This window comes from Argopecten irradians, chromosome 6 (assembly GCF_041381155.1).
Source record: "Argopecten irradians isolate NY chromosome 6, Ai_NY, whole genome shotgun sequence".
Lineage (NCBI taxonomy): Eukaryota > Metazoa > Mollusca > Bivalvia > Pectinida > Pectinidae > Argopecten > Argopecten irradians.
In genome coordinates, this window is record NC_091139.1 from 19,847,300 (window position 1) to 20,057,192 (window position 209,893).

The 209,893-nt window shown below is 35.1% G+C and overlaps 6 protein-coding genes across 16 annotated transcripts; 3 read left to right on the top strand and 3 right to left on the bottom strand.

The window, feature by feature from the left end:
• Positions 1-2,432: 2,432 nt before the first annotated feature.
• Positions 2,433-51,517, bottom strand: LOC138325262 (uncharacterized). Of its 3 annotated transcripts, XM_069270792.1 has the most exons (37): positions 51,233-51,515; positions 37,888-38,151; positions 37,319-37,525; positions 36,155-36,289; positions 35,711-35,848; positions 35,081-35,293; positions 34,382-34,627; positions 33,773-33,907; positions 32,938-33,069; positions 31,953-32,093; positions 30,514-30,651; positions 30,041-30,181; positions 29,103-29,243; positions 28,369-28,506; positions 26,638-26,778; positions 26,075-26,212; positions 25,424-25,561; positions 24,092-24,232; positions 23,453-23,593; positions 22,672-22,809; positions 21,819-21,924; positions 21,405-21,540; positions 21,020-21,107; positions 19,471-19,535; positions 19,176-19,212; positions 18,588-18,685; positions 18,217-18,345; positions 17,214-17,359; positions 16,647-16,782; positions 16,261-16,383; positions 15,900-15,999; positions 11,589-11,662; positions 11,117-11,242; positions 9,021-9,146; positions 7,592-7,746; positions 7,287-7,422; positions 2,433-6,757 (listed from the first exon to the last, which is right to left on the bottom strand). In XM_069270792.1, the coding sequence occupies exons 1-37, from the start codon at positions 51,414-51,416 to the stop codon at positions 6,686-6,688; spliced, it is 5,043 nt and encodes a 1,680-aa protein (XP_069126893.1). In that variant the 5' UTR covers positions 51,417-51,515; the 3' UTR covers positions 2,433-6,685. The 3 variants fall into 3 exon arrangements, 2 of the variants coding, with proteins under 2 accessions (XP_069126893.1, XP_069126894.1); XM_069270793.1 differs by lacking the exon at positions 22,672-22,809 and having other exon boundaries at positions 51,233-51,514; XR_011208754.1 differs by lacking the exons at positions 2,433-6,757; positions 7,287-7,422; positions 7,592-7,746; positions 15,900-15,999 and having other exon boundaries at positions 51,233-51,517.
• An 8,390-nt stretch (positions 51,518-59,907) lies between these two features.
• LOC138326389 (claspin-like) lies at positions 59,908-100,828 on the bottom strand. Its single transcript, XM_069272499.1, has 32 exons — positions 100,639-100,828; positions 100,127-100,225; positions 99,405-99,683; positions 99,009-99,119; positions 98,533-98,727; positions 97,165-97,383; positions 96,730-96,878; positions 96,364-96,418; positions 95,891-96,008; positions 95,582-95,666; positions 94,945-95,132; positions 85,842-85,918; positions 84,711-84,741; positions 84,238-84,304; positions 81,901-81,928; positions 81,389-81,487; positions 79,719-79,997; positions 79,325-79,435; positions 78,849-79,043; positions 77,482-77,700; positions 77,047-77,195; positions 76,682-76,736; positions 76,209-76,326; positions 75,901-75,985; positions 75,264-75,451; positions 66,100-66,176; positions 64,988-65,018; positions 64,538-64,583; positions 63,653-63,697; positions 62,142-62,219; positions 60,983-61,120; positions 59,908-60,747 (listed from the first exon to the last, which is right to left on the bottom strand). Exons 1-32 carry the CDS (start codon positions 100,664-100,666, stop codon positions 60,628-60,630), a joined length of 3,762 nt encoding a protein of 1,253 aa, XP_069128600.1. The 5' UTR covers positions 100,667-100,828; the 3' UTR covers positions 59,908-60,627.
• A 42-nt stretch (positions 100,829-100,870) lies between these two features.
• Positions 100,871-107,480, top strand: LOC138325264 (RWD domain-containing protein 3-like). Of its 2 annotated transcripts, none has more exons than XM_069270803.1 (5): positions 100,871-100,983; positions 102,926-103,036; positions 103,716-104,209; positions 106,714-106,829; positions 107,015-107,480. In XM_069270803.1, the coding sequence occupies exons 2-5, from the start codon at positions 102,946-102,948 to the stop codon at positions 107,136-107,138; spliced, it is 825 nt and encodes a 274-aa protein (XP_069126904.1). In that variant the 5' UTR covers positions 100,871-100,983; positions 102,926-102,945; the 3' UTR covers positions 107,139-107,480. The 2 variants fall into 2 exon arrangements, with proteins under 2 accessions (XP_069126904.1, XP_069126905.1); XM_069270804.1 differs by lacking the exon at positions 100,871-100,983 and adding an exon at positions 101,013-101,135.
• A 3,149-nt stretch (positions 107,481-110,629) lies between these two features.
• Positions 110,630-133,618, bottom strand: LOC138325263 (oxysterol-binding protein-related protein 9-like). 8 transcript variants are annotated; one of them, XM_069270797.1, is made up of 21 exons: positions 133,480-133,618; positions 132,332-132,382; positions 131,655-131,733; positions 131,057-131,133; positions 130,444-130,539; positions 129,882-129,959; positions 129,549-129,599; positions 127,473-127,530; positions 124,624-124,743; positions 122,535-122,643; positions 121,957-122,060; positions 121,382-121,411; positions 118,576-118,738; positions 117,976-118,144; positions 117,100-117,184; positions 116,201-116,375; positions 115,172-115,268; positions 114,383-114,508; positions 113,657-113,748; positions 112,903-113,038; positions 110,630-112,455 (listed from the first exon to the last, which is right to left on the bottom strand). In XM_069270797.1, the coding sequence occupies exons 1-21, from the start codon at positions 133,585-133,587 to the stop codon at positions 112,357-112,359; spliced, it is 2,103 nt and encodes a 700-aa protein (XP_069126898.1). In that variant the 5' UTR covers positions 133,588-133,618; the 3' UTR covers positions 110,630-112,356. The 8 variants fall into 8 exon arrangements, with proteins under 8 accessions (XP_069126898.1, XP_069126896.1, XP_069126897.1 ...); XM_069270795.1 differs by having other exon boundaries at positions 127,443-127,530; XM_069270796.1 differs by having other exon boundaries at positions 129,522-129,599.
• A 103-nt stretch (positions 133,619-133,721) lies between these two features.
• Positions 133,722-207,772, top strand: LOC138326390 (uncharacterized). Its single transcript, XM_069272500.1, has 38 exons — positions 133,722-133,861; positions 134,943-135,100; positions 145,827-145,937; positions 146,167-146,484; positions 149,316-149,446; positions 150,351-150,398; positions 150,811-150,951; positions 151,178-152,215; positions 152,641-152,810; positions 153,177-153,359; positions 158,356-158,529; positions 158,781-158,918; positions 160,647-160,664; positions 165,462-165,753; positions 166,079-166,264; positions 166,833-166,916; positions 170,141-170,262; positions 173,504-173,545; positions 174,678-174,722; positions 175,917-176,006; positions 178,041-178,184; positions 178,658-178,723; positions 179,147-179,230; positions 187,767-187,868; positions 188,207-188,422; positions 189,446-189,603; positions 189,817-189,994; positions 190,319-190,413; positions 190,579-190,750; positions 191,168-191,230; positions 191,610-191,657; positions 191,969-192,118; positions 193,242-193,385; positions 194,778-194,937; positions 195,279-195,382; positions 197,907-198,047; positions 201,103-201,387; positions 204,785-207,772. Exons 1-38 carry the CDS (start codon positions 133,799-133,801, stop codon positions 205,100-205,102), a joined length of 6,180 nt encoding a protein of 2,059 aa, XP_069128601.1. The 5' UTR covers positions 133,722-133,798; the 3' UTR covers positions 205,103-207,772.
• On the top strand, positions 168,370-169,942 carry LOC138326302 (uncharacterized). The gene is made up of 4 exons (XM_069272420.1): positions 168,370-168,633; positions 168,758-168,854; positions 169,109-169,232; positions 169,370-169,942. The coding sequence occupies exons 1-4, from the start codon at positions 168,551-168,553 to the stop codon at positions 169,660-169,662; spliced, it is 597 nt and encodes a 198-aa protein (XP_069128521.1). The 5' UTR covers positions 168,370-168,550; the 3' UTR covers positions 169,663-169,942.
• Positions 207,773-209,893: the final 2,121 nt, after the last annotated feature.

The window sequence follows — 209,893 nt, forward strand, 5'->3', positions numbered from 1 at the left end:
CCTGATATAGACAACAGTAAAATAGGGTAATTTGACTCCGAGCTGGACATTTCTTGACCACATTCTATAATATCACTAATGATTGTATACACGTTATGGGGTCCCATTTCATTGCCATGGGAATATTCTCCTTTGTTCAGTTTGTTCAGCCACACAGATAAATTAAACATGTTTTATAAATTAATGAATATGTAATTAAAATAAAAAGAAAAATTATATAGAGAATTGTGTTAACACAATGGGAGTGCTAAGCAAACAGTTCTAGTATTTTTTGGATCACACGAAATGTTTCTAGGATTTTGTTTCTTTCAAAAAACGTTACATTTCGTATCTTTTATTGGAAACTCCTTACTTTAGCGGACCTAACAGTTTTTTGTACATGTCTGTTATTAGAGACATAAAGTTATTTGTATATCTAAATGTCACATTTGTCCTATAAAATCAGTTAATTACATTTCCTTAAATGGATTGGTTTGGTTTTGTTAATTACATTTATGTCCTATTAATAGCCAGGGTCATGTTAGGACGACCTCCCATGTATGCGGTGTGTTGCATGTTTGAATTACCTGGTTTGTGTTTTTGGAGACTGCGGCTGAAGGTAAAATATTACCTCTATGTTAATCCATTGCTAATGTAAATGTCCCTATTGTTTATTGTTTATCTTTATCCATATTTGACTAAGACTTGTATGTCAGATGTCACCGATGAAGCGGCAGACGCTTTCACTTCCGCATCACCTGGTAAATTTCTTCTTATTTTAAATATACCTTGCCATCTTTTAATCAACTAATTGTTTTTTATTTGCGTATTTTTGTTATCATTTTGGTATTTGGCAGGAAGTGAAGCTTCGAAAACACTAAAGGTCCGATTATGTATCATCTGTAAATTATGGTGTCTCTACGGATGTTATATTTTTATCCAGATATTTTCCCCTATTGTATTTTTAATACTGTGCACAAATGATGATGACAATACGCATATGGCTGATCAATGATACGCCGTGCAAAACATATCACGATTGTTTTCAGATCCAGGAATTTTTTGTACTCCTTAACCACACGAATGTTATGTAAATATACCGATATTCCCTACAGAAATGCATGGGAATACATGTTAAGTCTGTCGTTAAATAAAATTTTAGGATTTCGTGCATCCTCAGTGAAATTATCAATCAAATATTTCACGTGTTGTTTTCCTTTATTTACTTCTTTTCATTTTATTGCTTTGCATGTAAACAGCAATACGTGACTTGTAAATTACTGAAGGTATTGTCGGTAATTCAAGTGGCATTGGCAATGAGTCACATTGCAGTATTGCTTTAAGGAAAAAACCCCAGATGAATGTTTCGAGATTTCGAAAATGTCATTCATATCACCTCTATGTCAAAGCTGGTGTACAAATATGAATTTAGAAATCTTATCATTAGAATTGATGGGCGACTCCACAATCTCATTTAATTTCCTTCAGGTAGTCGAGTTTAGATATCCCAGAGTTCATTGTAGACACCCTGATGAAAGTAAAAATAAGGAATGATAACTCTGGTGAAGATTGTAGCAGATGGGACAAAATTTTGTTAGTTTACACTTTTACACTTTAGTTTTTAAACTATCTATACAGAGATGTAAAGAAAAGAGTTGAAAGTCGACAAAATTTGAAATGCTTTTTGCCCATTACTCCCAACAGTCACCTAGATATTTTCTACTTCTCGCCCATGTCCCTAAAGTCGATATAATTATTAACAATATCAAATTGTCATCATATATTAGTCGTTCTAATCGGGTTTATATTTTCTTAAAATGTGGTTAATATAAATTTCCAAATCATATTTTTTTCTTTTTTGATATTGACACTACTTTTGTAATTAATTGTATTTACATGTAAAAAGAGACGAATAAAATAAAGTATTTATCAAACATGTGAAAAAGTTTGGACATTCAAGGATGGTAAAGGAAGCATTTTCAGACTAAAACTCTAGGTTTGAAATGTATCAATGGATTAAGCAAAAAGAAGTTAAAGATCTCCGTCTCGCTCTAGCACAATCGCGTTATTCTGATTGGTAAATTGTAGGTATGTGATTATTTACTATAACATGCGTGGAAAAATCCCGCGTCTGAATAGATATTGCGTAAATATCTCTCCTGACCCTCCCCCGATCCCCACCTCTCACTCAAATATCCCACTGCTTCATTGGCATTACATCTAACGTTCTCAAATTCCTGTATTTTAATAAGTTTTAAATCCAAATTTGTCTAATGCGTCCACTTTAGTCACACTACGCTTCATTGAAGCGAATTTATTTCTGGTAAATCCACGTTGTACAAATATACCGAGATGATTTTTAATGATGTACATTTAACGTAGTGTATGGAATACAGATCTGATTTACCATAATGTATACACACATGACGTAAAAAACAATTGTCGAATAACAATAATGTGTAAAGGTTTATTTTATAAACGCATTATTACAATGAATTTTCTTCGCGTGCACACATATGTAAATAACAATTAAATTATAATACAATGAGAATGATATCGATGCTTAATCAACAAATACAAGGACATTACAAAATATGTTATAATGATTACATTCAGGGACAACAAGGGAATTGGATCATGCATTAATGATAACTTACCAAAAAGACTTGAATTTTACAACTGTACTGTTTTAGACAAACGACTGTTTCATGAACGTGAGGTGAGGATCTGAGTACCTAGGGAATGTCATAGAGACAGTGACACGTTGATCATTTCTTTTTTGGCGTTTCTAGGTTGGAGTATCAGTTCATATTGCACATATGTGTGCTTTATTAACTTGACTTATGACATTTTATATGTTCCTTATGAAATATGACAAGATATTAGACGAAGTTAAGACGTAAATATGCAATTGTTTGGAATTTCCAATTCCTCAACGATACAACAGTGAAATTGACTCGGTACTGAAATTGAATGAGGTTTAAGGTAAAGATAGAAAATACATTAGAGCAAACAATGTCAAGCAAAAGTGACGGGTACTTCCTGTCGGCTAGACTAATGATCTTAACCAAAATTTCCAATTCCTCAGCGATACAACAATGAAATTTTCTCGGTACTAAAATGGAATAAAATTCACGGTCAAAATAGAAAATACATTAGAGCAAACAATGGCAAGCAAAAACGACAGGTACTTCATGTTGGTCAGACTAATGATCTTATCTAAAATATTGACATTTTGTATTCTAAGTACTCTGTAGATTTATCTTTTGAGTAAAATACATTACAATAACTTAAGATGTATTTACCAGTAACAGGAACTTCCTTGGACGACTAAATATTTATCTCTTGGAAATTTTTTACACCTAATTACCCATAACGTCGGTATGCGAGTATTTTAAGTAGTATTTTTATAGACTTACACGTACTGACCAATGGGAACCTATCAGAGCACGTAACCATGAAGTAAACCCAGGAAACGGATACTTGATTATAATGATAGAACCAATCTGCCTGTAAGGCCAAGTCACTCATTACATTAAGTAACAGGGGACCTTTTCCGGACAGAAGTAGCAGGTCCCCAAGATTAAGTAGGCCGTCACTGGTTTGCGTGAATTATACATTAGTTCATTTTAGATAAGGTCAATTAGTCATGCACCAGGCAGATTGGAAACACTGGTATATCGAACTGCAATTTAACGTTATATTTCCATAAAGAGTAAGTGGTAACAATATCAGATATAATACACGTGTAATATAAATATAATACTAGTATTACCTCATAACATTTGTTTTGATAAAATACTCTAATAAGATCTTTGCCTCCAAATGTCTGATATTTAAAGCAAGAAGTGATATCTCGAATTTAATACATTAATCAATTATGATTTTTTTCTCCCTTCCAAAAATTATGTCTACTTTATCTGACTTGGTTAACATTTGTCATATGCTAAGGACTAGAGAAACATTTTCCCTTCTTATCGACATGAGAAATAAAAAACAGAATAGCGCCAACGATGTTCATAATACTTCAAAAGCTGCAATATAGTCTTAACCATTGTAGTTTTTGATGGTATGCCGCTTTCCTTGATGTTTTAGAGATGATAATTAATTACATGACTGTCGGTGAAATGCTTACTTCACATTACACATATGGATTTGAATTAAAAAAAAGACCATCGATCATCATACTTTTCTAAAACATTCTGATGACTAAACCAAAACAAACATAAAAAACAGTATTATAAATAATTATTAAATATATCTATACATTCAAAATAAGGAATTACAAAGATATTAACGAATATAATCCATAACGAAAGCGGATACCAATCTCAATTTTATGCTACCAACAAAACACATTTGCGTATCGACTAGATATTTTCAAATAGGAAACATTTAAAAAAAGACATTTTGGATTGATGTAACAAAAGAAAAAATTCACTTATTGACAATGTGTAATATATCATTGTGTAACAAATACTTTCATTGAATTAATAATACATACATAACATTGTTCATCGACTAGACATAAGCTGAATGATTAATGAGGATTTCTGTTGGTATCAATAACATACAAATACAGAAAATTTTGTTTATTGACAATGTCATCTGTATTACTAGTACATATCTCGGAATGTAGAAATTCGAACATACGACTACTTATAAAGATGGCTTTTATCTTAGATGTCAGAAGGAACACTGTAATATATTCAACATGAAATAATAAACAAAATTTTGTTTTGAAAGATTGTAGTGACTAAAAACATAATCATATATTGACTAATTCTTAAATTACAAAACACAGGAACCAAACGATTTATCGACTAGATTTTAAGTGATTGAAACAGAACATAGGAACCAAACAATTTATCAGCTATTTTAACTGATTGATACAAAACACAGGAACCAAACCATTTATCGACTAGATTTTAAGTGGTGGATACAGAACACAGGAATCAAACGATCTATCGACTAGATTTTAAGTGATTGATACAGAACACATGAACCAAACCATTTATCGGCTAGGTTTTAAGTGATTGATACAGAACACATGAACCAAACCATTTATCGACTAGATTTTGAGTAATTGATACAGAGCAGAGGAACCAAACCATTTATCGACTAAATTTTAAGTGATTGATACAGAACACAGGAACCAAACCATTTATCGACTAGATTTTAAGTGATTTATACAGAACACATGAACCAAACCATTTATATACTGAACTTCAAGCAATTGATACAGATCACAAAAACCAAATTACTTATCGACTAGATTTTAAATGATTGATAACAGAATATAGAAACCTAATCATTTATCGACTTGAGGCATATTTTAAGTAATTAATACAGTACACAGAAACCAAACAATCTATCGACTATGTTTTAAGTGATTAATATTTAAACCAAACTATTTATCGACCAGAAATCAAGTGATTGATACAAAACATAAAAATCAAGCATAACTAGGTGTATAACATTACAATATTGCAACATAACAATTCAATACATGTATGAATTTTGTTGTTTTAGTAACATGTCATATATCAAATATATCGCATATCCCTTCTGTGTTCAATATGAATGAAAAGATCATGAAAAATGAAAAGAAAATATCAATACAAGTATAAAAATAAATCATTTCAATGTTAATTAACAATATTTAATTCACACATGGCAACTTAATGTACAAAAACAAAAACATAAACATGTAAGTAGCCAACACACAAGATGGCACGATGCTGCTATTTCTTCCTTCCTTCTAACAATAACGTTATTGACCAAACAAAGTGACCAAAAACTTGACCTGGAAAATTAGACTAGTCAAATAGGCTTAACAAAAACCTAATGATAAAAAGAACGTGTCAATAGTGTACATTTAATTTATATTTTACGATTGCTTCATACTTTTCTAATCTTAAATAAACAACACAACATTATTTTATATCTTTCACTAATATTAAGCAAAAACATTAAGCGTTCCTTTGTTAAGCATGAAACAGTCTTCTTAGAACCCGAATTTAGCCTCAATTAAGTTTATTGAACTAAAATTATTATGGATATAATACAGTTCTCTATTTATCATTTATGTGAAATAGCTGTATGCTTATTGTTTTGGATTTGGACATGTATCAATATATCACATGTTGTAATATTACATATGATTGAATAAAAATATGTATAAGAGACAAAATGTTTTATTGAACTAAATACTGTAAACTTATTAAATATAGCGTTTTTCGCGCTATCTTGAAAACGCTTATTCATGTACAACGCTAAATTTTGTAAAAGAGTCTATCCAGTTTTGAACTACCGTATTGCGCAAATTTATATCCGCGCAAATAAATCATAATTTACAGTTTTCGCATTTGCGCTAAAATGTGATCGCGATAAAATACGTACGTTTACAATTTCATACTATGTGACAGCGTCTGTGGTACGCGTTCCTTGATAAATGGACACCACACTGTTTTAGATATACTTTAATACCATACGAAGCAATAAATAAGCACCGAAGTAGATAATAGACAAATTATAGGAAACAATATCCATGTCGATTTCTCATCAGTCACAGGCATTCTTGTAATTGTCTTCATACCTTATGGTCCGATATTGAAATATCAACAACATTGTTTTGTATCAAAACATCTAAATTCACACATCATGATGGTATTTTGTAACGAGGATTCTAAATAAAGAGTATCTATCAAACGTTTCCGTAATCACAGAGAGTTTCACAATGCGCTGCGACAGCCCGGTAACATGTCTGGTATTCATGCTGAAACGTAAGACGTGAAAAATAAAACTCAGGTTAAATATTGACTGGTACCATGTTAGCTCATAAATTTCATTGGAAATATATTTGTTAGTACATTTTGTCTGAAAGTATATTAGTTATTGAATTATATACAATTGTATTCACAAAATTGCAAATATTTGTAAGGATATGAAGGATTATTGGCTAATATATGGTCACGTAAAGGTCTATATTTAGTACAAAGACTCGATGTTAAGTGTTTAGAAACGCGGAGTCCACATTGCTGTTGTGACATTACATTGTCTGATCATTGAGTTCCACAAGGTGATGTCCTAAGACCTTACCTTTTAGTAAACATGTATATCAAATAGTTATTTTGATATTTATAAATAAATTCCATATCTAATATAAAACTGAAGGGCCTTTCATTCGGTCAGTATGGTGTTATATGACCCTGGTAGAATCTAAAATATTTAATTCTACAAAGGCGGTATACCAACATATTACCTCAAAAAAGGTCCATAATTGATAAATATGGTAAAATGCATACCATAAAACGAATGAACGATGGCCTTCTGTATTGCAGTTGGCGAATTGTCAGGAAGATATTTGCCGAACGATTCATGTTTAATGTCTCTGCTGCATTCAAAACAGCACAAAACACACCGCATTTGTCGGATCCATTTCTGAATAAAAAAAGACAATTAAAAACTAAACAAAAGATGTTAATAATAATGCTGATGTGAAAGAATAGAAAGAATTAATGTAGCATTTTCCACCAGACATATATCTATCAATCTTTTGACAAATGTAGCAGTTACAAATTTAAAGTAGCATTCCATCAAAGTCACTTACCCACACACAACAGTAACTGGTCCCGGTGACTTGAGACTGTACTGAGACGACTGGACGGCGTAATTGGCTTTGACTATTGACGAGACAGACTGGTTGTCATCACTTGGCCAATTCGTTATCTCGAATGAATTCGTGATAAAGCTGTCAGGAAGACCCTAAATATAGAATTCAACAACAAATTAGTGAATAACCGTATCCAATCACTAAAGGAACAAAATATTATGACCGTTTTAAAATTAAAAAAAAACCACACAACTAAAGTGTGATGAAACGCGTGCGGTAAATGTGTGTGGACTCACACACCGGCTTTGTTATCGGAAACTGGCGGTTCGAATGAAAATCCACTCCTTTGCCGTTATTCACATCACTAAACTCCACTAAATAATTCGTTGCTAACTTCAGTATCCTTTGAATGTGAGTGTGGTGAGTAGTTAATATTTACATTTCCGTTTTTCTTTACTATATAACCTTACCAACTGCGAAATCGTTTACACTTGCTTAAACGCAGTGGTTGCTGCGCTAGAATACACACACCGAAACACTGACTTCCGCAAGTAGATTGAAAGTGTATGAAAAAATCATCAATATATTGTATGTATGAATGTAATGTAAATCTTAGATTATATAACAGCAAATATAAATTTTAACAGCTATTGTGTAAATGGGATCAAAAATGATAAAGTTAATATGGAACTATATTATGTATACTCTCTGAATTTGACAATATTTCCCGCCAAATTGAAGCCAGCTGTTCCGGGATTCTATCAATTGACCGGCTATTCCAACAATCGTATAACATTGGAAAAAAAACCAACAGAATTTTATTTTATTTGAACACTTAATTTAAATTGAATGGTAGGTCGAAATGTAAATATAAGGAATGATTTCTATTGTTTGTGTTTTGTACAGACATTTCAACATGATGGGCTAACGCGCGTCATATAAAATATCTGTAAAAAAATGCAGTTTACACACCAGTAAACAACAAATAATAAAATCATTCCTTAAATACACGTGGCTAGTGAGTGTGGTGCACGAGTGTGGTGAATATATGTGGTGGTAAAGTGTGGTGGGTGAGTGTGGATTGAGTGTGGGGTGTAGGCGTTATGTGTGAGTGTGTGTGTGTATGTATATGTTTGGCGAGTTGGTGGGTGGACGTGGTGGATGTATGATATGGGCGAGTTGGTGGGTGGACGTGGTGGATGTATGAGATGGGCGAGTGGTTGGGTGGACGTGGTGGATGTATGATATGGGCGAGTGGGTGGGTGGACGTGGTGAATGCATGAGATGGGTGAGTGGGTGGGTGAACGTGGTGGATGGATGATATGGGCGAGTGGGTGGGTGGACGTGGTGAATGCATGAGATGGGCGAATGGGTGGGTGAACGTGGTGGATACATGAGATAGGTCAGTAATGACAATATGGCCTACCTTCCTGTTCACAGATATACGTTGTATATTAACGTTTTCGTAACTGTCAGAGTCTTGATTATCCGGTGTATATTCAACAGAAAAACACGTTGTCGTCACTTTCGGACAAGACGGAGTTGGAATGACCTGAAGCAAAATACATAATCATCCTTGAATATATAATTCCATTTTTTTGCTTTTAAAAGAAACCATGGATAATTATACAAGTACGTTTTGTGACGGGATTATGTATTGTAACCAGCACAGGTACCAGGAATTTGATACCTTGAAAGCTATATTATTTGATTCAGAAATTTGATAGAAATCAAACTATGAATGTCGGAATATTCTAGAACCTGATGATGACCGAACGACAGAGTAATCATTATGTGATTACCGTCAGAATAAAGTAACAATGTAACACTGGTAAATCTGCATGCATTTCCATCAATAAATTCTCACGGGGAATGACTTTTCATGCTTCCTTTGTTTTATTGGTTTTCGTTTTATAGAGGAATTTTGTCAAGATTTATAGAAAGTTAAATTAATTATAATGTGTACTTAACTCTGTGAACTTTATGAACCATTTCACGATTTTTTTCTTTCATTTCGTTTGAGTTTTGGGGGAAACAACTTAAAAGTAAAAGTTTTCTTTGTCAAGCCCATAACTCACAAATTAAATAAATTCTCCCAAATCTCGCAAGTCTATATCCTACCTTTTCGTTGTTTATTTAATATTCTATATCCTATCTTCTCGTTGTTTATTTATAGTCTGTATCCTACCTTCTCGTTGTTTATTTAATAGTCTATATCCTACCTTTTCGTTGTTTATTTAATAGTCTATATCCTATCTTCTCGTTGTTTATTTATAGTCTACATCCTACTTTCTCGTTGTTTATCAAAAGGCGATATCCTACCATCTCGTTGTTTATTTAATAGTCTATATCCTACCTTCTCGTCGTTTATTAAATAGTCTATATCCTACCATCTCGTTGTTTATTTAATAGTCTGTCTCCTATCTTCTCGTTGTGTTTTTATAGTCTATATCCTACTTTCTCGTTGTTTATTAAAAGGCGATATCCTGCCATCCCTTTGTTTATCTAATAGTCTATATCCTACCTTCTCCTTGTTTATTTAATAGTCTATATCTTACCTTCTAGTTGTTTATTTAATAGTCTATATCCTACCTTCTCGTTGTTTATTTAATAGTCTATATCCTACATTCTTGTTGTTTATTTATAGTCTATATCCTACCTTCTCATTGTTTATTGAAAGGCGATATCCTACCTTCTCGTTGTCTATTTAATAGTCTATATCCTACACCTCGTTGTTTATTTATAGTAGATATTCTACCTTCTCGTTGTTTATCAAAAGGCGATATCCTACCATCTTGTTTTTTATTTAATTGTCTATATCCTACCTTCTCGTCGTTTATCTAAATGTCTATATCCTACCTTCTCGTTGTTCATTTAATAGTCTTTATCCTATCTGCTCTTTGTTTATTTAATAGTCTTCGTCCTATCTACTCCTTGTCTATTTAATAGTCTATATCCTACCTTCTCGTTGTTTATTAATAGTCTATAGTTTACCTTCTAGTTGTTTATTTAAAGATGCTCCACCGCCGACAGACCATAAATGATATTCATCATTTAAACAATAATTGATGTTTAATCGTGTATATATATGTCTAATTAACACAAAAAATTACGTAGAATAATTTATTTTGGCTTTGGTGCATGCGCATTAGTACTTCATTTATGTAGGATATAGTGCCACAGAAATTTTTTTGGGATGCAAGTAATTATTTTTTATATTCTAAACCTGAAGTAAAATAAGAAGCTCAAACTCTTCAATGGTGATAATGGTATGAAGTAAGTAACTTTTGTAACCGAAGAAAAATAATAAATCGTCTGCTCCTGTTTTCGATAGTGAAAAAATACCATTTGGCAGCGGTAGAGCATCTTTAATATTCTATATCCTACCATCTCGTTGTTTATTTAATTGTCTATATCCTACCTTCTCCTTGTTTATTTAATATTCTATATCCTACCATCTCGTTGTTTATTTAATAGTCTATACCTACCTTTTCCTTGTTTATTTAATAATCTATACCCTACCTTCTCGTTGCGATCCAGCAGTACGATGGCTGTTGATTGGTAGTCTAGAACCATTGCCCAAAACTCATCTAGCGTGTCAGCAGTGGGCATTTGTGTCACTAAGAACGCTGTGTCTGTCTTACAGGACTTAAATAGAATCATACATATACATGTATTCATTAATTGATTCTTTCAATACGAAATGACAAATAAACCAGTGATTGGCTAAAATTTAGGCCCCGATGTTCTGAAATAGAAACGTTGATTCACTTGACCAATTAAGTCACTCATTTCATTCTATAACTTTAAAGCAAGTTTTTATTTTTGACTTATGTTTGCTTCATGACATCTTGCCCAAGCTAGTGTCTTTTCCTTAGCGGTTTAAAATTCAATGATAATGAATGGTGGGGTACTGGGGTTCACTCTTGAATGATTGAAAAATTATAAAGTATTTCAAGATTTATTGAATGTAAATTGTAAACCATGTACGTACCGGTAATATGACAGCGTTGATGTAGTTTGTTCTGTCTGGAGACTGGGACATGAGGAGAGGTCTGTACCTGTTGGCTGAATATAAATAAACTATCGTAAGATACCGGTCATTAGTATTCACAATTTTCATCGTGATAACAACAAACTGTCGTTACATACTGGTCATCAGAATTTACAAATTACATCTTGATATCAAGAACCTTTGTTACATACTAGTATTCACAATTACATCTTGATATCAAGAACCTTTGTTACATACTAGTATTCACAATTACATCTTGATATCAAGAAACTTTCGTTACATACTAGTATTCACAATTACATCTTGATATCAAGAAACTTTCGTTACATACTAGTATTCATAGTTACATCTTGATATCAAGAAACTTTGTTACATACTAGTATTCATAGTTACATCTTGATATCAAGAACCTTTGTTACATACTAGTATTCACAATTTCATCTTGATATCAAGAACCTTTGTTACATACTAGTATTCATAGTTACATCTTGATATCAAGAACCTTTGTTACATACTAGTATTCATAGTTACATCTTGATATCAAGAATCTTTGTTACATACCAGTATTCACAATTACATCTTGATATCAAGAACCTTTGTTACATACTAGTATTCACAATTACATCTTGATATCAAGAATCTTTGTTACATACTAGTATTCATAGTTACATCTTGATATCAAGAACCTTTGTTACATACTAGTATTCACAATTTCATCTTGATATCAAGAACCTTTGTTACATACTAGTATTCATAGTTACATCTTGATATCAAGAACCTTTGTTACATACTAGTATTCATAGTTACATCTTGATATCAAGAACCTTTGTTACATACTAGTATTCACAATTACATCTTGATATCAAGAACCTTTGTTACATACTAGTATTCATAGTTACATCTTGATATCAAGAACCTTTGTTACATACTAGTATTCATAGTTACATCTTGATATCAAGAACCTTTGTTACATACTAGTATTCATAGTTACATCTTGATATCAAGAATCTTTGTTACATGTTACATACTAGTATTCACAATTTCATCTTAATATTAAGAAACTTTCGTTACATACTCGTCGTCAGTATTCACAAATTTCATCTTAATATTAAGAAACTTTCGTTACATACTCTTCGTCAGTATTCACAAATTTCATCTTAATATTAAGAAACTTTCGTTACATACTCGTCGTCAGTATTCACAATTTCATCTTGATATTAAGAAACTTTCGTTACATACTAGTATTCAAAATTTCATCTTGATATTAAGAAACTTTCGTTACATACTCGTCGTCAGTATTCACAAATTTCATCTTAATATTAAGAAACTTTCGTTACATACTCGTCGTCAGTATTCACAATTTCATCTTGATATTAAGAAACTTTCGTTACATACTCGTCAGTATTCACAATTTCATCTTGATATTAAGAAACTTTCGTTACATACTCGTCGTCAGTATTCACAAATTTCATCTTAATATTAAGAAACTTTCGTTACATACTCGTCGTCAGTATTCACAAATTTCATCTTGATATTAAGAAACTTTCGTTACATACTAGTATTCACAATTTCATCTTAATATTAAGAAACTTTCGATACATACTCGTCGTCAGTATTCAGAAATTTCATCTTAATATTAAGAAACTTTCGTTACATACTCGTCGTCAGCATTCACAATTTCATCTTGATATCAAGAACCTTTGTTACATACTAGTATTCACAATTTCATCTTGATATCAAGAACCTTTGTTACATACTAGTATTCACAATTTCATCTTGATATTAAGAAACTTTCGTTACATACTCGTCGTCAGTATTCACAAATTTCATCTTAATATTAAGAAACTTTCGTTACATACTAGTATTCACAATTTCATCTTAATATTAAGAAACTTTCGATACATACTCGTCGTCAGTATTCACAATTTCATCTTGATATTAAGAAACTTTCGTTACATACTAGTATTCACAATTTCATCTTAATATTAAGAAACTTTCGTTACATACTCGTCGTCAGTATTCACAATTTCATCTTGATATTAAGAAACTTTCGTTACATACTAGTATTCACAATTTCATCTTAATATTAAGAAACTTTCGATACATACTCGTCGTCAGTATTCAGAAATTTCATCTTAATATTAAGAAACTTTCGTTACATACTCGTCGTCAGTATTCACAATTTCATCTTAATATTAAGAAACTTTCGATACATACTCGTCGTCAGCATTCACAATTTCATCTTGATATCAAGAACCTTTGTTACATACTAGTATTCACAATTTCATCTTGATATCAAGAACCTTTGTTACATACTAGTATTCACAATTTCATCTTGATATCAAGAACCTTTGTTACATGTTACATACTAGTATTCACAATTACATCTTGATATCAAGAACCTTTGTTACATACTAGTATTCATAGTTACATCTTGATATCAAGAACCTTTGTTACATACTAGTATTCACGATTACATCTTGATATCAAGAACCTTTGTTACATACTAGTATTCACAATTTCATCTTGATATCAAGAACCTTTGTTACATACTAGTATTCACAATTTCATCTTAATATTAAGAAACTTTCGATACATACTCGTCGTCAGTATTCAGAAATTTCATCTTAATATTAAGAAACTTTCGTTACATACTCGTCGTCAGCATTCACAATTTCATCTTGATATCAAGAACCTTTGTTACATACTAGTATTCACAGTTACATCTTGATATCAAGAACCTTTGTTACATACTAGTATTCATAGTTACATCTTGATATTAAGAAACTTTCGTTACATACTAGTATTCACAATTTCATCTTAATATTAAGAAATTTTCGTTACATACTCGTCGTCAGTATTCACAAATTTCATCTTGATATTGAGAAATTTTCGTTACATACTGATCATCAGTATTCACAAATTTCATCTTGATATTAAGATTTATGAGGATATTTTCGCAATTTCGTCACGAAAATTTGGTCCAAGTAATGATTGAGACATGGCTAAATCATATTTACCCACAAAACCAGATAGCAGCAATTTAACATCGCTAAAATTTAATTTTCTCGTTTTAACTTTACGTTGGACGCGCGTAAATATCCGGCTAATCAGTATTTCATCTTGACATAAAACACTTTTGTTACAAACTGATCATCAGTAATCACAAATCATATAACATTTCATCTTCATATCAACAAAATTTTGTTACAAACTGATCATCAGCATTCATAACACACACACCTGCAGGAGGAGCAAATCACAGAAGGCGAACTCCACTGTATGAATACCGGACGTTGCGACCGCCGAAGCGAGAGATTAAAAAACATATTAGCGGATACTGATATTCAATGCGTGTTTTAATAATTCTAGGGACTTTATATATCGTTTTATATATCAAAATAGATTCAGTGATTATTTATTTAACTTTTGCAATCGGTATAATTATATATAAATTGATAACCACTTCATAATCGTTCATAATCGACCATTAAGTGCTTTGAATTCAAGCATAATTAAATGGAGTAAACTGGCACTGATTCGATCTATTTTCAGGTCATTATAGGTGTCATTTTCGAAGAAATACAAATTAGTATCAAAGGATAATGTATATATATATTTTTCGACAACCTTCTAAATCGTGCGAAAGTATCGAAATCTTTATCATATGCATACGGTGTTTTCAAAACAATCTCTCGCTTCGGCGGTCGCGACATCCGGTATTTATACAATAGAGTTCGCCTACTGTGGAAATGTTTATAGCTTATACAATGATACAGACTTTTTTACAAACATAAACAATAATCAGATGAAAGGGAGAAAATATTAAATAGGAAGAGATTGCATTAAAGGCACAAAAAAAATCAATAATCTAGCTTTAATAACACATGGATTTTAATCTTCAGGATAATTTAATTCTTAAGACTGATTTCTTGATTTTAATTACATTCATTTCACATTGATTTGTGCTGTTTTATGCACAATACATGTACATTGTCATTTAGGTTAATAAATTGATTTTATCATATTCAAATAAAGCTTGATTGCAACTTTCATGTATAAAATAGTTGAGATAACAATTAGTATCCATTTTTTTTTAATTTTTTTTTTTTTTTTTTTTTGCAAAATTTTGTCTTATATAGAATATGCCTTTAACTTATTGGTTATTTTTTTCATTTTGCAATGCGCAGAGAGAGAGAGAGAGGGGGGGGGGGGTAGGAGAATAAAAGGTAATATCCGGAGGAAATGCGGTAATATTAATTGCGCTTTCGAGAATAATTACGGAATTACCTGGAAGAATTTCGAGGTGTTTGTTTTTCGATATATTTTCTTCGGACATGGCATCTGAGCTTTCAATCATAGTAATAGTCGGTCGGTTCTGAGATAATGTCTTAAAAAAATCAAAACACTTGGTTTACACAATATATAGAAAATCATAAAATATTACCAACACTAAAATAATGGTAAAATGATAAAATATTTGTCTATTATATGTATCCGAATTGATGTAAAAACGAAAGTATAAACACTGTAACAACATAAGTAAAATGGCTTAAATATATTCGTATATTATTTAATGTTTAAAATATATCTAAAACGAACGTAAGAACCGATACCGTAATATGTACAAAAAGGAGGAAATGTGTATTACCGTAAATTCATCCTTTAGTTGTGCGAAGTTCTCTGAGCTGTCTTGAAATTCCTCTATAGTCAACGTACTATCGACGCAAAGAAAGTATTCCAGCAAAACCTGGTGTACAGCTATATACTGGTCCTATAGTGATAAAACATTTAGACTTACACAAACCGAATCAAGAGGGATGTACAACTACAATATATAAAATCTACATAAGAACAAAACAGTAAAACAAATAAAAGTACACCAGAAATAAGCAAACATAGACAATTTTACTGTGACGTCTAAAGAAACACAGCAACAGAACCATGTATTCCGGAGGATTTAGCGTTCTGTTCTCTATTATCTAACATATAAGAAAATACTAGAGGAATATTGGCGCTTAATAAAAATTTTCTCACCTTTGTTTGAATCATATTCATCCGGTTTTCCCTCATCGTTTTGGCGTACTCGAAAGGCGCGACCTTGCCCTTCAATGTTCCATATTGCACCAAGGCATCTATGGCTATAAACGTGCCTGTACGTCCTATTCCAGCACTACAAATCAATCATTATGTTACTTTGGACAGACAGTAAGATATCTGAATTAAATCAAAAGTGGTTTGTCTTGCTGAACAGTTAAAACTACATAAACGTTTCCGATATTAAGACTCTCTTTTGTATATGACAATTATAATTGTGGTACACAGGAAAAAGTGATTATCAAGCTCCAATGAAAATAATTTACGTTGCACTATTTTGTATTATTAGAATACTGCGTGAGAATAGCAAAAGACAAGATTTGTCGTGAGTATTAATTGAAAAAGATCTGCATAGTTCGCGTTTATTTCAAATGTCAACACCCTACTCAACCGTATCCTTCGACAAAACCACCTAAAGGACACATTTATTGAAATCGTTAGAATCATCGAGATGTTATTTTCGTCGTGTCATAACTTCAACAATTAAAAAGAATACAGATGTCATACCTGCAATGCACAACCATTGGACCTTTAAGTTTGGTTTCCACAGATTGTACATATTTGTAAAAATTCAGCAGATGAATTATATCTGGTGTACCGTGGTCCGGCCATTTCGTAAAGTGAAACTGTTTGATCTCCTTTGGGGTCTCGCACTGCAAATAATATATGTATATTTAAAGAGAGAGATATTAAGAGATCATGCATAAAAGTGTTTTATTTTAGGAAACATAAATAAATAAATTACATAAAAAAACATTTTGATTCGGCTAATGAGACGAATAGGGGGATTCAAGTCCCGTAACTCTTGCAAATATTGACGGATTTTGACAATTATCAAACTCATCCGAGATCTCATTGATATAAAACAATATGTAAAATTTGGTTGAAACCGAACAAAAAATATTTAAGTTATCGAGCGGAAACCATAGATTTATCTGTTTTGACGATTTTAAAGTCCCGTAACTCTTGCAAATATTGACGGATTTTGACCATTATCAAATTCATGTGATATCACATTTGTATAAATCAATTTACCAAATTTGCTTGAAATCGGACAATAAATACTAAAGTTATCGCACGGAAACCATTCCTGGACGCCAACGCCGACATATTGATACATAAGTACTGTATCGCCCTTGGGTTGCAGGCGACAAAAAAACGTTCTTCATATACGCGTTTTGTCTATGACAACATAAACCCAAAAGATATTGAGAATAATGCTCACAATTTACTTTGAATACATCAATGCGGTAGTAATAATAAGGCATTAATATTCCTGCTTTTATTTACTTTTACAATAAAACAAATTGAATGGTGGCGCATCGATATCTTAGCTAATAGTTTAGTTTGACCAATGATTGTACCGCTTTTAAAATTCCCCGCGAAAACACGCAGTATATATGACGTCATAATACTCGACGCACTGTATAAATCTCAGATACAAAACACTTTTAGTTCTTTTTCAGAAGCATAGTTCTGATAGAAAAACAGACAAACAAAACATTCTTACCGAACTCTCGCACAGGGACAGAGTTCTCACAGTAAAAACAGCGAAAGTTTGGATATGCGTAGTGACCACGCTGTATTCTCCAAAATCACGTGATTGTCCCTTTTCTGGCCAATACTGCTCAACTTTGTTCTGGAAGGAAATGTTATATTTGCATATTGTGAGAAAATGTACTTAAAAAGATCTAATGAAATAAGCACATGTAATACATTGAACCAATATTTAGGTTATGTTATAATCAGAATTTTGATTTCTGTAGCAACAACGTACATAGTAAATTTAAGAAAAATATCATACCAACTTACGTTTTGTATCAGAATAACTTAAATTAGTTTGAACTCCAATATATATAGTGGAAAAGATATGCCTCATACCTTCCCCATCTCAACACAGTTGGCCAGCATGACGATTCGATCAGAGTTAATCTGCCATATCATCCTCCAGAAGTCCCCCAGAGTGTTCTTTTTAGGACCTGTTGGTTGGTTAACCACATTTATATAATGTGAAATAAGCACTTTTAGGAATTAGTTGGTTGGCAACTGATTTTCCAGGATTATAGCAATGCTGTTTTTATGCTACGATCTTAAAAGAAAGATCAAACTGCAGTGTATATTACATTTATCTCCCGATTTGTTTTTGATCAATATTGTGGTTCCAACAGATAAAAGGAATGTTTAAAAATGAAAAATAATGCGTTGTTTGAGATAAAAAAAAATAGATCCATAATGCGCTGTTTGAATGAATATTTTATGTCAACGGTCATTAATCATTTTTTCCGCGGCAAACATATTTGTCATTGAAATATGAAAACGAAAACTCATTGAGAATAACTTAATTCTGGTGCTTAAATATTTGGATTTGGTAGGTATAGGTTTAGGTGTAGCCTAAAACTAACCAAATATAAACGTTGTAGACTCATAGAACATTTTAAAAGTGAAAGCGTATACGTAAACTCTCGTTACCTTGTGTAGCTACATAGACATCTTTTTTCACACAATTCTGTAACATAAAAGATATTACATTATATTATTAGGTGACAATAATAATAAATGATATAAAAAAATTCTAAGAGTACATTGATTGTAATGCCTTGACGAATAATTGAAGGACAACACATCGATATCAAACGAAATTTTCTTGATTTTCTTTGAAAAAAGTAAAATTTGATTTTCTTTGAAAAAAGTAAAATCCGAAATATTTCCAATTCATGGAATTTAAACTGTAGTAACATTCTCAGAAATAAGCATCGTTACTTACGGCTATGTAGCAAGCGTTGACATAGTCGCTCCCACCACCAGTCAAAACCACTCTCGAATGGTCATCTGTGAACGAAATATTTTCTTTTTTATTCTTCTCATCTATTTTTTTATATAACTGATTATTTAAATATACAGTAATCCAATTATGCAAGTTAATGTCTGATAAGTGATCACCAGAGTTATTTTGCCTAGTAGATTTAATGTTGACAAAGGTAGAGTTGTGTGCGGTAATTCTGCGTGTCAGGTAAGTCTGCGCATGGAACGTGCTGTCAAGAAAATAGCAGACGTTCTGTAAGTTTCCTATTACGGCAAAACATTGTGAAAAATTCGCCAAAGTTTGTTTGAGATGCTTTATTAGATCAAACTATGAAATGTGTTGTTACACTACAGATACTTGATTTCCATCCCTAGTTATCAGTTATTATATTTATATTCAAAACAGAATACTTTGGAATCTGCACAAGATATCGATAAGCCAATCTATATCATATATGAGCCTTTATACCAAGTAAATTATCTCCGGAAACGATTATAATCAGGCTAACCAGACATATTAACATTTGGGGTAGGCTCATTTTACGCCTTGTAACTCCAGTTTTTTACTGAATGTTTCATTTCTTTTCTGTTCTTTCAAAAGATAAAAGTTCAGCCTTTCTATTAATATGCACTTTATTATATTGGCGCAAAAGTTATAGGTGCGCAGACTTACCGGCCTGCACTGCACGCTAGAGTTATCTCGCTCATATAGGATTATTTCCCAGCATGCCAGGTTAACTATCGGTCATTAACATGTTTGAGAGACAGTCTAATATAATTTGAAATTTAAACAATGTGTGGGTATTCATATGCATGCAAACTTTTAACTTCTGAACATTATGAACTGAATATGTGTTTGAGGATTTGAAAACTTTAATGATTAGATTACTGTAAACGTGGGTTATATTCAGTGTTCATGCTCCACCGCCGACAAATAGTATTTTTTTCTCTATCAAAAACAGGAGCAGACGATTTAGTATTTTTCTTCAGTTACAAAAATTACTTACTTTACAACATTACCACCATTGAAAAGTTTGAGCTTCTAATTCTACGTCAAGTTAAAAATATGAAAAATAATTAATTGCATCCCGAAAAACTTCCGACGCACTATATCCTATATGGAATGATGTACTAATTGCACATACACCAAAGGCAAAATGAAAATATATATATTATTTTTGTGTTATTTAGACATACATACATCCGATTGAACACCAATTATTGTTCAAATAATGAATATCATTTATGCTCTGTCGGCGGTGGAGCATCTTTAAACATTTTGCTATGTTATTAATTTTCACGGTAAATACTCCTGTTAACATTTTGCAACATAGTTTCATATACAAGTATGCACCAAATATTACGCACGCGGAAAGCTTTATCGCAAATACATTGGGTAGCGTAAATTTCCCCTTGCATAAATATCCACGTTTACAGAAACTACTTATCTGCATAATTTAAATACAAGTATGTATACATGTATTATTTGTAAACTACATCAATTTACATACAAGGAAATGTAGTAAGGAATCGGTTTCGTGATTTGTTTTCCGGCTTTTTCCCAACATCACAAGCATTGGTTTCACCAGCAGGAAGACGCTGTCAAGACATTAAGATATTCAAAAACATATTAAATGACTCAAATCAATACTAATTCATAACAGTTTCAAAGTATAAATAATTAGAATAGTGTCAATCAACTATCTTTTGCGTGCGACGATTTATCTCTGTGTGAAATTAAAAAAAAACTGACATCAAATTCGAAACTTACAAAATTTCTTTTAACTAACTTGTATTATTTACGTTATTTCATTACCATTTTACTGATCATTGAACTAAGGATGTCTCCTCTTTATACATCTATTACAATTAATTTGATAAGAGTTTGGTTGTTACTTTGAATTCGTCTTCTAGTTCATTTGACTGAAGTCTTCTAGACAAAAAGGTCGGCAGGTCAATCGACTGCATCTCCACAACTTCGCTAGCCTCTTTATGCTCATTTTGCTTGTTCTTTTTCAGTTCGAGCACCTTCCTGAAATTACATGTGTTGAACAATCACATTGTTTGCAATAATAACATGTTGGTTATTCCGTTATATGTAATTTTGGTTATTATTAAATTATGATTGGTATTTTGTCAAAGATATATTTCCGCATCGAGTTTGACGAATGAAGTCTTGTTATTATCTGAAACTGAGGAAAACCTAGTTTCAATCAAACTAAATGCAATGATTTGGGAATTTCCAACGGCCATATCAAATCCGAGAGGTTTTTTTTGGACATTTTCTACAAAGGCAATTTCAGTACCTACCTTTTCCTCATTACATAGAAAATCACAATTCCAATAATCACGAACACGATGATGAAACCTCCGATGCCTGCGCCAATAGCAGCAACAGCACTGCTTGGTTTGGATTCTAAATCACAGGAAAAAAACCACCCGAAATTAACAGGTACTTCTAAGTTAATCTGAGCTAATCCAAATTTAAAACTTAAAGATGCTCCATCGCTGACGAATGGTATTATTTCTCTATCAAAATCTAGAGCCGCGAATTAGTGTTTTTCTTCACTTAAACAATGTACTTACTTTACACTATTACCACCATTGAGAAGTTTGAGCTTCTTCTTTTAATTTATGAAAATATAAAAAATAACTATTTGCGTCCAGGAAAAATTCCATTACACTATACCATATATGGGATTAAGTACTGATTGTACATGCACCAAAAGCAAAACAAATTCTTTCATTTGAATTTTGTGCTAGTTAGGCACATAACATCACGATGATGGGTATCGTTTATGGTCTGTCGGCGCTGGGGCATCTTTAAAGATATAATTTTATATAAGGTTTTGCCATACAGTAATTCACATTTCACTTTAACAAGTTAAGTTGGAAGAGCAGTATATGAAGTGGATAAGAAAGCAATAGATCTAAAATAAGTAAGAATTTTAGAAAAAAAAAATCAAGCAATGTCATTAATGTTTCATGCATGACATCACTTCTTACTGCGTTTTACGCATTTCTGACATGACGTCACAATCCAATCGATAACTGTATGGAACTGACAGTGGAACACGGTCTAAGATGGATAAGTGGTAAATTATAACAAAACCATAATAATCGCATTGTCGCATTAGCTTGATGATATCATTAATAACTTTACTTTTATCACATTTTGTCGACTCCCATCCTTCGGTACAGCCATTTTCACAACTTCCAGTAATATGGTGACAAGGTTGCCCATTAAGGCATTCCCCACACTGACTTGAACAGGAAGCGCCATAGAAGAATTTTTTGCATGCTAGACAAGTGTAAGATAGAATATTATGTTGGTATTATTTAAAAATAAGAAGTTAGTACAGAATGACGGGAAGACGGTTTAGATAAACGATAGACGGAATAGCTAGATTCAATCATAGTTGAAATTAGGAGATCTCATTATTGTTTATGACCTAAGCACCTATTGCATACGAAAACTCATATATATCAATGTAAATACATGCACCATCTGCTAGAGAGAAAATCGGGAGATAGGTTTAGATAATCTGTGCACTTAATTAACTTAAACGTAAATAATGAAGGATATTAAAAGTGAAAATAGAAAAGAGCAGCGGATTTTTATGACAATGCTTATTTCTATGAATGGAATCGCTTTCATATTATTTTAATACCTTTTTCGTCATTTCCATTTCTAATTGTATTTGACTTAAAATATAATTATGACTTAACTGTAACTAAAGTTAGTTGTTTTGATCTTAAACACAGCAATGACAAATAATTATGATAATTATAGCAAAGATCTTTTTCCCTGTGTCGCAATTTCTGGAAGTTCACAATATCTACGTTTGGTAAAGAATTACAAGTATATGTTATTGATACAAACTTGTCTTAATAGCTTATTATCATTTTAATAATTACAGCAACATTCAGCAAACATTTGTTACCTTCGTCACAACGTGGACCTGCCCAGCCGTCATCACAGCCCATAATTAGGCAGGTTCCATCAGTGCGGTTACAAGTAGATCCTGGCTTACAATTACCGCACTCTTTCTCACAATTCTCACCATAATAACCAGCATCACATTCTGTATGTAGACAATTATTTTGTTGTAATCAAAAAATCTTTTTGTATTTTTATATTTGTATTCATTTCTACTATTCTATAATAAATGAAAAGGCAATGAGAGCAAGTCTGCAACAGAAAAATGCAACATTAAAATGAAAGAAAAATAATAAAAACGATAATTATCGCAATGGAGAAACATACAAATTAAATGATTTTTTGTAGGTTAAAAAAATACAATTATATAATTGCTAATTAACATCTACGCCAATACATATATTTAAAAGTTATGATTTGGTAGGCCTACAAACTATCACACAACATTTTTCTGTCTAATGAGAATATGTTCATAACATTTCTGCAGTGTCTCATGCATTTGGGACACGTTGCATGGCAACGAAATTTTTCTACATGAAAAACGCGTGGAAAGATTGTTTGTATGGCAATCGGGAATATTTTTAAACTGCCAATATCTGCTATTGTATATTAACTGCGTCATAACTAAATGTTCCTTACGTACCTTCCATACATTTCGGGGGTCGTTGCCATCCAGGAGCGCAGCCGTTTGTACAAGAACCGTTCGCTTTGGTACAAATGTCGTTGTTTTTGCAGTGACCACATTGATGGACACAATTTTTACCATAATAATAGTCGGGACATACTAAGAAAACAAAATAAAGATATTGAAAATGTGAACATTGTATCAAGTAACAAGAGGCCCATTGGGCCTGTATCTCTCACCTGTTCCAGGCCTAGAGTACAGGCTATCAACTTGAAGGCTTTGAAGTTAATCTATTTATTCCTACAGAAGAATTTTAAATAATTTGCTACATTTCCTATATTTGGCCCCACCCTTCACGCCCTTTGGGGACCAGACCCATCGTTTATACAAAATTGGTTCCCTTTCAACAAAGGAAGCTTCTGACCAAATGAAAACAAAATTCCTACAGAAGGAATTTAAAGAATTTTCTATATTCCCCCTACTGGTTCCATCCCTCAGACCCCTGGAGGCCCCTCAGGCCCCTGGCGGCCAGGCCCACCATTTATACAAAATGTATTCCCCTTCACGCAAAGAAGGTATAGACCAAATGTGGTCAAAGTCAATTCAGCCGTTCATAACTAGAATTAAGTTTTGTGTAAAGTTGACAGACACCTTACCTTTCGAATGAAATTTAAGTGATTACCTTTCAAATAAAATTAAAGTGAGTACCTTTCGAAAAGAATCAAAGTAGCATCGAAAAGACTAATTACTACCAGACAGTAAGAGTTATATTCCTTAAGTTAGGGCAAAGCGCATGCAAAAAAATAATTGATAAGCGGTCGATGAATAATCGATTATATAAACTGAATAGAGCCAACATTTTAAAGTCAAAACCTACAAGGTGGTATTTATTAAGTATCGAAGAAGCACATCCCCCTAAACTGGTACCGGTTATCTGACCACAACCGTATCACTTAAGCCATGTCCTCATTTCTTTGTATAGTTAAGTACGGTACATTCTTCACATTCTAGAAGCTGTCAAGTCATTGATCAGGTCGCAATCAATGGCTTTAAGTTTCATATCTACAGTAAAACATGCCTTAGCGACCACTTTTGTATAAAGGTAACTTGTTTCTTAAGATCACTTCCTTAAGAACCGAAATCTCCAATTATAACACAATTTGACACTCTCTGGTCCCTTTGGTGGTCTTAATAGACAGATTGAGTGTATTATATCAGTGACTTTCAATTTCTGTCATTCGACACGAACAATCATAGATACTGGTTATTGTTTAATAGAATTAAGATAAAGACAAAGAAAACGAAGATGTTTTAATCTATTGATTGTAAATATATGCAAGATTATCTCACCTGTCTGACAGTCCGGAGACTGCCATCCTGGCTCACACCCAGAAGAACAGTTACCGTCAATAGGATGACAGGGGTGCCCATGTAGACACTGACCACAAACGCTTGAGCAGTCAGGGCCATATGTGAAGTTCGTACATTCTGTGAAATGTAAAGAATGTCAACAGGATAAGGAGGGGGAAAGGAGAAGAGTCAACATAATAATGGTATGCTGTTTCATTTGAGCGAGGAACATTAACAAAATACAAAAAAATGTAAGAAAAAAAAGTAATAATAATGTTAGACGGCCAAAAGAACCAGTCGTAATGGAAGGATTTGCAGTTGTTTGGGTTTTTTTTTGTTTTTTTTTTCCTTTTTTGGTGGGTTGGGGAGTTGGGAGTATTGTTTTTTGGCACTTGGCATTGAAGACTTGGGAAAATTAGGAAATGTATCCAAACTTATTCAAATCAGATCAATTGTTAACATGATGACGGGATATCATTTTTAACAGTTCTGCGTTCGATATGTTCGGAGAATTAGATCATTTATACCATAATATTATACTTCCCTAACCGCCCCACAGGGATGACACGCACGTCAGCTACACGATATGGTATTAGTCTTTATTAAATCTTTATCTTTTTCGTAAACGTTTCTCAGCCTAAATATTACTACCATTTAGACAGTACGGTTCCTGCCAGCCTGGTTCACATCTATACAAACATTCCCCGGTCGATTTCTCGCAGATTTCCCAATTCCAACACTTTCCACACGTCTGTGAACAGTTCATCCCATATGTGAAATTTTCACATTCTGAAATGAAAAACTGAATAAAAATATGTCCAATATTGGGTTGGCGTTAAGTGTGTGACAAGTTTTGTGAAATTATATAAGATAAACATATAGTCACTAGTACTATTATGTAGTTGTAACAAAATAACAAACGATTTGAAGGAAGTGAGAAACATTAACACACCACTTCTTAATTGCACAGAGGTACATTCGTCATTTATATTTGAACCCCAAATAGGTAATATATATAAAAAATGAGCGTTCTTCACGGCGCCCAGAGGTACAGCATTGATTCGAATAGTAAGGACGAATATGAATGATTAGACAAAACACCACAATAGAATCTGACAATGATACAATGGAAGCAGCTGGTTCATCATTAAATTATGTTGTTCTAGTTTCACACTGGTTTGCCACCTTAACAAAGACGAGAATATTACTTTTACCTTCCTTGCAAGTGGCTGTCGCTTTAAAACCGGAAGTACAACCATCATGGCAGACACCATTAGTGTGGTTACAGATTGTGTCATTAATACAGTCACCACACACCTCAGTACAGTTGTCGCCGTAATACCCAGGTGTACACGCTGATAATCAAAATACATGATTTAGATGCAAACACATTTGTTTTCCTGCACACGTATATCGTTTATCAAAATGTATTTATTTTTCTTTTTTGGTTTTTTAACGTCTGTTAAGGATGTACACATCTGGGAAGTCAAAATTTTATTGTATTAAACTTTTTTTTCTCATGTAGATTTTTGGAAATAGGAGTTCATATCATAGAAGAAAAAAGAAGAAAAAACATATGTCCGTATGCTTGTTTTTGAGCTATTGCCAGTCAAAGATACCTTATTGACAAAATATTGGATTTTATGGGAATTATGTCGTTTTGACTATATACACGAGAGATTAAAGCCATAATTTCCCAATGAGGTGTTTGATATGTATGAATGTTTGTAGAATTTGTGTTCTAGTTGTCTTCTTTAAAAATATATCAGTTATGATTGATAAGACTCCTATTTTTTCTCAGAATAACGAGATATGCTATCCCTATCCAGTAATTTTGAGCTACAAAATGCATCATTTTCAGCCATTTTTGCCATATTTAACCCTTTGTAGAAAAAGTTTTGGTATTTAACTTTTGGAAATATTTCTATTTTTGTCAAAAATTCTCAACGACCATCGGTTAGTACCTGGCAAGTATTTAACTTTTGGAAATATTTCTCATATCAATAGGGAACAGGTTGCTCTTTCTAAATCAGGCATAAAAATAAGGGGGTCCGTGTGCTTACTTTTTTGCCCCATTTAAATGTTTGTTATTTTTCAATATGTTAGAGTAAAAGTGCTCAAATTGGCATTAAATATAAAAATAAAGCGATAACATTGTATCATTTCCCACATTGTAGCTTAATATCTTAATTACCACGAACCTAGTAATGATTCAAAGCAAAATTAGCTCGGTAGAGCTAAAAATGCTGGTGAAGTGATCATTTCAGTAAAAACAATCTAAGCAGAAAAAGGTAAAACTTTGACTCTATGCAAAGCGGAAAAGGGGCACCTTTTCAAAATGGCCGCCAATCGTATCATTTCTTAAAATCCCCGTATAAAAAATCTACTAAGAATAGAAATGTAATTTTTGACAAAATTTGCACCTAGCAACTTGCTACAGACATGGATAGATTTTATTTGAAAATCCCATAACTTCTTTGATCTATGTCAAAACGATACTTCAACTAGACTGAAACCTCAGAAGAATGAATCCTTAACAACCAGAGCCATTTAAGGGTCACATAAGTGGAGAAAACTGGCGTATCCGGAGCAGCAAAATCATCGACCATCGGTTAGTACCTGGCAACTGCTGCATACGAGATTCAAACTTGCGAGCTCTCAGTGGAGGGTTTCTGGTAATATGTCGGGACATTTTAACCACTCGACCATCGCGGCTACTCAATTTTTTGTAACATTCCATATTTATATATACATTATCAAATACATAAATTTTAGAGGACAAAATGTGACGGTCAGATGGAAGTGAGATATAGAACTCGCCAAATCATAATCCGAGACTGCCTCATCCACGGTCATAGACATACATACCGTATTTATATAATTGTATTATACATGGTAGGTCTTTTAGTATAATGGCTTTTTATGGTCCGTTAAAACAGTATTACCATTTAGACAGTAAGGTTCTTGCCAGCCTGGTTCACATCCATAGAAACAGTCCCCGGTCGATTTCTCGCACTTTGTTCCATTCCAACATTTTCCACACGTCCTTGAACAGTTCATTCCAAATGTGAAGTCTGGACATTCTTAAAATACAATTCAAATGCGATAAAAAGCTTGATGTCAAATATTCATTTAATAATTATTGCACGTATAGGCAAAGCATGTGGAAAAATTCAAACGTGAAACCCAATTAGCCATTAAATGACGTGTCTTTGTAAAAGAAATGGAGTAATGGTCATTTGAGAAAGATTTTAATGAATGAAACATGTCGAGAATGGCTGAAGTCACTTGGATGATGCGGACATGATTTCTTTTTATAACTATAATGAACTTGGCATTGTCCTGAAAAGCCCGAATCTCATTAGTGTTAAAAATATTTTGATTTTTATATTACATAAAATGCTGGTTATAATTTTCTGAAGAAAACAAAAGACTAAACAACAACAGAGGTCTCCACCACCTAGTCTCGGCAATCCTGAAAAGGGAACTTGTCAAAGACATTTTAATTCTTACTATCATGGTAGTTTCTCAAATTATCATCTGGCATTAACCTCCGGACCGAGAGACGGACGGATGGAAATATCTTTTACTTAAGTCCTCTCTGGTCATACGTAGAGAAAACTAACGTATAAAGGAAAGGCACTATAATTACTTATATAAATGGACATAATGATCTTACCTTCCTTGCAAGTGGGCGTCGCTTTAAAACCGGAAGTACAACCATCATGACAGACACCATTAGTGTGGTTACAGATTGTGCCATTAATACAGCCACCACACACCTCAGTACAGTTGTCACCGTAATACCCAGGTCTACAGGCTGATAAGTACGTAACATATATATGCTTTACATATCTGTACATCCGTTCATGATTATACAATGCATGTATATTTTCATCATCCTCGATTTTCTATGTTTACTATCACTGTCGTAATATCCACTCTGGTTGTGTCATAGCAAAACTGAAGGCTCAGTGTGCGACAATAAATGGGACTCGTAGTTTGGTCCTTTGATGTACATCAAAAGAATCGAATGACGGTGCATAATGTATGTATTTGAAATTGGATGCCGCTCTCTGTAATCGTCAAAGGAGATTTCTGTAGGCCTGTGATTGGTCAGTGTTTGTTTCTCCTTAATGCCTTCAGTTTTATTATGACATAATCCATGGATGGAGTATCGAGGATGATTTTTCATAAACACGTTTCTTTTGTTTACATTTAAATTATAAATTATATACAATTTATATCTTTATATATTAAAGTATTCATTATGTACACTTGCATTTTATTTATCTATCACATACATTTAAAAACCGTTGAATTACGCTCATTTTGTAACACACATGACGAAATCTATAATATCATGATTGACTAAAAATTTAACATTGACAAAAACAATAAGTGCTTATTTGATTAAATTTTAAAATTTTTGCCCGACAATATACAGACTGATTCACTCTCCTACGAACACCCTGACAACAGTCATATCCTTGCGAACTTACTGAAACACAAAATGAAACAGGACAAATATGATTGTACCTTAAAATAATGTTTCTGAAATTGCTCTAATTCTTCTCTGGTCTCTCAACTTAACAAAGACAAGTATATTCTCTTTACCTTCCTTGCAAGTGGGCGTCGCTTTAAAACCGGAGTTACAGCCATCATGACAGACGCCATTAGTGTGGTTACAGATTGTGCCATTAATACAGCCACCACACGCCTCAGTACAGTTGTCACCGTAATACCCAGGGGTACACGCTGGTAATTAATAATCAAAATAAATTATTTACATACGTTATAATTATATATGATTTTCCTACACGTATATATTGTTTATCAAAATGCTTTTATAGTATTTTCATTATTTGCAACATTTCTTATTTTTACATGAATTTACATATAAATAAAAATTATAGTACCAAATATGACGAATGGGTGTGAGTGTGAAAACAGAACTCGACTAATTCTATAGACATACATGATGTATTTGAATTAAAGTCCATTGTTTAAATACAAACTGAAGTTATTTGTTTGTATCAAGTGTATAATTCTGTATAAAATGTTTTTGCAGGCTACAAAAACGTTATTACCAACTACACAGTAAGGTTTCAGCCAGCCTGGTTCACATCCATTCAAACATTCTCCTGTCGATTTATTGCACTTTGTTCCATTCCAACACTTTCCACACGTCCATGAACAGTTCATTCCAAATGTGAAGTCTGGACATTCTTAAAATACAATTTAAATGCGACTAAAAACTAGGAGTTCATTTTTACCCTATGATTTATTGTACGGATATACAAAGCATTTCAAATATTGTAATATCTTTAGCCATTAAATGACATGGATTTATGGACAAAATGGAGTAATGTTCATTTGAGATAGATTGTATTGACAGAAAAATGTCAAATAATTTCTATTCAAAACAAACACTTGGCGTTTTGTGCAAATCTGAGGTGGACTGAAGCCGTTAGACTTTTGACAATCTTTTTATTAAAATACCATCATTAAACTTCGAATGGTCCTGAAAAGCCTGACATGTGTAAAAGATATTTTAATTTTACATGAAGTTTTTAGCATGTGCAGTTTAATTCATTATGCCCCTAGAATGATTTTTTAAAGATTTTAATTACAGCAGTGATCTTGACGTTGTCTGTGAAATTCTAACTATTCGAATCCAATTTTGATTCATAACAGTTATTATTAGACGTTTATTGGATACAAAGAAGCTCCCAGAATGCTGGCTATGATTTTCCGAAGAAAACAACAGACTTAACAGTAAAAGTGGTCTTAACCTTTGACGGCAATCCTGAAACCGGAACTTCTCAAATGCACTTTAACTATTACTATATATGGAAGAACCTCCGGACAAAAAGACGGACAGGTGGAAATATACAACTTAGTCCTCTCTGGTCACACGGACAGAAAACTGACGTATAAAGGAAAGGCACTATAATTACTTATAGGTATGGAATGTATTTTTTTGTTAACGCTCCTCGGAAGATATGTTGATAGCTTCTGCTATTCATAGCCGCTATGAAAATTAGAAAAATACATTCAGTCCCATATCTTTACATTAGAACAATTTATGAAAATAAAAAAAAAATAATGAAAGGTTATTATAATTAAAATTATGACACCCATATACGACGAGAAACGAGATTAATGGAACAGCTGAATGACAAAGTCGTTCCACTACGGTCGACCTTTTTTTATTTTTTTGCAAATGACAAACGATAAACAAGAAATATTGATAAAATATTATTTGATTGGCTTATTAAAGTAAACATTTGTTGATTCTATATGAAAAAACAACACATAAAGATTTTACATTATAGATATTATGGGGGACTATTTTGTTATTGATATGAAACTGGCGTGATGTTTGAAATCAGCGGATCGATGCACGAGAATTGTTGTATTTATAGTGTTTTCATAGGCAAATATTTGTTTTCGTCAGTTGGTTGATTCATATGAGTGACGAAACACTCAGAATGTAAATATATATAAATGGACATAATAATCTTACCTTCCTTGCAAGTGGCTGTCGCTTTAAAACCGGAAGTACAGCCATCATGACAGACACCATTAGTGTGGTTACAGATTGTTCCATTAATACAGCCACCACACACCTCAGTACAGTTGTCGCCGTAATACCCAGGTGTACAGGCTGATAAGTACGTAACATACAAATGCTTTACATATCTGTACATCCCTTCACAATTATTTGCATGCTTTTATTAATTCTACATAATCCATCCCTGGATTATGTCATACAACCGAAGGCTATGTGTGCGACACAGATAACAAAAAATTAGGATATATGATATAAATATGAAAAAAAATGTGCACTCTATGGCTTTGGAGAAGGGCGTCGCTCCCTGTAACCGCCAAAGGAAGCTCTGTAGGCCTGTGATGGATCAATTTTTGTCTGTCCTGTAGTGCCTTCATTTTTATGACATAATTCAGGGTTGATACAACGAGTAATCTCTGGTGTATTGGGGATGATTTTTTTATAAATTTATTAACGTGTTGATTATGTAAATATGCATTTTATTTATCTATCACATATACTGAGAATAACGCTCATTTTATAACACATATAGCAAAATCAGTTACATCTTGATTGGCTCAAAGGTGACATTTGACAAGAACGAATAGTATATACGTAACTGCTTTAATACTAACTTCTTCATTTTCCTACTTATGCAAGACATCATACCCTTACAAACAAAAAATCAAAACAAGACAAATACAGATACCTCAGAATTTTTGTAGTAAAGCATTACAGACAAACTAATGTCTGTTGTACGAACTTTTACCAAACCCTTGATGTAGATACTTATTTTCTTCATCAATAATAATTTTTGTCTACTTATGATCAGTAGTTGTTTGGCGTTATGCATTTTTTCATTCTTAGTATGACATTATTTCCCGCTCAAAGTCAATAGTTCAATCATTACATGCTCACAGGGGCAGATTTCTTTTTAAAACAAATTATGAAATATACATACGTGTTTTACATAGTGCGCCCTTCCATCCTGGTTGGCAACTGGACGGGCACGTTCCATTTACATGGTTGCAGTATTCTAAACAGTGTCCACACGGTCGTCCACATCCTTCCCCAAAGTAGCCATCCTCGCATTCTAAATCGTAACAGGAACATGAATCATCAACAAATCACTGTTTAAACTTCTTAAAAGTCGTATTTCCTTTTTTGTAATTTCATTTCATTATCCGTATATTTTCAATCAATAGATGCTTTCTCCGAGACATCTTTTACTCGTGTATTTGAGAGAGGGTCGAACGGTGAAATTGCAATGGCACAAAACTCCAAGACCTGCGCATCTAGGTAATGAGTTTGAGTAATTCTTGGGTTTTATGTCAGGTGCTCACGAAGAGTAAGCATTCACACAAAACATGACTTGTTTGTCCTTAAATTACGAGATACAAAACCCAGTTTCAAGAACATTCCTTAAGGATTCCCTTAGCTTAAAATTCTCCATAGGAACGCATAACAGATTTCAAGGAAGTTTTTTTTCTGTTTACTCGTCTAATGATTTGCTATGGAGAAATTTAAGTTAAGGAATTCCTTTAAGTTAAGGAATGTTCGTTAGACTGGACCCTGGTACATCAATATTGTAATTATTTGAATATTTGAGTCAGGTTTTGAATGAATACAGGGCCCGGCACCATAAAACACAGATTTTATGTTTAAGTATATGATTTTACATAGACTTATCTGTCTGAGAAAGTTTTATGGTGACGGGCCCGGAATCATGTATGTCGAATCATGAACCAACTCTTAAAAGAGCCTTGACATATCAGACTATAATAATTTATACCTACTTTCATCACACTGCATTCCCTGGTAACCGGCCTCACAGCCAATAGCACAAGTAGCGTTGGAGAAACACGAACCATAGGCACAATGGTTTGGACAAGATAACTCACAGTTCTGACCAAATGTTCCGAATGAACATCCTGTAATAGTTGTATAATTATAGTGCATCCGAATATTATTTAAGCAGGATATTGAATATTTTCGCTTTATTTATGTGTATTTATTTAATTATTTATTTATTTTAGTTTTTTTATCTTAATATTTTTGCTTGTTTCCGTGTACGTTAACAATAATTTTCACAAGTGTCCTGTCGTCAAATTTGTATTTCTGATTATATCAATGTATTCACGCCATAACTAAGAGAATCAGTTAATGACATTTTATGTGATTTATGGTTCATACAAAGAGTACAAAAGTGTCCAAATGTAACCAAACGTGACCTTTCATGGGAAATTCATCATGAAAACTCATCTTGAAGGACAGTTTCTTTTCTGAAATCTTTTCCTAACAATAGATCGCATGAATAACTTAAGTGCATGAATCCAATCTTGTTTTTTTCTCAGTCCCACCAGATAACCAAGTGAGTTTGTACCTGTTTAATAATGTCTACTAACCTATTGCTTTTACTTCACAGAACTCTAAAACAGCGCTTTTACTATATTTCTTTGAATCTGTATCATTTTGACTAAGATTCCTCCTGTCAGTTTCAAATACCACATATCTGCCGACCGATTCACATGTCCAGTTCAGATGATTAAGGTCTGGAGATTCAATGTCTAGATCATCGTAGCATACTTCTCCAATATTACTCTCCTCGTCTCTTAAAACAGTGACCTTTAACCCGTTAAGTCGTTTTCTCACTGCAAAAAAACACCCGTTTAGTTTAAGTTATATAATCATTTAATTGTGATTTTAAGATTTTCTACTATCCATCATATAATTTCCGTTGGGCGGGATCCACCAAAGCACAAAGTGACGCTTTTTCTTCCAGAGCCTCCGGTTTAATATGTCGTGAATATATCTAGATTCGCAATCACAGTAAACCAACGTAATTTTACGCCTAATTTCATGCCTAACGATTCCACAATCGGTTTTTTTAATATCAATAAAGTTTATAATACCCCGTATCTAATTTTAGTATTAATGGACAATCCGGAATTTATGTTTTTTGTTTGTTAGAAAAAAAACTGTGAATAAATTGTTGAAGAAGAAAAATAGAGTTACAGTAAGAGGCAAAAAGGATTTTTTGTCAATTCAGTCTTTGGAAAGACATAAAAACACACTGATACACACTACCTTCTGCGAATACCTACACACTGACTTGCTGGTGGAGCTATTCGTGATATCAATGGCGATATGGTTTATGACGGCGGGCTGCCCAAGATCAACACTCAATCGAACGTAGCTGGCTCCGCGTTTCGAAGTATAACACGTATCCACTGTCTTGTTCATATAAGCTGTTCCATTGAATGTGGTGTTGTCAACGATTCCACTCACAAAGTTCGGTTTTCCAAATGCAAAATTCGCTGTAAAATTGTGTTTATTTTAGAAGTACTAAAACCGTAACGCTGTATTTTTCATGGCACAAATGATGATATTTTGGCTTTCAAGTTAAAAACCGCAATAAGATATTAGCGTGATATATAAATTTTCACTGCTTTTCGATAAACTATATTTATATTTTCAGCATTTTCTGTCATGACTATGTACATATTGTTTGTATTAGATGCAAATTCCACAGAGTAATATGTATTTCTCTAATGTAAATAAACAGTTTAAGAAAATCCTTAACAAGGCTTGCTACTGGAAACTGTTTTTTAATAAAAAAAAATCGTCAATAATCAGTTAAATGTAAAAACCGTTAACGTATACAAAAATACACAGAATGTATGACTAAAATGATAAAAATCATGTTAACCACGAAGTTTAACCTTCATTCTTACCATAAGTGCACTTTGACCCACTATATCCATCAGCGCAACCATTATGGCAACCACCTGTCACGTGATCGCATGACTGATTCTGCGCACAATTTCCACAGGTTTTGGCACAGTTGAGTCCATAGTGTCCTCCGTCACATTCTGTAATATAAACATTGGTAAATTGTTTTGTTTTTAATGTATTATTCTGTTATCAGGATTCTGGTTACAAAAAATTATCGTCTTCCACATTGACAGCCAATACTCAATATTGATAAAGACTGTTTCTATTTTAAAATTGCAACATGCAGTCTTTCCATGGTGTATACGGTACCGGAAGTGACGTTTTAAGGCCGCGTAACAAGTGTGTAACTACATTACCTTCTACGTGATAGTAAAAGTGTCCAGTTAACAAAAACAGTTTATGATATTTTTCAAATGAAATGCAAAAATGAAAAATTTGTTAACCTTTTGTACACATGTCCCCCAGAAATCCTGGGCGGCAACCAAACATGCAACTGCCATTCCCTGGAAAGCACTGGCCAACGACACAGCTACTACACTCCATTGAACAGTTATGTCCATAGTATCCAACCGGACACCCTTCAGTTAACAGAGAGCAAAACAGATATTAGGACTCATGTTTATAGGATCTCACTTCTATCAAAAATAACTGTAGCAAGCCAACATGACATTAATTCAAGGAGTATTGTCGATCCTTAAACTCAATATACAATTATGTATATGGTATTATAAGACTCTTTTATAATCTTTTTAATCCAATGTTTGCAAAAAAAATGAAAATGCATACAGATGGACTTTATTCAAGCAAATCAGAAATTACTTGCCAAAATACCATTTCTCGGAAGCATTTAATCAAAAAGATTGATATTATACTTTGCAAAATCTGTCAATGTTGGTGTTCTATCCATTTCGCGGTACAAATAGTTTATTCCTCAAGCTAGAATGATTATTTATATATATAAATATATATATATATATATATTATTTTTTTGCAAAACCACAAGTACATATATCACCTAAGTAATCAATTACTAATTACATTTGTAATTGCATTTGAAGTATAATTGTACCAATGCCTGTTTGCCACTTTGCTCAAATAGGAGGCTTATGTACATGTTATTACTTTCTGACCTATTATTACGGCTGATGTATTTTATGACTTTCTGACCAATCACTTAAGCTGACAGATGTTTCTTTACTTTCTTACCAATCTTTCTGACCAATCACTAAAGCTGACAGATGTTTTATTGCTTTCTGGCCAATCTTTCTGACCAATCACTAAAGCTGACAGATGTTTTATTACTTTCTTGTCAAACTTTCTGACCAATCACTAAAGCTGACAGACATTTTATGATTTTCTGACAGATTACTAAGGTTGGTAGATGTATTTTATAACTACGATCCCTATAGCTGGAAATACCACTAAGGCTTTTTATATGCCACGTTAAGCTTTTTTAACCTTGATGAATACATATTCTAGAACTTATCCCAGCAATCATTGACACTGACAAGGACTTTTAATTGGTCGTGAAAGTGTAACTAGTAGCTGAAAATTTTAGCTCTACGTACTGCAACTAAATGTACATTACGAGAAGTGCTCAGACTTGCCTATCACTTCAACTTCACATATTTCAAGCTCTTTCGATTTGTTATTCTGCAACAACACATATCTTCCTATTTGATTGCATGTCCTGTTCTGAAACACGTCCGGTGGAAATACTCCGTCGTCTTGGTAACAGACATCCGCTGGTCTGGGTGGAATTGTTGAAGTTAAATTGCTGACAGCCATAACAAAACCTCTGAGCTTTTCCTGGTCTGAACAGAGAATATATGTCTTGATAAAACTTTATTAGATTAGAAGACCCCTACATATACTGTATAGTTATTATTTTTTGCGGATGACAAATTTTGCGATTGACTGCTTTGAAATTAATCGCGGGGGTTTATGTTTATGTAGCCTTTGAAAGTGTCATTTATATGCTATGTAATTTGGTAGAATCCATAAATTTAACGAAATTAAAAAACCCGGGAAGCAATTATACAGTACATCTTTTTTTACATTTCGACAAGTTCCTAAGAATACTTTGTGCAAACTTAAGTAACCATTTTAATGCTACTTTTTTTGGACTTTCCTATGTTAATACGGTTAAATGTTTTCAACGTATTGTAATACTTACGAGGTCTATCTTTAGCAGCACTTGATGTAGTTTCATCTCCGCCTTTTCTATTGGTCATCTCAATACGCTGGACCACAGACACAGTCCCCAGGTCTATGTACAGCCAGGCTACCGAGGTTGCCCCTTGTTTCGTAAGAAGGCAGCTGTCGCCATTCAGAAATGAGTTCTTGTTACCATCCACAACCTTAGACGCAGGTCCATACGTTTTAGTGGAATCGACATGAACGCTGCTGGAGTTTACTAGTTGGTTCAGAGCCAGATTGACTGGAAGTGACAAATCATACTGTTAGATTGTTGTTGATACGGGAAAAAAACAAAATTTACTTTTGTTTACAATTAAAATGGTTATGTTTGATGGAAGTTAAAAGTTATCATGATCATGATAGATAAAAAAAATCTTTGTGTTTTTTTCAATTTCAACAATAAGCCCAATTAGGCTTTCCACACTTGGTGTTTTCGAGTTGAGCTTTATTGATATTATGTACAAATCAACAGGATCGGACATCAGGCTACGCCTATTTAAGTCCTAGCAACCCCAAAAAGGGAGACTGAGAAATCAGATCATATTTTAAAGTAGTATACAAACATAAAATTCGTTCGTTCTGCAATTCATTAATACACATATCTATATAAACAAATAAACTGAATTAGATTCCATATTTTTTTACAGTATAGTGATAACAATATTAAATAATTAGTTAACAAGTTCAAAGAGGGGGAATTACCTTTCTGGGCGTTTTTAATTTAAAAAAACTCCAATTTTATTTAACTTTTTAATTTTGTCAGTTTTTGTCATATTCTTACTGATTGTAGTTTTTGGAATATGAAAAAATTGGTAGGAGATTGAATGACAACAAATAAGCAATTTTTTGGTATACAATTTTTTTATACAATTGGAGTGTTAACCAACATTTATGGTTCTAATATGTACATGGTTTGATTATTCAATTAGATAAATATTATTGTATAAAAGATTCTCAATAATCAGTATTCAGTATCCATCCAGCCAGGATAGTTTAGAGTAAATTAGAAATGGATATTAACATATACAATAGTTTAATTGTTTAATTGCACTGCTAGATAGTATTTTGACTATCAAGTAATTAGATATGGGTACTTGTTACTTGTTATTTGCTTATATATGCAGAGGGCTATGATACATGTATATAAAATACATGTTTATCAGAAATCAAATCTTTTAGTATGGCGGATATATTCAATCACGCATTGTAAAATATCTTTGTTAATATCATTATTGCAAAATTTACATCCATATAATAGTGTTTCAATGTTTAAATGATTATGATTATCTGGTAAACCTAAGTTCTGTATTCCCTGTATAAGAACTGCTCTCTGTTCATAGAAGTGCCTACAGCCAAGAAAAAGTGATATGAATTTTCATTGGTATAATAACAGGAACAGGCTGGAGATTCTCTTAGGCCATGGGCTAGGAGGTTCCCACATGCCCCCCCCCCCCCCCCCCCCACTTCTGAACCAATATTTTTCTGAACCCTTATGACCAACTGATCACAAATCAAAATGTTAACATTGCGTAAGTTGGGACGAACTTCCGGTTATGCCTCAAAATATCCAATATATGCAGTGATTTTTACGCAGAAAATGAAAAAAATCGTTTTTTAGACTCAAAAATGGTGATTTTTCAGCAAATTTTTCATATTTGGCTTGACGCTGCATAAATGTTTTCCAACAGCAAAATGTTATTTCTAATCAGTTTTTTGACCACTTATCAATCAGTTTAAAAACAACAACAACAACAAGAAAAACCAATGTTAACATTGTATAAGTTCCGGTTATGACGTCATCAAGATGGCCGCCATCTCGAAATTCACTAAAAAATGAAAAATAGTCATAACATCGACATTCTTCAACTGAAGTAGACAAATGAGGTATCAAAATGACCACAATAGAACACCAAATACATATCAGGACCAAATAATCCAATATATGTAGTAATTTGTACGCAGAAATGAAAAAAAACGGATTTTAACCTCAAAAATGGTAAATTTTCAGCATTTTTTTTTCATATTTGGCTTGACGCAGCAAAAATGTTTCCCAACAACAAATTATTATTCATAATCAGTTGCTTGATCTCTTGTCAATCAGTTTATACAACAACAAAAAGAAAAGAGAATTATTTTTATACCATCATTTGGTTTACAAAATATCATCGGATTCGTATACAGGACATATGATTGGGTTTTTCCCAAACCACCGACACTACAGTTTCCTGGTGTCTTAGAATTTCCTGAATATAATATTGGCTATTGACGATTTAGATCTTAACAAAATTGAATTTAAAGTTGGCTGAATATCTAAGTGGTACTTCAAAATAATCCATTTTCATGTTCGAAATTTTGTGGACTAGTAGCGTCTTACACTTATTACAGCAAAACGCCAACTAATAGCTATACGGTAGCAAATCAAAACTGGGGTAAGTCTGTTATTCCGTGAATACCATGACACTCTCCGAAACGTTTTGCGTCTTTCAGAATGAGCACATCCATTGCTATTTCCTGTGTATAACGTAAGGAAATGTCAGATGGTTACTACAGTGTCACATATTTCTTTCACTAGTTCTTTGTCTTCGATGGCGAAGAGCTGATGTGACATTACATTACCGAGTTACCGTCGTGGTTCTAACTTGTCAACCGTCCATGGCCAGAGTTACTATAAGAAACATCGGCTTCTGGGATGTGGGAGCTCTTCCTGTTTCCAACCTAGTGTTGCAGATATCGTATATGATGTTCCAGACTTCACCGACATGATGGAAAAAACACCAGATCCGCATTCTGCGAAGGGTTGAGTTGGTTCTCCTTAATTCGTATGAAGCACAATTCCTCATTCGTGTGAACCCTCAGTGACCACAGATGGCACAGGTGGATTTTTTGTGGTCATAAATGAGGTCTGCAGTGAAGTTCCTATATTTGTTAAGTCTGGAAAGCATTGTAGAAGACTTTTTTTTCTGTAGAGTCTTCAATGGCCTCTTTATGCATACACCAGATGTGACACAACCAGCACATTCAAGGGAGTGGGAAAAGCAAGACCAATGATTTTTTTAACATTTATGGCCTCATTAATGACCTCGTTAATATTACCTGTGCCATTTATGGTCGAACGAGGGTCCACGGGATTGATGAATGGTACTTCATACGAATTATGAAGCTATGTATTAAGGAGAACCAATTCCATCATTCGAAGAATGCGGATTTGGTGTAATTTCCATTATGCCGGATAAATCTGAAACAGCATACACATATATGTTAGAATCTGTTGGAGATCCCGAATTTGATACTGATATCTCGATTACTTTTATTTGGACTGTAAGCTACAATACATGCCGAGTCTCTTCAGTGGATAGAGCAGTGAGGCGAGAAAGCACACACAATGATAATGGTTATCATTAAGAACCAGTGAAAAAAATATGTGACACTGTAGTAACCATCTGACATTTTGCTTATGCTATGCATAGGAAATAAACAATGAATGCGCTCATTTTCAAAGACACAAACGTTCTGGAAACTGTTAATGGTATTAACGGAAACACAGGCTTAGCTATGTTACATTGTTAAGCTATCAGTAGGTGTTTGCTGTAATCATTATTTTTGAGACACTGCTACTCTCCTACTTACGGTCGCCATGATATTAAAAAGATATTAGAAATTTCTGTAGTAGGAATATCATTATCTATTTTGATACTTTTTTTAAAAAATTGTTCTTATGAATTATTAAATATGAGTTCTATATCTGTTTGATTAAATTCTCTTAGCATTGAGGGGATAAAGCTGTTGGAGTATAATTCAGTTCTAGTAACCCCTGGATATCGGGAATGTGGATATTTCGACAGTGGTAGTAACCTCTGGATATCGGGGATATGGATATTTCGACAGTGGTAGTAACCCCTGGATATCGGGGATGTGGATATTCCGAAAGTGATAGTAACCTCTGGATATCGGGGATGTGGATATTTCGACAGTGGTAGTAACCCCTGGATATCGGGGATGTGGATATTCCGACAGTGATAGTAACCTCTGGATATCGGGGATGTGGATATTTCGACAGTGGTAGTAACCTCTGGATATCGGGGATGTGGATATTTCGACAGTGGTAGTAACCTCTGGATATCGGGGATGTGGATATTCCGACAGTGGAAGTAACCTCTGGATATCGGGGATGTGGATATTCCGACAGTGATAGTAACCCTTGGATATCGGGGATGTGGATATTTCGACAGTGGCAGTAACCCCTGGATATCGGGGATGTGGATATTTCGACAGTGGTAGTAACCTCTTGATATCGGGGATGTGGATATTTCGACAGTGTTAGTAACCCCTGAATATCGGGGATGTGGATATTCCGACAGTGATAGTAACCTCTGGATATCGGGGATGTCGATATTTCGACAGTGGTAGTAACTCCTGGATATCGGGGATGTGATTATTTCGACAGTGGTAGTAACCTCTGGATATCGGGGATGTGATTATTTCGACAGTGGTAGTAACCTCTGGATATCGGGGATGTGATTATTTCGACAGTGGTAGTAACCTCTGGATATCGGGGATGTGGATATTCCGACAGTGGTAGTAACCCTTGGATATCGGGGATGTGGATATTCCGACAGTGGTAGTAACCTCTGGATATCGGGGATGTGGATATTCCGACAGTAAAAGTAACCTCTGGATATCGGGAATGTGGATATTCCGACAGTGGTAGTAACCTCTGGATATCGGGGATGTGGATATTTCGACAATGGTAGTGACCTCTGAATATCGGGGATGTGGATATTCCGACAGTAAAAGTAACCTCTGGATATCGGGAATGTGGATATCCCGACAGTGGTAGTAACCTCTGGATATCGGGGATCTGGATATTTCGACAAGGGTAGTGACCTCTGGATATCGGGGATGTGGATATTTCGACAATGGTAGTGACCTCTGGATATCAGGGATGTGGATATTTCGACAGTGGTAGTAACCACTGGATATCATGGATGTAGATATTTCGACAGTGGTAGTAACCCCTGGATATCGGGTATGTGGATATTTCGACAGTGGTAGTAACCCCTGGATATCGGGGATGTGGATATTTCGACAGTGGTAGTAACCTCTTGATATCGGGGATGTGGATATTTCGACAGTGGTAGAAACCCCTGGATATCAGGGATGTGGATATTTCGACAGTGGTAGTAACCTCTGGATATCGGGGATGTGGATATTTCGACAGTGGTAGTAACCCATGGATATCGGGGATGTGGATATTTCGACAGTGGTAGTAACCTCTTGATATCGGGGATGTGGATATTTCGACAGTGGTAGTAACCTCTGGATATCGAGGATGTGGATATTCCGACAGTGATAGTAACCTCTTGATATCGAGGATGTGGATATTTCGACAGTGGTAGTAACCTCTGGATATCGGGGACGTGGATATTTCGATAATGGTAGTGACCCCTGGATATCGGGGATGTGGATATTTCGACAGTGGTAGTAATCTCTGGATATCGGGGATGTGGATATTTCGATAGTGATAGTAACTCCTGGATATCGGGGATGTGGATATTTCGACAGTGGTAGTAACCCCTGGATATATGGGATGTGGATATTTCGACAGTGGTAGTAAGCTCTGGATATCGGGGATGTGGATATTTCGACAATGGTAGTAACCCCTGGATATCGGGGATGTGGATATTCCGACAGTGATAGTAACCTCTGGATATCGGGGATGTGGATATTTCGACAGTGGTAGTAACCTCTTGAGATCGGGGATGTGGATATTCCGACAGTGGTTGTGACCTCGGGATATCGGGGATGTGGATATTTCGACAATGGTAGTAACCCCTGGATATCGGGGATGTGGATATTCCGACAGTGATAGTAACCTCTGGATATCGGGGATGTGGATATTTCGACAGTGGTAGTAACCTCTTGAGATCGGGGATGTGGATATTCCGACAGTGGTAGTGACCTCGGGATATCGGGGTTTACTGCAATGCTTCTTCATAATAGACTATTTAACAGAGATTAATCCATTTGATGACTAATCACGAAGTGTTTATTATTTTCTAAATTTAGTTTCTAACTTTCTAGTATAAATTTCTAGTGTGCTTTATTGTATCGTAATTTCCGTACATTAATAAATAGCAAGTATATATGTGAGAGTGTATACATATATACTGTTTTAATTGAACCTTATAAACGATCATTATACCATACTTCAATAGGATTTCTAAAACAAGAAACGATATACCTTAAAAATAACACTATTTATCTTCAACTCTTCTTTGGATATGTCTGTATCCAATTGCGTTCATACACCTTTAATGCAATAAAAAGCACTGTTCAATCTCTATGTAATTATATACATTGAACAGTGTTTCGATTGCGTTAAAGGTGGTAATAACGCAATTGGATAAAGACATGTTCAATGTAGCGCGTTATGTTCAATCTCTAAATGGACCCACCAGAGTGTTCATAGACCATTTTAGACGTTTTAGGGGTCTAGATCAAAAATCGGTTTTCTACTTGTACACGTACTAAAATGGTCTATGGACACTCGATCTGGTGGGTCCATATATTGATATAAACTGTAACTAATTCTCGGATCATTGTGATCTATAATAATATTTCGCCATGATAATAAACTTTTATCAACCAGATATACTGAGATACCCATACACTTCCTTCCCCGTTACTAGATAGAACTTAGTTCAGCCCACGTAACTGAGAAATATTTCAAGTACATGTATATTCTCCTCACTTCATCCATAATCCGGATGTTGACAAGAGCACGGTGGTAAATCAACACATGTCGGAAGTTTAAATACACTGACGTACATAACTAAAGTTCATTCAATTGGTCTTAGAGTATACGGCAACACTTAGCTGAAATGTTGTATAACTTAAAAGACTTTTAGACAGATAATGGTGTCGTCTTCAGATGTACACTTAGTGTCGCTATTAATGCTTGTAGAGTAATGTGAAAAAAATGTTTTATATCATATTTAAGTTACAGTCATATAAAATTTGATTTACATAAACTATGGTGGCCTTTTCATTACTATACAGATTGCTGTAAGATAATATTATTGATGATTGGTAAGTTAGTTTTACGCCAGAGGTTACTATCACTGCCGTTATATCCATCCCTAGAATATATCATAGTAAAACTGGAGACAGTTCGGGAGAAACTGACCAATCAGAAATTGAAGATTACAGAGAGAATGACGCCCAATGTCAAAGCAACACATTCACCACAATGTATAAAATTCCTTTGATGTACATCAAAGTATCACAATTTTACTATGAGATAGTCCAGGGCTGGATTTTACGTCAGTGATAGTAACTCCTGGAGTATCGAGGATGGGCTTATGCAAACGTAATGTGTACATGCATCTATGAACATGAAATAATTAGAAACCTGTAAAAAGTATAGAAAAGATTGTTCCACTAGCAAGTACCTGGAAAGTATAGTAGGCCGGGTACAAAGTACAGTAGGCCGGGTACGTAATATTCAATCAATGGAATATGAAAGCACGTGTATATTTTACAGGGAGCTGTATCTTATCGAGTGAAGACTTCCCAATCGGCGTAAAATTTTAAATCTTTTTCTCAACTCACAAATGTGATGGAATCGAATACACTTCTTAGATAATTTCATGGCTCTGAGATTTTGCCCTATGGAGGGGTCAAATTTACTATTTAGGAAAAACACATTTTTGAGCATAATTTGTTCAATTTTCAGATTGGTTTTGGCAAACCCAAAGCATCAAAATGGATAAAATTCAAAAGCTTCTCAACTCACAGAAGTAGTGGAATCAAATACAATTACTCTTCATAGAGAATCGATGAAAAAGTTTTTATGCTAATTTTTGTTCAATATCATTTGACTTAAATTTCGGATCTTGTGTCTTATGCTCAAAAGCAATAACACGTTTTGTGTCATTCTGTATAAGAACTCAAGTGATCGTTAAGGCCCAGTGGGTCCCTTATCAATATGTTGGTGAAGAGCCGGAGTACCCGGAGAAAAACCAGCGATCAGTACCTGGCAACTGCCCCACCTGAGATTCGAACTCGCGGAGGGCTTGTGGTAATATGTCAAGACATCTTAACCACTCGGCCACTGGGGCCCCTATTTTATACTCTTTGCGTTGATATGTTTATTTGTATAAAATGTAACGTGCCAAGGCCAGGCCCGAACCAAAGGAATGTCACCTATACAGGAATCGTCGCATAACAAAGCGCAATTTTAAAAATATAATCGAGGGTTTCACAAAATTAGATTATTAGTACGGCGATATTTGAAAAACTTGGATGGAGCATGAACCAAATGTTTCAAAAGAGTGAGTTTCCCTGCCAATAACTAATATGCAAATCTAATTAAATTTGGACTAATTCCCAATCTCAACTTAGGAACTAGTGATGATAATGGAACCAAAAAGTACGCAAAGAAAAGGAACCAAATTAGGTCGAGCATACAACAATCTAATTAAAACATTTAATTTATTAAATTGGGTGACATTTAATTGCAGATTTCTGGTACAGGATAATATATTTTCTACACCAGATTCAATATTTGTACATACATGTACTTTTTGATAATATTTATTGATTGTAATATCACCTCAGGTTGTCAATTAGCCTTGAAATCATAAAATAGATCGATATTTTTCGAATATCTATCCAGTTCATTTTTAAAACAATTTAAGTTAGCACAAACAACACTCTCTGGTAAGTTGTTCCACGCCGCTGCAGTACGTAGTGAAAAACTGCTGTTTCTCTTTGCAGTGTTGCATTGTTGAGGGTTTACTTTTAAAGAATTTCTTCTATTTCCAGACCGGTCTTTTTGTCTTTTGTGTGGTACGGTATCAAAAGCCTTCTGAAAATCGGTATAGATACAGTCAATAGGAATTCCATTATCTAGTGCTCTGGTCTATCAGTCAAGAACTGTAAGGAGTTGAAGAGTTGTTGATCTTCCCGATACAAATCAATATTGCTTGTTATTGAACAGAGAGTTGACTTTCATATGATTTACCAAGTGTTGCCGAACAAGCGTTTCCATTATTTTGCACACAATTGACGTAAGACTGACGGAGTTTACGGAGTAGATAATGAACATCGAATTTTAATTAGATTGAACATATTACTTCCCCAAAGGCCCTGCAGGTCTCGAACTCCCGTACTGTTATATTTTATGTAATTCCTCTGTAGACAAATACGTCATTGAATATTGGGGTCTATTTGTACGAAAACATCTTAGAGATGAGAAATACCCTTATGGGATAGATTGTCAGCCGGGAACATAAGAGTTGATTTACAATGTAAGAGATATCGGTTATCAGGTAGATTCGGAATGCAGATGTTAGGCTTGGGATGTGGATATTTTAATTAATGGTAAATAAATTAATGGTAAATAAAAACGAGCAGCTGGAGAATGTTTTTCCTGAATGGCTTTTATCTTATCATTGGCTAACACGTAAAAAAGGGGAAATGGTTATATTTGTTGATTTATTTGTATCGTAGATATCACATGCCATTGTTCTCATGCATGGGAGGGAAGGAAATGGAGAAAAAAATAGTGGCATTATGTGTTGATCTTATCAGGGAAGTTTTTGTTAATATTTTGAACAAAGCTATACCATGTACAGTTTAGCATATCACAACATCATCGATACACCAGGGGTTACTATCACTGACGTCATATCCATACCTGGACTCTCTCATAGTAAAACTGGAGGCAGCTCAGGAGAGGAAAAAACCGACCAACCACAGACCTGCAGAGACTAGTAGTGACCAGGATTACACATTGCAAAACACCCGTGAAGACTAGCGAAAACGGACACAAAATGGAGTCCTCAGGTATCGTTTCATATGACCCCTCTCGAAGACACATGCTTTGACTAAAGGTCTCCGTCTTCCAAACAAAACAAACACTCAAGTAGTAGACGTAATATGAGTTACCATAATTCGGGATAGAATTTGGGGTCCAAAGGTCAATTAACAAAGACACTGTCGATAATTGTTTGGTTACCAGACGGCAACCTACTTCCCTCCCACTAAAAAAAACACACATTTATTTCAAATAACAGTTCTCAAACTATGCATTATCGTATTTTGGAAATTTCCAAATGATTACAGATGTATAGCACCTTGATTCCAAAACCATTAGCAGAGTCTGTCAGCCTCGTCATCACCCTGCTTGTACGCATTCTTGTAGCGTTATACAATCCCACTGATATACATCAAATGACCACATGTTTAGAATTTACTATGGGATAGTCCAGGGATATCGTCAGTGATAGTAACCCCTGGAGTATCGAGGATGGTCACATGGTTACATGTATAATGCGCAGGGTCATGTCGACAGACTTTCTCGAAGATAAATCGGCGTGCGGTTCAAGTTTGTGGGAAAATTTACATGGATTACACCAGTTGGATATATGGGTAAAAATTTACGGAATACGTTTAGTCTCTTAAAATCAAGCGGATGGCGTCGATCACGTGACCCAGTGGCCAACCCTAGTCACTTATAAATAAGTACCAGGACAGCTGTTATTATAGGTTATCTTTTTCTAATGCATCCGCCTGTATGAGGTAGCACAGAGTGGAATTAAAGTTGGGGTTAAAAGGTCAAGTCACCGGGTCTCATGTTAAATTATTTTGATAAAGAGACCTGAATCCTGTAGAAGTTATAGATCATGAGAAGACAAGAGTTGCATAAATATGATAAGTGGGATTCATCCTCAAAGTCGTTAAAAGTCGTCTGCATCACCACAATGGACAGAAATCTGTTTACCCTACCCGCCTCAATTTTTAAACTGTGGTTGCTAATTAGCAGTTTTGCGAGCAATTTTATTAATTCAAAATCCTTTATAGAAAGATCGTTTCTTCTTTATAATTTTGTTTTAAGTTTACTACAAAGAAAAAAATACTATTGTTATTTGACTGATTTATCTTGGTTGTAAAAATGGTTTTGAACGTACATTGTATTGATTCCTTGAATAATCATTTCAGCCTACATTTTAACGTCCTACTTGAATTGTCATTTACAGAGTTGTAAGAAATCTTATCTTCCTGTATAATATTCGAAATAAAGGAAAACCACGAATACGTTCCACTTTCATGTATATTTCACTGACAGTCAATACTTCTTTCACCAGGACATTGCTGTCTTTTTGTGAAATCCTTCTTTATACGATTTGATATTTAAAGACTAGTACATTTTTCACTTTAGTTAAATCAAAACTACCTATGGTCATTTCTCACTCGTGTATAGTGTATATTACTTCCTTCCAGAAGATATATACTGGCACTTCCTTCATCTGTGCTCTCGTCGCCCAAGATGACACACGTACTTACTCATAGACGTTGCAAACATAACCACACGTACATAAACACGTACTTACCCACATCTAATCACACATACGTTAACTCTCCGACTCAAGTAAAGAACTGCACACATGACAAACGTCAGAAAGACACAGTCACGCGCAAAAAAAGGAGCCGCAAAGCGCGGCTTTATCCCCCGTGCCCCGCAGTTGGAATAAAAACCAAATACATCAAGGTCAAAGTAAACATTATTCAGCATAACTTAAAATGTATGTGAGTATAGTAAAACTATTGTAAAACTAACACAATCAGCAGGTAACAAAAAGAAACTGTAATTTGGTATTTTTAACTGAGTTACCATGGTAACGAAAAATTCCAAGGCCCACAACAGCAAAAGCCACAACAAGGGCACTTGTCTGATATATACCTGTACCTGTACAGAAAGTTTCATGCAGATGCGTTAAACGGTTTTTAAGTTTATAGTCCGGAAACTAAAGGAAAACGTAATTTGGTACTTTTGACTAAGTTTCCATGGTAACGGGAAAAAAAATCCAAAATAGAAGGTCCGAAATAGCAAAACGCACAACTAGGGCACTTGTATGGTGTATATAGAAAGTTTCAAGGAGCTGCATTGAACGGTTTTTGAATAATAGCCTGGAAAATGATCTCGAACGGACGGACAGACGGACAGAGCCCAAAACAATATCCCCCGCAAACGCGTTTCGCGGGGTATAAAAAAGAACAACCAGAGGATGCGTCGCGGTCATGGATACCAAGAAATGACCATGTCAGTTTGTGTTGGAAAGTTTAAGATCGTTTACCAAGAATAATATTTTATGATCTTTTAATTACTCTTTATTTATCAATTTATGTACCATAGCAGACCGCGGTGGCCGAGTGGTTAAGATGTCCCGACATATTACCACAAGCCCTTCACCTCTGGGATGCGGGTTCGAATCCCATGTGGGGCAGTTGCCAGGTACTGACCGCTGTTCGGTGGTTTTTCTCCGGGTACTCCGGCTTTCCTCCACCAACAAACCTGGCACGTCCTTACATGACCCTGGCTGTTAATAGGACGTAAAAATAAACAAACCAAACCAAACCATAGCAGACAATGGCTTATACTTGTTTTCACTAAAATAACTGTAAAAGTCTTAAGGAAAGCACGAACTATCAGTCTTTTGACCTTTGACCATAAGTAACCAGATATACTGTATACCTTTAGAAAGGAGATAGAAAGGAGGGGATGTCAATATCACATTTTTTTCCAATATTGAAAACAGATAACGTAATTTCAAAGCTAAAAGCGAGATGGTAGCAAAATGGTGACTTGAAAAGTAAACCGCAGAGTGTTTCCTTGACGAAGGCTAGACTATTTAGCCGAAAAACTTTGATCAGAGACGGTTTATATTATATAAATGGTAAATTATGTTTCCTTTAGAATACTTATGCCAAGTTATTATAATTATGTTGATTTTTTGTTTCTACTTTTTGACGTTTGACTATGAAATAAAATCTCAAACCCAGAACATACTCTCAATGTAAGTGACTATAACTGGATCTCATCCTGTGTTGTGGGCAATTGACACAAATCACTAAAAGATGGGTATATTTCAAACAATGCTGTCTGTATGGAAAAGACAAGGGTTGAGTTAACTCTAGTTGTAAGGTTACTACACAGTGAAGAAAAAATTCATACAATAACGTACGATAATACAGGTAACAAGCCGAATTATCACACCATGTGAAGATTGATTTGATGGTTATTTTACGTCCTCGTATTGTAATGGACAGCATCACTTTTAACGGTGGATTCAAGTGGATTGTGGTGGACTACAATGGCTCGTCCATACACATTATATAAATACACAAAGCCTGGTCATGGCTGAGTATAGAACAACTTCAGCCACTACCATTTTGTCTATATAAATAGGATCACCAGTCTATAAAAGTATGTTTCATTCATTAAATCACCAAATTTAAAATTATCGTATTGACCTTACCTTGTCCATGAACACGTCCATTGGTCAGTATTATAACTAGTAATCCAAGCACAATGTGAAAACTCTTACTGGCTCTGGAAACACTGTTCAATTTTAGCGTTTGTGTTGTCCGTAACATTTCCATTTTGTCTCTGACATCATTCAGTACCAGAATCAGAAATCCTGGCACCAAATGCCGACACATGCTGTCCTGCCAATTCTGGACAAGGAAGTAAATTTAAAATGTTGGATACGAGGAAGAGTCACGGGAGTGGTATACAACACGATCGCCGGAAACCGTATCATCCGCACATTCTAATGTAAGTACTTGTATTGTGACAGGTCAAAGGTCATCTCTACAGCTTCAGCATGCCGACATGTGGGGCAGTGGGACATCTAGAAGTATGTATAGAGTGATGTATCAGTTCAGGATAAAAAAACAACTAAAGATCTCCTTAAGATCAAGATACATGCGACAGAATCTCGAACGACGCCTAGCCAAAGCTTGTCGCCAATTTACTCTGACCCGACAGCGAGTTTCATTCTGCATTTGTTTGAATGTGTGTCTATTGCATATTAAAAAAAAAAACCACTTAAATCATGTAGCCTATTAAAAACATAAAATTCATACCTCATGTAAATACACACATGTACATATGTAGATATGTTTATGTAACAATATTTGGAGAAATGAACGGATAGCCTTTTAGAATCACATTAAGCTAGATCTCGAGCTAACTGACCAGGCTTCATTTTCATGATGGATTCTTTTATTGAAAAGACAAAAAGTTCTGCACTATAACTCAAGATGAAATAAATTGTAAAACAAACAAACGAGAACAACGTTGAAGTAGGGAGGAACATTACACGATAGTGTGTTTCGACCCCTAACATTAGCTCGGTTTACTCTCGGGATAAAGAGAGGAAGCGTTGTTGGTTGGTTGTGTGGTTTACGGATTTCATAGCCCAAATCTGATTTCACAGATGTGACCTTTGACCCCTGGCCCCAACGCATGGTAAAAAATGACACCAGGATTATTTTTTTTTCGAAAGCAGATGATTGATTGAACATTTAAAGTTTCTTCAAGAAAAGTACACGGAACCCCAAAATTCCTAAGCCATCAGACAATATACTGGTGCTTAGCTTTCTTTCTGTTTCCTGAACAACCCTCTGTGCCGCTGTCCATCTTTAACCGGGATTGTTAAAATATCACCCCGCGGGAAAGCTTCCGAATCCAACTTGGTATGTATGTATCTCCATGTATGTAACCCTTCTTGGAACTCAATCAGCAATGCTTTATACTTTGCTCTCTTCCTTTGGTGGAATCTGCGGCACATTTCTTCTCGCGGATTCTTAATTGTGTAACTCATATTAGTCCACCTAACAAGAGGCAGGTACGTTTGGTAGGGTATCTCTCTCTCCATAAAGGTGTCTCTACAAAGGACCCTATTGCAGAGATTTGTTTGTGTAGGTAGTACTAGGAACAGTCTGGTGTTACTACAAAGGACCCTATTGCAGAGATTTGTTGGTGTAGGTAGTACTAGGAACAGTCTGGTGTTACTACAAAGGACCCTATTGCAGAGATTTGTTGGTGTAGGTAGTACTAGGAACAGTCTGGTGTTACTACAAAGGACCCTATTGCAGAGATTTGTTGGTGTAGGTAGTACTAGGAACAGTCTGGTGTCTCTACAAAGGACCCTATTGCAGAGATTTGTTTGTGTAGGTAGTACTAGGAACAGTCTGGTGTTACTACAAAGGACCCTATTGCAGAGATTTGTTGGTGTAGGTAGTACTAGGAACAGTCTGGTGTTACTACAAAGGACCCTATTGCAGAGATTTGTTGGTGTAGGTAGTACTAGGAACAGTCTGGTGTTACTACAAAGGACCCTATTGCAGAGATTTGTTGGTGTAGGTAGGACTTCATGTACAGACTGGAGGAGGAACTGCAAATGGTCAAGGAGCTTTACAATGTGGTGGTATTATCCACCGCGCCTCGCTGTTGGTATGAACGCCACAATATGATATATATTTTATCATACTCAAAGAAAGAGCTAAATCGCATTGTTGATCCATGTATGTTAACTATTAATAGAATATTTCAATAGGGTTTGAAAATTTGAAAAATGAAATAGCATTTTACGTTTACATGATTACAGGGGAAAAAACATCAAAATTTAAATGTCGACGATAGCAAACGGCACAACTAGGGAACTAACCATGCTTAAATATCTGCATATTCGTGTTATGTATTTCGAGTGTTGGATGCCACAGATAACACCAAAATTCCTGTGTAATGTATAGTTGTTTAATTTCGTGATTTCTCTATGAAACCTTAATATTAATCATTCATACAAGTTTATTCGCAGGTTTTGATGTTCGTAGAAATGAAGTTGATCGAGAATATAGCGAAATCACTGCGAATAAGAACTATACAGTAGGTTTTTACAATCCCTGGCAACTAAAATCAAACCAACTAGTTCTAAGATGATAATGTTAATACCTGTTGAGATGCAACAGTTATTGGCTTTATACCCTCAGGTATAATCGAAGTGTGTTTCGATATAAAAAGAATACCAGTCTCCTGTCTAGATCAACCCTCATCTCCCAGTTCTGCGCGCCGCCAAGGATTCCCCCCTAGTGAATAATTGTAGATGTGTGCCCTCCCTCCCCGCCTCGTACAAAGTTGATGAATGTACAACACTTCGCAGGCTTACGCTTCTTAGTCCTCTCATTCTCCAGGATGTCAGCCAATTCTCTTAGCACCTTGCCATTGCGTCCTGGCGTAAGAGCGACAATGCATCCTGATAGTACATGCGCAAGGTTCCCTGGTCGGTTGCACAAAGGAAGTCTGGAGTCTCAGTCAAGCCACGTCTATGGAGTTAAACTAGTAGGCGAGGGAAGCAGGTCGTAAACTAACCTCAGCAGGAACTGGATTAGGCAAGGTACGCCAGATGTCCGACCAAGACATTCTCCTGTCTGTAGTTCCCCACCTTGTCCATGCTCCTTGGGCTCCCATCTCCACCACTTTGGCCTTCCTGATTTCCTCTTCCATTTTCCTGGTGTTGCCCTGTACTATCTTCCTCTTATCGGCTTTATCTGAGGTCCTACGCACGTTGTACCAACGATGTCTTGATGTCTGGTGCGGCTATCAGCTGCTTCTACTGCGCTCCTTGCAGGCCATTTCCCCCCGTTCTCGTCTTTATGCCCGCGAGTCTGATATTGTCATCTTTTGAGTCCCTCACAGTAATCACTTGTCTTGCCTTGCTGATGGTTCTTTTCAGCGCCTCTACTGTCATTGTGCTTACCTCATACAATGTGAGCGGCCACGTCAGACGACGTAGAAGTCCGTACTTGTAGGGCCACGCCTTGAATTTCCCTGGAAGTCCTGTCTAGTCGATTGCTCGGAGACCTTCCTGTACCTGTCCATGCAGGCTCGTGAATTTGTTAGAGTCATTTAGGCTAGCATCAAACCACTTTCCCACAAACTTGATCGGATTGTTGACGATTGAGAAAATCTCTTCGTTCTGGATAATACGGTGGCTGATTTGTGCAATTTCGTCTTTTCGCCACGAAAAAGACGAGAATTAAGAAACCTTAAATTTCGTCTTTTCGTCTTTTCGCCCCGAAAAGACGAAATTTGACGAAAAGTCAAACACGAAAAGACGAAAGTGATACACGCTGATTAGCGACTTTGATTCTCGTCTTTTCGCCTTCAAAAATCTCGTTTTTTCGTCTTTTCGCCCCGAAAAGACGAAAATTAGCAAACCTTAATTTTCGTCTTTTCGTCTTCGGGTTCGGTGTGGAAGTCATTTTGAAATCTTTTTATCTTAATATTGACTTAATTGTTCAATAGGGAAGCATCAAAGTAGGTTATGATAACAATCGATTTATTAAATTGATAGTATTACAAGGTTCTTCATTAATAACTAAGATTAGAAGTCAACATCTATGTTTACAGCAGTTACGTAGATTTCTCACACGTGGCATGTGCCACGTGCCACTAACAGATTCATCATTCCGCAAATCTTTTAGCTTGATCGATACATTTTTTTGAATTCATTAATATCTTATTTTTTGTGTTCTAATCGCCCTATTTAGCAATTACGCTTATCAAAACATTGTCGTGTATATGTAAGGCACATAATGAACTTAAGATGCTAAACATAGCACTTACAGGAGTTGCCCTACACAACTTGAAAAAAAGGTTGTCGGCGGGTAATATTTGAAAGCGTTTGAACCACGGATCAACTTTTTAACAAAATAATGTATGAAAGACAACTCGTGAAGACTTTGAGTTTAAAGGAAGGACTTGTACCAAGAAATTGCTCAACTACAGTAAATTATAACAGTCAATCAGTAGGTAAAATGTAAAGAAATTTTGACTACATACATGACTGGTCTAAATCATAATTGTACATAAGAAATTATATTATAATCCCCGTCGTATAAGAAAGATTACGTTTTTTCGTGTTTGACTTTTCGTCTTTTCGTCTTTTTGCCGCAAAAAGACGAAATTTAAATTTGTTAATTTTCGTCTTTTCGGGGCGAAAAGACGAAGAGGAAATGGAATAACTCATTTTCGTCTTTTCGGGGCGAAAAGACGAAGAGGAAATGGCATAACTCAGCCACCGTAGGATAAGCTTCGAGAACTTCTCCATGAACCTGTCTCTCTTGCTGATCATGCTCCGTGACTCCCTGGGTTTGATTTTCATGCTTGCCCATTCCACAGTCTCCTCAAGTGCAGTTAGTATCCACTAGGCCTTGACATATATTGTTGTAGTCACTGTCAGATCGTCCATGAAGCCTCTGTTGGGTGGTAGTCAACTCCCCGATGACGTGTTCGGGCCTCTTCTTTCTCTATCTGCTGCCTTGATAATCAGGTTCGTCTCTATCACGAACAGGATCACCGAAATGGTGCAGGTAGTATGTCCCACTGTGAATCGAAGCCTTATGTTGCTGAAATAGTTCATGATAATGCCCTTGACGTAGTCCGGGATGTGGTAGTGCTGTAGTGCATCATGGATCAATTGGTGTGGTATTGATCCATAGGCATTGGCGAGGTCCAGTCAGATGACAGTGAGGTCTCCGTGCTTGATCTTAGCTTCCCTGATGAGCTGGGTGATGGCACTCATGTGTTAAACACACCCCGAGAATCCTGGGATCCCTCCTTTCTGCACAGAAGAATCAATGTATTCATTTGCAGTCATGTACGTTGCCATCCGTCTGGCGAGTAAGGCAAAGAAGATATTCCCCTCCACATTGAGTAAAGAAATCGTCCTGAATTGCGTAATGATCTTTTACTCCTTCTCTATCGGAAAAAAATATTCCCTCGACTTTTTGTCAACTATCCGGAATCTTGCCTTTCCTCCATATGACCTTTAAAAGCCTCCAAGCGTTTCAGGAATTTCGGACACATCTTGTAGACCTTGTATGGTATGCTGATAGGTCCTGGTGCTGATGCCGTCCGTGCCTTCCAGACAACTTCTATGATCTCCTTCCAAGTTGGCTCCTCCTTATCGAGTGGAATTGATGGTTCTTCAGAAAAAGTAATTTTGAAAGCGAGCAGGGACTTCCTGTCTGCATCAGAGTGGAGTCTCCTGGAGTGTTCTTCAATCTCTTCTCTAGTTGTCTTTAGCTTTCCCCGATCTCTCTCCCCCTAGAGTTGACGACGAGAATTTGTAGTGGTTTCCTACAAATGCAGCCCTCTTCTTTGCTGCTTCTCGCCTCTTTTTCCTGGTGTTCTCAGCGTTGCGAAGGGATTTCAATTGTTTTCTGAGATCGTCTCGCAGCTGTTGCAACCCGATCCTCTCCTTGTTGTTCGACCTTCTGAACCGATTCCTTAAACATCTCAGCTCTGGTCTGTTTGCTGATGTGGTTTTCCCTTTTGTTCAGTTGGTGAGTGTTATCTTTCCTTTTTCTGCTCCTCTGTGCCAATTGTTGTCAAGGACTTTAACTTTCTCTCAACTCCACCTTGCAGTGTTGTCTCCAGCATCGTATCAAAGTCCTCGTCTAGTTGTTTACATGTGTCCTCGTTGTTTATGCGAGGCCACTTCACCGTTCTCCTCCTTTTGACTGTAGGTTTATCTGCTCTGGTCCCTTGGTCCTCTCGCTGTAAAGACACAGCAGCTCCGAGGTCCTCAGTCTACATACCTCCCTTCACCAGAATTCCAACAGACTTAAATGTTTCTTTGACATACAATTACAAAGGGCAATAATTTTGTAAAATTAATTTATCCTTATTTGTGTGCTTCTGCAATATTCTACTGATATTAATAAAATAAAGTTCAATCCAAATCCATTCATATTTGCGTCTGTTACAGTAAAAACAGTTATAACAAACCTATGGGGACCAAAAAAAACCCCCACTTGTTATAAGCAAAGTTTGTTATACAGATAATGCAGACATCTTATTGGAACGTTGTCGGGGAATGAAAATTACTAGTTATAACCCTGAATCAGTAGTAAGCGTGTTCATTATAAACATGATTTAATGTTCACTATTCAATAGTTCTAATAACCTCAAAACAAGAGATCCCAGAGGGATCTTGGCGCCCACCAAAGAATGATCTATGTCTGACAATGGAAAGATGGATCTTTTCTCTACTTTTTAAACTTTTTTTAAACATATACTACTCATAAAATTTGAGACAGATCGCTTCAGTACTTTATGAGAAATAGCAGTAACAAACTTCAAACTATCAAAATCCAAGATGGTTCCTTGGCAGTCATCTTATTGATGATCGGTCCCGCAATATGCACATCTAGGGCCCTAGGGGAACCTAAATGTGAAATTTGAGAATGATCCATTCAATACTTTCTGAGAAATAGCGATAACAAACTTTAAATATAAAAATCCAAGATGGCTGCCTGGCGGCCATCTTGTTGACTGATCGGTCCCAAAACGCAATATGCACAACCAGGTTCCTAGGGGAACCTACATATGACATTTGAGACAGATCCCTTCAGTACTTTCTGAGAAATAGCAATAACAAACTTTAGATATCAAAATCCAAGATGGCTGCCTGGTGGCCATCTTTTTCTCCGATCAGTCCGAAAATGCAATATGCACAACAAGGGCCCTAGGGGAACATACATATGAAATTTGAGAAAGATCCCTTCAGCATTTTCTGAGAAATAGCGATAACAAACTTTAACTATCAAAATCCAAGATGGCTGCCTGGCGGCCATCTTGTTCTCCGATCGGTCCGAAAATGCAATATGCAAAACAAGGGCCCTAGGGGAACATACATATGAAATTTGAGAAAGATCCCTTCAGCATTTTCTGAGAAATAGCGATAACAAACTTTAACTATCAAAATCCAAGATGGCTGCCTGGCGGCCATCTTGTTCTCCGATCGGTCCGAAAATGCAATATGCAAAACAAGGGCCCTAGGGGAACATACACATGAAATTTGAGAAAGATCCCTTCAGCATTTTCTGAGAAATAGCGATAACAAACTTTAACTATCAAAATCCAAGATGGCTGCCTGGCAGCCATCTTGTTGACTTATCCGTCCCAAAATGCAATATGCACAACTAGGGCCCCAGGGGAACCTTCATATGAATTTTGAGACAGATCCCTTCAGTTCTTTCTGAGAAATAGCGATAACAAGAATTGTTAACGGACAGACGGAAAGACGGACCACGGACCAGGGACAAAAAGCGATTTGAATAGCCCTACATCTGATGATGGTGGACTAAAAACATCAAAATTATTTTAGAACTCATCAAAGAGCTCATTCATATCAAAACATTCATGCCGAGTTTCATCAAAATCCACACAGTCCACTTAAGTTACAAGATCTAATGAAACCAATGGAGTCAACCCAACTTTAAGATGTATCAAGATCATTTCATTTTGTAGTATCAGTGATTGAAATATGTCACATGAAGCTTTAGGCTCTGTTGCTCAATTACCAGTATACATGTGTTGTTAAAGATGCTCCACCACCAACAGATCATTTAAACAATAATTCATGTTTAATCATATATATCTCTAATTAACACAAAAAATAATATAAAATAATTTCTTTTGCCGGATGCACAATCAGTAGTTCACTCCATAAAGGACATAGTTTTTTGGGATGCAATTTGTTATTTTTAATATTTTTGTCTTGAAGTAAAATTAGAAGTTCAAACGTTTCTATGGTGGTAATGGTGTACAGCAAGTAACTTTTGTAACTGAGGAAAAATTGATAGAGAATAAGAGATTCATCGATCTATGTCTGACAATTGACAGATCGATCTTTTCTCCTCTTTTTGAACTTCAACTATCAAAATCCAAGATGGTGGCCTGGCGGCCATCTTGTTGACAGATTGGTCCCAAAATGCAATATTTACAACTAGCTAGGGCCCTAGGGGAAATTTCAGAATGATTCCTACGGTATTTTCTGTGAAATAGCAATAACAAACTTTAACTATCAAAATCCAAGATGGCTGCTGGTGACCATCTTAATGACCAATCAGCATCAAAACGCAGTATGCATAAAAAAGGCCCTAGAGAAATCTACGTATGAAATTTGAGAATGATCCCTTCCATACTTTCTGAGAAATAGCAATAACAAGAATTGTTAACGGACAAACACAGACCATGGAAGAAAAGCAATTTGAGTAGCCCAGCATCTTATGATGCTGGGCTAAAATAAAATACCATTTGTCTCTTTAATAATCTACACAAACAAAACAACTCCAAATGTATTTTCAAAAGAGTTTATCAAACCATTTCTCTTGCTATACATTCTCTGGACATGCAAGTTACAATAATCACTGGTAGTCAATTGTACAATACTTTTTCAATGAAATAACATTTAATAAAAGTGGTATTCTGAAATGTGAAAACGAAAATATTAAATGCATTGCTTTTATGTCATGTGACCACTTAGCATCTGACAAAACACTACTAAAAAACTTAAGTCAAATTGATTCATACAAAATCTATTACATATGTGTAATAATTATGCTATCGACAGTCATGTACATCACAGAAATACAACTGACTCGACTGGAGCTTACAAACAAATAATCATTTAAAACCACTGATGAAATAATGAGTTAGTTAAATGCGAAACAAAAGAAAGAGAAATATGAATGTGAAATAAGATGATTACAAAAGGATATTGATAATATACATGGTGTTATATATACACAGTGATTAACTCTAAGGGCGTGCCTGTAATCTGTCACAGACTTATCACAGATATCTGAGAACACCCCATTCACACCTCTGTTTTACAGAGCCCTGTATATATATGGCCCAGGAGACAGGGCCCCTAGTAAAGGCCCTTTTCACACTAGTTAGAGCCCAATGTCAAGTGTTTTTTGTCCCAGTCACACCTCTGTCTCACAGAGCTTCTGGCCTGCAGTGTTTACACCGTGTATTTAGACAACAGATCCTTGAACAACACACAACTTGTCATCATCGTCGGTCACGGTGGCGGTGACGATCGCGGTCACGGTCACGGTCTCTGCTTCGGTCACGGCTGCTACGACTAGGATGTGATGTTCGTCGCAAAAAGTCATCAACATCCCTCTCGTACTGCAAGAGGAAAATATGTCTTCGTGAGTGAATTAATAAATTTCCAATCTGTTTAAATGCTAACTAATTCCGAATGAAATCATTTTTTAAATTGGAATATCTGTTTTATAACATAATACTTAAATAGAGGAAATTTCTTTGCTAAGAATAACTTTGAAGAAAGTATTTGAATAAAGAATTTAATTTTATGCAATAAGGCCTTAGCCCAGCCTCTCTTGAGATGCTGATGACTTACCGATCGTTTGTCCGTGGCACGGGAGCGTGAAGCAGCATCCTGACTACTGTAGTCAGGTCCTGTAGGCATAAATTCTCGTGGTCTCTCATAATGTCCTGGATATGGGGGCATCGGTTCCATGTGTCCAAATCCTGGTGGCTAAACAACAGGCAAATTTCAATATTAACAAATTTTATTTCAAACATAATTTGAAAAGGAATTGAACAACAGGCATAGCCTATATAAGTTCTCTCCCTAAAGAACAGGCAAAAATTGATATTATGAAAGTAACTACAGCTAAATGGAAATAAAATGGAAATAAAAGGGAAAAGCTGGTTGAACCCGTAATCTGGAACCTGGTATTGGTGTAGTTATCAGATTCATTTATATATATGATTAATGTTGAATCCAAGAATAATTCTGTTTAAATTTTGATCAAAATAAAAATAACAACATATGGTCAAGAAGGAAACTCCTAACTCCCAAGTTTGAGCTTAATAGATGGAACCTGAAGAGCCTGTTCCAGGAATCATAAATGTACCATTAATGTAACACAATGGCTGTCCTGTATTACATAGGGCTGGATCAATATATAGATATACCAATATGTATCAGTTTTCAGCAGTGTATCGAATATCGATACGCAAACTTTATGTATATCGCTGTATCCTTTTAACAACTCACCCTACTGTTTTCGTTATAGAAATAGGGAAATAGAAATTCCAAACAAAATTTATTCTAAAACATCATTCAAGTAAGAGCATTTAAATCAATAGGAAGTGTTTAAGACATCTGTGTCACCTAAATGGATTAGAAATGCCTTTTTATAACTAAGAATACGAATTGACAGAAATTAATTAACACGGATGATAAACCGAATCAAATGTTTGGTAGATTTTTTTTCTGGTTATAAGATGTTATATCAAAATTGTCTTTTATTGTCACAGTTTTCAAAATACAATGGTCAACTGAATTTGAAAAAGAGGTCCACTGTTTCGTCAATATGTATCATGTATTGTTTCAGTGTATTGTCAATACGTATCGTATCGTTTTAGACCTTCCAATACCCAGCCCTAGTATTACATATGAAGTTAAAATAAATATGAAAGAGGAATTAATTAGATGTCCGGCACAATTTGTGTTGTTAAAGTGTAAAGTTGATTAATTCTAAGCAACTTACTGGTGGTCCGTATGGGTGATGCATTGGTGGCGGTGGTGCTCTAGCATGGGCAAACTCTCTTATATAGTCATTGTATGACTGTAACACAGAAACAAAGTCAATAATTATTACATACACTTACCTGGTATATGAAAAGTTCAATGCATTAGGGCCAGAATGACAAGGGGTTAATGGGCCTGTATTTGCATAATTTGTCTGCTGCTACATGGCCAACATAAGGACTTTGGAATCTGTTGGTTAACTCAAAAGATATAATTCAAGGAAGACCAAGGTCATTCCTTTAAACAAACATGCAAGTCCAAAGATTTCCATTTGTGACCCATTACCAGTCTTTTTGCCTCTTATAACATGTAACAGCTCTTTTTGCCTATAAGTCTATGTAAATTGTTGTTCAAATATTTTAGCTAATATAATACATAAAACAAGGTTGACTGGAAAACATTTACTAAAGCATGCTACAGACTCAAATAAGATATTTGAGCCTTTTGGTTATTACAGAAAAGAACTTGTTCGAGATTTTAGCATTTTACACCAATACCCTTAAATTACCAGTCTTTTTGCCTCTTATAACATGTAACAGCTCTTTTTGCCTATAAGTCTATGTAAATTGTTGTTCAAATATTTTAGCTAATATAATACATAAAACAAGGTTGACTGGAAAACATTTACTAAAGCATGCTACAGACTCAAATAAGATATTTGAGCCTTTTGGTTATTACAGAAAAGAACTTGTTCGAGATTTTAGCATTTTACACCAATACCCTTAAATTCATTTAAACTAAGGTGGAAATCCTTCACCCTGACATGCTACAGTCCCAAATTCAGGTTTTTAGGATTTTGAGGGGAAAATTGAAGCAAAATGAAACAATGGAAAGACAGATGGAGGCTGCACCATGGCACAAGCTCACTAATCTTTTAGACATGCAAGATCGAATTGCTGATACTTTCATCATAAAAACATTGATACAATTTTTTCTCTCAAATCTGTTTTCAGAACCAACCTTCAAATAGTCAGGTGATCCAAAGACAAATATCTGCATTTAAAGTAATAAAATTTGTAACACTCGCCTAAAGTAAATAAAGAACTGTGCATGTGTTTCATCATAAGTACATAGCCAACACCAAAACCAAATCCCACGGCCCTTAACCAAATACTAATCTATCAAGGTCACCTTGGCCTAAATGACTGATAAATTGTAAGTGTCTTCATTTGTAATAAGGGTACCCAGAAGAAAATTTTATGAAGTTATACAAGTTCTGAAATTTCCCAACTGCTAGTTTTGAAGAAATTTCATAAACTATTGTTTTCCACCTTGAAATCCTTGAAAGGTTGATGAGTGATTTGTAGGATCATACTGTGGTCAAAGGCATTTTTTTGTGAGACACCTCAAAATGTTTAAAACAATAACTTGCTTATTCCTATCACCAGGCGTAACCGCCTCCACTGGAGGGTAGGAAGCATGCGTATAAGCGTGACCAGTTAGCGAACCAGTCACCTGACTTTACTTTACCTGTGTTGAGTAATGACCAGGTGAAGCAGCATGTCTAGATTTTGACTGCAAAACAAAATACCTTAAATACGTGGATCCAACGTGGGAAGGTTTCACCATGCAGCCATTTGACAGAAATGAATGCTAACTATTTTTATAAACAAGCTATAATGCACCTTCTCTGTACAAAGCCCTTGCTTGTCCATTCAAGAGAACATATAATCAGTTACACACAATAACCAATATTGATTCAACTTGAAACCTCGCAGGTCAAGGCCAAAAATGATATTTCTTGAATACAGCTTACCTTCTTCAACATTCCAGGGTTTACTAACACTTTCATCATATCCACCTTTGAATAATATGTCATAGCAAAGTCAAAGGTTCAGTGTTCAGCAACAGATGAGAAGCTGCAGTACTTTGGTCAAATCAACTGAATTAAAGAACACTGTAATTGACAGTGTGACTTTAAAATTAGGCTTCATTGTTTCAGTAATCTTCAAAGAAAGTCTCTGCAAGTCTGTGATTGGGCAATTTTTTCTTCACATGAGCAGCATTCAGTTTTGCTATGGCATATTCAAGAGTTGGATATAATGAGTGATAGTAGCCCCTGGATTATCAAGGATGAGTTTGCCTGATGTAATTCTTGTTTTATAGCTGCTATTTTGGGAATACAACTTGCTTGATGTAATTGTTATTTTAGAAGTTGTTTGATAAACAGTACTGGTGACAACTGAAAACGAAGACCAACAGACGGATGGACATTATAACACCTCATGTCTAAACTCATTTCTTGTCCTTGAGAAAAGCCTGTTCTAAAGATGATGCTTTTAGTGATACAGGAATCCGCAACCAATCCAAATAAATTTAGTGAAACATCAGTGTGAAGAAGATACCAATACATACCCCATTAATAAATGTGTCCCGCCGTACACCTGCATAGCGTGGGCTTCTGTAAAATCAAAACAGATATTTATATGTAAGTATTGGATTTGTAGCACAAGGGCAAAGAGAAATCAGGTAAATTATGCTAATGTCCATGAGCAATATATACAGTGTAATTATTGAATATAAACAATGCAGCACTCATCATATTTTTACAAAATTACTTACTTTAAATAGTTTTACAATTTTGATTTTCTAATAGAAACTTAATAGACATTTCAGACAAAAAGACTAGTGCCCTGTGAGGACCATTTACATTATTGTACATGTAACAAGAAATTAATCACAGAAATACATTTCTTTCACATATATAATATTTCAAAGTGATTTGTCTAGGATTTTTGTATGTCTAATAAATAATACTGAAGAGAGAAGAATCTATGGGATTTAAATCATTAACATTTTACTGACCTGCTCTCCATCCGTCGGTCTTTGTACATCCCTGTAACATAACACAATACCATACTTTGTTGATAAAACTTTTTTTTTAGTTCAGTTTTCCCGATGAAATTTAATAATAGAATCTCACATGGGTCTGTGAAGTGGACAGGAATATCTCAACCAAAGTGAAAGATTTTTGCCGGTCAACCACGACTTGCCAGCCAAAATCTTTCACTAGGGTTGAGATAGCCCTTTCCACTTCACAGACCCATGTAAGATTCTTTTTCTCCCATACTCAGTAGAAAAAATGATTAAATTCCACTTGGTTTCCAGCTTTTTGATCACATCATTATCACAGGAACGTTGTTATGCGTCAAAATTGATGACGTTATCTACGATAGGCGCCACAGTTATGCCGCAGTTACGCTGCATGAATTGATGACGTCGCGTTATTGTCTAGCGCGTGTGAGATGTCTGCCACCCTCCTGTGTAAGATAGAGATATCTTTTCCCTAGCAACCACAGGATATCCCATTTAACCATGTTACCAAGTTTCAAGAAAATCTGGCAACATTTGCTAGTTATTAAACGGAAACAGACGAAAATGACGTTTTTCATTAATAATATGGGCATAACTCAGCCAAATAGGGTATAATCAAATCCTGATCAAAGTTGGCCAAGGCCCTGAGATATTTAACCATGTTACCAAGTTTCGACAAAATCCTGTAATCTTTGCAAGAGTTATTAACTAAAACAGACGAACATAGCATTCAAAGGGCCATAACTCAGCCAAATTAAAGTCAAATCAAAGTGGGATGATCGAACTTGGCCAAGGCCCTAAGACATTAAACATGTTACCAAGTTTTGAGAAAATCTGGTAATATATGCGAGAGTTATTTAACGTAAACAGCCAAAAATACTGTTTTTCCATAATCAAAGGGCCATAACTCCGCTAAATAGGGTCTGATGAAAGTGCTGAGCGAACTCTTCCTAGCCCTTGGCTCACCGAACCATGTGACCAAGTAATAAAAAAATTGCTTAAGATTTGTGGCAGTTATTGCATGGAAACCAAGCTTTACAGATAGACAGACAATTAATAACCCCCAGTTTCAGTGAAAGCGGGGGATAATAAGGGAAACTTACCATTGTCTCGGTCCATATCACTTCTAAAGCGTTTCCTTCTTGGGCTATCAAACATCTCATCACGATAACGCCGTCTCCTGAAATTTTTGGGTGTTTCAATTTAAGATTAGTGATCGTAGAATCACAAAATCATAAACATCAAAAAAGAAAACACACACACACATATCTATATATATTTATGAAAATATCTTTCCCTTTCAATTGAATATACATCATACAAAATATCTATATGATTTTCTTTAAAAATTGAATCAATTTGTTTCAAAAAGACTTATCTGGAAAGAAAACACTAATTTACTGTTCACTTTGTTAGGTTTAGGTTCTGAATTTTATAAAGCTAAAATTGTATTATTCAGTCGTTTTAATATCCTTTCATCTAAACTCCTATATCAAGTTTTAATTAAGGATAAGAACTGTGATTCCATTTTCTAAATCAGTCTACGCACAGTCTACCTGGTACACCATCCTTGATACTCCAGGAGTTACTATCACTGACATTATATCAACCCATGGACTTATGTCATAGTACAACTGTAGGCAACATAATGCACTGGTAATTTCAGCTAAATTTGTTCCTTTGAATTACTTCCAAACAAACCAAATAACGGTACACTCAGGTTGACTGTGTGGCTTTTAAGTCTGACGTCGCTCTCTCCATAATCTTTGAAGGAAGTCTCTGCAGGCCTGTAATCGGTCAGTTTTTCCTCTCCTAATCTACTTCCAATATCACTAGGAGATAGTCCAGGGGTGGATATAACCTCGAGATAATAACCCCTGTAGTATTGAGGATGACTCTACCCATACCTTTGATAACTCTTGAATTAGTGTATATAAATACAGTCTACACATAACTAATGATAATAATTGAATACAGTCTATACATATAAACCTAATGATTATACTTGGATACAGTCTATACATACCTAATGATAACCCTTGAATACAGTCTATACATACCTAATGATAACCCTTGAATACAGTCTATACATACCTAATCATAACCCTTGAATACAGTCTATACATACCTAATCATAACCCTTGAATACAGTCCTATACATACCTAATCATAACCCTTGAATACAATCTATACATACCTAATGATAACCCTTGAATACAGTCTATACATACGTACCTAATGATAACCCTTGAATACGGTCTACAAATACCAAATAATAACTCTTGAATACAGTCTACACATACCTAATCATAACCCTTGAATACAGTCTATACATACCTAATGATAACCCTTGAATACAGTCTACACATACCTAATGATAACCCTTGAATACAGTCTATACATACCTAATGATAACCCTTGAATACAGTCTACACATACCTAATGATAACCCTTGAATACAGTCTACACATACCTAATCATAACCCTTGAATACAGTCTACACATACCTAATGATAACCCTTGAATACAGTCTATACATACCTAATGATAACTCTTGAATACAGTCTACACATACCTAATCATAACTCTTGAATACAGTCTACACATACCTAATCATAACCCTTGAATACAGTCTACACATACCTAATGATAACCCTTGAATACAGTCTACACATACCTAATGATAACCCTTGAATACAGTCTATACATACCTAATGATAACCCTTGAATACAGTCTATACATACCTAATCATAACTCTTGAATACAGTCTACACATACCTAATCATAACTCTTGAATACAGTCTACATATACCTAATCATTACCCTTGAATACAGTTTACACATACCTAATCATAACTCTTGAATACAGTCTACACATACCTAATGATAACCCTTAAATACAGTCTATACATACCTAATGATAACCCTTGAATACAGTCTATACATACCTAATGATAACTCTTGAATACAGTCTACACATACCTAATCATAACCCTTGAATACAGTCTACACATACCTCATGATAACACTTGAAAAGTCTATACATTGTGTACATACCTAATCATAACCCTTGAATACAGTCTACACATACCTAATCATAACCCTTGAATACAGTCTACACATACCTAATGATAACCCTTGAATACAGTCTACACATACCTAATGATAACCCTTGAATACAGTCTACACATACCTAATGATAACCCTTGAATACAGTCTACACATACCTAATCATAACCCTTGAATACAGTCTACACATACCTAATCATAACCCTTGAATATACAGTCTACACATACCTAATCATAACCCTTGAATACAGTCTACACATACCTAATGATAACTCTTGAATACAGTCTACACATTCCTAATGATAACTCTTGAATACAGTCTACACATACCTAATCATAACCCTTGAATATGGTCTACACATACCTAATCATAACCCTTGAATATACAGTCTACACATACCTCATGATAACACTTAAATAGTCTATACATTGTGTACATACCTAATGATAACCCTTGAATACAGTCTACACATACCTAATCATAACCCTTGAATACAGTCTACACATACCTAATCATAACCCTTGAATACAGTCTACACATACCTCATGATAACACTTAAATAGTCTATACATTGTGTACATACCTAATGATAACCCTTGAATACAGTCTACATATACCTAATGATAACCCTTGAATACAGTCTACACATACCTAATGATAACCCTTAAAAGTCTTACATTGTGTACATACCTAATGATAACCCTTGAATACAGTCTATACATACCTAATGATAACCCTCGAATACAGTCTATACATACGTACCTAATGATAACCCTTGAATACAGTCTATACATACGTACCTAATGATAACCCTTGAATACAGTCTATATATACGTACCTAATGATAACCCTTGATTACAATCTGCACACAGTCAATATTTTCCCCAATGATAACCCTAGTATACTTTACATCTTATTAACCATTAAGCAGTGTATATATTTCCATTAATAATCATGTGTTACTGTTTATGCTTGCATTCTTGTAAAAAATGTTTTGGTACAATTTATACCTTCCTGTATATAACCCTGTATAATCATTTACACCTTCCTGTACATAACCGGTACCCTGTATCATCATTTGCACCATCCTGTATATAACCCTGTATCACTATTTACACCCTCCTGTATATAACCCTGTATCATCATTTGCACCATCCTATATATAACCCTGTATCACTATTAACACCTTCCGGTATATAACCCTGTATCATCATTTGCACCATCCTATATATAACCCTGTATCACTATTTACACCCTCCTGTATATAACCCTGTATCACCATTTACACCCTCCTGTATATAACCCTGTATCATCATTTGCACCATCCTATACATAACCCTGTATCACTGTTTATACCCTCCTGTATATAACCCTGTATCACCATTTACATCCTCCTGTATATAACCCTGTATCATCATTTGCACCATCCTATATATAACCCTGTATCACCATTTACACCCTCCTGTATATAACCCTGTATCACCATTTACATCCTCCTGTATATAACCCTGTATCATCATTTGCACCATCCTATACATAACCCTGTATCACTGTTTATACCCTCCTGTATATAACCCTGTATCACCATTTACATCTTCCTGTATATAACCCTGTATCACCATTTACACCTTCCTGTATATAACCCTGTATCACCATTTACACCTTCCTGTATATAACCCTGTATCACCATTTACATCTTCCTGTATATAACCCTGTATCACCATTTATATCCTCCTGTATATAACCCTGTATCACCATTTACATCCTCCTGAATATAACCCTGTATAACCATTTACACCCTCCTGTATATAACCCTGTATCACTATTTACATCTTCCTGTATATAACCCTGTATCACCATTTACATCTTCCTGAATATAACCCTGTATTACCATTTACACCTTCCTGTATATAACCCTGTATCACCATCTACATCCTCCTGTATATAACCCTATGAAACCATCTACATCCTCCTGTATATAACCCTGTATCACCATTTACACCTTCCTGTATATAACAATGTATCACCATTTACACCTTCCTGTATATAACCCTGTATCACCATTTACATCTTCCTGTGTATAACCCTGTATCATCATTTATACCTTTCTGTATATAACCCTGTATCACCATTTACATCTTCCTGTATATAACCCTGTATCATCATTTACATCTTCCTGTATATAACCCTGTATCACCATTTACATCCTCCTGTATATAACCCTGTATCACCATTTACATCTTCCTGTATATAACCCTGTATCACCATTTACATCTTCCTGTATATAACCCTGTATCACCATTTACACCTTCCTGTATATAACCCTGTATCACCATTTACATCCTCCTGTATATAACCCTGTTTCACCATTTACACCTTCCGGTATATAACCCTGTATCACCATTTACACCTTCCTGTATATATCCCTGTATCATCATTTACACCTTCCTGTATATAACCCTGCATCACTATTTACACCTTCCTGTATATAACCCTGTTTCACCATTTACACCTTCCGGTATATAACCCTGTATCACCATTTACACCTTCCTGTATATAACCCTGTATCATCATTTACACCTTCCTGTATATAACCCTGTATCACCATTTACATCTTCCTGTATATAACCCTGTATCATCATTTACACCTTCCTGTATATAACCCTGTATCACCATTTACATCTTCCTGTATATAACCCTGTATCATCATTTACACCTTCCTGTATATAACCCTGTATCACCATTTACATCTTCCTGTATATAACCCTGTATCACTATTTACATCTTCCTGTATATAACCCTGTATCACTATTTACACCTTCCTGTATATTTAAGGATTAACTTGAATAGATTTTTTATGTTATGGAGATATAACACAAAAATCTGAGTGTACTCTAAATAAACCGCGAAGCGGTTTATGATGAGAGTACACTCAGATTTTTGTGTTATATCTCCATAACATAAAAAACCTATTCAAATTAATCCTTATAATTCAATTTACTAAAGATAATCTCTTCAACATTTAAAATTCATTTTGGGACTCTTTTGTCTATGAAATTATTACGCCGTCATCTCAGCCAATCAGAAACGACGTTACAAACGGCGACGCCATTTTTTCCTTTATGGGCTGATAAAGTAAATTTTTAAGCCAATGGAAATGCTCGTAACAAGCAACATTGAATTATAACCCTGTATCATCATTAATAACCCTGTATCACTATTTACACATTTCCATAAATACATAATGTGTCACTAGTACTGTTTACACATTCCCATAATAAACCCTGTATCACCATTTACATATTCCTACAAATAACCTTTTTTCATTATTTACACATTCCCATAAATAACCCTGTGTCACCATTTACACATTCCCATAAATAGCCATGTATTACCATTTATATACATTCCCATAAATAACCCTGTATCACCATTAGTACATTCCCATAAATAACCCTGTGTTATTGTTTACACATTCCCATAAATAACCCTGTGTTATTGTTTACACATTCCCATAAATAACCCTGTGTTATTGTTTACACATTCCCATAAATAACCCTGTGTTATTGTTTACACATTCCCATAAATAACCCTGTGTTATTGTTTACACATTCCCATAAATAAATCTTTGTCACTATTTACACATTTCCATAAATAACCCTGTATCACCATTTACACATTTCCAAATATAACTCTGTATCATTATTTTCAAATTTCCATAAATAACCCTGTGTCAATATACTGTTTACACATCCCCATAAATAACCTTGTGTCACCATTTACACATTTCCATAAATAACCCTATGTAACCATTCACACATTCCCATACATAACTCTGTGTCACTGTTTACACATTCCCAAAATTAAACCCTTGTCACCATTTACACATTCCCATAAATAACCGTGTTACTGTTTACGTATTTCCATAAATAACCCTATGTCATTATATACCCTTACCATAAATTACCCTGTAACTGTTTACAAATTCCCATAAATAACCCTGTATCACCATTTTCACAATCCCATAAATAACCCTGTATTACCATTTACACATTCTCATAACTAACCTGTGTCACCATTTACACATTCCCATAAATAACCCTGTATTACCATTTACACAATCCCATAAATAACCCTGTATTACCATTTACACATTCTCATAACTAACCTGTGTCACCATTTACACATTCCCATAAATAACCCTGTGCCACTGTTTACATATTCCCATAAATAACCCTGTGTCATTATATACCCTTACCATAAATTACCTTTTAACTGTTTACAAATTCCCATAAATAACCCTGTATCACCATTTACACATTCCCATAAATAACCCAATTTCACCATTAACACATTCCCATAAATTACTTAACCCTGTGTCTCTATTTACACATTCCCATAAATTACTTAACCCTGTGTCTCTATTTACACATTCCCATAAATAACCCTGTGTCACCATTTCCATATTCTCATAAATAACCCTTTGCCACTGTTTCCATATTCCCATAAATAACACTGTGTCATTATATACACATTTCCATAAATAACCCGGTGTCTCTGTTAATCCATTCCCATAAATAACCCTGTTACTGTTTACAAATTTCCATAAACAATCCTGTGATTCTGTTTACACATTCCCATAAATAACCCTGTTTTATTATATACACATTCCCATAAATAACCCTTTGTTATTATATACACATTCCCATAAATAACCCTGTGTCACCATTTACACATTCCCATAAATAACCCTGTGTTATTATTTATACATTCCCATAAATAACCCTGTGTTTGATGTCTTTTAAACAGCATGTTTGAGATTGGAAATCTTGAAGAAGTTGCCATGAAAAAACATTTGAATCTCGCTTTGATAAGCATTGGGGGCAGCCCGAATGCTACTGTAATAATCATAAGATAGATAATACTGAACTTATTAATAGTCGGGATGTATAGGCATTATGCCTGCGTCCAGTATTATCATTATAATTATTATAATTGTTATTATGAATTAAAATGACCACTGATGATGAGGTTCTCTTTATACTGACTTTAAAAACAGGCACATCCATTATGACATCCTTTTAGACTGTCACTGTAAAAAAAGTCATTAAAACACAAACCACACTATCGATTGATCATTATTTTTTCTTCATGTAAACCAGAATATGGAGATATAGGTATGTGCACTGTTACTGTGAATTATATCAATAAGTTATGGATGTTACTTACCATTGTAAATGCCATATACACCAGTTTTTCATTTTGTTTGTAATTATATAAACACTAAATATAATATAAATTCTAATGCATAACAATTTTATATAAAAACACTTGTTTAATATATTATTATACCTTGTTAAATAAATAGCATTTCACTTTTATCTATTTTATCTATGTATACCCTTTAGTGTATGTAAAGAAATTGCTTACTTTAAATTAGAATGTACTACTTTGCTATTGTGTATGATAAAATAATATACATGTGCTGTATTCATATGTAAATGACACTTTCATCATGAATAGATTCCAATCTGATATCATGTAACTTAATGTATCTGGTAAGCCAAGTTTTTCTGTGTAAAAACAAAAGGATATCACATGGCATGTCAAAGAGAACATGTCAAAATAATGTTGATCTAATTAATGAACCTTAACATTGCAACACAATATGTAAAACTCCTTCAACAGAACACCACTTATCATTAAACTCTTTAACTGATTTCAAAACATGGAATCACAGAACTACCTTCTTAACAAAAAGATTAAGCTGCACAAGATAAAATGTTAATATTTGATAACACAAAAAGAATTTGCATTATTATTCCTTATAAATTATTATTTGTTGGTATCTAATTAATCATTAATTTGTGTTGATATTCTACAAAAATTATATGTAGTTGATGTAATCTATCATGAATTTTAGTTGTTATTTTTTATAATATAACAGTATACATTTTCGTGAATCATTTGAACTTGTAATTGTATTACAAAAATGTTTTAGAAACTCTTGTTTCTGTTATTTTCACTCAAATTATTTTAGTATTTATGTTTACATAAGTGACAACCAAATATTGTCACAATTTCTGTTGAAATGATGCATGACATACCGTCAATTGTTGGTCTACGCCGGTTACAATCCGCAACGTCTAAGTCACACAAATATTGTTCGTTTTAACATAGGCTTATGAAAGTTGGCCACGGGGGGTGTATTAAGTCCCAATAAACAGGGTTCCACACATACAAACATCAATATAACTATAGGTCTCTGACAGGAGAGAATGAAAGTCCCACTATAGTACAGTAGGTGTGGAAAAGTTCATTCACTCGGACACTGTTGGATGTTAGTATCCTCCCCACCATTAGTCACAAAACAGTTCACATTGAACACTAAACTCTGACCAATGGTATATGTGGTGAGGGGATACCTAACATGTTAGATATTTCATGGATGCAGAAGCAGGATCCTTCGTTTTTATAAAAATTTTGACTAAAAACAGACCAGCATGCTTTTACGGCATCAAGTCGAATGCAAGAATCAAGATTTCAAGATAGTCCTTGGAAGGTGATCAAATTAGTCCATTTTAACACAAAGATTCCATTGCTTTCACAAAGACAACAATAATGAAGGTGTTGATATAAGGTTGACCTGCTACATCAGTCCACTTCTTACTTGTTGGTACTGACCAGAACAGAAAATTCTGCTCCACTTAACTTAATTTTAAGTCCATTTGATAATCTGGTCTGGTTTAAGCTTAATATTAGTCCAATTTTACTTAAGAATTCCATTCCCATTTTTTTGTAGAGAAAATGAAAATGAAAAAAGTCCTTTGAATCAGCATTAATGGAATCTTCACAGTAGAAGGGTAATGTCCAGGTTTGGCAATTCCCATAAAATTTAGATACTTTTACCTGAAATAATCTTCAAAAATGGTGAGTAAATATATCCCGTCAATGATACGTATCACCATATACTTACCATCACATACTACACCTACCATAAAACTGGTATCACACCTGAGGGTGTTTATATTTTCTAATGTATCATCGATTTTGAAACCGTTTGACTAGCAGGAGTCGCCTTTTCATATTAAGTAGCCATGAGTGACTACTGCTTCAATACCCAGATCCCCACAGAGTTTTATGTCACACCTCTGTAGTCATGAGAAAACAAGTGTCCAAACCGGAAGAAACTTAACCTATTAAAGTCCCCTCTCCTTCCGCCAGATGATCCTCCTCGGAAAGGTTCCCTCCGGCGATGATCAATCACACGCGAACGAGATCCATGTCGCGATTTCTTAGCTTTGCGAACTATTGCACTCAGATCCACATTATTGTCGGATGGAAACATCTTACACACAGTTTCTCCACAGCGAGCTTCAATCTCCTGCAAGAAATTAATATTCAATGTGTTCAATATATGTTCTTCTGCTACTGAATAATACTCATTGACTGTAAAACTTTGTGTCAATATCACATACCAAGTTTTTCTTGTAAAGCATGACTTCTAGTGTAAAGATATACATACCTTGAAATAATGTGGAGCATAAAGTTTTAATAGGGTATGTAGGACTCAGAAGTATCTCTAATTTGATCACATATTGATTGTTACTCTCTTCAATTTATGAACTTTCCCTTTTAATCTAAACCAGAACAAATCATAACTGTTCAGACGATTTCATATAATTGAATTGTCATATGGATATATTTGAGACACAATATAGTATCTTTCACAGTTAAAGGGGTAAAGACATATGAACAACAGATGACTTTTGGTAAAAGAAATACTGTTAAATGAGGTTTTGTAAAGAATAGGCAAACAAAAATCTACAATACCTGTCCATCACGACCAATTTTGACGGGTTTGTTGTCGTTCCATGAATTATGAAGATGACTGGTTTTGGTGAAGGATAACTCTCGTCTATGGGACATGAAAAAACATACTTATTACCTAAACCAATTCATACAAAACTAATAACCATGCACTAACATCAAATCAAAAAGTCCTTAAAATTAAAAATATTTAACTAGCAGTTCAGTTTTAGATTTGATTACCATCTAAATGTATAATAAATATTTTAAAGACATCTCATATTTTCATAATTATTCATCTAATCAGTAATAAAATTTAAAAAGAACTTTACCTGTTGATCCAGTCCAGCTTGAAGACTCCACTCAAAGCTCTTGCACTCAGCCCAGGAGGCAAAACCCAACGAATAGGTGGGTGGTCTTTTGTGGATTCCTCCACAATGCGAGCAAATCCTATACAACAAATTCAATATATAAAATCTTACAATCTTATCTGTCAGAATTCATTTCAGTACAAATGTTGAAAAACACCCAGTTCACTTATCTTATATACAGATTTGAACTATTCAAAATAAAGATGTGCAATGGTAGATGTCTGCTATTTTTGAAATGTTCTAGGTTCTTCAGTATTGTCTATAATAAGCCACTGCTAAGTTGACTATATGCACAAACATAACATGACCACATGACTTACTTCATATTTTATTAAAGATAACGTTTCTAGAACTTTCTTCATGGTTAGAGATCAGTCCATTTTGTCACTTTAATATATTCAAAATGAATTTGAATTGCAGATTGCATGTATTACCTTGAAATTTTCCACTTTCTTTGACGGAAAAGATCAGGATTACATTATCACAGCTCTGAAATTAGGTAAAAAATAATGTTACATGTTGATAGTTTCTTCTTATTGAATTAAAAACAAAAAATCTCAATTTTCTTCAATATGTTCAAGTTCAACTTCTAGGTACAGTTAAGGTTTAAAACATAATAATTAAAATTAGATTCTAAAATAATGGCCGGAACCGGAGTCTGAGATCAGAATCCAGACTTTAATTTTTATTTTCTTTGGCCTTATTTTGTTTGCCTATGATCTACAAATGTATTTAACAACATTTCAATATTATCTATTTCAAATCACTCATTCCTATACACAGGTGTATGTTATGTTACCCTGAAGGCTTGGTTTAGCTTTGACTCATTCTGTGGGGGCGTTGACCAAACTCCTTTCGCTTTGGCTAAAGCAACATTCTCATGGTTGTTACTTTTAATTAGGAAGTAGCGAGCTCCTCGGAACAGATATTTCAACTTTGAGTACATACCTGCAGAAATATATAAGAAACAACATGACATTGGAAAAAGACTATTTTTTGTTTAGTTAATTGCTATATAAATCCTGGATCATTCAGACAGAGTATCCTGTCAGTTATGTTAACAGCAAGGACAAATCTTAGGATAGCTCAATAATATTTCATACACCTCAAACTATTGAAATTGTCCTTTGTAGCACTTCAGCAGTGGTTTTATTTTTAACATTTTAAAGTTATATCTGCTTAAAATAACATCATTTCCATCAAACATTATATATATGCGTATTGAAGATCTTACGTCTCTGTGATGAGTCATCAGATTTGTCACTCTTGTTATCATTTTCATCCCCACTCTTGTTTTCCTCCTCTTCTTCCTCAGAATCTTTTTCCTCTTCCCCTTGCTCTGTTCCCTCACCCTTGTAGCCACTTTTCCGATCCCACTCAATGGGTGAAATTCCTCTCTTCTTTTTCTTCCTTGTGCTCGGTCCTTCTTCATCATCACTCCTCATCTCTGCATCTGATAGTAGGACAACTCAAGCAGTTAGCACAATGTAACACATAACTTATCAACAATACCAGTCATAACATTACACTTGTTTAACAGTAATGACTCCAATAACAAGAGATCCAAGAGGGATCTTGGCACCAAGAATGATCTATGCCTGACAATGGAGGGAGGAATTTGTTCTCTGCTTTTTAAACTTCAACTATCAAAATCCAAGATGGCTACCTGTGTGCCCATTGACTGATAGGTCCCAAAATGCAATAAGTACAACTAGGGCTGTAGGGGAATGTACATATGAAATTTCAGAGAGATCCCTTCAGTACTGTATGAGGAATAGAGCTAACAAGAATTGTTAACAGACGGACGGGCCATCGACGAAAGGTTATTTGAAATCTGATGATAGTGTGCTAAAAAGAGAAATAAAACTAACTTCTAGGTTTTAAATTTTCATTTGAATACAAACCTGGCCATTATTAAAGTATTCTATAAACATTAAGGCCAAAAAAAATTAATTCTTAGTTTCTCAGGCCCCGCTGAATCGACATTTACCCACCGCAACAACATTTTTTATGCGCCATAACTTAAAAATTAAAATCGAGACCGCCGCATCGAACGCACCCCAAATTTTCATTTGAACTCGTCCGAAATTTCCATTCGAAAACGCACCCGGAAATTGGCTCCAATTTTAGTATGCACCTTTCATTTCCGGTAAAAAATGGCTGCCAATGTCAGCATTTGCTCAAAACGGAATGTTTCCTCCCAGGATTATGTGTTTTCAACTGGTTTTCTTTGGATATAGTGACGATTGAGATATTTAAAAGCTGTTCTTAAAGACTAAGTAAGAATTTATATTTTCCACACGTGTTTTCATTGATTTTCATGTCCTTCAAGTGAGAAAAAAATAAAATGTTATCTGCTGCATTTGTTTTCAGAAAAATAAAAAATAAAAAAATATTCTTGCCGCCCGCACTGACTTTTTAAAAAAGTGGCCTGAGAAACTAACAATTAATTTTTTTTGGTCTAAACAAAACAAAGACTTAAAATAAACACACCAGGAAAGCTAATAATGTAGATAGAGTAACTGTAAGACATAAGAATATCATCAAAAGAATAGCCTTGCATTTCAAAATTAATTTCACCATTAGTAATGTCAGCAATACCTGAGCCAGAATCGGAGAATGAAGTAACATCGCCAGCGCTACTTCCTGCCTCACTTCTCGTGTCATAGTCTTGGGTATCTACGTGCTCCACCTGCTGTTCCACTGGTCTTGTCTCACTCTCCTCCATCAACAAGTCCAGTTTGTCATCAGACTCATCAGCCAGATTCTCCATGCTTTCTTCCATAGGTACAGGGTCTGACAGATAAATATCAACAATGAAGAACCTCAAAAGAGCTACAAGGTATTGATGGGAATCGGATGGAATTTGATCAATCATAATCAAGCAGCATCAACCAACTGATTTTCATTTAAAATCGGATGAGGATATAGAATGTATAATAATAACTCTTTTTTGCGTTTTTGCAGACTTTTCCAAATAACAATGGTATATTGGGAAGGGAATTGCCAGGAGTACATTGGTGGTGACGGGAGAAGTAAGGGGTTAACTTTTATATTTCATAAGCTATGCGTTATACCTGGCATAGGTTCCTCGGGAATCTTGACTTTTTCTACTTTGACTACGGTTTTAGTCTTTGCTGGTCGTTTGACAGCTTTCTTCACCACTTTCACAGGTTTTTCTTTTGATTCTGTATGAAAGGAATGTGAAGTGTCAAACCACACATGGATATAAATTTATAGTGTGTTTTATTATGATTCATACTTCTATAAATCACTCTTAAGCATAATTCAAGTCACTTGCCTCCAGCTGTATTTAACATTTAATCACTGTGATTTTATCAATAATGCAAATTATTGATAAATGTAATTGAAATTCTACAGTAAACCAAGCACTGGCTAACAAGTAATTCTTAAGAAAGACTGACATTGTTATCCACACAAACCTTCCAGAAATGTGTTTAAAACTACTACCTTTATTGCTCTCAGCACCACCTTCTTTGCTCTTTGTCGAAACTGTTTTCTGTGAAGATGCTTTTCCTGCTGGCTTTGGTTCCTTGCTTTCACTGACAACCACAGAGTTGTCTGTGTTTTGTTGTTCAGAGGTCGTTGCAGCATTGTGGTCTTCCTTTTTGACATTAGAAACTTTTTGTGCAGTTTCTTTTTTTACAGGACGAGCCACTTTTGCTTTTGGCTTCACCGCTTTCCCTTTTGCTGATGCTGGCTTGGGCTTAGTTTTCACAGGTTTCTTTGCTGCAATACGAAGAAAAACAATTAGAAAATAATTCTAGAATGAAAGGTAGCTACTGTTGTAGCGGAAAAGATATCATCTTCTGAATAGGGCTGCCGCGATACGGCAGAAGCGTACCACGATATATTGCGATACACAACAACTGTATTGTGATATGTATTGCAATATTTTGACCTTAACATATGTGTTGTCTATTTTGTATATATTCCATAATAAAAACACCCATTACATTATACAAACATACAGTGCTATGTTATGTAGTTTTATATCGATTTGAACCATGTTGTTGAGTAACAAAAATGTTCAAATGTGTTCTTGTTTTAAAAAAATATGAGTCTGTTTGTGAAAACGCTAGGCTAACTGTTACAGACGATCGTAACCTATAATGCAATAACTAAACATGATAGTGTCTGCAAATATTTACACTTTTGAACCTAAATGATTAACAAATTTTCGTACAATTGTCCTGGCAAAATAAGCTTACGATCGTAATTAAACTTCAAAGGGCTGACCGGCTTGCAGTGTTGTTTTGACACGTGTAGGAAATCGAAAATGGCGGCAGACGATGAAGCCTGAAAAAGCTGGCAAAATCCCTGCAGCCATGTATTCACCGGGCCTTAAATGTGTTTAGAGAATTAGATATTCCGGTATTGTTGATTGATGGAGCGAATCAGCTTGATAATATTTCAGAAACTAGCCTAATGTCATATTGTTTATATTCAACGTCATGCAAATGTTTGAATCATTTGAACATTATACACGTTAGTTACAAACATTTGACCGACATCTGAATCGAATGAAAACGAAAGGGATACCCACATGGCTTCATATTATCGGAAAGGAAAACAAATACAACTTGCTGGTTTTGTTTTAATGACAGGACGTTTTAATTATATCAAATTAATGAAATTATGATACTAAGAAAATATATCGTAAAAAACCGGTACAGGTAAACTGTATCGCGGTACAATATTTTTTGGTGGTGTATTGCAATACCCCAATATACCGGTGAACCGCGGCAGCCCTACTTCTGAATGACTTTTAGGTGATATCTTTTCTGTACAAAAGTAAACAATATATGGGAAATACAGAGAAAGAGCTAGCTTTCAAGACATTATTGGTTTTTAATAAACATAAGAAAATTACAAAATTATTGTTACTGGTATGTCAAAAATTTGGAGGGGGAGCTCGAGGATGGCATTCAAAATTATGCCTGATCTCAACTCGATTTTCCCTCTTCTAAGAAGAGAAGTCCTCTCTGAAGACCTTCCAGCCTATAGATGAAAGAGCTTCCAGAAGCAGGAGAGCTACAATCGAGTGAACGGAAGTTATATTCTGAAAGTAGAAGAGTAAATTGAGTAAGGCTCTGGGGTCCATATTACTTTGAAATTACCAGGAGTTTTGTCTTGTTCTCCTATTTCGGCAGTGAGTTCATCATCAACATGGCCATCAAGGATGTCATCTAAAACGTTGACTTCTACAGCCTCGCCACCTGGAAATAAATAATTTTTTTATACAATCAAAATGTTTCAGAACATAAAACATTGTTTAATGTTTATTGGTGTAAGTGTTAGTACATGTTGATATAGCTATGATATGTTTGCACTTTTTTCTGTGCCAAATGTCTTGAGAAATTGAATTTTTTACACTCGTGATCAAATAGGCCCCGCAATTAAAATTTAATTTAATCTAATTTCTTACGATCTCGGGCCAATACTTGAATTTATAACCAGCTGAACATGAACATTTTACAACGTTATGCAAAAGAAACGATATCATGAAAATAATGCTACCAGGATATAACGGGCATTTCCATCAAAACGAGAATGCATAATCACCCGGATTTCCTCACTGATCCTATATTTTGAAACACGCGGATCATGCAACGTAAAATAAGTGGTTTACCTTTGGTATCTGCCATGTCGACCTCCATTGTTTGCAAAATTTAAAATACAAGATTCCGTTCCCCTTCTCCAAAAGATGTTTGTGGTCAAATTTGGTTACTTCCCTTGGCCTAAAAGGTAAACAATGCAACCGACGGCAACATGCACGCCAAATTTGGTTACCAACAATCCATGCAGAACTCTATGACTAGTAGCGATTTATAGGATTTACCTTTATTTCCCCTATTTGGGCCCCGCCCCTCCTGCCCCCGGGGGGTCAGAGCCAAATTTTAATACAAGTTCTGTTCCCCTTCCCCAAAGAATGTTTGTGGCCAAATTTGGTTACAATCCATGAAGAACTCTATGACTAGTAAACGATTTATAGGATTTACCTTTATTTCCTGTATTGGGCCCCGCCCCTCCTGCCCCCAGGGGGTCAGAGCCAAAATTTATACAAGTTCTGTTCCCCTTCTCCTAAGGATGTTTGTGGCCAAATTTGGTCACAATCCATGCAGAACTCTAGGACAAGTAGCGATTTATAGGATTAACCTTTATTTCCCCTATTTGGGCCCCGCCCCTCCTGCCCCCCGGGGGCTCAGAGCCAAAATTTATACAAGTTCTGTTCCCCTTCCCACCAAGGATGCTTGTGGCCAAATTTGGTTACAATCCATGCAGAACTCTATGACTAGTAGCAATTTATAGGATTTACCTTTATTTCCCCTATTGGGCCCCGCCCCTCCTGCCCCCAGGGGCTCAGAGCCAAAATTTATACAAGTTCTGTTCCCCTTCCCCCAAGGATGTTTGTGGCCAAATTTTGGTCACAATCCATGCAGAGAACTCTATGACTAGTAGCGATTTAAAGGAAATGTTGACGGACAGACAGACGGACGGACGGACGGACGGACGACGGACGGCACGGACGACGGACGACGGACGCCGCGCCATGGCATAAGCTCACCGGCCCTTCGGGCCAGGTGAGCTAAAAACTGTGCATGTTTTCATCATAAGTACATAGCCAACACCAAAACCAAATCCCCACGACCCTTAACCAAATACTAATCTATCAAGGTCACCTTGGCCTAAATGACTGATAAATTGTAAGTGTCTTCATTTGTAATAAGGGTACCCAGAAGAAAATTTTATGAAGTTATATAAAATTTCTGAAATTTCCCAACTGCTAGTTTTGAGAGAAATTTCATAAACTATTGTTTTCCACCTTGAAATCTTTGAAAGGTTGATGAGTGATTTGTAGGATCATACTGTGGTCAAAGGCATTTTTTGTGAGACACCTCAAAATGTTTAAAACAATAACTTGCTTATTCCTATCACCAGGCGTAAAACCGCCCCTCCACTGGAGGGTAGGAAGCATGCGTATAAAGCCGTGAACCACGTTAGCGAATACCAGTCACCTGAACTTTACTGTTACCTGTGTTGAGTGAATGACTCATTAACGTGACCAGCAAGCATGTCTACGATTTTTGAACTGGCAAAACAAAATACCTTATAAATACGTGGATCTCAACGTGGGAAAGTTCCACACCAAGCAGGACCATTTTGGAGCAGAAATAAATTTGCCCCAACTACTTTTATAAACACAAGCTATTACATGCACCTTCTCTGTACAGAAGCCCTTTGCCTTGTCCATTCAAGAGATACATATAAATCAGTGTACACACAATAACCAATATTGATTTCAACTTGCAAACCTCCGCCAGGTCAAGACCAAAAATGATGTTTCTTGAAAATACAGCTTTACCTTCCGCAACATTCCAGGATTTTACTAACACTTATAATCATATTCACGCCCTTGAATAATGAAGGGTGACATAGGGGCAAAGTTCAAGAGGTTCAGTGTTCAGCTGCAGATGAAGAAGCTGCAGTACTTGGTCCTTTGGTCAAATCAGCTGAATAACAGAACACTGTAATTGACAGTGTGGCTTTAAAGTTAGGCTTCATTGTCTCAGTAATCTTCAAAGAAAGTCTCTGCAAGTCTGTGATTGGGCAATTTTTTCTTCACATGAGCAGCCTTCAGTTTTGCTATGGCATATTCAAGAGTTGGTTATAATGAGTGATAGTAGCCCCCTGGATTATCAAGGAGGGGTTTGCCTGATGTAATTCTTGTTTTATAGCTGCTATTTTGGGAATACAACTTGCTTGATGTAATTGTTATTTTAGAAGTTGTTTGATAAACAGTACTGGTGACAACTGAAAACGAAGACCGACAGACGGATGGACATTATAACACCTCATGTCTAAACTCATTTCTTGTCCTTGAGAAAAGCCTGTTCTAATGATGATGCTTTTAGTGATACAGGAATCCGCAACCAATCCAAATAAATTTAGTGAAACATCAGTGTGAAGAAGATACCAATACATACCCCATTAATAAATGTGTCCCCGCCGTAACACCTGCATAGCGTGGGCTTCTGTAAAATCAAAACAGATATTTATATGTAAGTATTGGATTTGTAGCACAAGGGCAAAGAGAAATCAGGTAAATTATGCTAATGTCCATGAGCAATATATACAGTGTAATTATTGAATATAAAACAATGCAGCACTCATCATATTTTTACAAAATTATTTACTTTAAATAGTTTTTACAATTTTGATTTTCTAATAGAAACTTAACAGACATTTCAGACAAAAAGACTAGTGCCCTGTGAGGACCATTTACATTATTGTACATGTAACAAGAAATTAATCACAGAAATACATTTCTTTCACATGTATAATATTTCAAAGTGATTTGTCTAGGATTTTTGTATGTCTAATAAATAATACTGAAGAGAGAAGAATCTATGGATTTAAATCATTAACATTTTAACTGACCTGCTCTCCATCCGTCGGTCTTTGTACATCCCTGTAACATAAACACAATACCATACTAAGTGGATAAAACTTTTTTTTTAGTTCAGTTTCCACGAAGATGAAATTTAATAATAGAATCTCACATGGGTCTGTGAAGTGGACAAGGATATCTCAACCCAACTGAAAGATTTTTGCCGGTCAACCCGAGACTTGCCAGCCAAAATCTTTCACTAGGGTTGAGATATCCCTTTCTATTTCACAGACCCATGTAAGATTCTTTTTCTCCCATACTCAAGTAGAAAAAATGATGAAATTCCACTTGATTTCCAGCTTTTTGATCACATCATTATCACAGGAACGTCGTTATGCGTCAAAATTGATGACGTCATCTACGATATGCGCCACAGTTATGCCTCAGTTACGCTGCATGTATTGATGACGTCACGTTATTGTCTAGCGTGTGTGAGATGTCTTACACCCTCCTGTGTAAGATAGAGATATCTTTTCCTAGCAACCACAGGATATCCCATTTAACCATGTTACCAAGTTTCAAGAAAATCTGGTAACATTTGCTAGTTATTGAACGGAAACAGACGAAAATGACGTTTTTCGTTAATAAAAGGGGCATAACTCAGCCAAATAGGGTATAATCAAATCCTGATCGAAGTTGGCCAAGGCCCTGAGATATTTAACCATGTTACCAAGTTTCGACAAAATCCTGTAACCTTTGCAAGAGTTATTAACTAAAACAGACGAACATAGCATTTTTTCGTTAATCAAAGGGCCATAACTCAGCCAAATTAAAGTCAAATCAAAGTGGGATGATCGAACTTGGCCAAGGCCCTAAGACATTAAACATGTTACCAAGTTTTGAGAAAATCTGGTAATATATGCGAGAGTTATTTAACGTAAACAGCCAAAAATACTGTTTTTCTCCCATAATCAAAGGGCCATAACGCCGCTAAATAGGGTCTGATGAAAGTGCTGAGCGAACAATTCCTAGCCCTTGACTCACTGAACCATGTGACCAAGTAATAAAAAAATCGCTCAAGATTTGTGGCAGTTTATTGCATGGAAACCAAGCGTTACAGATAGACAGACAATTAATAACCCCCCGTTTCAGTGAAAGCGGGGATAATAAGGGAAACTTACCATTGTCTCGGTCCATATCACTTCTAAAGCGTTTCCTTCTTGGGCTATCAAACATCTCATCACGATAACGCCGTCTCCTGAAATTTTTGGGTGTTTCAATGCGAGATTAGTGATCATGGAATCACAAAATCATAAACATCAAAAAAGAAAACACACACACACACATATCTATATATATTTATAAAAAATATCTTTTCCCTTGTAATTGAATATACATCATACAAAATATCTATATGATTTTTTAAAAATAGGATCAATTTGTTTTAAAAAAGACTTATCTGGAAAGAAAACACTAATTTACTGTTCATTTTGTTAGGTTTAGGTTCTGAATTTTATAAAGCTAAAATTGTATTATTCAGTCGTTTTAATATCCTTTCATCTAAACTCCTATATTAAGTTTTAATTAAGGATAAGAACTGTGATTCCATTTTCTAAATCAGACAATGCACAGTCTACCTGGTACACCATCCTTGATACTCCAGGAGTTACTATCACTGACATTATATCAACCCATGGACTTATGTCATAGTACAACTGTAGGCAACATAATGCACTGGTAATTTCAGCTAAATTTTGTTCCTTTGAATTACTTTCCAAACAAACCAAATAACGGTACACTCAGGTTGACTGTGTGGCTTTGAAGTCTGACGTCGCTCACTCTCCATAATCTTTGAAGAAGTCTCTGCAGGCCTGTGACAGTTTTTTCCTCTCCTAATCTACCTCCATCACTAGGAGATAGTCCAGGGGTGGATATAACCTCAGAGATAAAAACCCCTGTAGTATTGAGGATGACACCTACCTAACCTTTGATAACCCTTGAGTAAGTGTATATAATACAGTCTACACATAACTAATGATAATAATTGAATACAGTCTATACACAGTCCTAAAATAGTCTTACATTGTGTACACATACCTAATGATAACCCTTGAATACAGTCTACATATACCTAATCATAACCCTTGACTACAGTCTATACATACCTAATGATAACCCTTGAATACAGTCTACACATACCTAATCATAACTCTTGAATACAGTCTAAACATACCTAATCATAACCCTTGAATACAGTCTACACATACCTCATGATAACCCTTGAATTCAGTCTACACATACCTCATGATAACCCTTGAATACAGTCTACACACATACCTAATGATAACCCTTGAATATGGTCTACACATACCCTAATCATAACTCTTGAATACAGTCTACACATACCTAATCATAACCCTTGAATATGGTCTACACATACCTAATCATAACCCTTGAATGCAGTTTACACATACCTCATGATAACACTTAAAAGTCTATTCATTGTGTACATACCTAATGATAACCCTTGAATACAGTCATACAAACCTACCTATGATAACCCTTGAATACAGTCTAATACATACCTAATGATAACCCTTGAATACAGTCTACACATACCTAATGATAACCCTTGAATACAGTCTATACATACCTAATGATAACCCTTGAATACAGTCTATACATACCTAATGATAACCCTTGAATACACTATACATACCTAATGATAACCCTTGAATACAGTCTACACATACCTAATGATAACTCTTGAATACAGTCATATACATCCTAATGATAACCCTTGAATACAGTCTAACATACCCTAAATTCATAACCCATTGAATATGGTCTACACATACCTAGTCATAACCCTTGAAACACAGTCTATACATACCTAATGAATAACCCTTGAATACAGTCTACATATACCTAGTACCCTTGAATAAAGTCTATACCTACCTAATGATAACCCTTGAATACAGTCTACATATACCTAATGATAACCCTTGAATACAGTCTATTACATACCTAATGATAACCCTTGAATACAGTTCTACATATACCTAGTATACCATTGAATAACGTCCTATCACGATTCCTAATGATAACCCTTGAATACAGTATACATATACCAGTCTTGGATTAGTCTATATACCTAATGTTACCCTTGATAACTCTTGAATACAGTCTATACAGTCTTACCTAATGAGAACCCTTGAATACAGTCTACACATACCTAATGATAACCCTTGATTACAGTCTATACATACCTAAATGATAACTCTTGAACACAGTTTATACCTATCCAATTTGATAAACCTTGAATAGAGTCTAGGCATCATTTACCGTAAATTGCGATATTCGAATATGGTCATATTTGGATTTATTTGGCACTTGGGTACAAAATTTTAAACACATCTAAAAAATTTGACTACACATTAATTTTGTGATATAACCCTGTATATACATCCCTGTAATATCATCATTTTACATTTTTGTAACCCTGTATATTCTGACAGATATAATAATCAATTATTATTAAACATGTATCACTATTTCCTGATGCAAAATATCCCTGTATCTAATTTACACAATACCCTGTATATACAATGCACATCAGTCTATTTGTATACTTTACACCTTATTATCACTGTTAATACCCCTGTATATAACCCTGTATCACCATTTACATCCTCCTGTATAAACCCTGTATCACCATTTGCACCATCCTATATATAACCCTGTATCACAATTTACACCCTCTTGTATATAACCCTGTATCACCATTTGTATATATATCATTTACACACCATGTATCATCATTTACACCTTCCTGTATATAACCATGTATCATCATTTACACCTTCCTGTATATAACCCTGTATCATCATTTATACCTTTCTGTATATAACCCTGTATCACCATTTACACCTTCCTGTATATAACCCTGTATCATCATTTATACCTTCCTGTATATAACCCTGTATCATCATTTATACCTTCCTGTATATAATCCTGTTTCACCATTAACATCCTCCTGTATATAACCCTGTATCACTGTTTATACCCTCCTGTATATAACCCTGTATCACCATTTACATCTTCCTGTATATAACCCTGTATCACCATTTACATCTACCTGTATATATCCCTGTATCACCATTTATACCTTCCTGTATATAACCCTGTATCATCATTTATACCTTCCTGTATATATAACCCTGTATCACCATTAACATCCTCCTGTATATAACCCTGTATCATCATTTATACCTTCCTGTATATAACCCTGTATCACCATTTACATCCTCCTGTATATAACCCTGTATCATCATTTATACCTTCCTGTATATATCCCTGTATCACCATTTACATCCTCCTGTATATAACCCTGTATCACTATTTACATCTTCCTGTATATAACCCTGTATCACCATTTACACCTTCCGGTATATAACCCTGTATCACCATTTACACCTTCCTGTATATATCCCTGTATCATCATTTACACCTTCCTGTATATAACCCTGTATCACCATTTACACCCTCCTGTATATATCCCTGTATCATCATTTATACCATCCTATATATAACCCTGTATCACTATTTACACCCTCCTGTATATATCCCTGTATCATCATTTATACCTTCCTGTATATAACCCTGTATCACCATTTACACCCTCCTGTATATAACCCTGTATCACCATCTACATCCTCCTGTATATAACCCTATGAAACCATCTACATCCTCCTGTATATAACCCTGTATCACTATTTACATCTTCCTGTATATAACCCTGTATCACCATTTACATCCTCCTGTATATAACCCTGTATCACCATTTACACCCTCCTGTATATATCCCTGTATCATCATTTATACCATCCTATATATAACCCTGTATCACTATTTACACCCTCCTGTATATATCCCTGTATCATCATTTTATACCTTCCTGTATATAACCCTGTATCACCATTTACACCCTCCTGTATATAACCCTGTATCATCATTTACACCCTCCTGTATATAACCCTGTATCACTATTTACACCCTCCTGTATATAACCCTGTATCATCATTTATACCTTCCTGTATATAACCCTGTATCACCATTTACACCCTCCTGTATATAACCCTGTATCACTATTTACATCTTCCTGTATATAACCCTGTATCACCATTTACATCCTCCTGTATATAACCCTGTATCACCATTTACATCTACCTGTATATAACCCTGTATCATCATTTATACCTTCCTGTATATAACCCTGTATCACCATTTACATCTTCCTGTATATAACCCTGTATCATCATTTATACCTTCCTGTATATAACCCTGTATCACCATTTACATCCTCCTGTATATAACCCTGTATCACCATTTACATCTTCCTGTATATATCCCTGTATCACCATTTACACCTTCCTGTATATAACCCTGTATCACCATTTACACCTTCCTGTATATAACCCTGTATCACCATTTACATCTTCCTGTATATAACCCTGTATCACCATTTATATCCTCCTGTATATAACCCTGTATCACCATTTACATCCTCCTGAATATAACCCTGTATAACCATTTACACCCTCCTGTATATAACCCTGTATCACTATTTACATCTTCCTGTATATAACCCTGTATCACCATTTACATCTTCCTGAATATAACCCTGTATTACCATTTACATCCTCCTGTATATAACCCTGTATCACCATTTACATCCTCCTGTATATAACCCTGTATCACTATTTACATCTTCCTGTATATAACCCTGTATCACCATTTACATCTTCCTGTGTATAACCCTGTATCATCATTTATACCTTTCTGTATATAACCCTGTATCACCATTTACATCTTCCTGTATATAACCCTGTATCATCATTTAAATCTTCCTGAATATAACCCTGTATCACCATTTACATCCTCCTGTATATAACCCTGTATCATCATTTACATCTTCCTGTATATAACCCTGTATAATCATTTATACCTTCCTGTATATAATCCTGTTCCACCATTTACACCTTCCGGTATATAACCCTGTATCACCATTTACATCCTCCTGTATATAACCCTGTTTCACCATTTACACCTTCCGGTATATAACCCTGTATCACCATTTACACCTTCCTGTATATATCCCTGTATCATCATTTACACCTTCCTGTATATAACCCTGTATCACTATTTACATCTTCCTGTATATAACCCTGTATCACCATTTACACATTCCCATTAATAACCCTGTATCACTATTTACACATTTCCATAAATACATAATGTGTGTCACTAGTACTGTTTACACATTCCCATAATAAACCCTGTATCACCATTTACATATTCCTACAAATAACCTTTTTTCATTATTTACACATTCCCATAAATAACCCTGTGTCACCATTTACACATTCCCATAAATAGCCATGTATTACCATTTATATACATTCCCATAAATAACCCTGTATCACCATTAGTACATTCCCATAAATAACCCTGTGTGTTATTGTTTACACATTCCCATAAATAACCCTGTGTTATTGTTTACACATTCCCATAAATAACCCTGTGTTATTGTTTACACATTTCCCATAAATAACCCTGTGCCACCATTTACACATTCCCATAAATAAGCCTGTGTTATTGTATACACATTTCCCATAAATAAATCTTTGTCACTATTTACACATTTCCATAAATAACCCTGTATCACCATTTACACATTTCCAAATATAACTCTGTATCATTATTTTCAAATTTCCATAAATAACCCTGTGTCAATATACTGTTTACACATCCCCATAAATAACCTTGTGCCACCATTTACACATTTCCATAAATAACCCTATGTAACCATTAACACATTCCCATACATAACTCTGTGTCACTGTTTACACATTCCCATAAATAACCGTGTTACTGTTTACATATTCCCATAAATAACCCTATGTCATTATATACCATTACCATAAATTACCCTGTAACTGTTTACGAATTCCCATAAATAACCCTGTATCACCATTTACACATTCCCATAAAATAACCCTGTATTACCATTTACACATTCCCATAAATAACCCTGTATTACCATTTACACATTCTCATAACTAAGCCTGTGTCACCATTTACACATTCCCATAAATAACCCTGTATTACCATTTACACATTCCCATAAATAACCCTGTATTACCATTTACACATTCTCATAACTAACCCTGTGTAACCATTTACACATTCTCATAACTAAGCCTGTGTCACAATTTACACATTCCCATAAATAACCCTGTGCCACTGTTTACATATTCCCATAAATAAACCCTGTGTCATTATATTCCCTTACCATAAGTTACCCTGTAACTGTTTACAAATTCCCATAAATAACCCTGTATCACCATTTACACATTCCCATAAATAACCCAATTTCACCATTAACACATTCCCATAAATTACTTAACCCTGTGTCTCTATATACACATTCCCATAAATTACTTAACCCTGTGTCTCTATTTACACATTCCCATAAATAACCCTGTGTCACCATTAACATATTCTCATAAATAACCCTTTGCCACTGTTTCAATATTCCCATAAATAACACTGTGTCATTATATACACATTCCCATAAATAAACCCGGTGTCTCGTTTACACATTCCCATAAATAACCCTGTTTTATTATATACACATTCCCATAAATAACCCTTTGTTATTATATACACATTCCCATAAATAACCCTGTGTCACCATTTACACATTCCCATAAATAACCTTGTGTCAACACATTCCCATAAATAACCCTGTGTCACCATTTACACATTCCCATAAATAACCCTGTGTTATTATTTATACATTCCCATAAATAACCCTGTGTTTGATGTCTTTTAAACAGCATGTTTGAGATTGGAAATCTTGAAGAAGTTGCCATGAAAAAACATTTGAATCTCGCTTTGATAAGCATTGGGGGCAGCCCGAATGCTACTGTAATAATCATAAGATAGATAATACTGAACTTATTAATAGTCGGGATGTATAGGCATTATGCCTGCGTCCAGTATTATCATTATAATTATTATAATTGTTATTATGAATTAAAATGACCACTGATGATGAGGTTCTCTTTATACTGACTTTAAAAACAGGCACATCCATTATGACATCCTTTTAGACTGTCACTGTAAAAAAGTCATTAAAACACAAACCACACTATCGATTGATTATTATTTTTTCTTCATGTAAACCAGAATATGGAGATATAGGTATGTGCACTGTTACTGTGAATTATATCAATAAGTTATGGATGTTACTTACCATTAAAGCCGTATACACCAGTTTTTTCATTTTGTTTGTAATTATATAAACACTAAATATAATATAAATTCTAATGCATAACAATTGGCTATAAAAACACTTGTTTAATGTATTATTATACCTTGTTAAATAAATAGCATTTCACTTTTATCTATTTTATCTATGTATACCCTTTAGTGTATGTAAAGAAATTGCTTACTTTAAATTAGAATGTACTACTTTGCTATTGTGTATTATAAAATAATATACATGTGCTGTATTCATATGTAAATGACGCTTTCATCATGAATAGATTCCAATCTAATATCATGTAACTTAATGTATCTGGTAAGCCAAGTTTTTCTGTGTAAAAACAAAAGGATATCACATGGCATGCCAAAGAGAACATGTCAAAATAATGTTGATCTAATTAATGAACCTTAACATTGCAACACAATATGTAAAACTCCTTCAACAGAACACCACTTATCATTAAACTCTTTAACTGATTTCAAAACATGGAATCACAGAACTACCTTCTTAACAAAAAGATTAAGCTGCACAAGATAAAATGTTAATATTTGATAACACAAAAAGAATTTGCATTATTATTCCTTATAAATTATTATTTGTTGGTATCTAATTAATCATTAATTTGTGTTGATATTCTACAAAAATTATATGTAGTTGATGTAATCTATCATGAATTTTAGTTGTTATTTTTTATAATATAACAGTATACATTTTCGTGAATCATTTGAACTTGTAATTGTATTACAAAAATGTTTTAGAAACTCTTGTTTCTGTTATTTTCACTCAAATTATTTTAGTATTTATGTTTACATAAGTGACAACCAAATATTGTCACAATTTCTGTTGAAATGATGCATGACATACCGTCAATTGTTGGTCTACGCCGGTTACAATCCGCAACGTCTAAGTCACACAAATATTGTTCGTTTTAACATAGGCTTATGAAAGTTGGCCACGGGGGGTGTATTAAGTCCCAATAAACAGGGTTCCACACATACAAACATCAATATAACTATAGGTCTCTGACAGGAGAGAATGAAAGTCCCACTATAGTACAGTAGGTGTGGAAAAGTTCATTCACTCGGACACTGTTGGATGTTAGTATCCTCCCCACCATTAGTCACAAAACAGTTCACATTGAACACTAAACTCTGACCAATGGTATATGTGGTGAGGGGATACCTAACATGTTAGATATTTCATGGATGCAGAAGCAGGATCCTTCGTTTTTATAAAAATTTTGACTAAAAACAGACCAGCATGCTTTTACGGCATCAAGTCGAATGCAAGAATCAAGATTTCAAGATAGTCCTTGGAAGGTGATCAAATTAGTCCATTTTAACACAAAGATTCCATTGCTTTCACAAAGACAACAATAATGAAGGTGTTGATATAAGGTTGACCTGCTACATCAGTCCACTTCTTACTTGTTGGTACTGACCAGAACAGAAAATTCTGCTCCACTTAACTTAATTTTAAGTCCATTTGATAATCTGGTCTGGTTTAAGCTTAATATTAGTCCAATTTTACTTAAGAATTCCATTCCCATTTTTTTGTAGAGAAAATGAAAATGAAAAAAGTCCTTTGAATCAGCATTAATGGAATCTTCACAGTAGAAGGGTAATGTCCAGGTTTGGCAATTCCCATAAAATTTAGATACTTTTACCTGAAATAATCTTCAAAAATGGGAGTAAATATATCCCGTCAATGATACGTATCACCATATACTTACCATCACATACTACACCTACCATAAAACTGGTATCACACCTGAGGGTGTTTATATTTTCTAATGTATCATCGATTTTGAAACCGTTTGACTAGCGGGAGTCGCCTTTTCATATTAAGTAGCCATGAGTGACTACTGCTTCAATACCCAGATCCCCACAGAGTTTTATGTCACACCTCTGTAGTCATGAGAAAACAAGTGTCCAAACCGGAAGAAACTTAACCTATTAAAGTCCCCTCTCCTTCCGCCAGATGATCCTCCTCGGAAAGGTTCCCTCCGGCGATGATCAATCACACGCGAACGAGATCCATGTCGCGATTTCTTAGCTTTGCGAACTATTGCACTCAGATCCACATTATTGTCGGATGGAAACATCTTACACACAGTTTCTCCACAGCGAGCTTCAATCTCCTGCAAGAAATTAATATTCAATGTATTCAATATATGTTCTTCTGCTATTGAATAATACTTATTGACTGTAAAACTTTGTGTCAATATCACATACCAAGTTTTTCCTGTAAAGCATGACTTCTAGTGTAAAGATATACATACCTTTAAATAATGTGGAGCATAAAGTTTTAATAGGGTATGTAGGACTCAGAAGTATCTCTAATTTGATCACATATTGATTGTTACTCTGTTCAATTTATGAACTTTCCATTTTAATCTAAACCAGAACAAATCATAACTGTTCAGACGATTTCATATAATTGAATTGTCATATGGATATATTTGAGACACAATATAGTATCTTTCACAGTTAAAGGGGTAAAGACATATGAACAACAGATGACTTTTGGTAAAAGAAATACTGTTAAATGAGGTTTTGTAAAGAATAGGCAAACAAAAATCTACAATACCTGTCCATCACGACCAATTTTGACGGGTTTGTTGTCGTTCCATGAATTATGAAGATGACTGGTTTTGGTGAAGGATAACTCTCGTCTATGGGACATGAAAAAACATACTTATTACCTAAACCAATTCATACAAAACTAATAACCATGCACTAACATCAAATCAAAAAGTCCTTAAAATTAAAAAATATTTAACTAGCAGTTCAGTTTTAGATTTGATTACCATCTAAATGTATAATAAATATTTTAAAGACATCTCATATTTTCATAATTATTCATCTAATCAGTAATAAAATTTAAAAAGAACTTTACCTGTTGATCCAGTCCAGCTTGAAGACTCCACTCAAAGCTCTTGCACTCAGCCCAGGAGGCAAAACCCAACGAATAGGTGGGTGGTCTTTTGTGGATTCCTCCACAATGCGAGCAAATCCTATACAACAAATTCAATATATAAAATCTTACAATCTTATCTGTCAGAATTCATTTCAGTACAAATGTTGAAAAACACCCAGTTCACTTATCTTATATACAGATTTGAACTATTCAAAATAAAGATGTGCAATGGTAGATGTCTGCTATTTTTGAAATGTTCTAGGTTCTTCAGTATTGTCTATGATAAGCCACTGCTAAGTTGACTATATGCACAAACATAACATGACCACATGACTTACTTCATATTTTATTAAAGATAACGTTTCTAGAACTTTCTTCATGGTTAGAGATCAGTCCATTTTGTCACTTTAATATATTCAAAATGAATTTGAATTGCAGATTGCATGTATTACCTTGAAATTTTCCACTTTCTTTGACGGAAAAGATCAGGATTACATTATCACAGCTCTGAAATTAGGTAAAAAATAATGTTACATGTTAATAGTTTCTTCTTATTGAATTAAAAACAAAAAATCTCAATTTTCTTCAATATGTTCAAGTTCAACTTCTAGGTAGAGTTAAGGTTTAAAACATAATAATTAAAATTAGATTCTAAAATAATGGCCGGAACCGGAGTCTTGAGATCAGAATCCAGACTTTAATTTTTATTTTCTTTGGCCTTATTTTATTTGCCTATGATCTACAAATGTATTTAACAACATTTCAATATTATCTATTTCAAATCACTCATTCCTATACACAGGTGTATGTTATGTTACCCTGAAGGCTTGGTTTAGCTTTGACTCATTCTGTGGGGGTGTTGACCAAACTCCTTTCGCTTTGGCTAAAGCAACATTCTCATGGTTGTTACTTTTAATTAGGAAGTAGCGAGCTCCTCGGAACAGATATTTCAACTTTGAGTACATACCTGCAGAAATATATAAGAAACAACATGACATTGGAAAAAGACTATTTTTTGTTTAGTTAATTGCTATATAAATCCTGGATCATTCAGACAGAGTATCCTGTCAGTTATGTTAACAGCAAGGACAAATCTTAGGATAGCTCAATAATATTTCATACACCTCAAACTATTGAAACTGTCCTTTGTAGCACTTCAGCAGCGGTTTTATTTTTAACATTTTAAAGTTATATCTGCTTAAAATAGCATCATTTCCATCAAACATTATATATATGCGTATTGAAGATCTTACGTCTCTGTGATGAGTCATCAGATTTGTCACTCTTGTTATCATTTTCATCCCCACTCTTGTTTTCCTCCTCTTCTTCCTCAGAATCTTTTTCCTCTTCCCCTTGCTCTGTTCCCTCACCCTTGTAGCCACTTTTCCGATCCCACTCAATGGGTGAAATTCCTCTCTTCTTTTTCTTCCTTGTGCTCGGTCCTTCTTCATCATCACTCCTCATCTCTGCATCTGATAGTAGGACAACTCAAGCAGTTAGCACAATGTAACACATAACTTATCAACAATACCAGTCATAACATTACACTTGTTTAACAGTAATGACTCCAATAACAAGAGATCCAAGAGGGATCTTGGCACCAAGAATGATCTATGCCTGACAATGGAGGGAGGAATTTGTTCTCTGCTTTTTAAACTTCAACTATCAAAATCCAAGATGGCTACCTGTGTGCCCATTGACTGATAGGTCCCAAAATGCAATAAGTACAACTAGGGCTGTAGGGGAATGTACATATGAAATTTCAGAGAGATCCCTTCAGTACTGTATGAGGAATAGAGCTAACAAGAATTGTTAACAGACGGACGGGCCATCGACGAAAGGTTATTTGAAATCTGATGATAGTGTGCTAAAAAGAGAAATAAAACTAACTTCTAGGTTTTAAATTTTCATTTGAATACAAACCTGGCCATTATTAAAGTATTCTATAAACATTAAGGCCAAAAAAAATTAATTCTTAGTTTCTCAGGCCCCGCTGAATCGACATTTACCCACCGCAACAACGTTTTTTTATGCGCCATAACTTAAAAATTAAAATCGAGACCGCCGCATCGAACGCACCCCAAATTTCCATTTGAACTTGTCCGAAATTTCCATTCGAAAACGCACCCGGAAATTGGCTCCAATTTTAGTATGCACCTTTCATTTCCGGTAAAAAATGGCTGCCGATGTCAGCATTTGCTCAAAACGGAATGTTTCCTCCCAGGATTATGTGTTTTCAACTGGTTTTCTTTGGATATAGTGACGATTGAGATATTTAAAAGCTGTTCTTAAAGACTAAGTAAGAATTTATATTTTCCACACGTGTTTTCATTGATTTTCATGTCCTTCAAGTGAGAAAAAAATAAAATGTTATCTGCTGCATTTGTTTTCAGAAAAATAAAAAAATAAAAAATATTCTTGCCGCCCGCACTGACTTTTTAAAAAAGTGGCCTGAGAAACTAACAATTAATTTTTTTTGGTCTAAACAAAACAAAGACTTAAAATAAACACACCAGGAAAGCTAATAATGTAGATAGAGTAACTGTAAGACATAAGAATATCATCAAAAGAATAGCCTTGCATTTCAAAATTAATTTCACCATTAGTAATGTCAGCAATACCTGAGCCAGAATCGGAGAATGAAGTAACATCGCCAGCGCTACTTCCTGCCTCACTTCTTGTGTCATAGTCTTGGGTATCTACGTGCTCCACCTGCTGTTCCACTGGTCTTGTCTCACTCTCCTCCATCAACAAGTCCAGTTTGTCATCAGACTCATCAGCCAGATTCTCCATGCTTTCTTCCATAGGTACAGGGTCTGACAGATAAATATCAACAATGAAGAACCTCAAAAGAGCTACAAGGTATTGATGGGAATCGGATGGAATTTGATCAATCATAATCAAGCAGCATCAACCAACTGATTTTCATTTAAAATCGGATGAGGATATAGAATGTATAATAATAACTCTTTTTTGCGTTTTTGCAGACTTTTCCAAATAACAATGGTATATTGGGAAGGGAATTGCCAGGAGTACATTGGTGGTGACGGGAGAAGTAAGGGGTTAACTTTTATATTTCATAAGCTATGCGTTATACCTGGCATAGGTTCCTCGGGAATCTTGACTTTTTCTACTTTGACTACGGTTTTAGTCTTTGCTGGTCGTTTGACAGCTTTCTTCACCACTTTCACAGGTTTTTCTTTTGATTCTGTATGAAAGGAATGTGAAGTGTCAAACCACACATGGATATAAATTTATAGTGTGTTTTATTATGATTCATACTTCTATAAATCACTCTTAAGCATAATTCAAGTCACTTGCCTCCAGCTGTATTTAACATTTAATCACTGTGATTTTATCAATAATGCAAATTATTGATATAGATGTAATTGAAATTCTACAGTAAACCAAGCACTGGCTAACAAGTAATTCTTAAGAAAGACTGACATTGTTATCCACACAAACCTTCCAGAAATGTGTTTAAAACTACTACCTTTATTGCTCTCAGCACCACCTTCTTTGCTCTTTGTCGAAACTGTTTTCTGTGAAGATGCTTTTCCTGCTGGCTTTGGTTCCTTGCTTTCACTGACAACCACAGAGTTGTCTGTGTTTTGTTGTTCAGAGGTCGTTGCAGCATTGTGGTCTTCCTTTTTGACATTAGAAACTTTTTGTGCAGTTTCTTTTTTTACAGGACGAGCCACTTTTGCTTTTGGCTTCACCGCTTTCCCTTTTGCTGATGCTGGCTTGGGCTTAGTTTTCACAGGTTTCTTTGCTGCAATACGAAGAAAAACAATTAGAAAATAATTCTAGAATGAAAGGTAGCTACTGTTGTAGCGGAAAAGATATCATCTTCTGAATGACTTTTAGGTGATATCTTTTCTGTACAAAAGTGAACAATATATGGGAAATACAGAGAAAGAGCTAGCTTTCAAGACATTATTGGTTTTTAATAAACATAAGAAAATTACAAAATTATTGTTACTGGTATGTCAAAAATTTGGAGGGGGAGCTCGAGGATGGCATTCAAAATTATGCCTGATCTCAACTCGATTTTCCCTCTTCTAAGAAGAGAAGTCCTCTCTGAAGACCTTCCAGCCTATAGATGAAAGAGCTTCCAGAAGCAGGAGAGCTACAATCGAGTGAACGGAAGTTATATTCTGAAAGTAGAAGAGTAAATTGAGTAAGGCTCTGGGGTCCATATTAGTTTGAAATTACCAGGAGTTTTGTCTTGTTCTCCTATTTCGGCAGTGAGTTCATCATCAACATGGCCATCAAGGATGTCATCTAAAACGTTGACTTCTACAGCCTCGCCACCTGGAAATAAATAATTTTTTTATACAATCAAAATGTTTCAGAACATAAAACATTGTTTAATGTTTATTGGTGTAAGTGTTAGTACATGTTGATATAGCTATGATATGTTTGCACTTTTTTCTGTGCCAAATGTCTTGAGAAATTGAATTTTTTACACTCGTGATCAAATAGGCCCCGCAATTAAAATTTAATTTAATCTAATTTCTTACGATCTCGGGCCAATAATTGAATTTATAACCAGCTGAACATGAACATTTTACAACGTTATGCAAAAGAAACGATATCATGAAAATAATGCTACCAGGATATAACGGGCATTTCCATCAAAACGAGAATGCATAATCACCCGGATTTCCTCACTGATCCTATATTTTGAAACACGCGGATCATGCAACGTAAAATAAGTGGTTTACCTTTGGTATCTGCCATGTCGACCTCCATTGTTTGCTTCCCTTGGCCTAAAAGGTAAACAATGCAACCGACGGCAACATGCACGCCAGTCCTAAGGCTCCTGAAATATATTAAATTGAATATACATAAACAAAGAGCTTTGAAGACTCGTCTATACGAGTTCAATATGGCTGCGTAAACTATCCAAATCTCCTCTATTCTCGCGATATTTTCCCTTCGGGTGTCATTCTTTTTAGCATTGCAAATAAAGAAAAAGCCAGAGAGTATACGAAGAATTTTCGACCCAAAACTTGCAAGACACTGCTGACTAATGGGGGACTTCAGAGTCTGTACTAGACCGTGATATGGTAATATGTTGTTTCATATACAAGATAAAAAAAGTGAATCAACGAAAAAAGATAAATGTAAATGTGGCATGTGCACTGTAAACACGACTGCAATACTGTGTACTATATCAATCTATTATGATCTTGACACAGGGACTTGACAGGAGTTTTGGGTAAGGTTTCAGTAGGCCTGTTAAATCGTAAAATCTTTTACGTTGTAGCACTTGTTCCCAGTTTTAACACGACTTACAACGATTAAGGTCTCTGCAAGCATCATTAGTTAGCAAGCCTAGAAAGAATATATCATGAAAAGAAATACAAATAAGATTAAAATGATCAAATGAGTGTGTATTTATGTAAAATATATTCCCCTTTTCTCAAGAGTGTTTCTGACAAAGTTTGGTGAAAATGCGTTCTTGTAAGGATTGCTACTATTTCCCTAATTGGTTCTGCCCTCCTTCCCCAGAATGGTCATTCACAATTTATGCTAAATATGTTTTCCTGTCCGTTTAGGACATTTATGACCAAATTTGGTGAGAAATCGCTCATCACTTTATGACAAGACAAGGCCCTCCTCCTCCTTCTTCTACACAACACCGTCAATTATGACAATTAGATCGTGGTGATCTGTAGGGGTGCAGGGGTGTGAAGGGAATTATAAGATAAAAGATGTGTGCAAAACTAATGCATGAACTATGTATGGAATATGTGGCACAGTGCCTTGAAGTCTTGGAGTATGGTGCATTGTGTTGCTGCTACAGCGAGGAGATTCCATTGTGTTATTGTTTGTGGGAAGAATGAATATTTGTAGTGTTCTTTTAAAGAAGAGATTTGTCTGAAAGAATGTGAATTAGAACAGAATGTCTGAATCTGTGCTGGTCTGCTGGTATCACAAACAACAGTTGGACGTCAGATGCTGCACAATCACAAACATGTAAGCTCACCAACAATTTTGCCCAAGTGGTGAGCTAATAAGCAAACAGTATATAATTTGCTGCCCTTTTCCTCCTGTTGTTAGGAATATTAATTGATATCATAAAGAAATAACAAATTCACAAATATATTACCCCAAGCCCTCCACCTCTGGGTCACGAGTTTGAATCCCATGTGGGGCAGTTGCGAGGTACTGACTTCTGCTCGGTAGTTTTTCTCTGGGTACTACGGTTTTCCTCCACCATAAAACCTAGCACGTCCTTACATGACCCTGGCTGTCAATAGTACGCTAAACTAATGAAACGAAATAAAAAAATTATTGCATAGATGTGTAGCTGATATTAGAAAGCAAATTTATGAGTAGCAAATATGAAAAAAATGATATAAGTGGAGTAAATGATTATTAGATTTTGTGGCTTATAATACAGTGTCTTAACTTTAGGTGACTTTGGCAACTAAATTTAGGATCTTATCTTTTCTCTTCTTCCTAACTATCTTTGTTCTTCCTTAAATGTCTCCCTTGACACCTCCTCACTTTTGGCCTTCTGTTGAGTGCTTGCCCGTGTGAGGTAGGCTCTGGGTTCTGTCCCCTGGCCTACACACACCAAAGTCTATAAAAGCGGTAGTTTCTGCTCCTGCTTAGCGTTCAGTATACAGGACAACTGGTTCGCTTGTGTCAGTATAATGTGACCGGGTGGGGTGTGTTGCTTGGTGTCTTCGACGGCATGCTTCAGTGATATAGCACAATAAAAAGGGCAAGAGTTCCACTATACGAGAAGATAAAACACAAATATACTGCAATCTCCCAAAACATAAGCTACTGTTGTAGCGGAAAAGATATCACCTTCTGGAAAAGTCAGTCAGAAGGTGATATCTTTTCTTCTACAACAGTAGCTACCAAAACATGCACCTCACACTTCACACACTCAACACACTGCTTGCAATGGAGGCTGTCTTTACATGACCATGGCTGTTGATAGGATGTTAATCAATCAAACAAACATCCATGTAACTTTGTTGTGTTTTCCAGCTCCTGTAGACAGCAGAAACATGAGTAGCCAGACTGAGATGCTGCGTGAGGAGCTGGAGGTTCTGCAGTCCGTTTACTGTCTTCCTGGTGAATGTGAAGTGGACTTGTCTGGTTAGTTAAGCTCATATTTAATATTAATCATTCACCCCTGAAGACACACTTAGGCTCTTCTAATCAAAGACTAGACCAGTCCATTGTGAAATTTCAAGGGTGAATGAGTTACGCTTCCTGTAAAACCTGAAGGAAAAATCAATTTCTGCCCATTGAAAATTCATGATTCAATTTACCTGTAGAACTTGAGTTTCAATACAGAATTTCAAGATCACAAAATGATGTGGTAAAGTATAATTCCATGATGTCACCAAATTCACATCAAAATATGACATCACAATTACCTGAAAATGGTATTAATTGATGGTAAATCATACTTTACACTAGTCTTTTTGGGATATTGATAACCTTGTATTGTATAGGTACATCTATTACATTAACCTCAACCTGTAATAATTTTAATTTTATTTTAATTTTTAAATTTTATTTCAAAAATTTAATTTTGGAAAAGTGTATGAAGAAAGTCACAATCAAGTGAGTCTGGTTTAATTCTAAAAAGTGTTGCACTAGTCTATGCGACTCTCTGACTTAGATTGTACCTGTTCAATCATCATGTCATCAATAGATTTGCCATAAACTCACTCTTACTTTTAAGTTAATAAATCAGAAAATTGGGGAAATTGTAAAAACTGCTGGATATTTAAGCTCAATACAAATTACAATTATCTGTCATTTTCAGATGGATTTCATAAACTGGCCCTAAAGCTTAGGCCTAACCCAGTTGAAAGTGGAGACCGAATCACAGCCCCAGAAATATGTGTTACATTTTATCTAAGTTCGGAATATCCCAACATTGTGCCTCAGATCTCTATTGTTAGTGCTTACCTTCGCCGAGATCAACTGAGCAAGCTGAGACAAGAGGCCTCCCTACTGGCACAATCTTTACAGGGACAACCAATGTTGGCAGATCTCATATCATTCACACAAGAATATATAGACAAAATCCACAGTGAGTTCACTGACCAGTCAGGTGCCATGTTACAAAGAAATTTACAAACTGGAAGCCAATCAGAGATATGGACAGCTCTTTTGCATCTTGACCATATGCGAGCACGAACTAAATATGTTAAGACCATTCAGAATTGGAGCACAGAGCTTGGACTTGAAGGGAAACTTTTGTTTCAAGGAAAACTTATTTTAATCTTACTGCAAGGTCCACAATCGAAAATCAAGGTAAGTTATCATGGTTTTTTCTCCCATATTTGACAGATAATCCCGCGGTTGCTAGGGAAAAGATAACTCTGTCTTTTACCAGGGTAGAGAAAAAACAGCTCACATGCTCTAGACAATGACGTGACATCATCATCACATGCGGCGACTATTGTCAACGACATCATTCATTTTGACGCATTGCGGCGTTCCTATGATGGGGGTGCTTTGGAAATGTTTGAATATACATGTAACTGCATTTTCATAATTTTTTGTTAAAGTATGGGAGAAAATGACTCTTACATGGGCCTGTCAGGTGGACAGAGATATCTTAATCTTGTGAAAGATTTTGGCCGTCAACCCTCGGTAAGCCTCGGGTTGACCAGGCAAAATCTTTCACACAGGTTGAGATATCCCTGTCCACCTGACAGGCCCATGTAAGATTCTATTAATCTTGTTATATACAAATGTACTCACTCAAGTTTACCTTCAGTATATTCAATGAGTTAATGTATGATTTTTTCCAAAATCTACTTTTTTACTGAAAAAGCCCACCATCAACAGATGGTGGGCTATTCAAATCGCTTTTTGTCCGTGGTGTCCGTCGTCCGTCCTTCCGTCCGTCCGTCCGTCCTTCCGTCCGTCCGTCCGTCCGTCCGTCCGTCCTTCCGTCCGTTAACAATTCTTGTTACCGCTATTTTTCAGAAAGTACTGAAGGGATGTTTCTCAAATTTCATATGCAGGTTCCCCTAGGGCCCTAGTTGTGCATATTGTATTTTGGGACCAATCGGTCAACAAAATGGCCGCCAGGCAGCCATCTTGGATTTTGATAGTTAAAGTTTGTTACCGCTATTTCTCAGAATGTACTGAAGGGATCTTTCTCAAATTTCACATGTAAGTTCCCCTAGGGGCTTAGTTGTGCATATTGCATTTTGGGACCAGTCGGTTAACAAGATGGCCGACAGGCAGCCATCTTGGATTTTGACAATTGAAGTTTGTTACCGCTATTTCTCAGAAAGTACTGAAGGGATCTGTCTCAGATTGCATGTGCAGGTTCCCCTAGGGGCCTAGTTGTGCATTTTGCATTTTGGGACCGATCGATGAACAAGATGGCCGACAGGCCGCCATCTTGGATTTTGACAATTGAACTTTGTTACAGCTATTTCTCAGAAAGTACTGAAGGGATCTGTCTCAAATTGCATGTGCAGATATCCCTAGGGGTCTAGTTGTGCATATTGCATTTTGGGACCGATTGATTAACAAGATGGCCGACAGGCCGCCATCTTGGAAATTGATAGTTAAAGCTTGTTACCACTATTTGTCAGAAAGTACTCAAGGGATCTGTATCAAATTGCATGTGCAGGTTCCCCTAGGGGTCTAGTTGTGCATATTGCATTTTCAGACCCATCGATGAACAAGATGGCCGACAGGACGCCATCTTGGATTTTGATAATTGAAGCTTGTTACCACTATTTCTTAGAAAGTACTGAAGGGATCTGTCTCAAATTTCATGTGCAGGTTCCCCTAGGTCCCTGGTTATGCAAATTAAATTTTGGTACCGATCAGTGAACAAGATGGCCGACAGAACGCCATCTTGGATTTTGACAATTGAAGTTTTTTTCCGCTATGTCTAAGAATGTACTGAAGGGATCTGTCTCAAATTGTATGTGCAGGTTCTTCTAGGGGTGTAGTTGTGCATATTGCATTTTAGGACCGATCGGTGAACAAGATGGCCGACAGGTAGCCATCAAGGATTTTGATAATTAAAGTTTGTTACCGTTATATATCTCAGAAAGCAGTCAAAGGATCTTTCTGAAATTTCATGTGTAGTAATATGTAGTAAAAGCTTGAAAAGCAGAGAAAAGATCCCTCTTTCCTTTGTCAGACAAAGATCGTTCATAGGTGGGCGCCAAGATCCCTCTGGGATCTCTTGTTTACATGGTAATGTAATTGTTTAAGGGTCAAAAGGTGAAGCGCAAACAGTTTTAGTTAGTGAGTTACTGGTTTACTTCCTATGTGTCTCTGCCTATTGAATTCATGGCAGATAGAAGTGCATAGATTTTAATCTTGCTGCGGTTGAAGGAACTGTGATATTTTATCACATAATTGCTTGATATCCAGTGATTTTACTCGTGTAATATTTTTGCATACATCACTAGTGTAATATAACCTTGAGTGCTTTGTATTGGCTAGAAAGCCAATGTGACATCATGGAAAGGAAGTCGTGGGAATTAGAGGCAATTTGCTGCAACACATTTTGACATTGAGATTCCTTAAAATGTAGGTTGTTGCAGTTATTTGATAAAAAGTATCTTAAATTCATGTTAATTTTATATGAGATTTTATGAAACTCATCTAGTCAAGCCAAAAATAGAAATTTCTGAATTGTTTCATAAAATCTCATAGGAAATACACACTCATTTAAGATCCTATATGTACAGAAAGTCATTACTACATGTACCGGTATTAAGATTACGAAGACAATTTTGACTAAATGCAGGAACTAACGAGATTTTATCTTATACCAGGACTATATTATACGACAGAAGAGCGTCTGTGTGGATGTAGACTCTCGTGGACGAAGCTGTAAGGAGAAAATGATGAGGGTTCTATGTGAACAGAAAAGTAGTGCGGCCAGTAAAAGGTACCATACCCCTATATATATATATATCAAAAGATATTTACACAAATCTTACAGTTGAGGACTGGAGTAAAACGGTTCCAGATTCTTATATCCAAAATATAGAATGACATCAGATTGATTATCAATGAGTGAAAAAAACATGCATAATTTCTCATTATAATAAATTCCCTTTTCCATTTGTACAGATTTACAGAATTTGAGGTGAAGGACTGTGAAACACCGAGAGAACTACAAAATGTGTTTACTGAAACTGGACACGAGGACCTGTTCCACAACTTTGTACAAGGCCTTCAAGGCTTCCACACTTAAACATTACTGGACATTGGTCAATTTTAATATTAACAATTCTTAAAAGTAATTATATCAATAAATTTTTAAAAGACCGTCTATGTTTTTCAATATCACTATAAAGCAAAATGTTTATGCAATGTTGACAGCTTGTAATATTATTCACTTGAAGACACTTATGTGCCGTTACTGGCCTTATATGGAACTTCTTGGAAGGTCAACGGAACACGGAAGTCAAGATTATTTAGTTAGACTGGTGTTTCACCTGTTTTTCTACTGCCTGGCATTCACTTTTTGTTTTCTGATTTGCTAGAATTCCTTTTGGAGAGTAAACACAATGTATTATTTAATACATGAATAAGACTACTGGTTTGACTGCTAAAGACAGAAAAAGTGAATCTTTAAATTACAACTTCAAGTTGGTGGATAAGTTTAAAGCCCTACTTTTAATACCAGATTGGAATACAACACACACAGAGAACAATGTGTTAGAAGAAGTTGTCTCCCTTGGTCTTACCTGGAAATATTGACTAGAACGTTGGATTTTTTTACATTGATTCCACTTTCCTGTTGTGATCCTCATTATGAACCAAAATGCAGTATAAAAATTGATGATGACTTAAGCTTAAACAAATGACGAAACAGAAACTTGCTCAAAAACTTTAACATGAAATGGGACGCCAACGCCGACGCCGGGGTGACAACATTAGCTCCCCCTATTCTTCGAGTAGGCGAGCTAAAAATTTTAGGCAGATATATACCAAAGTAATGATTGCAGTAGATTGTCAAAAATGATTATTGAATGTTCCTCGACCTTGTTTACCTCTTGTTTGTGACAAATCTAAGCCCAAAGGCCACTCAGAGATCACTTAAGTCAGGAATACCATGTGAGGTGCCAAAGCCACCAACAGGTGCTGTATGTAAGCTTAAGGCACAGGCCCTTGGCTCTATAGATATACAGACAACTCATTATATGTAGCACTATAGAGATACAGACACCTCATTATATGTAGCACTGTGTCAAGGTTGACAGTACTACACATATATAGAGGTTTCTGTATATCTATAATACCAAGGGTCTGTGTCTTAATGAATTGTGTATGTTATAAAGGACCTCTGAAAACCGACAAAAATGACATCGTCAAATAAGTGTTATACATGTAATTCTTTGTATTACAAATATGTTATAGAAACCTGGACAATGATTTGAATGAAAATTATTAAATAATAACCATGTAATGTGTTCATTATAAACATGTTTTTACTATACTGGTTTTAAAGCTTATCCAGAATTCATAGTTTTCAGTAATGAGAATACTACATTGGCTTTTCAAATGATAGATTACACAGTCACTTTTGTGAAAAGCTATCCATTAGATGTGATGAAAATACAGTTCAGAATGTGCAATAAACGACATGTATATGGAGATAGAATTTAGAATTATTTCATATGAAGACATTCACACTATTCCAAGAATATGTAAGCCATAAAAAAAAATTGGAAAAAAACCCCCAGAAAACTTTTGATACTGTGAATCCTTGGTGACACTTGATACTTCAGGGGTTACTGACGTTATCTATACCCCTGAACTATCTCATAGTAAAACTGGAGACAACAGAACAGGTAATTTAGTCCTTTGATGTACATCAAAAGAGCTGTATAATGATACATTGGGGTTGTGTGCCTTTGAAGTTGGGCATTATTCTCTCTGTTGTCCTCAAAGAAAGTCTCGGAAGGCCTGTGATTGGATTTTTTCTCCTGAGCTGCCTTCAGTTTTACTATGAGATAGTCCAGGGGTGGATGTGACATCAGTTATGGTAACCCCTGTAGTATCAAGGATGTCTTAGTTGGGATTGAACTTTATTGGACCCTACCTCATCTCATCATGTATGGATAAATCCTCTCGAGAGTTAGAATGACTGTGTTCCTCAGAGGACCATGATAAATCCTCCAGAGTTAGAATGAGTCATTCTTCCTCAGAGGACCATGATAAATCCTCCAGAGTTAGAATGACTGTGTTCCTCAGAGGACCATGATAAATCCTCCAGAGTTAGAATGACTCAGTCTTCCTCAGAGGACCATGATAAATCCTCCAGAGTTAGAATGAGTCATTCTTCCTCAGAGGACCATGATAAATCCTCCAGAGTTAAAATGAGTCATTCTTTCTCAGAGGACCATGATAAATCCTCCAGAGTTAGAATGACTCAGTCTTCCTCAGAGGACCATGATAAATCCTCCAGAGTTAGAATGAGTCAGTCTTCCTCAGAGGACCATGATTAATCCTCCAGAGTTAGAATGAGTCATCAGTCTTCCTCAGAGGACCATGATTAATCCTCCAGAGTTAGAATGAGTCATTCTTCATCAGAGGACCATGATAACTCCTTCAATGTTAAAATGACTCGGCCATCCTCAGAGGGCCATGATTATTCCTCCAGAGAGTAAGAATGACTCGTCTTTCTGAGAGGACCACGATAAAACCTCCAGTGTTAGAATGACTCAGTATTCCTCAGAGGACCGTGATAAATCCTCCAGTTAGAATGACTTGTCCTCTTCAGACGACCATGATAAATCCTCCAGAGTTAGAATGAGTCATTCTTCCTCAGAGGACCATGATAAATCCTCCAGAGTTAGAATGAGTCATTCTTCCTCAGAGGACCATGATAATTCCTCAAGAGTTAGAATGAGTCATTCTTCCTCAGAGGACCATGATAAATTCTCCAGAGTTAGAATGAGTCATTCTTCCTCAGAGGACCATGATAAATTCTCCAGAGTTAGAATGAGTCATTCTTTCTCAGGGGACCATGATAAATCCTTCATAGTTAGAATGACTTTTAACCTTTAGGTTTTTGCTGCATTCCTTGTTCTCCTTTCTTCTTTCAAAGGAAGTAATCCATATGATACCCGACTAGTTTTGTCAAAACCATGTATTATTCTAAATACTTGAATCATATTGTATAGCAAACTCCTATATTGTAACGTTGGTAGTCCCAAAATTTCTAAATAAGGTGTCTCTGAAGGCCTTGTACTTGTTTTTTTGGAAGGCCTTTGGACATTTTCTAGTTGGAAGGTTTTTTTCTAAATTGAATTCCAGACTGTCACATAATATTTCAATTATGGTCAGCAGTGATTTAAAGAGAGGATTAAACATATCAGTGTCTAGCATGGTGAATGTACGTTTAATAATTCTAATCAGTCAATTTGCGGTTTTGGTACAGTTTGCTATGTGTATTTCAGTTTCTTATCAAGTTTAATTTCATTGAGTAAACCAAAGAAAACACAAAATTTTGAAATTTTAACATCATAGTTTTAATTTGTAAATCACAGAATTTATATGTAAGGTATTTGCACATACGTGAGCATCTTAATTTATACATAATTTCAAAGTTAACATTTAATGATAAATCCACAGTAAGTGTGAAACATCTATCTTCCAAAGCTTACACATAATTACGAGTATTGCAACTTTAATATAATAAAGTACTTGATCCACTCAAACTTTGTTTTTGTGATATGATAACACAGTAGTATCTAGAACATACATGCATATACACGTACCTTGAAAATTTGTTTCAAGTCGAAAATTACTGAAATATGCAGATTATCCATTATAGCAATGTTCATGTATATAAATTGTAAGATCCTGAATGAAAGCACATGTGTTGTTCTCCAGTAAAGATGCTTTTTGATATTAGGCTAGATATACAAAGAATGCCAACAATTTAAATACCACATATATTGGTTTATTAATATTATATATATATATCTGTAGGTGTTTATTTTTATTTTTATCTTAAAGTGAACAGTCGAGTAAGGATGGCTAAAGTCGGTAAAAATGGTGTGAATGTATCTAGAATAATTTCTTATGGAATAGAAAAATAAACTTTCTCGTCAAAATCTGTCTGCGCATGTAGAAATTAATTTAAAGTATAGGAATCCTAAAACGTCCTCCCGGCTGACTATGCCCGTGGTTACATTTCCATGCAGCCTCGCTTTCAATGTTTTCACCTTTTCTTTATTTCAATGGTCAGAACTGGGAAACGTAAGCAGACCTTGACCGTCGCATTAATATGTGGGAACTTTTGGAAGGCCAATGAACGCATTTAGACTGGTTTTCTTTGCCCGACTATTCACTTTAAGATACCTTTGCACAGATTTTGTAAAAACAGCATCATATGTACTAGTAATATTATCATGATAATAATCATGGTTAGAAGTCCATGTGATTCTGCTCTATCGTTTGACATGGAGCCAGGCCTTGTGGGTTTCGAACAATGATATGAGGACTTATATGGAGTCATTTATGCAAACCTTTCACACCAACATTTTAAAGCTTATTGGTAAATACTGTGATGTAGCACTACTAGATTTAAAACACGCCTCTTGTTATTCTCATTATTGCAGGGACATTTTATTTACATGAAGTGATATAGAAAAAGACAATATGAATGTAAAACTAGAGTGATACACTCTTTAGTATTTCAATCATAACATAAACCTTGGATGATTGCTGTGTAAGAAAGCCAGAGTTCCCAGAGAAATATCACTGACGTGCAACCACCACTTGACAACTTCCCATTATGACCCAAAGGTCGTTTGAAGACCAGTGGTAGAATATCAGACACCATTACTACTCTCAGCCAACACAACCCATGGACTTACAAAAATTATCTATTAAAAAATATCAAAGGCTTTAACAAAAATGAATAAACTTTTCTTTAGCACTTTCATTTGAGCACATTAATTTGCTTGGATATATTGTAGCTACTAGGTAGTATTTAAATAGCAAGGGCAAGGTCTATTTGCATGGGAAATAATAATATAAATATCACTGATGAGTTTGTCCATATATATATAATGTGTTCAAATAAATAATGGGATATCATGCTAGACAAAACTTTTCATGGTATCGTTGAGCAGTAAAATTATCTAAACTTACTCATTAAGTATATAATGAATATCTGCATCATATTGAGTCTAGATGATAAGGACAACAAAATTCTAATATAATAATAACTTAACAAGCTATGTTTGTTTTACCTTAGCTTTGCTTCATACAAAAAAGTTTCCCACCACAAAACGTCTTTTTGTATATTACAAAATGAACTTAATTTATTTATATTCTCTGGTCCCATGACTGAAGTAAAACTTTTCAGTAGTTCCATGATTGTAAAATTGTCATTGTCACAATTGCTTCCTTATCTTGTGATGTAAGACTGAAGTGAGGCTGTCCCTCGTTATTCACAAAGAGTCAGTAGGAGTACGTGTAGGGGTGCCTTTCCCCAGGCGCTTCATTAGTGGTCGGTCATACACCCAATGCTCGCCTACCTCATGGAATTGCTGAAATAAGTAATTGTTACCAAAAATGTATTCTGTCTGATATAAACTAATAACTCTTTCTTATTGTCAAATGTACATGTATATCAAAACCTATATTTAATATCAAAACGTTTTTCTGGTATAGGGTACAAATGACCTGGATTAACTGTATCACTCACCTATAATAAGCAACTATTATTTTACCAAACAATAAGTAAAGAACAGATTCTCATTTTCCATTTCTTATTTCACCTATACATACAGAATTCAATATATGACAAGTTTTGAATAAACATAATGACAGAATATGAAAAAAGAGTATCCCTCCAATTATTTTTTTTTTTTTCTATAGTGTGCTTCAGGTCAAAATCTGAATATCTGGACACCTTGTGGAATTGTTAAACCCTTTACTTTGTGGGGTTACTGTTTAGATAACCTGGTCTGAAATCTTGTTAAACTGTTTAGTACCTTAGTCTCCCATTTCAGTCCCTTTTCTTTCCTTTCTTTTGCTTCTGTTCGTTGCCGGTGCTCCAACTTATGTTTGAATTCTGTTGCAACCTCTACATTTTTCTGCTTCAGGTTCCTGGTTACCTGTTCCCATAACCTAGCAGAAAAAGACAATGCTACGAATAATAACAATAAGGACATGTATCAATTTTCACCCGATGGGCATAGGATTTATTTTTTTCAGACCAATATAAGGTAACCAGTATTTATTTTCAAACTTTTTAGCCATTCAAAAAAATTATAAACAATTTTAAAATATGCTTTACTTTTAATTTTAGTATATGTGTCTGCTATGCTAAACAATGAATAATTTTGCTGAAAGCTTTAGAATAAACAATTTTTAGATCAATTTTTCCCCTTTATTTCAAGAGAGGACATCAAACATTTTTTAATGTTCTTCAATTTTAGGGGAAAAAAATTATTTTCATCAAATGTTGACATTATTTATTTTATATCTGTTCAATATATAATCTCCTAATACAGCCAAACCTGTCTTTAAGACAAAGGGAAAATGGTCTTTTAAGCCAAGTGGTCTTTATACACAGGTCAAATTGTTAGTTGGGACCCCTAGAGAGTGGTCTTAATAAGCAGGTGGTCTTTCTTACAGAAGTGGTCGCTATGACAAATTTGACTGTAATCACACTACTTTTTTTAAAATTAAAATGCCCTTGTCATCTGATTTTTCCAATCATTTTAGCTTCATTGTCATATTTACTTTCTAGATTCAAACTCTGATTGTGTATCCAGTGGTTTCACTCTTTTTTTCACGATGGCCATTTTCTTAGTATCCACAAAAGCTTCATTTCTCTACAAATTGAAATTTGTGTTATAAGATACAACATCACATAAAATGACATGTGTAATTGGATCCTTTACCCTCTCACAATAATATCTGATTAATTAAGACAGAGTGAAAATTTTCAATTTTACAATAACTGGACAGTTCACACAATAATGTCAAACTTGTTAACAGAAATTATGCTACATGAATATAACATTAAATATGTTTGTAAGATATGAAAGTAAATGAAATCAGAATGGAACATCACAGGACAGACTTGGGTGAATCTACTGTAAACCAACTTTTATTCGTTTGCGATTTACTTTCGCGAATTTTGCCATCGACTGAAATTCATGAAAGTTATTCTCCGCTAATTATTATCGATATGACTTAGTATGGTAGTATCAAATGAAAGTAGAATTCTATGCAGTCTGGTTCGCAAAAGTTAATCTGTGCGAACTTGTTTTGAAAAGGAATTCGCGAAATTTAATAGCCACGAATAAACATTGGTTGACAGTATGTGCCACCTGAGGCCTATAAGATTGAATGGCACCAAAAGGGGTCAATTTTGCTAAATTCATAGACACATATGTACACAGTGAAATGTTGGCTATTTTCACATTATTCACCAACTTTTCATGTTCCTTATTTTAGTCTTACCCCTGAGCTGTATTTCGCATACATGATCCCATTCCACTCGCCATCAATGGTCACAATTGCATTTTTTTTGTCTGTTGGTGAGTAAATGTGTCCAGTAATCTGGTGTTTCTTGCCTCCATAGAATGGCTGTATAACACAAAAGTTCACCATTTTGACTTCTCAAAGACATGTACTCATCACATGTGTTTGTTTACTGTGAGCATTAAATAGTGACCACCTAAAACCAATCATTACTTGACTAGGTAATTAATGCTATTTACCTAATGCCAATGATCATTAGACTTGGTAATGCTTATTTACGTAAGCCCATGATTATTTGACTGTGTAACACTTATTTAATGTGAGGCAGCTAATTCATTACTTCAGTATTTAGTCCACATAAGAAATGATTATTGTTTCCAACCAATATCAAATTTTGTTAATAATTTTTCTTCACTTAATGGCATTTATTAGGAAATAACATAGTTGAATTTAAAATTACAAACGATATACTGAAATATTTTCCCCATAATCCTAGGAAGAGACCTTAAAGCAACTGTATAACAGTTGGAGATCTCAAAACAACATTGATAAATTACGATTTACAGACAATCAGTCCCAATTTCTGGCGATTATGACATCACAAAAATCATTCAAATGACGGCATCACAATCACAGTAAGGTGAGACTAATCAACGGTAATTCATAGTTTAACCACATCACTTTTCTAATCTCAAAACCGTGGTACACTTTTAAACACATACTGGTATATTATTGTATGGCTATAATTAAGAGAACACACTGACTGACCTTAGTATGGAAGTCTACATTGGCAGAGAATCCTGTTTTGGCACATGTAATGGTAATTTTCCCTCCAAGTTCAACCCAAGGCACTGTAAGGATTGACCTACAATGAAAGTTATCTCCCTTGATAGAAGAAAGCCATGTACATTGATATATATATCTTAAATATATATGCAATTATTCCTTTGATGAAATTAAACTGTTTGGTTTAGTGTTATTAATTAATATTGAATTGTTGATTGGGAATGAAAGTGCCTGAAAGTAATTTTTTATCAATTGTCATCATTTTTCATACAAAAAGTCTTTGTAGATTTGTTTGTAAAACATGTGCGTCCCAACTCCACATTTGATGAAAATTAAGGGTTTCCACTAAAATCTAAAAGTTTTACAAATAAAACATAATAGCCTGCAAAATGGTAATGCTTGACTACACCATCACTGATACGGATTACTGAAATAGCTTCCACACAAAATGTCAGCATTATCAAGGCTGCGGTACTAGCAAGAAAATTTGCTACTCCAGAGATTGGTTATATGTAACAGTTTATGGTTCTAATGAAGCCAGGAAACCAGTCATGGTTATGTCCACAGCAAAAATACTTTACCCGAATGGCTAAGAACAGCATGGTATAAATATCTTGGGTATTAACATACCAACCAAAGCGATATAATCATAATGACTGCATGAAAAAACTCTACAAGGATTCTATTTTTACTAATGAGAAGAAAAATGCACAGAAAACCATTATGTTGGGTCATCCATACTAATTTATGAAATGTTCACGAGTGTTTTCTTTTCTGCTATGGAACTTTCATGTGTTATGCTGTAAATATAATTATTTTGGCAAAATCAAATTTCAGTGTGAAATAAATTTTGAAGGGCAATGGTGAACTCACACAATAACATTAGCAATACTTGCTTTACTAAAGACATCTTAGAAAATTAAATTAGTATAACAGACATCAGCATGAAATATCTGGTGTGAAAAGTGAATTTACGGTATATATTAGTAAAAGGCTGAAAGGACCTCTTACCTGCCATAGCCATTGGGGAAGGTGATAACATATTCTTCATCATGGTCTATTAAAGATACTACAGCTTTTCCAATCATATGAACCCCGATTGACAGGCCAAGAAACTTAGACTTAGTCCAAATGTATCCGTCCAATGAAATTCTTTTATTGTAATGCTCAGCATAGAATGCAGAAACTGTAAAAAAAAATAATCAGACTTTAAAGAAAGAAACAAAGGGGCAATGGGCATAAGGCTTACTTTCTCTTTACGGCTATTTTTTACATGGACCAATATCTCAAATATGAAATCCTAACAAGAAGTGTAGTCTAGAAAAATGTAACTCATTCATCCTTATAGACACATTTAGACTCTTCTACATCAAAGACTAGACCAGTCCATAAAAAATATTCAGGGGTGAAAGAGATAAATCATTTAGAACAAAGGTAAAAAATAAAGGTTTTAGTGACCCACATTTGGTACATGACCCACAATCTCACCTGGGTGATCCAATGGTGGAGTTAATGAGAAAATAATGCATTGTGTGAAATAGAAGCTAGGCAAATAACAAGTGTAAGGACAAGGGAGGATAAATACCATATGAAACCAAAAATTCAAATGATATGAATGACTCCTCCTCCATATATGGACTTTTCACTAGACACAAGATTATTATTGGATATAATTGGTTCTGATACCGCATAGAACATCAAGATTCATAAAAAGCTTTCTTGACACATAGATTTTTTTTTAATGCAGTTAATGTAGCAATAATATGAATAGCTATATTATTTGTATTATTTTTTTGAGCAAAACATCAATCACGAAAACAAAAGACATAGCAATCACTATTGACATAGCAATCAATATCTATATATAAGATAGCTCAGTATATACTGATGGGCTGGTGATCAGTACTAACTAGGAGGGTGGTGTGACACTTGTTCTGCGATGAATGCTAAATTTTCTTTAGTTGACCAAGGAACTGGACCATCATCGGCTAGATCCTACAAAAGAAATGGAAGCAATACTACCAGGTAATATCACCATGATGGGGTTTTTTGGGACATTAGCAGGAGCATTAAGACAACTTCATCTATTTTATCCCTGTAGGTAAGGAAAGTGTTATTGCTTTTTATTTGTTGTAATTTAAAAAATAGCAACAACTTACTGGGAAGTTATACTTTTTTTTTCACTGTCTAGTGGCAAGATGTAGTTTCATTACTGTAGTTTTGGGCATGATTATACATGTACTTACATTACATAGTGTTTTGTCAATAGATATACCAGATAGAACTACTTGGTACTCATAAACATACAGAATCACTTAAGCACAGAACATGAAATTAAATGTAACTCTAATTTTTCTTAAAGTTCATTATAATTAAACAAAGGGACCCCATTTTATCTGAGGGACACCAAGCTCAAAGCCTGATAAAGCTCAAAGCCGGATATACAGGACTGTAGTTACCATTATTTTTTTCCATTCTGATAGAACTATATACATGTATTAGACCTAATAATTGCATCCATTTCTATAATCGCCCCTCATAATTTTTGAGGCCAGATTTCACTTATATTGACATAACTACAGACTGAAACTATGAAAAATTGGGAAAATTTCTTCATTTGATTACTTTTTGTTAATTGATTAATTTACAGGCCATGCAAACATTTTTTGAAATTTTAGCCCTTTAATCCTAGGTATTAAGTGCACTTTCATTTTTCAATTTTTAACCCCTCCCTTGGGCATTTATTAGGTCAAATACGGTACATATACCATAACTACATTACTAACCGTGGTTTTTGGCCAGTCAGGCATGTTCCAGTGACAGCAAAAGGTCTCCCCTAGAATAGGGTTGTATGGTTTCTTGGCCACATCACTGTTACGGCCGGCATGGAAGGCGGACATGTACCAGCGGACCAGCTGTATCATCCTCTCGGCCGGTGTGTCCATATCAGGAATTCTACAAACAACAGTACCTCCTTATTGTAACAAATAGTCAACGGATATAAATTTGGTTTGTGACAAGTAGAAATTGTAGTGAAAAGTTAATGTAAGACAGATGTCATTGAAAAAATTTGCACCTAGAGAAAAGTTTATGTAAGATGGATAGATAGACAGATGTCATTGACAAAATTTGTGTCTTGACATAGGTTCTCCAGCCATTTGGACCAGGTGAGCTAAAAATCAAATGATTTCAAGTTACAAATTCATTACACCCTATACCATTGAAAATTAAGCTTGAAATGACTTGAAGATACAAATGTCCTGTTCCATATTGCAAAGTGGGCCAGGATGTGATGAACAATGGATGACACTTTATGTAAATCTCTTACTTGTGAGAGGGCCATGGAAAGTACAGACTAGGTAACATTGGTAAAATATCACACTTACTTGATAAACAGATCTGGGTGAGCAAAGAAGTCTGCATACATCTCCAGTAGTGATCTCCGCTCCAAAATAAAAGTAGGAAGCACAACCTTGGTTAGATCCATGCCGATTCTCACCTGTGATAACAGGTGAGCTATTATACTGCCGTGTTTCTCCAGGGAACCCACTGAAAAAAGTAGCATGTCTGTCAGTACAGGTTGTCACAAAATAGAAGCATGTCTATCAGTACAGGTTGTCACAAAAAAAGTAGCATGTCTGTCAGTACAGGTTGTCACAAAAAAGTAGCATGTCTATCAGTACAAGTTGTCACAAAAAAGTAGCATGTCTATCAGTACAGGTTGTCACAAACAAGTATCATGTCTATCAGTACAGGTTGTCACAAAAAAGTAGCATGTCTATCAGTACAGGTTGTCACAAAAAAGTAGCATGTCTATCAGTACAGGTTGTCACAAAAAGTAGCATGTCTATCAGTACAGGTTGTCACAAAAAAGTAGCATGTCTATCAGTACAGGTTGTCACAAAAAAGTAGCATGTCTATCAGTACAGGTTGTCACAAAAAAGTAGCATGTCTATCAGTACAGGTTGTCACAAAAAGTAGCATGTCTGTCAGTACAGGTTGTCACAAAAAAGTAGCATGTCTATCAGTACAGGTTGTCACAAAAAAAGTATTAGCATGGCTTATCAGTACAAAGGTTGTCACAAACAAAGAGGCCCAGAGGGCCTGTATCGCTCACCTGGTTTGTAAATGCCTAGTTAAGGTTCATTGTTTCTTTTCTGAAGGAATTTGAATATTTACCTCTAATTCTCCCCTATTGGGTCCCCACTCTTTTATCTGCTCAAAAAATAGGATTTACCTAAATTTTCCCTATTGGGGCCCCCGTCCCCTCCTGCCCCCAGGGGTCCAAGAGGGGTCAAATTTGGGTCAGAGCCAAAATTTTATACAGTTCTATTTTCTCCTTGGGCCTCCCCCAAGTCCCCTATGTTTTCTGGCCAAATTTGGTTTCAATCCTCAGTGTCACAAAAAGTAGCATGTCTATCAGTACAGGTTGTCACAAAAAAGTAGCATGTCTGTCAGTAACAGGTTGTCACAAAAAAGTAGCATGTCTATCAGTACAGGTTGTCACAAAAAGTAGCATGTCTATCAGTACAGGTTGTCACAAAAAGTAGCATGTCTGTCAGTACAGGTTGTCACAAACAAGTAGCATGTCTATCAGTACAGGTTGTCACAAAAAGTAGCATGTCTATCAGTACAGGTAGTCACAAAAAAATAGCATGTCTATCAGTACAGGTAGTCACAAAAAAGTAGCATGTCTTATCAGTACAGGTTGTCACAAAAAAGTAGCATGTCTATCAGTACAGGTTGTCACAAAAAAAGTAGCATGTCTATCAGTACAGGTTGTCACAAAAAAAGTAGCATGGCTCTATCAGTACAGGTTGTCACAAAAAAAGTAGCATGTCTGTCAGTACAGGTTGTCACAAAAAAATAGCATGTCTGTCAGTACAGGTGTCACAAAAAAGTAGCATGTCTGTCAGTACAGGTTGTCACAAAAAAGTAGCATGTCTGTCAGTACAGGTTGTCACAAAAAAGTAGCATGTCTATCAGTACAGGTTGTCACAAAAAAGAAGCATGTCTATCAGTACAGGTTGTCACAAAAAAGTAGCATGTCTATCAGTACAGGTTGTCACAAAAAAGTAGCATGTCTATCAGTACAGGTTGTCACAAAAAAGTAGCATGTCTGTCAGTACAGGTTGTCACAAAAAAGTAGCATGTCTGTCAGTACAGGTTGTCACAAAAAGTAGCATGTCTATCAGTACAGGTTGTCACAAAAAAGTAGCATGTCTATCAGTACAGGTTGTCACAAAAAAGAAGCATGTCTATCAGTACAGGTTGTCACAAAAAAGTAGCATGTCTGTCAGTACAGGTTGTCACAAAAAAAGTAGCATGTCTATCAGTACAGGTTGTCACAAAAAAAGTAGCATGTCTGTCAGTACAGGTTGTCACCAAAAAGTTCATGTAGCATGTCTGTCAGTACAGGTTGTCACAAAAAGTAGCATGTCTATCAGTACAGGTTGTCATAAAAAAGAAGCATGTCTATCAGTACAGGTTGTCACAAAAAAGAAGCAAGTCTATCAGTACAGGTTGTCACAAAAAAGAGGATGTTTATCAGTACAGGTTGTCACAAAAAAGTAGCATGTCTATCAGTACAGGTTGTCACAAAAAAAGAGGATGTCTATCAGTACAGGTTGTCACAAAAAAGATGCCATGAACTCAATGTTACATACAGTTTTCACCATTATATTCATTTCATATTTCATGAAAAAAAGTCATTAATAATGAAATCCCTTAAATTTTCTCCATCATAAGGAAAGCATTACAACAGAATTTGAAGAATGTCTCTTTAATTTATGAACTTAGAACTTTTCCCCAAAGCATCTGTAATGCATTCCAATGAGAATTTAAGTTCAGAAATTCATAAATGTAAAGATATATTGACAAAACTTGAACCAAAAAAACCAACATATATGTACATGTATTTGTATAAGGTTTTGACATTGCACACAACTTAGAGGCTTTTATTGATTGATGGGGCTTGTTCTGGTTATAACCGAGCCTAGGACAAATAATTGGGCCATTGATTGATTGATGTAGCTTTACGTCCTTGTTCCGGTTATAACCAAGCCTAGGATTTAGAGGCAGTTTATATTTATCTCTTTGAAGAGTTGGCAAGGTAAGACTAACATTGAAATTATGCATGGACTCCTTTAAAACTTATTGATATTATTTAAAGTTAGTGAGAAAACAACTTACACTCTTCTGTATCACGATCATCATAGAGTTCTGAAAAGAAAAACACATGTCAGATGAGCAGTAATTCAATGGGAGTGGATTTTGTTTCTTACTATTTTCTTGATCTTTAACCTTTGGACCTAAAAACAATCACAAGCAAGTAGTTTTGGTGTAAAGAAGACGGTTTAAAATTTGAGTCTGATTTGTCTAAACCAACTAGTACTCACATAGAACCGTGTACTGTAAATCCCTTACTTTAAATTTATAAAATATACATTCATATACCTGTATTCATTTTACAACTATTTGTAAAACATTTGAATTAGAGTTTGACCTCTCTGGCAAAATAATTCAAAAATTGGTATATTGCAAAAATTGGTGTATAGCAAAAATTGGTATATTGTGAAAATGACGTGGTTAATTAAAAGTACCTATATAACTACAGATGACGCTGCTGACACTAATGTATTGATACCTATAAATAGCCTGCTACATAACAGAATCAAAGGCAATTCAATACGCTATATCGTCCATCAAGGAAAATAACATTTCAGTTAGAACTAACTGGTAGACTATTTTAATGGGCTTATACTTACCGTCGAAGTAGTCGTCCTCTGATGCTATAATCTGTGGGGGATCACGCTTCTCCTCCTCCCCGTCTGGACTCGGCGTTGTCATCAAAGATGAAGACGTTGATTTTCTGAAATAACATTATTTAGGAAATGCTCAAGAAAACAGAAGAATGAACAGACAATCAGAAACAAAAAAGTCTTGTCCCATGCAACCTCAAAGACTTGTCATGCAACCTCAAAGACTAAATGTTTGTTCATTCGTTGTCTTAATTTTAGCTTTAAAGCTTTTAATTTATAAGCAAGGCAAAGACCTTCACTTTCTCAATATTCATCAAATAACTGAAAAAATAATTTAAGACAAGATAGTCTCAATCAATGAGTGTTTGAGCATAGGAACAGATTTATTTTTAACATGAACTTAATTTATAAATATTATTTAGGACATCAAGACCTGACATTTGTTTAATATCTAAAGTACCGGTACCATAAACAACTATTGTAATAGCAATTGCATGAAGTTTAAAAATTAAGCTGTCCTGTTTTCTCGATAGGTTTCCTAAGACTACTGATGTGTACTGGAACTATATATGTAGTAAACTCACTCAGGACTTGTTTTTGGAGTAGACTTGAAGTCCTCAGCATCAAAGAAATCTTCATCCTCACTACTGGAATACGATGTTTCTGGTACAGCTATACTGGAACTGTTCTCGTCTGTAAAAAGACATACAAACCTGATAATGTTTTACTTAAAAAATTCTAGTATATTAATTATTGGGACCATACATCACACCTCTAAACAATAAGATTATGTAGAATTCTTTAAAACTGTCTCTTTACAGTGTGAATAACAATAATGTCTTTTCTAAACAACATCTTCTCCAGAACAATTATGTCTACTTAACCCATGCAGAATCAAGAAACTAATTTTCAAGATTATTTGTATACTGCAATTGTTCTTTATAATTGTTTCTTTGTTTACTAAAGTCAACACACATTGTCCTGTACTGTCACCATTGCGTATACAGTGTCAGAAGTAAAATGACATTATCTGTGATCAATCTTTAGGTTGTAATTATCCTTTTACAAAACATGATTTATTTGGGTCCTCATCACATTTATTGTTCAACTCAGATTACTGTTATTAGCAAAGTAAAAAAGCTATAACATCCTAAAAAGATAAGATCATCCCATATACCACCATCAAACCATTCCATCCTTCACATCAAATAAAACATAGAAATAGAAAACTACTAGAAACTACTACTTAAGCATATTTTGCATGTATATACATTAACATGAACCCAATTTCCTCCTTACACCATCTCATATCAAGCTCAAATCATTAATTAGTGTTAAAAAGAAAGATAAACTTTAGATAAAACAACTTTTAAAATCCACAACAGATATAAACAAAGCATAACTGTGTAAATTCACAACTTTTATTAATCTGTGTCTTCTCACTAGAGGACAGTGTTAAAGACTTGAGAAAACAAATACTGCAGAAAGGGTTTGTGAGAAAGAAATGTGTGTGACAGTAGTGTGACTGAAGTGAGGGTGTGTGAGACACAGAGAGGTGTGTGTGACAGAGAGAGGTGTGTGTGATAGAGAGGTGTGTGTGTGACAGTAGTGAGACTGGATGGGTGTGTGTATAGAGAGTGTGGTGGAAGTAGTTTGACTGGAGTGAGGGTGTGCGTGAGAGAGAGGGGTGTGTGTGACAGTAGTGTGAAGGAGAGTGAGGGTGTGCGAGACAGTGAGTGATGTGTGTGACAGTAATAGTAGTGTGACTGAAGTGAGGGTGTGCGAGACAGAGAGAGGTGTGTGTGACAGAGAGAGGTGTGTGTGACAGTAGTGTGACTGGAGTGAGGGTGTGCGAGACAGAGAGGGGTGTGTGTGACAGTAGTGTGACTGGAGTGAGGGTGTGCGAGACAGAGAGATGTGTGTGTAATAGTAGTGTGACTGAAGTGAGGGTGTGCGAGACAGACAGAGGTGTGTGTGACAGAGAGAGGTGTGTGTGACAGTAGTGTGACTGGAGTGAGGGTGTGTGAGACAGAGAGGTGTGTGTATGACAATAGTGTGACTGCAGTGAGAGGTGTGTGTGACAGACGGAGGTGTGTGTATGACAGTAGTGTGACTGCAGTGAGGGTGTGCGAGACAGAGAGAGGTGTGTGTGACAGTAGTGTGACTGGAGTGAGGGTGTGCGAGACAGAGAGAGGTGTGTGTGTGACAGAGAGAGGTGTGTGTGTGACAGAGTGAGGTGTGTGTGACAGAGAGAGGATGTGTGACAATGTGACGAAGAGGTGTGTGTGACAGAGAGAGGTGTGTGTGGACAGTAATGTGACTGGAGAGAGGTGTGTGTGTGACAGAGAGAGGTGTGTGTGACAGAGAGAGGTATGTGTGACAGTAATGTGACTGGAGTGAGGGTGTGCGAGACAGAGAGGAGTGTGTGTGACAGTAGTGTGACGGAGTGAAGGTGTGTGATACAGAGAGAGGTGTGTGTCTGACAGTAATGTGACTGGAGTGAGGGTGTGTGTGACAGAGAGAGGTGTGTGTGTCATTAGTGTGACTGGAGCTAGGGTGTGTGTGACAGAGAGAAGTGTGTGTGACAGTAGTGTTAATGGAGTGAGGGCATTTGAAACAGACAGAGGTATGTCTGACAGTAGTGTGACTGGAGTGAGGGCGTGCGAGACATACCCCTGGGGAGAGGTGTGCTGGTAGAGGTTTCAGGAATAGGAAGAGAAGAGTTGAGGTCTATGCTCTCTGCTGACAAGGAGGCAGGAATTCCACAATAATGAGAATTATCCCGCTGGCTTGCTGCAAACAAACACACACAGTGAGAAAACTAGGAAACAAGAAGATGCTGGATTTCTCTCCATTATATATTTTACATGCAATCAGTACTAATTTTGTTTGAATACCCCCAGTCCATGTGCTTACCTTGATGATAATTGAAAAGAATTAACCTTGGTTTTGTAAAGGTCTAAATATCAACCACTTACTGAGTGAATAGCTATTACTATTTACAACATAAGTATTTTTAAAGTATTTTCTTTTCACTTTACTAAGTAAAATACCACAAGAAAAATATCCAACATATCATTAATCAGAGTATTAGCTTTATAACAAGAGAAGCTCGCCTATTCAGAAGAAGTTGATGTTCAAGTATTTACTATTTAAACATTGAAATATGACAAATTAACAGACTCAAAAAAAACCTAAAGGGCCCCAAATTGGTTATATTATCACGTTCAGCATCCATACACATTAGGAAAATAAAATCATAAACATTTATGATGACTTATGCTTAAACAATTGACAAAATAGAAACTTGCTCAAAAAATTTAACATGGAAATATGACAAATTAACAGACTCAAAAACCCCCTAAAGGGCCCCAAATTGGTTGTATTATCACGTTCAGCATCCATACACATTAGGAAAATAAAATCATAAACATTTATGATGACTTAAGCTTAAACAATAGACAAAATAGAAACTTGCTCAAAAACTTTAACATGGAAATATGACAAATTAACAGACTCAAAAAACCCCTAAAGGGCCCCAAATTGGTTGTATTATCACGTTCAGCATCCATACACATTAGGAAAATAAAATCATAAACATTTATGATGACTTAAGCTTAAACAATTGACAAAACAGAAACTTGCTAAAAAACTTTAACATGAAATGGGACGCCAACGCTGACGCCGACACGACAATATTAGCTCCCCCTATTCATCGAATAGGCGAGCTAAAAATTCAACATCTAGTGTATGTCAAAATGAGTGATACTGTATAGTTGCAAATATTTGTGTATTTTTAATTTTGCTAATTCATGTATTCACCCAAATTTTTGAAATCTAGTATGTGACCCCTCCCCATAAAAGCATGGTTTTACATCACAATCCCTGTTGTGTAAATGATTCTTTCAAAGGCTACAAAAAAGATTCATGATAAAAATATCTCCATAAATAAGTTCCATACAGTAAATAGTGAAATCTCGCCCGTAAACTTTAACAACTCTATAGTAATTATGTCAAACAGAAGAAAATAGTTATTCTAAAAATCTTAAAATTTGAAACCATTAACAAGTAGTAAAACACCAAGTTAGTAATCAATATTGTTATGAATTCTGATTGATAACATTGATAATTCCTCTGATATTTCCTATATGTTTACCTGTCTTAGTTTGTGTGACTAAATATTATCTCCCCTGTTCTTTGCCAATGTTGCCCATCTCCCCTTTTTCTAGTTAGAGCAACATCAGGTATCTCTATCTCCCTTGTTCCAGTCAATCTGACATATAATATAGCTAATCTCCCTTGTTCCCAGTCAATCTGACATAAAATATAGCTAATCTCCCTTGTTCCCAATCAATCTGACATAAAATATAGTTAATCTCCTTTGTTCCCAGTCAATCTGACATAAAATATAGCTTATCTCCCTTTTCCCCCAGTCAATCTGACATTATGTATAGCTAATCTCCCTTGTTCCCAGTCAATCTGACATAAAATATAGCTTATCTCCCTTGTTCCCAGTCAATCTGACATAAAATATAGCTAATCTCCCTTGTTCCCAGTCAATCTGACATAAAATATAGCTAATCTCCCTTGTTCCCAATCAATCTGACATAAAATATAGCTAATCTCCTTTGTTCCCAGTCAATCTGACATAAAATATAGCTTATCTCCCTTTTTCCCAGTCAATCTGACATAAAATATAGCTAATCTCCCTTTTTCCCAGTCAATCTGACATAAAATATAGCTAATCTCCCTTTTCCCCAGTCAATCTGACATTATATATAGCTAATCTCCCTTGTTCCCAGTCAATCTGACATTAAATATAGCTAATCTCCCTTGTTCCCAGTCAATCTGACATAAAATATAGCTAATCTCCCTTGTTCCCAGTCAATCTGACATATAATATAGCTAATCTCCCTTGTTCCCAGTCAATCTGACATAAAATATAGCTAATATCCCTTGCTCCCAATCAATCTGACATTAAATATTGCTAATCTCCCTTGTTCCCAGTCAATCTGACAATAAATATTGCTAATCTCCCTTGTTCCCAGTCAATGTGACAATAAATATAGCTAATCTCCTTTGTTCCCTGGCAATTTAACATTCAATATATATAACACAATTGAAACAATGGTCAAAAAACTTTGCTTAACTGGATCTGTATGTCCAGTCATGATAGAGTATACTTCCTATAGAGACACTTATTCAGCTAACATCAGCTGATTCTGGCATCCTGCATGTGGGTCATCTGACAAGTTTCTTTATTAGTTGATGCAGGTCAGCTGAATTTGCGAAGCAATGACTGTAAGGTACTGAATAGTAATAGACTGTGAGTTTTTGATGTTGACATTCTCTATTTCTCTGAAAATCTGAAATTTGCACTTTTTCACTACAGAAGATATAGAGAGTATAGAGAGTGAAGGTGTAGCAATATACAACTACTTCTATCTAAAGGATATATTTCCCTGCCAGGTTAGTAAGAATTAGAACAATACCTCTCCGACCAAAGTGATCAAAATCTGCACCTGAGGTAAGCACAGCCTCATGCATTGTTCCGTTCATTACTGGTCCCTTCAGACTTTCCTGTCAAGTACATCAAGCTATCAGTTTATTACAGTACATAAATCTTCATTTATTTAAAAAATCAACATTATATAGCAGAGTATGGAATTTCTCAATATTAGAAATATACCTGTATTAATTGATGAAATCTATATTTCTCATTATTATTAATGTGAACAAAGGCTTCAATTAAATGCCTTATTACATTTGATATTTCTTGTGAGTATTTGCATTTTCTATTAATTCAAAAAATATATTACAAACTACAAAATACATTGAAAATTTCACAATGCAAACTCAATAAGATTAATAACTGATTTTGTGCTGTAGCACTTTTCACATTTCCCACCTCTTCTGTATCTTTTTCTTTTAATATGTCAAATTAAAAGTAAAAAGTAAAATTCCCAATGGGTAATCATGAAATCAACCTATTAAATCCAGTGAAATGACCAAAATGTAAGAAACACCTAGTTTCCTTTAACAGTAGAGCTAGTTCTAGCTATCTTCAATCTATGAGATATACCAACATTCCCTTTGTAAATATTTGTAAATTCTTCTAAACAAAGCAGTGTAGCTTATAGGCCTGAATTTCTAGCTAACAGATACTAGGAATGGCTGTCTGGCATTCTTTACGAGTGAATTATCCCATTGTATCTTATAATAAAACAGAATGTCTATTTCTCAATAAATCAATACCATTTTCATTTCATTTCAAAATGTTTTACCAAGTATTGTATAGAATAAATTCAACATGAATCTTGCAGCAGTACCGGTATGATATAACCAGGGTGTTTGCAGCGGTACCGGTATGATGATTAACCAGGGTGTTGCAGCGGTACCGGTACGTATGATATAACCAGGGTGTTTGCAGCGGTACCGGTATGATTAACCAGGGTGTTTGCAGCGGTACCGGTATGATATCACCAGGTGTTTGCAGCGGTACGTATGATATAACCAGGGTGTTAAGTCACAGATTCACCATTTATAGCTATTAGTTAGCAAGGTTAGATCACCATCAACCCTTGGCATATAAAATAGTTTATCATACTGAAATCATAATGTATATATATCTATTTATTAATTTGTAATAAAGTTATTTTCTCCTACTTTCGTTTTCTGCTAAGACAAGTAAAAGGAAATGCTCACAGTTCTATCTAACAACATAATGAAGTCAGCATACGGTAATAGAAAAGCTAGCAAAGTACAAATTGACCAGTTTAGAGTCATGGAATGTAAACTTTTGATCACAGAACTAATAATGACGTTACAATCAATATCTACATCTTTTTAATATGCAAAGACGGAATAACAACAATGAAAGTTGAAGTATTCATTGACAAACTTTGCAAATTGCAACAACTAAACACCAAGAATATAGTTTTAACGGCTTCATTATTCCATAGTAATTAAGTTTGTTTAAAATGTCCAGGCAATTATCATTAATTAGCATAGGTTACCATCATTGCAATGAAGAAATTGATCTTGGCACTAAACACAATCTTTCTTTGGTAGAATCATTTAGTCTAACAACAAAATGACTGAAAAACAAAACACATTTTAATGATGTTGAAAACTTAAGAGTTATATGGTACAAAGTTAAGATTAATTATATTCAATCCTTGAATAGATAAACTGTTACAAGTGTATAGTACTGTTATTGCGATAACAGAATATATGTCTGGTTAGTTCGTTAAGTTAGTTGAAAGTTTCCTTGTAATAGTACCAGCTATACCACCAAATTAAAGTTTAGTTTTTCCCCCATCACCAAAAAAGTATGTCAGTGGTGTCAGTTTATAGTACAGCACTACAGTGATACACTACCTGGTTAACTACACACTGCAAATCACTCCGGCATATACAGTTACCTACATTTACATCAAAGTTACATCCAAACAAAATCATACCAAGTTTTCATAATTTTACATTGAAATGTATAGCTGTACCAGGTGATTTACAGGGCTTCAGAAGTAGGCAGAGTTAGTCCTTCTACATATCGAATGAAAAACAAATACCTTTTTCTTATTTTCTGGGGAGCCTACCTTCGCTATTTGAAGCATAACAATGGCATGCTTTATAGCTTCAATCATAGCCTGCAAGTAGAAAAGATATCAAGTGGCAGATACACATATAAATAAACAGTAATAGACATACAATTTTCAATAACCTACAAGCTTGATAACTTCTAACTTTAAATGAAGGTAAGGTTCATTCATGAATATAATAAAATCAGGTGTTTTTGTTTATCAATGTTTAAGAAGGAGCTGTGTAAGAGTTTTGGGATACTGAACTCCTTTAACCCAATATAAGATTTCTGAGCTAACTGCGTTATTTTTTATAAAGAAGAATGTATAGAAATATCCTGGCTGCCTTACCTCGGCTGTCACTTTTAACACACTGTATTTCTCTTTGGCTGACACATCTTCACAAGCCTCAATTCTTGTATCCAATGTCTGAAAATGACAACAATAACCATCTGACATTCTTTATTATTCAAAGAAATCAGGAAACAAAACCACTTCAACTCAAAACTTAAGTTTTGTTAGAATGGAAATATAAATGTCCACTTATTTTCCATATCGTTTGCATTTGGATGTGAAATGTCTCAGTGGCTGTAGTAGTATCTGAAGAACTATCAATTTAGCCCAAAAATAACTTAAATATGTGAAAGAAAATGATCCCTGTCAATTAAATAGGTAATGTTATACATGGATCATGAAAAATTAACCATTTTTTGTGTTACTATTGAGTCGTCTCCCCTGAACAACTTATCCAAATCACAATTTGTTTATTTTTTTGGTATCAAAGAACTACAATAAGTATTCTACATAAATGATGAGAATTGATTGGGAGTTCCCATTTTTTTCATTTCAATATACTTAGTAATCATTTTATGGAAAACAAAGGTTCAAATAAGGAATATTAGCATTATTTTACCTGCACTTGACCGATCAGAAGTTGTAAATAAGCATCTGTTTCTGCAAGTTTTCTGTCAAAGTCTGCAGCCGTGGGAACCGATTTAGTTTCCTGCTTCTGAAAAATATATAGCAACACACTGAAGAAGACAACACATCTAAATCTATCAACAGATGAATCAAAATTAAATAAAAAACAGAAAGATAATGTGAATGATAAATTCTCTGTTCGATGAAGTACAGAATAACAGTTAACTTGTCAAAACTGGCCCTTGTCTGTTCCAGATCCCAGTGTATTCCAGCGTTATCTTGTAACATTTTTCATTCCTAATCTATACTAATAAAGACCTGTAAATTCTAGAAACCTGGCTATACTGACCAAATATGCTGGTCCCTGGGACATACGCTTTAGATAAGTTGCAATGTGTCAGTGAATTCCCACTGAGGTTCATATTATAGACTCGTAGATATTCTATGTTTGTTTGTGTCAAGTTTTGGAAGTGAAGGATGCCTGGTCAGGAGTTCACCAAATCACCACTCTAATCAATACCTGACAACTGTCCCAATAGGTTAACAAAAACTAGGAACCTGGGAATATTGAAGCATTGCATTCTCTAGCCCATATGTATACTTACTTTAATGGAATGGGAATGTCTTAGTATTGTATTTTCTAGTCCTTGTATCCACTTTTCTCGCTCATCAGCATCTCGAGCTATGAATGTAAAACGAAACTTATTTTAGTTTTTATGCAGAAAATACCAAATCTTTGCAGTACTTTTTAACAATGCATAAAGAGTCTTAATTCAACTGGGTGTCATTAACAGTGTAAAATAACAACATATTCTTAAGATTTTACCACTTAAACACTAAAACCACTTCTTGAAAATAAAGCTAATATGTTCATCAATATAGCATATTAACGTGATCAAGTTTCAGTTCAATCAGATACCTATATCATACTTCATATCAGGCAGTTGCCACTTGCCAGTGATGCTACCTACTGTATCCCCTTTCTTGACCCTCATCAAAGATGAGACAGTAGATGTTTGCAAAGGTATGAAGGGAGAGCTATATATAATGAGGGTAATTAAATTAATTATCCACCAATATTGATGATTTTGGCTAAACAAGACCGAGAATTACTTTGATTTTGGCTATCTTTTCTTTTTATAAACAAGACCGAGAATTACTTTCATTTTTCTATCTTTTCTTTTTAGTATTGTTGTCACAAACCTTGAAAATGGAATGTTTTTTGATCCACAGTTATTGTAAATGTGCTGTCATCTTCATCATCAATTCCAATCACTGCACCCTGTAATATGTGAATCGAATCTTTGCACATCTCAAGATATCATCTCAAGAAATACACATACCCTCAATATATTAACTTGTACTGAAAATTATCTAATACATGTATTGTAATTAAACCTTGTGTAAAGCATACGCTATTAATCTATATTAATTTTCCTAGCAAATTATGGTTTCATGGGTTGGAGACAAAGCAATAAAATGGCAACTATGTTGCTTGAAAAAGACATTGAATACAATACACCTCTATCAGGATCTTGAAAACGGTCGCAAGTCTGATATCTCACAAAAGTTTCTGACAAAATGTTTATTATATATCACATTACCTCAAACAACTGCCTCCAGAGAACAATTTGTTTTAATTATAAGCATAGAAAATATTCCTTTTCACTTTACAAATACAAATGTAATTAATCTTAAATAGTTTTATATATGAAGGAATTTTGACTATTGGTATCACATGTGCAATATTTTCTACACATTAGATCATCAGAACTCTTTAAAACTAGATTAAAGAATGCTTGTATTGTTCACTCCTGAAAATTGCATTTCACGACCACAAATGTGTTGGTTCAATACAGCGACTGGTAATTAAAACAAACCTTTAGTCTTACACAGCCTCGCCTGGCTCCTCGCATCATCTTCTCTTTTGACTGAAATTAAATGAAAAATTTCCACAATTTAATCAAGGACGTATATGAGAAAGATAGGTCACACTGGGTTTTGGGGAAATACAAGGCAGGAGCTTTTGTGTTTGGGCACGGACCACGACGTTGAGCGGTGACTGATTTTCCTTTGATATCTGCCGGCGCAGCCTTTGATGTAGCTTGTGGGTGCGAAGGTTATCGTCTTACTCTCTGAAGCGGACTGTCATTTCAAGAGCTGGCATATTTTTTTAACGCAAATTTAAAACATATCCTCTAAATATTCCATTCTTAAAGCAAGTAATAAATTTAATAAACTTTACATTGGTGTTTCTTTTGATTCGATGAGACGAGTATTTGTTGAGAAAAACAGGGTTTTTTTCTCGGTTCATAGGCGTCTTGCATGGTGTTTAGTAGTGTAAAGAGACAATCACGAATCCTTCACACTTATAAATCCTTGATTTAATTAACACTAATTGATTTCACATCAAAAGTAAAGTACCTGGTAGTAATTAAGTTTATTCTGATAAAACATTTGTAAATATTTGTGAAGTAAGAATTATGAAGCTTCCTCAGTCATATCATTACAGTTATTTTATATAATGATAATGATATATTTTATTACCATGTCACACATTTTTACACAACATATATATACAATCAAAAATATTCTTCAGTAGAAAAAATGCCCAGCCATTAATTGGCTTACGAGACAGTTATGTTTATGTTTAATAAGTTATACTTTTGTTGACCCACTTATCAGTCTATGGGAGTTATCTCATACCATTAGGCTAGTGTTGGTTTACACGATGACATCATATTTACAATCGCATGATCACTGATCTTTGAAATGAACAAGACAATTCGCCCCAAAGTAACTTTTGAGCTGATCTGCAAGTAACTAAATAATATACGCTTAAAAGAACCCTGTATGTGCCATCAAGACAAAACACCAATACGTCTTCATAAGTATCAAACAACAAAGTTTTGCGAATCCTAACAATTTTTTGTTTATTTGCTGGGGGAGGGGGGTTAATTGTCTTCTTCAAATAAAGACATTGAGAATGTTGCAAGTACGATTGTCAGTCGCAATCGGTGTGACTTACAGTAAAATACGACAGGATGCCAGAGCTTTCGTCTAGAACGAACCATCTGTATTGCCATCCTTTCATTACATTTGTCCACTTGCTAAGTGGACCTTCGATTACGGCCATCTTGTTAGTCGGAAGTGGGAAGTGTCACATCGGAAGGCATCTATTTTGTCAAAGGAGTTCCGATAGCAGAAGATTTTCAGCGACCAATCAGATCGCTTCAATTATATTATAGCCAATCGAAAAGTCACGCGAGATTTGAAACGAATCATGGGTTTGTTGACTACTGGCAGGTGCTTTTAGGATGTAAAAAAGAAACTTGTGATAGGAAAAGATGGAAGGCTATTCCACGGCCAGGGACGTCCCAGCTTCTGGTCCATACAGGGCCACAAAATTGGTGAGTTTTAAACAAAATATTGATAATGCAATTTATTGATCGTCAAGCTAAAGCTTATATCCTACTTGCAACAGTGCGGATCACTGTCTATCTGAACGGTTACAACGTAACGTACTGTTTTACTAACAGTATCGCTCGCAACGATCAATTATTTATTTCTAGTTTTATTACAATGCTTTCTCAACCTTTTCATTCAGAACATTTTGACAGTCCTTGAACAACGAATGAAATAGTTTCAACCACTCTTGTAAATTTACAGTCATGCAAATATTCCAAAGAATCCCAAAATTGTCAAAACTGGGGTGACTTTTATCACTTGATAAAAATATATATGCAAATTGTATTTCAGTTTGAGACATGCATGTGATGAATACCCAAATTATAAGTTGCCATATATGCATGCTATCCAATTCTACATGTCATCATGACCTGAAGTAGTTTACATTGGTTTTGTATTTTTATTTATTAGTTATTCTAGATCTGTTTGTAGTTCTTTGTACAAAAATGTGTCATTATCATTTTCAGAATTGGACGATGAATTTAATAGCTCTGGGAATTTCATTGATTTGATATTCTAGATGCAAGTGCTGATTTTAAGATAACCAGTTCAATTGAAAGCACATCTAAAGGGAATCATCCCTGCAGGGCATCAATTATTCTGTTTGTAGTTTATATAAAAAGATTCATTGTATAAACATTAGTACTATTTCAAAAGATCAGTGACATTAATCATGGAATTTCATTGATCAAAGGCATTCCATTCACTGATCCATAATAGATCAAACATACCTGAAGCTAAATAAAATCATTAAACATTTCAATTAATCTACAATTATGATATGATATCCAATAATTATAATGTTAATTGCAAATTGCAGTCTATACATGTTCAAATAACAATTATTTGTTTTGTTATTTAATACTTTTGTTTGAACCAATACTTGCAATTGTTTGAACCAATACTAAAAACTTAAAATAAAAAAAAATATTCATGTATTTGAAAATTATTGATCTACCTTTATTATAATTGTACATATGTCTGTTTGAGATTCTAATAATCTCTCTATGTTGTCTATTCCAGTGGAATGATGTCATACTGGCCTTCCGTCGGGGTATGCCAGTGTCACGACATAGAAGATACATGAAGACTTATGACTCCTGCTTTTCAGCCAATGAATCTATTAACTGGCTACACCAATACCTCCGAGCAAATCCAAACTTTGGCTCAGATGTAACGAGGTGAATTTCAACTAACTGGATTTTTATTAATTTAATAAAACTATCTAAAAATCAATTCACAAATTGAACAAAAAAATCATGATTTTTAATAAATCTTATCAAGTGCATCATTAAATGGCAATTCCTCATGAATGGTTATCATAAGTAGATTTAATTTAGAATTTGTAATTTATAAATATTAAAAAAAATCAAAACAACTTTCATGGGACATCTCATTAATATTCATGGAGACTTTGTAAGTCATTTAATAGTCAAGGTCTGAGTCTCAAAAATCATTTAATCAATGTATCCATACAAAGTCAATTTGTAAAGGAAATTTAATATATGCATTTTAAGACAAGAAACAGCTCATTTATCTATGATAATAGATGCTTGTACAAGGACTTCAGACAAAAGCAACTAGCTGAGTTCTTCAAATTTATTATAACATAAAAATGATCACATTGACATTCATGATTCTATTGCTAATTAGAGGCGATAGACTTTGTAATGTTTGTGACAAAAATGATGTAGAAGATGAAATGCATTTTGTATTACTATGTCCTGCTTATTCTGAGTTACGTAAAAAGTTTATAAAATCCTATTAATACCACAAACACGCAAGTGTATATAAATTAATTATGTGATTTTCATCTAAAAAGGTAAAGAGCTTAAATTTGTTGGGGAAATATTTGATCCAGGCAACAGAAAAAAGGAAAATTCTCATCAATCTGCAGTAGTATATCATACTCATGTATTAGTGAATTTGTTTAATATATTATGAAGTATATCAGAATTATCCTCCGCCATCTTGAAACATAACAATGATTACTGTATTATGTATTTATGTATTGGTTAAACCTATATGCTGTATTGCATTTGGAAAATAAAAAACTTGAAACTAGAATTACATATTTAAGAATGACTAGTGTATATGATGTTGTTAAATAAAGGATAGCCTGTGTCGCTCACTAAACATCTGTTGGTGTCAACCACTGTCCTTTGACCACAAGCTGTTTATCTAATTACATGTCAAAACACCAGCTGATGTCAGGTAAACAAATACCTGTGGCCAGACCTCTAAAGTACTGGGGTCTGGTGGTGTAATAACAATTAAGGATTTATAAGATCATTATCATCACATGTGACAGATTAGACCAAGCCTTTCATCCTGTGCTATTCACTATATCTGTAGGGTAAAGTTTTCTTCTTGAAAGGAAATTTGGTTTTTGTTAGATCAATAGCTTAAGGCTATTAAAACGTTGAAGACACATTTCAGCTGCCACCATGTTTTAGTTAATGTTGTAAACCATAGTCAGTTATATATTGATAAGTAAATATATATCTGTAGTAATATAAGCATTTTCTTTTGTCATGGTTATAATTTTTTTAGTAACAAGGTTTTTTTTGGTCTTATTTGATGAGAAATTGATGTGTACTTTCGTCTCATTTGATGAAAAATATAAGTGTACATTCCTAGATGACCAGAGATTATGAATAAGACATCAAACAAATTAACCAAACTTAAATTTGGTGCAACAACTGTTTTAGTGCCTACTCAAACCTTGGAAACCATGATATGCCTGACTGACATTTTCATAAAAGCTACCTTAACTAATGCTGCAGTCAACCATAACTTCAAAGCACTCTTCCATCTATCTAAGACTTGATAGAGTCAGGGATTGGTATCATTCCTATTGGAGTCTTATTGACACATTGTATCATAATTAAACATACACATGCAATTTAATGTGAAAACAGATTTGATTGCCAGAAGTAAAAATATTTGAAGTACTATTATCTTTTCTTTTCGATGCCCCTCGAAATGAAACGTTCGTGGCATTTTGCAAGAAGTGGAAATAAAATCAATGCAGTTATCATCTACAATACAATGTAATTCATTTCAATTAAGTATTCTGTAGCTTTAATTTATTGTCGTGTCTTAATCATATCATAACCTTATCATAAATAAACATTATTTGTAACATTCGTCAATGTGTAATTGTTTTTTTTATTTTGTTTTTTGTTTTTTTTTGTTTTGTTTTTTTTTTAATTTTTTTATCTATTTATTGCATTTTGCGTCATTTTTATTAATAGTTGACATATCAAACAGGCACCTATAGTATCTTTGATATAATATTATATAAGTAAAATGTAAAAGTTAACTTGTATCATTATTCATTTTATCATGTTGATGATATAAAACAAAACACATGTGCGATTGTGAGATAAGGGGGAGTAACTCTCTGTGTCACAGTAAACTGAGACCAGTGTTATGCTAGGCCTATGCTAAATGGCATCCCATAGTTTGTTTGTTTGTTTAATTAATTAACGCCCTATTAACTGTCAGGCCTCCCATGTGTGCGGTTCGTAGTGTGTATGAAGTAGAGACTGACTAATCATACATTACCATTCTCTCTAAAAAAAACCTCACAAGGATTATAAAAATTGTATGTACAAGTTTATATATATAAATTGCACTTGAAGATTTGAGGTATGCAGGGGCGTAGTAAGGGGGGGGGGCAGGTGGGGCAACTGCCCCCCCGTTCCCCAGGACGGGGGGGCAAACATGTGTTTTTGCCCCCCCCCCCCCCCCATTTTCGCCGACTGAAATTTTCTAAAAATGCTTATTTGAAAGAAAAAAGGGTCCTCCTGCACATTTTTCGTACTTCATTCTAGAAAATTTTCCGCTGCGCGGCGCATTTCCTAAAACGTTCAAGCACATGATGTCAAACCTTAAATAGTAAAAATTCAAGACACACAAACTAGACTAAAAATGTCCATCAAGGGATTCTATGTACTATTTAAAAAAATGTCTCTTAAAAGATCAATTTGTTTATATGTCTTAGCGAGACAATTAATTCATTTTTAATGTCACACAACAATGTGCCGATGGTGTGAAGCCTGTATATTCAGATCGAGTAGGGTTGCATAATGTTATGATGACACAATTATCATTTCTAAATGCAGGTAGCTTTAAATCGAAAAATTACCATGTTAAGAACGCTTTATAATCATTAAACTTTATCGTAAAACTCATCTCAGCCATTCTAAATCGTAATTTTTTTTTTCCCGGGGGAGACCCCCGGACCCCCCTAACACCAAATTCTCGCGCCTTTGGGCGCTCGCAAATTCATCAAAATGCATCGTAAAACTCATCTAAGCCATTCTAAATCGTATTTTTTCCCCGGGTGAGACCCCCGGACCCCCCAAACACCAAAATCTCGCGCTTTCGGGCGATCGCAAAATCATCAAAATACATAAAACTCATCCCGGGGGTCACCCTCAGACCCCTAATAAAACACGCGCCTTCGACGCTCACACGCTTATTTGGCCAATTTGCGTATTCGTTAATTTCCTTTTAGCGACCCCACTGTCTATAAATGTGTACAAGGATTAAATTTATTGATATATGAAAAATGTACATAAAGCATATATTATATAGTTGGGAGTTGAATTAATTTTCGTCTTTTCGGGGCAAAAAGTCGAAAAGACGAAAATTAAGGTTTGTTAAATTTCGTCTTTTCGGGGCGAAAAGACGAAAAGACGAGAATTTTGAAGGCGAAAAGACGAGAATCAAAGTCGCTAATTAGCGTGTATCACTTTCGTCTTTTCGTGTTTGACTTTTCGTCTTTTCGTCTTTTCGCGGCGAAAAGACGAAATTTAAAGTTGTTAAATTTCGTCTTTTCGGGGCGAAAAGACGAAAAGACGAAAATTAAGGTTTCTTAATTCTCGTCTTTTCGGGGCGATTAATTATTTTGTAACACATTCAATCATCTTATCAATTTTATTTTAAAATTTTTTTCGGGTTAAAAAAAGTAATGCATTTCCTAAAAAATTGTATTCTGTTTTCTTAGAATTGGTTGAACTTTTTCAAAGTTGACATCCTTTCTATGTCTATTCAAACAGGGATATCTTAAAGTTACTAACACATGACTTACAAAAGAGATCAAGGTCTGTAAGAGTTATGTCCCATGTTCCATGCGGAAGTTTAGACTAGTTGTTGTTTATTTTGAAAATTTTGTAGCTAATAACTTAATCATATTAAAAACATGCTTAAAACCTCATTGTAAGTGCTATTAATGTAATAAATACTGGTATAATAATGAAATTTCCTATGAAAATTGTAACTTATGTGCAAATATTTCCGTCCTATTCAATGCGCATGTACGGAAGTGGATTTGATAAATCTTGGTAGGATGGAAGTGGTGAAGATGTGACAGGACAATAAAAGCCGTATCATTCGAAGATTTATGTTTAGAGAAAGTATAAACTTGGGCTAATGGCTAACACAGCCCAATTAGACTCGGGTATACTTCGTAGAAATCCACAGGATGATTTTGAGTTGATACAACGAGTGGGAAGTGGCACGTACGGAGATGTTTACAAGGTGAGATGAAATCGAAAAACATGATTGGGAGGAATCGTTTCCATTCAAAGAACGGTCTTCACTTGCTGTATCATTTAACGTGTTGTTTAAGATCTACAGTAAAAGCATGCCTATGTAGACAAATTGCTAGTAGAGGATGTGAATTAAAGGAAAAGAAACCAATGAAAGTCAGTAGCAATATACAGTAGCACCAAGTAGCCTTATCTTTTGAGTCATCGCTTGATTCCATTTGAATGGCTATAACCAATCCCTTACAAACTATATGTACACTATCTAGCAGTTCTCAAGCAACACATGTCAGAATTATAAAGAAATGTCTCTTTTGAATATGCCCACATATTGATAGTCATTTTATTTTGCTATGTAAATCATCTTCTTGTAATTATTTAAGTTAGGTAGGGGGCTATATAATTACTATCACTATCATACCTGTCATAACTCTGGAGGTCCGTTTCTAATTTCATAGTTAATTATATATATATCTGTTAAGCATATGGCATGTTATAAATATAAACATAATGTCCGTGATCAATGCGAAAACACAGCATTGAGATCAAATAAAGAAGTTCTTTAAAGAGGAAAAACAGGTTTGATATGATCTGTGTTGATGGATACCGCTTAAGACTTTCAAGCCAATTCAAGATATGTGATTTACCATAGAAACCTACACAGAACCTGTGCCCATGATCATGACCGTTACTTACGTTCCACCAATTGAGCTACATTAACTATATTGACTTAAAAAATGCATGGGTCATTTTCAAGAATTTGACAATCCTCAATATAAGAAATTTCATGGAACATAGGGGTCATTTTCAAAATTTAGGGGCTAATAGCAAATGACCCCCTCCAAAATTATCCCTGTCCTATGCAATTGGTGTCAAAGTTGAATTGTGATATTACCGTTAAGGCCAGTTGGCTTCTTGACTAGCATAACTATTAGAAATGCATCTGAAATTAAAAGGAAAAATACAGTCAAATCTGTCTTAGCAACCAACTTTGTATGGCTATCTCAGCTTTTTTTGTGTCTCAAAGTCCTAATCCTGGTACATCTAGGGTTACCCGCCCGACCCTAATTTTTTACCCCCAACCCTAATTTTTTTTCAACTTTTCTACGAAAACAAAATTAAAAGTCGGGGTTCTGGCCATTATTTTGGAGTGAAAGGCACTAAAAAAAATTCTTCCGACCTACCGACCCTTTTTTTTTGCCAATATAACCCTAAACAGACATATATTATTTTGTTGGCCTAAATAAACCCAAACCTATTGTCTAGCACATGTATTGAAGGTATTTTCACTGTTTTTTTATTACTTTCATATCCATTACTAGGCTATTAAACAGAAACTTATTCTAAATTGATTACTTCGCAGACTTCAGTTTGTTTACTATATATACTGTAACTGTATTCCTAAAGCTCAACAGCTTTTGGCGGATTGCAAGATCTCACTAAAGTAATCTTAATCAAGCAGAATAATTCTGCAGTCAGTTATCTCGTTCTCCCAATATATAATAATGGCGTGATTAAAAAACTGAATCTATTTATAACAGCTTTTTGATAATGATATATTTGTCTGACCTTAATTATCTTTATTATTGGTAAATTATTCCTTGAATGTGTATTCATGCCTGTAGCTAGGGCATGTACATTTGGCTCGTTAATTAGCTAACACTGAGAATACACCTGTCATAATTTACAACTACGTAAACAATGAGAGTGAGTAATGAATAACATGTACCCTTCATTTGAAAGGCTTTAATTCAAGTTCACTTCACAATGTAAAGATGATATTAAATCCTTTAAAATACCAGTAAAACTGTAATGGACTGACTATATCCAGGATCTATTTTACTGGTAGTTTTCATCACTACACATTCCATTGTATTCATTAATTTCCTTGGACTAGTATATAAGTGGCTGTACATTTATACTGTATATTGGATCACTTTTGTGTAACATTATTGTGTCATTACTTCATTGAAGTTTTTGCTGTAAACCATGCTATCAAGTATTTCTTCGATCAGTTCATACTGTAATATAAAGTAATACATTCATGGCCAATTGACGTTGGGTTTGTGTTATAGTATATGATATCTGTGTTTATTAACTTGTTCACAAAATAAATTGAAGGATCAATATATTTAACACAGTCAAGACGACATGTTCCTTTCATTCTTTACATTCAATGTTGTCTTCTAAGCTGTGGATGCTATATTGTATATATATACCGGGTATATGTAAGCAGAAATGCTGAACATATCTACAGTTTCTTTACATTATGTGCATGAAAAGGATAAGGTGTAGTCTTAAAAATTGTGCAAGTTAGAGTTCATATGTCAAATAAGGAACAAATTCAAAAAACTCATATATATTAATTTTTAGGCCTTTTAATTATACGTGTCATCTGTCATGTACAATGTAGTATATGTGGTTTTGGTTGATACCATTTATGTAAAGTATATCAATGAGGCATACTTTCTAACTACATGAAAATATCTAGTGACCTAGCTGTGTTGATGATGATATACACATATATATAGTCTACAGCGTGTTGGTCATTATTCAGGAAGTTACTTCCTTTTATACATAAATACAGCTTTCTTGTCAAATTCTGGGTCAGTTTTTGTTTTTGTTACACACATTATAAAGTATTAACAGTTTCATTTTTATATTATATCATTCCTTAAAATGATTGTCATGCTTATCAGGGATGTAAATAATTAGTTTGGGACTTGCTAATTATTAAAATTTATTTTTGGCATTACTGTAATAAAATTAAATACCTTAATTAAATAACTTAGGTACTAAGTGTAAGTTATCAATGTCGTTATAACAAAGCTAGTGACATTATCATTGTATTTAACTATTAGATAGTTCACATCAAGAATTTGTTTGTGGAAAGAAATATTTTCCAGTTAAGGGTGAAATTCAATTTCTTGTGCATTTCAATTAATTTTTGCAAACCTTAGTTATTAGTCTGTAGTGTAAAAATCAATTTCTTGACAAGTTTCACATAAACATCACATAAATCTTCAGGCTTCGAGATTAAAATGTGATTTCAATATGACCACATTTTTTCAATTTCTGTATAAGAATTTCTTTAGCCATCCCATGATCATCAAGGGACCAGCTATACATATAGGGTCCTTAGTTTGAACTTCTATTAAGAGAGCATTTACAAATTTTTTACAGATTCCAATCATTTTTTTTCAGGTTTTTTTTCAGTCATCAAAAAATGTTTTTTATAGGCATGAATATCATATACAACTTGTGTCCCACCACTCCCTGTTGTCAATAATTTACGACAATAGAAATATATTTAAAATCAATACAATGTACTATAATAAAAACTATTACTAATGGTCATATAATAAGCATCCATCAGCTTCATTTGCTTTTGAAATGTATGTTGAGATACAGTACTGGTCTTGTGGTTATAAACGTAACATATCAAATAATTTTCTGAAACACTGATGAGATATTCAATAGTTTTTAATTGAATTATTGTAATAAAATTAAAAAAAAAAAATTACTAGAGTCCAATTTGTGTACTTGCATATATTTATGCAGGTACTGGATTATTTAAATTTCTGATTAGGAAAGAAAAAAAGAATTAATTTATGGATCTAGGGAAACTTAAACCATGGCAACTCCACATATTTCTGCAAGGTATAGGTTTTATCCAATACTATAAGATGGTTAAAACTAAAAGAAAAAAAGACTTGTACCATGTTTATTTAGTCGTAGCATATTCATGCTAGTATCAGACAGAATGTATTTGATCTTTTAAGTCTATGGCACATTGATGCCCTTGTGTCATGTGTGAACTCTTCCTATTCTACAACTTCACTTTTAACACCACTTATAACAACACTTTGGTCTTTATCCATCGCTAAATATCCTCTGTACATTCATGTGTTCCTCGAGCTCCTCCCATGCTCAGATGGCCCATGGTGAGTTGTTGGGAATGGTACTACCGTAGCTAATAAAAACTGTCTCAACTGTTTCCTATCAATTATGTATTTCTGTAATTCAGTGTTTCCTTGAAATTTATTGAAATTGATTTCCCAGGGAACCTAGTGAAAGAAACTATCGGCAAAATGTTGTGCTAAATTATTTTGTCAAATTGATACATGAGGATGAAGGGGAGTTACATCTGTATTTGACCCATTAAGTACCCCTCCCCCTTTTTTGAAGCCTTAATTCCATATGCCTCAATATAATTAATTGCAGAACAAAGATATAAAAACTGATTATTTTTGAATTTCATATCTTTTGCTAATCAACTTTTGGCCTACATTGTGCAAAAACTGTGTGAAAGATTAGTCCAGATTTTAAAAATATATATATTATAAGCACCTCGTTATTTATTCCAAATATTTATATAATTAAGGGCCCTGGGCGTTACTTTGGTCAAATACGGTACCTTTATTAGATAAAAGAAAATTTGAGTCTTATTAGTATAAGTGATTGATGTAATTGATAAATCAATCGATTATCAATGTAGAAAAGATCATTCTAGCTTTGATTTATTAACTTATGAATTATTTATAAATGTTGTATCATGTTTTAAGCTGGAATGAAAGCGAGTACCAATAAAAGCAATTGATGTAGGATATCATATTTGGAGGCGAGTCCAAAATATTTATTTTGAAGTTTTTATTGGTCCCAGTACTGAGAGCTCGAAATAGAGGTTTTCAAAGTTTTTGAAATGAAATTTATAATGAGACGCTCATTTCATGAAGATTTTATTGTATCTTGATGACATTGTAATTTTTGGAAAGTATTAATTTTGTGGTTGTCGTAAATCTTAACACTATATCTAGAACTGTAACATATACTACACATGTGCATAGCCTTCAGCATGTAAAAATATGATAAATCGCTTAAGGAGTTTTGTTTTAAATGAATTGTCTTGTGGTTTTCAGGCCAGAAACCTCAACACTGGGGAGCTGTCTGCAATCAAAGTCATCAAGCTTGAGCCAGGTAATTTAAGTAACCATGGCAACAACAAAAAAATTTATAATAAATATTAAACGTACAAAAGTGTTACACTAGAAATTTTAAATTCCTTATACAGTTTCTGTTGGTGTTTATTGCCTTCAAAACAACCGCTGACTAAATTCTCAGTGAAATATTTCATAATAAACGATATTGATAATAAATGATGTATTACCCAAGAGAACCTCAGTTTTTCTAATTTTCAAGATTTAGCTACACCAATGCACGATATTAGCTGGAAATTAACATGTTTCTCTATGAAATTGATTTATTGGTAACTTGACACTAGTTATTAATGTGATGTACTTATCGGCATGGATATCCTGTAAAACTATGGGGATATAGAGTTACAACAAATATAAATCAAGGATTTATTGATGAAGAATGATGAATTCTGCCGAGTATATGGCATATAAAAATGATCTGATATGGGGTTCAAGTGATAAAATCTCCATGTGATAAGATGACTATTTGAATTGGTCACATTTGTATATATATATATTCATCAGTATACATTGTAGGTTGTGTTGTAGGTCTCAATGACACCTGTTAATGTGGGTATTTGTAATTCGGTTAATTGATACCTCTGTATGATTCTGTGGTCAATCAATATGATGATCTACAGCATGAGTACTGACCAATCTAATGATGGTATTGATTTGTACATGAGAGGGATAGATCACGTGTAGTGGTACACATACACATTTGATTGATTTTTCTTCTAATCTTCATCATCAAAGACAACATCTGTTTCTTACAGTTGGTTGTTGACCTCAAATAGCATAAGGTTCTATTCATTTAAGTTCCATTCTCTAATCAAGTTGACTGTTATTGTGCACACAGTTATGCATAATTAATGAATATTGTTAGTTGAATGGTTTATTTGATCTGTTTCTGTGTTGTAGCTGTCACAAAATGCTTCATCAATTTGAACTGAATTTGTTATCATGAACAAATACAAGTCATGTCATGTAAATACAAGCAGACACATAAAACTGTCATGGGAATATATTTGTAGCTAAAATAGACTATTGTGCTGTGGAAATACATTGTTTAACTCCATAGCGTTATGATGCATAATTTTGGATAATTCAAACAAACTGGTCCATCAATTAATATAATTGTATTTAATGTAATTTTGTTCAAAATGACAGAAGACTTATCCAACTATTTCAAAGTCTTTTTATTTTTTTGCTGTTTTTTTTTCAACATATTTTCAGTTCCCACTCCTATGGAATTGTAGACTCCAGAAACTAAAAGAGTTTTGTTGTCTACATTCAAAGTTAATTTGTTAATAAAATTATATTTAAGGACATGTATCATCAGTTTGAAATTTTGTTTTTTTGTTCTTTAACAGATTTCAAACTCTGCAGTTGTTTAGAAAACTACACAGGGCTCGTGTTATTGAAGATGTCAGAGGTGGAAAACACAACAAGCATGACCCTACTGATAATGGCCAGCTATTTAGGTATGTACCTAATACTTATTTAACAGTTAAGAGTGATTTTATAAAACTTAACATGGATGTAGTTCATGATAAAGTTTTCAGAAATCCAAGAGTTGTCATTGAGCCACCAAAATGAGACAGTATTTTTATTTTTATTTTTTTGCATAATTTATAGAATCATTATCCTAGATGACCTTTGGGATACAATTATGAAATTTAACACATGATACAACTTTGTGTATGTGTACAGGTTCACACTCATGTCACCTGTTAAGAACCGTGTACCATTCTCTGAGAGGAAAGACTTGATCAATACAGATGGACATCAGACATCAAATCCAGTCAAACCAGCAGAATGTAACGGAAGTTACCCTCCCAGTTATGTTCCAGCACAGCCCAAAGAAAAGAGGAATTCCGGCCCCACAAAACCACCACCACCCTATACAAACCAAATGGAGGAAAATCCCGCCCTCAGATATGAACAGTCTGTTCCTCATTGTCAGCTAGTAGCAAGACAGCTCTCGGCATCTGACATCCATGATACATGGAAACACATGACATTAGACAGGTTCTTATATCTTTTGTTCCATATATACAACAAAAATGTTTATAATCAGGGAAAAAACCAAGTCAAGACTGCTTCTAGGTCAATATTATAAGACTCTTTCATATGTGGATATGAAGGATAGGGATATTCTACCCGGGGTCACAAAATGTAGTAAAACCCAAGGCTTGTCGAGGGTTTTGCAACATTTTGTGATCCCGACGAGGGTAGAATATCCTTATCCTTCATATTCACTTATGAAAGAGTATTTTTCTTTCATACCTCGAAGTTTTATTGCAATTTTACAACTATAATATCCCGCCGTTTTGAAATAAATTCGAAGAAATCTACGACTGGAAGTCAATTTTCCATACATGAAAAATGATGTGATATTTTCAACACAAATTTCATTGTGTGCATCTTTTATTAGGGCCCCGCCAATCGAGATGCGGGGGCCCTATAGTTTAGTCCCGGCTAAACCTGACCTTTTTTATTCAGGACTTTTTTATTTTTTTCTTTTTTGTGTTTGGCCGTCATATATACGTCTGTCCAGACGCAGTTACCTCCTCTGTTAAATTGTGTCTTACAAGGCTCTAGATTTGGCGCGTTACGCTAAACTTGTCAGCAGCTCTATTTCTAATTTCTTCGCCCATTCCAGCAATGCACGAGGGAAAACGTAACACGATTCCTTCTCATTTTCAGGAATTCTTATGTACTCCTGTGCCACCATGTTTACATCCAATTTTTAAATTGAAAGTATAACAACTTATTAGTAACAATGTTTAAATACGCTCTCCGTGACCCCTTCAGTAGTTCATACGACAATTTGTCTAATTGGCCGCAAGTATACACCTTCTTAGATCTAGCTAGTCATTACGGCCAGACATCAAACTTCTCGCTTTTCCGGTTTGTATTTTTAAAAATATTTCTCCATAGTGTAGTTGAAAGTATAAAACTATTAAAATGCTAGCCAGTTACTGAGGTTTCTATTTTTAAACTGTTAAAATAACATGGTCGACTATATACAAGACACTGTTAGGTTCATTTATTCAAATTGATACACAAGAACTATTTGCTGACAACACGTACGCATAAAAGCATCCACGATTCTTCGTCGATTATTTCACGTTGCATATTACATGTAACATAGATACCCTCACGGTTGTTATAGAATTTTTTGTTTTATCACTTTTCAACTCATCAACGTGGTTTTCTCTTAAAAATACAAACCAGGAGATAGGTTGCGAAAAGTCATGTTGAATTTGGCTGCCCAGTCTTGACTCTATACTAAATGTGTATTACGGCGGCCATTACAAAATGTTGTGAAATAGAATGGTACTCGGAAGGTATTTCATTGTACACAGTTGTTTAATTTCATAAATGGGATGTAACATGGGGGCAAAGGAGTACATAAGATCCTAATATAAAGGTATGTGTACGTTTTCCCGGCATTGCATGGACGATATATTAGAAATATGCCGCTGACGTAGCGTAGGCCAAATCTGGCCTACGATTTCACATTTTTAAGAGGTACCGCGAGCTGACTATATATTAGGCAAAAAAAAAAAAAAAAAAAAAATTAAAAAAGCCTAATAATATAGGCAGGTTTAGCGGACTACCCTATAGTAATCAGGTTGTCCGTCCGTCTGTCTGTCCGTCTCGCAGTCCGACTCCGTCTGTTTTTTTTTTCTTTTGCACAAGAGAATGATGGTTCCCGCCATATCCGCCTCGGTAAGTGGATAGGATTTTCACCTATATTTTACACTGATGACTTCCCCATCCATCCATAGATCTGCTTGGAATACTTTTTCAGGTGAATATATATAAAAAACTTCAGTCCATCTTGGATTATAAAGAATTAGACACAAAACATGCGCGCAATGCTTGTTGCTCTTTAACTGAATTAAACACAATTTCGTTATTATATACACTAATGATGCAAAAATGTTCGTTCACGAATTAAACAATGAGTTCATACTGTCCCTAATCCAACGGGTAAAGAGTCTGATGGCCATATAGGTTTAACTAAGTCATAAGGTCAAATGTATATATATTTTGTTTGGTCTTAAATTGTTATGCTCTTATTGAAATGTTAGCTTGGAATCAGGATTCAAGTTAAATACTTGGAAGACTTTTTCCAAAGAATTATAATAATGTACCATCATCGGTTTCCCAATTTAATGTTGACATTAATTATTTATTAGTAACATATAGCTAACACGGAAGAATTTGTTGTCAAAATACTACTTTTTTCCACTTAAGCACGTCAGACACATAGCGGGGCCCTTTCTGACGTGTCAGTGTTCTAGTAGTAAAACCAGTCATATTTGTGGAAAAAAATGTTTAAATTTTTACCGAGGAAATAGAGATTTTGTTGACGCCGTGACGTCACGAGGCTTTATTGCACAGGTAGCCATGCAATACAGCCTCAGGCAACATTAGTGTATTGCCCTGGACCAGCCAGTATTACACCTGTAGGTATGAAAGAAATATATATATACCTCATAGTTGGTTAGGTATGCAGTGAGGTTATTTTCACAATGTAGTAGAATATTACAATAAAAAAAAATGAAATATAATGGATGAATTATATTTACTCTGGTAGCCATATTAAAATTTATCTGCTAAAATTTTGAAAATTTTAATATCTTGTTTTAATTCAAAATAACTAGAAAAAATGATAGGTTAGTTAACCAAATATCCAATCTGTATCACTTTTCTACATACAGCAAATAATTGTGCGCAGTTTATGTGATGTCTCACAAAACTAGAAGTTAATTATATGGATATTTTATTGTGTTTATGCACTTCTTTGTAGTGTCAATGCTTTATAACCTGTTTTATCTTTATTGCAGACTGCAGTCCGTTCTAAACCTGGACAATTTGTCAGAGATTTTGGACAGTAGTTTTGTGTTAGGGAAGAATATCATGCACAACTGTACCCATCTCAATAAAAGTGGAATCGTCACCAACATTGACCCTAAAGGTAAAAACAAACGTGTCGCAAGTCGCCAAATTTGTATAATATCTTCACAATTTAAAAGCATACGTATAGTGCTAACAATATATATATATATATCTGTCTTGCTTTGATATATATAGAGGCCAACGGAGTTAAGATGTCCTTCATATTACCACAAACCCTTACTTAACAGTATTCCAGCTTTCTTCCAACTCTTAATCATCGCATATCATTGAATGCTTGGGTTTTATTAGTTGAGCATCCTATTAATAGCCAGAGTCATTTAAGGATGTGCTAGGGTTGTTGGTGTAGAAAAGCTGGGGTACCCAGATCTAGAGAAAAACCACCTACCAGTGGTCGGTACCCGACAACTGCCTCACATAGGATTTCCACTCACAACCCTAAGATGGAGAGGTTGTGATAATATTTAGGACATCTTAACCACTTAGCCATCATGACATTAATGAAAAACACCTTAAATGTAAGTAGCAGTGGTTCTGTCAGAAATAAAGACAAGTGATACCTGGCCATCCAACCATTTGAACTTTTTCAAGGTTTCTATCCACTGTATGTTTCCATTTACGATTGTTTTATGTGATAGTTGCTTTATCTACTTTCACTGTAAATTTTAGAAAAATTCAATCAAATTTCAATAAAACTCATTTCAGAATTATTGTCAATATACAGTGATGATTTTGAAGCTATATAATCAACTAATTTTACGCTTGTTAAAGTTATGTTGTAATTTGAAGCACTATAATATTTCAGATTGATGTTTCACCAATAATTGATTCTCAAAATGCTCCTATTTTGAATTAGTCCCACATCTGGTAAAGTTTTCGTTTAATGTTACCACTAAACTGATTCCCAATGCAACACTACTTTAGAGAAAGTTTGTATGGAAATCCTTGTTTGATTATTCCCACAGATCAGTTACCACACTGGGCAATGTCTGCTATGAGATGCCTGGCTCGCTGTAAGTAAAGCAACAAGAGTCCAATAAATTAGTAGCCATCTTGTTGTGGATATGTACCACCTAGATGTAGTATTCATATCGCAAGTTCAATGATTTATAGAAACTTACATGAGTCGGTCAAGAAATCAATAGAATCTTTCACCACCTTTGAAGTGAGACAGAAGAAACTCAGCTTAAAGGATAAAAGTCAAAAGTAAAAGGTTTTCCAAATATTTGACAGCTTATAATTACAATATTATCCCGATAGTTGAGATCTCCTGTTTCAACACAAAATGGGTGAATGATTATTTTTTCTTATTCTCTGCATCATATTGTGTCTCTAATAATGATGTGTCATCATCGCTGTATTGATTTGAATCTGATGTCAATTTTTGTGATCTTATCATTTCAACGTACCTTGACATCTTTTCAGGGCCAGAGAGGACAGATGACAACTTACCGACGTACCAAGGATTTGAGCGTGACGTTTACCGTGTAGTGAAAGATTATTTCTGTGGAATGTCTGAACCCCTGATGACATATGAGATGTATGAAGTTGTGACCAACGTGTTTGGTAAGACATTATGCCAATGTTCAATTTTGTTTTGGTATATTTTTGTGGATTGTGATGTTATTACCTTGTTACCCCATGTTCAATGATTATATTGTTTCATAATCTCATATTCTTGGGCCAAAATGGAGGTCATTTGCTAACTAGAAATAATTCCATTTAGTGAATCTTTAATGAATTGTTACAAAAGTATTGTTTACATTGGCTATATTCATGTTGTATTTATCAGTTACAGCAGAAGGGACTTGCTATGAACAGTGCTCAGATGATGAAAACAACACAAACCCAGAATGTCTTACATCTTTTGAATCTGTTGAAAATCTTATGTTAGATCTAACTAATGTTGGAGAACCTGGGAAATGCTATAATAGATCTACGCCAGAGGCACATGCGCACATGTCTCGTATGATTAGTCGCTCAACACTTGACCTCTCGCCGATACAGCCTGTACTAGACAATGTTCAGACAGGTCGGCTTAGACGCTGTGAATCTTCTGCAAACATTCCTGTAGCAAAATATGAGACAGCATTTGGGCCTGAGAACAGGACTATCACCCGGGTGTATTACAAAGATGGAGTGTCAACAGATTTTGGTTACAGTAACGGCCCTGATGATCTTTCCAGAACGCCACTAGAAACTCACTTCGAAATATCGGACAGTTTCAGCAATCTACTTCCGATGACGGAAAAGTGCCAAAGTTCCTACAATGTAAACTTCGCTCATGTTAAATCAACCAGAAGTCGACGGAAATCATGCTGTGAACTTATATCTCGAAGTAGAGACAATACAAACGACCGACGGAAAAGTTTGTCATGTTCTGTTGGTAGTCCCGAAAGTGATACATCGGGTAGATTCCAATCAATTAGCTCAGGGAGCATATCTGCTAACGAGCTCTCTAACGACTGTGATAGATATGAACCTAAGGTTCGGAAGGGAAACATTCCGACACGCTCTCCTCCCCACTATAGTACATTGTTCCCAAATGGACATCAACCAGTGCTTGACGGTGCTACAAAACTCCTACGAAAGTGCCATCGTTCTAAATCAAACATTTCTTTACATCGGATCAAGTCTTCGCCATCCATGAACTCTTCTTGTGCTGACCCAGACCATCTGCAGTCCGATGCATCTTACCCAGAACATTCCCACCCACAGCCCGCTCAGAGTAAAGAATCTCTGGTTGGTCGAAGCCTCAGTATGTCTGACCTTATGCATGCAGACATGGACAAGGGACAGAAACGTCTGAGGAGAACAAAAAGTTCTACAGGTAGGTATTCTGTCTTTGCGTATTAGAGTTATTTGCACTTTCAGGAAGGTATCAATCGTGATACGATTGTTTTGTTATAGAAACTTATACCATTTAATCTCTAACAGCTATGGCACCTGCAAGGCTTTCTGGGAAATTTCGTTACTTCACAATGAATCCCTCTACCTCCTGGCCTAATAACCTGTAATAACAAGTAATATGCAATTACAGAACTGGGACAGAGATAAGTTATCATACATGTAACATACTGTGGTCTGATCATTCAGAAGTCCCATATAGCTATTATAATCATCTTAAACTTCTATAGCACTGTTCAAAACATCAAAATCATAGCTTAAAACTTAAGGAGCAATTGAGACTATGACATATTGATGTATTGAAACATGAATATCCAATTTAGTAGTTGTTCTGCTTCTTTGTTTTAGGTTCCTTGAATGCTGATATCAAAGAAAGAAAGAAACTTGCCCTTCAAATAGTGTGTATGTTACTGCCTCCAGCTAACAGGCGGAAACTACAACTACTTATCAAACTTATGTCCAAGATGGTGGAAAACCCCCAACTTCAACTTGATGATCACAAGTCAACGCGAGCATTGGTAAACATTAGTATTAACCTCTAAGATGTCCACTAAAGTTCTTTAATAAACTGGATGACTTAAATGATCTCATTTTTTTGGTAGACAAACTAGCCATTTTAGTTTGTTTTCAAATTTCTACTTGGAAAAAAAGCAGTGATTGCTGCATTGAAAATAATCAGGAAGATATTGATACAATCATTTTTCACATCACATTTTACTGTGTCTACAGAGTAAAATTTCATATTACCCAAATGATTTCTTAGATCTGATTTTTTTCATATGAGTCTGCTAATGACTAATCTCTAATTAAACTCAAACCTGATATTGACTGTATGTTATATTTTTGTCCAAGATATTTAATACAAATATGAATGTGTTTTGCAGTTGATGGAGACATTTTATCGCTCAGTGCTGTGTAGCCAAGACGAGGCAGATATGGAGGATATCTTGGTGGTGAAGATTCTATCCTTCCTAGTCGATAATTGTGCTGAAATCATGGCAGTCCCGAGTGGTCTGAAGGATGCTGTCGAGCAGAAACTAGCCATAGATTCCAAACACAAGGCTCAGGTATAGCATGTGTGATGGGCGCCATGTAGCATGTACTGTATTTTACTCAACAAGCACACCCGTACTTTTATGCTTAGATTCAGAAATTGACAAAAAATATCATTTTGAATAAAATCTACATGCTTTTGAACAGGTTAGCGCAGTAATCTACTAATGTATTCACTGGAACCCATTAGAAATAATTGTCATGATGTCAATCACAAAAAATACAATTATTGTTATCATATATTAAAATGTCTGTCACACAAAAAATGATTGAATATCATTATGACTAAAGTATATACAGTACCAAACAGTTTATGTGCTTTAGGTGAATGAAGTATTACCCGGTATTTTTGCGCGTATAGTGCGCACTTTTTTTCATAATTTATCAAGTGAAAAGTTGGGGGTGCGCACTATACGCAGGTACAAGGCATGGCCAGGTCCTGGGTTATGATCATGCACCGACCGGCAGGTCCTAGCTGTGCAGTAACATTTTGTACACGTTGTCGTGAAATAATTATGATTAAATACTTTGATCTTTAAGTCAATGGTCAATGCATGTATTCAATATAAAAGGAAAACATCTCTTGAAATTTTTATCTTTAATTCCTTGAAAGTCCGTTTTGAGAGCACGTGTGTTCATGACCGGATTCATGTTACGATCGTGAATCTTCAGTAAGGTATCTCCAAATCTAAATGGCTAAATGAATATAGCCTGGAGCTTGAAATGATGTATAAGTGTGTAATTAATTCGTCACATTAGGCAGATTACCTTATAAATAAGTTCTTGCAAATGTTTACGGAAGTGAGTGTAATCCCACATGCAGAGCCAGCAAATTAAATACGAAACTAAAACCTTCCTACATTAACACTGACCAATCGGCACTATAAATGATGGTATGACTGTAAAATTTACTCTTATTACTATCTTTTGAAATGGTTCTGTAAGATATCATCCTGATTTCAATACTAATTCAAATAATTGAGAATACGGAAGCGTGCAGTCAGTAATCAAATATGGCGGCCACCTGTGCTTGATTGGCCTACTCAGTCGGCTTTCCAGCTAATATCTTGGACAATGATTAAATCTAAATGCCGAACAGATACACAATAGACTTGATTGATACCACTTGGATCCTCATTATAGTGTCACCGGCAATTCACAAGCTAACTAGGCCTGCCGTTGTGTAAACAAAGTGTCAATCACAGGCCTCAAAGTAGCACTTGGGAATGACTAGCCAATTGGCGAGTGACCTCTAAACTTTACTCGCCAAATGTTGTCAAGAGAAATTTATAAGATTCATATATTGATTTGATGTGTTAAGAGCTTTATTGAGACACCTTACACTATTGAGCAAGCAGATACACATGTACAAGTATTAAAAACATGAAAAACATAATTTTGTGTTGGTCAAAACTCTTTTTATTCAACAACTGCAATGTCCCACTAAACAGCCTCTGTACTTCAGCTTCCTTTTTGTTTTAAACCATTTTTCAATCTGTTTAAATTTTATATACGGTAATATAAGTAATTTATATATATAAATGTATAGTAATTATCAATATATCTCAAATTTATTCAGTTACTAATTCATATCGCGCCGATTAGGGTAATTATATTTTATTTAAAATTGAATAAATTGGGCCTAATATCTCAGGCAGTAATGTACAAGCTTCCAAGAGTCCGTTTTTCGATGCATATGTCTACCAGCGGCTTGGAATTTAGTTGTGGCTTGGCGATTCTCATACATGTATGCATTGACGAACTTTATGTGCATATCTTGCAATGTTTTTTGCAACACATTGTTTGCGTTGTTTGAAAGTTGTGTCCGACTGTACTTTCGTTTGAACTTGAAGCGATAACAATATCATGAATGTCTTACTGTCTTTCTGTGTCACACAAGCGTCTGTCTCTTTCGTAACAATCAGTAGTTGGACACAAAGTCTGTTTTGCCGGCCATTGATCAATTAATAACCTGTTTACACATCTTTCAGAACATCGTACCTTCGTCATGTCTTGGCCACAACATTCGTTCAGCCATGTCGAAGCGTTTGCTTCCTGTTGATGTATTGGCTTCAGTCCCTTTTTTCACATGAATCCAGAGTCAAAACTGCCATTGTTCTCTGTTTGTTTTGACTTTTTAAAGCCAAAACAAGTCAGGGGGATTTGCCCCGGCCTTTTTGCCGCCATATTGCTACTGATACATGAGGTAGGGTCATCAAGACGCTTTACAGCAGGCAGTGATTATGCTTTTAAGCGCTTTTCTTACACAGATTAGATATGTGTAACTATTAAAAGAACCGAACACATAAAATAAATCCGGAAATATTAAGGAATTTTTTACTCGCCGTTTGGCGATACATTGTTAATTTTAACTCGCCTTTGGGAATATTTACTCGCATATGCGAGTAAATTTCTCTCAACTTTGAGGCCTGAATCATCGTGTCAAACTCCTCTCGCCAGTTAATTTTAATGAACAGAAGGTTGTTTTAAGCACTGATAAACAATAAGAACCATTTGATTTTGTTCTTCAAAAGTGTTTGGAGGCAATGCAAAATGTTGTGAACGAAGATACAAAAACTGAGATTTTTTTTTTGTAAATATTTTTTTTTTCCAAAATGAAACTCAATAACGTACCTGCGCACTATACGCGGGTGCGCACTATACGTGCAAAAATACGGTACATGATGAATATTTGATGATTTCAGTTGTAGAAACAGTTCATAGCTGTTATTCACAAATTGGATCTTCATAGGTCAGAGACTTCTTAACAATTTTTGTTGCTTTATAGTGTCCTGAACAATTTTTGGATCAAATATGTGCTGATTGGGTTGAATACAGTATATATCATACTCGCTTTATTATATACCAATGTATAACTGATATCTTACTGGTTTAATGTATTGGTTGCTATGATATTTATTTATACATATATTTATTTAAACATATATTTATTTTATTTTTATACTAATTCATATGATTATATTATGCGGGTATGCATTATATTGGCCTGTATATATGACAACTTTTAATCGCTAAAGAAGCTTTGATATATATTTACCATATTTATTCTACAATATGCCTACATATACAAGACATTCTGTGTATGACTCACATGTAATCATTAAGTTAAAAACACTTTTGAGCAAAGAAATGACCAAGTGACATCTTTGATAAGTCATATTTGGTATGTCTTATTCAACTTTTTATCTTTGGTATGATGGTTAATTTTCTTTATGATTAAGTGCCCTCCTTATAAGTGTGGTGCAATATTTGATTTTATCAGTATCAATGTTGAAAGGAGATTTCATTAATACTTTTGAAAAATAATGTATATCTTTTAATAGTAATGATTGCATATAAGTAAATGTATTCGTAACCAAGGTAACTAAATGATTTTGTATATCATATGAAAAAATATACTTTTATTGCTCATTAACAAAAATGAAAGTTTGCATGGCTGCAAATGTATTTATACCCACTTATAATTAAACTTACGTGTATATTTATGTATATGTATATTAAATACTAGAAATTTATGATAAATCTTGGTCATTAGCCATTTCAACTTAAAATGAAATTGATAACATCGCATACACTGTATGCTGTTAATTTTCAAATAAGTTCCCTGCATACATTTGAGCATATTAAGAATGCTCTTCAAAAATGATAAGTGCAGAGGTGAACAATGGAACATATTTGTAGCGGTGTTGGCTTACAAGTAAATAAATATGGTATTTATATAGCAATTAATATTGATATGTAACCGAATGTATTATATATATGTGCTGTCACTGCTTTGCTCTCTGCCATCTTTCCTACTCATTCAATGATTGGGCATGCTCAAATGGATTTTGCCTGGATTTTTTCCTCTTTTTGCTAGTCTAGTACATGCATAATATAGCAAGTTTTATAAGGCTTGTTGAGTTGCATTTGTCTTGCATTATTCGGTTTTGATGCTGCATTTTATTTTTGTTTTCTTTGTTGTTTTTTTCTTATTTCAAATAACAAATCTCTTACTAAAAATGTTTTTGTGCAACACCAATTCGGGCAGACATCATTTGAGCACCTAGCAACTGTGTTGTGCTGAACAAATACGTTTACTGACCATTTTTGAGTGGCTTTTAAAATGCCTTTGAAAGTGAATCAGCAATGTAGCAGACTTTTTTTGTTTCTGTTCAAATATGAAAATAAGATTGCTGCCTTTTTTGACATCAGTACACCATTGTCTTTGTCCAAAAGTTTTTGAAGTCTTCTTACGAATTCTTATTGCTCTAAACAATCGTTTGAACTTATTTGTTCAACATGTACAACACACATTTGCACGAGAAAACAAACCAGTCTTCATTGTTAAGCAGTTCCTTGAGGATCAATTCAGAAATAGTCATTACCATAGTTTTTTGTGGGAACCTCAGTTTTTTCGTACTACTACAACCAAAGTCTGACACTAGTACTTAATGATCATTACAACGATATACATGTATATAATTAGCTGTAATTGAAAAATTGGCTCTCTTACAATTGTAAATCATTAGCAATAGCTATTATACATTTTAATAACGAAATAGGTATCACCACAAAATACAACAGTAAACATCAACAAAAACAAAAAAATATACATCACAAAACACAACTGTAATCAACACAACTATAATAAACACAAAACTTAAATCATCACAAAACACAACAATAAACATCACAAAATACAACACTGAACATAACAAAACTAACAGTAAACATCACAAAACACAACAGAAACACCACAAACAACATTAAAAACCACAAAACACAACAATAAACATCACAAAACACAACAGTAAACATTACAAAACAAAACAGTAATCACCACAAAACACAAGAGATAGGAACTAAATAAACAATAACAGATTAACATTCAGTAATGCCCAAATGTATGAAGATTGGTTTGTTATCGTACCAGTAGGGGTGCATGTTCTGTCCGACTAGGCTTCGGCTTTCCTCATGGGTGGCTGCTTCACCTCTTGGCATTTTCAGATTGTGTACTCATTCGACGATCCTTCGTCATTCAATTATTGCAATCAGGTGTCAATGGGCCAGTATGAGACGCAGCGTCTCAGTAATTCCCAGCGAGCACTAGTCGACCTTTTGGAGGAGATTGTCAAGGACAAGACGATGAATGTTAAGGACAAACGCAGACGCCTCAAACAGGTGAGTCTTGTGTAACAGATAAACTTGTGAAGGTCTACTGACTTCTTAGTTTGAAGGAATCAAAGTCTAATTATGAAAGGTGCTGTTTTCTTCAAGTGTTTATTTAGAGATAAAACTGAAATGAAAAGCAAATTGTTAACAGGTTAAAATGAAAGATTACAATTTTTAAAAACAAATGGTTTTAATTATATAATTGCATAAACTATTGCAATATTTTGGATAAAAATATTAAAATAGTATCATGTTTGTAGTTCCAGAAAACCTATCCTGAGATCTATGCTCACCGATTTCCTAATGAAGAGAGTGAGCAGGAAGTCCTTCCACCTAAACCAAAGATCAAGCAGCCATTGTTAGTGAAACCTTTGATGAAACTACGTGGACTTCGACTGTAGATAACTAAAAAACTAATAAGACATGTGAAACTCTGACGTGACTACACGAACTTGAAAGGTCAATAATCGGCCCTTGTAATGATGTTGAATACTGAACCTTTGTGGAACTATGTGTTCTTGGGCTTTATATAAATCATCTTCTGATGAAACTCTGTGGACTTTGACTAGATTTTCAGTCTGATGATTCTACTGTTCAACCAGCATCATCAGGGAGAAAAGATGTAAGTTAGGTACCGGTGGTATTGTCTGAGAGTGGCTTTTAACTTGTATATATAGTGTAACTATGAAGATATTGTAAATATAGACCACTGTTGTATCATAATGTACAATTTGTATTTATGCTCATCACCTTGTACGCAAGTCTAGTGCCCTACTGTATATAGTCTTTTCAAGCTCTAGGACATCATTTATTTCAGCTACATTCCTCTCAGCTTTCTATACATTATGTTCTTGTATGATGAAAAGAATGTTTATTGCTTTATATAATGATAATTTTAAATGACTGAAGTTAATCAAACATTTCCGATTATAAATATATCGTTATATAATGATAATTAATGACTGAAGTTAATCAAATATTTCATGTACATAACCACTGCTGCTATCAGTTTTACCAATATGGTAATTATGAATTAAACATATCCCTTTGAATTGTATGCTAGCTGTGATCCCATGCCTATACTAGCAATGGAAGTTCTCCCTAGTCTATAACTTGTGTTTAGCTGCCTTATCATGTAGCTAGAATAATGAAGTGAACAATTATGTCCTAATCATTAATTGGACATGATTTCTTTATCTTTTTCTTCTAGCATACTTACATGTGACAGAAGGTGCACAGATACTCCTTTTAAATATTTGAGAATTTTTAGGAAATTTGTTTTTAAATACATGTAGAGGTGGATTGGCCATGTCTTTCCATTGATTGCACAATTATATTGGGTTCTAGTAATAAGAAATCCTGTATTTCATCACATATAAAGTTATAAACATTATTTTTTTATTCATTTATAAAAAAGTCACTTTATAATCAGGTTTTATTTTAAATATACATCATTTCGTTTTATTTTCCATATTTTTTACTATTTCCCTCTATATTCATTTTTTTAAGTGTGAGTCTGTATTATTAAATCTTATGCTCTATCTCCCATAGAATATCTATTTGAACTATTTGACTATGAAAATCTTCCAAGCCTATTATGTGTATGCTTTTCCTTTCAAACATTTGAAATTATCTTTTTTAATTCTTAAACTATTCAATTAATCCTTGTGAAAAATACTGTTCTGTCATGAACTTTATTTCCTTGCTTACTAGCAGAAATGCAAGACAACTTCCGTATTGATTTGATGAAGGTCATCAATTTTTCTTTATGAAGTTACTGTATGTGTTTGGGAATGATTATGAAAAAGTTAATGTGTTTACAAAATGAATATGATTAACAGAAACCAACAGATGGGATCTAGAGCAGCCTCAAATTGGTTCATCAAAGTCCAGTAGTTTACCGCTGAATGTGACATTTGTCCTTGGATTGTAAACCTTAATCATCTGTATATTTTAGAAATTCAATTATTAGTCGTGTGCAGATTGAATTTAGTACATGCTTATGAAAATGGTGGGAAAATTAGTTTTTTTTTTTTTCAATTGTATTAATTTTCAAATGTGATCATTCAATTGTATTTTACTAATAATAAATGTATTTGATATTATTCTGTATTTGCATATTACAGAGTTATCTGCCCTTGCAGGTAGGTATTGATTGCGATGTCATGTATTTGTGAGCGTTACATTATAAATTTCGGAGAAAACAATGTGAATTGTGCTAATAAAATAATGACATCACAATCAATACCTACTCGTAAGGGAGCTAACTCAATACTCAGATGACCTTTTGGGTCGCGGACAGCTGCCAGTAATCATTGTATCATCCAACAGAACAAACATATTGTATAGACAGGCTATTGTTCTTCACAGATTACTATAGAAAGTATATTTTCGTAAGACATGCCTTTTATTTAATGTAAATATCTGTATATAACTTTGTATTGTGAATTTGTTTTCTGTACATATTCATTTTATTTTAGCATCTACAGAAATGGCACTTAAGTTGTTTTACTTTACGCAAAATCAAAAACATTCATCTAAGGACCACTGTTAGCATTTCAATTTGTTAAACATCCTGATCAACATTCCTTGTAATTTTATTCTCCATTCTTCCAGTAGAATATAAAGGTATTGCTATCTATTAAAACTATGCAATTTTAACATCAGTAGGTAAAAGACAATAGTAGTGTCTTTTTTGTACCTTAAATAGATTCACAGTTACTTCTGATAACTAATCATTAATACTACTTCTTTTTTTACATTATTATTTTATGTATGTCATAGATAGCTTCTAGGCAAATGACATCATCATGGTGTGTGTATATAGGAGATTTCAGAAAAGATGGCGTGACGTCACAGAAAGTTTACATCCGGGTCCTCAAAGGTACAAACACAGTATGGCGACTAATAAAAACAATAACAGATACGTATATCGCTGCTACACAATCGATACTTTGACAAAAGTATACACTTTCATACTTGCAAATTCCGATTTTAAAATTGTTTCTTATTGTTTCAGAGGTTACAGACATTTATATTTTTGTATTTACAATTGTTTATTGCTGAATATATTAATTTGTGTAGATAGAGTGTTGAAGCCAGCTTGCCAAGCGGTGTCGGGCCGTCACAGTACCCGTTTTTTCTTCACAGGTAGAAATCCTTGTTGTGAAAAGTTATGAATAGATCATTGATTTTATTGTGTAACGTTTCTGTTATACATGAAAAACTTGTTCACAATACTATTAAATATAACGAAATGTGAACCACATTGCCAGACCACGGCCGCTCGTGCATGGAGCCTTCGCTGGTAGATCACCTCAGGACACAGCCCATAGTTGGGAATTTAATAATATAAATACGTAATTACCAACACATATCTCAATAAGTACTTGTAAAAGATATATATTTCGTTCTTTTCCGTGTATATCTTCCTTTAAAGGAATGTTATAAACCACTGTGCTACACTTATATGCAGATCTTCGCAATGTACATGTTTACGTAAACGTATGGCTGCCGAGATCTCGAAAATTAAAATGGTGAAATCGTTCAGTTTTAATGCTGTAGAGTTTATTTTTTAATGTCAGTCGCTTTTATTCCATGGACTGCTAGTGAAGTCTCAAATTGAAGTGATATTACTTTAAAATAATTTGAATGCATGTTAGATAGACTACATTTAGATTTATGAATACAGATCGTAATACTGTAAATGCCGACCAGGACACATTGCGCACGGCTTCGAAAATCCTAAAATACTAAAAGTTTGTTTAAAAATACGATAAAAAGTAACTATAAACTGACTCATTTGTATGTCATGAGCTAAAATCCAAAATTTCTGACGAACAAATTATCTAGAATACGTAATTTTGTGACTCTAAAAAAGGGCGAAATTCGAGATCTCGGCAGTACTGTACGTAATGGCTGCCGTGCGCTTGGGGTGATCTACGAAAGCAAACTTTAATTTGGTGACAATCACACATCTTAAGGTGTTTTACAAAGTAAGACTAAGAAAATAGTGATCGCTTATTAAAATTTCAGTACTATATTTGCGGAACTTGGAATTTAATTTGTAATTTCAAGCTGATATTTGCAATATTCTGTCAATGTTTACACATAATGGCGATTGTGTTTTTCTCGTGGCGGCCGAAAATGGAGTATGAACATCGTAAAATATATGAATACCATATATATTTATATCTGTATATTATTGTTACATATTTTTATTTACACCTTTTGAAATTAAGATAAAGTAACAATTCTCGGATGGTCGTACTATTTATTACAATAAAATGTAAACAAAAATCGAAGCGGCTGTGTTCCCACCATGTTAATGTGTACAGATGTACAGAGTTGTACCTTTGAGCGCCCGGATGTACCTTTGTGTGACGTCATCGCCATCTTTTCTGAAATCTCCTATACAGATGGCTTCCAAGTAAATGACGTCATTATGGTATATATATATACAGACGGCTTCTAGGTTAATGACATCATCATGGTATATATATATACAGATGGCATCCAGATAAATGACATCATCATGGTGTATACGTGTTGCTATGGCGTCAGTGCCTATTGGTAATGAAATGTTTTAATATGGATACATGTATTTATGCTTCCACTATCTCTATTGTACTACCTTTTAGTTCTCTTTTTTAATTAAAATCCTGATGTGGCCTTGTTTTATGTTCTTAGCAATATACGTGACTGACACAAATCAACCTTCTCTGTGTTCCGTATACACTTATGTACGTACAACGCCAATCATGATTATTGATTGTATTCATGTGTAACTGCAATATTCTACGTGTAACAGTCGGTTTTACGCCTCTGCTACACTTTTATTATATTTTGTTTAGAAATAAAATTTATATGTATGTTATTGATGGTTGGTTATATTGTAATTTGTAATAACTCAAATTTTAGGGCCCAGTGGTTTAAGATCTCTTGCCATATTATCACCTCTGGGTCAAAAATTTGAATCCTGTGTGATGTAGTTGTAAGGTACTGACTGCTGGTTGGTGGTTTTTCTCTAACCTTCTAAACCTGGCACGTCATTAAATGAAACACGTCATTAAATGTGTTGATCATGCTGCTTTTAAAGGGACAATTCAGTCTTAAGAGTACATTAAAACTTGCACATATTTCCGAAACAAACCAGTTCTTATAGAAATAAGATTATTTGGTTTTACTGTAATATGCCAGAAAAACCTACTGTAGTAAAATGTATGTGAAATGTTCAAGCGCCATTACACATAGTCTTGTATGCTGAACCTTGACCCTTGCCTGTGTAGTAAAGAATTTTTTGTTTAGAACTACTCAAATCGCTCTTACAGTTGTGTTAACATTATTAGATGCATGTTCTTGTCTAAAATAATTTCATCAACTCCTCAGTGGTTATGTATTGCATTTGTTTAATGTGAGTGACTTGGACTCGAGTGTGGGTACAGCCTACATGTTGTACCTGCTTGATCGTCTTGATCAACGATTTGGAATTTCAATGATATTAATTAAAATACTTAACAATGTTGTGGAATTTGTCAATATTTTTTGTCATATGTTTCATAAGGAATGTAGACCAATACATTTATGTCATATTTTTCTTTGTGGTTATGTAACAAATTAGCCTCACTGAATTGTCCCTTTAAAGGCCTACTACGGTTCTAATACAGCTTTTAATTCTTAGATTTCAACTATTAAATGAGTTTGGCATTTTTATAGAGTTCCCAAATTTATTAGCATAATTACCATTAATACAACACTTAAAACTTCCTGAACAATTCTAAACAGATTAAAATTGTTAATTTTTAAAACATGGGGTGTCCTTAATACCAAACAGTAGTTGTCTATCAATAACGCCACATCGAAATGAACCCTTGTCTGTTAACATAAATTGACACAGAGAACCTTGCATTTGTTGAGTATTTTCATCTTAGGCCATGATATAGATGTTCTAACGTTATAATTGTTATTTATCAACTTCCTCAAGTCGCACTACCTTCCCGAAACAAAAGATATTATCCAAATAAGGCGCTGTGATTAGGACGATGGCAGGATACATAAGATGACTTGTGTTATGAAAATTAACGTTCAATTCCTTGTGGTCCAGGAAGTAAACCAGAGTGACCACAGCGTCCATGTGTCTCACAATCAGTAGGGCAACCTGAATGATGAGTCAACATCAGAAAACGGCCGTCAACATACCCCTGATGTCAGGAAGGTAGGAAGATCCAAGGGATGACATCAATGATGTATAATGTGGGTCTTGATAGATATGATGCAGAAGAGAGAAAACAACCAAAGAATAGGAGGCAGCAGGAAATAACAGGCATGAGGCAAGATTTGAGACGACTTGCAAAATCATTCAGATGTGCAACCGGAGAAGAGAGATCAGCATTGTCAGAACGTCGACAAGGTTGAAAGGGAAAGATTGAAACTTTAAAAAAAAAGAGCTGAAAGGAGTGTACGAATGAAGGATAGGGAAAGAGCACACTCAAGATTCACAGCCAACCCTTTCCAATTTGCATCACACCTTCTTGGCAGCAAAGGGTCTGGAACACTGAAAAAAGTAGGAAAGCAGTAGGAGGTCGAGAAGCATCTGCAGGACATGCACCGTGATCCTACGAGGGATGAGGTGCTGGAGCTCATTAGGATGTCATCAGGAAAGCGAGAACAACATAATCACCATGTCCCTCATGGCATCCTTTATAAAGTATATCAGAATTGCTCGAGGTTGACAAAGTGACTATGTCAGCTCGCGAGGATAGTATGGAGACGATGAAAGCTGGCTAACTGTTGGCACCATACCAAAAGAACAATCTGAGACACTCAATCAATTCCGGACCATATCTTTATTGAACATCGAAGGAAAGATATTTCTGGTAATATTTGCGAAGAAAATGACAAATGACAGGCTGCATAACAAATACATCGACATCCCTGTACAGAAAGGATGGGTTCTATGTGTGTCAGGATGTGTGGAACATACCAGCGTCTTGCCGCATATAATCAGAGAAGCAAAAGAGATGAAAAGGGAGCTTGATGTCATTAGGCTAGATCTAGCAAATGCATACGGTTCCATGTTGCAACTTACACTGAAACGGTCTCATGTACCGGAGAAGACACGACATCTGATTGAAAGCTACTCTGACATGCTAGAGCTTAGCTTCATCAGCCCACGACTACAAAACATCTTGGCAACCCCTAGAGGTTGGGATATTCACTTGCTGTACGGTGTCAGTGAGTCTTTTTACTGCAGTCATGAGCCTAATGGTAAAATCAGCGGAGAAGATGAGTAGGGAACCACGGATGAGAGCTGGAGTTAGACAACTACCAGTAAGTTATGGATGACATAACCATCAGCACAAGACAGTCAAAGAGGCAATATTGACTCTTCGGGAAAATGAATATATCATCGTTATGGCCCGTATGAAAATATAACCACCCAAGTCCAGAAGTCTTCTTCTGGAGAAGAGAAAGATAAAAGAATGAAGCATTCAACACTGCAGAGAAAACCATTCCAGCAAGATGAGTGCATGGGAAAATGTTTTGACGACTTACTCAGCGATACTGTCAACGTTAACAACACAAAGCGGCAGAAATGGATGGCTACTATCGACAGAAGTGGCTTACCAGGAAAATACAAGACCTGGATATACCGACATGGAGTATTACCAAGGGTTCTGTGGCCGCTGTTACTCTATGACGTACGTACCAATGACAACTGTCGAGGCAATTGAAAGGCTGGCAAGTAAGTAAGCTGCAATTTCCTCTAACATCGTTGATGGAAGAGTTCGAGGTGACAAATGTCAGTCAGTTACTCATGCTGAGGGACAGTCGGGATGTCAAGGTGAGAGAGGCAAGAGTAAACACCAGGACTGGACGTAAATAGTCAGCAAAGAAGACTATGAAAGAGGCAGAATCACAACTTCAACATGGGGACATCGTTGAAACAGTTACTGTGGGTAGACAAGGGCTTGGAGTGACAACTGGGGAAAAAATGGAGAAATCAAACCAGGAGAAGAGGAGACATCTTGTTTAAAGGGAAGTTCGTACAAGGGAAGAACAGTCACGAACGGTTAGAGCTACTGATATGAAGAAACAAGGAGTTGGCTGAATTGGGAAGGCGCTTGTCAAAAGAAATTGTCATGGAATGACATTTGGTGCATGGAGCCTCAGAGGCTGATTTTCCGACGACCCAGGTTGTAAACTCTTAGGAAGACCGGCCAATTTAGAACATATCCTCTCTTCTTGCTCAGTGGCTCTAGTAGATTGACGGTATACCTGGCGTTACGACAAAATTCTTTTTGTACTTGCAGACACTCTAGAAGGCAGCAGAAAGAGACCAAAGAGGGACAAAAGCGGCTCGAAATTCATTAATTTCGTCAAGGCTTGGGATCAGAGTGTGTTGCCGACAATTCTCTCCCACGACTTGAAACATGCATAATTATGTCAATCCCATTTACAAGAAAGTTGACAAATACAACCCAGTAAATTACAGACCAATATCACTCACATGCATCACATGCAAATAAATGGAACACATCATCACCAGTTCCATCCTGTCACATCTGGAAAACAACAATATGCTACATGACCTTCTAGGTCGTGCGAAAGTCAACTGGCCACATTCATACACGACCTTAAAGTAAACCACAAAAGAAACACACAGACAGACATCGTAATCATGGACTTATGACAAAGTACCACACAAACACCTCCAGTAAAAACTCAAATATTATGGAATTACAGGAAACACACATGCATAGATATAAGATTTTCTCTCACACCGCACCAAGACAGTAACACTTGAGGGTAAACCCTCAGGGAACCTATCTGGGTCCCATTTTTTATTAATATATCAACGAACTACACGTATACATGAAACACAGCATCCTTAGCCTTTTCGAAGACGATAGCATCATTTACAAGGCCATATACAAACAAGAAGACACACAAAAACTACAACATGACCTTGACAACGCGGGGCGATGGGAACACGACCGGCTCCTACAATTTTACCCCGACAAGTGCAATGTCATATCCACTACCACCAAACGTAACAAAATCCACCACAACTACACTCTCCATAACCACTCACTTGAACACGTCAAACACAGTAAATACTTAGGTCTCACATTACAAAACAACCTTCAATGGGACAAATACATTAACAACATCACCGCAAATACAAACAGAACCTTAAACGAAACCTCGCCATCAATTCACCTCACATCATCAGATCCAAACTAGAGTACTGCTCCTCTATCTGAGACTCACACAACACTGGCAAAATCCAACAAATAGAAGAAAAAAAAAAAACACACAAAAAAACCGCAACGCATAGCAGCACGATATGTACACAACATATATCACAATACTTCTTCAGTTACAGACATATTATACACACTTCAATGGCCAACCCTACAAACACGCCGTTTACAAGCACGCCTCATTCTTTTATATAAAATCACACGCCATTTTGTTGCCATCAACCCAAAACACTATATAACACCTGTTGACACCCGCACTAGACATAAACATCCCTACGCAAACAGGCACATCACAGCCACAATCCACAGGCACATCACAGCCACAATCCACAGACCACCACACACTGGAATCTCCTCCCTGTGGCAATCGTACAAAACACTACACAGTCACTGGAGGACACCAAGGCAAATATAAAACGTGTAGCCCTTGAAGTCCCCACCCACAAGTAAACACTTCATTTTTATCTTGCTTTTACTCTTATCTATTTTTATCTATTTCAGCACCAGTAACACAAATTGCACAGTACATAACCCCCTCCCCACGCCGCTGCGCAGCCAATATGTCAATAATCATCATCATTGCCGGACGGCACCATCCATAAGAAGAAGAATCGTATGACGTCACAATAGATGAAAACCTTTAATCCCACTTATGACATCATATACAGTGTACCAGTTGCTAAGCGGTTTAGCAACGGCGATGGCGGAGATGATAAGTCTCTCCCCTAATTTTTGTATTAGTTGTTAAAGCTTAGTTTACCACGATGGATATAAGATTATCCATAATACTCGTGGTAATGCTGAGTGCCATCCACCAAGGTCCGGCTACTTACAAGGACCTTATGTGGTAAGTTTTGCATCATTTTCTTAAAAAGGTCTGCTTGAAAATTCAAACGCGGTACTAAATTTATGAATGATTTAGACATTTCAGTATAAGATTAACTTAATATATTTCGCTATTTGTTGTACAGTGTGGAGCGCGAAACAGGACACGCCGAAAGACTGTTTCATTACTTTGCTGGGGCAGAAATTGAGAGAAGATGTCCAAGGCAAGCCGATCTGTTATGGGTAAGCATAACATTTGAAAATGAATAGAAATAATAGTAATATAAAATTGATGTCAACAAGATCATCTGTTTTAAGCACAGTGGCATTTTGTTTTTTTCTGACATAATAATGTGTTATATTGTTATCAGTGTACGTACCAGTGTGATTACCATGGAAACAGTTATATGAACAAATCAGTGTAAAAGGACATGTTTGTGATGTTGATGGATGATTCTATAATGTGATTGTTATATAGCATCAATATATAATTTCAGCGAATGGTGAACGAGGTATTTTGTAACATCCTCTGTATCCTGGTCACCTTACTCCTGGGTCACGCTCCACTGATTAAGAGGAGATGGTTAGCCATGGTTACCAAGTTACAAAAATGGAGAACCCGTATGTATAATATCCATAACTCGCATTATTTTCACACTTGCCATGCTAATAGAAAATTTGATCAAATTCACATCTCTGGTTTGCGAGATCATTTTATCCAAATAAGATCTGACAAATGTTTTTTTTTTCTCATACAGGTCCTAGATTATGCCGCCATTGTGGTACTTCTCCGTGTCAGGTGAAGAGAAGGTCTCTGTGGAAGCCCTCTTGTTCCAGGAAGAGAGACGAAGCCAATTTCAAGGAGCGTTCAAGGGCAATGAGGCTATTCCACTATGGCCTGGAGTCGTCCGTGGTCCTGACCAAAGAACTACCTCGAGATGACAACTATTGGCAAAGGAAATTCTGTGACAAATTTGAGGAGAAGCACATGGTCCTATTCCCTCTCTGTGTACAGCGCCAAATAAACATTTGGTTCCCTGTCCCTCGCTAATTGGTGATGATGATGATGTGGAAGAGGAGGAGGGAATGAATACTGCTGCTGCTGTTGAAGATGATGGCGATGATAATGATAATGATGATGATGATGATGATGATGGCGATAAAGATTATGATGATGATGATGTACTTTATATAGATTATATTTATGATGGTGCTTCTGATGTTGATGATAATGTCGATGATGATTATGTTGCTGCTGCTGCTGCTAATGTTGATGATGATGATGCGATGATGATGTTGATGATGTTGATGATGGCGATGATGATGATGATGATGATGATGATGATGATGATGATGATGGCGATCGATGATGACGATGATGATAGGTTGTTGCTGCTGCTGCTACTGATGATGATGGCGATAACTGATGATGATATGATAATGATCTTTAAGGATTATGATGATGTGATGTGATGATGATGATGATGATGATAAGGCGATTTAATGCGATGATGATGGCGGTGATGAAGGATTGGGTTATGATGATGATGATGATGATGATGATGATTATGACGAGGATGAGGAGGAGGAGGAGGAAGTGGATACTGCTGCTGCTGTTGATGATGGAGTGATGAGGAGTGTGATGATTGCGGTTATGATGATGATGATGGTGTACATTAGATGGATTGTGGTTATGATGAGGAGGAGGCGGTGGATACTGCTTCTTCTACTGTTGTTGATGATGATGATGATGTGATGATGATGTGATGATGATGATGATGATGATGAGGATGATGATGATGATGATGATGATGATGATGATGATGAATACTGCTGCTGATGATGATGATGTTGTGTTTTTTTGGTCATTGTCAATGCTTTCACGAAAATGCTACGAATGTTTAGCGTTTATAATTGTTTAAATAAAAAAAATAAGATATTGTTATAGACAGCTGGAGTTGTGTTACTTGTTAATTGATCATCGTTCTGAGATCTGCTAGTGTTTCAGATCGATCCCAAGTTGTACATTGCAAAGTCATCATAAAAAGTTACCAGCTTGTGTAATATAAGATATCTGAAATAGATTTGAAGATACTTTGCATTTTTATATACCATAGTAACTCCCAAAAGAACTGAAACCACGAAAACAACGCACTTTTACGCAACAAATATTTGATGTTAGACAGTATATAAAATATATTTGTCTTAGATATTCAAAATGGATGGTCCAAACACTGTAAAGTATTTAGCAGTATTGGCTAGCTTTTCTTCAGCACTTCTTCCTAACCGACTTTATCTTTCCTAATTCCTCCTTTGGCACCGCCTCACTTTTGGCCTTGAGTTGAGCGTTCGCCCCTGTGAGGAAGGCTCTGGGTTCTGTCCCCTGGCCGAGACACACCAAAGTCTATAAAAGTGGTAGTTTCTGCTCCTGCTTAGCGCTCAGCATACAGGGAGTGGGACGACTGGTTCGCCCGTTGTCAGTATAATGTGACCGGGTGGGGTGTGTTGTTTGGTGTCTTCGGCGGCATGCTTCAGTGATATAGCACTATAAAAAGGGCAGCAGTTCCACTATACAAGAAGACATAACACGAACATACCGCAGTCTCACAAAACAAGCACCTCACACTTCACACACGCTACTAGCCCGAGATACTCTGACCATGGGACACCAGGCTTAGACATTATGACAGATATATGTCTGGTTAGGGCCAGAGCGCGTTAAAGTACTCGAAAACTGGAATAAGCCGACACCGTTTTATCGGGCCAGGTACTTAGATAATGTCTAAGTCTGGTGTCAGGGCCAGAGTATCTGGGCTAACATTGCTACACACCTGCAATACTCCATTAAACGAGTGAACGTTCTTCATAAATGCAAGCTGTACTGAAAATATAACCAAAACTGTGATGAGACATTGACTCACTTTATTCGTAACAAAATGTTCCAATCGAATATTACGGTGACTGGGAAAGGATGATAATTCTCTTTCCTGGGAAAAAATGTCTGGTTCTATGTCATGTCACTCAACAGGACATCAACTTGTTGAAAATGTATTAATATGGTGTTCATTAGAAAAAAAAAAAGCCTACACTTGTCTTAATTTCTCACTGTTACCAAGACGATTGGCTGTTTTTGGGACAGTGGTGTAATGCTTAATCTACAGGCTTATGGTATTTGACTTGTCTTAATTTCTCACTGTTACCAAGACGATTGGCTGTTTTTGGGACAGTGGTGTAATGCTTAATCTACAGGCTTATGGTATTTGAGGTAATCTTATTTTTAAAATGGTTAAAAATGATAATTCTGAGCGTCAACAACACGTTTTTATAAAGAACGTATATCCGACTCAGGTTACATAAATGCAAGAGTACTACAGGGAGATGTTTTAGGACCATTTTTGATTTTGACAGAAAAAAATGACATTGTTGAAAACATCTCGCTCATCTGCTGATTGCACCTCAATAATGTATTCATACTCATCTTGTTTGGACTGAAATTCAAAAAGCCCTTACGAATCATCACTGACATGCCACTAGTTTCCAGTACTGTATCTCTATACAGAGAGCAATTAGCCTAATAGGTGCAAAATAAAGACAGCTGCCTAGATGCAGATAACGTCCATATTTTGTCAGTTACAATATATATATATATTCACAACTCACAGCTTACAGTTTTTCATCCACCTGAGTATGAAACTTTCAATCCGGCGACAAAATATATAAAATCACAGAGAAGGCGAATATAATAATCCATGTAACAGTTAGCCTCACTAAATGCATTAGACTTGACTGATTTGGAGAATGGTGGTGGAATTCTTCATAATTTTGTCATGCATAAGTTTTATTATAATGTTTTATAATCTTTCTTGGTTTTATAATATGCCTTTGTAAGATCGCGGATTTTGTTCCCCATCTAAGACTATTTTATGTTCTTGTAAAAACTGTTATATAATGTTATATGTATAACAAAGTACACATATACTGTCGTTTATGGTTAATAAACGGCCTTATTCAATTCATTTCATATGTTCTAGTTTTATATTAATTTGGTTGTAGTCTTACAAGCTTGCCATGGTGAAGGTTCCGTATAATAATATATATACAGCGACTACATTGGTCTGTAGAAGTACACGTACTAATATTAAATACTAACTGCAGATAGAGTCATCTGAAATCTGTTATTTTAGTTCGTTGATCATAATCAGAAACATACACTGTACATAATTGTCCTTATACATGTAAAAATTAAAAGTTCAATTAAAGAGTTAATAAAAAGTATTGAATATAGTGAAGGTCATTAGAATCTTTCTTACAGTCTCTATATAAGTATGCTTCTGATTGTAATTTTTGATAAAACTTGGGTCGTTGTAAGTAGATGCTAAAGCAATTAATGTCGTATTAACAGAAAATAAAAATAAAGAAAGAAAACCAACATTTATTATGATTTTTATTAAAGTTGGTGAATATAAATGTTTTATTGGAATAATTGAGTAATTAAAGATGCATTTACAAAAAAATTATCTAATTTGCGGCATTACTACCATTGTAAAGTTTCTTATTTTATTTTAAATAATATCAATAATAATTACTGAAAAAAAATCCATGACACGTATGGAATGATATCCTAATTGCTCGTGCACCAAAAGCAAAATACATTACTCTATATGTATTTTTGACACATATATACACCATTAAATATAAGTTATTGTTCAAATGAATGGTAATTTCATGTTTTGATGCGGTGGAGCATCTCTAAAGAAATTGATTTAAAAATAAAAATGTAGACGAAAACTGAATCGGGAAAGGGACAGAACTATAACAAAGGACCAGAAACGTGGAGGCTGGAACGTCATAATATTGACCAATGAAATCATCGCTGAACTTTAACTGTGGAGCAGTTCCGGTATACAATGGCGGCCTTTCCACCGCTGGCACAGGTTTGTGAAGTGTTTTTCTCGAAACTGTCTCTCATATAGTGAATTATCAATGTTTAATCGATGCAACGAGATAAACAGACTTTATTGAATTGCATTACGTGCACCTTGTATGTTCAAATATCGCCAATTTATCGATTGTGTTATGACCCCGCTGTCAAAATTGGAAATATGTTAGCAGACGGTTCGGCATAATATTGATGTGTTTCCTCATTAGGATTTTGACGGTGTCGGTGACGACATACTTGGTTAACCCATTCGTAGTTAAGTATGAAATTATTCACATATTGATATGGCAACGAAGCCACGTCGTCTTCAGATTGTACACAAACATTGTAAATCGAGACATTGTCAACAAACTTGACAGATCAACTTGCCCCTCCCCTTTGTTTTTATTTTTGCTGTTTTATTGATTTTAAGGGTTTGTCCTCGTTAAGTATTTAATGCATTTTAAACATGTTTATCTAACCTTTTTGATTGTTTACGTTCACAACATGAACAGAATGTTGGTTAACACAAGTTAACAAGCATGAAATTACATGTAGATTCTACTTTACTCTTGTGATAATTAAATAATTTTCATGATATTATTTCCTTTTAAATTTCTTTCAACATCAACTTTTAAATGATTGGATGGATATAGAAACATTCTGTTGAAAAAATATCTGTTCGCCTTGGCAAATTAAGGTAGGGTACAGAGTCTGGATATTAATTTAAAGTATTTGGACATGTACATACTATATCATATTTTGGAAGATACATTCAGTACTGGACAGATAAGAATAAACATGACAGTCTTCTCAAACAAAACCTATTCAGCAGTTCACAACAATGAGAAACCTGCGAAATCTATATGACCATTGTCATAATTTGTCAATGCAACAATAATAGACATTGATCAAGTAAAATGATAACAGTAAATACAAAGACTGGACATATAAAGATGTAGCTGATTTATTGATAAGAACTTAACATTGGATTAGTGACAAAAAATTTCCACATATATATTCACATTTGTGTAAATATGTAAACTATGATATTAATATAATATAGCCATTAGCCAGAATTGGGACAAACAAAGTATGTTGAATATATTGACAAGAAACATAATAATGATTTAATGTTCTCTTTTCAGATTGCTGGTGCTCATATCGGTGTTTATGAAGGATATTACAAACAGGTATAAATTACACACAAAATGATGGGGCCTTGGCGGCTGAGTGGTTAAGATGTCTCAATATATATATTAACAAGCCCTCCACCTCTGATTTAAGGCAATTTTGTATTCAATAGATACGTATGCAGTGAATTTTTTACTCAATAATTTCATGGGCCTGTACCTTTTCAATATTGGCAAAACAGTACATTGCATCTTTCTTGAAACATATGTATACTTTAGAGAATTTTTCTTTATTTGGGAAAATATTCAGGGCTCAAATTTCAGGTTGTTTTACTTGCTTTTTCTTAGTTGATATACCAGAATAGCAATTAAGTGAAAAAAATATTCACTTGCTTATTTTAGCAAGTGGTTTTTATCAGGGACACGTGTAAAAATGACATAATGATTGTGAAAAATTGTTTTAATGGAAAATATGGGGATACAGTTCTTACTATAATGTTGATATACATATACACCAGTTGATATATTTAGCAAGTGACAAAAAATGAAAAATTACTTAGAGCCCTGATGTTTACAAAAAATTGGGAAAATACAGCAAAATTTTATTCTTGCCCAAATGTATGGTACCTAAAACAAATTACTGGTTGGTATGTCCTGTAATTATAATAAAGTAAACATGCCTTTAATGAAAGGATCAGACAACAGAGAAAATGTTAAGTCTTTTCCATCAAATTAATCTTGAAATGCATATTAAATGCATACATGTATAAAAATATGTATACATATAAAGTGCTTTTCACACTCACTTTCATACTTGCTATTATCAACAAGAAGTGTACAATAATGATGTTTAATTTAGAAAGACAGGCTATGTCTTAATCCAAAACCAAGGAAAATAAGCGATATAAATGAAGATACACTATATGGATAAAAGATATTTTGATTTAATTTTTGCTGACAACATGAATTGGCAAAGGGAGTTAATGATACAATATATATATATATTTCCTTGCATACATAGAGAAAGCTAGATCACAAACTGGGGAAGGTTTTTCATTCACTTGTCTCTTTTATGCAATACATTTGACCCAAAAATTGCCCCAACTTTTGTAATTATACCTGCTATGTAACAATTGTAGACTTAAGTAGTGCACAAAGATATATGTCAGATGTAAATATAATTATAAAGTGATCATTACATAGACTCAGTTAGGTTATGTACACATTTTCTTCAATTTTTGTGTGTTTTTCCAGGCTGATCCTAATGGCACTGGAAGTATTGGGGCCTTGGATGCTGCAACTTTCCTGAAAAAGTCTGGTCTTAAAGATACAGTTCTTTCACAGGTACTTCAAAGTATTATTGATTAAATAATTTTCAGGTATTCAATTTCATCAAATTGTCTGCATAGATAAAAGTGACTCAAATCACGTAGGTTCAGTTCCCTATGATTGTTATAGGATGTATGTACAAGGTATTTTATTTCATTTGCAATCACCTGCCAGAAAACATTTTAACTGAAGGAATTGGCTATCATTGGCTAATCAATTTATTGATTACAATATATGCATGTGCTTATGGTAGCAGCTAGATTATTAATAGTACTATTACAGTTATTTCCTGGGAGTTGCCCACTGGAAGTGAACTGTGGCGTTTTACATGACTTTGAAAATATGTACCCTAAAAGACAATGTCATTTGCATATAAAATAACAGGTAATTTATTATTAGTGTATTCATTTGGAAAAAAACCTTGAACTTATGCTAGTATATTGAAAGACATACAAACTTACCAATATTAATAACTTGGTTAAACTAGTTTGCATCAGTTAGTCACCCTTGCCCTGTATTAGGCATCCTCTAATGGCCTGTGGGTAATAATCCACCGGGGCTAATCGTACAAACCGGGCTACGCTATTTACGCACGTGGAAACGCTTCTTGTACATAGAAATATGTCGTCTTGGAATGCGTACGTGTTAAATATTTGCTCGGTGTTCAACTCATGGCCAAGAATCCAAATATAAAAGTTACCCATTGAACAGTAGAGTGTTTCACCAATGATATACGCAAAATTGATATCTTACTGTATTATACTTTGTCCTGTATTTCATGCACAGTATAGCCGGTATGTCATATCTTGTTTGAAAGTGTGATTTTTGTCATATATTCAAAGAAATGATATTCTATGCGAGAAACAGAGCTAAAGCTGGATTTAGTTCAAGAAATTATCACAAGATATCAATGATTAGGTGACTTTTTCTCGCTGAATGTTACTGTTTCAACTATATTTTCTTAATTACGCATGCGAAAACACTACAGATTGGTATAGCTGTATGCATACGGAACACATGAAATAAAAACATATGAGACAGTGGAAATAACTTCTTAAAGTATAATTTCTTCAGTCGAAAGTTATTTCTGTGATAACAGTACGAACCTGACGTGTAAATTGTGTACGACGTTCCATTAGAATGAAACCGATTCGTCTGGTAGGTCTAGTTTGAGAATTTCTATGTTCTAAGACGCTTATCTGTCATGTTAAAGAATTCATTCTTAGAATGTGATTGGTTCACAGAGTGTAAATGAGAATGTTCCCTAAAACTTTAATTTCGCTCTTTACAGTTTAAGTGTTGAACTGTTTTCATGTGGCTATATAATCAGAATAGACCGAATTACAATAGGAAAACATAAAATGAATTTATTCTTTATACACTGTATTTCAATTCAAAACTATAAATCTTTGCTCAGATTCTACTGAAAAATGAGAAATGATTTAGGAACAATGATGTATCCACTGTATGTTCTTTAGTGTATACCGGTAAGAGTTTTCACATGCGTAATTAGGAAAAAAAGTTATAACAGTAATATTCACAAGAAAAAGTCACCTAATCATTAATATCTGTGATAATTTTATGAACTAAATTCAGCTTTAGCTCTGTGTCTCGCTTAGATATATATCTGTTTGAAAACATAACAAAAATCACACTTTTCAACGATGATATGGCATACCCATCTAAACTGTGTGTGAAATACAGGATAAAGTGTAATACACCAAAAAACATAAATTTTATTTCTACACATTGATGAAACACTCTACTGTTCTGTGGGCAACTTGTATGTTTGGATTCTTGGCCGTGAATTGAACACTGAGTAAAATACGCTCCATATTTTCTATGGAAAAGAAGAGTTTGCACAAGCGTAAATAGTGTAGCCCGGTTTGTACGATTAGCCCCGGTGTAATCGCAATACTTAGGGAAGTATAGTACTTATATCTTAGTGTTCATGGATTTTAAGGAAAAGTAGTCATGGTAGATATATGTGAAGGTTATTACTATGAACATCCATTGATTATAATCCATTGATTAAACCTTTGTTATCAGATATGGGACCTGTCAGATCCAACAGGAAAAGGGTACTTGGAAAAAGTTGGCTTCTTCTCGGCCATCAAGTTTGTATCCATGGCCCAAAACAATGTGGAATTGAATATTTCAAACCTGACATCAGACATTTCTGCTCCAAATCTTGTAAGTTAAAAAAACCTTAAAGTATATACTTTCAACAATTAGGCCATCATCAATGCCTTTGTGATAATATTTTGGAATCATATGATTTGATGTTTGAAAACAACATTAACTGTTGAACCTCATTAACTTTTACTTGTATTAAATATGAAAGACCCTGTTTATTTCAAATAGTTTTGCTGATCCTGACTAAAAAATTCATTGTTATGATCAAGTAAACTTTGCGACAGTCTATTAGGATTGCAAGTGTTATCATGGTCTTGTCGAATTTGAGTAAACAAGGTTTTACCATAGATTGTTTGTACATATTTGGAGATGGGTATCACTGAATAATTGATCAATATAACACAAATTTAAAGCTTAAAAAGCTATTAACTGTCCCAAAGCTATGAAATGATATAGAACCAAGATTAATTCTGGAAACTCTGAAGTTTTATTGTAAACTATTGTCTGATGGCTTGTATGGTTTAACACAGGGACCAGTAGAGGAAGTAACCCATCCATCACCGTCTCACAGTGGAGCTGGACAGTGGGCTCTTAGTGTAAGTCAGGATTTCAGTGGTTAGAGATTGCAATCGGCATTCTTGTGACATGTTACCATTGTTTATACTAGACTTATTCTTTCAACAACTTTTAATTTCAACCCAAGCCGCTTGACATTACCTTGCAACTTTTGGATATAGGATGGAAAGCCAAGAATCATTAGGTAGAAGATTATATATATTGATAGAACAGTGCCTTGGTATTTTGCCACTATGCTTTCCCCCTAATGGCTTTATAAAGTGGGATGGGGATGAGTGATATAGAAAACGAATTTGTACAACCTCAATTTACATGTGCTACAAGTATATACCTGTTTTTGGTACTCTGACAATAGTCCTATGATTGTCATTGAAGTTTCCCTCCACCAAATTTTGTGTGAGGAACTTAAGTTTAATGATTTCTTGGTTTTGTTGTTATTTTAGGCCAGTGAGAAGACCAAGTATGACCAAGTGTTTGATAGTCTACAGCCTGTTAACAATCTGCTGTCTGGAGAGAAAGTTAGACCTGTGAGTAAATGGGGCATGGTTTATTGATGAGACTAATATCCTTGTTTGGTTATAACCAAGCCTAGGACAAATAATTGGGCCAGCGTTTAATTGATGGGGCTCAACGTCCTTGTTCCAGTTATAACCAAGCCTAGGACAAATAACTGGGCCATCAATTAATTGATGGGGCTCAACGTCCTTGTTCCAGTTATAACCAAGCCTAGGACAAATAACTGGGCCATCAATTAATTGATTGATGGGGCTTGATGTCTTTTTTCTGGTTATATCAATGCCTAAGACAAATAACTGGGTCATCGATTGATTGATTGGGCTTAACGTCCTTGTTTCAGTTATAACCAAGCCTAGGACAAATAACTGGGCCTCATTAATTGATATGGGGCTTGATGTCCTTGTTCGGTTATAACAGCCTAGACAAATAACTGGCTCATAATTGATTGATGGGGCTTGATGTCCTTGTTCTGGTTATAAACAAGCCTAGGACAAATAACTGGGTCATGATTGATTGATGGGCTTAATGTCCTTGTTCTTGTTATAACAATGCCTAGGACAATACTGGGCCATTGATTGATTGATGGGGCTTAATGTCCTTGTTCTTGTTATGCGACACTGCCTAGGCAACATACACTAGGGCCATTGATTGATTGATGGGGCTTAATGTCCTTGTTCTTGTTATAACACTGCCTAGGACATACTGGGCCATTGATTGATTGATGGGCTTAATGTCCTTGTTCTTGTTATAACACTGCCTAGGACATACTGGGCCATTGATTGATTGATGGGACTTAATGTCCTTGTTCTTGTTATAACACTGCCTAGGACATACTGGGCCATTGATTGATTGATGGGGCTAATGTCCTTGTTCTTGTTATAACACTGCCTAGGACATACTGGGCCATTGATTGATGATTGATGGGGCTTAATGTCCTTGTTCTTGTTATAACACTGCCTAGGACATACTGGGCCATTGATTGATTGATGGGGCCTAATGTCCTTGTTCTTGTTATAACACTGCCTAGGACATACTGGGCCATTGATTGATTGATGGGGCTTAATGTCCTTGTTCTTGTTATAACACTGCCTAGGACATACTGGGCCATTGATTGATTGATGGGACTTAATGTCCTTGTTCTTGTTATAACACTGCCTAGGACATACTGGGCCATTGATTGATTGATGGGGCTTAATGTCCTTGTTCTTGTTATAACACTGCCTAGGACATACTGGGCCATTGATTGATTGATGGGACTTAATGTCCTTGTTCTTGTTATAACACTGCCTAGGACATACTGGGCCATTGATTGATTGATGGGACTTAATGTCCTTGTTCTTGTTATAACACTGCCTAGGACATACTGGGCCATTGATTGATTGATGGGGCCTAATGTCCTTGTTCTTGTTATAACACTGCCTAGGACATACTGGGCCATTGATTGATTGATGGGGCCTAATGTCCTTGTTCTTGTTATAACACTGCCTAGGACATACTGGGCCATTGATTGATTGATGGGGCCTAATGTCCTTGTTCTTGTTATAACACTGCCTAGGACATACTGGGCCATTGATTGATTGATGGGACCTAATGTCCTTGTTCTTGTTATAACACTGCCTAGGACATACTGGGCCATTGATTGATTGATGGGGCCTAATGTCCTTGTTCTTGTTATAACACTGCCTAGGACATACTGGGCCATTGATTGATTGATGGGGCTTAATGTCCTTGTTCTTGTTATAACACTGCCTAGGACATACTGGGCCATTGATTGATTGATGGGACTTAATGTCCTTGTTCTTGTTATAACACTGCCTAGGACATACTGGGCCATTGATTGATTGATGGGGCTTAATGTCCTTGTTCTTGTTATAACACTGCCTAGGACATACTGGGCCATTGATTGATTGATGGGACTTAATGTCCTTGTTCTTGTTATAACACTGCCTAGGACATACTGGGCCATTGATTGATTGATGGGGCCTAATGTCCTTGTTCTTGTTATAACACTGCCTAGGACATACTGGGCCATTGATTGATTGATGGGGCCTTAATGTCCTTGTTCTTGTTATAACACTGCCTAGGACATACTGGGCCATTGATTGATTGATGGGGCTTAATGTCCTTGTTCTTGTTATAACACTGCCTAGGACATACTGGGCCATTGATTGATTGATGGGACTTAATGTCCTTGTTCTTGTTATAACACTGCCTAGGACATACTGGGCCATTGATTGATTGATGGGGCCTAATGTCCTTGTTCTTGTTATAACACTGCCTAGGACATACTGGGCCATTGATTGATTGATGGGACTTAATGTCCTTGTTCTTGTTATAACACTGCCTAGGACATACTGGGCCATTGATTGATTGATGGGGCCTAATGTCCTTGTTCTTGTTATAACACTGCCTAGGACATACTGGGCCATTGATTGATTGATGGGGCCTAATGTCCTTGTTCTTGTTATAACACTGCCTAGGACATACTGGGCCATTGATTGATTGATGGGGCCTAATGTCCTTGTTCTTGTTATAACACTGCCTAGGACATACTGGGCCATTGATTGATTGATGGGGCTAATGTCCTTGTTCTTGTTATAACACTGCCTAGGACATACTGGGCCATTGATTGATTGATGGGCTAATGTCCTTGTTCTTGTTATAACACTGCCTAGGACATACTGGGCCATTGATTGATTGATGGGGCTTAATGTCCTTGTTCTGTTTATAACACTGCCTAGGACATACTGGGCCATTGATTGATTGATGGGGCCTAATGTCCTTGTTCTTGTTATAACACTGCCTAGGACATACTGGGCCATTGATTGATTGATGGGGCTTAATGTCCTTGTTCTTGTTATAACACTGCCTAGGACATACTGGGCCATTGATTGATTGATGGGGCCTAATGTCCTTGTTCTTGTTATAACACTGCCTAGGACATACTGGGCCATTGATTGATTGATGGGGCTTAATGTCCTTGTTCTTGTTATAACACTGCCTAGGACATACTGGGCCATTGATTGATTGATGGGGCCTAATGTCCTTGTTCTTGTTATAACACTGCCTAGGACATACTGGGCCATTGATTGATTGATGGGGCTTAATGTCCTTGTTCTTGTTATAACACTGCCTAGGACATACTGGGCCATTGATTGATTGATGGGGCCTAATGTCCTTGTTTTGTTATAACACTGCCTAGGACATACTGGGCCATTGATTGATTGATGGGACTTAATGTCCTTGTTCTTGTTATAACACTGCCTAGGACATACTGGGCCATTGATTGATTGATGGGGCTTAATGTCCTTGTTCTTGTTATAACACTGCCTAGGACATACTGGGCCATTGATTGATTGATGGGGCTTAATGTCCTTGTTCTTGTTATAACACTGCCTAGGACATATTACTGGGCAATTGATTGATTGATTGGGATTAATGTCCTTGTTCTTGTTATAACACTGCCTAGGACATACTGGGCCATTGATTGATTGATGGGGCTTAATGTCCTTGTTCTTGTTATAACACTGCCTAGGACATACTGGGCCATTGATTGATTGATGGGACTTAATGTCCTTGTTCTTGTTATAACACTGCCTAGGACATACTGGGCCATTGATTGATTGATGGGGCCTAATGTCCTTGTTCTTGTTATAACACTGCCTAGGACATACTGGGCCATTGATTGATTGATGGGGCCTAATGTCCTTGTTCTTGTTATAACACTGCCTAGGACATACTGGGCCATTGATTGATTGATGGGGCCTAATGTCCTTGTTCTTGTTATAACACTGCCTAGGACATACTGGGCCATTGATTGATTGATGGGGCCTAATGTCCTTGTTCTTGTTATAACACTGCCTAGGACATACTGGGCCATTGATTGATTGATGGGACTTAATGTCCTTGTTCTTGTTATAACACTGCCTAGGACATACTGGGCCATTGATTGATTGATGGGGCCTAATGTCCTTGTTCTTGTTATAACACTGCCTAGGACATACTGGGCCATTGATTGATTGATGGGGCTTAATGTCCTTGTTCTTGTTATAACACTGCCTAGGACATACTGGGCCATTGATTGATTGATGGGGCTTAATGTCCTTGTTCTTGTTATAACACTGCCTAGGACATACTGGGCCATTGATTGATTGATGGGGCTTAATGTCCTTGTTCTTGTTATAACACTGCCTAGGACATACTGGGCCATTGATTGATTGATGGGGCTTAATGTCCTTGTTCTTGTTATAACACTGCCTAGGACATACTGGGCCATTGATTGATTGATGGGGCTTAATGTCCTTGTTCTTGTTATAACACTGCCTAGGACATACTGGGCCATTGATTGATTGATGGGGCTTAATGTCCTTGTTCTTGTTATAACACTGCCTAGGACATACTGGGCCATTGATTGATTGATGGGGCTTAATGTCCTTGTTCTTGTTATAACACTGCCTAGGACATACTGGGCCATTGATTGATTGATGGGGCTTAATGTCCTTGTTCTTGTTATAACACTGCCTAGGACATACTGGGCCATTGATTGATTGATGGGAGTTAATGTCCTTGTTCTTGTTATAACACTGCCTAGGACATACTGGGCCATTGATTGATTGATGGGGCTTAATGTCCTTGTTCTTGTTATAACACTGCCTAGGACATACTGGGCCATTGATTGATTGATGGGGCTTAATGTCCTTGTTCTTGTTATAACACTGCCTAGGACATACTGGGCCATTGATTGATTGATGGGGCCTTAATGTCCTTGTTCTTGTTATAACACTGCCTAGGACATACTGGGCCATTGATTGATTGATGGGGCTTAATGTCCTTGTTCTTGTTATAACACTGCCTAGGACATACTGGGCCATTGATTGATTGATGGGGCCTAATGTCCTTGTTCTTGTTATAACACTGCCTAGGACATACTGGGCCATTGATTGATTGATGGGGCTTAATGTCCTTGTTCTTGTTATAACACTGCCTAGGACATACTGGGCCATTGATTGATTGATGGGGCTTAATGTCCTTGTTCTTGTTATAACACTGCCTAGGACATACTGGGCCATTGATTGATTGATGGGGCTTAATGTCCTTGTTCTTGTTATAACACTGCCTAGGACATACTGGGCCATTGATTGATTGATGGGGCTTAATGTCCTTGTTCTTGTTATAACACTGCCTAGGACATACTGGGCCATTGATTGATTGATGGGGCTTAATGTCCTTGTTCTTGTTATAACACTGCCTAGGACATACTGGGCCATTGATTGATTGATGGGGCTTAATGTCCTTGTTCTTGTTTAAACACTGCCTAGGACATACTGGGCCATTGATTGATTGATGGGGCTAATGTCCTTGTTCTTGTTTATAACACTGCCTAGGACATACTGGGCCATTGATTGATTGATGGGACTTAATGTCCTTGTTCTTGTTATAACACTGCCTAGGACATACTGGGCCATTGATTGATTGATGGGGCTTAATGTCCTTGTTCTTGTTATAACACTGCCTAGGACATACTGGGCCATTGATTGATTGATGGGACTTAATGTCCTTGTTCTTGTTATAACACTGCCTAGGACATACTGGGCCATTGATTGATTGATGGGGCCTAATGTCCTTGTTCTTGTTATAACACTGCCTAGGACATACTGGGCCATTGATTGATTGATGGGGCCTAATGTCCTTGTTCTTGTTATAACACTGCCTAGGACATACTGGGCCATTGATTGATTGATGGGGCTTAATGTCCTTGTTCTTGTTATAACACTGCCTAGGACATACTGGGCCATTGATTGATTGATGGGCTAATGTCCTTGTTCTTGTTATAACACTGCCTAGGACATACTGGGCCATTGATTGATTGATGGGGCTTAATGTCCTTGTTCTTGTTATAACACTGCCTAGGACATACTGGGCCATTGATTGATTGATGGGGCCTAATGTCCTTGTTCTTGTTATAACACTGCCTAGGACATACTGGGCCATTGATTGATTGATGGGACTTAATGTCCTTGTTCTTGTTATAACACTGCCTAGGACATACTGGGCCATTGATTGATTGATGGGGCTTAATGTCCTTGTTCTTGTTATAACACTGCCTAGGACATACTGGGCCATTGATTGATTGATGGGGCTTAATGTCCTTGTTCTTGTTATAACACTGCCTAGGACATACTGGGCCATTGATTGATTGATGGGACTTAATGTCCTTGTTCTTGTTATAACACTGCCTAGGACATACTGGGCCATTGATTGATTGATGGGGCTTAATGTCCTTGTTCTTGTTATAACACTGCCTAGGACATACTGGGCCATTGATTGATTGATGGGACTTAATGTCCTTGTTCTTGTTATAACACTGCCTAGGACATACTGGGCCATTGATTGATTGATGGGGCTTAATGTCCTTGTTCTTGTTATAACACTGCCTAGGACATACTGGGCCATTGATTGATTGATGGGACTTAATGTCCTTGTTCTTGTTATAACACTGCCTAGGACATACTGGGCCATTGATTGATTGATGGGGCTTAATGTCCTTGTTCTTGTTATAACACTGCCTAGGACATACTGGGCCATTGATTGATTGATGGGACTTAATGTCCTTGTTCTTGTTATAACACTGCCTAGGACATACTGGGCCATTGATTGATTGATGGGACTTAATGTCCTTGTTCTTGTTATAACACTGCCTAGGACATACTGGGCCATTGATTGATTGATGGGGCCTAATGTCCTTGTTCTTGTTATAACACTGCCTAGGACATACTGGGCCATTGATTGATTGATGGGACTTAATGTCCTTGTTCTTGTTATAACACTGCCTAGGACATACTGGGCCATTGATTGATTGATGGGGCTTAATGTCCTTGTTCTTGTTATAACACTGCCTAGGACATACTGGGCCATTGATTGATTGATGGGGCCTAATGTCCTTGTTCTTGTTATAACACTGCCTAGGACATACTGGGCCATTGATTGATTGATGGGGCTTAATGTCCTTGTTCTTGTTATAACACTGCCTAGGACATACTGGGCCATTGATTGATTGATGGGGCCTAATGTCCTTGTTCTTGTTATAACACTGCCTAGGACATACTGGGCCATTGATTGATTGATGGGGCTTAATGTCCTTGTTCTTGTTATAACACTGCCTAGGACATACTGGGCCATTGATTGATTGATGGGGCCTAATGTCCTTGTTCTTGTTATAACACTGCCTAGGACATACTGGGCCATTGATTGATTGATGGGGCCTAATGTCCTTGTTCTTGTTATAACACTGCCTAGGACATACTGGGCCATTGATTGATTGATGGGGCTAATGTCCTTGTTCTTGTTATAACACTGCCTAGGACATACTGGGCCATTGATTGATTGATTAATGTCCTTGTTCTTGTTATAACACTGCCTAGGACATACTGGGCCATTGATTGATTGATGGGGTTAATGTCCTTGTTCTTGTTATAACACTGCCTAGGACATACTGGGCCATTGATTGATTGATGGGACTTAATGTCCTTGTTCTTGTTATAACACTGCCTAGGACATACTGGGCCATTGATTGATTGATGGGGCCTAATGTCCTTGTTCTTGTTATAACACTGCCTAGGACATACTGGGCCATTGATTGATTGATGGGGCCTAATGTCCTTGTTCTTGTTATAACACTGCCTAGGACATACTGGGCCATTGATTGATTGATGGGGCCTAATGTCCTTGTTCTTGTTATAACACTGCCTAGGACATACTGGGCCATTGATTGATTGATGGGGCTTTATGTCCTTGTTCTTGTTATAACATAGCCTAGGACAATAAATAACTGGGCCACAAACTCTAAATTACTGTTGAACAGAATTATTTTGAACTTTTGTAATAGTAAAATATTGTTTAATTTGTTTGTTGTTTTTATTGCACAAGTTAAACTTTTATTAATACCTCAATTGAAATGTTTAGATATCTCAAAATAACATAAATAAGTCTAAATTCGAAACAAGGGGGAGATAATCCATTATGAGAAGTAAATTGAATAATTCTTTTCAAACATAAGATTTTGTCATTTTAAAGAATTATCACGGGAAAATGAAACAAACTATTGAAGATGCCCCACCGCCAACACAGCATAAATGAAATTCTTCATTTGGACAATAATTGGTGTTTAATCGTGTATATATATGCCTAATTAAAACAAAATATAACATAAAATAATTAATTTCGTCTTTGGTGCATGCACAATCAGTACTTCATTCCATATAGGATATAGTGCCACGGAATTTTTTCGGGATGCAATTAATTATTTTTCATATTTTTAACTTTAATCAAAATTTGAAGCTCAAACTTTTTAATGGTGGTAATGGTGTAAAGTAAGTAACTTTTGTAACTGAAGAAAAATACAAAATTGTCTCCTCCTGTTTTTGATAGTGAAAAAATACCATTTGTCAGCGGTGGAGCATCTTTAAAAAGTCTTAGTATGAGATAAAAGTTTTATGTAAATTTTATACAATGAAAATATTTTGAGAACTGTGTGTTTGCTTTTGTCAGGTGCTGATGAACTCTAAGCTACCAGTGGATATCCTAGGGCGGATCTGGGACATGAGCGATATAGACAAGGATGGCTATTTGGATCGAGATGAATTCGCAGTGGTATGGTCTTCTTTTATATCCTCGTTCTTATCCAAAATCAGTCATTTCTTCCTTTTTTAAAGCAATATCATGAATTTATCTAAAAGTGGTTCATACAAATGTAGTAATTATAAATCACTGATAACATTTTCTGTTTCACTCGTTTTATGTTAAATGCAAGAAAGTAAGTTGTGAACTAAAATCGTTCCTACAGTCACAATGCAAATAATAGGATTTAGTTGCTTATGAATTCAATTTATAAAAATATCAATTACAAATGTTTGGAATCTTATCAAAGTCCATATCCCAAATAGCTCATAAAGTGCTTCCCATTCTTGATAATGAAGATTTGTTTCCAGGCTATGCACCTTGTGTATCGATGTCTAGAAAAGGAACCGTTACCCTCTACCTTACCTCCCTTAGTTATACCACCGTCTAAGAGGAAGGGAGGAGCTGCCCCAGCTGGTGGAATAGCAGGTGTTCCGGGGGCAGTGTCAGGCATGACTGGAGTTCCTGTCCTTACTCCAAATATCACAGGACGATCTACACCCACCCAACGATCAGACTCTCCAAGTGTAAGTGACAAACATTACTCTAGTTGAATAATTACACAGTTCTGATTTCTAATAGAAATTTTCAAAATGGATACTTCTGAAGTTGATCGAAAAATTTATCATTTTAATAAATCTTTTCAACCTGAACTTTTTCCTGTAATGTTTTTGCATATTTAAGAGGTTGAAGCCTTTAGTTTAACAAATTCTTGTTTGTGTATGATAACCAAATCAGATCTTATCAAGGTGACAAGTGTGAACCTTTATGTAGGATAAAAATAACATCAGTCAGGTTGGACAGTGGTCAAGATCATATGAGAAGACTCTTGATTAACTTTCTTTTCTTTGTGTCTTCTAATGTTCATGATTTCAGTTTCAAAACAAATTCACAGATATCGTGGAATGAAATTTTATAAGAATATATGATAATTTTTTATTCGTGGAAATAAACCTTCGTGAGTTCACTTGGGTCTGAAGTTTGTGAAAGTAAAAAAAGTAAATTGCTCGCGAAAGAAAATTGGTTAACAGTAGGAATAGAGTCACCTGGACAACTACGGCGGTTTTCCTGAGATGCTCCGGTTTCTACCATGATATTTCAAACAACTCAATTATGTGTTAGTTCAAGGTATATAATACATGTCAACATAATCCTTGTGGTAACTGGACTTTGTGGTTTATTCTTACAAATGTAATTACTTCAAGAAATGTGTGTATTACCTGGGTTCTGACATTTAAGATTTCTATCTGTTAGTGATGTTTATTGTTTTGCAGCTTTCTGTTCCCTGGGTTATCACAGCCGCAGAAAAGACCAGTTATGATGTGATGTTTATTGTTTTGCAGCTTTCTGTTCCCTGGGTCATCACGGCTGCAGAAAAGACCAGTTATGATGTGATGTTTATTGTTTTGCAGCTTTCTGTTCCCTGGGTCATCACAGCCGCAGAAAAGACCAGTTATGATGTGATGTTTATTGTTTTGCAGCTTTCTGTTCCCTGGGTCATCACAGCCGCAGAAAAGACCAGTTATGATGTGATGTTTATTGTTTTGCAGCTTTCTGTTCCCTGGGTCATCACAGCCCCTGAAAAGACCAGTTATGATGTGATGTTTAAAAAGGCAGATTTAGATATGGATGGTCTGGTATCTGGTCAAGAGATCAGGGAAGTCTTCCTTCAAAGTGGAGTCCAAAGCAATGTCCTGGCTCATATCTGGTACGCTTTATTGAAGTACTGACTTTTTCTTTTCTGTAACAACCAACGTTTATCATTGTTTCTTTACTTAGGGTAAAACCACATTAACTCTAGCTCATAAAAAATGATATTGTTTAACAATAGTGAATTCTCAAAATATACTCCAGCATTTCTTCCTCTAAAATTTGAACCATTTGATCTCATACCTATGTATAACGTCCCTCGTATTCACAGGAATCTTTGTGACACTAAAGGAGCTGGCAAATTAAACCCAGAGCAGTTTGCATTAGCTATGTATCTGATACAGAAGAAATTGAAGGGAATTGACCCTCCAGCTCAGCTTAGTCCTGAAATGGTGCCTCCTTCTATGAGACCAAAGCAGAGTGCTGATCCAACTGCCTTTGGAGTTACGGTATTTAATTCTTGTTTAATTTACAGTGTCATTGAAGACTACCAGAAGTTGGAAAATAATCAAATATCTATCTAGTGTTAATTTCATGTTTAGGTGCATACATCTATTCATGCATTTCAAAATTGATGGTTTAGATGTAGGGATTTCATACTTTGAATGTTTTGGAATCTATAAATTTACACATTGTTACAAGAAAGTGTACATTTATCAAACATTCATTACTATTCCTAGCAGACTCTAGTGTTCAATGTATATATCCTTAATTTAGATTTGATTTAGTAGTTATTATTTACTAAATATGACTATTGTATTTGTGATGGACAGGAAGGCACAAATGCTGGACCCTACGGCCATGTAGCAGACTTCTCAGTCATCAAAGAGCTGGACGTTATCAGCAAAGATATTGATGATATGAAAAGGTAATCATCAGCTGCATACAATTTTAGGAGAAATATGATCCCTCATATTTGTGCTCAATTTGTTGTTTCCACAAAAGTATTTCATTTTCTTTTGTATTTTTTTCTGGGTGATATAAGTTATGATTGGTGTTATAACAATTTCTTTTTTGTTCTTCTTTGAAACAGAGAAAAACTTCAAATAGAAAAGGACAATGCTCAGAAGGAAGCCGACATTAAGATTTGTAATGGAGAGGTACAGATGTTACAGAAGGAACTAGACACTATAACTGCTACCTTACAACAGCTAGAGACTCAGAAGAAAGAGGCCCAGAAACGACTTGACGAGTTGGATGATAAGGTAGCTAATCTTAGTACTAAGATGAAATATTTTATTCTCAAAAAAATTGCCTTGCCACATAAAATTTCAAAGAATATGATAAGAGTGTTGGTCACTATTTGTGATTCTGAGATGCTGAGAAACATGAAAGTCTGTTCTGTTGTGGTTATGAATTTTACCCTGATTAAGTCCTAAATTAACTACACAGTGTGGCAGTTAGCCCTCTTCATGTCACTTCTATAATGGGACCCTTCTTCAAAATGTAAATTAAAATTTTTGTCTCAATATCTTAAATTAACGATTCATACAATTGGGGCCAACAGAACTGAATCAAACAAAATATAAAGAGTTATCTTAGTTGCATTATTAGCAGTTCAGAGATACAGAACTTTTCGTTGTGTAACATGTAAGGATTATTTTTTGTACTTGAATTTGTAGAAATCAAATTTAGAGAGTAATTTAAAAGAGATGAGAGAAAAACTGGAAGAAGAAGAAAAACAGGTAGGCGTGTCTTCAAAAACAAATTATAAATGCAATGTGTGAAAGGTCATTTTGGGATGAGCAATACAAGATGTCTCTTTAAACTCAGTGGATCTGACATTGTAATCATTTTGAATTTCAAATTATATGGTATGATGAGAGAAGTTCTAGCTTCATTGTTGTTTAGAACATTCAATAGAATATGTATTTTTAGTTCAAGACCATTCAATGTAATATGTAATTTATTTATAGTTTCAGAACATTGATATTATATGTTTTTTAAAGTTATTGAACATTCAATATAATATGTATCTAATAGTTATGGAACACTCATTAGAATATATATATTTAAGAACATTCCATATAATATGTATTTAATAGTTTTGTTTTTGTTACTCAGATAAACAACCTAAAATCTCAAATAACAACCCAAGAAAAGTCTGCAATGGTGAGTAACATTATTGTCCCTAGAAAATGTTTGGCTATTTACATGTAATTGTTAGTGAATATATTGATATGTATGTTGAGGTCAAGGTGTCTGAGTATTGAATATGTCATAACTCATAACACTAGTCCTCCACTTATTGGTAGCAAGTTTGAAACCCTTTTGGGGCATGTGCTGTTGTCAAGTACTAACCGAACTGATTTTCTTTACCTCCTTATAAACCTAGCACGTCCTTAAGTAACCTTGGGTAATAATAGGATATAGAATTAGAGAAAAAGATATGTAATTGTACGTCTGTTTATTCTAACTCACAGAACCAAGAGGAAGATCTTTCTAAGCTTCGTGTTGACCTTAACAATCTTCGAGATGAAGAGACCAAGTTGGAACAACAAGTAGACGCCGGTAAACTACAGCTGGACTTGCTGGTCAAGTCTAAGAAAGATATCGCTCTACAAGTTAACCAGGTAGTGTGAACAATTGATATTTTATGATCCCATATCACATATCATGTTGGTATTACAGTTTATTCTTCTCTAGTTATACTCTTCATGAACATGTATTACATAGATGTATTGAACAAAGATCTCCACATTTCCTGGCTTCTCAGGAGTGATATCAACAGTAGACTGTTAAAACAGTCAAGGAGTATGGAGATAGGATATCACTTCAATTACTTTACTGACAGCGTTTAAAATTAACGCCTGTCCGTCTGCCTGTGACCAGCAACTTTATAGTAGGGCAGACAATTTTTACCATGTAACTGGTCCTTTGACCGGCAACAATTTGGTCCAGATAGAGGATATATATAAAACAAAAGTGGCTGTAGAATTGTAGAACGGTTAAAGATAAAACTATACAAAACAATTTTTCGTAATATTCTGGTTTTCAGTCAACTTTGTTGAGAGCACACAATATTAAAACAGATATGTGGATATTTTTGTTAGTAAAACTGTTACTTTGCTATAAACTACAAGGAGGAATTTCGACTTTGTAAGGAGTCGAGGACCAGTAACTTTTAGTCAAGACCAGTAACTTATAAGGTCAGTCGGTCTTAGGACAAGCTTGAAAAAAATCCAAAGTTAGAACACTGTTTACTGACCATTTTTAAAATACCGATTTACACCCAATTACATGTACTGACGAATCAGGTGGGTTCTATACTGTATAACATGAAATATATGTGGGTACTTAATTTCATGGTTTGGAGCTTTATATCATTTTGTGGTTAGAAATATTTGTGGTCAGTCGATGGAGCAATAGTGACATTTGTTGATTTTATATTTGTTGTTTCAAAGAAACTACGAAAACAACAAGAATTTCTTCACAACATATACTTTACGTTATACAGTAGTTTTAATGACTGTAAAAGAAGGTTGATTAGCTTGTAGTTGCAGAATCAGAGGCTCTTGGGGTTTGAGACAATATATACTGGTCTGGTTGTGTATAACAAGCTTGGCGATATGGTCATCACCCTTAGGTAAAGGCCTTATCACTGACTGACTACATACAATTCTATACTATTTTTGACAAGATCGAAAATTACAATAATGTTTTATATTGTACCTTCATTGTGAAAATCAATTTCAGACAAGAACACGAGTTCAGCATCAGGAGGACCAAAAGCGAATGATGAAGCAGAGTCTAGGAAACTATAGCTCCCAGTTAAATGGAGACCTAACCACAGCATTGACTGGGATACAGATGGACGACCAGATGAGTTCACGAGCAACAGTAAGTTTCTGCCACTATACCTCCAAACTATTACCAGTACATCATATAGTGATATTGTGACGCATACACTTTTGCCAATTTACACAGATGTGTCTTACTTTTTTTTTTATTAACTTTTGGTTTTATATGTTTTCTTAGGATGAAGAACATTTTAAGTTGTGATGGGTGATATACGCAATATATACAACTGAGGATGCTTGGTCCTGATAATTGTAGCTTTGAGTTATGAGGTCTACAAGTGTATATTTACATTTACTTGTCACTTCTACTTTATAAACTAACCAAGGCAAAATGAAGTATATCACGGTATTACTGACACCCAAACTGTGACCATTATGACGTCACTAATGTTGACGTGGTGACATCAACTGATCACCGTCAAAATGGCTGTTCCATCTTGTGGATAAAATAGTCATTGATAAAAGGTTTTCCTGGTCTAGCTTAAATAATGTTAATGCAGAATCCCTAAAATGAGTTGATAATGTAAATGTAAGCATTAAACTATCTTCTTATGGCATTTATGGTCTATATAGATGCCAGAGCTTTGCAGACAATAATCTCATAATGCCAAGCGTGGATTATGAGGATTGTCATAGGAAGATAGTTTAATGCTTAAGTAGATACATTATGGTAAGCCATGCACCTCGAGTCACCCAACCTAAAGTTTATTGCAGTGTAAAGTTTCTATGTATGCTATCATTTTGTCTCAAAGGCTGAAAGAAAAGTGACCCAGAAGATTTTTAGCCACCTATCATCTAATGGTGGGCTATTTAAATGGCTTTTCGTCCATGGTCTGTCGTCCATTAACATTTCTTGTTACTGCTATTTCTCAGAAAGCATTGAAGGGATCTCTCTCAAATTATACATGTAGGTTCCCCTAGGGCCCTAGTTGTGCATATTGCATTTTGGGAATGATTGGTCAACAAGATGGCAGCCATCTTGGATTTTGATTGTTAAAGTTTGTTACCACTATTTTTCAGAAAGTACTGAAGGGATCTCTCTCAATTCCACATGTAGGTTCCCCCAGGGCCTTAATTGTGCATATTATATTTTGGGACTGATTGGTCAACAAGATGGCAGACAGGCCGCCATCTTGGATTTTGACAATTGAAGTTTGTTACCGCTATTTCTCAGAAAGCATTGAAGGGATCTCTCTCAAATTATACATGTAGTATAGTTTTGCTACTGTTATATATCTCAGACAGTACTCAAAGGATCTTTCTCAAATTTCATATGTAGTAATATGAAGTAAAAGATTGAAAAGCAGAGAAATGATCCCTCTTTCCTTTCTCAGACATAGATAGATCATTCTTAGGTGGGCCTCAAGATCCCTCTTGCATCTCTAGTTTGTTGATGTCAAACTCATTTTTAAGTGTTTTTCCTGTCATTCAGGTTGGTAGCCCTGCTAGTTCAATTGGCAGTTTTAGTACGGGGTCAGCCATGGATGACTTTAAAGAAGATCCGTTCAAATCCAAGGATCCCTTTGGAGGGAGTAGTGGAACAGACAATACCCAGTCTGATCCTTTCCAGTCTGATGATCCGTTTAAAGGCAGTAAGTATACAAGGATACTACTAACTGTATTTAACTTTTTTTTACACTAATCAGTCAGTCTCTTGCTTAACATGCTGTGGCCCTACTGACCAAGTTGCCAATATGACCACCATTGTCTGTAACCACTGATAGAACACAAACAGCTTGAAAAATTCATAAGAAAGCAAGGTTCAAATTCAGTTTCTGATTAATGCAGCTCAAACTTTTTTTCCTACCACAGCAGTGTGATTGTCATTGGATTTAACAAATACCAGCAATAAATTCTGTCTTATTTACTTACCTGTGTTATGGTGTTTTGGGGAGGAATATTAACAGAAAATAAAACTAAAATTACCTTTCAGGTGATCCGTTTAAGTCTGATGGTTTTACTACAGACCCCTTTGCATCAGATGATCCTTTCAAGAATGCATTTGGTGGTTCTGCAGCCCCTGCATCTAGTGCCAAAGTAAGAAATCTTTCTTTTCAAGATATTTCCTGCATTCTGTCAGAAGTTATTTTCCAACATTTTTCATGTAACAAATATACTTAATGTTAAAGCAATGCATTCTAAAAATAAAATAATCAAATAGAATTATTAGACATAAATCAACTGTGTGTTGTTACATAGCTTATTATCCCCTGCCCAACGAAGTTGGCGGGGGATATACAAATGGGTTCTGTCCGTGCGTCCGTACGAATGGTTTCCTGAGCATAACTCTAAAACCAGTTGAGATATCTCCATGAAAGTTCAGAGACACATTGTTCTTATGGTCTAGTAGTGCCTTTTGCTATTTTTAGGTTTTCACTTTTTGTGCTTTTTTCTGTAACCATAGAAACATTGCTGAAAATATCATATTTTTGTACCAGGTTCGTTTCCGCAGCATGCACGGAACTCCTTAGGCACATTAGTCTTATAGTCTAGTAGTGCCTTTTGCTATTTTAAGGTTTTCACTTTATGTACTTTTTTCTGTAACCATGGAAACATTGCTGAAAATGGCAGATTTTTGTGTAAGAATCGTTTCTGGAGCACAACTCTAAAACCAGCAGAGATATTTCCATGAAACTTCATAGACACATTGTTCTTATGGTCTAGTAGTGCCTTTTGCTATTTTTAGGTTTTCACTTTTTGTGCTTTTTTCTGTAACCATGGAAATCATTGCTGAAAATATCATATTTTTGTACCAGGTTCGTTTCTGCAGCATAACTGGAAAACCGGTTGAGATATATGCACGGAACTCCTTAGGCACATTAGTCTTATAGTCTAGTAGTGCCTTTTGCTATTTTAAGGTTTTCACTTTTTGTACTTTTTTCTGTAACCATGGAAACATTGCTGAAAATGGCAGATTTTTGTGTAAGAATCGTTTCTGGAGCACAACTCTAAAATCAGCAGAGATATTTCCATGAAACTTCATAGACACATTGTTCTTATGGTCTAGTAGTGCCTTTTGCTATTTTTAGGTTTTCACTTTTTGTACTTTTTTCTGTAACCATGGAAACATTGCTGAAAATGGCAGATGTTTGTGTAAGAATCGTTTCCGGAGCACAACTCTAAAACCAGCAGAGATATTTCCATGAAACTTCATAGACACATTGTTCTTATGGTCTAGTAGTGCCTTTTGCAATTTTTAGGTTTTCACTTTTTGTGCTTTTTTCTGTAACCATGGAAACATTGCTGAAAATATCATATTTTTGTACCAGGTTCGTTTCTGCAGCATAACTGGAAAACCGGTTGAGATATATGCACGGCACTCCTTAGGCACATTAGTCTTATAGTCTAGTAGTGCCTTTTGCTATTTTTAGGTTTTCACTTTTTGTACTTTTTTCTGTAACCATGGAAACATTGCTGAAAATGGCAGATTTTTGTGTAAGAATCGTTTCTGGAGCACAACTCTAAAACCAGCAGAGATATTTCCATGAAACTTCATAGACACATTGTTCTTATGGTCTAGTAGTGCCTTTTTCCTATTTTTAGGTTTTCATTTTTTGCACTTTTTCCGTAACCATGGAAACATTGCTGAAAATATCATATTTTTGTAGCAGGTTCATTTCCGGAGTATAACTCTAAAACCAGCAGAGATATCTCCATGAAAGTTCAGAGACACATTGTTCTTATGGTCTAGTAGTGCCTTTTGCTATTTTTAGGTTTTCACTTTTTGTACTTTTTTCTGTAACCATAGAAACATTGCTGAAAATATCATATTTTTGTAGCAGGTTCATTTCCGGAGCATAACTCTAAAACCAGCAGAGATATTTCCATGAAACTTCATAGACACATTGTTCTTATGGTCTAGTAGTGCCTTTTGCCACTTTTAGGTTTTCACTTTTTGTGCTTTTTTCTGTAAGTATAGAAACATTGCTGAAAATATCATATTTTTGTAGCAGGTTCATTTCCAAAGCATAACTCTAAAACCAGCAGAGATATTTCCATGAAAGTTCATAGACACATTGGTCTTATGGTCTAGTAGTACCTTTTGCTATTTTTTGGTTTTCATTTTTTGCTCTTTTTTCCGTTACCATGGAAACATTGCTGAAAATATCATGGTAAATGGTAAATGTTACTTTGCAAAAATCCACCCATCTTTGTGTATTAGTCTAATATAAATGTCAAGGCTGTATACCTGATTCAACAATTACAGCCCCGCTCTACTTGAATTATACTCCATCTTTTCATATTTGATGCATTTTAAGGGGTATTTACAATAATGTTGGTGTGCTTATTAGATATCAATATTAATTGAGTTTCTGTGATCAGTGTTGAAATTCCAATTTCATTGATCCCTGAATCATAGATGTATACCAAATTTGATTGTGTAAAAATTTTCTCAAAATAAGCATGCTTACAATGTTCTTGTATGTTTATAATGCTACTGTAGCATGTTTTCATGAGAAATCCCAGTAAAGCATGACTGACAGTCTTTCCTCTTGAATGTAAAACTCTTCTGACTTGTATATGCATGCCTGGGAATATGAGAGATGTACTTTTGTTTCAGGATGATCCCTTCTCAAGCATGGACCCCTTCGGTTCTGCCTTTTCCTCCTCAACATCTAGTCCTTCTACTAAATTTAATACAGACAACTTAGATCCTTTTGGGGGTGGCGGAGGAAGTGCTGCAGCTAAATCTTCATCATCTGTAAGTTTGTAGTGCTAAAGTCTCTCTCTGATTGGCTGGCCTTGTCCTTGTCTATTGAGAGATACACAGAGCTTACACCATAGTTCAGCAGCTAGACAACAGCTGATGCTCTTCCTTTTCTTGTTCGTATTGAAACAAATGGTTAAATGGAGGTCAAGATTTAGATTATTGTAAACCAACTTTCTTTTGCGTGCGATTTACTTTTGAGAATTTCGCGATCCAAGTATATTTGCGAAGGTCTATATCCATGAATTGATACATACAGAATTTACAATGACATGAATTTTCATTCAATTTTAAATCTACGAATATTAATCTTCGCGAAAAAGTATTAGTCGTGAAAGGAAGTTGGTGTACAGTATGGTCGATTAGAAGAAGTCACCAGGTTAGGTAAATAAAAAATCAAATGATTTAAAATTAGCTAGCATTGAATTATCTTTCAAACTACAAAGCAAAGTGTTCAATTAATGTTGTTTTGTTGTAGGAAATTATTTAAGGGAGCTATGTATAACATTGCTGTCTCTTATTCAATTGAATGAATTTCTCATGTATTTTGTTGATTTTTAATAGTGTGTACATTATAAACAATTATCAATTTTTAGGTCACCTGAGACGAAGTCTCAAGTGACCTATTCTAATCGCCTTTTGTCCGTCGTCGTCCGTCGTGCGTCGTCCGTCGTCCGTCGTATGTCCGTAAACAATTTACATTTTCGACTTCTTCTCCAAAACTGCTGAAGCAATTTCAATGAAATTTTGCACAAACCTTCTAAGGCATAAGGCCAATCAAAATTGTGAATTATTTGGTCCCCACCCCCCAGGGGGTTGTGGGAGGGGCCAAAAGGGGTAAAATTGAGTAAAATTTCAAAAATCTTCTTCTCTACTCACAGATGTGGTAGAATCAAATACTCTTTATAGATAGAAAGGTCTTAAGGTCCTTTACAAAAATTGTGAATTATATGACCCTGGGGTCTCTATTTTCCTCCTAGGGAGGGGGTTAAGTTTACTATACTTTATATTGAGAAAACACATTTTTGCGCATTATTTGGTCATTTGTAATAGGAAATGAGTCAAATGTTGTCAGAATTATCAGTATGAGATGGCCATTTAATCCTATTAACAAATTTTCTATAACTGACCCCCAGGGGCCTTAGAGGCGGGGTCAAAAGGGGTCAAATAGGCTAAGACTTCAAAAATTTTCTTCTGAAATTCTGGATATGGTAGAATCAAATACTTTTCATAAATAGAAAGGTCTTAAGGTCCTTTACCAAAATTTTGAATTATATGACCCTGATGTCTCACGTTTCCCCCTGGGGAGGGGGTCAAGTTTACTACGGTTTATATAGGGAAAACACATTTATGAGCATTTTTTGCTCAATTTTCATTGGAAACGAGTCAAACTTGGTTAGAATTATTAGCCTGAGATAGCATTTTAATATCATATCCACATTGGTTCTGGCCGACCCCCTGGGGGCAGAGGGGCGGGGCTAAAAGAGGGTCAAATAGGCTAAAACTTCAAAAATCTTCTTCTGAAATTCTGGAAATGGTAGAAACAAATACTTTTCATAAATAGAAAGGTCTTAAGGTCCTTTACAAAAGTGTGAATTATATGTCCTTGGGGTCTCCTGTTTCCCCTTGGGGAGGGGGTCAAGTTTACTATAGTTTATATAGGGAAAACACATTAATGAGCATTTTTTGCTCAATTTTCATTGGAAATGAGTCAAACTTGGTTAGAATTATTAGCCTGAGATAGCATTTTAATATAATATCCACATTGGTCCTGGCCCACTCCCTGGGGGCAGAGGGGGGGGGGGGCTAAAAAAGGGTCAAATAGGCTACAACTTCAAAAATCTTCTAAAATTCTGGATATAGTAGAATCAAATAATTATAGATGGAAAGGTCTTCAGGTGTTTTATAAAAACTGTGAATTATATGATCTTGGGGTCTCACGTTACCCCCTGGGGAGGGGTCAAGTTTACTTTAGTTTATATAGGAAAAACATATTTGTGAACATTATTTGCCCAATTTTCGTTGGAAATTAGTCAAACTTGATTAGAATTAATAGCCGAAGATATAGCATTTTAACATCCATATACGTCCTCGATGACCCCCTGGGGGACCAGAGGGGCAGGACCAAACAGGGTCAAATTGATTAAAATTTCAAAAATACCTCTAAGTTCACAGGTTTGATGGAAGCAAATACTCTTCATAGTCTAAAAAGGTCAAATTTATAAATCACTGACCAACTTCAAGGCCCAGCATATAGTGTTTATATGTCTTTAATTTGTTTCATTATTTGTTTCATTATATATTCTAACTCAGGTGACCGTTAAGGCCCATGGGCCTCTTGTTACTATTACCTTTTTTAGCATGCCTAACTTTATAGTCTACCATCATCAGAAGGTTGTTAGCTATTTGATTTTCTACCTCTCTGTCCATCTATGCATAAACAATTCTTTTGTGATGGTTATCTCTCAGAAACTATTGATTGGACTATAGTGTATGTTCCTCTTTGTGACTAGTTGTTCATGTTGATTTTTGGGGTTGAATTTATAATTCTATTTTTGCATATGACAGAGTTATCTGTCCTTGCGGATAGGTATCAATTGTGACGTCATTTGTTTACAAGGGTAACAGTATTTTTTTCAGAGAAAATGATTTGAGTTTTTTGCTCACAAAACAATGACGTCACAATGAATACCTACCCGCAAGGGAGGTAACTTTATAATATGCAAAAACGGAAACAACTTGTATCTTGGCTGACATCAAACTACTTCTTAGGTCATGATTGTCATATCAAATTTAGAGTAAATGCATTTCCTAATCAGCCATAATTTCTGAGTTTTTTGTAGATCTCATATGTAGGCTTCTCATACTATTAGACACTCAATAGGAAGAAACAGAGGGAAAATTAGTCTTTCGTAAGACCCGACGACATCATTTGAGAATGGGCGCCAAAATCACTCCATCTATTTTCAGTAGATACAGAAAAAGTGAAAAGACAATGTGTATATTCTGCTATAAGTTTTGAATAACTTACCTTTATTTCTGTTTTCAGGTAGGAAATGCATTTGGTAGTGATCCTTTTGCTCCAAATCCAACAGGAGGGCGGACACAGTCACCATCCCCTGCCCTTCCTCCCAAACAGAAAAAACAACCACCCCCTAGACCAGCCCCTCCCAAGGGGCGGTCACCTTGTCCCAGCCCCAGTAAACCCACAGCCAACAGTTTAGGAGGGTTCAGTAGTGACCCCTTTTCAGGATCTGATCCTTTCGCCAGCTCGACGACAACAACCTCTGCCAATGACCCGTTTGCCAACTTTGCTGATTTTAGTCCCAGTAAAGTAAGTTGAACAGTAGTACTGTGATCTTAAAACGTGATAGTAAAACATTTATAGTTTGTGTGGTATCTGTGTGATATAAAACCAACTAAATATCTTTTGGTCAGATCTCGGTATCCTACTATCTTTTAATGTCATCTCTTTATACTATGTAGAACAATATTTATCCCAATGCACAAAATTAATGTTAATTTTAGTATTTTTCATGAAAAGTCATGAAATGGAATTTCTTAACCTTACTCCATTTTCTTTTACCTTCAGTTTTTCATAAGTTACTTCTCATTTTCTTTTATCTTATTTTTTCCAAACTTGTTTAAGGCCTATCATGAGTTCTTACTTTAAAAATTTTGTTTGAAAGGAAAAAGTGTAAATCTTTGGTAAGAAATAGGAGTAATTCCTAAAAGACATAAGAATTCCATTTTCCCACCACTCTCCCTTTAATATCTTCAACACTGCAGCATCTAGGGGTTAAATAGCTGGAATTCATAAATACTTTAACTGAATTTATGTTAAATCTTTTAAATCTTTCCATAAAGCTAATGCTAACTTATTGTTGATCTTTGTTAACAAATTAAACAATAAGATATTGAGAAATAAGAAAATGTTAACATTTTAAACAATGGTGTATTATCTTACAGTAAGGGGATAGCCAGGTAGCAGATACAGGCCAACTGAACCTTTTGGTTATGCATTTATCACTTTTCAAGTTTGGTTATGTGATTTAATAATGTACCGTAATGTTAACAAGAACACACATTTTTGTATGGTAAACCTTTGGTGATGATGTCAAGATGTTACTCTAAGAGCAATAAGCTGTATATTTCATGGTTCTGCTGGGCATAAGGTGCTTTTCTCCACACCTTAGTATATACAACATGCTTACCATGATAGACACTTCCATTCACGGTGCAATGCTATTGTACCACCAAATGCCGCCGGTCAATTACTACTATCCCTGCACAGCTGGATGTATAGCCATATCATCACTTTACCAAACTGTCCAATCAATTCAGCAATATTTAGATAAAAATCATTGTGGCTCACACAAATTCATTTTCCTTTGTAAGAAATTGAAATTTCCATTAATTTGCATGGGTTGTACATCTGAAATATATCAAATGAATATCGTTCACTAAAATAGTGTAATTGGAATAGAGAATGAAATATTTAGCAAAGGATCTTGCTATGGCTTCTGTCAGTATTAAATCATATAAATTATCAATTGCATTGTTAGCTCACAAGTACAATCCAATTGTTTTAATTCAGAGTAAGTTAAATTGCTGCAGCTGTATTACAGGTCATACTTTATAAATACCCTGTATATGCTATACCACCCTTTCTGAGTGTATTTCCAATTATAATACCTGTTCTATAATGACAGTGATATCACTGCAATCCATTTGTTTTTTACTTGGTTGGAACGATCCAATTAAAACTTAAATGTGAGGCCCTGTATGTGTCTGGCTTAGAAGGCTTAAGTACATCATGCTATAAATACTTTACTTACACCAGACTCTAGGATCATGAAACAATCTAAGACTTCAGTTTTAATAGCCAATCAAAAGTTACGTAGGTAACTTGTAATGTCAATTGTGATTGGCTATAGCCAACTGATAGAAATAAAGTTTTGTTGACCATTTGTTTTTGTATACATTGTACACATCACCCAGCTCAAAATAACCCTCACTTTTAACCCAAAAATTTATAATTCATTTATTATTTACCAAATTTTAAACATTAATTATTCATTTTTGAATTTAACGCCACTAAGTTTAACGAGATGGTTCCAACCACCTAGCCTATATACACACTAACCCTGTGTAGTACTAACTCTGTAACTCTCTATCTGCAGTTTGAGGATGACAAGTCGGCGTGGGGTTAATTCTGTGTGGTCAGCTTTCTGCACTAGCACACTGCCTTCCAACAGGACAGTCTTCTCTCTAGTATGTGATAATATCTAACCAGTGTAAGTCAGACAACTGTGGATTTCAAGGAAGCAAACTGCCGTCTGACAGGACAATTTCTCAATATACGAAAATATCTGTTGGTCAGATACATGTTCTCTGGATTTCAGTAAATAGAAGTGCAATGCCTTCAAACGGGACAATCTGTCAGTATGTGATGATATTTAACAAGTTTAGGACAACTATCTTTTTACATTCTCTGGATTTCTGTAAACAAGGAAGGATATTGCCTTCTGACTGGACAATCTTTTAGTATTTGATATTTAACAAGAACAACTATCTTTCCACATTACCTGGATTTCAGTAGACTAAAGATTACCTTATTTATTCATGACACAGTTTGCAGTGTATATTTTACATATCAGATTTGTCAAGTGTTTCTAGGATTTATTTATTTAAATGAACGGAAACTTAAAACAATATAGGTGCATGTGATATCTGGAATAATTAATGTGAAAGGCACTATTACATAAAGGGAAACTTGTTTACAGCACATGTATTTAGCATGTTTTTCAACATTTCATTGCCAATACCTACAAGTCTAAATAAGTGTGTAGAAAGAGACTCAAAATATTTAGTCTTCCTTCTGTGTAGAAACATTCAAGTTATGTGTTGTCATGTGTATAGGTGTCAATGCAATTGCTGTCAACTCCTTTAATATTTTAATATCCATTCAATCATTTTTATGATAGCATAAACATTTGTTGTACATGTATACACAGGGACTTGGCACATTCTGCAATCCAGACAATTTAACCATCCGGATCTTATATTAATTTTGATTGTCACATCATTAGATTTGAATTTAATGTGGATTACAGGGATGTTTGATTTCCTCAAAGTTCATTAAAACAAGAAAGAAAGTACTGTCAAAGAAAATTTTATGTGTTGAGGTATAACAGCAAGAATATGTATGATACATGTATCATTATTTATTTATCTGTCAAGTCGATTACATTCAAATTTATATAACATTCCCTCAGAATGAAATGTAAACATATTTTTTAGTAGCATGTTGATGATGAATCTGTAATTCTTTAGATATAAATATTTCAGTCTACAGTGGAACCACGAAAAACCGGTGCTGGTAGTCCAAAAATTACTTACAATCTGTATGAAATGTCAGGCAACAGATTTGATTGTTGACTTAGTAAAAGGTATCTGGCAGTTAAAAAAAATCATAACTGGACAGTTTGGGCTGGGATTATCAAGGGTCCACTGTGTTTAATATACTGAATACATTAAGTGTTTTTGTGATGCTGATATCACAGTTTGAAGATTAATTGTATTAATTATGATATTTCAAAATTATTGTGGTATTGTTTAGGACACTAATAAAATAGGCTATAGATTGAAGTGTACGAATATTTCCTTGCTACTGTATGTAGACTTAGGAGCTGACCTATTTACTGATTGTATAATATTTTAACCTATAGCAGGACCTATTTGTGGACACCAGCTGGGCGACAGACTCACAAAGCTGGCTGTCTGATAAAACCGCCTCATGGGGGAATCAACCGTCAAACAATGACGCTGCAGCGGGAGATTCTCAAAACTGGGTGCTTGACCTCCCTAGCTGGTCAATGGACTCTGCCGCCCAACAGACCTCCCCACGTCTGAAGGCTGTGTTAGAAACTTCAAAGACAGTTCTATCCCTGAACAGGGGGCGTAGGTCCTCTTCCTCATCTTCCTCTAGTGCTAAGGTTTCCCCAAGGACACGCCTCACCGAGTCTGTGGATGAATCAGAAGCTTGATAAATGTAGGTCTGTCTGTAAAGTTTGTTTACAGTACGTTTTAGTCCTGATTTATATTGATATAAAGTTGACAGATAATGGTTTACCGTAAGTGAACCCATGACCTTAGGATGAATTACGTATACATTTGACTGGTGATGGAGATAGAGCCCAGACAGAATAGGATTTGGGTAGGCAGATGTACAATACAATGTATGTGATTACTTGTGCTGAGACAGAGCCCAGACAGAATAGGATTTGGGTGGGCAGAGGTACATTACAATGTATGTGATTACTTGTGCTGAGATAGAGCCCAGACAGAATAGGATTTGGGTGGGCTGATGTACAATACAATGTATGTGATTACTTTTGCTTCTCTTAGATAACATGGGTAAATTTCTCACTTACCTGGCCAATTGGTTTTCACTGTTTACTCATGTTTCCTGTCACATTCAGACTCATCTCATCTCAAACGATTATCCAAAAAGCTAGTTTGAAGACTGATTATTCTGAAATAGATTTAGGTTGTTAACATAATGTCCATGCCATTTATGACAGTTCCTTGTTCTCGTTACTAGTAGTGTTACCTATATAAACATTGCCTCTTGTTGTCAACATCTACTAAAGTGAATAGACAGATTGTTAGTGTATCCTGAAGTTTCTAGTCAAGTTCTGCAGTGTGTGTTTGTGATTGTTTAAGAAAGCATATTTCATAATCTTTATCCATTTACATTTCTTGGGTTCATGTTTTAGGTAACTTGTACCTTTCTGCAATGTTTTATATACTAAAGGCCAAAATGTTTCACTGTTAGATGCGAATGGAAGTTGTAGGCCTGATCCCTTTAAAGATCTGGATAGTGAATTTGTATTAGAATTTCTTGTCATTATTTCCCAATATCTAGGTTTATGGAAGGCAGAAGTCAAATTCAAATTCATATTAAACCAAAACACCAGACAAAATTTGTTTGGGAGATGTGAAATTTTTTTTTTTTTTTTAAAGAAGGCGTGTGATTTTCATATTCACACCTCAAAACTGTGTAGAAAACCAATCCAGTACCCTTTCAGTTAAAACTGATTATGCAAACTAGAAATGTCTTAAGATTATTAAACCCCTGCTTCCTTATGAAATCTAGACATGACAGAAATAGTTAACACAAAACCACAGTTGTCAAGTGTGTTGAGGATTTCTTATTTTTTATAAAAATTGAGGATTTCCTTTAAAAAGTGAGAGATGACCGAGGTTAATGTTTTGGGGTCATTAGCGTAATTAGATATACTCAATTGATAGCTGGTATGGATGTTAAGATTTTGTTCTCCTTAGCATCCAGGTCAATTTAGCATTAGTTGTAGGTTGATACAGGCCCTGTGGGCCAATTGTTTTTATCTGACAGATGTACATGTTTGTAGAATATAACCTGTGATATGTTACATTTATACATTATTGTTATCCCGCTAATTGTAGCATGATTTTGTTGTACATACTAATACCAAGTATACTTTATCTTGATACAAAATCTGTGTGCAATGATTGAATGAATGTTGTACATAATTATATTTACTGATTATTCAGCTTTGCTACTGAATAAGTGATTGTGTGCTCTGGAGCACTTCATATCCTGTATTGTCTTAACTCATTCACCCCTGTAGACAACTTTGGACTCTTCCATTTCAAAGACGGGAACAGTTTATTGTGGCATATCTGGGTGAATGATTTAAAATCAATACCAAAGACACATCCCTCTTTAGAGGCATGCAGGTCACATAGATTTACTTAAACATTAAGCTGTGCAATGTTTTTACTTGCTTTCTGAGGTTTGAATCTAAATCTATGTGTCATTCTACCTCTCCTAAGTCCGGTTGTTTGTTTGACTTCACTGGTAATAAAGAAATATACGGGAGGAAAACCTTTTGAATACGATAAGTGTGTTTCTTGCTCACAAAATGGAAATTTTACTTTAGAAACATATGAAATAATAAGCCAAACTAGTACATAGTATTTCCATTTTTACTACCACTTTTAATAACTTTCGCAAGTCGTGTTCATAGTGATGTTAGCATTAGATGTAAATGTACTGTTTGCGTTAGGCGTGAATGTGATGTGTATTACTAGATTAACTATTGTGTTCAATTTCCATGAGCTACACAAAGCAAAATGTTTGAAACGGAAATAAAATGATGAATGACTTTAACCACTTAAATTTTGAAGTTCAGCTGACTCTATGGCTGGTGGAAAGGTTTATTGTGAAAGTGGGTTAAGCCATTTCTATGTACAGGTGAAAACTACAGGCACTGAATGAGAGTAACTTGATGCATATGCATAGCGACATTTATAAGGATTTCCAATCTGTTTCCATGAGCATAACACAGTTCATCGATCATAGGTTGGAAACCCTACAAATCCCCATGCATCTAAAAGTTGCCCACAAATGACATGTAATGGTCTAAAAATTGCACTAATATCCATATATATATATGTGTAATTTAGAAACGAGAGGGTGTTTTTTTGAGATTTGAAGTGTTATTGTGGTTCACATCAAGTGAGTTGATGCACCCTACATAGACCAGTTAAATGTGTGCTGGTAAGCAAGTAATTGATTGTAAGATTACTTTGTGTGTATAAATCATTATTATTATATTAAGTGAAATCATTTGTACTCATCAGCTATCATCCATTAAATGGTAACAAAGTGATGATGATTTTCTGGTTATATTTTATCATCAGAAACAGCAAATATGTAATTACATCTCGACCAATCAAAAGATCCACTTGGTGCCTTACATATGCAAAAGTGGTCACTAAGCATTTATGTCAAGAAACCGAAGTTGTGTTGATTGCTGTTAATTATGATGAAACGGGTGCCAGTACAGCAATGATGACTGTTCAATTATGTGAGACTTAGAGGCACAGAAGACCTATATATAGCTCACTTTATTTAAGCATTCTTCGTACTGTTGGGTATTGTCCCTTTCTTTTTAGTTTCTTCAGTAGCAACCATAACCGTTCGAATTACCTTATGCTCCTTGCTTTCCTAACCACTTCTTGCACTCCCAGGCAATATAGACACTAACATATTCTTCAAAAGTCTTTTTTTTTTTTTTTTTTTTTGGGGGGGGGGGGGGGAAGGGCAGGGAGCAAGATTGGAAATCAGTAAAATCAGACATCTATAGTGGGCTATTCGGCTGCTCAAATCGCCTTTTGTCCGTAGTCCATCCTTCTTTCCCTCTGTTAACAATTCTTGTTTCTGCTATTTCTCAGAAAGTACTGAAGGGATCTGTCTCAGATTTCATGTACAGGTTCCCCTAGGTCCTTAGTTGTGCATATTGCATTTTGGGACCGATCATTGAACAAAATGGCGGACAGGACGCCATCTTGGATTTTAACAATTAAAGTTTGTTACCGCTATTTCTCAAAAAGTACTGAAGGGATTTGTCTCAAATTTCATGTACAGGGGTCTAGTTGTGCATATTGCATTTTTGGGAAAGACCGGTCAACAAGACAGCCAACCATCTTTGATTTTGATACTTGAAGTTTGTAACCACTATATATTATTTTGAAAGTACTAAAAGGATCTTTCTCAAATTTCATATGAAGTATGCAGTAAAAGTTTGAAAAGCAGAGAAAAGATCCCTCTTTCTGTTGTCAGATGTAGATCATTCTTGGTGGGCACCAAGATCTGTCTTGGATCTCTCGTATGATTACTTGGTTCTCTTAGGGTAAACAAACAAATTTCTTTATCAGACCTTCCATACCAAAGATCAAGGTCACATAGATCAAAGGTCTAAGTCACATTATATATTATGGTACTAAACTTTCATGTTCCTTATAGTAGAATAAACTCTTGGAATTCTTGTTTTGTCAACAATCGCAAATGAATAAACATACAAAACAGAGTTGATTTTGATAAGTTTTATTCTAAAGTTTGATCACATGGATTATTTATAACAAAAAAAAAAAATGGAATTCTCATGTGTGATGCAACAACAAGCAACAAGCATATAAATGTATGGACTCCATACTACCAGCGTCAATCATTCATTATACAACAAAATAGCAAACCTGTTTCTCAGACCTGATCTACGCATCCCAATGAATCTTTAAAAAAGCAGGTTTTTTTTTACCTCACCTGATAATAAACACTATTCTTTAAATGCAGTCTACCCAAGTATACTATAAATTGTTCGCAAGGATATGCACAAAAGTGTTTTCCTGTAAAGTTTTATATTAATCTTACTTCCTGTAAAATATCTCAAAAAGTTCAAATATAAAACTTATTTTCTAATGGACTGATATGTAGTTCATTTCTGAAATCAGCTATTTTAGGTTATTGATTATTATGTAAAAAATTAAAACTTGAAAGTCACAGCATGTTATGATGTTATGCAATTCACAACAACAAAAAACCTAATTCTTCAGTTATTCCTAGTCCATTTCCTTTCCAGCCATACTCTATGGGGTCAAAGTTTTTTTTCTAAATACTGAATTAAATAGTTCCATTATATGATATTGTGAAGTTTTCAAAGAAAAAAAAAAAGAAAAAAAATTTGAATCAAATAAATCTTGAGCTCAATAAATCATATTCTTAAAATGAAATAATAAAAAAGAAAAAAATATTAAATGTAGGGATGTATCAAATGTATATCTATATTTACATCTCTGGATGTATTTAAGAAATAACTGGAATGTAATATAATAATAAATTCCTGATTACAGATGCAATATTATAAAATACTGACCTAACTAAAATGTGTAAAATAATAATATTTAGAGATTCTTTCCAAGTATAACTTTTTTTCAATTTTCACCATTTGAGT

Bases quoted from the DNA above. Each gene is read 5' to 3' on its own strand.
- LOC138325262 (XM_069270792.1), bottom strand. From the start codon at position 51,416: ATGTGTCGGCATTTGGTGCCAGGATTTCTGATTCTGGTACTGAATGAT. The intron at 35,294-35,710 runs GTAAGAATGAAG...ACAATTTTACAG, and splicing joins TGGGTCAAAGTGCACTTATG to CGAATTTTGCATTTGGAAAA. The intron at 24,233-25,423 runs GTGAGATAATCT...TTGTTTTCTTAG, and splicing joins GTCTCCGGACTGTCAGACAG to TATGTCCCGACTATTATTAT.
- LOC138326389 (XM_069272499.1), bottom strand. From the start codon at position 100,666: ATGGAGGTCGACATGGCAGATACCAAAG. The intron at 96,009-96,363 runs GTAATACATGCA...TTTGTTGTATAG, and splicing joins AGAAAGTGGAAAATTTCAAG to GATTTGCTCGCATTGTGGAG. The intron at 76,737-77,046 runs GTAACATAACAT...ACCTAATTTCAG, and splicing joins AGCTAAACCAAGCCTTCAGG to AGCTGTGATAATGTAATCCT.
- LOC138325264 (XM_069270803.1), top strand. From the start codon at position 102,946: ATGAGTAGCCAGACTGAGATGCTGCGTGAGGAGCTGGAGGTTCTGCAG. The intron at 103,037-103,715 runs GTTAGTTAAGCT...TGTCATTTTCAG, and splicing joins ATGTGAAGTGGACTTGTCTG to ATGGATTTCATAAACTGGCC. The intron at 106,830-107,014 runs GTACCATACCCC...CCATTTGTACAG, and splicing joins AGTAGTGCGGCCAGTAAAAG to ATTTACAGAATTTGAGGTGA.
- LOC138325263 (XM_069270794.1), bottom strand. From the start codon at position 133,587: ATGGCCGTAATCGAAGGTCCACTTAGCAAGTGGACAAATGTAATGAAA. The intron at 124,744-127,442 runs GTATTGTTCTAA...GTTTGTTTGCAG, and splicing joins TGATCACTTTGGTCGGAGAG to CAAGCCAGCGGGATAATTCT. The intron at 115,269-116,200 runs GTAAGAGGTCCT...CTTTCATTGTAG, and splicing joins TTCCCCAATGGCTATGGCAG to GTCAATCCTTACAGTGCCTT.
- LOC138326390 (XM_069272500.1), top strand. From the start codon at position 133,799: ATGGAAGGCTATTCCACGGCCAGGGACGTCCCAGCTTCTGGTCCATAC. The intron at 152,811-153,176 runs GTAAACATTAGT...TGTGTTTTGCAG, and splicing joins ACAAGTCAACGCGAGCATTG to TTGATGGAGACATTTTATCG. The intron at 179,231-187,766 runs GTGAGTAAATGG...TGCTTTTGTCAG, and splicing joins CTGGAGAGAAAGTTAGACCT to GTGCTGATGAACTCTAAGCT.
- LOC138326302 (XM_069272420.1), top strand. From the start codon at position 168,551: ATGGATATAAGATTATCCATAATACTCGTGGTAATGCTGAGTGCCATC. The intron at 168,634-168,757 runs GTAAGTTTTGCA...TTTGTTGTACAG, and splicing joins ACTTACAAGGACCTTATGTG to TGTGGAGCGCGAAACAGGAC. The intron at 169,233-169,369 runs GTATGTATAATA...TTTCTCATACAG, and splicing joins GTTACAAAAATGGAGAACCC to GTCCTAGATTATGCCGCCAT.